Source organism: Pleurodeles waltl, chromosome 7 (genome assembly GCF_031143425.1).
Source record: "Pleurodeles waltl isolate 20211129_DDA chromosome 7, aPleWal1.hap1.20221129, whole genome shotgun sequence".
Taxonomy (NCBI): Eukaryota; Metazoa; Chordata; class Amphibia; order Caudata; family Salamandridae; genus Pleurodeles; species Pleurodeles waltl.
In genome coordinates, this window is record NC_090446.1 from 602,060,994 (window position 1) to 602,349,351 (window position 288,358).

A 288,358-nucleotide genomic window follows, 5' to 3' on the forward strand; every position below is an offset into this window, starting at 1 on the left:
TAAGTTCTCAACATCTACTATAGGGAACTTGGCTGCATCTGCAATTGATTTGATACAATGTTCAAGAACATCATCCACCAATGCTCTAAGAATGTGGGTGTGTTTTACCAAAGCACTAGGGGCCACTTTTTCAACCTCAGTTAAATTAAGGCCCGCCTAAGAACATACAGGACAATTTTGTCCTAAATCTAAGACGTAATTAGCAAAAGTCAAGCCACTTAAAAGGGTGGTGAACGAAAGTTTAAGAATTTTGCGCAACAGACCAGGTGATGCCAATGTACACGCAACTTTGAGACACAGAGAACTGCTTAAGAAACAGAAGTGGGGCATCAAAAGGATCCAGGAAGACAATATCTGGGTCAAGGTGTTCTCCGCCACAAAACACAACAGTGCCAGGTTCTGGGCTACAGTCAGTAAACTACTACACCCTGACCACGGAGGAATTACCTCCCATATTTTGGAGGCAACTTGGGCCCATTTTTTAGCAGACCATTTTAATCAGCATCCAACTCAAAGCACCTCGCAAGATCTCCTCAAAGCCAATAAGCCCATACCCGAAAGCCTTACATCAGCCTTGTCTCAGCCCTTCATAGGACAACACCCCGATCACACAGACATTATAAGGCGGCAGATAGCAAAAGGTGAAGGGAAGGCCCCCCCGGGCCCTATAGGCATTCACCCGGCCATGTTCAAGTAGGACACCACTGTTTGGGCAGAGACACTGAATCTGTCTTTTCACAAATTAGGTGTCTGGGTGGACTGCGAGCTTCATCGAGGGGCAAGAGTTGGCATAAATCTGGCAAAAAACAAAAAAATACAGTTTAGTAGCACTTATTGATAACAAGGCAAAATATTTTGCCAGGACTTTGATTGAAGAATTGACAACCTGGGCCTCCAACAATTAAGTCATTCTTCTCAATTAGACATTTTTCAAAAACGTCAGGCACAACAACCAATATCCTGGTATTATCCCTTCCAAAAGACGAGGCAAAGGCTTCCAAGATGCCACTTCATCTCTGCTTTATTGCTTGTAAGGCAGCTTTTGATCACGTGGATCAGGGTAAGTTCTGGAGCAAGCTGGTAAACTGGAATATACCTCAAGCCCTATTGGACATACTTATCGTGCTCCACACAAATACATTTGTGCAGGTCGGGCTGGGCGCGGGAATTAACCTCTCCAGGAAAATACCAACAACTCATGGGCTGAAGAAGGGGTGTGTTCTTGCCATCCACTCTTTTGATCTTTTTCGGGTCGACCTGATGGAACAGCTTAACATATGCAATGCACACATTCCAAAATTAGGGGGCATGTCAATTTCCAGGTTTTTATATGCTGACAATGCGGTCATTGTGAGCCACAGCCAGGTGGGATTGCAGTGGCTGCTCAACACCACACAAGAATATTCTACCGAAAATGCCCTAACCATCAACCTAGGGAAAACTAAGACAATGGTGATTAACAATAAAAAGAGGGCTCTGACATGGTATTGGGGAGGTTTAAAGATTGAAACAGCAGATGAATACAAATATCTAGGGACTATTATCGATAAAAACAGCTCATTTGCTGCCCAGGAAGAAGCCATTAAGAGGAAGGGCTAAACATTAGCCATAACCATCAAATGGCTGGTCCATAATTGGTGCCTCTTCAGGAATACAAGCTAAGCAGCCACCAACCCTATTGTACTGAGCGAATTATTGAGAGGATGGGATGCCAACCTTCTGGACAGCACAATGATGCGGATTTTCAGAGCAATTTTTTATATTCCATGAGTTACCTCCCAGGCACAGATGCAGCTGGAGTTCGGTCTGCTAAAGCAGACCTCGGCCAGATGGGATACCTATATAAACTGCTGGAATAAAATCAGGAAGACATAGCCTAACACACTGAACCACCTTCTATGGCAGAATCTGCAGAACAGAGACTCATCGCCGACGAGGGCCTACCTCCAGGAATCGTTGACCACCACTGGGCTCACCCAGATCTGTGACACTCCAATCAGCCACCTGGCCTTCAAGAAAATAGTCTGGAAAACAATACAAAATTATCTCACTTCTTGAAGGTAAGGCCGCCCTGGCACAGAGCCCACGCCTGGTGACAATAATCGGTTAAGGGTCCTCTTTAAACAAAGCGGTGAACGCACACAGAGGTAGGCCAGGTTTGCCAGCTTTGAGACACAGAGCTGGACTGCAGACTGGTAACATTTCTGTCAAAAGTGGAAAAAGAGGGCCCCTTTAGCAAGGCTTCTCAACAGCCGTCAGTAATGGCTTCAGCAGGAATAGAAATCAACTGCTCCCAGGCTGCTCGTTTCTAACAAGATTAACTGTCAATCAGCTACTTGTGATGCCTCTTTATTGGGAAGGTGGTGGAGGCGATCGGCCCCCTTGAACTGGTTGAGCTTCATCCTGCGAACTACACTTTTTAGGTACTTTCATGCACTGCTCTTTTACTTAGATAATATGGGCTCATGGTGATAGGCTAAAACCATTTCTTGTCAATTTGCATTTGATGACATGCTTGAATCTTGTTTGCACTCTTTCTGGCAGCTTCGAACGAACCTGCCTTGCCCTTTATTGCACGTACATATTCTGGCCAGTTGTTCTGTCTCTTGATCTTCCACTTTGGAACAGGTCTGCTCTGCAAATTGGTTGCAATACTTTTTAGCATCTCTATATCAATCTATCCAGCACTTTAAGAGGGGATGCACCTGGCTTAGTTGTCTCACTTTTTCAACTCTCACTTCTTGAAAACGTAGAGCAGGTCCAGCCTGCTTTTATGATCAATCTGTACCAAAGCTGGCGGAGTTCTTGCCATAGTCCTATTCAACCTGCATTTTACTTGTTATTTACCGTGGTGAGTACTCTCATTTCATTGTGCAGCGGTTTTACTGAAAACAAATCAAATTTTGGTATAACTACCGGCAGCTGCCAATATTATTTTTATATCATGTTCTAGTTTTTCATGATTGATTTTATAAAGCATTTTAGTGCAATGGTTTTAAGTAACTATGCAATTAACTTGAAACTGGTTTACTTTCCTTTCTCTGACTTCAAAGTGAGAGGATTTAGGTGACAATCTAGCTGGATACTGGGGGATTGAACATTTTTTTTCTGCACACGACAACATTTAAATGAACTGTGTAAGTATTTCATAATATAACAGAATTATGAACACACAAATGAAGCACATTTTTGTTATTTCTGGAGTGTGTTGGAAACATACTTTAACATGATCAAAACGAATCATTAAACTGGGTGGTGCAATTTCCACACATTTTCGTTTGTGCACTGTATAGTTTTATTGGCAAAACTGTAATGGTAATTTCAATTGGAAATGTGTTGTCTGTAGGGCAGTGGGCTACCGCACCATGTCTCAGCACCACTCCAGTCCAGTCCACTCTACACCGCTTATGCTGTTCTACTCTACCCTGTACCACTCTACTCTATGCACTCTTCATCATGTTACACCACTGCACTCATTGCCCCTACCTACACTCTAGGTTGATCCACTGTACAACACTAACCTACTCTGCATTCAACACCATTTTACTCTATGGCATTACACTCTATTCCAATCTACCCAACTGAACCCTACACTACTCCCACTCCACGCCACTCTTCTGTGCACCACTTCACTCTTCCATTGAACTCTACTCCCACTGCATTTTACTCTGCATCATTGTATTCTCTGCCCCCTATGCTGCAACACTGCACTCTCCTTTGCACTACGCCACTTCACTCTATGGCACAATACTCTACACCACACTATGGCACTCAACTCTATGTCACTGCCGTCTGCATCACGCAACTCTACGCCACACCACTCTACTCTGTGCCTCTGCATTCTATGATGCTGCATAGTAGGCCACTGAATTCAATGCCACTGTACTTTATGCCACTGTACTCTACAACACTATGCCAATGCACTCTCCTCTATTCCACTCCAATACACGCCACTCTCTGTCACTTCAATACACAACACTGTACTCCACGCGACTAACTTTTAACCATGCTGAACAGCAGCCACGCTGGTAAACATGGCCAGTACACATTGGCAAAGCCAATAGCTCTTGGATAAGCGAGACCTATTGGTTTGCCAGTGCTTGTTCTTTGTATGCACACCCGGGATATATCCTATTTTCAGAGTTCAAGTACAAAGTTATGGAGAGAAAGTAGATCAATAAACCGCAAGTCAGTCGGACACTTTATCGTCATTAAAATAACCTTTTTTCAGAGGAATAGACTGAAGGATTAACAAAAGAGCAATTCCTGGGAGTAATTCCTGGACATTGCTGAGCTATTATGGTGTATCAGAGTTGAAAAAAATATGTAATCAACCAGATGTTATAATAGATTGGAAATATACATTCAAGTTGAGAGAGGCTGTTCCTCAGATAAGAAGTTATTGCTATACAATTAGAGAGGACAGAATCCTTATTGTTATACACGATATAAATTTGACACAGTAAAGCACAGTATTAACAATAGAGTTTAGATTTAGAAATGTATTGTAGGATAAGTGTTTTGTATTTAATTATAGATTGCAAAAATCACACTAGCAAATTCATTCAGACTCTAATACAAGACTACAGAATCAAAACAACTTGGGAATGAGGTTTGACATCTCTGAGGCAGCTTCTCCTTTTCCACTCACCCTCCTGCTGTTGTGCGGTCTTACTTTTGGCGTGTGCAGTGGTGAGGGGCATTGGCAGTTATCTTCCCCTCCTGTGGAACTCACCGGCACAAGGACGGTTTCTCAGTAGGAGTGTGAACTAAATGTAATAACTAGATTCTGAATTTGGGGGTGGTGTACTGAGGCCCTGCGCTGTGTCTCCCCCTTTCAATATTAGACATAGTGGATATTAGTTTATACATATCCAGATTGTTGGACTAGAGCATCTCACATCCCAGTTTACATCTATGCCTTAGGCAGAATGCCAGGCAGGAAGAAGGAATTGGAATACAGACTCTTGATTCTTTGGATAACACTATTAATGAGGTAGGGGAATGTGAGATCCGGCCTTACAGCAATTTGCTCTACTATCTCTATCCTTGCAACAAACATATCTGCTTAACAATTTAATTGTTAAGCATTCTCCACGCAGTTATCTAAGGGGTTTTTTCATCACACAATCCTCCTGTCCATTTATTTTCCGGCATGGGAAGAAGAGAGCAGAAAAAAATGTTTACTTTTCAAAGTAAGTAGGTCCGTATTTCCTGTAATTTTGTTATCAGTGACGCTCCCTATCCATGTAAAAAACAATAATAGCTACATTTCACCTTTCCCAGATCCGGGATTATTTCCCAATACCCTTTCAAACTACCTTGAAACATCACTTTCCCTGTATGCAGTGGGGTAGCGTGGAGGGTGCCAACATCTGGGGGGGGCGCTCGCAAGTGCTAAAATCCACTGGTTAGGGGGCGCAAATTACTTGCCTTGCCCCGGGTGCTGTCAGCCCACGCTACGCCACTGCCTGTATGCGATTCTTCTACAGTATTAACACTGGTATTATTTTGGCTGAAGAAGGCCATCCTCCCTAAATGTTAAGAGCCTAGAGGAAATTACAGGGATTGGGAAGAATAATTTAAACTATACTGTTTTCTTGCATGGCATAACCCTTTGCTCAAACTGTGCAGTTAAACCACAAAAGAATTAGGTTCTCCTGAGCAGAGCCGTGTATCTTACACTGAACATGTCCTTTGGCCTGCAGGGACTGAAGGCAGGACTACATCCAATCTTAGCTCCTGGCAATGAAGACAATATATAACCGGATATCCCCGGCACTATACAACCGGTGGGACTAGACTTTGGAACCACCACTGCAGTCATGTCACAGTTTGTTAAAGGGAAGTGTCCCTCCCGTTCTTAAAAAGTGATCATACTTTACCTAAAAAAAAATAAAGCACAGCAAACTGACAACCATTTTATAGCAAGGAGATCTTTAATCAAATTAAAAAGTAAAAATTATCCGTTCTTGAGGTTGATTCTCTTAGAATTTCTGTCTTTGATTTTAAACTTTCATTAAACTGTAAGAAATATTCAGTAGTTAAAAGCTCTGATTGAAGTTGTCACACGCTGAGAGCTTTATATCAATCCCTGCTACCAGGCCTTCTGCACTTGTCCATCCCATGGGGGGAGAGAGATGACAGCTCTGAGAATTCATATTACCAGCACAGCTATGGTCCAAAACCCTTCCTCACACAAACTGCTGCTTCTTTTTGGAGGCTGCCTTGCTAGCCAGGTCCTTGGCTTTCTCTTTCGCTGCTAGTGCTGTCTCTCTGGCTTTCCCAGTTGCTTCTTTTGCTGTTTCCACCAGGGTTTTTGATGGAGATTCCCCTGCAATGCACAAGGCAATAAACTGACTTCAGTAACAACCATCACATTTCCTAACAACAGTGTAACAATACCACGTAAACGTAATCCCTTCTTCTAATGCATCATACTAAATTCAATCCTGGTTACAAATTAAATCACCCTTGTGTGCTTTATTACCCAGAGATGATTCTGCCGGACAAGATGCTGGAGGAAAAAACACCTAGAAGTAAACGCACAATCCAGGACGCAAGTGCAAACCAAACTATTGGGAATATAAAGGCTTTCAATCCAAATAAAGATGATTTGAATTATAAGCTATGTTATGAGAGCGTCTAAAGGCCTGATAGAAATATCAAATGAAAATTACAGTATGGTACCTTACATTGTGAAACTTGTCATTGGGATTAAAATCTACTTTTCCAACTGGAATCCATGAATCACCATAATCTACACTGAGGTAAAGCGGGCAACATTCCATCTCGATTCTTGCAAGTGGCCAGAGTGGATACGTCTTAGTTTGCTTTTACCTTGGCAGTCGGAGCGTTAAAAATGAGTCTAGCATCATATTGATCACACACTTCCACAGCATGAGCTCAAACTACCAATCTGCAGAGACTGGAAAATGTAGCCACATGAAGGTGATTTATCTCTTCCTATAAGCTAGCAATGACTTTTAATGATTTAGAAACCGATACTTAAGATTGATGACTGAAAACAAGAGTTGCTAGAATCTACAACTGGCCCCTGGCTGGGCCAATCAGGTAGTTTGAGGTATGGTGAAAATATTCCCTAAAAAAAAAAAAAAAAAAAAAAAAAAAAAAACTACTATTGAATTAAACATAAGCACATACATGACAGCAAGATACTCTTTGCAGTTCAAGTACGTATAACCTCGTTTTCACCTTGATTGGGGGTTCTTCAGTCAGGTATAGCTTGGTTCAAGTGGCAGAGCGAGCACGGGACCCACATCTGGGCATACTTTTGCCACTTACGGAACTACATCAAACACACAAAAGGAGATGGGAGGGATGCTTTCAATTTGTCAAACTACTGGCAATCGGGGCAAAACTGGTTTTAAGTAGCTTGCTTTTCGGGTTCTGCAAGGTACTGGAACTTCGGGATGGAGTGTTCCTTTCAGAGCAGGGTCAAGACTGATTTGCATATGTCTGGGTCCAAACCGAGGTGGTTTAGTGGGCAAAAGAACGATAGGTTGGAATGCTATTCCGAGCAATTGCCAGCAGTTAAAATATGGCCAGGCAGTTTGGCCTGGACTATCCCAATTAAAGCAGGGTCGAGACTGATCTGCTTTTGGCTGGGCTCAAACTGAGGTGCAGGGCTGGACTGGGAACCCAAAGCAGACCTGGCAAATTTTGTGGGACCAACCCTCGTAGGGTACATAGCGAGCGAGCCTTACAACTAGAATGGGGTTTGCGGCGGTGCCCCCCAATAAAATGAGGGGGAAAAAAAAGGGCAAAAACTGTGGATTGTACTACACATTTTCCAATATCTCTTTAATCGTATACGTTTTTAAATGATGAACGCACAGAGCAGCAAGATATGGTAATCTTTACTGGGTTCTTCGGCGATTCACACACCATCACCCTCTAACAGTGCCTCTCATCTCTCCATAGCCCTTCTCTCACATGGATTTCATTTGTTTTATTGTATTTCCCTTGCCAGTGTAGGGTATTGGAGTAATTTACATCACACATGCATATAGAGGTGATGAATCATACATGTGTAAATCAGTGTATAGAGAATGTTATACAAAACAATGGGTACTACATGGTATAGCATTCACGTCACCCATACCTATATGCATTTGTTAAGAGGGCTTGGTCTGGGAGCATAAATTCAGGATTCTGATGTAACATAGTGGTAAGGTTTGACTTTACTACTAACAATTTATTTCTACCGAAACAAACCATTTTTTAGCAAAATTAGGATAATCAAAGACTGCATAAAACATAACTTTCTAAGCTGTACCATGCAGTTTGTGTGCAGCTCTTTGATGGCAGTTCCTAGCTAACTGTGCTAGATTATGATAGTAACTTATGAACTGCACAGTAACAAAATGATCTATATGACAAAAGCAGTATCCCACTGAGCTATGCACAAAAAAACACTGTTTTGCAATCCACATAGTACACGTTCTTTGCTGAAGGCATATCAAGCCTCTGTGCTACCTTAGATGAGTCAAAACGGACACTATGATCTCTCTCCGACAGGTACTTTAATCACCAGAGTTATCTTGGTACTTTTATTACTGCCTGAAAACTGTTGGATATTCAAGGAACTCTGCAGTGTTTTTAAAACTGCTGCACTGCTACAAAAACACACCCATCGCAGTAAAAAAAAAAAAAAAAAAAAAAAAGCAGCCCCAACATTTCCAGCCTCCCGGGGAAACACTGGATGCCCGGTAAGGGCAGTCCGGCCTTGCAGAAGTGGCATGATACAGTATGCAAAGTAATGATGTGCTGGAATACTACCCGAGCTACTGCCAGTGGTTAAACTATTGCAAACATCAACGTTTGTGTGTTTGGTTAACTGAAAAGCCAGGTGTTTAGCTTCTTGCAGAATTCAAGAAAAGAGAAGAATGCTCCAATATGAAGTGGGAGGTTGTTTAAGACTTTAGGAGGAATTTAAGAAAACACCCGCCCACCTCATCTAGTTCTGTGTGGGATGCGTGAGAGTAGGAGTCCTGCAGAGCAGAGATGTCTCAGTGGTCGGTGGAAGGAGAGACATGATTGTTCACGTCGGAAGGGCCTAAGTTCTGTAGTGCCTTGAATGTGTGTGAACAGTCTAAAATTTGCATGTTTGTGTACTGGGAGCCAGTTAAGCTCCCTGAGGTGTTGTGTGAATTCTGTGTGGGAGGTTGAGAAGTTTAGCAGCAGAGTTCTGTTTTGAAAAGAGATGAGCAAGTTTTCAGCATTGTTGTAGTTAGTTTCTTGTAAGGAGACACACATGTTCACTGTCTCATCCAACCATGAGAGACGGATAATAGCACTGTAGCTGGACAACACCTCGTTACTGAGATTTTTTTTCTGGGTATCTGGGAAGATACCCTTTTCAAGTGATATATCTATACTTTTGCAACAAGTGTGAGCAAATATGGGAAAGTTAGCTTTGATAACATTTTATGGTAATACGCATGGACATGAACATTTCCCTAGTATTCAGCATCATTTATTTGGTGCTGTAGGTCGTGGATTGTGGTCTATTTCTGATCGTAAGACCTTGTTGCTTCAGTATTCTAGGAACTCCCTTCTTTTGTTTGTAGAGCTATTGGGAATAGATTTGCTAGTGGGAAGGATGCTAGAATAGATCAACTGAGAAAGTACTCTAGGTGGGTTTATCAACCAAGCGATTTGTGTTTGAAAAAGCTGGCTTTAGCTGCAGTGTAGTGGTTATTGCCTGTATTTTCTCCTAAAATATTCAATTTCTGTGAGCACTAATGTGGATTTGGAGAGTCCCAAGGTATTCAGAAGCTTGCAGATTTCTCTTCTCCTGGAGTTTAGTTCACTGGACACCTAAAGTTGTGAAGGTTTCGGGCGATATGGTTTCAATTTCAGAGGAGTCACATGCCATATAACTCCTTGACATGTGGGTAAAGGGGAGGCAGCAGGAGGTGTCTCTTCCAAGATAAATAAACTTTATAGTGGTTTAAAACACGATTGTGGCTTCACTCACTCCTGTTCAACCTAAAAGGATTTAGATTTCAAAGCTAGATAGAGGTCATGACAGGTCATTCCACAACAATTAGTGCACAAGCGAATGTGCTAATGGCAGAGTATATTCGATTGTACTAAAGTACAGTTACAGCAACTGTTGGATATTTTGGAAGACTATAATGAACACAACTATTTGACTGTCAATATTCCAAATTTAAAGATAATGGGTTTGCATAATAGTTCAAATATAGTAGGGTTATAACAGGATAACAAATTAAGGGAGTAAATATTAATTGTAAATTGGAAGTCACTATTTCATTTTGAATTATTTGGAAGAACCCCAGTTGAATGCTAGCCAAGTATTACCACGACCATTTAGAGTTTGAATAAATGTAAAAATCAGTTATGGTGGGTTAAGGTTAGAAGACTCATTTTATGGTAGGTAAGACCCAATGTGATAAATTTCGAGGTAAACGTATCTGGGAATGTTAAGGCATTCTATTTTGTAAAGGATTGTGATGCTCTTCGAAAGGTTTCTTGCTGTGCATCATCACAAAAGGGTATGCGCCTAATATTGAATACCTTATTGATACAAGAAATTTGAGAAAATTGAAGTCTATGTGAACATGATATAGAAACATTATGTATGCATTATATTGCCATTAGTCCTGTAAGAGTTACGTAACATTTGCCTGAAGCATGTGGAATCAGAACAATGAAGGAAGGCTATTTTAATTCCACGAAATTTGTTTTGAAATTCAAAAAGGTTTAAATTTTCCACTAAATAACCATTAGTGAGTGGTTTTCCTTAAAAGAAAAAAAAAAAGAAAGAAAGAAAAAGTGCATGTTAATTTACATGTGTTTGTAATACATGTTATGTTTAACAGTGGATTCTCTTCAAATCAAACTGCCAGGTACTTAAAGCTATATTTAACCTACAACTTTCTGTGATGTAGATTCAGTTGGTACCAACCAAACTGCCTGCTGAGGTCACTAAAGAAAAATCTGTTAGTCATCCCTAAACTGAAGGATACGTCGCTGGAGGTAGGACTTTCTCTGGTGCAGCGACTTCCCACTGGAATGTTCTACCCACTAACTCCATGCAGAATAGAACTTATTAGGTTTATGGAAATTGCTGAAAACCTGGTGGCTTCCTTGCAATACATCAATGTTTTCTTTTCGGTCTCTGCTCTTTTTCAGTGTCTTTTTGAGGATTTATCATTAGCTTCAAGATAGCAAGTATGGGTGGATAGTGGGTTTAAAAAACCCAAAACTACACTTTGGGCCACATGTACGTAGCCTTTTTCCTGTTGCAAACAGCCTGATTCGTAGAAGCAGGCAGTTTGTGACAAGAAAAAAGCATCTTGGCATGTACAGCCCCTATTTTGCGATTCGGTAACCTATTTACTGAATCGTAAAATAGGTCTGCGAGTCGCAATTAGACAGCGGCGCTCTCTTCCTAACTGCGAGTCACAGTGGTATGATTGTTTTGTAACCCGTGAATGCAATCGCGGTTAGTACCAATTTCAAAGGGACCCCCTCCCCTTGTGAATGGTAGCAAAAATATTTTTTCTGAGAAGGCAGTGGTCCGTGGGACCGCTCTGAAATTTTTTGTTTGTTTTTGAAATGCATCCTGTTTTCCTTTAAGGAAAACAGGATACATTCACAAAAAAAAAAAAAAAACAGATTACTTTAAAAGCAGTCACAGACACGGTGGTCTGCTGTTCCCAGCAGGCCACCATCCCTGTGAGTGCAGCCATTTTCAATGGGGTCGCAAGTTGCGGCGTACCTCTTGAATATTAATGAGGTAGGTCATTTGCGACCCCACTGAGAATCGCAAACAGTGTGAAGTACACTGTTGTACATATGGTTCTGTGACTCCCAAATGAGTCGCAAATTGCAAGTTGCAAAACTCTGGGTCGCACAGCTGGCCCTAAATAACTTAATATGCAAATAAAGAATTTAATTCATTTTTGCACTACATGTACACCAATAAAGTAACCACAGAAAAGGTGAACAGCAATCCAAGAATAATGAGATGCCATGTAATAAGCTGCTATTTTAACCACCGTCGTGCTTAAAGAAACAGTTTACTACATTATTAAAAGATACATTTAACAACCCCTATCAGTGGTAAGAATTGACCCTCTGTCCGACTCCAATAAGCTATAAATAGGAGCGAACTTTTAACATACCTTGCATTTTTGCCAAAATGTATTCATATCCTTTCATAGCCTTGTGAACGTTGCTCTTGAATCTTGCAAGACCAAATTCCTGCAAACAGTGAAACAAAAGAATTCAGCATAGATTACCTATTCAGCATTTAGAGCAGTGAATTACATGCTACTGTTAACTGTTTCCCTCCTCGTTTTCTTAACGCTCAGTCTGGCAGCTGATCTATTCAGGCACTCATTGCAAGTATTACAACCTTCCTACATTAACTATTAAGTAATATTTTCATCTTCTGGCAGGTAGGTTTAAGCAGTCCCAAATAGATTCTCAGCTCACTAGGCATTCCATCTGGTTTCTGAATAAAGGTAAGAATGTTTGACAAATGTTTTGAGTGCTGAGTAGTATTTCTGCTTATCTCCTACAAGGTGCTTTTGCATCTAAGGTACGGAGTGTCCTTCTTATCAGCGTTAGCGGGGAAAAGGTTTCCACCCAAGTCAAAAGTCTAGGCTGGTGGTGTAACATTTTCTTTATGTGGCTGCGCTAAAGGAAATCTGTTTTAATGGAATGCTAGTGTGTGCGTTTGAGGAAGTATGCAGGCGATTGATTACTAGGGCCAAGCAGTCATGGCCCACTCCATTAAGTGGAAATACAACATAATAAGAAAAATTCATTAAAATGGAGTGTCGACCTGTGATATATCTTGCGACAAGAGAATAGGAGTTTTATTTGAGAAGTTTTTAAACAGATAGGTAAAACCAACATATAGACAAGGTCCTATAACTTTGGAGGACAAAGATACAATGCCAAATACTTTTGTATTAGGTGAAGGTCTTAAAGAGCTTTTTTTTATTTTTTAGATACAGGTAGTGATCCAAAAGCAGTGGCCCTGGAAATGCAATGCAAAGGAGAACAACCACACAATCACTTTGTGGTAGTTCCACCTGTGAGGTAATGTGCATCATGAGAACCCTTTATTTTTGTTACAGTTTTCTGGTTATTTCCTAATTCACTCCCATCTGCCGACCCAACTGGAGACAGGGGTTGTCCTGACTGCCTTGAAGGGCCATGTGACAAGGCTCCGCTGGTCTCCTCACCTCTCACCTAGGGTGCATGCTCTTCCCTGCGCTACCACTTTTTAAATCTTTATTTGGATGGTTTCAGGTTAACAACCACAATCAACAGAGCAAGTCTTATAACTTCAGTTACAGTACACAGTGAGCAGTTGGGGCGTATCTCCATAGAGGAACAATAAATGCACAGGAGTCAGATGACCAGCGACACAACAGTGGAACATCCAAGGCATTTTGACTTTCTCCGTCAATCACACCAGGTGCATAGGATCTCAATCATTCAAGTCTGTACTCTCCTCACTTAATGACGTGTCCACAGTGGCCACAAATCTATCTCCTAGGGGCCACCAGGTCATCCCCCAAATTTGTCATTTATCTTGTTGTGTTTCATATGAAGTTCTTCAGCTAAAGACCACCATCCCATCACATACCTCATTCAGTACTCTTCGGAAGGAGTGAGTCTCCCCATCCATGAGTTTGTCACTCTTCTCCGGGCCAACACCAGTGCCAGTTGCAAATATTTATACACCATCCTACTGCTAACATCCCCCAGCAAACAGTACTCTGGGAGGGGAGGGAGGGCGAAGAGCACCCTGCAGCAGTCCGTGTTATGTGTAAGCTATCAACCACCCAAACCCATAAGTCCTGCACTTGGAGGCAACCTCAGGCCAAATGCAGGAAATCGGACCCCAGAAACCCACATCGTGGCGATGCAGCTGATCGGGTCAGTAACACCCAGTGTAAAGCTGTAAAGCTAGGGTTGGCACGTCGGCACAATGAAGGAAGTTAAAGTGGATCAATTTGAAGCAGACAAAGCTAGATAAAGTCGTCGTAAGGGCACATACTTGAGCCCAATCAGCATCCATCAGGGGGGCGTCCAAGCCTTTCTCCCAATGCAGCAGGGTGCGTAAATGACACCGGCAACATCCCTCACCATAGCTCTGCACAGCTCGGATACCAAATGGCACCCGGACCCACAAGTCAACAATGTTCCCAATGTGTCTGACAGCATGGGCACTGCAGAGAACATCACCCAAGTCTGCCTGGCAAAGTCAGCCAGCCCAGCGTAGTGTAGAAAGTGACCGGGCCCCATCTCAAATTCTGCCTGTGCATCATCAAAGGAGCTAAAATATATGTTGGGGTATAGCCCCCCCCACCCCAGCAATCTACAGCCTCCATCCTGCCAGGCCTGCAAGGACTTGCTGGCCTCCATGCGCTGGGCCTGGGTGAGAACGCAACACCTGATGGAAGGACACCTTCCAGAGTACCACCTTTGCCAGCTGCGACCACACACAAGCAGTCTATCTGATCACATACGGTAAAGTGATTGCTATGTTTGCCCCCTTCATCAACAACGCCGGCAGTTCGGCACCATCTACCAAACCCGCCAGCAGTCATTTCTCCCAGTTGTTCCCCTCCACCATCCACTGGGCCGCATGCTGCATCATATCTGGGAAATCTTAAGTGTGACACCTTCAAGCCACCATCCTCCTACCTACCCATGAAGGGGGCCCAGGTCACCGTAGGGTGCCCGCCAGCCCAGACAAGCGATGCGAGTATGGTGTCTAGTTGTCTGAAAACTCTTGAGGGCAAAGGGCACAATGAGTTCTGAAGGGGGTACAGATATCACAGCAGGAGGACCATCCTAGAAATAGCTATTCTAACATAATTGACAATGGTAACGCATTCCAAAAGGACACCAACAAGCACTGCGAACCGATCACCCCAGACTTTAAGCCATTACTGTTTCTCCCTTGTGTGCACGACCATCACTCCCAGATATCGGAAGTGGTCCAACTCCCACCTCAGCCCCAGTGCAGGCAGGTGCTCTACCGGATTCCTGACCAGCGCTGCCAGGTGGGAAAAGTAGAGATTTCTTATGATTAACCCACAGACCAGACATGGCTCTGAAGTAGTCTAGCAGACACAGCAGAATCCGGAGGGATTCTCTGGGCACTGCAAGAGAAAATCTCCTCGTATAGCAATAGAATGTGCTGTGTCGATCGCAACTCTATGCCCCATCCATACAATTCATGACAATCCCAAACTGCAAAAGACAATTGCCAGGGCAAAGGACAGCTCAGCCGGGTCTCTCTGCCTAACTGCCAGATTGAGACACTCCCACCAGAACCCTGGCACTAGGGCCAGTGTAAAACAGCCAGATCCAAACCCTAAACTTTGGCCCTAACCCCATGACCTGCAGGACTTCACGTAGGTACCCCCACACTACCACCATCTTCACACGAATACTGTGGAGGACACTATGTGCCCCTTATGCCACTGGGATCACTGGTGTGTGAAGCACTTTGTCTGTTAGGAACTCGCTCCATTAGATATTTAGCAGCATCATATTGTACTAAATAAAAGTAATGTAGTAAATAAAAATTTGAGTGTGCATATAATGCGATGGACCCTGCTTTTGCTCCCACAAACCTAGTATTAAGCTCATTGGTACATACAATTACAATTGGTGCTCCACTGCACCGCAATGGCCTTTGTTTATTTGCTGTTTTGCTACTGTTGCCTAATCTTCTCCTGCCTCCAGCTGCTTAGGGATAGTCCTGAGTAGCCCAAGGACCATGCAATAGTCTTTGATCATTACTAAACCCTCCCTCCCCTGTAGGCATCTAGGAAAAGGGTGGAAATGTGAAGGACATCTTTGCACAACACCTTCCTTGTTGGGGAAAGTTAGGACAATAATGCACCTTGTGAAAGAGCCCCTGGCATTTTTCCCTAATCCTACCATACTTCACCTTAGATTCACAACTGCAGTGGCTTTAGATTCTCCAGTGGCTGTGGCATTCCACTTCTCACTGTGGCACCTTAAACAAATCTTGGATGGGCCATCTTCACATCTATGTGGTGGCAATAAACCACTGGGTAGAGTCATTAATAGGACAACTTCTGTGGTGCATCTAAGCTTGCATTTGGTTGCACCACCAAGTGTTCAAGGTGGATCCCACAGGTCCACTACGGTGGCATGTGTGACTCATTTTGGGTTACCCCAACCTCACATTTCTGTAGACTGATTACAATCTATAGTGTGGTGTCTTATTTCACCTTGGGCTACATCATCTCTGGTGTGCCATTTCCACCTAAAGTTGGAGAGCTTTTATCTGCCATAGTTTCAAGTCATCACCTCTCTTGGCTGGCTGCACAGTATGAGGTTTGTAGATTCTCCAAGGGTTGCGATATGCCACTGCGGGGTGGATCTCACTCACCTCCTTGGAGACTACCTCAGGGACTTGCCAAGTTAAAACAATGGAATGGACTACAAACAACTAATTATTCATACACCTATTAACAGGGGTACTGGTGCTCCAGACCCATCACCACAGGTTTCTTATCAAAAGCGCTAAACATGACCACAAACTACCATGTAAAGAACAACTTTGAAAACTGAGCATCTGCTTCTCCACAGACCTAAAGATTATACCCTAACTCAATATGAACAGACCTATAATTAAGAGATTAAGTGCTTTAAAGACTGATAGCTAAGCGTTCAATTATTCACATTAAAGCTATTAAGCACCCATGCAACCAGGATAAATGCGATTTTGCCACTAAAACACCCCTGAACTACAGACCTAGACACCACTCTGAAAAAGGGATAAACGATACAGAACCATAACAAAGAATTAAAGAGTTCCAATGTCTAGCAGCTGAGCTTTCAACATTTAGATCGAATAACCACGTTCAAAGTGAATAATCAAATAACTGCATAGCAAATGGGCTACAGACGTTTACATGCCCATGGTACTCAGACACCTGCTCTTCCTCTCCTACTTAAATAAAAACACTACATTTCAACTGGAATAAATGAAACAGCCCAAGAACAATTAACTAAAGTGCTCCAGAGAACGGGGAAGCAAAGTTTCTGTAACTACTCTGCTATGCACAACACTCCCAAGAGGAATAAATAGAACAAACCCATAATTAAAACATATGAGGGAACCAAAGTCAAGTTAGACTCCAAAATCAACTAAAGCCAATGTAGAAAATAATTGAAAAGGGAGCTAGACAGATATGCTTGGTGTTGAGGAAAGAAGCACGAGTCAGAAGGGCATATGGAAAAAAATTGTGCGTGGGAGACACTAGGGTAATACCAGAACACTTACCTTCATTTAGACACGCCAAAGGTACTTTGTCGGCTGATGGAGAACATCAGCCAGCATACTCCTCAGACTGAATACATAGACACTATATATACAAATCACCACAGTCAAAGGTCACCTAATTCTACGTACGAGGATAGAGGAGGCCTATAGAAATATAGGGCCAGATGTACAAAGGGTTTTTTCCCATTCTGTGTCAATGGGAAAATGTGTTCGTACATATGGCCCATAGTGTTTTACGGCTTAGCAGATATGCGACATAATTTAAGGAAGACATTCTGCAATTAGAAACAATCCCAACTTCACGAAACACCATAGTAAGTGAAATACTTATTAGTTCAGCATTGTACAGTTATATTTGTAAAGCAATGTACAGGACATCAAATGTCTCAAGGCAGAAACTGCTAGTTTGCATTCTACAGGGGCAAGACAGAATGAAAAGTGGGCACCAGTGAGGAGGTCATAGAACACAAGTTTAGATCTGTGCACACGCACATTTTTTTCATGGGCATGGTTATGTTTTTCATTTATCTTTCAGAATTCCCTTAATGTTTCCTCAAGCACAACGGAAAGCATTGTTGATGGCAGTTGGATCTCTAGTTCTTTTTTATACAACTTTTTTGACCTTCCACTACAACACCTGGAGTGCAGGTCGCTCTTACTGCATGTCTTGTTAAGCAAAGATAAGATAAACCTTTAACAGATTGCTAAAATTTCCCTCCTTCTGCCATTCCACAGTCCCAGGAGTAATTTCCAGAGACACTGTACAGCACTGCAACAAGCACCCATTCGATCTTTTGGGCAATGATATATGGATGAAACATGTAGGATTACAGATGGTGGAACCCATAAAAACTCTGCAAACATAAAACCCTTTGCTTTTAATTCTGCCATGGGATCTGGGAATAAATATAATAGTATATGGGATATCTGCAGGATATTTTACTTTTGAGATCCCACCCACTGAATAACCAAGTGCTCAGCTGATAATCATCGCAGAGCCTGCCCAGGTACACCAGGTATCCTTGGCGAGGACCAAAGTATGAAGCATGCCCTTAGCGACTCAAGTGAGGGTCCTCTGAAACAAAAAGGGATGACCCATCTTCTCCATATAGAGACTTCACCATGAAATTAGTGAGTTATTTCTCTGTTTATAACTATCTACGAAGAACCATTACACATGTCAACCAGAAGGTTCCCACTTGTTCCAAAAGACAGCCCTACTTGTGTTACATTCTCAAACTACAACTCTTGCTTTCACAAACCCTCCTCTTTAAATATCATCCTCCTCTATACAATACTTCCCCTTAACCTCACCATCAAGTTACTCTGCTTGCCTCAGTAGAGACGCTTTTAACAGTTAACCTCTTCCTACACTCCAACAGTAAAATAAAATATAAAACAAAAAACCTAAACTAGACTCAACAACATAACATGTTTCACCCCCAACCTGATTTCTGTCTGCTGCTTATCCCATCTGACAGTCACTCCTTTGCCGGACCTCTGTCACACCTTTTAAATAATCATCAACTGTAACTCAGTCACCCTCTTGCCTATCACTCTAGAAGTACCCATGTATCCCAGCCTTACACTGCCCAGTTTAACCCAAAGAAAAAAAACGACACTGCATGCAGCTAGTATAACTTACTGGCCAAGTAGGCTAATTCAACATCTGCTTCTTCATCTACTTGCTCGCCAGTCAGACCAGTCACCTGACAAACAGACCAGGAGGATGTCAATTTTAGCTCCACAACTACACTGATACTGATGCCTTTCATGTATCAAATGAACAGTCAGATAACCCATCAACTGGGAAATAGCCAAGATTCTGAAACAACAGCCCAATAGTCTTTAGAAATGAACAATCTACAATCCCAGCCCTGCTACCATACCTGCGGGGGAAGCAAAAGCATGATCATCAGATTTTGAGTGGATCATCCAATTAGCAGGTATAGTGAAGTAAAAGCAGACACCATTACATAATCAACCAGAGGACACAACCTCTACGGAAAAATCGAATGCCTACTGAAACTTCCAATCCAATTAATGCAAAGCAAAAACAGTCAGCAGACCTCACAGCAGACCCTATCTTCACTACCAAAACCTGCCTGAAATATACTGCTGCACCTATACTACGCAAGGCATCATCTGATGGGCACCAAATCCTGTTTAGAAAGTGGCCAAATAAGAAAAGAAGCAGAGGGCTAGCAGTGGCATACAATTAAATACTCCAAACCCAAAGAACTATCCAAAGCTATATAGGCTGTAGGCTCACAAGTAGAACCTTGTAATCCAAACTTGTTCAGAACATTTTTCTAGAACCCTCTCACGCTAAATAAGTGAAAGCAATCACTAGTTGTTCTCTATTAACTGTAAAGTTCCAAAGACACCTATAAAAACTCTTACTGGTATCAAGGAAGAAAAGAACTGATCCAGCAAACTACAGGCTACCAATGGACTGCTTCTAGGTAGACTCACCAAGACAGGTTTCCCTGAACTCTATTGTCAAACAAACCAAACTCCTCCCAGAGAGACAGGTTTCAGACCTGGAAGAAGCACTGAATCAGCATTAATCTCAGTTTAGGATGCACTCAAGCACTCACGTGGATTTCAAGGGAGGCACTACACTACTCCTGCTCAACCAACCGTTTGCATTAGTCTTAGTAGACAACCAACTTCAGCCTGTAAGACTAAATGACAAGAATTATGGGCACATTCTTCTAATGGACAAACACTCTACCACAAAGACCGAGCCCTAACTGTTCTATTTCCTCATTTCTGGTCTTTGTCATTGACCTACCTGGTTTGTGTCTCCTGGGGCTCAACAATCGCCGCCACCTCAATTCCTTAAAGCTTACCTTCAGCACCTATTGTGATGATACCCAGATAATCTTAAAACTGGGGGGAAAAACATTGTACCTCAAATTCTCTTGATTGGGCGATTGTCTCTTGGGCGGTGAACAATGGATGCTAAAAAAAAATATAGTAATACTTACAGTATTGTGATAAAATAACGACCCTTCTCCGAATGGCCACCCAGAGATCGGTCAACCACCAGAAATATTCAGAAAGGTGAAAAAACATTTTTCTAAAAGTAACATTGACACAATTTTCAAATGCAAGATTGTTGGCAGACAGCAGGACTCTCCATTAAAATTATAACAAAAGAATCCTTGAACACAAACTGCACCATAGCAAAGTACATCCCTGGTTTATTCTCAATGTAATATTTATCAATAGTGTTATTTTCAAGAAACAACTTTCATCTTCTACCCAGTACATCTCTCATCCCATGTTTATGGGATTTGTCACACAGCATTTAGTTTTTACTGTCCTAGGTGTCCCTCATGAAGTTTTTTTTTCCTCTCCCCTATTTTACTCATAAAAGACATCTCCTTCGGAGGGTGGTCTTATATCTGGCAGATGGGTCAGCCTGTGAATCACTGCTGTCAATCTATTGGCTTTTTGCGAGTTTCTCAAATGTTTGCTTTATCTGTCACTCTTCAGCAACTGCCCCACTGTCACATCTTTCACCCTTGCCTGTAATCGTCGTCCTGGGGGCCTTAACAAAAAGTATGGTTCATAAAGCTGGAAATATATACACCATTTCGTACCCTCTATGCAGAGACCACTTACAACAAACAATGATTGCGCATGTCGCTTCTGTTAGAGGAGGCAATTTGCCTTTACCTCCGTCCAGAATCTACAATGAACAAGACCAAGTCACATGCAGAAAGTGTGCTCTTGCCACTCACATCTTGGGCATACCATGTAGGAGATGGGGAACCTTGGCAAGATCACAAATTCCAAGGTTTCATCCGAATCCCAAGGCCACAAAGTGACCAGAGAAGTTTACTACAGGAAGAGAACACTGACTTTTCATCCATTTGATTAGCCTTTCTCATAGAATCCAGAATGACTCCACTTATTTTAAAAAACTTGCGATGGTAGAAGTTTTTTTTCTTCTGTAGAGATAAGTAAACACTGGCACACACTCAAGCAGAATAAGGGCCAGCATGTTATAATGAATTCACAATAAAGCAGTAAAGTCCAGAATCTTCCGAAAATCAACTATCAAAATGCAAGGACAAAATGTTTTGTATAGGTAACCGTACAATATATCCCTCACTCTTCACTGTACACCCCCCTTCATGTGCGCAACAATGCTATACGCATCTGTGACAAGTCTGGAGTACATTCTCCAGACCACAGACATGACACCACAACAACGGAAAAAGCAATCGGAAGATGGAGCCAAATAAAAGTGAAATGACCTGTTCCAGTCAATGTAACAGATGAGTTAAATGTACAGAAATGCCACAATGTCTATGCCCACTAAACTTACCTACACCAATCTATATCACAGTCATGCCTAATACAACGGACATAGTGCCCTCCACACCAGTTTTAGCCCTTTATACTGCATCTGTACATTGATGGACGGGAGACCCAACACATTATGTACCTGAATGGCCCTGCTGAAGCCAATCATCCGGGATGACACCCAGGCTTCCCGTCGAATTTCAGTCCAGCCACTGTTCCCTGGATTTACATGATAAACACAGCGTTCCTCTACCACCTGTGATAGAAATAAAAGCGATCAGTTTTAAGATAGCAGAGCAAGACACAAGAAGAACCCTCACTGGAAATATAGTCTACGGGGAAAGAGATCCTCGAAGGGTGGGATAGAGGAATCACTGATCTGAACGGAAGAGAGACTGCTTCCCCAGTGTTCTATCAAAGACACTCGATGATGCAAGAGCATCAATCTCCTTGCCACTCACCATAAAGCGTGCATGGTTGATATTCCATGTATAAGTGGTCAGTGTTTGGTTATGAGGATCCACAATTGAATCTTCCAGGATATAAACAGAGCCGGCAACATTGGCAGGGACAAATTTTTCAGCCCAGCGTGGTAGTCGATTGGTCTTGGTGAGCAACCGACGGGAGAGCAGCTTGTGGTCTGGAGTGACTTCCCGATGTATAATGTCTTCTGTTAGGACATGCTTGCTTGATTTAAAAAAAAAAAAAAATTATAAATGAAGAGATTGTTTTTCATACCATCACTGTGCAAAGTAGCAATAACTGAAGCAGAAAAATACTTAGACCCCAAAACATAGATGCTCCTGTTTCATGCATTCAAATGAGGATCTGCCCAATGGTTGTATCTGTTGTGGGGGCGGGGAACTTGATTATTGTAGTGGTTCATGCTACTAAAGTATTTACTGTTGGTGCTTAGAAAACAGGTAACCACTTGGCCTATACATAACTATTGTAGAGGATATGTAATACACCAAAAGGAACCATTTGGTATGGCCAGTTGAAGTAATCAGATATTCTTGGTGTATCACAAATCACGAGCCTGAATTCAGAGTAGTTTATATAGTCTATCATGGCCTTAGAGGTACAGACACATATAGGTCCTGATTTCAACCTTTCCGGATGGGTTACTCTGTCACAAAAGTGATGGATATCCCATCTGCCGTATTACAAGTTCTATTATATCCAATGGAACTTGTAAAACGGCAGACGGAATATCTGTCGCTTTTGTGGCAGAGTAGCCCACCTGCCAAGGCAATAATCAGGCCCATAGTCTGTCATGGCATTAGGGGTATAGAAACAGTCACAGTCTTATCCATTGTTTGTTTTTAATTGCACATTTTTCACTACGTTGCCGTAGTATATTGAATGCGCTGCCACAGGACAGTCATGAACTTGTGCTACCCTGGCGGCAGCGCATTTAAGAGAAATACGGAGCAGCTGTTTAAAGGCTGCTCCATGTTTCTCTGATGCAGGGGACACCCGGTCTACACATTTAAGGGGGATTAGAGATTCCCTTGCAGAAGGGTGCATTGAGTGATTGTACCCACCTACAAGGGGATAACTGAGGGGGTCCATAAGACTCCCCTCCCGGGGGCTGTCTTAAGATGGCGCACTGCCATGTTTGCCTCTGCACCCACCTTGGTAATACGGCGTGAGTGCAGAGGCAAAGTGATTCCCTCATCAGCATGGGGCCAAACTGGGGCTATATGTGCGCCAGCGCTATCTCTATTACAGAATGGGCTGCACAAGCGTCTGAGGCCCCTTCTGTAATGCCAGTGCCCCGGGTGCATGCGAACACCTGTTGCACCCTTGGGACACTTCTATAATATGACAGATGCAGTCTAAAAGGGAGCGTAAACCTGCAGGAGAACGCCTACAAAAATAAAGGTACAAAAGGCAGAGGGGAAAATAGTGTAAATACTTGCCTGAAGTTGGGCGACGAAGCAGCGTTCAAGTGATAATCTCGGGGGAGGAACAAAAGTACACCGTATGAGCTATCCAGTGGCTGCTATGTGTTTGTAGCACACTCTATTCTCATGGACATCAAAGTTTGTTCCTTCCAACTTCCTACAGATACGGGGTGCCCAAGTTTGATGCATTTCTACAGAATTAAACACTTGTCTACAGCAGACTGGGGCATAGAATTCCTATCATCCGACACCCAAGACATATTGTTTCATTGTTTGGAGTCACCAACAAGTTTTCAAACCATTGGGCTTCATATTTGCAGTACCACTACTGTGTCTGTGAAAGAAGACCGTCTGTTCCCAAAGCAATATTTTCCTCTTTAAGTTTAAGTTGTTCAGACCGGTCTATGTGATTTATTAATGCAATCCATTACCATTACGGGAATCACTCTATGGAAATGCAGGGAGCTCAACTTGCATCACTGACAGTGGTTTCAGTATAAACAGGTTTACATATTTGCAATAGGAAACCTATTGAGGCTATTTATTTGGCTCTTATAATGCTGCCTGGTTATATGCAAGTACAGCCATAAGCATTAAAATAAGATTAGTGACTACTGGCTTAAAAAAATATATATATACACATTTACAAAAAAAAAGCTGCTGAATTATTTGGAACTATAAATACCTTTACTCTTGGGCTTTATGTAGTAAAACAAGTTTGTAGTGCATTACTTTACAACATTTTCCTGTGTGAGAAGACAGTTGTTGAATACCATTAAACAAATTTGTTTACAGAGCAGAAGAGAATCACAAGGTATTCCACACCAGTACCTATTGTGTCCTCTTTTTTAAATATCAGAGCCTTGCTAAAATCCAAAACCTGATATGATGTGAATCCCGACTTCATCAAGGAGGCTATCATCAGAGTTCTGGAGTAATTGGAAAGTTGCCATAATGTGACACCTCAATGCATGGCACCAAAATGGACAAGTGTTTTTTTTTTGTTTAAGGACCAGTGGAATTCTGAAGCATTCTGTCCCTTGGACAAGTAGATATTTAAAAAAAATGCCATACCTTTAGGAGGCCACCACTAATACAGGGAGTGCAGAATTATTAGGCAAATGAGTATTTTGACCACATCATCCTCTTTATGCATGTTGTCTTACTCCAAGCTGTATAGGCTCGAAAGCCTACTACCAATTAAGCATATTAGGTGATGTGCATCTCTGTAATGAGAAGGGGTGTGGTCTAATGACATCAACACCCTATATCAGGTGTGCATAATTATTAGGCAACTTCCTTTCCTTTGGCAAAATGGGTCAAAAGGACTTGACAGGCTCCGAAAAGTCAAAAATAGTGAGATATCTTGCAGAGGGATGCAGCACTCTTAAAATTGCAAAGCTTCTGAAGCGTGATCATCGAACAATCAAGCGTTTCATTCAAAATAGTCAACAGGGTCGCAAGAAGCGTGTGGAAAAACCAAGGCGCAAAATAACTGCCCATGAACTGAGAAAAGTCAAGCGTGTAGCTGCCACGATGTCACTTGCCACCAGTTTGGCCATATTTCAGAGCTGCAACATCACTGGAGTGCCCAAAAGCACAAGGTGTGCAATACTCAGAGACATGGCCAAGGTAAGAAAGGCTGAAAGACGACCACCACTGAACAAGACACACAAGCTGAAACGTCAAGACTGGGCCAATAAATATCTCAAGACTGATTTTTCTAAGGTTTTATGGACTGATGAAATGAGAGTGAGTCTTGATGGGCCAGATGGATGGGCCCGTGGCTGGATTGGTAAAGGGCAGAGAGCTCCAGTCCGACTCAGACGCCAGCAAGGTGGAGGTGGAGTACTGGTTTGGGCTGGTATCATCAAAGATGAGCTTGTGGGGCCTTTTCGGGTTGAGGATGGAGTCAAGCTCAACTCCCAGTCCTACTGCCAGTTCCTGGAAGACACCTTCTTCAAGCAGTGGTACAGGAAGAAGTCTGCATCCTTCAAGAAAAACATGATTTTCATGCAGGACAATGCTCCATCACACGCGTCCAAGTACTCCACAGCGTGGCTGGCAAGAAAGGGTATAAAAGAAGGAAATCTAATGACATGGCCTCCTTGTTCACCTGATCTGAACCCCATTGAGAACCTGTGGTCCATCATCAAATGTGAGATTTACAAGGAGGGAAAACAGTACACCTCTCTGAACAGTGTCTGGGAGGCTGTGGTTGCTGCTGCACGCAATGTTGATGGTGAACAGATCAAAACACTGACAGAATCCATGGATGGCAGGCTTTTGAGTGTCCTTGCAAAGAAAGGTGGCTATATTGGTCACTGATTTGTTTTTGTTTTGTTTTTGAATGTCAGAAATGTATATTGGTTCACAAATCACTTGTGCAAGTCTGTCATGTGCTTGATACGATACAGCAGCATCTCCTTGGTTCAGTAATACTACTTTAACATCTCCTCTAAAATCTGGGTCTATGACTCCCCCTAGCACCGACACTCCCTTGATAGCTAGGTTGGATCGAGGGGCAATTCTACCATATGTTCCAGGTGGTACTCTACTCTTATTCCTAAGGGAACCGTTTTCACCTGTCCTATGGGTATTTCTCCATCCTCTGGAGCAAACCGGTCCAGTCCTATACTGCCAGAAGTATCCTGTAAAGGTAATCAAGCTCGAGGGTCTGTTTTCCAGACAATCATTGTGTGGGTGATTTCTTTATCATGCCCTGTCATCCAAATGAAAGGAGTCTGCTGCTCAACTGGTCTATCATTCAATTCGAACAAGGCTTTGTCTAAATTACTACTCCATCCTTTTAGAGTCTGATGTGTTGATAACTTTTTTAGCTGTTCATTCAGCAATCCGTTATATCGCTCAATCATGCTTGTGGATTATAACTAGGGTGTAAAATCCACCGAGTTCCCTGTTCCTGTGCCCAGCCCGGCACTGTTTTCCCTGAAGAGTGTGTGCCCCTATCTGTTTGCATCTCAACAGGTGCCCCATAATGTTTTATCAGGTAGTTTAGCCCTGGCAAATTGGACTTTTGGTCTGCAGACTTGGGGCATACCCAACATAAGGCCAGAGTAGGTGTCCACCATGGTCAATACGTAGCTTTTTCCCCCTTCCTTTGGTAGCGGCCCGATATAGTCCAATTGCCACACTGTAGCAGCTGCAGTTCCTCTTCTGATATGGCCGCCAGGCTTCTTTTGCAGGGTCATTTGTCTTATCTGGTTGCATGTGGGGTACTTTTTACTGCTTGTTGCACCTGTTCTTTAGTAACTGGAATCTGTCGTTGCTGTGCCCATGCATAAGTGCCATTCTCTCCCAGATGTCCAGGTGTTCAGATGTTGCATGGGCCCAGTTTGCTAGAGCAGCTCCATCCTCCTCATTGATGACCACTGTTCGTGTTTTGGCCATCTGATCTGCGGTGTTGTCGAATAGAGATGCAAGTGAGGTGTCCGATGGGCAATGGGCATCCACATATCCCACATAGATTTGACATTTTTGCCCTTTCTCCCACATCTCTTCCCATAGCTGCTCGCCTCCCCAAATGGGGGTGCCTTAGATTTTCCATCCATCCATCCTTGCGCCAAGTCGGGGCCCAGCTTGTTAGTCCTTGGTAAGTGGCCCGACTTTCAGTGTACACAAATGTTTTCTCTCTGATGGGGGCTTGTTCGATCACTGCTGCTACCCCCTGCAGTTCTCTACAACGTCGTCTTCCACACTCCATAATGAGACAGACCTTGGAGATGATGATGTGTTTACAGTAAGTTAGATGGTGCTACTGTTACTTAAACTGCATTTGTGTATTTATTTTGAAAGAAAGAACTGATGAAGCACTCAGCGGGTTACCATTATGGGCTCTTTTTGACCCTTGCATGTATTTGAATTCTTTTTACTTGGGTAAGGTAGGAGGCCTGCACAGTCGCTGGTCAAACTTCTTATCCTTGGCAAACAAAGTTGGAAGTATAAGGTGTTGTTAGTGAGACAGGAAAGTAGGTTATATGGTATGGGCAGTTAGTCCACCCAAGATACAAGATTGATCCCCATGGATTCAAAGTGACACAAATCATTTGCCAAATGCTTGATTGTTCAAAAAGGGTTTGAGTTGTTTTTACTGCACACTGATAGTCTAGGCTGTGTCAAATTGGGCTCTTGTTGCAGAAGATCGGTTGCATGGTACCGATACCTTGAACATTGGTGCTGGTATGCATTGGTAGCTAAAGTAATACTTTTTAAGGCTGGTCATCTGTGTGTTTTTGCAAAATATATCCATATCTGGCAAAGCCGCAAGGATTATGGAGCTCCAACTGTCATTATTACAATAATTGGCCTTGGAAAACATTGGAAGGAGTGGTTCTTTTATCACATCATAAAAGGAGAGGTCTGTGAATGTGGCCTTGGGCAAAGGGGAAATAATTATCATTGTGTCTTAATTGGAATTGAGTTGTCCTTTCCCTATTGTAACATAGTTTTGTGACGTTAAATAATTCATAGGAACAAGTAGGTATTTCAGGATCTTCTGTTTATTCGATATACACCTCAGCCAGTCTGCCATGCTTTACCTGCTCTGCTTTCCTCAACAGTCTCTCACGGTTTCCCCACATTCCAGAATCCACAGCTCAAATCCCCAGCTCAGTCTATCTTGTGACATGCCGCACACATGTACACGAGAACACCACACTTTTCCCTTCTCTACAAATTATTCAAACTTATATTTGTATAAGCATGAATGATATTTAAAATTTTCTTTTGAGAGATTGAATTGAGCTCATAGGTAAACAAACCTGTTTTTAAATCAACCGACATTACATAAATTAAACTTCAAAAAGAAGCCTGAAAAAAACTGACACTTCACTTCCCTGCTACACAGTCTTGAGGATATGGAGTCGTGTTCTCTCACTCATCCTCCTACTGTTCTCTTTCATGAACTTAGGATGAGAATTATCCTTTGCTTTTTCATCATCCACATTCGGCATCTCCTTCACCATCTCAATCTTTACCACAAGATCCCTTGCTTTGTTGTGACCCTCTCACCTTTACAACTCTGTTCAAGTTTCCATATCATCCCATCACTAGTTTTGATTGCATTCTTAAGATGTCACTAGTCTCTTTTCATATGTAAACTTTGACCAGGGTGTTCATTCGACTGGTGATCTTATTTTTACCATATCACCAATCTGAATCACATTTTCCTTACCCCTTTTCTCTCAAAATATAAATAACAATTTCCATGTGTCCTTCATGTGCTAGAAAAGCTAGTCTGTTCTTTAAACTTTCAGGTGGCACTAATCATCTTCCTCTCAGTAGCACCCCTTTGTCCACTAACAGCTCATTTTTTAACAAAGACCAGTGCTTACCAATAGGTCCCTGTTTATGAACTTTGATAGCATCAATAACCTCCATTAAAGTGCTCTTCTTTCTACTTCACTCAGCCATTCAATCTCTGAAATGGTTCCTGCATTGATTTCACAAACAGTGATTTACTCTTCCCGTACATTATCATCACCCTATTCATCATAAACACGTGTTTTGATTAAGCGAGAAAGATAGTCTGCTGAGCAATTCTTTGACCCCGGTATATATTCTACTGTAAAGTTAAAATCTTGTAAAGAAATAATTCACCTCCTTATCCCTGCAGAAACTGCATCCGAGCCCTTTAAGACAACGTCTTCTAGTGTTTTGTGGCCTGATCTTACTTTATAGTTTGTGCCCCTTACAAAATTATTTGTTCAATGCCCAATAAATACATAGAGCCTCACGCTCAATGTCTGAAAAGATTTTCTCAGCCTCTTTCAAGCCTCTCGAAGCACAAGCAATTAATTCTTCCACCGCATTTCTTTTCTGCATCAAGACTGCCCTAAACCTTTTTGACTCACATCAGTACTTATTATGGTGTCATTTCCTGGGATAAATGCTTTCAAACAAGGTGCCTTCATTAAATCATTCTTTACCAATTCAAATTATTTTTTGCATCTCATTCCAGATAAAATCTCCCTTCTTTCCCAACAGAGCTCTTAATTGGACTGTCTTTCTTGCGTAATTTGGGAGACATTTGTTATAAAACTCTGTCATGCTTAAAAAAGACACCAACTCATCTCTATTTCTTGGCTTTTCTAATTTCGTAATCGTCTGCACTCAATCTTTTTTTCGGTAAGATTCCTGACCCTGTGATCAGATGTCCCAGATACTTCACTTCATGCAATCAAAATGTACATTTTCCATCCCTCAGGGTTAATCGAGCTCTCATTAATCTTTCCAAAACCATCCTTACTCTTAAGTTATGCTCTTGCTCATCACTTATGTTCTCACTCACCACTTTCATATATAAGTAGATCATCCTGATAATATCTGTCTCCTTGCTGGTCTTTAGAAATTTCTGACCTTACTCTCTGAAACACTGATAATCTAGACACAAGTCTAAAAGGTGATCTCTTGAACCTGTAACCCTCCATCAGTGTTATAAAGGTAATAAGAGTAAGATCTTGTGAGACTAAGTCTAACTTGATCTGGTGATATGCTGATGTCATATCTACTGTAGTAAAAATACTTGCTCCTGCAAGTGTGGACATTAGCTCTTCAATGTTTGGAAGTGGGAATTTATCGACCACAACCTCCCAATTCAGTGCTCTTAAAGCTACACAAAGTTGATCGTCCCCATTCTACTTTTTGTCCACAACCACAGACGCTAACCATTCTGTGGCCTCTATTGACTTTATCACATCCAGATCGACTACTTTCTGCAACTCACAGCTCACTTTTTCTTGTATGCTCAAAGGAATTCCTCTCAACTTGGCCACCACAGGTACAGCATCTCTCTTCAATCGAATATGATGCTCTCATAACCTTTTAAGCAGCTAAGTTTTTCTTGAAATAATTGAAGAAATTCCTCAACAAACTTTGCCAGTTGACTCTGAATCACTTGAGGTACTGCATTTGAATCCAACTTGACCCCTACCTGTTTCTGATGAAACCAACCAATAAAAGTATCCCCCTTGTTTGCAACATAAATCTTTTCTTCTCACTTATGTCTTTTGAATATCAGCCTTGAATCACCCTACGATTTCAGTCTGTGTGCCTCCATAACCACTTGGTCGGACATCTAACTCTGCAAGTAGTTCTTGTTTTATGAAACACTCATCAAATACCCTTTTTCAGATTATAGTAGGATGAGAGCACAAGTCAAATTTCATTATAAGCGGAACATTATTCTTAACCAACGCAGAGGGGTGTCCCTGATCTGTATTTTCACAGTTCTGGTTCAGATCTATGGTATTGTTTATTTGAAGCATGTTTTGTACTTGTACTGCTTTCTCTTTGTCATTATTTTTCACCTTGCTCGTACAACATTCCAAAATGTCCTTTCTTCCCACATATGTGACAGGTTACCTTTATTGTTTGACACTCCAGATCATTAACTCTACAATCCTTGTCTACCACACCTGAAACACTCACCCTTGAAATTACTCTTCTCACTTTTTTTCTGTTTCACCCCTTTTTATCACACATACAGATTCTTCTTTTGTTTTTACAGCACTCATCTTTTATATTGTCTAATTCTTTTACACAATTCAACATGTGTTCAACATGTTTCGCTATAAGTATAACTTCTTCTAATGGAGCTTCATCTTTGATCCATAGTTCTTCTCTAATTTTGTTACCGCTACACCCCTGGACCAACTGGCCCCTAATCCTCTCATCTGTTGCATCACTAAACGTAAACTGCTTGCATACTCCCCAATGGTCTCTGTGTCACCTTGCACTCTCATACCGAAATAATAATGCTCCATTACTGTACTGATGCGAGGAAGATAGTGTCTAACCTTTCTATACATATTTCATATTCATTCATGTTCCCTTCTTCTTCCACACTCCACATTTATTTTGAGCTGCTAAATAATGTCTTTTCATCACGAGAGCTGCATAAATTCTCTTGACTACTTTGCGAGTATTTGTAATAGCCATGTTCGATGGCATCTGTCGCTGTGGATGCGCATGTTTTGCGGTGGCTCGCCGTCTGGTGTTGGGCCGGAGTGTTGCAGGTTGTTTTTCTTCGGGGAGGTCTTTCGGGTCGCGGGACCGGGTGGCTCCTCCTTTTGTCTCCATTGCGCATGGGCGTCGACTCCATCTTCGATTGTTTTTTTTCCGCCATCGGGTTCGGACGTGTTCCTGTCGCTCCGAGTTTCGGAACGGAAAATTAGCTAATTTCGGAAGATTTTCGTCGGTATTGTTGCGTTCGGGATCGGCGTACTTAGATTCCACACCGCATCGAAGAGCTCCGGTGCCCTTCGGGGTAGTTTTTCGATCCCCCGTCGGGGCCTGGTCGGCCCGACCGCGTGCTGAAGAACGCCGATGGAACGGACCCCGTTCCGTTTCTGCCCCAAATGCCACAATAAATACCCCTATACAGACCAACACTTGGTCTGTAACCTGTGCCTGTCACCTGAGCACAGTGAAGACACCTGCGAGGCCTGTCGTGCGTTCCGGTCCCGAAAAACACTCCGAGACCGTCGAGCCAGAAGACTTCAGATGGCGTCCGCGCCGACAGCCCACCGAGAGTTCGAGGAGCAGGAAGAGGAAGGTACCTTCTCGATCCAAGAATCGGACTCCGAAGGATTCGACGATACACAAACCGTGAGTAAGACGTCGAAAACCACACAGAGAAAGATTTACAAGGCCCAGGGGACGCCACTGCCATCCGGCCATGGCTCCACCCATAAATTCGGTGACCGACCGTCGGCACCGAAAAAGGCCCAAACAGTGCCGAGGTCGTCCGACTCCGGTCGAGACACCGGCACGCAGCCTTCTCGGGACCGAGAAAGTGCTGGAGACAAGCCTCGACACCGAGATGCCGGTGTGGACACGGCTCGACGCCGAGACAGCGGCACCGAAGAAGATCGACACCGAGAGGTTTCGGCCCCGAAAAAGAAAAAAGTCACCTCGGAGCCAAAAAAACACGCAGACAGGGTTTCGGTGCCGAAACAAACTGCAAGCGACCCAGCTTCAGGCTCTTATACAGAAGAGCACTCGCTAACCTCCCAAATGCAAAAGCATAGGTTTGAGGAAGAGCTACAAGCAACTGATGTGGACCATACGCAAAAGCGTATCTTCATACAGCAGGGGACAGGAAAAATAAGCACCCTTCCCCCCATTAGGAGAAAGAGAAGGTTGGAGTTCCAGACTGAACAGACACCACAACCAAAAGTGGTGAAAAGAGTTACCCCACCACCCTCTCCTCCGCCCGTGATTAACGTCTCACCAGCACGAACTCCATCACACTCCCCAGCTCACACCACCATAAGCCAGGGTGACCAAGATCAAGACGCATGGGACCTATACGACGCCCCAGTGTCAGATAACAGTCCAGAGGCATACCCTACGAAGCCATCTCCACCAGAAGACTGCACCGCGTATTCTCAAGTGGTGGCTAGAGCAGCACAATTTCACAACGTAAGCCTCCACTCAGAACAGGTCTAGGATGATTTTTTATTCAACACACTCTCCTCCACCCACAGCTCATACCAAAGCCTGCCTATGCTCCCTGGTATGCTTCGGCACGCGAAAGAAATCTTTAAGGAGCCGGTCAAAAGTAGGCCAATCACACCAAGGGAGGAAAAAAAGTATAAGGCGCCTCCTACAGACCCGGTTTTCATCACTACACAGCTGCCACCAGACTCTGTCGTTGTAGGAGCAGCTAGGAAAAGGGCCAACTCTCACACATCTGGAGATGCACCACCCCCAGATAAAGAAAGCCGCAAGTTCGATGCAGCTGGTAAGAGTCGCAGCACAAGCTGCAAACCAGTGGCGCATCGCGAACTCCCAGGCACTACTTGCGCGCTATGACAGAGCCCACTGGGACGAGATGCAACATCTCATTGAACATCTGCCCAAGGACTTACAAAATAGGGCAAAACAAGTGGTTGAGGAGGGACAGACCATTTCCAACAACCAGACCCGCTCCTCCATGGACGCTGCAGATACAGCTGCACGGACAATTAATACATCTGTAACTATCAGAAGGCATGCATGGCTCCGAACATCTGGATTTAAACCAGAGATTCAACAAGCAGTTCTCAATATGCCTTTTAATGAAAAAGAACTGTTCGGTCCAGAAGTGGACACAGCGATTGAGAAACTCAAAAAAGATACGGACACTGCCAAAGCCATGGGCGCACTCTACTCCCCGCAGAGCAGAGGGAATTACAGCACATTCCGTAAAACGCCCTTTCGAGGGGGGTTTCGGGGTCAGAGCACACAAGCCAGCACCTCACAAGCAACACCGTCCAGTTACCAGGGACAGTATAGAGGAGGTTTTCGGGGACAATATAGAGGAGGGCAATTCCCTAGAAATAGAGGAAGATTTCAGAGCCCCAAAACCCCTACTACTAAACAGTGACTCACATGTCACTCACCCCCTCCACACAACACCAGTGGGGGGAAGAATAAGTCATTATTACAGAGCATGGGAGGAAATCACTACAGACACTTGGGTCCTAGCAATTATCCAACATGGTTATTTCATAGAATTTCTACAATTCCCTCCAAACATACCACCAAAAGCACAAAATTTGACAACACACCATTCCAATCTCCTGGAGATAGAAGTGCAGGCACTATTGCAAAAGAATGCAATCGAATTAGTGCCAAACACACAAATAAACACAGGAGTTTACTCACTGTACTTTCTGATACCAAAGAAGGACAAAACGCTGAGACCAATCCTAGACCTCAGAGTAGTGAACACTTTCATCAAATCAGACCACTTTCACATGGTCACACTACAAGAAGTATTGCCATTGCTAAAACTACACGACTACATGGCAACTTTAGACCTCAAGGATGCTTATTTCCATATACCAATACACCCATCGCACAGGAAATACCTAAGGTTTGTATTCAAAGGAATACATTACCAATTCAAGGTACTGCCTTTCGGATTAACAACCGCACCAAGAGTCTTTACCAAATGCCTAGCGGTAGTCGCTGCACACATAAGAAGGCAGCAAATACATGTGTTCCCATATCTAGACGACTGGCTAATCAAGGCCCATTCGTTAATACAGTGCTCAGATCACACAAATCATATCATACAAACCCTCTTCAAACTAGGGTTCACCGTCAATTTCACAAAATCCAAAATTCTGCCGCGCAAGGTACAACAATACCTGGGAGCCATAATAGACACATCAAAAGGAGTAGCCACTCCAAGTCCACAAAGAATTCGAAATTTCAACACCATCATACAACGCATGTATCCAACACAAAGGATACACGCAAAGATGGTACTACAACTCCTAGGCATGATGTCTTCATGCATAGCCATTGTCCCAAACGCAAGACTGCACATGAGGCCCTTACAACAGTGCCTAGCATCACAATGGTCACAAGCACAGGGTCACCTTCTAGATCTGGTGTTAATAGACCGCCAAACTTACCTCTCGCTTCTATGGTGGAACAACATAAATTTAAACAAAGGGCGGCCTTTCCAAGACCCAGTGCCACAATACGTAATAACGACAGACGCTTCCATGACAGGGTGGGGAGCACACCTCGATCAACACAGCATACAAGGACAATGGAACGTACATCAAACAAAACTGCATATAAATCACCTAGAACTTCTAGCAGTTTTTCAAGCACTAAAAGCTTTCCAACCAATAATAGATCACAAATACATTCTCGTCAAAACAGACAACATGACAACTATGTATTATCTAAACAAGCAGGGGGGGACGCACTCCACGCAGTTAAGCCTGCTAGCACAAAAGATTTGGCGTTGGGCAATTCACAACCAAATTCGCCTAATAGCACAATTTATACCAGGGATCCAAAATCAACTCGCAGACAATCTCTCTCGAGATCACCAACAGGTCCACGAATGGGAAATTCACCCCCAAATTCTGAACACAGCACAACCAAAAGATCAGACACCCAGATCCAGCATCGCTGAATCTAGCAATCTGGCTCCTGAAATCCTAGAATTCGGGCACTTACAACTTACCCAAGAATGTATGGAAGTCATAAAACAAGCCAGAAGGCCATCCACCAGGCACTGCTATGCAAGTAAATGGAAGAGGTTTGTTTGCTACTGCCATGTTAATCAAATACAACCATTACACACAACTCCAGAACATGTAGTGGGTTACTTGCTTCACTTACAAAAATCTAACCTGGCTTTCTCTTCCATTTAAAATACACCTTGCAGCAATATCTGCATACCTGCAGACTACCTATTCAACTTCCCTATATAAGATACCAGTCATTAAAGCATTCATGGAGGGCCTTAGGAGAATTATACCACCAAGAACACCACCTGTTCCTTCATGGAACCTAAATGTTGTCCTAACTAGACTTATGGGTCCACCTTTTGAACCCATGCACTCCTGCGACATACAGTTCCTAACCTGGAAGGTGGCATTTCTCATCGCCATTACTTCCCTAAGAAGAGTAAGCGAGATTCAGGCGTTTACAATACAGGCACCTTTTATACAACTACACAAGAATAAGGTCGTCCTAAGGACCAATCCTAAATTTTTGCCAAAGGTTATTTCACCGTTCCATCTAAATCAAACAGTGGAACTTCCAGTGTTCTTTCCACAGCCAGATACTGTAGCTGAAAGGGCACTACATACATTAGATGTCAAAAGAGCATTGATGTATTACATTGACAGAACAAAAAACATCAGAAAGACTAAACAACTATTTATTGCATTTCAAAAACCTCATGCAGGAAACCCAATATCAAAACAAGGTATAGCCAGATGGATAGTTAAATGCATCCAAATCTGCTACCTTAAAGCTAAACGACAGCTGCCCATTACACCAAGGGCACACTCAACCAGAAAGAAAGGTGCTACCATGGCCTTTCTAGGAAACATCCCAATGCAAGAAATATGTAAGGCAGCCACATGGTCTACGCCTCACACATTCACCAAGCACTACTGTGTAGACGTGTTATCCGCACAACAAGCCACAGTAGGTCAAGCCGTATTAAGAACATTATTTCAGTCTACTTCCACTCCTACAGGCTGATCCACCGCTTTTGGGGAGATAACTGCTTACTAGTCTATGCAAAACATGCGTATCTACAGCGACAGATGCCATCGAACTGAAAATGTCACTTACCCAGTGTACATCTGTTCGTGGCATCAGTCGCAGTAGATTCGCATGTGCCCACCCGCCTCCCCGGGAGCCTGTAGCAGTTTGGAAGTTACCTTCAATTATTTATATATGTTTCATCTCAACCTTAAATAGGTGCATACTTAGTCACTCCATTGCATGGGCACTATTACTACAATTCAACTCCTACCTCACCCTCTGCGAGGAAGAACAATCGAGGATGGAGTCGACGCCCATGCGCAATGGAGACGAGGGGAGGAGTCACTCGGTCCCGTGGCTCGGGGGACTTCTTCGAGGAGGGGCGGCTTGTGGCACTCCGGCCCAGCGCCAGGTGGCGGGCTGTTGCGGGACATGCGAATCTACTGCGACTGATGCCACGAACAGATGTACACTGGGTAAGTGACATTTTCATTTTCAATTGAATTTGGAATGGTTTAGTCCTGATGTACACAATATTTAAATTTTGGATAGAATTTACTTGTATGTTTGCCATAGATATATCTTTTTTTTATATATCTTTTTGTTTTAATTCAGCAATGATATTAATTGTAGAGAAAATCAGTTAATTATTTAAGTGATTATATTGTTAGAATTATAGTTATTATAGTGAGGTTGGGAATGGTATATGAAGTGAATCCGATATAGGTCTGTTTTCCCACAAAGTATTTGAATTTTGATTATTTCGATATTTTTGATATTGTTTTGTTTAACCTCATGAGAATCTCTCTATAAATTAATTACATTGATTAGTATTGTTTCAACATTTCATATTTATATTTGAACCACAACTCCCAGCATGCATTGATATGGCAATAAATTTTCACTATAAATAAGATTCGAAGTGTTAACAGGATGTATGAACTCGAAAAAGACCTTGACGGTTCTGCAACGTTGGATCATATGACTTTGAGGTGCAGTCTTCCTCACTTGGGGCTAGTGTGCTTATCACTGTATAGTAGATCCAGAATAAGCCCCAGTATTACCACAGTCATCAAACCCTGTTGTATAAATATGCGTGCACCGTTAGGTACTGTATTTTTTTTCCTTGTATGGTATCAGGTCTCAATGTTTATCATTTTAAGTAAAAAACTAAAAATCAGTGAAGGCAAATATGCTGTGTTTCAATTTTTTTCCCTCATTGTTCTAAAGTTGTTGACTAAATATGTGAACTATTATAATGTAAACTGACAGTTCACTTGCTCTTCACCTGAAATGGCCGTCTCCGCCTTTGGCTTGTACCTGTTAGCATTCCAACCCCTCTGTGCTTTTCCTCAGTACTCCTAAAATGGCCGCCGCTTCATAAATGAAACACACCAGACTCCTGCACTTATCTTACTTATTCAGTGTTTCACTTCCTAGTTAAATACTATGCAGCCATCATTTCACTTACTTCTCCTCGTGACCAGATGAAGCTGCTACTGCACCGCCACAAAGTAAGTTTCTTCCTTGTTAAACAGTAGCAGATGTTGAGGTGAGTGGGTTATAGATTTGCTCTTCCCCAAATGTGACGTTGGATAACTCACAGGAGCAAGTAGGTATTTCGGGATGTCCTGTTTATTTGATATACACCCCCACCATGACCGCCTTGCTTCACTCGTTCCGCCTTTCTCAACTGTCTCTCACGGTTTCCCACATTCCAGAATACCCCAGCTCCATCTATCTTGTGACATACGAGACGCATGTACACGAGAACACCACAGATTTCGTTGTAGGAAACAAGGATGTTTGCTCAACTCTACTGAGGCACAGTTACCTCCTTTTCTTGTCTGAGGTACTACTACCTTTGAGGTGAACATTAAGATGCTAATCTCGAATAGAAGTGAGATCTGCAGTAGTGCATTAGGTGTACTTCATACAGTCTCCTTCTAACAATGGTGTGATATTCAAAACAGCCTTGCTTCAGAAGTCTGTCAGTCCTTGACACTAAATATTATAAACATGTGACCTAGATCTGTGCTGGGGGGTTAAGGTTTTTCCTAAAACCTATACTGCATTTACAGTGCTGTGCGAAACCTGTTTGCCTCTGTACCAGAAAAGATTGAGATTTCTTTTCACCAGTTTAGGATTTTGGCCTAAGCAGTGATCGCAGGGGACAGAAATGACCAACTTTCCCAGTTGTCAGTAGCATTCAGCTGCACTTCTATCATACATTATCCAAGGTTGATATGGAGTATAGAAGAACTAATGAGCTGCATGTATATTGTGCTGGCAGTTTGTGTATCTTATTGTACACAGTTTTGGTGTGTAGAGTAGTAGTGTTTTTATATTTAGCCTGTGATAGTATTGGACTGGTTTCTCTCTTTGATAAAATATGTTGCTGTTGGAAGGGATATTCAGCTGCTATGTATAGCACTTGCCAACACAGAGCCTTGGAGAAGTTCTTCTCTCTGCTTGTTCCAGCTGCTTCCAAATAATTGTTGAGATGCCCATCCATTACGGCGCAGACTGCTACTGCTGAACTAAAGCCAGTGTGCATGGAGGTGCAGAGATGTAAGGACAGGAAATTATGCCTGAGCACTTAAGTCTCCTGTAGGTTGCATTATACTGATATCTAAACACAGTAGTTACTCTCTTTGTAATTTAAAGGGCATGATTTTGTAGTTCTTTTCATGAAATGTCAACTGACATCATTCCTTTAGCCTCTAGTCTTGCCATTCTGTAGTCGTAAAACCTGGAACCAAGGCGTAACCGATTCATCAGTATTGCCTAGTAAGCCCATGCATTAGTGTTTCCTTGGGGAATTTATATGAATATCTTGTAACGTTCAGTTTTTGTGTTCTTGGTGTAGAATCTTTCTTACTCAAGGGTTGACAGTGCGGCATTAACTTGACGCCTATTGTGTTCTCTGATAAACCGCAAAAAAGATGCTTCAGAAATGAGACCGCAAGCACTGTGTACCTACAGTGGTCAGAAATTATTTTGATGCAATTTGTACAACACCCCTGTACTGACTGATGCAAGTCATCCATTTGACCCCCAGATATTGCATGGTAGCACTCTGCAGTTTGGGGACTCCAGCTTACCCCGCCAACATCACTTTGCAGTGCCAACAGCTTCTGGAAAGGACAAGCCACCCTAACTCTTGGGCTTGGCAAAGATAAAGCAAGGCTGTGCGCTCAGAGATCCCATAGCAGAAAAGATCTAGAATCCATCCTGGAGGTGAACTGATGATGTACTGGAGTGTAATCTGTATCTGACTGTGACGCGCGGGTTCTATCTTCCTCTGTTGGAGACACAGAGTAGAAGGTTCTCCCTTTATAAAGCACCTGTAAGCTCTGCCCGCTGAGCCACGCCCCGTCCACCCTCGAAGTAGGTAAAGGAATTCCCGCCTTTTACCAGGATGATGGACAGCTTTCCAAAACGACCCCAATGCGTTTACCGCCGATTCCGGTGGTGCGTTGTTGATGCTCAGAAGCACGAGGACATCTCCACAAAGACGCACTAGTAACAATAACATTGCCAAAGGCACACAAGGTTGCTGGAGACGTTTACCCCGTGGCCCATCACGTACCCCTAGTGTACAATATAAACAGGGCGTATAAAACATGATAGGTAACGATTACTGACATACTCGTAGAAAATACTCCGGTTGGGTAGACCACGATGCTCATTTTACAGAAACTAAACCGCAACAGGAAGCACTTAGAAATATAAACGTAGCAGGTGCCGCAGTTGAAGATCAGCCTCTGGAAAGGACAAGTCACACTAACTCTTGGGCTTGGCAAAGATAAAGCAAGGCTGTACGCTCAGAGATCCCATAGCAGAAAAGATCTAGAATCCTTCCTGGAGGTGAACTGATGATGTACTGGAGCGTAATCTGTATCTGACTGTGACGCTCGGGTTCTATCTTCCTCTGCTGGAGACACAGAGTAGAAGGTTCTCCCTTTATAAAGCACCTGTAAGCTCCGCCCGCTGAGCCACGCCCCGTCCACCCTCGAAGTAGGTAAAGGAATTCCCGCCTTTTACCAGGATGATGGACAGCTTTCCAAAACGACCCCAATGCGTTTACCGCCGATTCCGGTGGTGCGTTGTTGATGCTCAGAAGCACAAGGACATCTCCACAAAGACGCACTAGTAACAATCACATTGCCAAAGGCACACAAGGTTGCTGGAGACGCTTACCCCGTGGCCCATCACGTACCCTTAGTGTACAATATAAACGGGGCATATAAAACATGATAGGTAACGCTTACTGACATACTCGTAGAAAATACTCCGGTTGGGTAGGCCACGATGCTCATTTTACAGAAACTAAACCAATAACAATAAAATACACACACACTCTTTTAAACCTGTCTGACTAAGTATTTTTTACCCATGATTCTAATTATGTATTGTATGTGCATGTGTGTGTGTGTATAAATATATATATATATATATGTGTATGTATGTGTATATGTTGTTTCTGTGTCTGGCATGTTTGTGGATCATTGCATGGGTTGTTATACTAGATATCTATGAATTTCTGCTCTCTTTTTATCACACTTATCTACTCATCACTCTTATGTCATGTCTCTATCAAACTATCCTCCATTCTCACTCGGACTCATCCCAAATCCCTTCGACCACTTTCATCTCCTAAATATCTCTGCCTAAGCTCTTCCCTCCACCTCCACATCTAACTCACCAAACGTCACTCTACCTCTGTGACCTCCCACACAACCCTACTAAATTCTCCTGCATTCATCTCACCCTGCTACTATGCTCTCCCTAACCCTTCCACATCCTCTTTCTCCTCCGCTCCCCTTTTATTCATCTCAAGCCTTTGGATTGAGTAAATGAAGGATAAACTCCCAACTAACACTTCTGGATTTCTTTCCTCCTCCACCCCTCCATTACTCCAGTCAATCTAACTAACAAACTCTCATATCCGCAACTCAAATTAACTCATAATAATACTAAAACTGTACTCCTTATTTAAATTATACTAATCCATCACTAATTCTTGTTGGGTACCGGAGTAGCGTGCTACTCATCGAAAAGCGCTTCGACGCCTCGTCAGGGGTAGTAAGCGCTATATAATGAAAATGTCACTTACCCAGTGTACATCTGTTCGTGGCATCAGTCGCAGTAGATTCGCATGTTCTGCAATAGCTCGCCATCTGGTGTTGGGCCGGAGTGTTACAAGTTGTTTTTCTTCGAAGAAGTCTTTCGAGTCACGGGACCGAGTGACTCCTCCTTTTGTCTCCATTGCGCATGGGCGTCGACTCCATCTTCGATTGTTTTTCCCCGCAGAGGGTGAGGTAGGAGTTGAATTGTAGTAATAGTGCCCATGCAATGGAGTGACTAAGTATGCACCTATTTAAGGTTGAGATGATACATATATAAATAATTGAAGGTAACTTCCAAACTGCTACAGGCTCCCGGGGAGGCGGGTGGGCACATGCGAATCTACTGCGACTGATGCCACGAACAGATGTACACTGGGTAAGTGACATTTTCAGTTCGATGGCATCTGTCGCTGTAGATACGCATGTTCTGCATAGACTAGTAAGCAGTTATTTCCCCAAAAGCGGTGGATCAGCCTGTAGGAGTGGAAGTAGTCTGAAATAATGTTCTTAATACGGCTTGACCTACTGTGGCTTGTTGTGCGGATAACACGTCTACACAGTAGTGCTTGGTGAATGTGTGAGGCGTAGACCATGTGGCTGCCTTACATATTTCTTGCATTGGGATGTTTCCTAGAAAGGCCATGGTAGCACCTTTCTTTCTGGTTGAGTGTGCCCTTGGTGTAATGGGCAGCTGTCGTTTAGCTTTAAGGTAGCAGATTTGGATGCATTTAACTATCCATCTGGCTATACCTTGTTTTGAAATTGGGTTTCCTGCATGAGGTTTTTGAAATGCAATAAAGAGTTGTTTAGTCTTTCTGATGTTCTTTGTTCTGTCAATGTAATACATCAATGCTCTTTTGACATCTAATGTATGTAGTGCCCTTTCAGCTACGGTATCTGGCTGTGGAAAGAACACTGGAAGTTCCACTGTTTGATTTAGATGGAACGGTGAAATAACCTTTGGCAAAAATTTAGGATTGGTCCTTAGGACGACTTTATTTTTGTGTAGTTGTATAAAAGGTTCCTGTATAGTAAACGCCTGAATCTCGCTTACTCTTCTCAGGGAAGTAATGGCGATGAGAAATGCCACCTTCCAGGTTAGGAACTGTATGTCGCAGGAGTGCATGGGTTCAAAAGGTGGACCCATAAGTCTAGTTAGGACAACATTTAGGTTCCATGAAGGAACAGGTGGTGTTCTTGGTGGTATAATTCTCCTAAGGCCCTCCATGAATGCTTTAATGACTGGTATTTTATATAGGGAAGTTGAATAGGTAGTCTGCAGGTATGCAGATATTGCTGCAAGGTGAATCTTAATGGAAGAGAAAGCTAGGTTAGATTTTTGTAAGTGAAGCAAGTAACCCACTACATGTTCTGGAGTTGTGTGTAATGGTTGTATTTGATTAATATGGCAGTAGCAAACAAACCTCTTCCATTTACTTGCATAGCAGTGCCTGGTGGATGGCCTTCTTGCTTGTTTTATGACTTCCATACATTCTTGGGTAAGTTGTAAGTGCCCGAATTCTAGGATTTCAGGAGCCAGATTGCTAGATTGAGCGATGCTGGATCTGGGTGTCTGATCTTTTGGTTGTGCTGTGTCAACAGATCTGGCCTGTTGGGCAATTTGATGCAGGGTACCACTGATAGGTCTAGCAGCGTTGTGTACCAGGGTTGCCTTGCCCAAGTTGGTGCTATCAATATGAGTTTGAGTTTGCTTTGACTGAGTTTGTTTACCAGGTAAGGAAGGAGAGGGAGAGGAGGAAAAGCGTAAGCAAATATCCCTGACCAGTTCATCCATAGGGCATTGCCTTGGGATTGTTTGTGTGGGTACCTGGATGCGAAGTTTTGGCATTTTGCGTTCTCCCTTGTCGCAAACAAGTCTATCTGAGGTGTTCCCCAGAGTTGGAAATAAGTGTTCAGAATTTGGGGGTGAATTTCCCATTCGTGGACCTGTTGGTGATCTCGAGAGAGATTGTTTGCGAGTTGATTTTGTATCCCTGGTATAAACTGTGCAATTAGGCGAATTTGGTTGTGAATTGCCCAATGCCAAATTTTTTGTGCTAGCAGGCTTAACTGCGTGGAGTGCGTCCCTCCCTGCTTGTTTAGATAATACATTGTTGTCATGTTGTCTGTTTTGACGAGAATGTATTTGTGAGCTATTATTGGTTGGAAAGCTTTTAGTGCTTGAAAAACTGCTAGAAGTTCTAGGTGATTGATATGCAGTTTTGTTTGATGTACGTTCCATTGTCCTTGTATGCTGTGTTGACCGAGGTGTGCTCCCCACCCTGTCATGGAAGCATCTGTTGTTATTACGTATTGTGGCACTGGGTCTTGGAAAGGCCGCCCTTTGTTTAAATTTATGTTGTTCCACCACAGAAGCGAGAGGTAAGTTTGGCGGTCTATTAACACCAGATCTAGAAGGTGACCCTGTGCTTGAGACCACTGTGATGCTAGGCATTGTTGTAAGGGCCTCATGTGCAGTTTTGCGTTTGGGACAATGGCTATGCATGATGACATCATGCCTAGGAGTTGTAATACCATCTTTGCCTGTATCTTTTGTGTTGGATACATGCGTTGTATGATGGTGTTGAAATTTTGAATTCTTTGTGGACTTGGAGTGGCTACTCCCTTTGATGTGTCTATTATGGCTCCCAGGTATTGTTGTACCTTGCGTGGCAGAATTTTGGATTTTGTGAAATTGACGGTGAACCCGAGTTTGAAGAGGGTTTGTATGATCTGATTTGTGTGATTTGAGCACTGTATGAACGAATGGGCCTTGATTAGCCAGTCGTCCAAATATGGGAACACATGTATTTGCTGCCTTCTTATGTGTGCAGCGACTACCGCTAGACATTTGGTAAAGACTCTTGGTGCGGTTGTTAATCCGAAAGGCAGTACCTTGAATTGGTAATGTATTCCTTTGAATACAAACCTTAGGTATTTCCTGTGCGATGGGTGTATTGGTATATGGAAATAAGCATCCTTGAGGTCTAAAGTTGCCATGTAGTCGTGTAGTTTTAGCAATGGCAATACTTCTTGTAGTGTGACCATGTGGAAGTGGTCTGATTTGATGAAAGTGTTCACTACTCTGAGGTCTAGGATTGGTCTGAGCGTTTCGTCCTTCTTTGGTATCAGAAAGTACAGTGAGTAAACTCCTGTGTTTATTTGTGTGTTTGGCACTAATTCGATTGCATTCTTTTGCAATAGTGCCTGCACTTCTATCTCCAGGAGATTGGAATGGTGTGTTGTTAAATTTTGTGCTTTTGGTGGTATGTTTGGAGGGAATTGTAGAAATTCTATGCAATAACCATGTTGGATAATTGCTAGAACCCAAGTGTCTGTAGTGATTTCCTCCCATGCTTTGTAATAATGACATATTCTTCCCCCCACTGGTGTTGTGTGGAGGGGGTGAGTGACATGTGAGTCATTGTTTAGTAGTAGGGGTTTTGGGGCTTTGAAATCTTCCTCTATTTCTAGGGAATTGCCCTCCTCTATATTGGCCCCGAAAACCTCCTCTATACTGTCCCTGGTAAGTGGACGGTGTTGCTTGTGAGGTGCTGGCTTGTGTGCTTTGACCCCGAAACCCCCCTCGAAAGGGCGTTTTACGGAATGTGCTGTAATTCCCTCTGCTGTGCGGGGAGTAGAGTGCGCCCATGGCTTTGGCAGTGTCCGTATCTTTTTTGAGTTTCTCAATCGCTGTGTCCACTTCTGGACCGAACAGTTCTTTTTCATTAAAAGGCATATTGAGAACTGCTTGTTGAATCTCTGGTTTAAATCCAGACGTTCGGAGCCATGCATGCCGTCTGATAGTTACAGATGTATTAATTGTCCGTGCAGCTGTATCTGCAGCGTCCATGGAGGAACGTATCTGGTTGTTGGAGATGGTCTGTCCCTCCTCAACCACTTGTTTCGCCCTATTTTGGAAGTCCTTGGGCAGATGTTGAATGAGATGTTGCATCTCGTCCCAGTGGGCTCTGTCATAGCGCGCAAGTAGTGCCTGGGAGTTCGCGATGCGCCACTGGTTTGCAGCTTGTGCTGCGACTCTTTTACCAGCTGCATCAAACTTGCGGCTTTCTTTATCTGGGGGTGGTGCATCTCCAGATGTGTGAGAGTTGGCCCTTTTCCTAGCTGCTCCTACAACAACAGAGTCTGGTGGCAGCTGTGTAGTGATGAAAACCGGGTCCTTAGGAGGCGGCTTATACTTCTTTTCCACCCTTGGTGTGATTGCCCTACTTTTGACCGGCTCCTTAAATATGTCTTTTGCGTGCCGGAGCATACCAGGGAGCATAGGCAGGCTTTGGTAGGAGCTGTGGGTGGAGGAGAGTGTGTTGAACAAGAAATCATCCTCGACCTGTTCTGAGTGGAGGCTTACGTTATGAAATTGTGCTGCTCTAGCCACCACCTGAGAGTACGCGGTGCTGTCTTCTGGTGGAGATGGCTTTGTAGGGTAGGCCTCCGGGCTGTTATCTGACACTGGGGCGTCGTATAGGTCCCATGCGTCCTGATCTTGGTCACCCTGGCTCATGGTGGTGTGAGCTGGGGAGTGAGATGGAGTTTGTGCTGGTGAAACGTTAATCACGGGCGGAGGAGAGGGTGGTGGTGTAATTCTTTTAACCACTTTTGGTTGTGGTGCTTGTTCCGTCTGGAACTCCAACCTTCTCTTTCTCCTAATGGGGGGAAGGGTGCTTATTTTTCCTGTCCCCTGCTGAATGAAGATACGCTTTTGCGTATGGTCCACATCAGTTGCTTGTAGCTCTTCCTCAAACCTATGCTTTTGCATTTGAGAGGTTAGCGAGTGCTCTTCTGTATAAGAGCCTGAAGCTGGGTCGCTTGCAGTTTGTTTCGGCGTCGAAACTTTGTCTGCGTGTTTTTTCGGCTCCGAGGTGACTTTTTTCCTTTTCGGGGCCGAAACCTCTCGGCGTCGATCTGTTTCGGTGCCGCTGTCTCGGCGTCGAGCCGTGTCCACACCGGCATCTCGGTGTCGAGGCTTGTCTCCAGCACTTTCTCGGTCCCGAGAAGGCTGCGTGCCGGTGTCTCGACCGGAGTCGGACGATCTCGGCACTGTTTTGGCCTTTTTCGGTGCCGACGGTCGGTCACCGAATTTATGGGTGGAGCCATGGCCTGGTGGCAGTGGCGTCCCCTGGGCCTTGTAAATGTTTCTTTGTGTGGTTTTCGACGTCTTACTCACGGTTTGTGTGTCGTCGAATCCTTCGGAGTCTGAGTCTTGGATCGAGAAGGTACCTTCTTCTTCCTGTTCCTCGAACTCCCGTTGGGCTGTCGGTGCGGACGCCATTTGAAGTCTTCTGGCTCGACGGTCTCGGAGTGTTTTTCGGGACCGGAACGCACGACAGGCCTCGCAGGTGTCTTCGCTGTGCTCAGGTGACAGGCACAGGTTGCAGACCAAGTGTTGGTCTGTGTAGGGGTATTTATTGTGGCATTTGGGGCAGAAACGAAACGGGGTCCGTTCCATCGGCGTTCTTCAGCACGCGGTCGGGCCGACCAGGCCCCGACGGAGGATCGAAAAACTACCCCGAAGGGCACCGGAGCTCTTCGATCTTCGATGCGGTGTGGAATCTAAGTACGCCGATCCCGAACGCAACAATACCGACGAAAATCTTCCGAAATTAGCTAATTTTCCGTTCCGAAACTCGGAGCGACAGGAACACGTCCGAACCCGATGGCGGAAAAAAAACAATCGAAGATGGAGTCGACGCCCATGCGCAATGGAGACAAAAGGAGGAGTCACTCGGTCCCGTGACTCGAAAGACTTCTTCGAAGAAAAACAACTTGTAACACTCCGGCCCAACACCAGATGGCGAGCTATTGCAGAACATGCGTATCTACAGCGACAGATGCCATCGAACATACGAGTACAATTACAATTACAATATTTGTGAATGTTGAGATGTTATATTGGTTTCACTGGTAATAATAAATAATTGAAATGGGTATATATTTTTTTTTTGTTAAGTTGCCTAATAATTATGCACAGTAATAGTCACCTGCACACACAGATATCCCCCTAACATAGCTAAAACTAAAAACAAACTAAAAACTACTTCCAAAAATATCCAGCTTTGATATTAATGAGTTTTTTGGGTTCATTGAGAACATGGTTGTTGTTCAATAATAAAATTAATCCTCAAAAATACAACTTGCCTAATAATTCTGCACTCCCTGTAAGAATTGGCCAGCTCGTAGTAGAAGAAAATCTGCTAAGACCAGCAACTACAAAACGAGCCAGAACATCACAACATTAAAATAAAAAACCTTTTTGGAGTATCTTTGCAGGAACGCACATAGCCTTTGAAAATCTGGTGGCAATATTGACAAGGAAGGCACATCAACTTCAATTCTGACAAAAAAAAAGAAACAGATCAGTCCTACTATCATGCTACAATTTAAAGTGTTTTGAGTTTTAAAAAAAAGTGAATTAGATGGATAACATAGTGATCAGGAAGGAGCTAGTTAATGTGTTGATGAAATGTATGTAGAAAAACTGCATTCCCCCTCGTACACCAGCTGCTTTAATGTCAAGAAGCGCTTTAAAAGACTGAATAATTATTTTCAAAATCACATAATCGAGAGAAAATAACAGTTTCAGATTATCATCACCTTATACTTGCAATAAGAGCACACCAATGGTTCCATCAGAAGTATCAGTCCCAAATTCTAAGCATAACGGAGTGGACAAAGAACCAAAGCCATCAAAAAGGCTTTTTACAACTCCTTGTGCAAACAGTGATGTGCTCATGTCTCCAGGCTAGGTATGCATGTATGTAGTATTTGTAAAGTTAAGTACTATTTGTCAAGCATAAAACTAGCTGATACTGCAGAGTATAGATAAGCATTAAAAACAATGATGCAGTCAAAAGGTTCTGGGAGAGTTAGCTTACTTCTGACTGCAGAAGTAGACTACATCACAATATAGTGTGCTTCAAAGAGGTGTCTCTTCAGCTCTTTCCTAAACTGCAGAGTGTCGGGCAGTCTTGACAGATGCATGGATTTTGTTCCATATGCTAGATGCATGGATGCAGAAGGCATGTTACCTTGTTTTTTTAAACCATAAATTTTCACTTCTCAGTCTCCAGACTGTACAGAGCGCCATAGAGATGGTGCACATATCAGGCCTATGCGAAGGTGCTGACTGAGATGACTTTGTAAATGATGCAGTTGGTTTTGAAGACAGCATAAATGGGCAGGAGGAGCTTTTGAACATAAACAGGTGTGATGTGCTCACATGTCTCCAGACTCTGAATGAGATGTGCTGTGGCATGTAGAGTGTATTTATGGCAGTCCAGTGAGAATTGTGGGAGGGAATGGACCAGGATGTCACACCACCCAAATGCAAGAGTACAAGAGCTTGAACAGTCGGCTGAAGTAGCTTTGTGTGAGAAAGTATTTCACTTTCTTTGGAAGAAAGAGCTGGTGCAAGGCAGTCTTTGTTTTGTTAGCAATGATTTCCTTGAGGGGGAGGTTGATTTCCAGAGTGCATCCTAGTCATCTGGTTTTGAGCGGAAGTGTACGTTTGAATCAGACCATGTCACTGAGCCACGTTTGGACTACTTGTTGCTTGGCAAATAACAGAAATTCTGTCTTGATGGTATGGAGCTTCAGGAAGATACTAGACATCAGCTGCTACCATATTGCAGTCCAATGCCAGTGTTCATGGAAATCTACTTAGGGGATTTAAGGATCTGTCTGTGAATAGAGGCCACCATTTCCCAAGGCAGAAAACCACACACAAAAAAACAGTTCTGGAATAGGATACATCTCCCTTCCAAAACAGCAATAGGCTCTGATCCATATCTTCGAATTGTCCCTTGCCTTATCTTTATTTCCTGGTCTACACAAAAAGGATTAAGTGGCCACTTTCAATGCCTTTATACATAAAACAAGAGGCCTGATAGTCAATGGTTTTGTGCAAAACCACAATTTAGATGCAGCAGACTGCTGGAATGGGTATATTGTTGATAACATTTAGGGGGAGGGAGGGCCAAAGAACTCTTCGTTTTCTGAGTCTAGGAAACTGAACGAGGGGCACTGAATGTTACTACTGCCTGCATATCACTCAAGCTGATGCATTCCATTTTCCGCACCTACTTTTTTGTCTCTTCCCCAATTAGCTGGTGTTATAAATATATTGGCTGTGTGACTGTCCACCTTCTGCTCCTTCTCAATGGCAGACAGACCACTACAACCAGGCTAGTTGTGTCATGGCAACAAGGGCACCTGGCTGTCATTGCACGACAGTTCGGAGAGGAGTATAAGCTGCATTGTTTAAACCAGTTCCATATACTGCATCTGAAACACCGACTTTTACCTAACCCTCAACCATGAATCGTGCTTAGTGCTCGAGTTAAGCGGTCTCTTCTGAGCCTCGAGACCAGTGTTCTGCTTTTCTTAAATCTCTCTTCAGTACTTCAATGTGACTGTCTTCCAAAGTTCCAGTGCCCTTGCTCATCGTGCAGTCTCCATCTCGGTCTTCCCAGTGTACTTTTTTCGATTTACAGCTTTTAGTTATTGGATGGCTGGGGGGCGCCTTTGTCTTGTGGGAATATATAAATGTTGGTCATCATGTAGCGAGACATCCAGGGACACCTCACAAAGCTACCTTTGTGAGAACGCTATGTGAACACAACGTATTAAATCAACTCAGAAACGCTACGAGAGTCTTTGAGTAGGATTCGTCGTGGGTGCCAGAACGACAGTAACTTGTTTATTTTCCATTCTGTCTCTCAAACAAGGGCTTCAGTTTTATACTCACCTGTAGGGGTTAGGGTACCGCTGCCAAAAAGCAACAAATACTTGGTCCCAGGAACTCTTCAGCTCGCTCAGGCCTAGGAAGTACTTCATGGCTCCCACTTAGTTGTCTGGCGTAGCATGAGATGGACAGATACTGGATGGTTCCCTTGGAGATCTTATGATTACAGTACCTAATGAGAAAGACAAAATATTATGCGAGACCAACTCTGTCGAGCCCTGGAGTTCTGCTTGCTCCTTGCTATACAAACACAAAAGTCTGGATTGGTCTCCCTTGCTGACCTTCATTACTCATGATTACTGTTTCCCTGTGTGTGGCTTGATCTCTTTGAATTTGTTTAGTCTTTTTCGCTTGCCCCGCTTGTCCTAGGTCTACATCGCTCCTTTTAGGGATACAATATTTTTCTCTTCTACCCTAAAGTCTGCAATAAAACGTATCAATTTCATACTGCACTCTCCCCCGCTGATTTAAAAAGTTATTGGTTTATGTTGCTGAAACTCTCCTAGGAGGAGCTACAGAGGATGCAAATGACAAGAGTTAATCTTGAAGAGACATGCACTGTACTGTAGTCAGGAGCACTGGCAAGTGATTAACTAGTTCAACTGATCCCTAAGAACGAGGCAAGACAAAATGCCAAGCTTAAGGTAATAGTCTATTTACCCCAAGAGTGGTAAAGTGACTGAAGTGCCGCAGCAAAGTGGCGTAGAACTGGCTTGCTTGCATTGCATACAGATCAGCACGTCTAGGTAAATTAATCCTATTTTCTATATGTAAATTCCAAGTTCTTATCCTTCCCTTGTGGGGCACTGACAGCTACAACATGACAGGAGGTGCACTGTGGGACAGAGCTGCAATAAATGAACCTGAAGGTTACCTAGAATGTCTCTCGTGTAGTAAATAGACATTACAATTTGGTGACCAGCTGGGCCAGCCCGTACGTAGCCTTGGATGATACCCAAGTGAGACTGACAATCACTTCAATTAAAGTTTCGCTAGAATACAATCTTTACTATTGGCACAGGAAAATTCACTCTGTAAAAAGATGATTTTTTTTCTTTTTTTTTCACATTGTGAACTGCACGAGGAGTGTAAGCGTTTGGAGCTCAGCTAAGACTGTTTAACTGGAAAGTAGTGTAAATCACCACTTTAAAATCTGATGCATCTGAAGGGCAGCATTGAACGATAAGACTTTAGATTTGTCACAAAAAGCATATGGTATCAGTAAGACCAAAAGATATATTAAAAACATGTACTGGAGGCTTAGGTGAATAAGGACGTGGAGAAGTTAAGAGAGTGAAACATCAGATAATACACAGGAAACGTGAAGACAATTACTATGTGCCATGAATTAGTCTAGTATGCTATGGAAGAGTGATAATTGATGCCATGGGTTCCACACAAGAGGAAGATGTTGAAGTGAAATACATAATAGATTATTTCTCGAAATAGCTCAAGCTACAGGTGGGGGGGAAGAGAGAATGGCGAGTAAGTTACAAAGACAAATCCTTAATAAAAGTCTTGGGTAAAGGTTTACCCATCTATATTGTACAATACAATGGTCCGCAGTTCATGTCAGAGTGTGTGAGAAGTTTTTTTTGCTTGTTTTTGTTTTAAGAGATGGTTTGGTCCATAACACTATCTCGGTTTACTACGTTGAGTATAACGAAGGATTGGAAATGTATAATTAATGGGAGTCAAACAGTTGGAAGGAGCAGCAAACTGAATTGGAAAACTGATGCGCAAACAAAAACGGCGTGGGCATAGAGAATTACTCCTATTTGAGGTTACATGATTTAGTATGCTTGTAATCATTAAACGAAGCATACTGTTTGCCAATTATAATATACAGCGGATGCCCAGTTCTAGGCAAGTGAAATGGCCATGAAAAGGAGGTCAGAAGGAAAACTGCAAAGGCGAAGTTAATGTATATGTAAGGAAATGCCTCCTTGGCATGGTTACCCCCTGACTTTTTGCCTTTGCTGATGCTATGTTTTGAATTGAAAGTGTGCTGGGGCCTGCTAACCAGGCCCCAGCACCAGTGTTCTTTCCCTAACCTGTACTTTTGATTCCACAATTGGCACACCCTGGCATCCAGGTAAGTCCCTTGTAACTGGTACCCCTGGTACCAAGGGCCCTGATGCCAGGGAAGGTCTCTAAGGGCTGCAGCATATCTTATGCCACCCTGGGGACCCCTCACTCAGCACAGACACACTGCTTGCCAGCTTGGGTGTGCTGGTGAGAACAAAACGAGTAAGTCGACATGGCACTCCCCTCAGGGTGCCATGCCAACCTCACACTGCCTATGCAGTATAGATAAGTCACCTCTCTAGTAGGCCTTACAGCCCTAAGGCAGGGTGCACTATACCATAGGTGAGGGCACCAGTGCATGAGTACTGTGCCCCTACAGTGTCTAAGCCAAACCTTAGACATTGTAAGTGCAGGGTAGCCATAAGAGTATATGGTCTGGGAGTCTGTCAAACACGGACTCCACAGCACCATAATGGCTACACTGAAAACTGGGAAGTTTGGTATCAAACTTCTCAGCACAAAAAATGCACACTGATGCCAGTGTACATTTTATTGTGAAATACACCCCAGAGGGCACCTTAGAGGTGCCCCCTGAAACCTTAACCGACTATCTGTGTAGGCTGACTGGTTCCAGCAGCCACCACAACCGAGACATGTTGCTGGCCCCATGGGGAGAGTGCCTTTGTCATTCTGAGGCCAGTAACAAAGCCTGCACTGGGTGGAGATGCTAACACCTCCCCCAGGCAGGAGCTGTAACACCTGGCGGTGAGCCTCAAAGGCTCACCCCTTTGTTCCAGCACCGCAGGACACTCCAGCTAGTGGAGTTGCCCGCCCCCTCCGGCCACGGCCCCCACTTTTGGCGGCAAGGTCGGAGGAAATAATGAGAATAACAAGGAGGAGTCACTGGCCAGTCAGGACAGCCCCTAAGGTGTCCTGAGCTGAAGTGACTAACTTTTAGAAATCCTCCATCTTGCAGATGGAGGATTCCCCAATAGGATTAGGGATGTGACCCCCTCCCCTTGGGAGGAGGCACAAAGAGGGTGTACCCACCCTCAGGGCTAGTAGCCATTGGCTACTAACCCCCCAGACCTAAACACGCCCTTAAATTTAGTATTTAAGGGCTTCCCTGAACCTAAAGATTTAGATTCCTGCAACTTACAAGAAGAGGACTGCTGAGCTGAAAGACCCCTGCAGAGGAAGAAAAGAAGACACCAACTGCTTTGGCCCCAGACCTACCGGCCTGTCTCCTGCCTTCCAAAGAAACCTGCTCCAGCGACGCTTTCCCAAGAAACCAGCGACCTCTGAATCCTCAGAGGACTGCCCTGCTTCAAGAAAGACAAGAAACTCCAGAGGACAGCGGCACTGCTCCAAAAGAACTGCAACTTTGTTACAGAGGAGCAGATTTAAAGACCCCTGCAAATCCCCGCAAGAAGCGTGAGACTTGCAACACTGCACCCGGCGACCCCGACTCGACTGGTGGAGAACCAACACCTCAGGGAGGACCCTCCGGCGACTCCGAGACCGTGAGTAACCTAAGTTGTCCCCCCTGAGCCCCCACAGCGACGCCTGCAGAGGGAATCCCGAGGCTCCCCCTGACTTCGACTGCCTGAACCTAAAGTCCCGACGGCTGGAAAATACCCTGCATCCGCAGCCCCCAGCACCTGAAGGAACGGAACTTCTGTGCAGGAGTGACCCCCAGGAGGCCCTCTCCCTTGCCCAGGTGGTGGCTACCCCGATGAGCCCCCCCCTTGCCTGCCTGCACTGCTGAAGAGACCCCTTGGTCTCCCATTGAAACCTACAGAGAACCCGACGCTTGTTTACACACTGCACCCGACCGCCCCCGCGCTGCTGAGGGTGTACTTTTTGTGCTGACTTGTGTGTCCCCCGGTGCCCTACAAAACCCCCCTGGTCTGCCCTCCGAAGACGCGGGTACTTACCTGCTGGCAGACCGGAACCGGGGCACCCCCTTCTCTCCATTGAAGCCTATGTGTTTTGGGCACCTCTTTGACCTCTGCACCTGACCGGCCCTGAGCTGCTGGTGTGGTAACTTTGGGGTTGCTCTGAACCACCAACGGTGGGCTACCTTGGACCCAAACCTGAGACTTGTAAGTGATTTACTTACCTGCTAAAACTAACAATAACTTACCTCCCCCAGGAACTGTGAAAATTGCACTGTGTCCACTTTTAAAACAGCTATTTGTGTTTTATGTGAAAAGTAGATATGCTACTGTAATTATTCAAAGTTCCAAAAGTACTTACCTGCAATACCTTTCAAATGAGATATTACATGTAGAAATTGAACCTGTGGTTCTTAAAATAAACTAAGAAAATATATTTTTCTATAACAAAACCTATTGGCTGGATTTGTCTCTGAGTGTGTGTTCCTCATTTATTGCCTGTGTGTATGTACAACAAATGCTTAACACTACTCCTTTGATAAGCCTACTGCTCGACCACACTACCACAAAATAGAGCATTAGTATTATCTCTTTTTGCCACTATCTTACCTCTATGGGGAACCCTTGGACTCTGTGCATACTATTCCTTACTTTGAAATAGTGCATATAGAGCCAACTTCCTACAGTATATAAGACAATATGATTGTAAACATGATGTTGAGTAAGTTGATTTAGAAGTTGAGCAATGTGTTAGATTAATGACGAATTGAATAGTGAAGAGTAAGGCTTTTTGTTTCTGAACATGTAGGGTGGAGAATGGCATAAGAAGGAATAGCAACTGGTATTTTCTGCACTAATAATGCTGAGAAAGTTAGACGTGGACCGGTGCCCCTTTTGCGAGCGACCTGAAAAACTTCCGCCCCATCTCGCTCCTCCCCTTCCCCGCCAAGGTAATAGAGAAGGCCGTCAACAAATAGCTGACCACCTTCCTGGAAGACAACAACCTGCTCGACCCTTCACAAACCGGATTCCGAACCAACCACAGCACTGAAACCGCCCTCATCTCAGTCACAGACGACATCAGAACCCTGATGGACAACGGTGAAACAGTCGCCCTCATCCTCCTCGACCTCTCGGCTGCCTTCGACACCGTCTGTCACCGCACCCTAATCACCCGCCTCCGCTCCACTGGGATCCAAGGCCAGGCCCTGGACTGGATCGCCTCCTTCCTCTCAAACCGATCCCAAAGAGTCTACCTCCCTCCGTTTCGCTCAGACCCCACCGAGATCATCTGCGGCGTACCTCAAGGCTCATCACTCAGCCCGACACTCTTCAATGTCTACATGAGCCCCCTCGCCGACATCGTACGCAAGCACGACATCATCATCACCTCCTACGCCGACGACACCCAACTTATACTCTCCCTCACCAAGGACCCCGCCAGCGCCTAGACCAACCTACAAGAGGGCATGAAGGACGTCGCAGATTGGATGAGGCTCAGCCGCCTAAAGCTGAACTCTGACAAAATGGAAGTCCTCATCCTCGGCAACACCCCGTCCGCTTGGGACGACTCCTGGTGGCCCACGGCCCTCGGCACCGCACCGACCCCCGAAACCACGCCCGCAACCTCGGCTTCATCTTGGACCCTCTTCTCACCATGACCAAGCAAGTCAACGCTGTGTCCTCTGCCTGCTTCCTCACCCTCCGCATGCTCCGCAAGATCTTCCGCTGGATCCCCGCCGACACTAGAAAAACTGTGATCCACGCCCTCGTCACGAGCCGCCTGGACTACGGCAACACCCTCTATGCTGGGACCACCGCCAAGCTCCAAAAACGCCTGCAACGTATTCAAAACGCCTCGGCCCGCCTCATCCTCGACGTACCCCGCAACAGCCACATCTCCGCACACCTGAGACACCTGCATTGGCTCCCAGTCAGCAAAAGGATCACCTTCCGACTTCTCACCCATGCACACAAAGCCCTCCACAACAAGGGACCGGATTACCTCAACTGTCGCCTCAGCTTCTACGCCCCCACCTGTCTCCTCTGTTCCTCGGGCCTCGCGCTCGCTGCCGTCCCTCGCATCTGCCGCTCCACGGCGGGTGGGAGGTCCTTCTCCTTCCTGACAGCCAAGACTTGGAACTCCCTCCCCACCAGCCTCAGGACCACTCCGCATTCCGGAGACTCCTAAAAACCTGGCTCTTCGAGCAGCAGTAACCCCCCCCCCTTTTTCCCCCCCCCCCTAGCGCCTTGAGACCCGCACAGGTGAGTAGCGCGCTTTATAAATATTAATGCTTTGATTTGACTATTAAATCCAAGATACTGGATGGTTACGTCAGCAAATCTTTACACCACTTTGGGCAAGGACAACTTTTTAATAGTGCTGTGCATACAATAATATTCGATTCACGAATCGATCTGCAAAATGAGCTCTAGATATTGTATTATTCTAGCATCGTTGTTAAACCGTCTAGTTGTAATCTCCTTTAGATTTATTCGGTGTTAAGGCGAAGGAGTGCGCAGCATTGGCTTACACAAGCCGAACAGGTGGAATTAAGTGAATGTCTATGTTCCAAGTTTTATGCACTGTATCAAAGTTCCAAGTAGTTCTTAGCCTTCCTTGTCAGTGACAGCTGGGGCAAGAGGTGCGATGCAGTCCAGGCCTGCAAGAAAGGGAACTTCAAGGCAACGATGAACGTGTCTTGTGTAGTAAATAGATTCTGGATACTATTCCGAAACGGTTAATAACATTGCGCCCATGTACGATTATTTTTTAGCTCTATGCTGCCACCGTCGCTCCAGTAATGTCACTGTTCAGCTCATGTCCCATTTCACCATTCTGAGCAGATGCAACTCTCTAGCAGGGATCAGCTATCAATAGTGCAGATAGCCCAGTGGCTGAAGTGCCATATGGTTCCCTCTGCCCATAGTTTTTATACCAAACCAGAAAATAAGAGTCCAATCATTCTTGCATTAGGCCCCATTGTGCCCACGCTATAACATTATTTCATATACTTTAAATTGCAAATATGTGCAAAGTAAAAGTGTGCCATATATGGAATGCGGAATCCATGTAATTTCCCATTCATCTCCAACCAATTTCACCTTACAACTATTCTGCCAATCGACATAATGTACTATTTTGATACAAAATAACACTTTTTCTAGAACAAGCGCTTAATTCATATATAATATAGTTTTAGAATCGCCTCTAGTTCTACACTTAGCGTGCTCTCATACCGCTCCCCCAGACATTCTTTCATACTCATCACCTTGAGCCCACTTCCTCTCCCCGAACCCTCTCGCATGAACCCCACGTCCTGCCCCCGTCTTAGCTCTCCGCTGTACTTCGGCCCCTTCTCACCTCTCATGCTCCCTTACGTTCCCTCCTTCTTCATCCTCTGGAGCGCATCTCGCCTCAGCCACTTCAGTGGGAAAGGCCGTGGTCTCCCTCCTGTTCCGGAATAACCTCGCGCACACTTCCGGGGCATGCACCGTACTTCCGGGAGATCGACCGGAAACGTTTCTCGTCCTCAGTGAAGTATACTAAGTGCGAGCATGCGCAGAGAGCTGATTTAGTGGCAGCAGGGCCAGCTTCCGTGTTGTTTCTGGGGAGAAAAAGCTTCGTTAAGAGGAGGTGAGGCTAAGGAACAGAGAGACGGAAGTAGAAGAGGGAAAGCAGCGTTGTGTGGGAGACTTAATGATGTGGAATGGAATGTGTAGGCAGAAGGAGTGTGAGGTGTGGAAAAAATGGTGTGAACGAAAGAGTTAGGGGGAGGCGTTTGAAGAAGGTGACAGTTAAGCAAAGTGACGGAACAGGCAGAAAGCATGAGGAGATTGGAGGATAGATTAGGGGATAAGCTTTCTGCTGGAGGAGCCGTCGCTGGAGTGGAGTACCGCCTGGTGTTGGTGGGGCGGCTTGCAGTTTACATAATGGAGAAGGGTGGGGACAGAATGGATTTAGAGGGAAGTGAAGCACTGTATGTCCAGGGTAGACAAGTCTAATCTGGTTGCAGTTGTCGAAGGCCGTGTTTTGGAGGTGGGAATCTTCTTATGCTGCATAAGTGGTGGCTCCTAATCAGGCTGCGTTTTCTAGATATTAGGGGTCACCTGGCCTGAAGGTAAATTCTAGACAGTAACAGTACAAATTCAGGACAAATTATAAATTTTTCTGACACATCCAAGAAGGTCAAGCAGTAAGTAGGTTGATTGAAGGCCCATACAGATACAAGTCGACACAGGTTTGTGTAATTCATAACAGTACTGAGCATTCAGATGAACCAGTACAGTGCTGAGCTGTCTCTTTATAACGTACATTGAGCAGAGTTTGATATAAAACATAATTGGTAGTTGTCACACAATTCTGGCCTCTTACAATGAGTGATACTAACAGAAACAGTGCTCTGTTGATGAACACTGGCTTCCAGTACATAAGCTGTAGTGCTACCACTAGAAACAAGACCTTCATAACAGGGCAGCAACAGGGGCCATTTGACCCAGGCCTTGCCTTTTCAGGGTCCTACGCTGGCAAAGCTAAATCTCTTCTATAGATAACAAAATCAGGCTTTGCCTGCATTTATGATACATTTTCGATAAGGCAAGTATTTTTGACTACTATAAGATGTCACTATAAAACTAAAGAAGGGCCTGCATCTTATTGGTGACCTGAGCTTCACAGAAGTTTCTCACAGTTGTGACTAGGTAGGGAGAGAAATTTAGAGCAAGTGATTGCAGCACATTTTTTTAAGGTAGTGCATTTGTATATGTGCAGGCCTCAAAAAATCATTAAAATGTTACTAGACCTGCAGGTTGAGTAACTTGAATAATGTACTCGACCTAACTGTAATGTATTTGACCCGTTAACGGGTCTCTAATTGTGTGATCCCTGGCAAATAATTTACAGAGTTGACTTTTTTTTATTTTCACCTATGATTGTACCTTCAAATATGTGAACTCAGCATTTCTGCAGTAAAACACACTTTTGTTTGATTAAGTAGACTTAACTTTGCTGCATGTATTACAAGAATCTAGCCCACATATAAGGGACACATGACCCATGACTTTCTTTTAGTTTACTTACAGGATTGCCATCAGGGCAGGAGTGTTTCTCAGTTTGTTTAAACACTCACTTTTAATAAAAAATATTACTAAACCATGATGTGGTAGCATATTGGCATCTACACAGTGAATTTCCAAGGAATGTCCAAAAACCTTCACTAACTTGCAGCTTTACTGATAAAAATGTATAGTGTATTAACAATCTGTGAAATGTGGGTTTCAGAAAAGTATCCTTTTCACACCAACATGTAAAGTATTCTGATTAGTTTTCATCCTATTAAAATATTTTTTCATTACACACAGAACAAAAAATTGGCTTTCACAACTACTGAAATATATTTTGAAATGTTTGTATAGTTGACTTACTCATTTAAATGTTGCATGTTAGGAAAAACCTGACACACTATATCCTTTTATTTTACACTCTAAACAGCAAGTCACACAGTTCAGATTATAAAGTCCTGGAACTCTGCAGTTAAAAGGAAAATTAATTGTAAAATAAACTGACTTTTGACCTCTGTCTTTGAACATAGAGCAAATGTGGCATACAAGAACAAGGTTTTAAGGAGACTTTCACTGCTCCTCCACTTTCTGACTGAACAGAACACCTGTTCTTTGTCAACTTGCCAGAATGGGAAAGTAAGTCATAAAAGTAGCTTAACCTGATCGAATATGACTCGCCATAGCAAGTGGTTGAGTAGATTTTTCGAGCCATGACATGTATGCAGATTTTGCTTTGATTCTTTCTGACAAATATGGTGAATTTTTCAGTCAGCTCCTTCTTAGTGATATTTACTGTACTTATGCGTCCACCAACCTAGAGGAAACTCAGTACAAGCCTTGTCTTTCACTGACCGGTAGCTGAAGGTAAAAATTGTGGCTGCAGAAAGATGCACAGTGTGTGTACTTCACATAATCCGACTGTCTCTTTTCTCTTGGTCCCTGGTCACACACATGGCATGATAGTCTGTATCGCCAGCTTACTTGGCATTGCCCCGACATTGCAGTGTGACAGTATCACAGACACACAAGTCTGGCCAGACTAGACTGCTGCACACACCTGCTGTTTATCATCGCATTACTCACAATAGAAAATGGTGTAGTGCTGAAATTACAGACAAATACTGCATGTCGTCAAGTAAGTAGCGAAAATTAGAGACAATTTAGGGTCAGTCTCTTTAATTAATGGACATGCAGTCGCCCTATAAGTTATAAATACAAATATATGTAGTATCTCACTTTACTGCTCACACTTTTGATAATGATGTGACTGACAACTACACTATAAGATGTTCATTTTAAATTTCACAGTTCCCATTTGTTAGTGCTAAATCCTCCTCTAGCTATGAGTATACAAGACTATTGCTGTTTTTTGAGGTAAGAATTAGTAGACACTTCCCAGGGTCAAGAAGGACTGTAGCTAGTCTCAAGAAAGACATTAAGCCACAGGATTTGAATGAAGATCTCAAGGTTCATATCTTATGGGACAAAGTCTACATTCCAGTCTTTGCTGTAGCACAAGATCATGACTCATTGTACAGGGACGGACACACTTACAAACAACATACCTTATGGTGCATAGAAGATACCACCATGAGGTATGTCTTCTAACGTGGGGTTGAATTACATTAATATGTGCTGTGTGCTGTCATCAGAATTATTCTGGGTCATTTAATTCTGTTCCTCTTTTATTTCTACAGGTGAAATTGGCTAGGTTGGTCCATCCACACCCTTATCAGGAACAAATCTTTGAACCGTGTTTTCTAAAGTACCACTCTCTGACTGTGCAACACTCTCCATTGCTGCTGTGGAGGAGCAGGGGAGTGTGAAGCACTAGCCCCACCAGGCAGTGCTGCAGAAATGAGTGGACAGCGTGTGGATGCTAAGGTGGTGATGCTGGGGAAGGAATGTGTGGGCAAAACCAGCCTTGTTGAGCGATACGTCCATCACCGTTTTCTCATGGGGCCTTATCAGAATGTAAGTGTTTCTATCATTTCCTATTTCTGGGTTGAGTGCCACTTTCTGAATATGACCTCTATTACTACTTTGTCTCTTCTCACTTAGTTGTAGATGCAAGAGATCTCACTAATTTGTGCTACCAGTGCTTTAAGTCATCAGTGCTTTCACCATGACTGAAAAAAAACAGTTGACTCACTGATATTATCTTGTCTCAGTTTGCTTTATTCTCTGAATCTTGGATATATTGTGTGAAGACATATTATAATCCCTTTCTAGCGAGGCTTAACTCTGTCATCGCCTAACCCTCTCCAGGTGGGGTCCCCCTATGATTTCATTGCTAACACAGCTACATTATCAGGTATCCGATTAAAATTTCACGATTCCCATTTTGTTTAGTGTTAAGTCTTCCTCTAGTTATGTGCAAACTAGACTATTGTAACAGCCTGCTAGAAGAACTTTCAACTTACGCTTTCTTGTCCATAGACCAGGTTACCTCATTAGCTACATGGGTACTTTTCTTCCTGTCTGCCTGCAGTACCCACCCCTTTACCGTAGAGGGTCCAGCTAGCTATCTTATGGCAGTAGTGCTAAGCTGAAACTCTACTATTTACCCACCTACCCTAGATGATTGAGATTGTGTCCAGACGCACACACCTACACAAGTCACAAGTACTGCTCACCATCACCTTTTCACAATCAGTAAAACCACCCTATGCATAATTTTACTCCTGCTTCATTTGGTTACTTGGTTCTCATTACATCAGTGTCTTTAGACTGGATTTCGCAATGTGCTCTCTGTAACGGAATTCAAAGCTGCCTTGAAGACCCACCTACATCAGCTTGCTGAGATCACATGAATTCGACTTAGACAGTTAATATAACTATCAACTAGAATGTAAACCAGTTACTCCTGTACCAAAAAGTATGGAATAAAATCTGTTCGCCAAATCTAAACTTCTCTTAACCATATTGTTTGGCTACAATTGTCCACACCAAAACAAAAGTCTTTTTTCACTTTGTGTGAAGTTCCATAACAAAGTGGTTGACTGACCTTCTTTGCCCTTTATGGGTGAAATTTCTGCCTCCATCATGTTGGCTGCTGCATGTCTGAGTCATCCATCTATGACAGCTTGTATCAGAAGTACCATTACCAACTCAGCCTGTGTAACTGCTCAGGACGCAATGCAAGTCCCCGTACTGCGATGATAAGAAAATTAGGTCATGTTACTGCACTTTCTGTATTTGTATAGCAGCGATATAAAGAGATCTGAGTTCTTTTGGTGTGCCCATTACAATCAGCGCCATAGTTCTAGGCACTGAATAGTCTGGAAAAATCCACCCATTTGCATGTATGTGATGTTTTTATGGCCATGTAGTTGGAGGCTTTGATCCTGTGTTTTTGTGCATGTCCCTTTCTAATTGTGTGTGATCTGAGTTAAGTGTTTCTGTTGAATTTTTTTCAGGGTGGGTTGGTTTGTTCTTTTGGGTTTGAGTGCTGAAGTTTACAGACTGTAACCCTTTCTTTTTGCTGATGTTTCGTTTTAGACTATCGGTGCTGCTTTTGTTGCCAAAACGGTTTCAGTTAATGGAAAAATGATAACGCTGGGAATCTGGGTACGTACTTGCTTCTTGCCACGGCTGTGGTAGCTGGAATGGTGTCACATGCTTGTATTTGCTCATTGCTGTGATGGAGAATAACTCACGTTCTCTGTCAATAGGAAAAATAATTGACACAATTATAACTTTCTCCAAATCATGTTTCTTTGTCCATGCCAGTTTCTCTGTATCTCAAGATTTTATGCTGGGTAGGGTATTGCAACGCATACATCCTAGAAGGCAGCCTTGGTCCAGAGGTTTTAGGCGTTAGTGTAATGTCTCCAAGATGTAACCACTTGTCCATTCCTTTCTGTGTGATTGACTGACCTTGCATGTTTAAGGAAAATGTTTCCTCAATTTTCTGATTTTTATACATTTCCTGAATCTGGGTCAAATTGGTTCCATTGTTAGCACATTTTGGAGGACTTGGATCTGTTGTGACTTTCCTGTGCGTGCTTTCTGGGTTCCTGAAATTATGAGGAGTGACATTCTAATAAGTCTGGCAAAATGGTGCTTTTTGTGGAAAGTTGGGCAACAATAGTACTGTTTACAGGCATATATATAGCAATGTCTTTCCTCAGTTTGATTTCTGACGGGAAATGACATTCTGGAGAAGCAAATAAACTATTAAGCAGCTGTTACTGTATGCAAATTAATTTCCTGTCTTCCCTCATGTGACTTTGACTTTTGCCCGAACAAAAGTGAAGAGTGATCAGAGTTTGTCACCTTTTTCGTTAGAAGTTTTGCTATTCAAATAAGTAATTGTTCATGCTAGAATGACTAGATTATTTTTTTCTCCCTCCGCATCACTGCCAATGATCATTACCTCTGCTTACGAGAGCAAGCGTTAAATGTTCCAAGAGGCATATCACTTGGAGTGCATGGGGGATTATTGAAGTTCTGTTACGTTTTGTACAACCATGGCTATTGTAGGACAATGCTAGTGAAATATGGTTCGACTCAGCCAGCCAGCAGAAAACTTGTTCAACAGCATGCAGCACAACCAATTAGATGACATCTTTCGATAGTGATACCCACCGAAAGGGCAGGATCAAAATATTATCCTGGAGTGTGCAAGTGATAGGTAGCAATATTAAAAGGGGTATAGTAAACCACTTCCTCAAAAATAAATAGTCTCGATCTGGCACTCCTTCAGGACACCCTCCTAAAGATACAAACTGCCAAGTGACAAGTGGGAGCTACAGAATTTGGCTCATGCAGTCTATGCTCTAGAATCAAGGAGTGGGAGTAGTCTTCTTAATGAAGAAATCTACTAATAATAGGATCAGTCTATCTGGGAGCACTTTTACCACAGCTGCAGGATGAGCTGTTACCGATAGGCTGAGACTTTAACCAAGCAGTGATAGAAGGCATGATGGAAAGCATCACAGTGGTATTGGAGGGGGTAACACAGGTTTCGGGCAGTTTATTAAAGCACTTGGGTTAGGGATATTTGGAGACGCTAAGGATCTCACGTAAGGAGGATATACATATAAGAAAATACTCTTTAGCGCACATGACATCCTTGGTGAACTAAGGTTTAAGTGGACGAGCGGTCTAGTTGAGCTGACGGATGAGGACTGGGACAAGATTCTGCAGGAGCCCAGAGAGGTTGCAATCCAGAAAGAATTCCAGCTAGTTTATTTGAATAAATCCCATAAAACCTACCTTTACTAGGTCATTGCTACCCAGGGTAGGTCGAGCTGACACTAGGAATGGTCTCTGCAGATGGACTGTAAAATTTCTGCACCCCATCTGAGAATGCCCAGAAAAGACTACATTCTGGGGGAAAATAATGAATTCTCACTGGGACCCAACTAAACTCAAACAAAACTCTGCTTTATCTGGGGGTGAGGGTAATGTACCTGGGGACCAAAAGTTATTCTGTCATTTAGGAATGATAGTTGTCCAATGCAATGGCCAGTTACAGGTGGCCTCTGCAACCCAGAGTTCAAACAATGGGACTTAGACATCGATTGATGTATTTGGGTGGGAAAGTTTGTCTACAAAGGTCAAGGATGTCCTCATAAATTTAAAACAGCCGGGGAACCCTGTATAAAATACAGAGACCATCTCTAAACCACATGGGAAGTGATGCTAAGGGGTCCAAAATGGATACAGGTCAATCTAGGCACTTCTGTAAGTAGAAGCAAAGGCCCTCGCACATCCAAATAGGTGTCCTGCTTCATCCTTGGTGTTACATCCAAAGAGAAAGGAGGGTCCAAACGGGTTAACTTCCTGTGTGGAATGCCTATTTACCTGAGCTCTGGGAGCTTAGACCGGAGGACATGGGCCCTAGTCCGCCCATGACAAGGAACACTACTAACTAATTGGTAAGATCCCACAATTAAGATATCATTTTGTTGGTTGTAATATTTCAAAGGAAGGAAATATACAAGCTACGTGTCTCTTAGGTCCAATTCAGTGCGCTTTTATTTAAGGAGAAGTGGTATATTCCAGTATTTAGGTTTCAAAGTTCAACGGAGTTTCAGCCTCCAATTTGACACGCTTTGATTTGAGGAAGAGTGGTATATTCCAGAATTGAATTTCAAAGTTCAACGGAATTTCAGCCAACACGTGTTTCGCCCCACACTGCGAATGCGCCATGGCTTTCTCAAGGCTGTAAAACAAAATTCTATAGTACAAGGCTCAAGATAAGTCTCAGACTGGATAGAGGTGACACCGAGTGGGTGAATACCCTGGGTGCATGAGAAAAGAGCATGCAACATTTTTGCTGTGCTCTCTTAAAAAAGGGTTGAAGGACTGTGGTGAGTGTCCCCTCCATAGGGGTCACTAGAAGAAAATATTAACACCCTCAATACGTGAAATATAGATCCGTGCATTATAATGTGAAGAGCATGCATCATTTTTGCTGAGCTCTCTTAAAAAAGGAAAAAAGGTTAAAGGACAGTGGTGAGTATCCCCTCCATTGGGGTCACTGGAAGGAGATGTTAACACCCTCAGTACGTGAGATATAGATCCATGCGTGATAGTATGAGGAGATGCAATACAAATCCCAAAATAGTGAAAAGAAGTATAAATAAAGGAAAAATTATATCAATATTCAATAAATTACTAGGGAATTATCATTCATATGATCTCATGCTGGCACTAGACTACGTAGTATTAGTAATTGGTTATTATGCCAAAAAGAAAATAAGTTAGAAGAGGAAAATAACAAGATGTGATTTATAGAGTTTGAAGCTCAACCAATATCAGTTACATACCATATCGAATTAGAGAGCAAAATACTTCAGGCATAAATGCCACAGTAAATATAAAAGATCTGTACATGAGAGATACATGACATTTACTATGTAAGCGATCCAAGAAATGTAATGTTATCCAAATAGTAGCTAATGTATGCTCAATATATCACATCAAAATCCAGAATGGTCAGTATATTCCAAACTAATTTGTGTGAAATTTAATTCATATTCAAAAAACAATATTCAAAAATCAATAATAAGAGTCAGTATCTCAGTAAATGAGACAAGTAGCCCCTAACTTTAAGGAGGACTATGAATTAGATATGCCAGGTGAAGAACAGCATTGTCGAGCGGTAACTGGTGAAAATTATGAGCAATGTGAGGTCTTGAAATGTATAAGAAACTGATCAGTGCATAGCTGGGTCCTTACCTAATTCTGGATTCTGTGTTTTTTTGTTTTTTTATAAAGATTTTTTTTTTTATTATTTTGAAGAAAAACCAAAGGAAAAAAACACAACAATGATATATTGTAACAATAATAATTGAAATATACAGATATCAATACCATAACACCCTCTTCACGATGTAGCCTCTGCCACTTCCGTCTTACTCGTCCTGTGGGTCGAGGGGTCCTGATAGGCCCCGTAGCCTCATTATAGGCTGGAGTAAAATTTGGTTTTTTTGAGTATTTTAGTTTTGGCCTCGCCATTGTAGAACTAGAGTAAAGTGGTGACCCTTGTTGATGCCACTTCTGAGGGAGATCGGCCTGCTCTTCACCTCGTGTGGCCTTGGTTCGGCCCCTGTAAGGAAATGCCTCCTTGGCATGGTTACCCCCTGACTTTTTGCCTTTGCTGATGCTATGTTTTGAATTGAAAGTGTGCTGAGGCCTGCTAACCAGGCCCCAGCACCAGTGTTCTTTCCCTAACCTGTACTTTTGATTCCACAATTGGCACACCCTGGCATCCAGATAAGTCCCTTGTAAATGGTACCCCTGGTACCAAGGGCCCTGATGCCAAGGAAGGTCTCTAAGGGCTGCAGCATGTCTTATGCCACCCTGGGGACCCCTCACTCAGCACAGACACACTGCTTGCCAGCTTGTGTGTGCTGGTGGGAACAAAACGAGTAAGTCGACATGGCACTCCCCTCAGGGTGCCATGCCAGCCTCTCACTGCCTATGCAGGTGTAGATAAGTCACCCCTCTAGTAGGCCTTACAGCCCTAAGACAGGGTGCACTATACCATAGGTGAGGGCACCAGTGCATGAGCACTGTGCCCCTACAGTGTCTAAGCAATACCTTAGACATTGTAAGTGCAGGGTAGCCATAAGAGTATATGGTCTGGGAGTCTGTTACACACAAACTCCACAGCACCATAATGGCTACACTGAAAACTGGGAAGTTCAAACTTCTCAGCACAATAAATGCACACTGATGCCAGTGTACATTTTATTGTAAAATACACCCCAGAGGGCACCTTAAAGGTGCCCCCTGAAACCTTAACCGACTATCTGTGTAGGTTGACTGGTTCCAGCAGCCTGCCACAACCGAGACATGTTGCTGGCCCCATGGGGAGAGTGCCTTTGTCACTCTGAGGCCAGTAACAAAGCCTGCACTGGGTGGGGATGCTAACACCTCCCCCAGACAGGAGCTGTCACACCTGGCGGTGAGCCTCAAAGGCTCACCCCTTTGTGCCAGCACCGCAGGACACTCCAGCTAGTGGAGTTGCCCGCCCCCTCCGGCCACGGCCCCCACTTTTGGCGGCAAGGCCGGAGAAAATAATGAGAATAACAAGGAGGAGTCACTGGCCAGTCAGGACAGCCCCTAAGGTGTCCTGAGCTGAAGTGACTTTAACTTTTAGAAATCCTCCATCTTGCAGATGGAGGATTCCCCAATAGGATTAGGGATGTGACCCCCTCCCCTTGGGAGGAGGCACAAAGAGGGTGTACCCACCCTCAGGGCTAGTAGCCATTGGCTACTAACCCCCCAGACCTAAACACGCCCTTAAATTTAGTATTTAAGGGCTCCCCTGAACCTAAGAATTTAGATTCCTGCAACTTACAGAAGAAGAAGACTGCTGAGCTGAAAACCCCTGCAGAAGAAGAAAGAAGACACCAACTGCATTGGCCCCAGTCCTACCGGCCTGTCTCCTGCCTTCTAAAGAACCCTGCTCCAGCGACGCTTTCTCCAGGACCAGCGACCTCGGAATCCTCAGAGGACTGCCCTGCTTCCAAGAGACCAAGAAACTCCCGAGGACAGCGGCACTGCTCCAAAAGAACTGCAACTTTGTTTCAAGGAGCAGATTTAAAGACCCCTGCAACTCCCCGCAAGAAGCGTGAGACTTGCAACACTGCACCCGGCGACCCCGACTCGACTGGTGGAGAACCAACACCCCAGGGAGGACCCTCCGGCGACTCCGAGACCGTGAGTAACCAAAGTTGTCCCCCCTGAGCCCCCACAGCGACGCCTGCAGAGGGAATCCTGAGGCTCCCCCTGACCGCGACTGCCTGAACCTAAAGTCCCGACGGCTGGAAAAGACCCTGCACCCGCAGCCCCCAGCACCTGAAGGAACGGAACTTCTGTGCAGGAGTGACCCCCAGGAGGCCCTCTCCCTTGTCCAGGTGGTGGCTACCCCGAGGAGCCCCCCCCCCCCTTTGCCTGCCTGCTACGCTGAAGAGATCCCTTGATCTCTCATTGAAAACCATTGTAAACCCGACGCGTGTTTGCACACTGCACCCGGCCGCCCCCGCGCTGCTGAGGGTGTACTTTTTGTGCTGACTTGTGTCCCCCCCCCCCCGGTGCCCTACAAAACCCTCCTGGTCTGCCCTCCGAAGACGGGGGAACTTACCTGCTGGCAGACCGGAACCAGGGCACCCCCTTCTCTCCATTGAAGCCTATGTGTTTTGGGCACCTCTTTGACCTCTGCACCTGACCGGCCCTGAGCTGCTGTTGTGGTAACTTTGGGGTCGCTCTGAACCCCCAACGGTGGGCTACCTTGGACCCAAACCTGAGACTTGTAAGTGATTTACTTACCTGACAAAACTAACAAAAACTTACCTCCCCCAGGAACTGTGAAAATTGCACTGTGTCCACTTTTAAAACCGCTTATTGTGTTTTATGTAAAAAGTATACATGCTAATGTAATGATTCAAAGTTCCTAAAGTACTTACCTGCAATACCTTTCAAATGAGATATTACATGTAGAATTTGAACCTGTGGTTCTTAAAATAAACTAAGAAAAGATATTTTTCTATAACAAAACCTATTGACTGGATTTGTCTCTGAGTGTGTGTTCCTCATTTATTGCCTGTGTGTATGTACAACAAATGCTTAACACTACTCCTTTGATAAGCCTACTGCTCGACCACACTACCACAAAATAGAGCATTAGTATTATCTCTTTTTGCCACTATCTTACCTTTAAGGGGAACCCTTGGACTCTGTGCATGCTATTCCTTACTTTGAAATAGCACATACAGAGCCAACTTCCTACAGCCCCTCTCACACACAGAGCGGGGGTTACCGTTGTTGTTGCCCCATATTCCCTGGGTGACTTTTGTTTTGGGGGGACCGCATGAAAATTTCTATTATCCTAGGTAGATCAATCGGCCAGCAGACCCACCCAACTCCCCCATATTCTATTATATTTCTCAGGGCAACCTCTCGCCTCGTATACCATTTTTTCACATCCTGCACACCATTCCTCTCCCCGTCTCCATTTGTTAAGGGACGGCGCTTTTACGGCCTTCCATTCCGACATAATGTCTCTTTTTGCCACTAGGCAGGCCACTCCCAGGAATGTACGACTCGATCTATTTAGCCCTGTCTCGCCCATTGCCCCCAGTAAAAGTGATGTCGGGGATATCTCCACTGTTGACTGCAATACTTCGGAGACCTCCCCCATGACTGACCTCCAATATGACTCTATAACCGGACAGGCCCAGACCATGTGGAAGAAGTCTGCCCTCGTTTGAGAGCACCGGGGGCAATCGTCTGTGGGCCGAAGACCCGCTCGGTGGAGTCTCTTAGGGGTAAGGTAGGCTGCATGTAGGTAGAGGGTCTGTAGCAACTGAAACCGTGTGGATATGGCCAATGTTCGGGGAGCCATTAGAGCCTCTCTCCAGTCTAAGTCCTCCATGGGGCCCACCCAGCCCTCCCATTTCTGGCGAAGTTCCTCGAGGGGAGGGGATGTGTTGGTAAGGATGGAGCGGTATATTCGGGAAACTCCCCCTTTGTTTAGGTGCCCCATCATAATTTTCGCTTCTAGCGGACTATATTCTGGGATGTTGTCCCCAGGCCGTACGTGTACCAGTAGAGCATGCCTAAGCTGTAGATATTTGTGAAACTGGGTGTTGTTTAGAGAGTATGTTTTCTGAAGCTCCTCAAAGGGCCGAATGTGTGTGTCGTCCCAGATGTCACCAAGCGTAGTTATCCCGATAATGTCCCATTTCCGAAAGCCCTTTAGCGTGGAGACTTCCTTTAGCCATTTCCCCTGCCAGAGAGGTGTCTGATGAGTTAGACAAGACCACCACCCCGTGGCGCTCTGCGCTGCTCTCCATCCCGTAAAAACCAGTCTGGTCACCTCCGGGATGGACTGCGGGATCACGCCTCCATACAGGGCATTGAAAACCCCGTTGTAGCCCATCTCCTGAAGTTCCAGTCTGTACGCGGGGTCGGTCCATGCTCCCGATAGCCAGTCGTTGATCACCAGTTGGCGCATGGCTAGGTAGTAAAAATAAATGTTGGACATTCCCAGACCCCCTTCGTAAATGTCTCTTTGACATGTGACAAGGGCTAGCTTGGGGCGGGAACCGTGCCACATAAATTGGCGTGCCATAGTCTCTACCTCGTTAAACCATTTCCGGGGGATGAGGTGAGGAAAGTTTTGTAGTTGGTATAGAAATCCGGGGAGCACCATCATTTTGTATAGGGCTATTCTCCCCGGTGTGTTGAGTGGCAGATTCCTCCAGCGTTGAAGGTCTTTTCTGTAGTTTTTAAGGAGCGGTGTAATATTTAGTTCCCACGCAAGCTCGGGGAGTAGAGTTATGTGAACCCCCAGATATTCAAAACTATTGCGGCGGATTGGGATGTTTTTCTGCCAGCTTACACAGTCTCTCGAGGGATGTGGTGGGATCAGTAGGGATTTGCTAGAGTTCAGGGTAAGCCCTGAGGCTTGTGAGAAGAGCTCCAGGAGTTCTAGGACTCGCGGGCCACTCATTGCCGGGTTAGAGAGGTAAAGGAGGAGGTCGTCAGCATACAGTGCTACCCGATCCTCCGGTCCCACGGGCCATGCCCAGCCTGTTATTAGTGGGTCTTCTCTCAGCAGCTTTGCCAGTGGCTCAATTGCCAAGGCAAAGAGTAACGTCGAAATTGGGCATCCCTGTCGGGTCACGCGACGGATGGGAAATGGATCGGATGTCACCCCGTTTACCTGAATACGAGCTGTCGGATTGGAGTAGAGCAGTTTTATTAGGCTTCTGAATTTGGGTCCGAATCCGCTCTTCCTTAGAACTTGCTCTAGGTATGACCAATCCACAGTATCAAAGGCTTTTTCAAAGTCTATTAGAAGGAGGGCAAGAGGGGACCCGGTCAAGGTGCTGCGGCGAGCCAGAGCATTATGCAGTCTCCTAATGCAGTGTCTGGTGCTACGTGAGGGCATGAAGCCGCATTGATCTGGGTCCCCCAAGCGAGGGAAGCACTGCCTGCAGCCTGGCAGCAAGTAGTGTTGAGAGCACTTTAATCTCAGCGTTCAACAGGGAGATGGGTCTGTAGGCCGAGCGGTCACGCGATGGCGGACTGGTCTTCGGAATCACCACTATTGTGGCTTGATCTATTCCGGTGGGTAAGCGGCCTATCTTCATTGCTTCGTTAAACATATTGAGCAGGTGGGGGCTTAGAATGTCCCCACATCTGCCGTAGAGCTCAGATGGGAAGCTGTCCGGTCCAGGTGTTTTGCCTGATGCTAGCCCGGATATGGCCGTTGTTATTTCGGCCAGGGTTATGGTTTCCTCCAGGGTCTCTCTGGTCGCCTGAGGGATTTTAGGAAGGATTATGTCGCCTAGAAGGGGGGATTCCCTTTCAATTCGTGGGTGGGGGCGCATAGCATATAGCTGGGCGTAGTATGATGCAAAACTCGCAGCAATTTCACTTGGGGTTTGTGCGACTGAGCCCGCTTCGTCCGCGACCTCTGGGATAACTCTGTCGGCTAGGGGGCGCGAGGCCAACCAATGCAGGAGTTTGCCATTTTTAGCACCCCATCCATACACACGGGCCGCCGACGCTCTCCATGTGTGCTTTGCAGCCTCAAACACCAACTGTCTTATTTCCTCTCTAATCACTGTTAGGCGCCTCAAAGCAGATGCTGATGCCGCAGGAGTCTCAGACTGCTCCAGGACCAGAGCTTTGGCTTCAAGGGTTGTCACCTGTAAGTCTCGTGCCCGTTCACGGGTGCGCACACGGTACCTGGCATAGCCTCTGAGTGTGGCTTTACATGCCGCCCAGAGTATGCCCGGGGACTGTACGGATCCCAGATTTTGATCAAAGTACTGGGTAAGGTGGTCCCTTATATCAAGAGTGAAATCGTTATTTTGTAGGTACCATGCGTTCATGCGCCACACGGGACGTTGATTTGGGGCTATGTCTCCTACCCGGATACGCACCGGGGAATGGTCCGAGACTCCTCTAGGTAGTATCTCCGCACCAGTGACTCTAGGGATGTCTAAGGCGGGCATGAGCACAAGGCCAATTCTTGCTTGGGAGTTATGGGCCGCTGAGGTGTGTGGGTATTTCTGCGTTCTGGGGTGCCATGTCCTCCATACCTCGCACAGGCCTAGGCTTGCTGTCCAATCGTTTAATTTGGTTGCTCTCCCAACTCGGGTGGATGAAATAGGTCCAGATACATCTATTTTAGGGTCTAGGACCGAGTTAAAGTCACCTCCAATAATTGTGAGTCCCTGCGGGAGGCCTATAATCATCCGGCGGAGAGTTAGTAAGAAGGTATCAAAGCCAGCTGGGGGAGCGTACGCACATACAAAATTAATCGGCGACCCGTGCAGTATGCCGGTCACCATAACAAATCTACCTTGTGGGTCTGACTGTGTGGCTGTAACCACTATGGGCAGTGAGCGATGAAACAAGATGGCCACCCCCCTGGAGCCCCTCGAGAAGCCCGCATGGAAAGCTTTGTCAAAGCCTCCCCGTGCTAGGATAGGGCAATTGGTTCCAAGTAGGTAGGTATCCTGCAGGAGGACCACCGAGGGGGCGTACCTACGCAGGGTGTTAAACACTGCGGTTCTTTTAATTTTATCTAGGAGGCCGTTGACATTCCATGAGAGAATCTGTGTCAGTGCGGGGGCTGTATGTGCCATGATTGTGTTACGGGAACTCGGGGACCTGACCAGGGGCTCAAAGACAGGCCTATTGATTAGAAGGGATCTGTACGGCGGGTGTAGGTATTGTTATGATAACTCTTCACAAACACTTCACTAAGCCCTAACGTGAGCTTTGAACTCCCCAACTTCCCCCCACCCCATACTTCTACCTCTGAAGCATCTGTCGCCCTAATGCCCAACGGGGGCAGTACAGCCGTGTAGACTGCCATTGAGTGGAGTGGTTGACCCCTCCTGTGTGTCGGATCAGTTGCAGTTAATTAACGAAAAACCCACTGCCCATAATAAGGTCTTTGGGTTGCTCGGCGTGGTGCCGTCGTGGGTGCGCCTTTCCACCAGTCACTTGAAATGCCATTTGGTTCCGCCGGTGCGGCCCAGTATACAGGAGCTCAGTACATGTAGGACCAGTGTCAACTAAGTTCGGGGGATTGGCTGAAACGGTCCATTCCTCGCTCTTCTTTCGAGGTCCGGTCTCTGGAGTGAGTCACTGGCACCTCCCCCGACGGGGAGACCAGGATCGAATGGGCGTCCTCGTCTGCTTGGGCATTGGAGTTCCTCGGCCTTCCCCTTCTGGATCTGGTGCGTTTTCGACCTCTCCTCATGGTTGCATCTCTGCCTGGGCGTGATTCCCGGGGTCCCCCAGACGGATCGGCTGGTCCCTTACGGTTTCCGATACCTTCCTCCGTCAGCCAATCCCACGCCTCCTCGGGTGATTCAAAGAAGTGCGCCTTGCCAGCAAGGATTACCTTCAGGCGCGCTGGGAAGAGGAGCATGTATGAAAGTTGCATCACTCTGAGCTTCTGTTTCACCTGTTCGTACGATCGGCGCTTGGTTTGGACTTCTCGAGTGTAGTCTGGGAAAACCAAAATCTTCTGATTGTCCCAAAGGAGGTCAGGGGAGCGCCTGGCTTCTCTGAGGATCGCGTCACGGTCTTTGAAATTGAAGAAGCACGCTATCGTGGGTCTTCGGGGGCCGCCCGGGGGGGGGGGCGCGGGGCTAGGGCTCTATGCGCTCGTTCAATCGCGAACCATGGCGAAAGAGAGTTCTCCGGCATCCAGGATTTAATCCAGTTTTCTAGGAATTCGGTAGCTTTGCCATCTTCCGCTCCCTCCGGGACGCTAACGAATCGTAGGTTGTTGCATCTGGAGCGGTTCTCCGCGTCTTCCACTCTGCGGTGGAGTTCGCCGGTCCGAGTTTGTAGCTGAGCCACCTTGGCTCTGAGGTCGGTCAAGTCGTCCTTTGTCTGTGAGACACGGTTCTCCACCTCCGTAATGCGGCCCACTGCATTTCTGAGATCCTGTCTTACGAGGCCCATCTCTTCTCTCACCTCTCCAATCTTTGTTTCCACTGCCCGTTGCGAGGTTTGGATTGCCAGAAGGATAGTATTGACCCCGTCTGCAGCCTGTTCATTAGGCGGAGCGTCTCCTCTGGTTCGGGGGGCCGTTGGCGTGGTAAATTGGTCAATCTTCTGCTGGGATGGCTGCGCCTGTCTGGAGGCTCTGTCTTTACCCATGTTGTCCGATGGGTCAAGTAATTGCAGGGTTGGTCTATTGGGAACAGTGCATATCCATGACGGGGGGTCCTGTGTCTCTTGCCCAGGTGGGCCTGATTCAGGGTATTCACCCCGGGTGGGGAGCTCCAGTCAAGGGATGATCGGAGGTTGTGCAACGCCCGGAGGCGAGGGCACCAGGTCTGTCACCAGATCCGTAGGGGGGGGGGGGGGGGGCACCCCTCCTCTTCACGATATGCCCCAGGATTAGGTCAGCCGAGAAAGGGACTCACTCCTCGACGGGTCCGGGGCATTTGAAGTGTTTGGCTGTCGGGTTCCTCCGGGGCGGTGGTCTTCCATCGGGCAAACCGACTGTTGCCCTGACGTCCCCCCGGCGTGCCCGTTAGGCAGAGCTGCTGTGCCAGTTAGGTGCCACCCCTCAGTGGGCCGATTTCCCCCTCCGGGCACCGATTTTGGGATTTCAGTACGGGGGTCCACCTGGGCCAGGGCCCTCGTCGCTCCTCCTCGTCACCCCTGCCTCGCTCTTCTGTTCTCGCTCCCCGCGCCAGAGCCGGTGTGATTTCGGCGCTTCCCAGCCTGGGGGCGCAGTCGCCAGACGGTCTTCCGAGGGGGCGGGTGGGGGGAGGGGGATCCGCCCCTGGTCCGCGGTCAAGGCTCAACAGGGCACCGGGGCCCGGATCTCAGGCCCAATAGCCCGCTACGTGGCGGCGCATAGTGCTGTCTCCTGGGGCTTCAGAGGGTGCAGATTTCCAGCGCGCGACCCTCTGTACCTCCTACCTTCTGAGGTCGCGCTGCCTCTTGCCGGCGAACCGATAGTCGGGCTCCCGGTGTCCAGTCCGGCGGGACAAGGGGCCTCAATCAGTTTTGGAGCTCGTCGGCTCTGGAGCTGCGCACTCTCGGCCCCGCCGTCCTCTCATGCGGCCATCCGCCAGGCCTCCTCCCGGGCGCAGCAGAAGGCGCAACACCCCCGGGTGCGGTCCCGGGGGATTGGTTCGCTGTGTGCTTGCTCGACGGCCCCGGCTGCAGGGCGGTCCCCGCCTCGGGTGCGGCCTGGTCTTCGGGTCGGCACCGCCCCTAGACGGTCACAGGCACCCCGAGCTCCAGATTTCGAGCTCCCGGCGTCAGAGGGCACCAAGGCACCCCTCAAGTCCCGGTTGGGACAGAAGCAGGATCATATGCGGTAGTGGATTTGGGCGGATGACGGAGGGGTCCGGAGCACTCTTAGAGTGCGACCGCCATCTTGACGCCCGTGGCCACGCCCTCCCTAACCCCGTATTTATTAGCGGTAGTCCTTCCTCTGATCTGATGGCACCGACACAGAGGAAGGACTAGAGGAAACTAAAGTAAATTTAAGTAGTGGCGTCGCCGTTGGATGACGGCGCCATTTTTGGAAAGGGGAAACTAATTGAATACTAAACGACGAACAAATAATTAGGTACAAGAAATAATATGCAGAAACGAAAAAACGGAGAAAAGAAACTGAGAAAGGAGTATAATAATGAGTAGCTGGGCTATACATTGGAAAAGATAATGCTAACTCCTATGTGTAATAAAAAAGAAAAGGGAGAAAGAAAATAAAAAATTGAAAGTCGAGCAGCAAATGATAAAGAGCATTATAGTCTGGGTGACATGACAACTGAGAGGCAGATGTTACTATGTCATGATGTTACTATATCATATGGAGGAGGTAGCTATACTGGTACCTCATATGTTATTCCATATGCTGGTAACATGAGTGGCATGAAAAATAAGAGACCGGTATCACTATATCTCATATTTCGGGGTAACTAAATTGGTGCCACTGAGCTAATCCCAAGGGGTAATTCCTCCCTATATAAAAGCAAGTTAAAGGAAAAGAAAAAACAAGTGGAATATAAGCCAAGACTAAAAAGGAACAAAAGTAAGGAGCTCATCGGGCTCGTTACATCAACCAATAATGCCACTCATGGTCCTTATTTAGGCCATTATTAACAGTATCATAGTGAATAATCATCTGGATTTCCTCTTGACATAGACGCAAGGGTAGATTGCCCCCCCTTGGGGACAATGTGATGCGTCGAAGACCACAGAAGGTGAAGTTACGCTCATAGGGATGACCTTCATTATAGTGTTCCACAAGGGGTGCCTTGACTTCCAATTTTTGAAAGTGTTCTTGAATTCGAATTTTAAGAGGGCGAATGGTACTTCCAATGTAGGCTTGTTGACAGGGACACCATATTATGTAATCAATGTTGGTACTTTCACAGTTGATAAAGTCTTTGATCACAAAGTCCTCGCCTTTAATGGTTATTGTAGTGGATTTGGTAAGACCTAGTTTGCAAATGGAGCATTTAGTGCAGGTATAAAAACCCTTTGGTTTTGGAAAGAAGGGTCCAGATGGTTTTGTTTTGAAGAAAGAAGGGCAAAGTTTGTCCCTAATATTGGGGGCTCGACGGAAGCCTATTTGTGGGTGATTGGTGATATATTTATTAATGGAGGGATTGTTTTGTAATAGATACCAGTGTCATGCTTCATCCTTGGGCCTGCTCCTCGTTCAACCCTCCTCTTTGGACCGGCGCTGCAATGTCCAATGGGCCTCGCAAGGGGGCTCTTTGCCAGAGATCTTTAGAATTATGCTGTTTGATTGAGTACAGGGATGTACTGGCCCTGTGGATAAGGGAAGTGAGGGACTGGAAAAAGAATGTTAAAATTGACTATAGAACCCCTAACCCTATATATTTATTTTAAAAATATGCATCACCATGAGGCAAGGGCACATCTGCTTCATCTCCCTCCTATCAGCATCAGATCGCCAGAACACAGAATCAATCATGGACAGAGATCAGTTATCCTCACGGGAAGGATGGCACACCTCCGCGTCCTGAGCATGTCTGAGATCTGAATCACTCACCCCTTTCCATCTGGTATCGGCCCTTTATACTTTGAGCAAACAAGAGAGGACAATTCTAGAAACTCCCTCTCACAGCAGAAGTTTTTTATTAAAGAAATGCTGATTACTTTAGGCCAGCTCTGAAAAGAACACGTCAGGACTTGGCCAAAATCCCAAAGTAAATGTAGTACTGGTGCAAATGTAAAAAATGAGCTTGTCCTCCAAACGCTGGTTACAGAAGATGAGGTTTATAATTTTCTTTAAGTATAGCAAAATAACAAGAGCCACAGCTACAGTAGTCACCTGATGAGAGGTTCAGGCTAACTGCCCCTCACCAGGAAAACAAAAGCAAACATTCCAACAGAATTGGAACAGGACTGCATCAGGAAGAAAGAACACCCACATTCCATACTACAAAAAAGACATACACTACATAATCTCCCTTTCTTTAACAAAACTAACTAAGGTCATAGTCTAACAATTTTACAGGCAGTTTGGAGACCCTTTTCGTAGCAACAGAATCCTGTGAAAGAGGAAAAGAAGAGTTGTCAACATTTACATCTTTGATATTAGAAATGTTCTCCGGTACTACAGATGATCCAGAACCCGGTACATCAGGAAACTTATTTGACATGGGAACTGTACACTGTTCAGTACTCCCTTGCTTTTCTGTTTAGAAAATTATAGAATCATCCTTAGATATAACACATGTTTTATTGTAAATCTCCTTCTGTGCATCGGAAATGTGTACCAACCTACTCTTATTCCACCAACCCTTACCTGTCAACAGAACTGCACTATTGGAGACCGCTCAATCCTAAAAGGAGAGGAGAACTGAGACATCCCTTTGCTAACCTTGTAAGGTTTTTTGATGAGTACCTATTGCCCTACATCGTTTCTCATGTACATGTTTATGGAAATCAAAATATTGTTTATGTTGAGCCTGTTTTATCTGCACCCTTTCCTAAACAGACGGCTGAAAATGTTCAGGACATTTATGTGCACATTCTAGCCAATTGGGAAAAACCCTTGACACACATTTCCTTCCCCTCAATAACTCAAAAGGAGACACACCCATAGTAGAATGAGGAGTAGAGCGATAGGCATTAACCTTTTCTCAAAAAAACTCAACACATCTGTGCCAGAAGAAAGAGCAGATTGACTGCCTTCTTTGAGAAAGCGGTTTACTCTTTCAACTAAACCATTTGCTGAAGGACTGTACAAGGCTACTTGCAGATGTCTAATATCATATTTAGGGAGAAAAGATCTAATTTCACCGGAAACAAAGTGAGTACCATTATCCGTAACTATTTCTTTAGGGACCCCTTCAATAGAAAAAACATTTTCAAGAAATTGAATAACAGATTAAGTATTTGGTGACTCTACAAAAGAATAGTACATTCATTTTGAAAAGTAATCAACAAGAACAATTAAGAACTTATTATTAGAAGTGAGTAGGCTGAATGGACCCATGAAGTCCAAAGTCACTTTCTTCCACGGTTGATCGGGAATGGTACAGGAAAAAGGGGTTTCTCAGCTGTTTTCCAGTGTTTTATCAGAAACAATGCACTGTGGGCACAAATTAATGAAAGAGGAAACTTGGCTGTTAAAGCCAGGCCACCAATAGTGTTCTCTGATTTTCCTGCATGTAGCAGTAATCCTTAAGTGACCCTCGTGCGCCAAAGAAATCAGTGTTTTTCTAAACCAGTAGGTGGAATAAAACATCCCCCCTCTAATGCAGATGCCATTTTCACACAATAGCTCTGCTGAAATCTGAGCAAAAGGTTTCAATACTACGAATAGGTGGCCAACCTTTTTGCATGACCGCCATAACTTTCAATAACACGTCATCATGAGATGTGGCTTCTAGCCATTCTTTTTCAGAAATAGCACCATGGAGCTCTGACACTGGTAGCAACAACATATTTATTATCTTCATCAATATCAGTAACATCTGGTAGTGGTAACCGCGAAAGGCAATCTGCGCTGAAGTTCCTCGCACCTTGTATGTAATGGATGGAAAAATGATACTCCTGTAGCTTAGAAAGTAAACGTACAAGTCGAGCAGACGCTTTGCCTAAACCATCCCCCTGAAGTAAATAGACTATGGGTTTATGATCTGTACATAGTTCAAACGAATTACCCCATAAATAGGTCTTGAATTTCTGAACTGCCCAGACACAGGCTAGCGCCTCCCTTTCTATTGTGCTGTAATTCCTGTCAGAATCAGTAAGACTCCTGAATGGAAAAGCAGTAGTGGTTTGCCTGCTATTAACAAACTGACCAAAAACAGCTCCCAGACCTTTCAAGCTGGCATCCACATTGATGAAACACTTCTGGCCCTGAACAAAGGGGCTTAAGGCAAGAGCCTTGAGCACTAAATTCTTGGTGGTAATTAAAGCCTCATCAACATCCGTGGACCATGTAAATTTTGCACCCTTTTTGAGTACATTTCTCATGGGTTGAACAATGGAAGCATAGTTGGGAACAAACCGAGCATTGTATACACACAAACCCAAAAATGACTTTAGGGAATCTTTGTCGGTGGGTGCTGGAGCTTTGAATATGGCTTCTACATTGCAAAATTTTGGTTTGATACCTTCAGGGGACATGGAATGGTCAAGATAATCAAGTTGTTGCACAAAAATTTTGCATTTCTCTGGCCTGATGGTGACTCCCCTATCATTGAGGATACTGAGCACTCTCTCCAAAACAACGAGATGTTCATTCCTATTTTTTGTGAAAACAAGATTGTCATCCTAGAACGCTTGTACATTTTGTAAATCTCTAAACAGGTAATCCATAAGTCTCTGAAAAACACTAGCTTCTGAGGCAAGACCAAAAGGCAACCTCAGATACTTGTATGCTCCAAAAGGTGTGATAAAGGTAGTAAGATCTTGCGACTCAGCATTCAAATTGATCTGATGGTAAGCAGCATGTAGATCAATAACAGAAAAATATTTTGATTCTCCTATATTGGCTAACATTTCATGTATCCGGGGCAGAGGATGACAATCAACAAGAATGTTATTGTTAAGAGACCTGAGGTCTACACTCAAACGAAGCTCTCCTGTTTTTTTTTTTTTTCCTAGCTAGAACAATGGGAGAGACCCATTCTGATGACTCATTGGGAGTTATAATACCTTCTCGCTCCAAATTTCCAAGCAGTGTCTTCAAATCTTCCCTAACCCTGATGGGTTCTGGCCTGACTTTGTGTGAAATTTGTTTGGCATTGGGTTTCAACTTGATTTTGTGCTGGAAACCCAAAACAGATCTCAGACCTGAAAACATTTGGAAATCATAGCAAACAAAACATCAGAATGTGTTTCCACAGATAGCACCGGTAGTTCACCCAACACAATCGGATCAACTTGTCCAGGTCTGAGATGAATACCTAACCTGGCCAAGTCCATCCAACCGACTATGTTTCTCCCATTAACACCTATGTAGATTTTGGTCCAAGTGCTCCTGCCAAGAATTTGTTAACATGCAAAAAAATATCCAAGCAATTCAATCTTTTAGTCGCCAAATTCCTTGGGATTGATATCAGGATTTTCCAATTTAAAAGTAGTCGCACAAAGAGAGTGAAAGTACTGTCAGCTAAAATTGTGATGGGTACACCTGAGTCAGCCATGATTGAAAGTGATCTACCATCAATCAGAGCTAGACACATAGGTCCCTTAATGTTAACATGAGACTGATCACTATCAGTAGTAAGAATTACATTAGCAAATCTGTCCGAACAATTTTGAACTTGTGAATTGTAGCCATCTATAGAGTCTTGAGACGAGCCAACTTCAATATTGTGTATCCTAACACTTGCGTTTGAATGTAGAGAGTTACAAACTGCTTAAAAATATCCCACTTTTTTGCACCTCATACATTTCTTGCCTATCGCTGGACATGAAGAATGGTTACCGAGGTGGTTGCGTGAGCCACACCCGTAACAATTTTATTTATTTTTTTCCCTTCACATTTCTTACATTTGCAATAGTATAGTCGCCATCTATAATACAAGAAACAGGTGAGAGACCATCTTGGTTATTAAAAGCTTGTGTGGAAACAATGGATCACTCATTGCTCTTGGCAATGTCCATGACTTCAGAAAGGGAAGGATTCCTGCAGGTAAGTAACTTTTCTTGATTTTTTTTTTTTTTTTTTTTTTTTTTTAGAAAAGCAGTTGAAGACAAACTGATCTCTGATATATGTGTCAAAGGAATTCTCAAATTCTCATGGTGCTGCTAAAATGTGCAAAGCTGCAATATATTCCCCCAACAACTCATCACTAGATTGTTTGTGTTTGAAGAAACTGTGTCTCTCCAAAAACAAATTAGACTCTTCAGCAAATTGTTTCTTTAACCCTCTCAATCGCCTCAGTATAGACATTCCAGACACTGTCCCAGCTGGGAGCAGGTACTTGGGGAAGATTGTCAAAAACATTTTGTCCCACTACTCCTAGGAGGTTAAATAGTAATGTAAACTTCCTGGGTGGTTCATACGAAAGCTCATCTATGACTGCCAAATAGTTTTCGGTTACACTCCTCCAACGTTTCACATTTTAACTCAGGTTTGCCAGGTCTTGACAGAAAAGGAGGAGGATTAATAACACTTTGCGGTGTTGCAATGAAATTGACCACAATAGTAGAAAGTAGTGGCTAATAGTAACTAAAATAATAAAATTAATGAAAATAAATAGAAAATGCAGGCTTCAAAAGTATCCTTTTTTTCTTTTAAATGAACGATGTAAAATTAATATGTAGGCTTAGAAGTAACTCCTTAAAATAAAGCGAACAATGGCAGTATGGGACAACATTAATTACTATAAGCTATGAAGAAGTCGTCCATCAAAGTCTATTGGAATACGTGGAAGTGTCCCAATCTTCCAAGATGGCGGCTAGACGTCAAACGACGTGAGGACGCCTTTTTCTGGAGCAGATAGGGCTTGTAAAGACGAGCATCAGGAGAAACGTGCTGCACGTGTGAAGCCAAGTGCTTAACAGAATGTCAGCACGAGCTGGAAGACGCACGCGGAAAATCCAACGGTAAGAGGCAACAGCCGCATAGGCACTCACGAAAAGAACGTGGTATAACAACAAATAATGTCTTGAGAAACAAGCCTGCACCACGCACCTGAGGTAATCGGCTGAAAATGGAAAGATCCGATGCAGCAGCCAAACGTCTGTGGCTCTTGAAAGTGTGACTCTATAATCCAAGCAATCACCGTAGTACCCCACTCCTGGTACCAAAATGTAGCACCGGCGCAATTGTAAAAAATTAGCTTGTCCTCCAAGCGCCGGTCACAGAATTGGAACAGGACTCCATCAGGAAGAAAGAACTCCCTGATGCAATCACATTCCATACTACAATAAAGACATACACTACATCGCCCCTTCAAAACAAAACCGTTCCCTGCCATCCTAGAACATTATCAGCCTGAGCCCTCGGTGGGAAAGAACACGAAAACAAGCAGAATAAAAACATGACAACGTGGAAAACTACTTGCAGCTTTTAACGTGGCGGTGGCTAATGCTAAAATAAAGTCTGTAGGCAAAATGAAGCTGGTGGTCAGTAATGTAACAGTGTGCTGCTAGGCTAAGTGCAACGTGGAGTCAGTGGTCAAAACACAAATATCATTACAGTGAGGGTTGCAAGCACATTATGGCTGTGCTCAGGATGGGCTTTCGGGCAATTGACTCCCGAATGTGATACTACTGTGCGCCGGCTGGACCAAATGGGAGAGCGCCAAGATAGGCAGGACGTGCACATAGCGGGAGCTGAAGAGCCTATATCTGGCCTAGAAGATGCCATGGTGGTTAAGAGACTGGAGAGATTTGAGGCCCTGCTTAAGGCAGTGGCAATTAGGAATGAAGACTTAGCGTGTGTGGCCAGAGGGCAATAACGTCTGCTTCCTAGGAACCACAGAGTCCTTGAATACAGGCCGTCTTGAGGTGTTCGTTGAACAACTACTCTCCAACCTATTGGGACGCCAGAACTTTACTCCTGCAGTTGTCGTGGAACGTGTATACAAGTCCCTTGTCCTTTGCCTGAGGCTCTGCCACAACCAATAATTGCCAGGCTCCCCAACTTCAGAGGTCTTGCTTCGGCACTTTGACGGGCACGGAACTCCGCCAGGCTAAACCATGTCATCGCTGAGCATACATATTGCAGGGTCGATCAGACTCTTGGTTCTTCTGTACCCACTCGCCGTACACTTCTGTAGTAGTTCAATTGACAATGCTCTTATTTTGATGACCGCATTAACCCATCTATGACCTAGAAGACACATTGACTTAGTCCGAAAGCAGGACCACCCGACGTGGTGTTGATACTTCCTTAAGGTTTATACCACAGCTGAGGTGGGGAATTGTTTTGTTGATTTTTGTTCATATTCGGATTCACTTGGCATGTTTTTGTCAGGTGGTGGGAGCTACATTTCATTGGGCTGTTTGTTAGCTTGTTCCCATTTATTTACATTAGTATATTACAGTGCTCCTGTACCATACCAGATGCACCTTAGTTCATTCATGTTCTTTGCTGATGACCACACGTAATGGCATGAACCCATTCGCAGACACCACGTTCATGTCCTGGAATATCTGAGGACTCAACAATCCTCGCAAAGGAAAATAATTCAGACAGTATTTGCATCGTCATGGCCTTGAAGTCGCCTTCTTACAGGAGACTCATATTTCACCCAGGCCCTCACACACATTTACAAACTCTTGGGGCACATACCGATTATTTTCCAGCAGATTGATTCATAAAAATATACCTTTCAAGCCCTTTAGCACATTTCACTCAGCGCCCCAAAACACTTGGACACAAATAGACTTTTAGCTAATATTAGTCACGCTCCCTCTATGGCTTCGTTCTATCACACAACTCCCACGGACACTCTCTGACCACTCCACTGTGGTATTGACCCTAGCATTCCTGTTGGGGGGGGGGGGGCCTTGAATTCCAATGATGTCCCAGTGTGGGGCTCCACGACAAACTTTTCCGCTCCTAACCGCCATCATTTATTACTTTGAATTAAAAAAAGACTCTGTATAATCTCAGGCTACTCTGTGGGAAGCATATGTCTAGCTATGCACTCTGGGATATTGTGTGACATACGCAGGAGCCTGTCTCCCATAGATACAGCCCTGGCAGAATTGGAACATGCAAATGCCCATCACACCACTGAGGCTAACCAGCATGCTACATTCCTAGCTCAGATCCCAAGACCTAGAGGAGCAGGAGAACCACTACTTGGGGACATATGCGAGCGCTCGCTGATATGGCGATAGGAGTGGCTGGAACGGACACTGGCAAGGCTCTTACGACCTCCCAGAGGTACATCATATATACCAGAGTTGCAATGCTCAGATGGCACTTGAGTCACGGATACTGTAGGCATACGGAACAAGTTACTTAATTATTACACCCACTTATATTCTACACGTCTAAGTGATGACCCTACTGAGGGGGCAAACTACTTAAACGAAATAGCTAGGGTCTGGCTTCCAACTGCACACCAACAGCTTCTTACTGAACCTTTTTCCACTGAAGAGGTTAGTATGACTATTGACTCCATGGACAGCACCAAGGAACTTGGCCTTGGTGGTTATACGGGCGCTTCATTAGAAGGCTTATAAGCATATACTATTGCTGCTCCTCCTTGCTATGTATTCGAAAGCCTTGGAGATATGTGTGCTTCCTCCCACACTTCAGGAAGCTGCAATAATTCTCCTTCTGAAACTGGGTAAATGCCCTCAGTGATGTGGATCCTACTGGCCGCTATCACTCCTAAATTTTGACAATAACATTTTGGCCAAACTCCTGGCAACCAGACTTACACTTCTGATGGAACAGATTATTTTCCCGGCCCAATCATGCTTCATCCCACACCGCTCAGCATCCCTTAAACTATGAGCGGTCTTCACAATATGTAATAGAATTTTCCACACAGTCCATGTGGCAGTCGCCCTACTAGATGTTGAGAAAGCTTTTGATTCATTGGAATGGCCATTCTTACATGTCACACTCCATAAAATGGGCTTCCCGCACATTTTCTCCTCCCTCATCATTCTCCTCTACACATTCCCTACAGCCCAGATTAGGGTAAATGTTACCCTGTCAAACCCATTGACAGCCAGGAGGGGGATACGGCAGGGTTGTCCCCTTTGCCGTTGCTGTTTATTAGAGCCATGGATCCACTTGTACACAATTTATAGGCGAAACATGTACACCGGGGCTTGCAATTCAAACCAGGCCCGCTCTTAATTTAGTTTTAGGCTGATGACCTCCTGTTGTTCGTGCAGATCCCTGTGGATAACCTGGACCCAATACTTCATGAAATATTTAGATACAGGATGTTGTTGCCCTCCACATCAACTGGACTAAATCAGAGCTAATTTCACTAACAGATGTCACCACCCAGGTGCATTGTGACTTTCCCCTCACTTGGTGTGATGGTCCACTTCGATATCTAGACATTAATATTAATTATGAAAAGAAACAAATCATATTTTTGAACTATGGCCCAGCAATAGATAGACTGAATACAGGTAGAACACTGGATCTGCCTCCCATTTCCCATGGTGGGACGTATTGCTATTATAAAAATTATAGTGCTCCTCGCTTTCTGTATTTTGTTTTCAAAACATCACCATTCCGCTCACCAATGTGTTTTTATTTTGTATTTTTGCGACCTTGTGGAGTGTGCTGTTGCGACTTATGTGGGCAGGCAGCCTTGCATTGGGTGGGACACCCCTGTACTTCATATGAATGTGTGGGGGGGAGGGGGTCACGGAGTTCCTCACTTGCATCTATACTACCTAGTTGCACAGTGCCACTATGCTTGGCATTGGTATCATGCTGATGCTCGCATACCCTTTTCCAAACCAGAGCAAGATTTTGCAGCTCTGACACCACTGAGAGTGCTATTACTGGCAGGTCTCACCATAGACCTGCAGGATATACAACCCCTGGCCTGCTGGGCCTGGAAAAACCTGGCTCAGATGATGGGTGGACAGGCATACTGCCCAGCGATTCCATTGTAACGGGAACAGCTGCTCCAGTGCACACTTACCAAACTAGATTTACACACCCCTCTGAGACCGCTTCCCTGATGGGCATGTTTTTCCCCGTAGGGAAGATGACCGATGCCTCACATATGGACCATTTTATGCTCTGATGCCTTCAGAGTCCAATTATGGCTCTTGTCCAATCTCATCCTTTGGCCCCTGACGAGTTCACCCCCCTGATGTTGGTAATCACAGACAGCAACGGTGATAGGCTAATCCCCACCAAACTGTATCACACTTGCTTGGACCTATTTCTGACTCAAGATTCCAGTCTCCGAGCTACATGGGAGTCTGACTTGGGATATCCCTTTGTTGACCAGATCTGGGCTGCCTGCTGTCCAAAGACATAACTCGTTTCTATTAATCATTGCCATAGGCTTATACATTATAAATTCTTGCAAAGAGCATATGTCACCCCCACAATGCTTAGACCCTACCTAGCGACAGCAGACGTTACCCATATGACATGGAAGTGCAAAATTAGTTCCTCATGCTGGAAAGCAGTGTTTGATGGACGAAACATGATGACACACACTGCACTTGCACCCAACCCCATTGACAGCCCAGCTAGGTTATGTACAGGACATACCCAAATCACTCCGTAGACATGTCGCAATCGCCCTGCTACTAGCCAAGCGAGAAATAGCAATACACTGGGGTAGAATCGTGGATTAAGAGTCTAATGAACTGTATGCAGCTCTGCAACTGCCTACCTTCAGACCAAAAGACATCTGGCAGCCACTGAAGGACTACCTTTTGACATTGGCCTCCAAAGATTCGGGTCAATCCTTGTGAACACATTGTTGCACCCCGCTGTGGGCACTGCCTGCCTTGTTTTACATAGGTGGATACTGTGTGAACCTTGGACTTCCATATTGTATCATTACATGGTGACGTTTGGTGCTATAAGGAGTGTTCATTATTATGTTTTGCCTCCTGTTATTTGTATTATGAACCAGCAAATTATCCTACTCCCATTCTAGGGAAGCGTGTCAATATTTGTATAGTATAATAAAAAAAATATTGATAAATAAAGTTAAAAAAAAAAAGTCACAAGGAAACTACTGACAGGATGACAAAAAATGTGTAGTGTCAAGTGCAAGACCTCAGTCGTATTCTGGAATGTACGAACTATGTATGACACAGGAAAGCTGGCTTTAGTAACATCTGTATGAAAAAAGGTCTTGTTTTGGAGCATAGGTCCGCTCAGATTTGCAAGTGACTCAAACTTGAGAAATTTAACAATTCCCTCCATTGTGGTGATTGTAGTGTGAACACAATGATTCCCTAAACTGTAGTTAGAGTGCATAAGGATTAAGGAAGTTTTATGTGGGCCTTGATTTTCATGATATTTTGATTAGGGTCTACGATTGTTTGCTTGAGGTGAAAGGTAATGGCATGGTGGTCACTCTTGGTAAGAAAATGCAACAATATTGAATCTATAAGCAAATATTGTGTCCACTGAGTATCTATTAGATTCGATGGGGTCAATTATCAACAAGTGTAGATTTATCGCTTTTAAGTTCAATAAGAGACTCCTACATAAGGTAGATTATCAAAGCAAATGTTGTAGTCTAAGGCAGTAGAGTCAAGAAAGGCTTCAGCAGAGGCTGAGTTGGGTGGGTCGGTAGATCAGCATAAACAAGTGTGCAGCTGTATAAGAATGTAAGGACCAGGCTAGTATAGATTCACACTGTGCGCATAACTTTTGGACACTGATGGTGGCTACTGTGCTATTAAAGACATCTGCTACTTCTCTGCTACTTTTATGGTTTGAGGTGAGGATTTGATAACATGGAGGGGTGCCCTCTTGGAGTGCTGGTGCAACATCTTCCTTAAGCCATATGTCATTTTGAGAGAGGGGCCATTGGGACATTTATGATTAGTCTAGGAGTTTCAATCTGTTCATGCTCCTCATTCATTAATGAGGATGGTGGAGTGCGAGCACTTTGGAAAAAGGAAAGAGGATGTTTGGGTGAGGTGGAACAAGATTGTGATCTGTACTCCTGCTGCACAGCATAAAGTAATATGGAAGAATTTTTTCCTACATTCAAAGTTTCATATAATGTGCAATATTTATTCTTTTGAATTGCTAAGTAATTGTAGTGCATCCAATCTAATGATGGTTCATTGGAGCCTGTAAACAATAGTGTTGAGTTGATAACCCTTTAACTTGATTATTATAGTCTACAATTCATTTCCGGCATACTTTCCCTTACAGAGGCAGAATCAGGTAATTATAATGTAAACAACAAAACCCCCATTTGGAAAGAAATACTTGTAACAGGGTAAAATTGTTTAGATCAGTGATACCGCATGCAGCCCTCCTGATCTTTACCTGCGGCCCCCTGCTCAACAGCAGGACTGGACTGCTGCCTACTTAAAAAGATGTTAAATAAAGGCAACTCTTTATTTAAACATTAATTGGAGGTAAAGAAAGGAAGTAACTAGGCTGTCCTGCACTTTTAGGACCACCTTCATTTTTAAAGACTTAAACTGCAGCAAAAAGTGTTTAAAATATAATAAGGTCTCTTAAAAAATCAAACACTGTATTTCATTAATATGAGTCGTTTCAACATCAGATTATTTCAGTGCATTAAGAAGTATTTTCTTTTTAAATGATAGTTTTCAAACATATATTCAGAAACATTAATTCCCTCCCCCAAAAAACAATGCCAATAGTGAACTAACAGGCAAGTCAGTTTTTATATGCACTCTTTGGGTGGCCTGGCATCCATTCGGGGCTCGGAAAATCTACTCGATCACTCGCAATGATCAGGCTGAGCTATTTTTAGGACTTACTCGCCCATTCTGGCTGGTTGATAAAGAACAGATATTCTCTTCAGTCAGAAAGTAGAGGGGCAATTAAAAATGCCTTTAAATCTTGTTCTTATGTCACGCTTGCTCTGTGTTCACAGACAGAGGTCAAAAGTCAGTTTGTTTTACAATGAATTTTCCTTCAGACTGCAGAGTTCCAGCACTTCATAAGGTGAACTGTGTGACCTGCTGTTTAGAGTATAAAATAAAAGGATAAGGGGTGTCAGGTTTTTCCTAACACCATAACAATTAAATGGCTAAGTCAACTATACAAACATTTCAAAATATATTTCAGTAGATGTGAAAGCCCATTTTTTTTGTATTTCTTTGTGATGAAGAAATATTCAACCCCTCGGGTGCCCAGGACATAACTGTTACATCTTGGGCAGCGCCGCGTGGGTTCCCAGGATGTAACCGTTATGTCCAGCTAGGGGCCCAAGGGGGAAGCGCTAGCGCTTCCCCCCAAGTGCCTGGCACCCCCCTCCCCTGGGCAGGGATGAAAAGGGAATCGCTTCACCTTCTACAGTGGCGTTTGATGAAGTTGCTGTCCTCCCCCACCGTGCTCAGCTTCCAGCGCGGATCGGAGGAGAAATGCTTTTGCATCGATCAGATCGGCCTATTTTGGAAGGCCCATCTTCCCCCAAGGGGGGCAGAAAGCCCACCAGCAACTGAGGAAGATTTTTTTCTCCAAAATAAGATGGTAGTGGTATGGCCATACCCCCCCCCCCCCAACAAATAAATGAGGCCAAAGTTGTTCTGCCTACCAGAGGGAGACAATTACCCCTCATCCATCCCTAGGGGGAGGGTGTGGGGGGGGGGGGCAGAAAGCATACTAGATGCCAGGGATTTTTAAAAGTATATAAAATAGTGGGGTGGTGGCTACCAACCAGTATGGGCCTGGTTACACCCCCACTCCAACTTTCAGCTCTCCCCTGCACACTAAAACATCTTATCCCATGGCAAGCAAGAGGACATTTGATTATTTTGGGTTTTGGTTTTACATTTGTGCCATGAGAGCTTGGCTAACTCTAAAAATTGTCCCACTTTTTGGACTTTTGGACGCTGCCATGTAGAATATTACACAAGACCTAGACACATCTGAAAACTAAACATCTGGGTGATTCCAGGGTAGTGTGCTTCACATGCACCCGCACCATTTTTTTACCCACAGTGCCCAGCAAATTTCCAACTTTGCTGGAAATCACAAATTTTCCCCCACATTTTTGTGATGGAACCTTACGGAATCTGCAGGAATCCCCAAAATTCCTACCACCCAGCATTGTCTCGTCTATACCGATAAAAATTCTGCTGCACTTGTCAGCCTAAAACTTTTTTTTTTTCTTCAAACTGCCCTTTTGGACCCGATTTGGTTCCCCCTCAATTTCGACATGTTTTTGGCTCTTCCCTGTCACAGGTACTTGGCCCACCTACACAAGTGAGGTATAATTTTTACAGGGAGACTGAGGGGAACGTTGGGTGGTAGGCAATGTGTCCCAGTGCAGTGATCCCACACAGAAATGGGGAAAAAATGTGAATTATTATTATTTTTTAAATTAGAGGTTTCCTGAGGATTCTGGGTGGGTAAGAAAACATTGGGGGATCCACGTAAGTCGCACCTTCCTAGACTCCCTTGGGTGTCTAGTTTTCAGAAATGTCTGGGTTTGGTAGGTTTCCCTAGATGGCTGCTGAGCCCAGGACCAAAAATGTAAGCGTGCCCCCCCCCTCCCCACCCCCCTCCTAACCACCATCACGACAACACATAGTTTTGTATTTGATCATTTTGATGTGTCCAGATAGTGTTTTGGGGGCATTTCAATTCGCAGGCGCTAGGCCTACCCCCACAAGTGATGTACCATTTTTATCGGGAGACTTGGGGGAATGCTGGGTGGAAGGAAATTTGTGGCTCCTCTCAGATTCCAGATCTTTCTGTAGCTGAAATGTGAGGAAAAAGTGTATTTAGCCAAATGTTGAGGTTTGCAAAGGATTCTGGGTAACAGAACCTTGTGAGAGCCCCACAAGTCACCCCATCTTGGATTCCCCTAGGTGTGTAGTTTTCAAATATGCGCAGGTTTGATAGGTTTCCTTAGGTGGCAGCTGAGCTAGGGGCCAAAATCTACAGCTAGGCACTTTGCAAAAAACACATCAGATTTCAATGTAAAATTATGATGCGTCCATGCTGTGTTTCCTGTCGCGAGCATTAGGCCTACCTATGCAAGTGAGGTACCATTTTTATCGGGAGAATTGGGTGAACACAGAATAGCAAAACAAGTGTTATTGCCCCTTGCCTTTCTCTACATCTTTTCCTTCCAAATGTAAGACATTTTGTGAAAAATACATCTATTTGAGAAATGCCCTGTAATTCACATGCTAGTATGGGCACCCCGGAATTCAGAGATGTGCAAATAACCACTGCTTCTCAACACCTTATCGTCAGCCCATTTTGGAAATTCAAAGATTTTCTTGATACCTATTTTTCATTCTTTATATTTCAGCAAATGAATTGCTGGATACCCGGTATAGAATGAAAACCCATTGCAAGGTGCAGCTCATTTATTGGCTCTGGGTACCTAGGGTTCTATCCCTGCAAACCAGAAGAGTCCAGTAGACGTAACAGTATATTGCTTTAAAAAATCTGACATTGCAGGAAAATTTTACAGAGTAAAACGTTGAGAAAAATTGCTGTTTTTCTTCACCTCCATTTCAATATGTTTTTATTTCAGCTGTAATTTTCTGGAGGAAAACCTTGTAGGATCTACACAAATCACACCTTGCTGAATTCAGAATTTTGTCAACTTTTCAGAAATGTTTAGCTTTCTGGGATCCAGCATTGGTTTCACACCCATTTCTGTCACTAACTGGAAGGAGGCTGAACGCACAAAAATAGTAAAAATGGGGTATGTCCCAGTAAAATGCCAAAATGGTGTTGAAAATTGGGGTCTGCCTATTCGTGGAAGCTGGTTATTTTAGTACCGCAAACCCTTTGTCAAAATGCAATTTTTCAGGGAAATAACCAGACGCCTTCTTCTGCAGCCCTTTTTTTTAATTTTGGTGAAAAAAAAATGAAATTTTCACTGTAATTCGGCTAATTTATTGGCCTCCTTCAGGGAAACCCACAAAGTCTGGCTACCTCTAGAATCCTTAGTATGTTTGAAAAAAAAGAGGCACATTTGGCGTGGGTAGCTTATGTGGACAAAAAGTTATGAGGGCCTAAGCGCGAACTGCCCCAAATAGCCAAAAAAAGGCCTGGCACCTGAGGGGAAAAGGCCTGGCAGCGAAGGGGTTAAATAGGATGAAAACAAATCGGAATACTTTGTGTTGATGTCTGTAGCCCAGTTTTCACAGCACAGATTAATACACTATATAGTTTTATCAGTAAAGCTGCAAGTTAGTGGAAACGTTTTCGTACTTTTCCTGGAAACGCTGTGTGTAGATGACAATATGCTGCCACATCATGGTTTAGTAATATATTAAAAGTGAAACTTAGAAACACTTCTGTCCTGAGGCAATGCTGTTAGTAAACTAAAAGCAAGTCATGGGTCCCGTATATGTGGGCTAGATTCTTGTGATACATGCAGCAAACCTTAGGCTACTTAATCAAAAGAGGTTTTTTGTACATCAGAAATGCTGAGCTCACATATTTGAAGGTGCAATCATGTGAGAATGAAGAAAAAGGTGACTCTGTGAACTATTTGCCCAGGATCACCCAATTTGAGGATCAAGTACATTACAGTTAGGTTGAGTAGATTATTTAAGTTACTCGACCTGCAGGTCTAGTAACATTTCAATGATTTTTCAAGGCCTGCCCATTATGCATGAACAACTTTATCATTTATTAAATCAAACACAGGAGAAGGTTTTGTACAGCCCACATCCTGTAGTCATGTATTTTGAAGTTATCTTGCATGCAACAATGATGAAAAAGGAGGGAAAGTGAAATAAAAGAATTGCATAGGATCACACATGTTGGTAAAGTGGGGAAGCCAGGATTCATCAAAGGTTTTCTGGTTTCAGTTATGCAGTTCAGCCACTAAATGTATATGCTTTTCTTCTCTTACACCTACCGTGCTGCATCCCAGCCCTCCCTTCCCCCCCCTACTGCCGGCGACTGGTAGCATCAATTCGGCCCTCACCCGAGCCTGCTGGTGCAGAGTCGTACGTGGCACAGGAACTGACATTCCGTATTTCCCATCCATAGATTTATGGGCTCTGCCGCGTCTCACTAGCACAACACACCGACAGGGCACGGGTCCGTGGAGAGAGGCAGGGGTTTGACCTCTTGGGGTATCTTTATCACAAGGACATCCTAATGAGTTTTTTAGATGTCATGGATACTTAGGGTATAGGACCTAGGCTCTTCCTGGCGTACCACACCATACAACATGCATTGCACGACACATTTAACACAGGGGAGGCAGAACCTCCCATATCTCGCCCACTGCATACTCTTTCAATTCACTGTAGCACATGCCATCACCACCCTATACAAAGCCCTCTATACCGCACCACTGGAGTACACTGCAGAGGTGCGCGCTAGATGGGACGCTGTCTTACCTCAACCATTGTTAGCTTGGAAATGGTCATGGGCACAGCTACAGTTGAAGGAAGTATCCCGCAACCCAAGATTTAGACTCATGCAGTTCAATTATGTACATCATGCTTACCTCTTCCACCAATGCGTCACACGTATGTTTCCTACCCAGATCCCAAAGTGCTGCCAGAACGAACTGATATCTGCTGGTTTCTACACATGGTATGAGATTGCCCGACGCTGCAACCAGTCTGGCAAGTGGTTATCACCACAGTTCCAAACTTGCGTAGCGCACTATTATGCCCACGCCCAAATCCTGTCTCCTGGAACTACACCCTCTGGCAAAAGGCCATAAGCACCTCCACAGGTTCAGTGACCTTGTTTTCGTCCTCTTTAACAGGCAGATAGCGATAGTTTGGAAGATGCCTGCTCCCCCAGATCCCCAACACTGGCTATCCACACTGCTGACATGGACATGCATGGAAGCAAACACCCTTAGGTCTCTTCGGGGGTGAGCGGAGTTGGGGGGGAGCTGACAGAATGGTGGCGGATGATGGGACACCTTCCTGTCCAGAGTCTAAATGAAAAATGGCACACGCCCTCCTTGAAATTCACTGTGGCACCGTGGATGTAGGCTCACAGCTGTACCCCTGCTAGCATTAAGGAGCCTGGGGGCAGTGCACCAGTGACTCAGACCCTCACACGATCACTGACGAGTCCTGGGCCTGCCACTTAACTAACTGACACCAATTTCATCGTCTTAGTGCTCCCCCTTCCCGCATCACTTCTTACCATGCTTGCGTGCTGTCCTAGCCACATAATCCAAACATGAAATTGGCCACACTTTATTGGCCCAATCTCACTCCGTAACTCAGTCATGCCATGGGATGACTCCACAGTTATAGCTGTTGCTTTTAAATTCACATGTGGTTGCATTATTGTTCTCTACCGCCAAAGATTGCAAGCTGTTGTATTGTGGAGCTATGCTGGCTCCCTGCTCAAGACATGTTTATTCATAATGTAAAGCCTGGATCTGCAAAAAGCCTTGTGGTCCTTCAGGCATAGAAAATTAATAAAACACATTTTAAAACAAGCATTTGCAATGCAGTGGGTCTCACGTTTGCTCAAGTTAGAGCTGTTAGCGTTGTAAATTCCTAACTGGACTTTTCTTGCCACATAAATTGAAAATGAAAAGTAAATCAGTTGACATAAGCAAGCCGATTTAAAGCACCATGGCTGCCATGAGCATGAGCGCTAAGAAGAGACACAAAAAGAAGTTTGCTCGCAGTCAAACGTATCGGCAACCATGCAATTATTCATTTAAGACGGTTGATGGCCAAGGGGGTACCAAAGCTGCCCCAAGAAGGATAAAAACAAAGTATTTACCAATGATAACAAAGGATTTTTGAAAGGCAAGCCCATGAACAAGTGATGGTGATCGGTCTGTGGTGGGCGTGGTTTAAAGCCCACAAATAGATTAAAACACGCTAGAGCGCATGCGTTCAACCTAAAATGGAGTATTATTGATGCTTGTGAAGCACACATGCACTTTTTCACAAGCAGCCTGATACTTCACATCACTGGAATGAAGAGGGGGGGGGATAGCTGCATTCATCTCCAGCAAACTCTCTTCATTTCGCTACCTCGCTTTCTGAGGACTAGACATGCATAATGTCAACTTTGTTCCCAGCAAAACTGAGTCAACTGGTACAAATCTAATGAATTTTATCTGAAAATGTGGAACTGAAATATTGATGAATGTGGACACAGCAGAACATCCATGTAATTCACATTATAGGATACATATATTTACCCACAGAATTACCCAGTTGGAATGGGTATAGATGCTCCATAGTGGTTGACTACCACACTGTGTGAGAAGGTGATTATGGCACTCAGTTAAGATCTACTGTAGCAGAGAGGATGGTCAGGGGTCACGGACAATGTGACTTTCAGCAGTACAATTTGTAGAGCTGGCATATTCTTAATATGGCAGTGCCAATGCAAATTTCAGATGTGGCTATTCAGTCATGTTTGCCTGGATCTAGGACAACAAGGATATCTCGTGTGCAGAATTTGTTTTCTGGGATGTCGCGCCAAGAGAACCGCACCATAAGCATTCATAATAGCTCATGTAAATGAGTCACAGGGACGTACTGAGATTAGGTGTGGATAACACAATTATGATATTTTTGTCGACGTCTGAAGGGTAAAGGACAGTGGCAGCACAGCCGAGCCTCAAACGTGTATGTTGCAGATTATACAATGTCCTGAGCCTATGCACTAGACTGCTGACATTTTACTGGTTACCAAAGGCCAATGCATTATAGCACCCAGCACCTCCCCTCCCCCAGCCACTAAAAAAGACAGAGCAGTTGAGTTACAGAAATATACATGCAAAAAAAAGTGTTCGCTTGTGAATGAATTGTGACAGAAGTTCTTCATTACACAACCGATTCCTCCAAACACCATAAGTGGGACTAGCCAAAAATGAAAATACTGGCACTTATTTCCAGAAATTGTGAATTTTTAAGATATTTTGTGCCAAGGTGTTTTTTCTCACTCAGTTAATAATTTGGCCGTTGACTATAGCCTTTTATATAAAAAGGTGTTTTCTTACGCAGCATGCAGTTTCCTTTGTTTTAAGGCACTTTCGATTACAATTAAATGTACTCATTTTTCATATCACGGACTGTGAGAGAGAGGTGGTTAAGTGGAGTTCGGCAAAGAAGGTGACACATTTTACACTTTTTTTCTGAAAATAATGCCTAAATAAGGAGAAGTGTGTGTTTGCACACTGCAGGAAAAGTGAAATATGGTGATGGGCTACAATATGACTTGGGCCACTGAGATGTGCTTTATTCAGCCTGAAGCATTCCTATACCAGGTTGCTGGGTTCTGCAGCTTGTAATCGTGGTTGAGCACAACCCCTTAAGCTACCAGATATAAAAGAATGGGCTGTAAAAGGAACGTCCTGGGATGAAACATGGTCCTTGTGAGATGGGGTTGTATAGTAGCCATAGTGGGGGTGCTTATTTCAGAGCGACTGAGCAGCATGAGGAGCCAGTCAATAAATGCAGACTGCCCTGAAAGCCTTGTGGGCTCGCTGACTCCTACGGTGATACTGAGACGGAAACCCATTGGCGGTTGCAAGTGAGCCTTGGGGGCTCTCTGGCGCCTGTGGTGGGAAAGCACTGAACACATGTAGCTCATTCAATACACAGTACACTAACAGCTCTGCCGGAGGGCTTGGGGTGGCTTGGAGCACCCCTGGTGAGAGAGCAGTACAGCTCTCTGCTTATTAGAGGTTATTCAGCATTAAACCCGAGCACAGGGGAGGGGTTGATAATGCATAGTTTGTTAAATTAAAGGTTACAGTCACTCGAAATCACACCTATTTTTAAAGTGCTCAAGATCAATTCTGGTTGCAGTGTATTTCCACTAGAACTATTATTAAAGAAGCAGAGCACTGCCTCCGAAAGTTGTGGTAAAGCAGAGCATAGCTGTGATTAGTGTTAAACAGGAGTCAGTTAGCCAATAAAATTTAAAATAATGGCGTGTGGATATGCCAGTGGGCGTACAGCTGCTATAAGTCAAGCAAACCTCTGCTTATTTAGCCGGAAAAGCAACACTATAATAGCTGTGAAAGACTGTTTAGAGGCCCTTCCGATTTTGGCCTCTCTGCTGAGAAGGTGAAACTGAGTGGACCACAGAACTGAAAGGATAGTACTGTCACTGCATACACAAAGGCTGACAGAGGTTCTATAGATTCCTCTAAACTAGAGGCTATACGTGCACTTTTATCATATCACAGTTTCAGTTTCCAAGCTTCGATTGTTTACATCTGTTTTGGCTTTTGCTCCATTTATACTTTCTTTTACACATTAACTGCATCTTTTCAGATAGAATGTACTTTGATTTCATGTGATGTCTAATCACTCCCCACTGCAGCCCCCACCAACGTTAGAGGTTTGTCTTCTTCAACTCTGTATAGCGCTCTAACAAGTTAAGTGTCATCTTTTGGACATAGCGCCCACGAGCAAAAACAAAAAAAACCTCAAATGAAGTTAGCAGAGCAGAATGAAGAAGATTATTCTCCCCCAACAATGATAAGTAATGCCCTGTGTGCAATGTCATGAGTGCTGGCAGGGAGGGGCCCTGTAGAGATAGAGAGAGACTCTCTGCAAAGCTAGGGCATATGGTGTTTTTATTTAGTAAAGTAAACTTATTTTAGGAACTGTTTATTTAGTAAAATAAGATTATTAGTAAAATAAGCTTATTTTAGGAGCAGGGTAGAGGACAGCACCGGAATAAACCAAAACAAATGTCAGCAACATGGCAGGAGGTGGGAGGAACGGAATGCTGCAATAAAACGCAGGCAGCTACCAGTCGAAGCAATGTCCAATATAGTCCGTCACAGCAATAGATAAAAAAACCAAAGTGGAACAGAAAAAAGAGGGGAAAAAAAGGCAGAACTGACCACTAGCGGGCAAGAATTTTTAAAGGACAGGGCTACCGACAAATGAAATTGTTTTAGCCCACAGTATAAGTATACTTAAGTGTACACCAGGTCGAACGCTAACGCTCGACTTAAAAAGAGAAAAAACGTGTAGCGATGGGTTCATTGTGCAACTGATTGAACTCCTTTTCGGGAGAGGAAGGCCCTGCGCTGTCCAGAAGCAAGATGAAAAATCCCTAGAAAATGTGAATCTTCAGCCCACTCTTAAATGCAGGCAGGCAGGCACGGCTCCTCAGCGATGTGCTCAAGGCTTTGCAGGATTCTGACACCATTGTTTTGACTTCTGTTGCTCTTACCTCATCGGTGTCATTAAAGTTGTGTTTTTTTAACCATACTCTACAGAAAGTGGTGTGGAAAACTTCTAGCTTTAAAATGTCCAGAAGCTTTGAAAGTATGTCTGTGTGTTTATGATTGTACCTTTTGGACTGTTTTCGGCCTCATGAGACATAGGATTTTTTTCTTCTACTGTGGTAATCTGATTCACTAAGGAAAAAGCAAACTCAAAGCATACTTTAGGATTTAAGACTGTGTGGGAAAGAGGATCATTAACTGTACTTAGGCAAAGGAAACGCTGGCCATGTCAATTTGGCACCAATACTCAGTGTCTCGCTGTTTGAGCTATTCGAGCATCTCGCCTTCATCCAGTTTCTATGTGTATAGGATTACTTTTGATTTTAAGCTATTAGTCATTTTTATCCAGCCAGAGAGTTGATTGTATGCATACAGTAGGGTAAGGTTCTGTGGTCATTTAAGGTTCTTGACGTGTTAAGAAGGGCCAGCTTGCTTGCAGCCATCGTTTGAAGTTGCTGTAAGGGTGTGGGTGCGCAAAGCCTCACGTGCGATTCCCTACTAGGACTACAGCTTCTTGTCTATATTGAGTCCCTGAATGTAGATTTGTGGAAGGGTGGAAAAATTGAAGCTTTGATTAAATCCAAATCTGGTATAATATGGGCCCTCTCATACTTGAAGTGACTGTTATAAGAGCTCTTTTCTACCAAGACACTGCCTTAATGAAACATCTCACAGTACGGACCCAAAATGGATAAGCAGATTTCTTAAGTATACATTGTAAATTTCCACAACCTTGCCAGTGCCAGAGTACATGCAGAATATAAATTTTTGCCTTGAAGCATCTCTAATATACAATATCCACTGATCACCCTGATCTCAAAAGCCATACCAGTAGTTCCTTACTTACTCTGTATCATCTTAAGTTGCATGCAGGCCATTTCACTTAATAAGGTTGGGAGGTTTGAGATTTGCTTCTCTTTGAATATATAGAGTTGCCAAGCTAACTTAGAAGTGATCCCTTGCTTCTGTTTCACTGCTTCTTATGTAGTCTCCTTTACTGCTGTACATTCCTATAACTTAATTTGATCTCTGCTTTATAGTCCCTCTACACAATTTTTCTGTTCTTGGGTTTATCTTGTGTTATGTCTAAGCATTTTAAATGTGGTTCTAGACATATTAATAAGTGCATTGCTGTGTAGAGGCTGTCAAATCCTGTACCTTGAAATATCGAATTATGCTTATTAAAGATGTTGTTATCCACTCTAGCTCTTGATTGTTTTTTTTAAAATGATTCTTTTTATTGATTTAAAGCACGTAAAACCAAAACAATACAGTGCAAAGCTTGTGAGATTCCCTCTACAGTGCCCTCCTTGGAGAGAGACTTACACAGTCATAAGTGCATGTCAAAATTCACTTGTCATGAGGAGTCTCCTAGTATTCCCCAGCATGTAATAATTCAATAATGTAACCAAATCGTGAACATTCGGGACATACTAATATTTTGAGATAAGCACAGCTGGTCGTCACAATAATTCAACTCTTAAGTTAAATCCATTTATCAGTCTTCAGTGTTTGTACTGGTCTCAGAACTCTAGTTCCAGGCATCAATAAAGCGCTCCAACAATTGTCCCCACGCCATCAGATCGGCAGGTGCACCCTCATCGGTGCGCGCCAACCTCATATGTTGTTCTTCCGCCACTCCCCACTTCCAGGGATCCCACAACCAGCAATCAACCAAAGGAGCTCATCCATCCTATGGCCATCGTGCATTTAGCCAATACAAGGGCCATCTGTGTTAATTTGCATGGGATCTTCCACCCCCCTTGGTCGCACCTCAACCCCAAGTATATATGTCCATGGTGTCAGTGCAATACCCAGGCCCATAGCCTCTACAATCTTAGGGACCACCCCCCTCCAGAACAGCTGCACCCCCACACAGGACCATGCCGGTGTAGAAAGGATGCATGTCTTTCACTGCAGCGAGTCCACCCGGCCCCCTAGCTATTTCAGTCTTGTTAAAATAAGGTGTGACATTAGTGTGGTGTACAAAATGAAAGTGTAGGAGTTTTAATTTATTTTTGCATGAGACGGTGTGCACCAACGACAACGTCTTAGCCCACCGGTTCCCTCAGCTCCCGCTCCCACGCCTGCTATGCCGCTTAGGGTGGACTAGGCATATCCTCCCGAAGTGCCCTATAAAATAAGGTATTTAAAGGTCTCCATTCCCCCAGTTTATCAACCCACCCAACACCTTAGAGGTGGAAAATCTCGCCAAACCTGCCTTACAGCACTTTGAAGTTTTGCATAGTACAGGAATTGGACCAGGCCCAATCCAAATGTGTCCTGCACCTCCGGAAAGGGAAGGAAAGGAACGTCTCATTAAGAAATAAATTCCCAACAACTAGACATCAACCTGCTCTCCATTGTTCTATAGATATGTGGTCTTCAGTGTCACGGAACGGAGCTAAGTCTCACACCTACAGCTCCCTGTCAAATGTAGCACGACAAAGTAACTTCTTGACTGCCTGTTCCCAGATCATTGCGGTATTATAAACAGGTAAAGGGATTGCTCCCTCCGAACGACCACCTCTTATTCGAATCCTCGCTAGTGTATCTGTGCACATTATGCCCTCAAAAAGTCGCTTTTCCCAAATATCTGACTCTACCAGTCACTTCGCAGCATGCTGCAAGTGTGCAGCATAATTAAATAGCCGGGCATCTGGGATAGCCAACCTACCTTCCTCCAGATCTTTCTGCAGCGTGGACAAGGCCACCCTGCTGCTGCGTCCAGCCCAAACTAATGAAATCAGCAGACTATCCAGTTGAGCAAATAACCGAGGGGCCAGTGGAAACGACAAGTTCTGCACCAAGTAAAGACAACGCAGCAGGAACACCATCTTAGCGACCGCTGCCCTACCCATTACAGACAAGGGCGATCTGTTCCAGGACATAACCGAGCGTTCCAGACCCACACACCTCTCCCCACAGTGAGTGTCTCATGGGCAGTCACAATGTGAGGAACCCAAATGCCTAAATACCAAAAGCTCTCTAATTCCTAACAAAGTCCCACCACAGGCAAGACATCCTGGGGTATATCACAGAGTGCACCCAGAGGGAACAGAAGTGGCTTATGTGCATTCATTTGCAAACCCGAGGCGACCCCGAACTCCAACAGCAGCCGCAGTATCAGGGGAACCAACTCACCTGGCGACCTAAGGTACACCAGTGCGTCATCTGCATAGAGCAAAATAATGTGGTTAGAAAGACCCGCCCGAATCCCCCAGGTAGTTAGCTTCCTACGCAACAGCAAGGCCAACAGCTCTACTGCTAAATTAAAAACGAGTGGCGAAAGAGGACATCCTTGTCTACTTTCCCTGCCAACCACCCAGGAATCTGAGAGCTCACCACCCACCTGAACTCATGCTATGGGCTCAGTATAAACTAAGCAGACCCAGGCACATAATTTGGAGAGACACCCCATTCCCTGCAGCACAGCCATTAGGTATCTCCATTCAACTGTATTAAAAGCCTTTTCAAGGTCCAGTGATCCTAATGCCAATTCCTGTGCCACATCTATGGTTTTGTGTAGAACATGGGTCAATCAAAGCACTTGATTATGTTACAAAATGTTTTCCTGAAAGAAGCAAGCATGATGTTTACTGATGCGGTAACCAGTCCATAGTTTCTGAAAGAGAGGTTCAGTGGAAGGGTTATTAAGCGCAAAAGCAGCAATGGTGCAGGTGTGCAGTTTATCACTAGCAATTGGGAATAGATACTGGTTTAAGATGAGATGACCAGCTAAGGTGTACCTCCTGGGTGAATGGACATCACATGGTACCTCCAGTATCTAGAGGGAGACAAAGAAATGGGACTACATTAAATCTCAGATTTATAGCTTTTAGAGGGCTGTGTGTGTGTGTGTGTGTGTGTTTTTGTGTGAACTGCACGTAATAGTGTACATGATGCGCAGTAGAAGTATATATACTCTGTTAAACTGATCCTTATTTGCATCCTCCAGAGTGACACAGGGCTCACACTACGGAATGTGTGTTCCTCACATGTGCGTAATTCCCATTCTCTTCCACTCGTATATAACCTAGCAGCGGACATACATTGTGGCCCAGGTTCCTACATCACCACAATCTTGGCATCCTCAACCATATATTGTGCTAGAGGAGTAAAGGCCAGACAAAGAAAATAAGAGACAGGGACCTGCAACCACTGAAGCAGCTCTATGGCTTTGTCTCCTGTCTTTATGCTGATTGGGATCCCAGCTCAGTTACTGCTCTTATCCAAGTTGTCCTGCTCTGCATCAACATCCAGTACACTATACACCCCTGAGGTCAGTGAAAGAAGCTTCACGGTTATCATTCTGAAGGACCTTGAAATCCCACAGGTCTTGGAGGAAATGGGAGTGGGGGAGAGATGGGGGGGTACCACAGGAGAACAAAAGAGTCATACCTTGAGATTTGAAGTGGGCTCTTCAGCTTTCTGTTCATAACAGCTTGCTTTCATTTGTGCATGCAGCCATTCAACTAATCAGACTAACCAATTTCAATCACCAGTTGCCCTCTATCTAAGGAAGACTTCTACTTCTTCCTCACCCCCAGGATGGGCTCTTAAACACTGCTACCTTAAAGAGCCGGTTTCTGCTCCTACACTCATCACACACCCTGTAAAGAGCCCTGCCTAGTAAATGTTTTGGTAAAAGTAAACTGGTAGAAGGGAAATCATAGCTGACATAATTTTGTGCAGTTTTTCTGTCAAAGTATTTTTTGCTTTCTGCCAAAGTATTTCTTTGTGTGAACTGGTGAATATCTTTGTGATAAGTGTAAACAAACTAATCTCATTTCAAAATGTGCAAGCAGTTGAATGTAGACGTTTTGCATCTAAATCACAAGCCATATTGTTACAAAAATAAATGAGGGTAAAATGTGAAAAAACTGTTTCTGTAGGCCATAGGTCTCCAACAAGTAGCTCGAGAGCTACCGGTAACTCACCAGCACTCTTGAAGTAGCTCTTCAAAGTGCAGCTTAGCTCATTACATAGTTTAGAGGATTTATGCACATTAAAGAAGACAGAGCTACTTTTCAAGACCCCTGGGGTTTCTGCCAGCCAAAACAATCAAGGGGCCTCATGCTAAGACCACAACATACACTGAGTTGGCTTAAGGGGCCTGCAACATGATCATACATATCCACTCTCAACCTATCAGCCACATAACAAATATGGAGAAATAATTTTGTTTACCTAAATTAGAAGTATTTGATTCAAAACATGTTAATCTTCAGAAACTGATACATTGTTGAAGAGAGATAATGGTTGCATCTTTAAAGGTCACAGTTGATTAATTCACGGTGAGGTGTGAAGAGGTATTGCTGTGGGTATGTCCTTTGTTGCAGAGGGTGTGTGCTGCTTTGGCTGGTCACACATTAGTCATGTGAAGGCTTTTTCAATTAATAATACTTTTTCTGAAATTTCTGCTGGCAACCCACCTGATAGTTTTGGATAGTCCCTTGTGTATTGTTAATACATGTGGATATATTATACAGGAATAAAATGTGTTAGTAGCTCAAAATGATTTTCCTTGAGATGAAGTATCTTCTAGAAGAAGTATGAGACCTGTGTTCTAAACAATATAAAGGGGTAGGAATCTGTTGCGAACGTCCGGTGCATTTAATGAACTATGCAAACCTCACTCAAAGCAAGCAGGAGTCCGAAATCAATGCATGTGTGAATTCATTTGTTCATAAGGGATTTGTTTCCAACACTATTGTGTACAAGGGCATGACTTAACATCGTAGCACTCATGTGCCTTGTTCATGGTATGCGCCTATGCTTGGTGTATCTTTGGTGCGGGTTCTTATGCGCCACTGTTACGTTTTTAACATGCTTCAGTAGGACATACTCATTTTTCCACTGTATAACTCAGTTTATTGAGACTAAGTAAGAATTGCATAATATATTATGAAAATCATTCTTTACCATGCTTGCCTTTACCACGTAGTACGCATGTAATACATCATATTGACATATACAACACATTATATTACATTGTTGTACTTAACCAAACAAAATCTGTGGTATTCCTTTATTTTATAGTTTAACCCCTTCCCCCATTTTAAAAAGAAAATAATAATGAAAATTCCTCTTCCCATCCCTTAAAAAAAATCCCTACCCATCCAATGAACCCTAAAAACCCTTATTACCTTTAACCCTTACCCCCTGAACTCTAGAAACCACTTGCTACGCTTTACCCATCCCTAAACCCTAAGACTTCCTTCCTACCACTTAACCCACCCATCACTAAACTCTTAAAAACTCCACAATTTTTGTGAGAAGAAGTAATTTATATATAAAAATGTATAACTATTATATGAACTCATAAGAAAAGTGCATACCTTTTACAAACATTGGTAAACAGTTCTGTTACAAGAAGAACCAAAGGCATAAGACCGCTTCTTACATGTCAATACACATTTATTATTTAAGTGAGTCAGTGCCACAGCTCTAAAAAAAAAAAAACAACAACATAAAATACAAATAAGCCAAACAGGAACTGACCTCTGTACACGATTGAGTAACCTCAAATAAGCAGTGATTAATAAGAAACATGACTAGCTTATAGCCAATTATTTTTTAATAACCCCATTTTTATTAGGTTTAACAGTTGTGGCAGCTTCCACCGACATTCAAGAAACATCGTTTTCACATCAGACCATAGTACATAATATTCACTTTAATAAATAGCAACATCATCACATTGGTATGCCTACCACCTACCCCACACATTTTCATGCTTTTGGGGGCATCACCACACTTCATAAAAGGGTTTCTCCTGTTTGCACACCAGTCCACCCCCTTCTTCCACAATACCAGAGAAGGGGGTTCCATGTGCGGGCAATTCCATGCTTGGCTACCGGGGAGGCCAGTCCTATGAAAGCTCTTTCAGATCTCTGTCCTCCGGCCGCTTCTAGAAGACCAAATAGGGCCTCACAAGGACCCAAGTCAACATGGTGGGCCAGCACCTCGGAAATCTCCCGCTCCATCTCGTTCCTAAAGGATGCTAGAGCAGGGCAAGACCAGACTATATTGAAAAGTCAGACGCAGAGAGGGAACATCTTGCATGTGTAGCCTGCGCCACATGCTCACCTGCTGCAGTTGCTGGGAAGTCACATCTATTGCATACAGGTAGTTGATTTGCACCATCCAAAGCCATGATTAAATCACCAGTTTTCTCAGGGCCAAGCATGCTTCTCTCCAATTGTCGTCATCCAATTCGCTCACCAAGCCCTCCCACCTGTTCCTGAGATGGAGGCAGTAATTGTGGGAAGCTGGTTCTGTAAGGAATAATGTGCACAGAGTCCAGTGGCTCCCCAGAGGCTTTACAGAGGCCAAAGTACTGCACTGCTCTTTATGCAGATGATGTTGTGCTTGTTCTTGGTGACCCCCAGTGTTCGGGCCCCAGATGCCTTGAGATCCTCCGCCTACAGGAGGAAGCCTCCAGTTTGCGGGTAATATAGGTAAATCACTCCTAGTGCCTGTTGCGGAAGATGCTGCCGAACAGCTCTGGTGCCCTGGGGTCTCTGTGCAGTGAAACTCCTTCAAGTACCTTGGGATACACATCACCTGCATCACAGACCTGGCCTGGTCCCTCAGTCTTCAATCCCTTGTGTCAACATTAGATAGAGACTGCACAAGTGGAGGTGCCTGCTGCTGAATCCGATGGGACGCACTGCAGTTTTCAAAATGATTTATCTTCATTGTTATCTGTATGTTCTAGAAAACTTCCCTCAACTGATTCCCTAGACATGGCTGTGGTCATTGACCTCAAAGATGACGGCCGTCTTTTGGGTGGGGGTATGGGGTGGGTGTTTGGAGGGCTTGGAGCTCATTGAGTGGCCTTTGCGAGAAAGTATCCATTTGACGGAGGCTTTGGGGTGACTGACATGTACAGGTATTATCTTGCTGCACACCTGGCCCCGATAAATGAGTAGTTTACAGGGGCAGGGATGATCCTGCTGTAGGAAGCTGGCTCTGTATATACTATATCAAAATGAATTATAGTGTGTACAGAGTCGAGGGGTTCTCCAGAGGATTAACAGAGGCTAAAGTAGATAATACTAATGTTCTCTTTTGTGGTAGTGTAGTCGAGCAGTTAGGCTTATTTGAGCATAGTGCTAAGCATTTGTTGTACATACAGAGTCAAGAAATTAGGCACACTCTATGACTAACTCCAGGCCATTGTTTATGGATCAAAAATATAATTTGTTACTTTATTTCTAGAACCAAAAGGACCTTTGTTGTAGGTAAGTAGAGTTTCAAGAATGCATCACTTTCGAGTATCAAATGCACTTTGTTTGGAATTTACAGATAAAACAGTTCAGGTAAGTAATACGTTTCAATTTCAAAAGTAGACACAGTGCAATTTCTTATAGAAAGCAATGCAGTCCTAGTGGAGAAAAAGTAACAACACAGTTTTCAGGTAAGTACTCGATTTACAATCCTAGTCTTTGGGGGTTAAGGTATCCACGGGGCAAAGTTTAGGACAACACCAAGGGTGCAACACCAGCAATACAGGGCCGGCTGGGTACAGAGGTCAAAGTTGGTGTTGGGCTCCCAATGGAATCCTATGGAGACTGGGGAGCACTTAGAAAGAAACAGCCTGCAGGTAAGGGCCATGACTTCAGGGCACAGACCTGAGGGCTTTAGTTCAGCACCAGGTGGGCCACATCAGTACCAAACACACACACCCTCAGTGGTACAGGGGCAGCCGGGTGCATGGTGCAAACCCCGCTTCGGGAGCCCAATGCTTTTCAAAGGAGGAACCCAAGGGTCACAAAGATGGTACAGGCTTGGTCCAGGGGGTCGGCTGAAAAAGACTAACGGCTGGACAGGTAAGAAGAGAGTCCACTGGACGTTGCTGGACCATCGGTTGGGTTCCCCAAGGCCAGGCGAGTGCGGGTGTAGGTGTACTTTTAGGCATCTGGAAATCTTCACCGGAGCCGGTCACAGTCAGGAGAGGTCCTCTGGATTTAGGCTGCAGGCGTCGTCATGCTGGTCAGGAGGGGTCAACCCAGGGTGGACTCAAGGTTGGAATCGCCTGGGGACCTTCTCTGGACCGATGAGCCACCTGGACTTGCGCTGTGGGCTCCCGGATCCGGGAGGGTCTGGAGTCCTTTTTGGAGGATTCTTTGTAGACTGGGCCGCTGTCTCTGGGAGATTTTGGCCCTTGGGTAGGCAGGCAATCCTCTGGGGGTGTGTAAAGGTTTCTGGTTCTGCAGGAAATGTCACTTTTTTGTTGTAGGGGTCTTGAAGCTGCAGACAGGCCGGTAGGGCTGGGGAAAAGTCAGTTGTCATTTGGAGTCTTATCTGCTGTTGCGGCTCTTCAGTCCTTCTTCTTATTTAAGGTCGCCAGGAATCTGAAGAGCAAGGTTCAGGGGTGCCCCTAAATACTAGATTTAGGGGTGTTACAGAGGGCAGTAGCCAATGGCTACTGACCCTGAGGGTGGCTACACAATTTCCATGCCCACTCCCTTTGGGAGGGGGGCACATTCCTAGCCCTATTGGCTAACAGCCTCCAAAACAAGAGGTAGGATTCTGCCAGGAGGGGTTCACCCTAGGGGACATGCCTCCTGGTGCTTACTAATTTTCCCACTGGACCTGCAGCCAAAAGTGGGGCCTGATCCAGGGGGCGGGCATCTCCACTAACTGGAGTGCCCTCAGGCAGCAAAATAAAACGCAGGAGCCTTTGAGGGCCACCGCCAAGTGTTGCTGTTCTTGCAGGGGAAAGGTGTGAAGCACCTCCACCCAGAGCAAGCTTTGTCCCTGACCCGAGAGCACAAAGTCTCTAACCCCATGGCATCAGAAGCTTGTCTGTTAGTGGCAGGCTGGCACAGACCGGTCAGCCTCACACTAGAGAGTTAGGTGAAATACAGGGGGCATCTCTAAGATGCCTTTTGTGTGCATTTTCCAATAAATCCAACACTGGCATCAGTGTGGGTTTATTGAGCTGAGAAGTTTGATACCAAACGTCCCAGTCTTCAGTGAAGCCATCATGGAGCTGTAGAGTTTGTAATGACAACTCCCAGCCCAGGTACTCACTCTGGCCACACTGCACTTACAATGTCTGAGAATGGACTTGGACACTGTAGGAGCATATTGCTCATGCAGCTATGCCCTCATCTGTGGTATGGTGCACTCTGCCTTAGAGCTGTAAGGCTGCTAGAGGGGTGACTCACCCATGCCATAGGCAGTGTTTTGTAGGCGTGACTACCAGGGATGTGTATCATGTCAACTTTCCTTTTTCTCCCCACCAGTTCACACAAGCTGCAATGGCCGTGTGCATGGGTTTGGTGAGGGATCCTTTAGGGTGGCATAATACATGCTGCAGCCCTTGTGGACCCTCATTTGGCCACAGAGCCCTTGGTACCTCTGGTATCTTTTACAAGGTACTTAGCTGTGTGCCAGTTGTGGAAGCAATGGTACAGTTTGGGTAAGGAACAGAGATGCTGGGGCCTGGTTAGTAGGATCCCAACACACACTCAGTCAAGTTAGCATCAGATAGGCTGAAAGTTGGTGGGTGACCGTACCAAAGGGGCACTTTTAACAGTGATGAGTTACACCAATCATCAAGGAGCAGTATATCATGGCAATGGCTCCCTTGCCCAATCGCCCCATCAACAACTTTGCTTCAAGATGACTAAATTTGGGGACCTGGTTATCCACCGAGAGGTAGACATGCAAAGCATGACGTAATTGAAGATATTGGAAGAATTGTGTGTAGTCGAGGCAGTTTTGGTCCTGCAACTCTTGAAAGGACATCAAAACTCCTCTGTGGACATCCCCTGTAGGAAGCTGGCCTGGTGTGTAGAAGTCAGGAATTAGCATAAAAGGCTATAAAAACCCGTAAAAGCAATCGTAAGTACTGAAGGCCCTAGGGTGGACCAAACCATGAAAGCTGGGCCCCCACTCAATGAAGTGGAATCGGTAGAGGGGAGCTGGAGGAACTAGGAACCCCAAAAGGTAAGTACCAGAGTGCTCCCCAGCGACCAGAATAGAGGTAAGTACCTGGTTTTCCACAAACCCACCAAAAGGAATTCAGAAAAAGATAATGCAAGAGCCAGACAAGACTGGAAGAAACCAAAGGTGGATCCTGGTAGAGGAAGACCTGGAAAAGAAGGGGACCAAGTCCAGTTCACATTGGAGTGTCAGGTGGTAGCAGGAGCCACTACCTACCAGTCTGTGGATGGAGCACCAGGTCGACGGGGGATGAAGACAGTCAGCAGTGCAGCACTGGAGCAGCTGAAGAGTTCCTGAAGTGATGCAGTCGACGTCCCATGTCAGAAGAAGGTTTGCAGTCAGTCAGTGGTGTGTAAAAACCATCAACAAGCCTTGGCAAAGGCAAATGTGGATAACAAAGGCAGATGTCGGGGGAAGAAGAAATGTGGGGCTGCCGGGGACCTGCAAGATCCAGGAGGACTCAACCCATGGAGGGGAGTCCCAGGTGACCATCAGCAGTGAGTAGAGTCACAGGAAGAGGAGGCAGCCCCCGCAGGCGACCCACAGACAGCAAGCACAGGAGTCGAGGTGAGGCCCACACAGCACACCTAGGAAGGAGTCCTACGTCGCAGGAGAAGTACACAGAGGACTGTGCATTGTAGAGCAGAGTGCTGGGGTCTAGGGCTACATGAAGCCTGAAGATACCTTGAGGAGATGCCAACAAACCTTGGTAGCTGCAAGAGACACGGTGCACAGGGGTACTGTCCTGTGTGGAGAGGCAAGGGCCTACCATCTCCAAAGTTGGACAGCTGGTAGAGAGGACCAAGGGGACTACTCCAGACCACCACCCGTGAAGCAGGATCCACGCAGCTCTGGAGGAGAGGAGATCCACGCAGCTGGTCGTCGTTGCAGTTTGTGCCTGCGCATGGAGAGGAGTGACTCCTTCCCTCGAAGGGAAATTCCTTCTTGCTTCTTGTTGCAGATTACCGCCCTCAGAGGATCCACAGCTAGGGAAATGCTGCAGTTGCTGGAAGGAGCCGGAGAAACTATGTTGCTGTGCGTAGTCGTTGCTGGAGCTGCAGATTGTAGGTTCCTGTGAAGTCCAGTTGCAGTTCCAGTAGCCAGAAGTCGATGTAAACATTGCAGAGGAGTCCTGCTGGAATCTTACAAGTCGAATCTGAGGACCCACTCAAGAGGGCGACCCTAAATAGCCCAGAAAGGGGGATTGGTCTCCTAGCCGGGTGACCACCTATCAGGAGGGGCTGTGATGCCACCTGCCTGCCCTGGACACTCCGATGCTCCCAGAGGCCTCTGCCCATCTTGGATTCAAGATGGCAAAATCAAGTGGCCACCTGCAGGAGGTCTGGGCACAACACCTGGGGTGCTGATGGAGAGGGGAGTAGGTACCCCCTTTCCATTGTCCAGTTTCGAGCCAGAACAGAGACCCATGGTCCCTGGACTGATGTAAACTGGTTTAAGCAAGGAAGGCACCAAATGTGCCCCTAAAAACATACCAGTGGCTTGGGGAGGCTACCCCTCCCAAGCCATGTAACACCTATTTCCAAAGGGAAAGGGTGTTGCCTCCCTCTCCCAGAGGAAACCCTTTGTTCTGCCTTCTTGGGCTTGAGCTGGTCAAGCAGCAGGAGGGCAGAAACCTGTCTGTAGGATGGCAGCAGCGCGGACTGCCCAGGAAATCCCTGCAAACTAGTAGAAGCAACAGCAGCGCGGACTGCCCGGGAAATCCCTGCAAACTAGTAGAAGCAAAGCTGGGGGTCCTCTAAGGAGCCCCCAGAGTGCATGGAATCATACAACCAATAGTGGCAACAGCATTGGGGTATGATTCTGACATGTTTGATACCACACATGTCCAGGTTCAGAGTTAACATGTGTAGCTGGACAGAGGTAGTGACCTATGTCCAGTACACGGGTAAAATAGCTTCCCCGCACTCACAAACTCCAGGAAAATGGAGCTGGAGTTTATGGGGGCACTTCTGTTCATGCAGGGGTGCCCTCACACACAGGTACCTGACCCTGCCCTGTGGGCTTGGGGGGCCTGCCATATGGGTAACTTACAGCGACCTGGTACAGTGACCTGTAGTGAAAGGGTGCATGTACCTATTCACGCAGGCTGCAATGGCAGGCCTGCAGGCACATTTTGTATGGGCTCCCAAGGGTGACATATTATATGCTGCAGCCCATGGGGAACCCCTGGTGCCCCAGTGCTGTGGGTACCTAGGTAGCATATACTAGGGACTTACATGGGGGCACCAGTGTGCCAATTGTGGGGTGTACAAAGTCAGGAATAACCAAATTGAGAGGGAGAGAGCAGGGTCACTGGGGTCCTGGTTAGCAGGATCCCAGTGAACACAGTCACAAACACACTGACAGCAGGCAACAAATGGGGGTAACCATGCCAAAAAGAGGGTACTTTCCTACATCCCCAACATAAGTAATTGTTATTTTGTCCCATTGGGGAAACCCCTGGAGATTAGACACCTGCTGGAGCCAGGTGCCCCTCCATTGCGGCATCCTGCCTGTAATACTTCGGTTTCAGTGAATATAGCTTAGGGCCGCTTTCCAACTAAGTAGTGTCACCTGGGTACAGGAGGGCATATCGGGGGGGTAGCGGATTGTCATAGAACAGGCTAAGAAGACCATCAAGGCCCATAATGTGCAGTTCAAGACTGTATACAGGTTTAGGAAAGTGCCCTTATTGGCATGGTTACCCCCCACCTTTTGCCTGATATTGATGCCAACTTACTGAGTGTGTGCTGGGATCCTGCTAACCTGGCCCCAGCACCCCTGTTCTTTCTCAAACACTGTACTATTGTTCCCACAATATGCACACCTCTGGCACATAGTTGAGTCCCTTGTAAAAGGTACCCATGGTACCAAGGGCCCTTTGGCCAGGCAAGGTCCTCAAGGGCTGCAGCTTGTATTATGCCACCCTGGAGGACCCCTCTCCAAGCACATGCATACTTCCATTGCAGCTTGTGTGTGCTGGTGGGCTACTTTTTAAAAGGTTTGGAGACCACTGCCCTACAGTGACAATGTCCATTCTTAGACATTGTAAGTGCAGTGTGCCCATATTGTTTATATGAACTGGGAGTTTGTCATTATGAACTTAACAGCTTTATAAAGGCTTCACTGAATACTGGGAAGTTTGGTATCAAACTTCTCAGCACAGTAAACCCACACTGATGCCAGTGTTGGATTTATTGGAAAATGCACCCAGAGGGCATCTTAGAGATGCCCCCAGTATGTTAGCCAAACTGCTAGTACTAGAATGGCCAGTCTGTGCCAGCCTGCCACTCCCAGATGAGTTTCTGACCACATGGGGTGAGAGCCTTTGTGCTCTCTGTGGCCAGAAACAAAGACTACACTGGTTGGTGGTGCTTCACACCTCCCCCTGCAAGAACTGCAACACCTGGTGGTGAGCCTCAACAGTCCTCTTGTTACAGTGCCCCAGGGCACTCCAGCTAGTGGAGTTGGCCACCCCTGCACAAACCCCCACTTTTGGCAGCAAGTCCGGCAGGAAAACTAGGGAAAACAAGGAGGAATGACCACCTCAGCTAGGACCACTCCTAAGGTGTTCAGAACTGAGCCCCGCCTCCCCCCCTCCTTGCAAAATCCTACATCTTAGTTTGGAGGACAGGGACCAATAGGGTTAGGTCTGTGTCCCCTTCTCCCCCCCACCCCCCCGCCCCCTCCCAAAAGGGAGTGGGCACCCTCTGGGACAGTAGCCATTGGCTTCCTCCCTCTGTCCCCTGTAATGCCCCTAAATCCAGGATTTAACTGCTCCCCTGAACCTAACTCGTCAGATTCCTGGCAACCTCGCAAGATGAAAGACCAATGAAAAAGGACTGCCGAGCTGACCCCCAGCAGAGAAGACTGAAGACACAAACTGACTTGGCCGCAGCCCTACCGACCTCTCTCCAGCTTTCGAAGCCTTGCAAAAAGAAGGCGACGCATCCTGCAGGGCTAGTGGCCTCTGAAAAACCTCCAGGGGACTGCCTCCATCACAGAGGACCAAGAACTCCCGTGGACAGCTACCCTGTGGGTGAAAGTCCACCCAAGGACTCCAGCACCACCCCGGATCTGCGAGTCCTGCCCACTCTGCACCCAACGCCCAAGGCTCATATCCAGGTGGCCTAACCGACAAGAGCTGCTCCCCAGGCGATTCTGAGCAAGTGCCTACCCTGGGTTGACCCCTCCTTTACAACACAACAAGTCCTGAATACGGAGGACCCCCCTGACCGCGACTGAACCAGACGAAGATTCCTGATGCCAAAAGGTAACCCAGTACCTGCTGACCCCTGGCCTTGGGTAATTCGACCTTCGGTGCCACAACCTCCAGCAGGCGACCCTCATCCTTGTCTAGCCTTTGGTTTCCTGGTGCCGACCCCCTGGACTTCAACCGCAATATCTTTGTGACCCCCGGGATCCCTTATAGGAAAGCATTGGGAGCCTGATGCTATGCTTGCACCCTGCAGCCGGCCACCCATCGCCACTGAGGGTGTATGTTTGGTGCTGACCTGTGGCCCCGTACTTCTCTAATCCCCCCCCAGGTCTGCCTTTCGAAGACACAGGTACTTACCTGCAAACAGTCCTGATTCAGAGTGCCCCCATTCTCCAGAGGAGCCCATGTTAAATCGAAGTGAACTCTGACCTCTGCACCCAGCCAGCCCTGCGTTGCTGGTGGTGGGTATTTGGAGAAAACTTGAACCCCAACCTGTGGACATCCTAACCCCTGGAGACTGGAGCTGTAAATCTTGTACTTAACTCAAAACCATACTAACATTTTTCTTCCCCCCTAGAACTGTTTCTGAAAATTGCACTGCCAACTTTTAAAACAGGTCATTGCTATTCATTTGAAAACTGTATAACTTTACAAATCTATACAAAGTGGAATGGATTCATATGTTGGATACTTACTTGCAAAGGTACTTACCTGCAACTTGAATCTTGTGGTTCTAGAAATAAAGTAACAAAATATATTTTTGATATATAAAAACCATTGGCCTGGAGTTAGTCATTGAGTGTGTACAACAAAAGCTTTGCACTTCCCTCTGATAAGCCTAACTCCTCGACCACACTAACACAAAAGAGAGCATTATTATTATCTACTTTAGCCTCTGGGGAGCCCCTGGACTCTGTGCACACTATATCTCATTTTCATATAACATATATAGAACCAGCTTCCTACTGCAGGATCATCCCTGCCCCTGTAAACTACTTATTTATCGGGACCAGGTGCACAGCAAGAAAATACCCGTACATGTCAGTCATCCCAAAGCCTCCGTCAAATGGATACTTTCTTGCAAAGGCCTCTCCGTGAGCCCCAAACCCCCCCCCCCCCCACTCAAAATATGGCCGTCATCTTCGAGGTCAATGACCAACACCATGTCTAGGGAATCGGTTGAGGGAAGTTTGCTAGAACATATAGATATCAAGGAAGACAGATCATTTTGAAAACTGCAGTGCGTCCCATCAGATTTAGTGCCAGGCACCTCCACTTGTGCAGTCTCTATCTAACATTAATGCAATGGGTTGAAGATTGAGGGACCAGGCGAGGTCTGTGATGTAGGTGATTTGTATCCCAAGATACTTGAAGGAGTTTCACTGCACAGACACCCCAAGGCACAAGAGCTGTTCGGCAGCGTCTTCCGCTACACACACTATGAACAATTTGCCTATATTAACCCGCAGGAGGATCTCAAGGCATCTGGGACCCAAACACCGGGGGTCACAGAGAACAAGCAGAACATAATCTGCATAAAGAGCAATGCAGTCCTCAACGCTGCTCTCCCACCGCCACCCCTGAATCAGAGTATCACACCCAATCAGGCACACCAGAGGCTCCATGGCAAGGGCAAACAGGAAAGGGGATAGAGGGCCACCCAGACGAGTGCCCCTGAGGATTGGAAATGGCCAGGAAAGGACCCCGTTAACACAGACTTAGGCGGCAGGTGCATTGCACAGGAGTTCCACTAGACTACGAAAGTAGGAACGAAAACCAGCTCCTTGGAGTACAGTCCCCAAAAATGACCATGAAACCTTGTTGAACGCCTTTTGAAAATCAATAAGGAGAGCCAAGGGTTTGTTCAAGTGATTCGGCTGGGAGAGGGCCAGCTGTACCCTCCGAATGCAAAATCAGGTGCTCCTGCCTAGCCTAAACCCACACTGGTCTGAATGTAGTAAGTAGTACAGTGTCAGACTCAGCCTATTTGTTAAGGCTTTTACAAAGAGCTTGATGTCTACATTAATAAGTGAGATGAGCCGGTAGGAAGAGTAGTGGTCCACGGACTAGTCTGCCTTTGTTATAACCACAATCGTGGCATTGTCTAAATCCAGGGGAAAAGAGCCTCTGTTCGATGCCTTTGTGCAGAGGGCCAGAAGATGGGGTATCAGATGGGTATGAAATCCCTTAAAGATTTCAATGGGGAACCTGTCAGGATTGGGTGTCTTGCCCGATTTGAGGACAGCTAGGGCCAAGCCTACCCCCTCCGCTGTGATATGTTGATTGAGTTCCCGGGCCAGTGAGTCAGGAATAGAGGGCATTGTGAGATCCTGGATTAGTTGGTATTCAACCTCAGGCGGGGGCCAGTAGCGCTGCTTATAGGCTTTGATAGTAGGCCACAATAACCTGTGCAATCGCATGTAATTCCTTACAGAGGGTCCTGGCTGAGTCCTGAATTGGAGATACTATTAGTCGCCAGCCACAGAGTAGTTTGCTGGATCTATCCTTGTACTCCTACACCTGCTGTGTCTACGCTCTCCAGCACTGCTTGGCCTCTTCCAGAGAGACTTGTTACAGTCATCGCTCTGCCTTTCACGAGTCCCAACTATAGGCCAGTTGCTCCAAATTAAGTATCTGGTTCTCTATAACTGCCACTTGCGCCGTCTGCTGTTGCTCCTTCCTCAACACATATCCTTTAAGCAGACCTATCAGGGTTGGTTTGCTCACAAGCACCTAGCAGAGGACACTGATCCATGTTTGATCTTAAAGAAAGCCCGAGGTTCCTTTTCCACAAAGTCAGTACATTCTTGGTCCATCAGGTGCCACGCATTAAAGCGCTAGAGCGGATCTAGGGAACTCAGCTGAGTCCTCCATTCTAGGTGGAGGCGTCATAGTCCAAAATGACTTGCGGCAAAATTCGGACAGGTTGCAGTGGCAGTAGGTCACATCTGGAGCCAGAGCAGGTCAATATTGAATTCAGTTTTGCGCACCACAGATGTGTGTGTTTATAGAATCGCTGTGAGGGATTCCACGCATCTACGTGCCACGGAATCCACCCAGGACTTCAAGTGAGTGGAGCACACCACCCGGCCCAGGTGTGTGTCATCGGATGTCTCCTGTGCGGGGGTCATGGACCACATTAAGGTCCGTGCCTATCAAGCTTGTCTCTAAGGGGAGGGCCACCACCAGAGACTAGATTGTCTGTGGGGGCGATTGTAAGAGCTGCTGGGGACGTAGAGTGAAACAAAAGTATATTGCCTGGCTTCCAGATGAGCCTAAGCCCCAATATATCTCCCGTAGGGGTCTACATGGGACGTGGAGACTGCCCGGGGGAATAATCTATGTAAGGGAATATCCACCCCTCCTGAACCCCTAAAGAAGCCAGCATGAAAGATGCAGTCATATCCAAACCGGCAGAGGAAAGGACAGGTCAATCTGAGTGTCTCCTTGAGAAGGACCACATCCAGTCTATATCGCTTGATCTGTTGCGATACCGCTGACCTCTTGATACGGTCTAGACGACTGTTCACATTCCAGAAGACAACTCTAACCATCTGTGGAGAGGTCTGAGAAAGGGTGGGGGCTGTGGAAGGTCCCAAGGAAGCGGGGCAGGCCGGGGAGCATCGTCACATAGTGTAACACGTGATTAGGGACACTTGTGCTCATGATGTGTGCCTGGAAGAAATACAACCTAATGAAACCCACTACAGCATTCCCCCACCACCCAAATCCCTCCCTACCCCATACTTCCAACCACAAAACATCTGTTCTCCAAGAAGTAAACCTAAAACACTACAACTAGTTCAGGGGAAACACCTGATTGCGGTTTCCAGTCGCCCATAAAGAGGATATTGGTGCCTGACAGCAAAATCAAAGGCGTGGAACATGAGACATCATAATAGTTTAAACAGTAATGAGACAACCCCTCCCCCCCACCCAACCACACAAGAAGCAGCACCTCCCCGAGGAGAGGGCATGCTTGTCAGAGAGTACGACATAGCATTAAGAAGTATAGTTCAATGTGTGGTTTCCAAGAAGTCTCAGGTCAGTGAGTCAGGCATGCTTTCTAGTGTCTGAAAAAGAGCCGGGTCTGCCTCTTGATCTACAGCTCCTGGGATGCCTCAACAGATGGGGTGCCCGGGGACTCCTGTCGTTTGACTCTTCTGGGAATGGGTATGTCGTTTTCGGGGGCATTCGGGTTGGGGGGTTGATGATGCAGGGGATGCACCCCGATTCTGCCAGGCTTCCAGCTTTTGCAACAGTTGCTGTTCTGTCGCAAATTCGCAAGCCTGTTCTGGGGTATCAAAAAAGTAAGTCAACTAATTAAAGATTACTTTAAAGTGCACCAGAAAGAGAAGCATATATTGGACCTTCAGGGCACAAAGTTTCTGCTTTACCACAAATGAGCGGCAACGCTCCAGAAGATGCTGCAACGCATCTAGAACGCCTCCGCACACCTCATCCTGGACATCCACCGCCACATCACAGGCCATATGAGAGGCATGCACTGGTTCCCAGTCAACAAGAGAATCACCTTCAAACTCCTCACCCACACTCAAAAAGCACTGCACAACACCGGACCAGAATACCTCAACAGACAGCTCTCCTTGCCCTCGCAACCGTCCCACACATCCGCAGAACTACAACTGGCATTAGATAATTCTCACACCTCACCGCCAAGACGTGGAACACTCTTCTCACCCACCTGTGACTTCTCAAGACCTGGCTGTTCGAGCAGTAGCAGCACATTACCCCCCCCCCCCCAAAACCACCTCAGTGCCTTGAGACCCTCACCGGTGAGTAGTGCGCTTTACAAATTCCTGATTGATTGATTGATTGATTGATTGATTGAACGCCTCAGGACTACGTAGGTGTGGTTCGGAAAGATCAGGGTTTTGGTGTTGAGGTATTTCAAGTCTTGGTGATTTCAGACCTCTCAGAGGATAGCACCACAATCCCGATGGTTGATGATTAAGCTATTACAGGGCAGGGGGACAGCAAATGGTGGTTTCTTTGTGAGGGCACAGCATGCCTGCTCCACCACAAAACAACTGGAGAGTTTGTCTATCGGGACTCAAGTTTGGAACCAGTCCCCAAGAAGCCATCCACCTCAGAGGTCTCCACCTCTTCTGGAAACCAAATAAGGCTCAGGTTGTTACTTCTGGATCAAATTTCACCCTCTTCCACCCTTTCCTCCAGGGCAGTTGTGCATATCAGTTTGGAGACCTGGTGTTTGAGGGTCACCACCTCTTTGTCTGCTGTCGAAATCCAGGTTTCATTTCCGTCACGCTTTCTGCAACTTTGCATAGATCCTGCTGCAGGATGGAGAGATCACTGCGGATGCTGTCGCCTTTAGAATCCACTGCCACTCTAGGTTCCTAAATGGTCTTAAGGACGGTTGCTAGGTCTGTGGGGGACTGATGAGCGTATTCAGAGGGAGAAGTCCGGCAGCCCATTTAGTATCCGGCATTCGGGTGGTGTATGGGTTTATCTTGGTTGGCGCTCTCTTCAGAGCTGGGGGTTTATCATGTCCCAACAGAGTTGAAGCCTGCATCAGGAAAGGCAGGCAACGCAGGACTGGGCAAGGCCACGGCCAGGGATTGCCAGATGAACCACACAGGCACTGACCCACTTGCCCCTGGGAGGCACTAGCAGCCAGTGTCGATAGGCCAGAGGCACCCCCTGAAAAAGTGGGGGGGGGGAGGGGTGGCGCTCCCCAGCGTAGGAGCACAAAGCCGGGCAAGTAAGCAACCAGACGCAGGGCTCGATCCTCCCAACCAATTCTCCAGTGCCTCCAGTTCTGTCACGGATGTAAGAGTCATTCAGTACCAGATGCCGATAGGATCACAATATCTTAGTAGAGTAGTCCTCCTTTCAGTCAGTCCGGGTGTAGTCCCCCCCTTCCAGTGTATTGAGATTTTCCCAGTGGGCCAGGACAGCATGGCAGAATGGGACTGGTAGCACACAGGCACATCTCCTTTCGCTGTGTTGCGTCTGCCAGGATGAGACCTCTCCCTTCATCATATGCACCCGCCCGTGCGCAGCTGTATTATTGCACCTCCCTTAAATTACCCAGGGGCCTTCTTCACTGCTGCCAGAAGGGCCCCTGGGTTCCCCCTTCAATACACAGTGCCGCCACACGTGCCTCCCATCAGACCAAGGCCAACCACAGGCAAGGGCCGACCCAGGAGCCCGTGCGGGTGTAAGGCGGCGTGATCCCAGAACAGCGATGCGTCTCCCGAAGGCCTGCCACGCATGGTCTAGTTCCCAGGAAGTGAAGGACTGCCACCACAAACACGGTTCCCCTGAGCGCCAATGGCAGAGGTGCAGAATCTCACAAATAAGTCCTGGAGGACCAATGACAGCCTTACCCGGGATCCGGTATGGCCACAACACTGCCTTGGTTGTGGAAAATTCCCCAGTGCCAATATCGCAGTTAGCGCTCTGTCAGGCAAGATGAGGAGGGATGAGAGTCAGTCGGCGAAAGTATATTTAGAGCAAGACCGCAATCTTAGCCGTTTTGGCTACTTCCCTGTAGTCAGTCATTTTCACCTTGTAGACCATTTGCTAGCTGAAATTATTCCTGTGGAACATGTCTCAAAGGAAGAACTATTGGACTCCAGAGAAAACCTCTGGATGTACCTACCATTTAAAACCAACGCACCCAGATGGACTAAAATTCACTGACAATTCCACCTGATTACTACATATCTCAGGACCGCACATACTATACATTTAAAATGGAATCTTCACTCATGATGAAAATCCAGTATTGTCAGCTGTGCACTGAGCAAACTATCTTGTACTACCTGAGGAAGGCGGGTGCCGGAGCATTGTAGTGGAAACATATTTATATTCTTTGGTGAGTCCATCTAGTAGAGTCAGTTCTTTATATAGTCCTCTTACCTCCACCCCTGAACCCTTGCCCATCCCCAAACTCTAAAAACTATATTTTTTGTGAAAGAAATATAATATATATATGTGTGTATTTTTATATATATATATATATATATATATATATATATATATATATTCATAAACAAATGTTTGACATTACGAAAAAAAAGACAACTTACTGGTGCGGTAAAGTCCTGCATTGTAAAGTACCTAAAAATTTCCTGCATATAATTTATTCTTTTAATCTATTCAGGACACAGCCGGCTCTGAGCGATATGAGGCCATGAGTCGCATTTACTACCGTGGAGCAAGAGCTGCTGTTGTGTGCTTTGGTAAGTTATGTAGAGCTAGGCTCCTAAATATGTATAGCAGGTGGTTTATTTCGCTGCTTAGTGATAAGTCTGTAATAAAAGTTGTCAGACATGATATTATAGGAAAGAGGTGATGTTTCACACTACTGAGCCTAGCTACATACTAACGATTTTTGTTATTTGGGTTAAGTGATATACTTATTTGACATTGCTCTTCCTGTAGTATTTGTGTGCCACCAGTTTGTATGGCCTCCGACAGCCCATGGGACCCAGTTGTTTCTTCTGTTTATGGGATGTCCCTTTGTCTCCATGGCAGGCACCTGTTGCAAGTGCAAACGTTTCTGATCTTGTTTGTGGATGGAGTACCCTGTTTGTGTGTCCACACACTTCTCATCACATCTATGTGTACGGCAGCTCTGTGGTGTTGACCAAGCTTTTTTCTCATTACCAACTAAATATTATTGATAACTGTAGCTCATTAACTAGTGTGGTTCCTAATGATCTTCATCTGGCATCAAACATGCTGACCAGGAGTGTGATACTGTAAGACTTTTGAACTATCTGTCTTCACTGTATACAGGGCTGCAGTTTTATTCAGTAGTAATGAAGCCCCTGTTAAATAAGAGTAGCTCCATCTCTAGCTCTTATATGGCTTCCTTTATCTATTTTCCAAGTTAAACAATTAGAAAAAGGCGAATTAGCTACAGAAGTTAAATATCTTGCCGGTTCTTTACTGAGGAATGAAACGGCCAGAGACAATTAAGGTTCTGTATTTAATATAACATATCACTTGTCTGGAACTGAAATACAGGTGAGTCTACTTAGAGAGGTATCCAGGACTGTTTGCCACAAAATGTAATAACATCACTTTGTGGATGAGTTAATATCACACCTGGCAGGCTGCACTGGCTTCCTTTATAAGCACAAGTGTACTTCAAAGTTCTTCCAACTGTGCATGAAGCCGCCTTTTGCGCGGCACCATGTTACCTTAAAAAAAATAGACAATCCCCTTACGTCCGCAAATAAAGTTTGGTCTAAAGATAATTTGCTTCTGGAAGTTTCTAACCTACACATAACTAGATCAGGAAGGGAAGGATTTCCCCTGTTTGGGCTAGAATTATCTGTAATGGCTGCGTGTGTTTGTTTGAGAGAACAACTCTGTATGGTTCCAGAAACCAGCTAAAATCTTACGTTTTTTGGTCAGGTCATCATTTTGGCTATTGTAAAATGTTTGGATACCTTTTTGTTGGGTATGTTGGTAGTATGTATGAAATATGCAGATGAATCTCCCTTGTATCTTTTAGAAAGTGTCAGAATACGTGTTGAGGGTCTTAATTATGAAGCAGTATTGCACAGCTAGGATTGGAACACAAAGATTTAGTTAGATGACAGATTCATGTTCAACAAGATGCAGGCTAGTTTGCTATGGAAAAGTGAATATTTTATGGAAATAGAAATCCACATCCAAAGTTTTACCTTTAAGTATGCTTAATGGTTGTAGTACAAACAACTTTAACTTAATTTTCAAGAATTCTGAACTTCTGTTTAGGATAAATATGTTTGTTGTTAAAATGTAAAGTATTTATAACTGTTATTGCCTGAGTCTCAAGCTGGAAAAAGTAACTAATCTTACAGCTGTAGCTATGTTGTCCGTTCTTACTAATTTCCCAGCCCAGATAAAACTCTGCTTGTTGCACATTATTGCTGATGCTGTGATGTCTGCTATGAATGCTCCGTTCTAGAAAACAAGATTGTGTTGGAAGGAATGCCTGAACTGATCGTAGCCACTAGCAATAACTTGAACCCGTATTCCAGTACATTTTCACTCATTGTGCCATTCTAGACAGGGACCATGTCTTGGCATATTTGTCAGTTTGGGCATCAATTGGAATGGATCCTGGCTTGACCAGTCACCAGTGGATGAGACTGATTCAAACACCCCTGTCATATTATTGTTAGTAGACACCTTAAGAATGATGGGTATGTCCAGACATGCATTCCGTGCTCATTTTGCCACAGGACACAAGCTGTACTTTACTGATGAGGTTTATGTAGGTAATCTCCTGCCCGGTGTTCTTTGTTTGAGTGGACCTGACCTGGCAGTTCAGAGTGAACTGTTTCTTTTGGAACAGCACCAAGACTAATTTGCATGTGGTTTGTCTCTTTCTAGAGTGGCCTAGTGGGAGAATAACAGTGGGCTAGAATGCAGGAACAAGCAATCACAAGTGGTTGCGATTCATTCAAACGTTCTTCCATGAACACGCTCCTACTTCTAATTATTGTTTTGTTTCATTATGGTAGCACTGCTGGTACTGTGTTACTAGCTGTAATGCCACTACATATTACTATGGTTGTTCTACAGTTACTGTTTAAACAGAGGGAGCAGAATTTGTGGTGGTTGTGTACTATAAAATACCTTTACGTTTTTATTTTACTCCTTCCCCGTTATTCCCTGTATCGTTGCTGATACTGTGCTTTGACTGGTTGTAGTTCTGCTGCTGCCCAGTAACTGCATATCTGCTTACAGTATGCTACCTGTTACAGATCTCACAGACAGCAGCAGTTTCCAGCGTGTCAAATTTTGGGTGAATGAACTGAAGAGCTGTGAGGAGGTAAGTTGGGACATAGGGTCAGACTTAGATGTATGGTTTGATCTGTTTCTCTCTGTGCAGGTGCTTACCCTGAGCACTTGGAGAGAGAGCAGCAGAGGGGGAGAGTATCCTAGGCTCAGCTTGTTCTTCTCTCTTCGTAGCATTGCCGTATTTATTTATGTGGGACAAAGAGTGACCTGGTTGAGAGTGACAAAAGCCGACGGCAGGTAGACTTTCATGATGTTCAAGATTTTGCTGAAGGTATGTTCTATGTCTATAACTTCCTGCTCAGTTAGTGCTGAGGTTGCAGTGACATGACAGTACTATGTTACTGCCGCCTCCCCTCCATGTCTGTAAGTATTTGTGAGCCTAACTTTGCTGCCAGTCTTTCCCAAGCAGCTCCTCTGCACTGCACACATGAGGTTAGAATGTTTTTGTGCATTGTTTCACACATATCACCCACCTATACAGTCCAGCTGCAGCCAGGTTCTGATCACTGTCCACAGTCTGACTTTATTAAACACAACTACCCAACTCTAGTCGCAGAGAATAGGCATGGTCTTAAGTCATGAGCTTTGTCTGTCACACAGTGATACCAACTTCTGCACATCTGCAGTCTCAAATTGTAGATCTGTACCCAAACAGAGCTCATACTTGATCTTTATATCTGGTAATTAGTTCAGCAGCTGCTTTCTAGATACTCTGTCCCATAAGCATGATGTACCTTTTAATAGTGGATAGTGTTACCTTGACCTAGAGGGGGCTAACCCTATTTTTTCACTTCCCTCTAGCTGTTTGTAAAACATTTCCACATCTATTTGTAAGATAAAGAGGGAATTTGGTTAATTTGGGAGCAAGTATTTAAAGAACAATTTGAGGTTGATCTGAAAAGAAAGTGTCTGTTTTCCTGTTTGACTAATCCTTATGGCAATACACCTAAGTTATACAGCCCATTTGTCCCATTATTCCTAGCCAGTTTTAAAATATAACTTTGCATGTGTTGTGTAAAGTTGTTTTGAACTTTTGATTGCTGCTAACAAATTGTTCTCTGTAGAGATCAAAGCTGAACTCTTTGAAACCTCCAGCAAAACTGGACAGAGTGTTGGTAAGTATTTGTTCCAAAGGATTATATAGGTTCAAACATGCCTATATGTATTAGGTATGTTGCAAGAGAACATTGTGTGGATTATCTTAAATTATGCTTCTGTGTAGACCAGACGTTACCAGCCTTTTCTGTAGTAACAACTATTTATATTGAATGAAAATGGTCCTGAGCTGCAAACATTATTAATGTTTTAATAGTGACCACATAAGGCAAGATTACATTACTGGCCATTATATGCACGATCACCAGCAGTGATTGCCTAAGTGCGTCTGGCACAGTTGCCAGCAGTAATGTAAAAAAAATCTTTGCCAATGTGAAATGCCTCTACATAGGTACTACTTAACAGTCATAGCTGCAATTCCTCTGGCACCTAGATTATGATATAAGTAGTAACCCTCCCCAAAGCCACATGATTTATTACTCCGATATCAGCTTTAAATATCTATTGCAAATTCAAACGTTTTTCTCTGAACATTAGCTTATGAGTTGTGAAATACACAAAATTTCGTTTCAAATACAAGATTTGCAATTTTGATGTACAGTCAAACAAGCAAAAGCTTCTAATTTAGTAGGCTGGCCTACACACAGAAGAGCTGCTTACATGTATCTGAAAACCTACAAGTAGCTCACAAGCTACTCATTGTAGAATCTTGGTGTAGACATTAATTGTGCTTGGCAGTGCTCCACTAGCAATAAACTTGCACCCAAGAACAACTATATCTGGGTTTCTCTACATTTAAATATTGAGGCTGAGAAGTATCACATAAAATAGTGTTCTGTGAAAAAGTATGTCAGACAGGACACAGAACTTAGAGATAAATGATTAAAAGCCACAATTAAGTGAAAAGTGGAGAAAATAAATGCAATGACTAGGAAGGATAATTTTGACCGAATGAGGGAAACAGCACACAGGGTCAAATGAAATTTAGAATCCTTTAAGGCAAACAATCAAATAGGATAGTAAGAATGAAAGCTAAAACAGTCCCTCTACAGAGGACACATATGACACCCAAGACAGGAACAAATACATGTTTTGGCTGTAGTAACGAACAGTTGAACGGAAAGAAATTTCAGCTGCCACATTTTGTGACATGCAGGTCACAATATCCTATATGTGTAATAAAACGCCTATGTGAATGAGGTTACATAAGCCAAATTTAAACCAAATATAACTGAGCATGAATCAACAATTCAGACATCCAATTTGGCTAAGCATTTTTTGGCATTGTATCATCAAATATCCTAACCTCGATTTGAAATCTGTAAAATATTAATGAAACCACCTAGAGGATGATCTATGGTAAACCTGTATTAACAGAAACCAATGTTCCTGGATCCAACATTTCAGGTTAGGTGATTGACATAAATGACTGTAGTGTTTTCTTTGAAGACCGTAAGAATGTAGAAGAATGAGCCACTGTAATTAGATGGAAATCAAGCAATATTTATTGTGAGAGATTTCTTTCACAAGTAAGATGAATCTTGTGAATAATCACAGATGTATATTTTTCATAAAGATGGTTAAAGAAAAGGAAATGTGTTTTAATGGTTTATTTGGCATTTGCGTAAAAAATGATAAAAAAGTATCTTCCTAATAAAGGAAACACATTGAGTGATCATGAACCCTGGAATAGTAAAAGCACTTGATAATACAACAATTAAAATTGATTTTTAATACAAAAATGTGTTGGGAGCATATTCTGAGTGACTGGCCCTATTGGAGGCCTTTAACAGCTCTGCATACAGTACTCCATATTCCTACTCCTTTCGACTCTCAAGTCTTGAGAGGCACGAACCAGGCCTCATGAGTTCTGTATGATATTGTAACTCATGACACATGGTCATAGATTGCTATATATTTATGTTATTTATTGTGTTTGTATGGTGGTCCACTTGCCAGAAGGATGTTTTCAGAGCATTCTACAAGATAGAGACTGGCAACATACAGAAGAGCAGATTGTCCACTGGTCAGGACCTTTGAATAAAACTATTAGTCACAGATCCAAGTTGCATTTAGCTGGGATACAAGGAAAACACCTGATGGAAGAATTTAGTTGCACTGGAGTCGCCTCAATAATTCTAGAGCTCTAAGCATATAACATTTTTTGTAGTCTTGTAACTTTTGGGAACAAAAAGGTATGACCTTAATACCCCTGGCAACCTGCCTATTGTTAACCTTTGCACAGACTTGTGCTTTTTTTAAATGTTAACTAGTCACCTTTCAATTGCTTATTGTCTTTCAGTGTTAACCTCATGCTAATGAGATTAAATCTTTGCCCAGGTCTGTTAAATTATAAAATGATAAAACAATGAAGTCAAACTGCAACACAATGTGCTTAAGTACTACAGAATTCCAAAGGCACCAGCCTTGAGATATTTTATCCACAACCACTAGATTAGAGAGAGCATTCCATCTAACAACAGAAGTTATGATCTTGCTCTTATTGAGGTACTAGTAAAGGGCCTTCTTGGAATTACATGAAGAGCCTGCTGTACCAGACCTATAGGGTTGGGAGTTGGGATAGGGTGTGTATAGGAAGAGGAATTATAAGATCTACTTAAAAAATACATAAGATGGCTGTCGTATTGTAATCAAGCTCCCAGCCAGTATAGATTGTCCTACAGAATCCTGGCCGTGTCCCATGCCTGGCTCCCATCGCCTGCACCCTGAGTCTGCTCATCACCTGCCCACTACAGTATCGGGATCGGCGCTGAAGTGAGCGCTGTCGTTGGAGACATAGGGTGGCCTGTGAAGCTGGGATAAGAGGTCCGGGCCGTGAAGCACCTTCTGCAGGGCTGGTGCCGCTGCTCAGAAGAAAATGCGCAGCCCCAAGGATGATGGGTGCAGTCAGACGTCCTGAAGGGGATGCAGAGTGTGGTCCAATCTGCACAGCGGCCTCTACTGTGACGGTGCTGTGCTGCTCCTGCTGTGCGGCAGAAGACATGGGACACAGGAGCAAGTGACACTCTTTCCAGGTGTGAGGGAGGTCAGGACAATACCAGATAGTCGGCCCACTGTAACCAGGGCTGGAGGAGCAGCGGGAGGTCGGACAGGGGGCAAGGTATGCGTTGTGGCATTAGAGCCAAAGGCTCTTAGGAGCCGAAGGGCCTTGCTTTCTGCTCGGCCTCCTTCCCGCCTCCCGCCTCTGATTTGCATTCCACCATGCCTTTCCTGCCCCCCGATTGTCCAGCGTTCTGGTCCCACCTCAGAGTTGCATTTTGGGACCCTGCCGGTTGCCAACCACTAGTGAGATGCAACAAACTAAGTAGAAGAAGCACGAACTGCATGTTGGCCCAGGGGACCTCTCTCTTGATTGTGAACACCGCTAGAGAGCAACAGAGCCACTTTGCGATATTGGTCCCCTGTTGGTGATATACTGGAGTCTATAGCGCCGCGTTCTCAAGAGAGTCTGGTGGGAGCAGAGTCACCCTACAAGAGTTGCAACTCTGTGGCGACAGTGAAGGCCCTGCTGGGGAAGGCTTGGTGCTGCTTGTTCTGCTTCTGGGTGAGCGTCTGGTGGACCTGAGCTGAACAAAGATTGCAAAAGGTCAACCTGCACCTCAGCAAGTTAAACTTGACAAATACGCCAGACTGCTACTACATAACAAGGAATCCATAGACCCCCTTCCTGTACAAGTTGCTGAACCAGTGGAATCCTGCAGCACCAGGATCAGCAGTCAATAATGAAGCCCTCCTAATTGCCATCCAAGAATGGAGACTTGCCTTGGAAGCCAGAATTGCTGATGTCGGGTTGCTTTTCCTGTGGGGACCTATGAAATACAACGGGCCAGTGATTGAGGTGGAGGGGTGCATCTCGATCCCCGAATATATGGTAACAACACTGCAGGAGATGTTTTGCGAACTACAACCGACAGGCTTCGAAATGGCAGGGAGGTTAGAAAATGCAGACGGTCACTCCCACTGAAACAACTTGAGGTTTGTAGACTTCCTGGAGGGTACAGAGGGTGCCAACCCGAAGACATTGCTCAAGACATGGCTCCGCTGATGGATCAGATTTCCAACTGTTTTGTCATTGAGCATGCCCATCGGGCACTTACCTGACAGCCGCCTGCTTTTGGCTCTGCCATGAGCCGCCATTGCCCAGTTCCTTAATTATCAGGACAGGGACGTCATTCTACTATGGCCAGAACCAAAGGCCTTATGAGTCCTCAAAAATCTCCATCTTTACAGTTGCTCATAAAAAATCCTTTAACCAGATTAAGCAGAAACTACGAGCGATGAGCCTGAAATACAGTCTCTTTTTCCCACCCAAATTAGAGGTGCTCTTTCAGGGAAAAGCACTGTGTTTTTTTTATCACCCGGATAGAGCATGGGAATGGGTCTGGTGGCCAATGTTCAAGTGAAGACGGGCCCCTGGAGAGAAACCTGGAGTCGCAAAATGCAAGTGTGGACCCACACAGACATCAGAGGGCCAGAGACAGGGCCCAGAGATGGAGGTCCAGAGCAGGATCGGGAGCCTGCGGTGTTCAGAGGACACAGCACTCAATGGATTCTGATGAGAGCAAAGATTTTTTTCAGGCACAACTGAGCCAAGCTAGAGTTAATGCATCCCACCGAGCCTCGGATCAGGACAACAATGGTTGATTAACTAGGCGCCAATCTGTGTTTACCTGTTTGAAATGTGAAATGGGCAACACATACTTCTGGGTAGGAAATGTAGAATGAATGTTGTTTGGTGGCAGCAGGGGTGTTTCTACTTGTTTTTGGGTTCTTTCTTTCACATTTGTTTGTTATGTATATGCAAGACATACACCATTAACTTATTTAAGGCACCAATGACCCACCTCTCACACTCACAGGACTTTTCTGATGGGGTCACAGCTTAAGTGCTCACCTAGTATGTCTGTAGTTTACTGGACAAAATCAAAAGAGAGGTAGTTCTGAGGTACGTGAAAACATTGGCCCCTGCCGTTGTGCTTATAGAGGAGACTCTCCTATTGGGAACTGACTGCCACCTTCTTACTCGATATGTCTACACTGGAGTGTTCCATGCTGGATTTACACTGAGAGTGAGAGGAGTAGCAGTTCTCTTCCACCACTTATGTCTGATAATTGTTACCAGGTCCTACCTGGGTGCACAGGCTAAAATATATTCCTGCAGGGTGCCCTGGAGAAACACAGTGGACACTTGGCAGTGTCTAGGTGCCTCCAACACTTATTACTGGCACACATATACTTATTAACTATACTACTGCAGACCCAACCAGGCACACTCGTTGGGTGGAGACGTCAATGCTGTCATGGACCAATCTAAGGACTCTACCTCCATGGCTCCCTTTGCTAGAACCCTGGCCCTTTGTAGATGGGTGCACTCCTTGGGCTTAGTAGACATGTGGCGTGGGTGGCACCACTATGACACTACATCTACACACTGCCTGGCATTGCACAAGACTTGTTCTAGACTCAACTACTTTTTTTATGCTGACAGAGTCCTTAACATTAGTCCAGGGCACTTGTGTCTTCCCCCGGGTCCCTTCAGATCGTTCCCCAGTAGAGGTCCAATTAGGGACTATGACCTCCAAACTGGGAGATGTTTGATCTCAACACATAGTGGCTCTGCAAAGACACGTTGGTTGACCGCCTCAGGGTTGTCATTGTGATTTTTCCCAACTGTGTCATTGTGAACTACTTTGACCTATACCGACACCCAAGTCCCCGACTCCCCGACGTTCTTGTGGAAAGCGTTTAAGAGAGTGGTCTAAGGAGGGGGAACTTGGGGATGTTCGCGGGCGTGAATGTGAAAAAGACTGAGAGATTTTACTCCTAGAGACCCAAATACTTGCACTGGAAAAATCCATTGAGAAGACGACACTATCCAGTCACACACAATGACTGGAAGACCTCTGTAAGAAACTGACTGAAAGACCTCGGTAAGAAACTAAAATGTCAACTGCTCGACTCTTCCTGTACTGCTGCATCACTGGCGCATTACTGACTTTACGAGCTTGGTAGTAAAGCAGGTAAATTGATATACTGGCTGTCTCAGAAACACGAGGGGTCCCATGTTGTCCTGGCGATACTAACCCCGAGTGTAAACTTCCGTACAACGCAGGGGAGATTGCATAGACCTTTGCAGCGTACTATTGTACTTTATAGGTCTTAACAGTCTGCGACCCTGGGAAACCAACCACCCAATAGCTGCATACCTCCCTGTTTGCTCCAATCAGCGCGGCAAACAGGAGGAACCCAGCACACTAGAAGAGCTGCAGGAGGCCATTACGGCTGCCCCCTATTGGTACACCCCAGTCCGCAATGGTTTTCCAGACAAATGCTATAAAACGTTTTCATCCCTCTTGGCAACCCACTTATTGCTCCTTATCCGTGAGGTGTACAAAGTCTATGCCACCTGAACTCAGAAACGCCACCATTACCACGATTCTCAAACCTGGCAAACCGACAACACTATTTTTTTTTCTTACAAACCCATCTCCCACCTAACATACAGATTTTAAACTACTGGCCAAAAGATGGTGACAAGCCTCAATGCGATTGTTAAAATAATAGTACACACAAGAGTCTGTGTTAATGAGACATTCTCTACACCCTTCCCCATTCAGAGGGGCACAAGGCAAGGGTGCCCTTTGTCACCCCTTTGCATTTGCCATGTTGATTGAACCACTTGCAAATTGGATTAGAGTGAACGCCCATGTCAGGGGCTTCTTTTGTTCCCCACACCACAAAGACAGTCACCCTTTACACTGACAACTTGTTATTATATATGCAGCCTTCACATACAACTCTATCCTGCCTCATCCGAATGTTAGACATCTATAAAGATGCAGCCTGGTTGCAGGTCATTTGGGAAAAATCACAATATATTTACACTTGATGTGCGAGCCCCTTCCATTGCTGCCTGATGCCAGGGTATAGATCATTACCGGACCCTTCAAATATCCTTGGCATTAACATCACCCACAAACCAAAAACTGAATGAGAACTAAACATCACTCTTGCTTTGACACAAATCCAGGTGGACCTGGTCTCCTGGGCCATCCTACCTTTGAACCTCTCAGAACGGATAGCTTCATACAAGATGCTAATTCTCCCCAGGTTCTTGAAATTACAGCAGAATTATTAATTTGCACTCACATCCTCCTCCTTCCCGGACTTACAGTCCTGTCGACAAGGTTTTGCTGGATAGATAAGGCACACAGAGGCTCCTATGTTAAAGTACAGTGCCCCAGTAAGAAAAAGGCCTTGGGGCCCCAGATATCTGCCTCTACTATTGGGCAGCGCTCATTGTACCCCTAGTCTAGAGCAATGGGGTATCCATAATTTCCACTACGGGGATCACACTCCCACTGCACTACCCCAGATATCCAGTATCCCCTTTATATGCTGGCGGGCTGCACTAGCACACATTAAATATCGGGGGAAGCTGCCATAGCAAACCTCCCTATGGGAAAGGACATGGCTGAGACAAGTGACCCGGTTGGAGGGCTTTAAAAGTTGGGACAGAGTAGGGATCTCGACATTGGGCGACTTATGTGACACAGATCACGTAGTCTCCTTTGATATCCTTAAAACCAAATATAGCCTTCACAATTCCTTAAATAGCTGCATGTTCGACATTTCCTTGAGTCCCATAAATAGCTGCTTACAGAGGTCCCGGAATGTAGTGCATTAGAGATTAAACTAACAATGGGCCCATTATGCCGTTGTGGGATCTCCTGACTATACAAGTGCTTCCTACTCGATGCCCCAGACCCTCTCCCACATCTTAAAGTAAGCTGGATATCAGACTTTGGGGAACTGGATGAAGATGATGACATTAAATCAAAAATGTATCTTTATGAAAATCGGTTAACTATCTGCTGACTAAGCATTTATTAGCAAACCCTTCCATTAGACGTTATTACACTAATAACTGTAACTCTAGATGACCAATATCTACAATTATAACCATACATAATCCTGTTACCAGTGCCTTTTTTCATAATAGAAATGCATGCTTCTCCTGATTCTTGCTTATCTAGCCCTTCAATCTCAGCTAAAATTATTTTCACATTTTATGCATCCTGCACGGTGGCAAGAATTGACCCCCTTGTCATGTGCTTGCCACCCTTTAGCAGCATAAATATGGATACATTCTTTGAGTGTCTGTGCAGCTTATAGAGGCGACAGCCGTCTCCTTTTTAGTACTGCGCAAAATCTCATCCCAGTCATGTATTACAAAGCTGTAAGGCAATCTCGATCTGTCATCTGGGCCAGTTATTGTTAGTTGGTCTGACTTCTCATGCAAGGTACTCCGATAATGTTACTCTGTTGGATTTTCTTAGTTGGTATTTTGTCTGGAATTTCCTACGAAGATTCCCTCAGGGATGTTTCTTTTATTGATAACATTTACCCTTGAAACTATGGTTACAGGCCATACCTTGAGTCCTCCACCAAAGCATCTGCACAGCTAGCTCCGTGGTAGGCAGCTCAGTCTCTGTACCAACAACACAGCTAGACGTATCTACAGTTGACCTTCTTGAGACAAAATGTTGTTAGCCAAAAACTAAACTTGCTCAGAAGCATACTGTTTACATTAATGAACACAATTCTCTGGATTTACAATTGAAGAGGGACCAGTCTGCAGTTATTTTTAGAAGCCATCAGTCCCTGGTTATGACTGTTTAGATTTGCATTGGAGGTACCGCTTTCAGTAAACTAGCAGGCCTCGATAAATATCAGTCTGGAATATTCTATCAAAATGTCTTTGGTATAGTCTTTGGTGCCAACATGATACTGTGGGCAGGGGAGAAGCATCTGTTGGACAAACTGAATGAATGGTTGCTGAGATTGCAATGTAGTTGATAACTGTATTTAGTGCTGTACCTCTGTCTATAATAACGTACATGTCGCCAGTGCAAATATTGCTGATAGATTGGGGGGCAGAGTATGCGCTGCCTCACTGACTCCTGCGTTTTGTTGTTTCAGATGAACTCTTTCAGAAGATAGCTGAAGATTATGTGAATTTTACTTCTTTCCAAGTGATACCAGGTGAGAATCAAATAGTTCCTGTCAACTATTGCGTGTGAACTGCATGTGTGTTTCTAACCAGGCAGCATTCCACTAACTGTGTCACTACGATAGACGTTTCTTCTGTTAAAGCATCCGTCTCTCAACTACTTAGTGCTGAGCTCTAGACTCAAAGAACACAGCCTGTGAGGTCACGCTAAGTCACTGAACATATAAAAAAAAAAAAAACATTTAGCTTTCCATCTTTCCCTGCCGGACCCTGCATTGGCAACATTATAGAACTACCGTCCTGCAGGGTTCTTTCACTCCACTTTCAAACACTGCTTTTATTGGGTCGTCAAACCCTTCAACCAGAAAAGACCCAGAGACTGAATGGGAAATTGTTCACCCCTATGACCAAGATACCTATTCTACTGATGATGAGTGAATGGGCTTCTTAACATACAGTGAGACTTAAAGCCATTTCAGGGCACCCTAGTTTCAGATTCGGGAAAAGATTTTTTGCGAAATCGCAATGGTTGTTTATTTTTCTCCAGAGTGATACTGAATTGAAGAAGACATTGCACTAAATCTTGTTCTGATTTGATACCTAACTGCTGAACACTCTTTCAACAGGAGCTGTATCAGCAGATTATAAAAGATGAAGGGGTATGCCTTTTATGGAAAGAATGTACAAAGATATTGAAATATCTTTTTGAAAACCAGTGAGAGTGGTTTCTAGGACATTTAGATGGAGTTGAGAGTTTAAACACTCAGCTTTTTTTGTATATCTTATCACAAGATTGAAATTTATTAGTAGGCGACCTCTACAAGGAGGGAGAATTATTAACATATGGAGACCTGATGACCCAATATGGAGTCCCAGCAGGGATGTTCCTCACACATAGAGCAATCATAACACTAATACAAAAACATTGGAGGCAGGGTGCCAGGGAGCCCTCCCACCCCCCCCACCCCCCCCAACATGCCGGATGCCACAGCATATGCACAATCGGTGGAGATAAGAAAGTGATATCAACACTCTATAAATCACTACAAAAAGACACACTACATCCCCTAGTTAGACTAAAGACCCAATGGCAAGAGGACATCCAGGAAAACATAGACGACTCACAATGTGAGAAAATCATAGCACATATCTACAAAGTCTCCCGAAACGCCCGACTCAAACTGATCAATCTGTACATATTCCACAGAGCATATGTAAGCCCCGCAAAGGTAGCCTCTATCTATCTAAATGCAAGCAGTAACTGTCCCCGCTGCGCGACACCAGAAGCTGACCTAATCCACATGGTATGGACGTGCAGCACAGTGATATTGGGAGGAGATATTAAATACCATCACAGCAACATCAAATAGGAGACTCCCGCCCACCCCAACAGCGATAATACTAGGGTGTTTCCCCAGACCACATCAGAAAAAAATTACGAATAAATTCATAGACTTAGCGCTGATACTAGCCAAACGAGAGATCACAATGCACTGGAAAGACCCTAGAGGCCCACAGATACTAAGATGGAAAGAGGCCCTAGTTAAATGGGCTGAAGCAGAAGGAGAGACACTGCACTAAGAGGTGGCGAGGGGGGTGGGGAGTGTGGAGGGAGCCCAGGGATGGAATGACCTGCTCGATCGCTTAAAAAATCCACAAGAAGATCTTGAGGATCGAAGTTTATCATCGGGATCAGATACCACAGAGGATTAATCATAAAAACACAAGCATATACCATTTATGTCAAAATAGCCTTGATGAGACTATGGGGGGCAGCGGCCAAAGGAGAAGCAGTACAAAGAAAAGACATTGCAGGCGGGAACACAGCTTAACAAAAGACCGGAGCAGGCACGAAGGGGGGGGGTTGGGCGAGGGGAAAATTGGGGCAAGTTATGTACTTTTCTTTTGTTAGTAAGAAAATCAATAAACATATTTAAAAAAAAAAAATAATGAAATTTAGTATGTATTCAGAAATTCCCAGCAAACGTGTTTGTTTCTAGTGCACTTACTGATTCCTGATGCTAGACATGCATGATACATCATCAACCAAAAATAAAAGATTGTATGGCCTGTTAATAACTCTACAAACTCTAGGTCAAAATGTAACCTTTCCTGACCAACAGCTCTGTCCATTGTTTTCAGGGACCGGCAATGTGAACCTGAGGGAGACGAAGGATTCCTATGTTAATTCCTGCTGCCACCACTAAGGAAATGTGAGCATACTGTGCTTTCACGAGGGCTGGAAGGAAAAGCTGTGGCACAACCAGCATGCCTGCCTCACAAGAGACCGCTTCCATTTCCTTTGTTGTATTTCAGGTGGAGAACACATCCTGTAGACTTTGCCTGCCAAGCACTGATTTTATTTGCAGTGCCTTGAACTAGCAGACAAGGAACTTGGCTGGAGACTTGTACTGTACTGTACTGCACACTGCACTTCCCAGCCGCTTGGCTTCTTGAGGTATTGGCCTTGCTTGGTGTTCAGCAGGGAAGACTGAAGCTTCCTGGTGTAGTGCCCTGCAATGTTGTGCTGAGAAAGAACACTTTTTTTGGAAGATGCCTGTGGCACTTTCGCAATGTGGATTTTTATTGTGCTCCAGGACATAGTCCATCACAATTTCTCCACTCCAAGAAAACTTTTTGTGACTGTGAAACAATGAAGTGCACGTTATTTCAAATGGAAGGAAATAATCAGATGAAAGTATTAAAGGAAAAGATCTAAAGAGGTTTTAACCTATCATTATTTGAATTATGATGTGCTTCTTTCTTTACAGGGGGAAGTTTGTGGCCTTGTTTTTAACACTGTTATTGTTGCCTGCTCTGTGCCTCGCTTCCTCTCTGTATTTATTGCTCAGCTACCCGAGCAGTTGCCAGTGTTTTAAGCTTTTGTTCTTGTATAGCAAACAAGTTATGTTACCCAATTCATTGAGCAGAGGCAAAGGTGGATGTACATGATCATCACATTATATGAGGGTGGATAAAAACCTTGCTGTTGTGGACAGTGTGCTCTAAGTCCACCAGCATATACAGCATCTCTGCCTCTGAGCACAGCATGCAGCTGGTGTGGGCCGGCTTGGATGACATACACAATAGCTCTCTATGAGCAATCAGTTTTCATTCATGATTTCTCAAAATGGACTACCTTCAGGAATTAAATAAAACAAGAAAAGGTGTATTATGGTTTGTGGTGTGCTGCTAATACATTTGTGTTTCAAGTATAGCAACTCACATCCTTGCATTTTATTTTGCAAGTCATGAGCCAGAACATTTAATTAGAATAAATCTGTTAAACCCATATACAAATGTGTAAAATATATCGTTGATCCATCAGGTGGTATATTGCATTATGTTTTTTGCAACAAAGGTGGCAATATTAAATAATATGGCTTAATGTTTTAGAACTTTATGAATCTTAACAGCTAGCCCGACGTTCCTGCATAGGAACATAATATGTGGGGTGCCATTTTGTTGTTTAATTATAACATGGCTGAATAATGTTTCTGTCTACCTTCCACACTTTTCAGCGGTCACAGATCTGCCGCTCTCAAGGATAACTAACTGTTCTTGATTTTTAATCTTGGAAAAGCGGGCAATAAAAAACCCTAATCCTTATCTGTATTATATGGCCGGTAGATGTTTTGCTTCACAATGGTTGCAGTAAATACAATTAATTTGTGTGCAATAGAGTAATTCAAGTTAGAGAAGCAAGAAGCATTTCATGCCTTAATTTGTGTGTGGCAGTGTACACATAAAGATGGATACAGTGTAATATGCTATTTATTACAATTGGATTCTGTAGCCGTCTGTAGGGGCTTTTTCCAAAGGCCATGCACAGCATGATGGGGTTAGACACAGGTTGCCCAAGGGAGTTGGGCATAAGCACAACTTAAAAAAAAAAAATACCAAAAGACCACAGAAGTTCACTGAAGAAAACAAAGGTTAAAGTAACATTATAGTTAGGTGTGAAATGAGATGAGCTAAGGTTTATAAAAAAACAAAAAAAACTCTGAAGTTCAACAGTATAGTTTAGAGATCTAACTATAACTCTCACCTCTATCATGCACTGCTTGTGGCCTCACATATATCAATGATTACATTAATTGACATCACTGATTAAATCTCAACGTACATACTTGAGGACATCGCTGATTGAATCACTGACATCAGATCCATAAACCCTTACAGCATTACAAAAAAGTTGTTAGTAAACAGCCTATAGATATATATAGCATAGAATAGGTGTGTATATACATGTTGGTGCATAGAATTGAAATAGCATAATCCCTGGAGGCAGGTGGGGCTTTGCATGGTGAAAGTTATATGGTGCACTGCTTAACGACCTGTAAAGTTTTGGATGCAAATAGTACTACATTAAACAAAGTCAAAGGTGTGTACACCTGATGAGGATTGCAGGGATATGTTTCAAAGCAGGTTGTGGGTTAAAACCAAAGTGTGTTGCAAACATCTGTGAGAAAAGCCAAAGCTTCACAATAGATAATCCAACAGTGAATGCCTGAATATGTGACCTTGTTAAATAATGGGTATACTGTTCTATAGGTAGATTCTATGTAAAGTGGACGTTAATAAGTTATGGATGTTTTTTTTCCCTAATCTTCATGGAAGATTTTGAGGTATTGTACATTGTTGAATAGTGTAGGGGAGAGCCATGTGCACACGGTTTAGACTCACCCTGTGGCTGTAAGAATGTCTGTTTGTATGTCATTGTGCTCTCCTCAGGAATGTGTGTGGTGTATTTCACCAAACTGCAGAGTATTGTTCATAGGGCCTGGCTGAAGGTGTCTTACCGGGAAAAGTGCATACATGCTAGCCTTTTGAGTTAAAATTAGTGACCATGTGACGTCTTTCAAAGTGGGTGATCCAGTTATGGGGGACAAAAAGCTTTTTATTTTTTTTTATTTTATTTTTTTGGAGCGTGTTCAAGGTTTAAAAAATGGATGATTTCGTTAAAATCTGTAGAAGCATTTTGTTTGATTGATGGATTATGTGGTGAGACCTCACCATGTAGTAATGTTATAATCTTTATCCGGTGCAGTTAGGTTTCTTTAATAAAGCCCCTACCTCAGTCCTTCTGGGTAGCTGTGGCACATAGCAGTCCGTCTCTATCAAAGGAATGATTGTAAAGCATTTAGAATTGCCAAAACAGTTAATAAGTAAGAAACACAACCCAATAAAAGTCTGACACCAATTTAGAAATATGGACTGCATTTTTATCTTCAAAATAGACACCAAAATGACATTAAATGTATAGAGGGAGAAACAGAGAATGATTTTTCAAAGTTAAATAATTATTTTCGTAAAGATGCAAGAAATAATTGTAATCGGTTCAGCTGGGCTTGGCCAACTAGCTAGTGGACTACTTCTCTTAATTTAAATGGGCCTCAAAGGATTGGAAGCCAGTCACATGGATTACTATGTGCCAGGGGGACAGTTATCTGTCACTTCCAGTCATCTTAGGGTCGTCAGTGTCTTTTTCTCTTTTAATGTGGTCCAGCCAAAAAGTGGTCCTTATGCTTAGGATGCAGAAAGCTGAGGATGTTGAGATGCAGAAGATGGTGAAGCTATAGAAGAGATGCAGTGAGTTTTCCGGGGGACACTCTGGCATGCATGAACTTTAGGGGTCCTCTCCAGCCTCAGGGCTCTATCCCCCACGATGCATTCAGGGAGTCCAGTCGCCACTGGTCAACTGGTCTACCGGTTACAGCCAGTCCAGCAGTTGCTTACAGGTAAGCAATTCTTTTGTTACTGTGCACCAGGGTCCACTTTGGCTATGGGTCCCAGAGGATTGGGGACACCTCTGGATGCTCAGAGCTTGGTTATCCAGCAGGCTCTTCTACATCCAGTAGCACACAGGTGTTCCCATGCAGCTGGACTCTCGTGCAAGGTTCCTTAGCTTTTGAGGGTTCCTGAAGCTTAACAAGAGGCTATCCAACTATCCCTTGCAGCCACTTCTTCCTTCCTGGCACAAGTGGAACTATTTTCCACAAGTGGGCACAGCATGCACAATCCTTTTTCCGGGTGGGTCCCTCTGGTGCAGCATCTGTTTACTGGCTCCATGGAGCATCAGGGGAGCCCTCCTTCTGTCTTTTTTTCCCCATCCATTAATGATGTTAGGACTGTGGGTCTGGGTGGCACTTTTATGCCATCTTCTAGTTTGTGGTGGGGAGGAGTCAGTAGCCAATGGGGCAAGTGAGGGCAATAGTCACAAGGCAATCCTTCCCACTTTACATCACTTCCTGAGGATTTGACCACCAAACAATCCCAGTGTATCCCCCTCTACCTGAATCCCAGATGGCACCAGCCTTCTTCCACTTTGAGGTGACTTGGGCATACCCCTAGGGTGTACCCAGCATAATGAGCCACTTGAAAACCAATTCTGCAACAAGTTTTTCCCTCTGGAGGCGATGCCAGCCTGTCCGCCTGCACATGGAAGAGGGTGTGATCAAAATTTACTTAATTGAGGTCGTAGCCTCTTTAAGCAGGGCCATCTGTGGTCACTCCTGTTAGCCATCCTGTTGAAGAACATCACACCTGGGAGTGCTTCACACTTCCCAGAAGGGAGCAGCATGTTGTGTCAGGTGACAACTGTTGCACATAGACAGGGAAGGCTATTGGAGGTTTGGCGATCAAAGTGGTCACATTCTAAAGTCCTCTTTCTATTAAAAGTTACCCTAAATCCGATCTCCGCAATAAGTTGGGTTTAATGTAATGATAGTTTGATACCTTGGATTAATTTATTTCGTGGTCCAAAACTGAAGTTAGCATTTAGCACAGTGGCTAGTGAAGCGTTCTACTAGCCAATGGGACCTCTGGCCTTCCTACAGCAAAAATAGCATTTTTGTGTTTTCACTCTCAGGGCATGTTGAACAAAAAAAAAACATGCTCTTCTTATTAATTTTAAGCACGTTGCCAGGTGGGATACCAAGGCACTGCACAGAGGTAGCTCATTGATATTAAAAAGGATTGGCATGGCATTTTTTTTTCAACCATGTCAAGTTGGTAGCTTTAAAGCTGCCTCACTAGGCTGCAGTGGCAAGCCTAGTCACCCTTTCACCTTATCTCTGCAGTGGTGGCACAATTAAGTGCTGTAGTCCACAAGTGATATTTCATTTAATAACGCTGGGTACATCCTATACCATATACTAGGACTTGTAGGTGAGTTAAATAAGCCAATCAGGTATTAGCCAACGGTACACATACTTTGGGAGTCAAAGCACTTGCACTGGGGCATGGATAGCAGTGCCCAGCGCATTACAGTTGAAAAAACAACAGCATCAGTCCAAAATGTTGGAGTAGGGGTATAATACAAAAGGAGGTCCTATCCTACAGATGAATACTAGTAAAAAGAGGGTAACAGCTATCAAATGATGATGAGTTGACAGATATGCTATATGTCCGGCATGTGGACAAAGGTAATGTCTGTTATTCTTTGATTGGTGCTACAAAATTGGGAATAGGTGTAACTTGTTGAATTTCTTCAAGTTCACAAAGCCTACAGGACACGTCACAATGATGGCATGATGTCATCAGTGATGTCATTTGAGATATAATCAGTCATGTCATTCAAAATGGCATGAGTGATGAAAGATGTGAGGAACTAAGCAAAGTACTGCATGAGGGGGTGAAGTTATATTTCATTTAGTAAACTATGTCTGACGATTTTTAATGGTGTTTTTAAACATTTGTTCCTGTCGCATTTCAACACCTAACTATTATGTCATTTTAATCTATTTTTTCAGTGTGTATGTATGTGTGTGTGTGTATATATATATATATATATATATATATATATATATATATATATATATATATGTTCGATGGCATGTGTAGCTGCAGATACACACGCTGTGCATATCCCGCCATCTAGTGTTGGGCTCGGAGTGTTACAAGTTGTTTTTCTTCTAAGAAGTCTTTTTGAGTCACGAGATCGAGGGACTCCTCCCCTTTCGGCTCCATTGCGCATGGGCGTCGACTCCATCTTAGATTGTTTTCTTTCCGCCATCGGGTTCGGGCGTGTTCCTCTTCGCTCCGTGTTTCGGTTCGGAAAGTTAGTTAAATCGCGGAAAATTAGACGGTATTGTTTGCGTTCGGTATCGGGTTAGTTATAGCAAATCGACACCGAATAAAAGAAGAGCTCCGGTAGCCCTTCGGGGCTTCTATCCCCCGGCGGGGCCTGGTCGGCCCGACCGCGTGCGTCTTCAAGGCTCATGGAACGGACCCCATTCCGCTTCTGCCCCAAATGCCACAATAAGTATCCTTACACAGATCAGCATTTGGCCTGTAATTTGTGTTTGTCCCCCGAACACAAAGAGGATACTTGCGAGGCCTGTCTGGCATTTCGGTCGAAGAAGACGCTTCGGGACCCAAGAGCTCGAAGGCTTCAAATGGCATCGACGCCGTCAGGACACAACGACGTCGAAGAAGAGGAGACTTTCTCCATTGCCGACAGCAGCCGGCGAAAACCGTGAGTAAACCTGCCCCGGCCAAAACTCACGCCAAAATCATGAAGGCCCAGGGGACGCCACCGCCGGCAGGCCATGGCTTAACCCGTAAACTCGGTGACCAACCATAGGCACCGAAAAAGGGCACACACGTGTCGAAGACATCCGACTCCGGTCGAAATACCGGCACAGAGTATACTCGCCACCGAGATACTGCCTCCAACCAAACTCGACACTGAGATACCGGCTCCGAGCAAAGTCGGCACCGAGAGATCGGCACCCCGAAACCAAAAAAGGTGGCTTCGGAGCCAAAAAAGACTGTGGAAAAAGTTTTGGTGCCGAAACACCCTGCATCGGAGCCGAAACAAAGTTCTTATTCCGAAGAACAAGGCCTTTCAGCACAACTACAAGGCCATAAATTTGGACAAGAATTAGAGATGGGGGAGCCAGACTATACACAAAGAAGGCTCCATATTCAAAAAGAAACAGGGAAAATAAGAACTCTTCCGCCTATTAAAATGAAAAGGAAACTTGCTTTCCAAGACACAGAGAAACCGCCAAAAGCAAAGGTGGCGAAAGAAAAAACTCCACCACGTTTTTCGCCACAACCATCGCCACAGCACTCACCGCAATTATCACCAATTGCAAAACCCCCTATGATGCAATCTCCAACGCACACAGGGATGACCCAGGATGTCCCAGATGCATGGGATCTATATGATGCACCAGTATCTGACAATAGCCCAGACTGCTACCCGGTAAGACCGTCACCACCTGAAGACAGTACTGCTTACATGCAGGTGGTGTCCAGAGCAGCTCCTTTTCACAATGTAGCACTGCACGCTGAACCTATTGAGGATTACTTTTTATTTAATACTTTGTCGTCAACACACAGCCAGCACCAGAGTCTGCCGATGTTACCAGGGATGTTAAAACACACCAAACAAGTGTTTCAAGACCCCGTCAAATGCAGAGCCATTACACCTAGGGTGGAAAAAAAGTACAAGCCTCCGCCTACGGACCCTGTGTACAGCACGCAACAACTAACACCTGACTCAGTGGTAGTAGGCGCAGCACGCAAAAGGGCAAACTCACAGACTTCTGGGGATGCACCACCACCCGACAAAGAAAGTCGAAAGTTTGATGCAGCGGGGAAAAGAGTTGCAGCACAGGCAGCCAATCAATGGCGCATTGCCAATTCACAGGCTTTATTGGCAAGATATGACAGGGCTCACTGGGATGAAATGCAGCATTTTATTGAACATCTTCCCAAGGAGTTTCAAAAGCGTGCACAGCAAGTGGTGGAAGAGGGCCAAAGTATCTCCAACAACCAGATACGATCGGCAATGGACGCAGCAGACACAGCCGCCAGGACTGTGAATACAGCGGTCACAATTCGGAGACACGCATGGCTCCGCACCTCTGGATTTAAGCCAGAGATCCAACAGGCTGTGCTTAATATGCCTTTTAATGGACAACAGTTGTTTGGGCCGGAGGTGGATACAGCTATAGAGAAGCTAAAGAAGGACACTGACACGGCCAAAGCCATGGGCGCGCTCTACTCTCCACAAAGCAGGGGCACCTTTAGAAAGCCACACTTTAGAGCGGGGTTTCGAGCCCAAAGCACAGAACCCTCAACCTCACAAGCCAGACCCACATACCAGGGCAAGTATCAAAGAGGAGGCTTTCGGGGACAATATAGAGGTGGACAATTCCCTAAAACCAGAGGGAAATTCCAAAGCCCAAAGGCCCCACAAACTAAACAGTGACTTCAATGTCACAAATCCCCAACATATAACACCAGTGGGGGGGGGGGAAGACTCACAGATTATTACAAAAATTGGGAAGAAATAACTACAGACTTGTGGGTCCTAGCCATTATTCAACATGGTAATTGCATAGAATTCCTACAATTACCACCAAATGTCCCTCCAAGAACACACAACATGTCAAAACAGCACTTAGATCTATTACAAATAGAAGTCCAAGCGTTGTTACAAAAAGAGGCAATAGAACTCGTACCCAATCATCAGAAAGGAACATGTGTTTATTCCCTGTATTTTCTAATACCCAAAAAGGACAAAATTCTGAGACCCATCTTAGATCTCAGAACACTAAATCTTTACATCAAATCAGATCACTTTCACATGGTAACACTTCAAGACGTGATCCCCTTGCTCAAACAACAAAACTACATGTCAACATTAGATCTAAAGGATGCGTACTTCCATATACCCATACATCCTTCACACAGGAAATACTTGAGGTTTGTAATCCAAGGAGTACATTACCAATTCAAAGTGTTACCATTCGGGATAACAACAGCACCAAGGGTATTTACAAAATGCCTTGCAGTAGTAGCGGCACATATCAGAAGACAGCACATACACGTATTCCTGTTTCTAGACGATTGGTTAATAAAAACCAACACTCAGAAACAGTGTCTTCAACACACAAAATACGTCATAGAAACCCTTCACAAATTAGGGTTCTCAATAAACTACCTAAAATCACACTTACAACCGTGTCAAATACAACAATACTTAGGAGCAACAATCAACACCAAAAAAGGGATTGCCACTCCAAGTCCACAAAGGGTACAATCATTCCAAAATGTAATACAAAGCATGCACCCAAACCAACAATATCAAGTTAAATTAGTGATGAAACTTCTAGGCATGATGTCTTCATGCATAGCCATTGTCCCAAACGCAAGATTACACATGCAGCCCTTACAACAGTGCTTAGCAACACAATGGACACAAGCACAGGGTCAACTTCAGTATCTAGTGTTGATAGCCCGCCAAACACACACCTCGCTTCAATGGTGGAATCCTATCAATTTAAACCAAGGGCGGCCCTTTCAAGACCCAATGCCTCAATACGTGATCACAACAGATGTTTCCATGGTAGGGTGGGAAGCACACCTCAACCAACACAGCATCCAGGAACAATGGGACACTCAGCAAAAACAACTTCATATAAATCAACTAGAACTACTAGCAGTGTTTCTAGCATTAAAAGCATTTCAACCACTAATAGCCCACAAACACATTCTTGTCAAAACAGACAACATGACAACAATGTATTTATTACCTGAACAAACAGGGAGGCACACACTCAACACAGTTGTGTCTCTTAGCACAGAAGATTTGGCATTGGGCGATTCACAATCACATTCGCCTAATAGCGCAATACATACCAGGTATTCAAAACCAGTTAGCCGACAATCTCAGTCGAGATCACCAACCGATCCACGAATGGGAAATTCATCCCCAGATACTACAACCTACTTCCAAAACTGGGGAACACCGCAAATAGACCTATTCGCAACAAAAGAAAACGCAAAATGCCAAAACTTCGCATCCAGGTACCCACAGCATCACTCCAAGGGCAATGCGTTATGGATGAGTTGGCCAGGGATATTTGCTTACGCTTTTCCCCCTCTCCCACTCCTTCCGTATCTAGTAAACAAATTGAGTCAAAACAAACTCAAACTAATATTAATAGCACCAACTTGGGCACGACAACCTTGGTACACAACACTACTAGACCTGTCAGTAGTGCCTCATATCAAACTACCAAACAGACCAGATCTGTTAACTCAACACAAACAACAGATCAGACATCCGAATCCAGCATCGCTCAATCTAGCAATCTGGCTCCTGAAGTCTTAGAATTTAGACTTCTGATGGATACAACTACCTGTGGATTCCTCACCTCATGAATACTCCCATGGCGCCAGCATTCTACGGAAATCTTCTTACTAGTCTCTGCACGTCGACGAGGACGTCACTGTCTCGCACGCGACGCCGTCTGACGTCATACAGGCAATAAGAGGTCCTCGACGACGTGCGGACGTCAGTTCCCTTTTTTCCGTGCATTCGAAACGGTTATCTTCGAGGGAGCAACTGTTACTCTTGCGGTTACAGTGTATATCTTGCTGCGTACTCTTTCTCTGTGGAAATAATGTCGCAGAGAAAGTCTGGATTTAAGCCTTGTCGTGAGTGTGGAGGCAAGATGTCGGTGACGGATCCTCATTCCGATTGCCTTTGGTGTTTGAGCTCCGACCACGACGTCTCGACTTGTGATTCGTGTCAGCACATGAATCCGAAGGCCATTAAAGAACGCGAGGCGAAGCTGTTTATGGCCAAGGCAAAGGAGAAGCATCACAAGAAAAAGTCTTCTCCAAGACATCGGCGTCATCGAGACTCCCGGCGCCGTAGAGAATCTCGGCGTCATTCAAGGGAGGCTCGTTCCAGGTCTCCGGATCGGCGCCGGAGGACATGGGAGGTCAGCCCCACGGTGACGCCGCATCCTTCGACGCCGTTGCTCTCTCCGACGTCTCCAACTTCGCCTGGACAGGCGTCGGTGATTGAGGTATTGGAGCCTCAGGTGTTTTCTCCGGCGCAGACGCCGAGGCCGGCGTCGGGGTCGCCTCCGAGTCAGGCACCCCAGTATCCGGCTTTTCCCACCCCTGGAGCCGATAGTTCCGCATTCTTGAATGCGATGTATGCCATCTTCCAACAGATGGCTCCAGGGGGTGCTCCGGCTGGGCCTTTGGCCTTTTCTTTGGGTGATCCTGCGCCTCTTCGGCCGGCACCCTTTATGCCCTTTCTCCCGTTTGGGAACGTGGGCTCGGCGCCAGTGTCGGCGCCGGTGGCCGCTCCGATGGCTTCGGAGGGATTGGCCCCAGGGATTTCCATCCCGTCGACGTCGAGATTTCGGCCTGTGACTCCGGTGGGTCCATCCGTTTCATCTGCTCTTCAGTCGGCGCCGAAGTTACCTGTGGCGCCGGATGCGGCGTCGGTGGCTTCGGAAGATCGGCGCCGATCTCCGACTTCGGCGGAGGTGTTGTCGACTCCGCGGATTGAGCAACGACTGCATTCAAGGAGGCGTGCTCTCCGGGTACTAGAGGAGCAGGAGTACCAACGAGCCCTAGAGGAAGGAGAGCTAGAGGACTCGGGTGATGGGCTGCGTGGACTGGAGTCGGCCAGTGGGCTGGACACTTCCCCTGAGTGGGACCTTTCGTCCCCGGGGGAATATACCGAGGAAGCTGCTTCCTTTCATACAGTGGTACGGAAGGCAGCTAGTTTTTTGGACCTGCCTTTGCCGGTGGTGGAGGCGAAACAAAACCTTTTGACAGAGGTGTTGCATCCGGCCTCAGCCGCGGCGGAGCCTCTATTACCTTTTAATGACGCTCTGCTGGATCCGGTTTTAGAGGTGTGGAAGAAGCCAGCATCTTCCCCAGCAGTTCACAGAGCCGTGGCCAGGAGGTATCGGACGGCTCCAACTGATCCTGGTTTCCTATCTAGGCACCCTACGCCGGAGAGCTTGGTTGTGCAGGCCTCCTGTTCGTCCAAATCAGCGCCTGGTTCTTTCCCGACGGTGCCTGGGGACAGAGACTCAAAAAAGCTAGAGGCGCAGTCGAAGAAGATTTTTTCGTCCTGCAGTCTGGCGTTAAAAGCCACTAATGCGACCTGTATTCTGGGGAGGTATATTCATGCTCTGATGGATGACATCTCCTCTTCGTTTACAGAGCTTCCCCAGGGTCTTTTGGATCTTGTCTCTGATGCCCAGGCTGCTGCGACCCAAATTATCCAGACGGGACTGGATACCACCGACTCGGTAGCCAGAGTAATGGGCACAACTGTGGTGGAAAGGAGACAGGCCTGGCTACGTAACTCGGGCTTTTCGGCAGATGTACAGTCCACATTGTTGGATCTCCCGTTTGATGGGGACAAACTGTTTGGGGCTAAGGCTGATTCGGCCTTGGAACGTTTTAAGGAGAGCAGGGCCACGGCTAAGTCGTTGGGACTCCAAGCTCCTTCTTCCACGGCCTCTTCCAGATTCTTCAGGAGGTTTCGTGGATTTGGGCGTGGCTCTTCCTCCTCTTCCTTTCGGGGAAGATATCAGCAACCTGCCTCTTCCCACCCCTATAGATCTTTTAGGGGGAGGGGTAGGGTCCGCACCAGGGGAGCCTCTCAGCAGCACTCTGCCTCTTCCTCATCCTCTGGCGGGGTGCAGCAGGGGAAGCAGCCTTAGGCTTCCACCATTTCCCACTCACTCCTCTCCTGTAGGGGGAAGATTACAGCATTTTCTCACCAAATGGGAGACTGTTACGTCGGACACTTGGGTTCTCAGTGTTGTGGGAAAAGGCTACACCCTTCCCTTTCGGGAGTTTCCGCCCCTCATCCCGCCCCGCCCTTCGTATTGTTCACAAGAACACCTCCTGTTGCTAGAACAGGAGGTGGAAGTCCTCCTTTTAAAGGGCGCGGTGGAGTTGGTCCCGGAGCAGGAAAGGGGTCAAGGAGTTTACTCAAGGTATTTCCTGATTCCCAAGAAGGATGGTCGTTTGAGACCAATTCTGGACCTGAGGATCTTGAATTGGTTCCTCAAGCAGGAAAAGTTCAAGATGCTGACCCTAGCACAGGTGCTTTTGGCGTTGAACATGGAAGACTGGATGGTGTCTGTCGACTTGCAGGATGCTTACTTTCATATCCCGATACTCAAGTCACACAGGAAGTATCTCCGGTTTGTGGTGGGATCGCAACACTACCAGTTTGCGGTCCTTCCGTTTGGTCTTACTTCAGCACCTCGAGTCTTCACGAAGGTGATGTCGGTGGTTGCGGCAGAGCTCAGAAGGAAGGGGATAGCAGTATTCCCTTACTTGGACGATTGGTTGATCAAAGCCAAGTCCCCGGAGCTTGTGTTGCGTCATCTGCAGTCAACAACCCAGTTGTTGTTCGACCTGGGCTTTTCGGTGAACGAGCCCAAATCTCACCTGGAGCCCTCTCAGCGCCTCCTGTTCATAGGGGCAGTACTGGATACGACATTGGGTCGGGCCTTTCCTCCGCCTCAGCGGATTCAAGATATTCAGGATTTGGTTCCAATGTTTCGAAACGGAGCGGTAGTTCCAGTCCTCAAGGTCCTTCGTCTGCTCGGTCTTTTTGCCTCCTGCATTCTGTTGGTCACGCATGCTCGCTGGCACATGAGGGCTCTTCAGTGGTGCCTCCGAAGGCAGTGGTCTCAACACAGAGGGGATCTAGAGGGTACTGTCAAGATCTCCAGAGATGCTGCTGTGGATTTGAAGTGGTGGATTGCAAGCAACAATCTTTCACAAGGAAAACCGTTCCAGCAGTCGCCACCAGTGGCCACAGTCATAACGGATGCTTCCACTCTAGGGTGGGGAGCTCATCTGGGGGATCTGGAGATCAAAGGTCTTTGGTCTCCAGAGGAACAGATTTTTCACATCAATCTGTTAGAGTTACGGGCTGTATGTCTGGCTCTCAAGGCCTTCCTCCCTTCCCTTCGTGGTCAGTCGGTACAGGTCCTAACGGACAATACTACCACGATGTGGTACATAAACAAGCAGGGAGGAGTGGGGTCGTACCTTCTCTGCAGAGAAGCTCTTCGACTATGGTCCTGGGCAAAGGACCATCGGATTTGCTTGATAGCAAACCATCTGGCCGGAGTCTTGAACGTGCGTGCGGACAGTCTCAGTCGCCACTTCTCGGCAGACCACGAGTGGCGTCTCCATCCAGATCAAGTCCGTTTAATCTTCCAGAAGTGGGGGTTTCCTCGGGTAGATCTGTTCGCCACTCGAGAGAACGCGCATTGTCCGTTGTTCTGCAGCCTTCAGTATCCGATGCAGGAAGCATTGGGGGACGCGTTTCAAATGACCTGGTGCGGCCAGTTGCTTTACGCGTTTCCTCCCATACCCTTGATTCCTCGAGTATTGAGGAAGATTCGCCAAGACCGGGCTCTAGTAATCGTAATAGCTCCGGATTGGCCAAGGAGGGTGTGGTACTCCGACCTTCTCCAACTCTCAACGTGCCCGCCGCTCCGTCTCCCTTTCAGGGCAGACCTCCTCTCGCAGTCGCAGGGGCAGGTTCTACACCCCAACCTCCAGAGTCTGCACCTACATGCCTGGAGATTGAACGGGGCAACCTGAGTTCCTTCTCTCTCCCGCCTGAGGTAGTGGATGTTATATTAGCGGCCAGGCGACACTCCACTAAATCTATCTACGCTAATAGGTGGTCTAAATTTGTTGCGTGGTGTGGAGAGAGGCAGATTGATCCTTTACAAGCTCATCTATCGGACGTTTTGTCTTTTGCTCTATCTCTGGCGCAGAAAGGTTGTGCAGTGGCTACCATTAAAGGTTATTTATCGGCCTTGTCAGCCTTCATATGTCTTCCAGACCAACCATCTTTATTTAAATCCCCTATTGTTATCAGATTCTTGAAAGGTCTTCTAAATCAATATCCTCCAAAGCCATTCGTTATGCCGCAATGGGATTTGTCCTTAGTCCTGACTTTCCTTATGGGGTCCCCTTTTGAACCTATGCATTCTTGCCCCTTAAGGTATTTGTTTTTAAAAACAGTCTTCCTGATAGCTATAACATCAGCAAGGAGAGTGAGTGAGTTGCAGGCCTTATCAGTAAAACCCCCTTATACAACTTTTTATGGGGATAAGGTGGTGTTGAGGACCAAGGCTGCTTTCCTCCCGAAGGTTGTTTCACCCTTCCATTTGGCTCAGGCAATTACTTTGTCCACGTTCTATCCTCCGCCTCATCCTTCCAAAGAGGAAGAAAGACTGCACCGTCTGGATCCAAAGAGAGCGTTGAGCTTCTTTATCAATAGAACAAAGGATTTCAGGCTGGAGGATCAGCTGTTTATTGGATACGTGGGCAAGAGGAGAGGAAAGGCAGTCCACAAGAGAACACTATCCAGGTGGGTTGTTCTTTGCATTAAAATATGTTACTCTTTGGCAAAGAAGGATCCTCCTGAGGGCATTAGAGCTCATTCCACCAGAGCTAAGTCGGCCACTTCGGCCTTAGCCAGAGGTGTTCCTGTGGTCGACATCTGCAAGGCCGCAACTTGGTCGTCCCTTCACACTTTTGCAAAACATTACTGTTTAGATTCTGAGGTTAGAAGGGACGGCCATTTTGCACGGTCAGTGCTGCAGGATTTCTTGGTTTGACCATTTAGGCACCCACCGCCGGGCGTGGTACTGCTTTGGGACTCTATTCATGAGGTGAGGAATCCACAGGTAGTTGTATCCATCAGAAGAACGAGTTACTTACCTTCGGTAATGACTTTTCTGGTGGATACATTAGCTACCTGTGGATTCCTCACGGTCCCACCCGCCTCCCCGTTGCCTTTATGGTCTTGCCAAGTAATCCTTGAGTGCGCTCCTCTTGATCTTTGAGGGTGCAATAGATGTATATATATATAATATATTTATATATATATATGGGTATATGTGTATATATCTTTATGTATATACTTGGTGTGTGTATATATTTTTAAAAGAAAGTTTTATATATATATATATATATATATATATATATATGTACATAAAAAAGATTTACAGTTATTCATACAATGTGGTGTATTTTTACAATATAATGGATGTTGCTTTGTTCTTTCATTGCATTGCCTGGTTGTTCTCATGCACGTAAAAAATGATTGGTACTGACGTCCGCACGTCGTCGAGGACCTCTTATTGCCTGTATGACGTCAGACGGCGTCGCGTGCGAGACAGTGACGTCCTCGTCGACGTGCAGAGACTAGTAAGAAGATTTCCATAGAATGCTGGCGCCATGGGAGTATTCATGAGGTGAGGAATCCACAGGTAGCTAATGTATCCACCAGAAAAGTCGTTACCGAAGGTAAGTAACTCGTTCATCTAGACCTCACACAAGAATGTATGGAGGTCATCAAACAGGCTAGAAAACCTACTACAAGACATTGCTACGCAAATAAATGGAAACGATTTGTTTATTACTGTCATAATAATCAAATTCAACCATTACACGCGTCCGCGAAAAACATTGTAAGCTACTTACTACACTTACAAAAGTCTAAGTTAGCTTTTTCATCCATTAAAATACATCTCACAGCAATTTCTGCCTATCTGCAAATTACACATTCAACTTCACTATTTAGAATCCCAGTCATAAAAGCATTTATGGAGGGTCTAAAAAGGATCATTCCACCAAGAACACCACCAGTTCCTTCGTGGAACCTCAATATTGTATTAACACGACTCATGGGTCCACCATTTGAACCCATGCACTCTTGTGAGATTCAATACTTAACCTGGAAAGTAGCCTTCCTAATAGCTATCACATCTCTCAGAAGAGTAAGTGAAATACAAGCCTTTACCATACAGGAACCCTTTATACAAATACACAAACATAAAGTGGTTCTACGCACAAATCCCAAATTTTTGCCAAAAGTTATATCACCGTTCCACTTAAATCAAACAGTGGAACTCCCAGTGTTCTTTCCAGAACCAGACTCTGTAGCTGCAAGAGCATTACATACATTAGACATAAAAAGAGCACTAATGTATTACATTGATAGAACCAAACAAATTCGCAAAACAAAACAATTGTAGCTTTCCAAAAACCTCATGCAGGAAATCCAATATCCAAACAAGGCATTACCAGATGGATAGTTAAATGTATTCAAACCTGTTATGTTAAAGCAAAGAGACAACTGCCTATTACACCAAAGGCACACTCCATTAGGAAGAAAGGTGCCACCATGGCCTTTCTAGGAAATATATCAATGACAGAAATCTGTAAGGCAGCCACATGGTCTACGCATCATACATTCACTAAACATTACTGTGTGGATGTGTTAACAACACAACAAGCCACAGTAGGACAGGCAGTATTACGAACATTATTTCAAACAACTTCAACTCCTACAGGCTAAACCACCGCTTTTGGGGAGATAACTGCTTACTAGTCTATGCACAGCATGTGTATCTGCAGATACACATGCCATTGAACGGAAAATGTCACTTACCCAGTGTACATCTGTTCGTGGCATGAGACGCTGCAGATTCACATGCGCCCTCCCACCTCCCCGGGAGCCTGTAGCCGTTATAAGTTGATAAAAATAAACTTGGACATTTGTAAACTTGTAAATATAACACTTTTAATCACATTATGTACATACATACTTACTCCATTGCATGGGCACTATTACTATATACACAACTCCTACCTCACCCTCTGCGGGGAAAACAATCTAAGATGGAGTCGACGTCCATGCGCAATGGAGCCGAAAGGGGAGGAGTCCCTCGATCTCGTGACTCAAAAAGACTTCTTCGAAGAAAAACAACTTGCAACACTCCGAGCCGTCTCATGCCACGAACAGATGTACACTGGGTAAGTGACATTTTCCATATATATATATATTTATTTTACCTACTGGTGAATGCCCCTTAGGTTGTTACAGTTAGGACCTAGTTCCCATAGGAAATGTTTTTTTGTTTTGCTAATAACGTTAGCACCATTTCACGAATCTTCACAAAATTTCCAAAATTAGTTTGCCACTCATTTCAGCTGCTGTCTGGAAACTTTCGGTGTGATTCGTCAAGCGGGACAGAAAATAAGGGGGATCCCAAAACACATTTTCCCCATGAAATTTCCCTAAGGGATTTCAGACACGACTACAGCCCGATCCACTAAACATAATTACACGAAATATTGCAGAAAGCTAGATCATGGTCCATAAAGATCTTTTTGTAATTTGTAACAGTAGTTTTGGAGTTATTAAAGAAAAAATATTTATGCGTGTCTAGAGATGCAAAATAAAGATTAAATAGAATGTAAGGTTTAGGATAGAGTTATCCTGACCCTATTGGACTTATGGAGAGGTTTCTGAGGGACCCCTCATGGCCAAGAAATTACCCCAAAAACGGCGGATCCTCCGTGGCAGTAAAGTGCCCCAACACCAACACCCACCCCCCCCCATTTAAATCTACGACCAATCCATGGTTCCAGAGCCCAATTAAAAAAAAAAAATACACCTACTCAGAGATCCACTGACATACACCTCCATTTACACACATTCCCACTCACGGAACCAGTCACAAATCCATATGGCAACACACACGCACTCACTCACACACACACACACACACACACACACACACACTCACAAAACCAGTCGCACACCCACTTACGGACCCGCACAGCCACTCATTCACCCACACACTCATACGATCCCGCACCCACTCGTAGACCCACAAAATAACTACCACACCCAGTCACAGACCAACAAAACCACTCACACACCCATACAGCCACACACACACCCTCACAAAACCACTCTCGCAGCCATTCATGCACACCGACATAACCACTTACACACCAATACAGCCACTCACAGACCCACAAATCTATTTGCACACCCACTTACAAACCCAGAAACCTGCCCACACCCACTCATACAATCACAAAACCAAACACACCCAGTCACTCACCCATACAGACACACCCACTCACAGACACACAGGCCCATATTTATACTTTTTTAGCGCCTCATTTGCGTCATTTGTTGACGCAAAAACAGCGCAAACTTGCAAAATACAATTGTATTTTGTAAGTTTACGCTGTTTTTGCGTCAAAAAGCGGCGCAAATGCAGCGCTAAAAAAGTATAAATATGGGCCACAGTGTGGTGTTCAGTACATGTGGGGGGTTTGCAGCGGCCAGGCCCTGCAGCCAGTACCCCCTGTCACGCACGGTGGTTGATTTAAATATGGTAATTGAATATTACTCTGTTTTTAAAAAAAACCTTAGAAGTTCACTGAAAAATCCAAAGGTTACAGGGACATTATGGTAGGTGCAGATTTTGCACGCACAAAACCATAGAAATTCCGCAGTTATAGCTATAGTATACTTCTCTCAAGAAACTATAACTTGTGCCCTTCGGCAACCATAACTCGAGCCCTTGCCATGCACTGCTAATTACACCACATATTACATCAGTCATGACATCTTCAATGACATCATTGGTAATGACACTGCAACATTTGCAAAAAGGTTTTGATGAGAAAATTGTGCATGGTAGGGACGCGAGTTATAGTTACCTTAGGGCACAAGTTATAGATTCTTGAGATAAGTATAACTATGAAAGCTGAACTTCGATGGTTTTGTGTGTGTAAAATCTAAACCTAACTATAACTTCCCTGTAACCTTTGTTTTTTGTGAATAGATTTATTATTTGATTGAGACAATGTATATTTGTATATTTATTCCATAGTAGTGAAAATAAACGTGGTCCAAAAATATGCTGTTTACTTTATACTGGGGAAACAGCTCTCCTAATAGTGAAAAGTTGCTCTGGTGGAAAGGGTGTCAAGGAGTTTCGTACTAGCGAAAGCCAGGAGGGAAGAACTGTTTCCTATATGACTTCCGACAACCAGCTATACAATCGGTTTGCAATTTTAAAAATAAAACCTGCGGCAAAAAGGCATACCAAAAGTTTTTAAACTAAAAAAAAAAGATTTACAGAAATCATTGCCATCTAAAAATGTAAAAAAAGAACAGCCAATCGTCATCTATCTCAAACAATCCCCAGACTGTTATTAAAAAATAAATAAATAGACACCAACGGACAGCTCAGAAATCATGACATTTCTTTTGCTAGAAGCCTGGGGATATGACTTTATTTACCCTTACAGATACATGCACTCAGTGGATAATGTTCACACAGTACTAATAAAAAACTTCACAAAACAAATACCTTCAAAGAAAGTTGCTCGGATTTATAGACCCGAAACATTTGGAAATGCGGCAAGGAAACCAAAGATAATTTTTCAATGTGTAACGTGTAATGGTAGCTCACATCCATGAGGTGTTAGAAAATACAAGGCTGTTCAGATGTCTCTTATGTGTTCGGGAGATGTCTTCTCTATATTCCGTTATGCGTCTCTTTTTTTTTTTTTTTTTTTTTTGCCATTTCCCTTGAAGAATCATCTACAGATCTTGCTAAATGTAAGTCAAGTTCCCCCACTCGACCCTTGTCCTCTGACCATTCTCAAATTGGGGGCTGCAGTGGTAAGTCCTACTGTGAATGCCCTTCTGAATGCTTCTCTAGTTCAGACGATCGTACCTTCGGTTTTGGAAGCAGACCCTCTTATTCGCTTTATTAAAGAAGCCTGCAGCCTATGCTAATATTTTGAGCTGTTGGAAGAGTTTTTTCATCCAGGCGGGTGCCTAGGGAGAGTCACATTGTGAGGAATAGGCAATTAGAAGAACCAATCAAAAGAAGCATTTTGCTCAGAAATTAGGTGCAAAAAAGTAAAGGAGTTATCTGAACATTGCCAATAAGACCCTCATTAAGACTATTTATTTCCTAATCATGAGGTCCCTGCCTGCGAGCGCCTCCAGTGGGACCATGCTTTCAATTAGCACACGAACATTCTCATTCTGATGGGCCAGAGAAAAATCCAGAACCTCAGAAGGTAAGGCTTGAAAAGGTATTACTTCTTCAGCAACTACCTCTACATTTCCTTTTTTCAGGCATACCCTGAAAAAGCTTAGGGGCATATTCATACTCCGTTTGCGCCGGAATTGCGTCGTTTTTTTTGACGTAATTTCGACGCAAAACTAACTCCATATTTATACTTTGGCGTTAGACGCGTCTAGCGCCAAAGTCCATGGAGTTTGCGTCATTTTTTAGCGTGGACACCTACTTTGCGTTAATGAGATGCAAGGTAGGCGTTCACGTATAAAAAATCGACTCCGAGACATGTGCGTCGGATTTATACTCCCGGGCAAAATTCACGCCCGGGAGTGGGCGGGTCAAAAAAAATGACGTACGCCCGCTTTTGTGCAGTTTTTTAGTGCCTGCAAAAGGCAGGCGTTAAGGGACCTGTGGGCTCTGAAGGAGCCCAGAGGTGCCCTCCCATGCCCCCAGGGACACCCCCTGTCACCCTTGCCCACCCCAGGAGGACACCCAAGGCTGGAGGGACCCATCCCAGGGACATTAAGGTAAGTTCAGGTAAGTGTTTTTTTTCATTTTTTTTTGTGGCATAGGGAGGCCTGATTTGTGCCCCCCTACATGCCACTATGCCCAATGACCATGCCCAGGGGACATAGGTCCCCTGGTCATGGCCATTGGGCAAGGGGGCATGACTCCTGTCTTTGCTAAGACAGGAGTCATTTCTATTGGGGTTGGGAGTCGAAAAAAATGGCACAAATCGGGTTGAGGCGAAAAAATTGCCTCAACCTGACTTGCCCCATTTCTTGACGCCCAAGCCCCATATCCCCCTACGCCGGCGCTGCCTGGTGTATGTCGTTTTTTTACACGCACACCAGGCAGCGCCGGCGGCTAACGCCGGCTAACGTCATTGATTAAATACGGCGCCCGCTTGGTGCTTCAGAATGGCGTTAGCCGGCGCTAATTTTTTTGACGCAAAACTGCGTTAGCGCAGTTTTGCGTCAAAAAGTATAAATATGGCCCTTAGTTGGAAGGCCTGGCTCAAATCCATGACGATTGCTCATTTCTCCAACCCCCATTTGAATACCCTGTTTTCCTAATCCCCTGAGATGTCGACAATGGGGTGGCTCAGTGATCGTGGGTTGTTGTACTGCTTCTTGCTCCAGCACCCAATGCCATTCCCAGCATCTCTCTCATTCAGCGCCCCTTCTGATGACTATGGTTGCAACTCCACCAGTACCTAAGGCTCTAGTTCATTTTTTTTTTTAACACCATTGCCTACTTACCCGATAATTCCTGCATCACAAACGATGTTGCATCAATGGCGACGGATCACCCATCACAAGCTTCACTTGTGGTGCTGGAAAGCAGTCGTGGCTCGTGTGTGTTAAAGGTGGTGGGGTGGCACGCAGGAGGGAGCAGGGTGGGTGGTGGGGGCGGAAATATTAATAACATTAAAAAAAAAATTTAAAAAAATTACCTGAACGCCGTCCTCTGCTGCCACTCCTCTGTCTCCTCAGCATGCTGCAGGCACAGGCTCCCAGCCTGCCCTGCGGCCAATCCTGATGCTGCTCAGAGCTAGGCAGACTGGGAGCCTGTGCAGGCTTTCTCCAGCCCTGTAACTGTGTTGCTTGGCTGGAGGGATCCTACTGCACATGTGTGTTTGGCCAGACTGAGACGGCCAGCCAAACACAGGTGTGCTCTGAGGGGGAGTGCTGTGCACTCCCCTCATGCTCGTCACCCCCATGGACCCGCCCTTTACAAGGAAACAATAATAAACACTTTATTATCGTTTCCTTGTAAAGGTTGTGCAGCTGCCGCTGCTGGCGGGGGGGCAACGCTCCTTCGCCCTATTAGAGGTGCCGCCCCTGGTGTCATTCCACTACAGTGAGAGGCCTCCCCTCCCAGCCTAAGAAGACTTTTCTGGACTGGTCTTGCTGTCCACTTCTACAGTTTTGATGCAGTACTCTGAATAGCTCTAAAAGGCATGATGGTGCGGAGCGAAGGGTGAGCTTGTGAGATGGAAAAGCTTCAGAGAGTCCTTTCAGCTGCTGTTTGAAGTCTAGCACTGCGAGAACATGGCCCATGAATAGGCGCCTGCCAAAGAATTTGCGGTTTGTCACACAACCAGCAGATTTCGGCACAGAAACGGGCCCCGTTCTGGTGTAAGGAGAAAGGACAATCGCCTCGCGGAATGTTTATAACCACACACTTAAGTGTCCACACTCCTCTGGAATCACTCAATTATGGGTCACATGTCTGGTGGGAAGAAGGGTTCAAGGAGTTCCATTCCGAAATGATGCAGGGAGCCACAAGAGTCTCCCCATAAACACCGGAGCTAACACCTGATCAACTGGTACAGCACGGAGGCTGGGACTGAACAGAGACTGATGCGCACACATTCAAAACCTTCTCAAAGGGGTTGTCCCCAGTGTGCCTGTTTAGAGCATAATTACATAGGCTGTGGTAAGGCTGCTGCAAATAGCAATGACCTACTAGTTTACTGCAGTATCTCAATACATGGAAAACCAAGGAATCGCCATAAACAGCAGGACTCTGAGTGACAGCAACACGAGTTTGAGGGTGCTGACTTTGTAGGAGGCTGGCTCTCTATGTATGTACAAAACCAGACACACTGTGCAGAGAGTCGGGGCAACCACACATTTGTTTACAGAGGTAAACACTAGACCACCTAATGCTCTAATTTTTAGGATAGCTTGGTCGAGCAGTTAGGCCAATCTTGGAGAAGTACAAAGCATTTGTTGTACTCACAGTATCAATAACGCAAGACACAAAATCAAAGGAATAACTCAAGACCAATTTACAAAAATACTTCAGAATTTGTATAGGTTGAGGTCATCAAGAAGTCTTGTAAGCCAGTCACAGGAGTTCAGGCTGTTCCCAGTTTTGGCAGGAAGAGCTGGGGAAAAGTGTTTGGAACTGGCCACTCTGGGGGACTAATTGGGAAAGCAATGTACAGGTGGACTTCAAGGTGAGTCTGGTGGGTCCCCTTTGAGTGTAAAAGTCACAAGGGGGGGGGGGGGGGACCCTTGGACCATAGCTGGTTCTCTGGTGCAGGACCCAGGGAGCCCAGAGCAGATCGATGAGCCAAGAGCTGTGAGCAAAGGTGCCCTTGGAAGCAGGAGGTAGGTCACTTTAAGGGTCACTTGCAGGTCAGCCGGGCCACTATGGTAGGTGGTTCTGGTGGTTTCTGAAGTCCCTTGACTGGGGCTTCCTCCTGGTCCTTTTGGAGTCCGATGTGGACTTTTCTTCTTGGTGTCCGATGTTGAGTGGCCAATACCCCAGGAAATTGCACGGTTCAGCCACTGGAGGGCACAGTGTCACCAAACTTGGCACACTTGCAGGGTTTGTACTCCGGGGTAAAATCTGGTCCGGCTGCGGCGTCCAGTTCCTTGGTCAGCAGCCATTCAGTCACCTGGACTTCACTGGTCTTTGGATCTTTGTTTCAAAAGTGTGATGCCTTCACTCTGGAGGGAGATCTTTGTGATTTTAAGAAGAGCAGAGGTCCTCTGGGGATTTTTAGAGTACATCCGATGTCCGAGCAAAACGCCTCAGCAGTGATTGTTGAGTCCTGGGTGCAGCAGGCAGAGTTTGGCACCTTTTTCTTTGTACAGCAGGAATGCAGTTCTTGAGACTTGGGTCTTTGTTGCTGGTCTCCTTGTGTCCTTGTAATTTGATCTACTGGTCTAGGGGTGCCCACCAAAAACTGAATTTAGTGGGTGTTTAGCTGAGTACCTAGGTGTAACCAATGGGTCATCTACCTTAGGGTGGCCACACCCACTATGTGACCACTTCCTATGGGCACAGGTCACTTCCCTCTCCCTGTTAGACTATTTGCCTACCATGCAAAATGGAGGAAAATTAAATGGAAGGGTCACCTCACATGCAATACCTTAGTGGCGGTGCAAGCTGGGGGTAGCCACTCCTTCTGTCCTTTGTGCATTTTCCTGCTGTTGCTCCTGCCAAACGTGGGGGTTTGCAACGGGGGCAACCATCTGCTGCTAGCAGCGGGGCTAGGGGTCTAGTTTCAAGGGTGGTAAGCCCTTTGAAGCGCATAGGCAGGGCTATGCACATTCCTGGGGGAGGAGGTGCATCACCTCTGCCCGGGAAGGGCTTTGTGCTCTGGACCTGAGAGCACAGGATCTCACCCCAGGGTTCTGGAATCCTGTCTGTTAGTGGCAGGCTGGTTGTGACCAGCCAGCAACCATGCCAGGGTAGTTAGCTTTTGCAGGGGGCACCTCTAAGGGGGCCCTGGGGACCTTTTGCAATAAACCCAATAATAGTGCCAGTTTGGATTTATCATTCTGAGTTGTATGATACCAAACAACCCAGGGTGCAGAGTGGGCATCATGTAGCTGTGAAACTCATACTGACTAGTCTCTAGCACATGCATGTAAAATGGCTGCTCTGTGCACCTACTATGTCCCAGGTTTGGCAAGGACATAATAGGGGCATATTGCCCATGCATCTATTCCCACACATACAGTATAGTGCACCCTGCCTTAGGGCTGAAAGGCCTGCCCGAGGGGTGACTTACCTATACTGCATGCAGTGGACAGGTCACACAGGTTGTGTGTGATGCCAGTTTTGCATTTTAGGATTGCACCAAGACACTCAGTCTGCAATGGCAGTGCTGGGTGCACTTGGATGCATGGTCCCTGTGGGTGGCACGATCTGTGCTGCTGCTCTCAGGGGCCTACCCTTAGTATCCCCTGCCCTGGGTACCAAAGTACCACTGACTAGGGACTTATAGGGGCACATAAGGGTGTTGCCAATTGTGACAACATTCTTTCCATTTTAGAGGAAGAACACTTGCACTAGGGACCTGGTTAAACAGTACCTAGTGCACTCCAGTCCAAGTTGCCTTGAGCCAGGCAACAAATGTGTGTGGGGGCGGTGAGGGGGGGCTGCAACAAGGAGTCAGTTTCCCACGGATGTGGAATATCACCTAAGTGAGAATGATGTCAGAAGTTGAATATTCACTCACTCATCCGCCCATACATGTCACTCACGCCTTAAGTGTACATGTTCTCTGACCAGTAAAAGCTTGTACTAGTCTGCCCTGCTTGATCTGTTCTGCAGGGAATGGAAGACTGCACTGTGAAAGTGAGAAACTTGCTTGGCTACTGCCATCCTTTACCAGTTCTGTGAGGCACTGAAGAGTGCACTGCTGCTGCCAGATTTGCACCTGTTCTGTTATGGAAAAAGCTTGTGCGGATGTTGCCCTAGCAGTCCCAGTCTCCTTAAGGAGGGAAACAGTTTTTGCAAAAGGCATAGCTGTTCTAAGAAGAGTGGTGTTTCAGCTGCTATTGCCCAATCTCATAAAAAACAAAAGGTATTTTGGATGCACTTACATTACCTGCCCAAGCCAGCCAGAAGCTTTTATTGGGCCCAGGGCAAAACTAGGAGAGGGGCCCTAACAAAGAGACCCTGGTTTCAATCACAGCTTTCCAGGTTGATCAGACTGTATGATCCTGGGTAATTACTTTTCTTCCCTCTGCTTCCTTTTCTGGGATCATCACATTTGAGAGCACCTTGAAATAATTCAGTTCAAGATATGCACTGTACCAAAATTTCTCATGTATATAGTTTAATATACCATAATGTTGCTCAATCTAGAATTACAATAAAGGCCTTGTATAGGGAGCAATAGACAACCAACTTCCCTCGGGGTCACTAATAAAATTGCCATCAGGACTGAATGAGGAAAAATGTGATAACCACCCAGAATTTGTATTGCACAGTATTTATTCAGGAAACCTGGTTGCACTCCCAGCTTTCAAGTGCAAGCAAACAGTGTGGCCCTGTGTACTTACTTTTAATCATTAATCCTCCTTTTCAATTATCTTTACATTTGAGAGCACTTTGAAATAGTTCAGGGTGTACTCTGTACATCAGCCTTTTGTGTATGGTATAATAGACCATAATATTGCTCCATTGTTAAAAAACTAAAGGCTTATTCAAAAGAAATAAGACAACTTGAGTCATTGATAAAATTATGACAGCAGAATGGGTGTGGTTCAATATTTTTTTATAAAGGCCGTTCAGCACACTGGTATAATCTAAGTTGCTAAATTCAAACAATTAAAAAAACACTTTTTATGTAAAAGTTATAAATAAAGTGGAAGTCATTGATACTTGAAGCAGGACAGTAGGTCCAGGCTGAGTTAAGAGCTGTTCCGCTCAGCCTTCATGGAGATGCTTTTCCAGACAGGCGTAACACAGATAGGGCTGTGGAGAATTATGGGACCTGCTGTCAACGCCTCACTCCCACTGCCCTACTGGCACTAGAGCGAGGTAGGAGATGCCTTCATGTTTGGTGCATAGTTTGTAGTCTCAAGGCCTATACATTCCAATCTGCCCACAAACAGTAAAGTAGAAGTGTGACTTGGTGACATGGCAATGCCCGGTTTCATAGCGCAGGTTACAATTACAGTGAAGAGCCATGTAAAACATGCTGCATGTGCTAATTGCCTCACGAATAGTTGTGAGACTTCTTCAAGGAGTGGGACCTCAGGAAATTTGCCCCATCACCCTTCTGAGACTGCTTTGAAGCAGGGATTATGTCACAATATTTGATGCCGGATTCCTATATTCCTGGGGAAGATGCCTGAACCCATAGAGGCATATTCAAGCACAGAAACATGTAAATGGAAAAAGAGAAGTAGGTTCTGTTGCTCGCCCCTCTTGTTTATAATCTTGTGGTAGGTAGACACCAGTAAAACAAATGTTTACCTCAGCAAAGGGAGGACATAAATGTTGACATAAGTGACATAACCTCACCCAAACTAGAGAACCCTTAACTACGGGATTGTACAACCAGTGGACAGTAGTACTCTTAAATGCTTCTCAGTGCTAGACATTGAACCCACTGATGAAGCAGACAGTGAGTGTTCATCATCCTGTGTGAGTATAAACATGGTATCTCCATAAGAGATTTGGCTATGTCTTTGAGGAGTTTTGTACTTCTTGTATATTTGTCTGTTTACTAAAATCATACAGTGGTCCTTTAACACATCCCATTCCTCTTAAGTGTGTTAGCTACCTGTGTGAGACTTGTCCTGTATATGTGAGAGAATGGTGTGATGTTTCTTCTGCTACTGCCACCCATCCTTAACTTATACTCTGTGTTGGGGGAAGGTTGAGCTACAGCTGTCCATGTTATATAATTATTGTGTTGTGAAGCTCAGTGTAAAACTTTCCACTATGCATAAGAAAAATCAATCCATATTGCCAATGCTTGTTTTCAAGCATGATGTGAGTGAACAAGTGAACCCTCACAAAATAAGTGAGCAGGATTGTCTTTTGGTTTTACACATCAAACAAGCAGTTTTTTAAATGGAGTAGGCAACTTTTGCAAAAATGTTAAAGCCTACCCTGACAAATGGCTCCATGTCATGTACACATTCAACCAATTGTGGCAAGTTAGCCACCAGCACTTTGCATGCTTAGGTTTTGAACCTCTAATGAAACAGATAAAAGCAAAACCACAAGCCTCGCAATGCAACATAGTGTTGGCTGAAAAAACATATGTGTTGGTATTCTAGGCCATTGTGCCAAAGCACGGAATTGTGAAATGTAAAATAAAATTTTAAGGCATATTTAATAAAGACTTGCATCACCTTTGTGCCACACAACGGGGCACAAGAGCGACAAAACTCTTAGGTTAGAATTAACAAACCAGGCAAGGCCACTTTGGTCATAAAAGTGCATGACTAATATTAATTTGGAAGGTCATAATTTGCAACCTCCTGTGAATGGCTGCAAATAAAGGTATGGTGATCTGTAAAGCACAGCAGACCACCATCCTTGCGTTTGCTTTACCAAAATGTATTTTGTAAAGCAGCATATATCCATAAAAGTGACAGGTGCTGTTTTTTGTATTTTCAAATCAGTTTTATTAAGATTTTATAGAGATATACAGTCATATTAAATGTATGACATCACAAGTTAATCCAGAGGGGAAGTACACCTCTGATGAAAACTCCAATGTAGCTTTATGATAAGGGTGAGGGTCAGAGGTATGTATGAGTTGGTTACATGGGTGTGAGTTATAGCATAGGGGAATTGGTGTTGTTTGTATTGATAAGTTGACATCTAATAGCAAGGGGTATCTTAGTAAACTGAGGTTTCCCCACCTTTAAGCTGTGGAAGCAGAGTGGATAGAGAGCAGAAAATATGGGAGAGAGAGAACAATAAAAATAGATAAGGGGAGAATAGCTGGGGTAGGGTAAATGGAAGGGAGGGCCGGAGGAGTGGGCAGGGAATTGAGGTGGGGAAGGGGTGTGGATATGGAGGGAATTTAATTACAACATTTGTCAAGCTTTGACCATATTCTTCCCTTTCTTCCTTCCTTCCCTAGTTTGTTTTGAAGTATGAATTCAAGGAGTTGTCTGTACCTCTAATAAATAGCATCCATTCCCACCAGGTGTAGGGGGGAAATTTGGATAAGTCTTTCCATTCAGAAAGTATGGTTTTCAGACCTGTTGAGACCAGTATATCCCATAGTATGTAGTATTCCCTCTGTAGTGTGAGGTCAGAGGGAAGTATACCTAGTGTAATAGAGGCTAAGTTTGGAATCCAGATACATTTTAGGATTTTTGAAATAGTTTTTCTAATTTCATCCCAAAACTCTTTCGAGAAGGTGCAGTGTAGCAGCATGTGATTTAAGTCTCTAGGTGCTTTTTTGCAGCTCCGGCAGATGTCAGAGTTGTGGAGTCCAAGTTTGCACAATTTAGTTGGGGTCCAGTGAGCCATATGGGCCATCCAGTACCTAGTTTGAGAAAGTGAAGGAATGGTTTTGTTTGCAGTTACGGGCAAACTCTCACCTCTACACACCCCAGGAGGAACCAGGACACCATGGAGCCCGAACTCCAAATCCTCCCTGCGATTGTCTTCCTGCTCCTCTACCAGGAGCACGACCGATGGCGGCGCCAACCACGGTGGGTACTGCACCTACGACACGGGAGGGGGGAGGGAAAAGAGAGTGGCACACACATGCAACACCCCCACCCCCACCCTCACTCACAACACACACACAAATACATGCTGAAATGTTACATTTCCCCCCCACCACCCCTGGAAGTACGCAAGGACAAAAGGAAATGATTTGAACGAATGTAATCAAGAAAAATCCATTACTCAAAAATGTATATGCACTATAAACAAATATGTACACCAAGAATTCAAGTCTAGGTACTGCACCTATATAGTCCGTGGACCACTGGGCCCAAAATGCATGGGCAAGGCCCACACAAGATATCCGATCCAAATGGAGAGAACACTGCAGGGGCATCAGATCAAAATAAAACAGGCACCTCAGGGGGAAGGGAAGGGGGGCACCTCAGCCGCATGAGTGCATGACGCCAACTCCACGAGGATTGATGTATCCTGGGGAGTGCAAAGCCATAGTCTCTCAAGTCTCTCCAGTGGGTGGGTTGCCCACTGCTGCATCCTGGGGAGTGCAAAGCCACAGTCTCTCAAGTCTCTCCAGTGGGTGATTTGCCCACTGCTTTATCCTGGGGAGTGCAAAGCCACAGTCTCTCAAATAGATAACAGTCTCCACTGGTTCTGGAGGGGGCTTTGTGCCCAGAGTGCTTCATCCTGCCAATGACTGAGGTAGTGGATGTGATACTCCACTGGTTCTGGAGGGGGCTTTGTGCCCAGAGTGCTTCATCCTGCCAAGGACTGAGGTAGTGGATGCCTTTCTCCACTGGTTCTGGAGGGGGCTTTGTGCCCAGAGTGCTTCATCCTGCCAAGGACTGAGGTAGTGGATGCCTTTCTCCACGGGTTCTGTAGGGGGCTTGGGCAGCAGTGCTGGTGGCGGGCTCACTGACCTCGGTGCTGGTGGCGGTGTCATGAGCGGCGGTGCTGGGGGCGGGCTCACTGACCTCGGTGCTGGGGGCGGTGTCATGAGCGGCGGTGCTGGTGGTGGGCTCACTGACCTCGGTGCTGGCGGCGGTGTCATGAGCGGCGGTGCTGGTGGTGGGCTCACTGACCTCGGTGCTGGCGGCGGTGTCATGAGTGGCGGTGCTGGTGGCGGGCTCACTGACCTCAGTGCTGCTGAAGGGCACACTGTCTGCGGTGCTGGTGAAGGGCTCAGTATCTTCGGTGCTGCCGGAGGTGCATGTGGCAGTGCCTGTGGCGGTCTTGTCCGCCGTGCAGGTTGGCGGCGACCTGCCTTTCTTTTTCAGGCCCTTCCCCACCTTGGATGGTGGCGCAACTGTCTTGCCAGTCCCAACTGTTGTCTTGGCCGAGCCCTTGGTGGCAGGTGTGTTGGCCTTCTCCCTCCAGGATGTGGGCAACTTCTGTTTTGGAGGTGGGGGAATGTCCTTGGCCTCGCTTCTTGGGACACTGGCAGCCATGCTGCTTGGCTCACTCCAGAAGCCGGTTACTGCTGGCACCACTGTGCCCGGTGATGTGGTGGCTGAGGTGCTGGGTTGGGACCTGGAAAGGCGGGCCCTAGGGGACAGAAGGGGTGGGGGAGGTGAAGGGAAGAGGTCAAGATTTCACAGGAAAAGCTTTTTAGACACACTGGGACGGGTAGATGGAGGGGGTTTGGGAGTGGAGGAAGAGGTAGTAGTTGTAGGAGGTGTCCGTTTGCTGACTCTGGGTGAAGGTGCATGGGCTGGAGGCTGTCGTGAGGTGGATGGCTGTTGGGTGGGTGTGTGACTGCGTTTGTGTACTTTAGGAGGAGGGCTCACAGTCACACTGGGAGAGGACACGGGATGTGTGAATGGTACTGGGGGTGGTGACTGCATGTGAGCGGTGTGTGGTGATGGGTGTGCTGGTGATGGAGGTAGTGGCTGAAGATGTAGTGCATGCAGGTGTGAGTGGAGATGTGACATGGAGGGAGGAGGGAGACGTGGAGGAGGGGACACAGTGGAGGCAGTGGATGTTGGTATGTGTGCATGGGTATGATGCTTGTGTGAGTGCCTGTGAGATGTGTGGTGCTTATGTTTGCCAGAGGTACCCTTGTGTGTTGTGTGTGCATGCTGGTCTGATGGTGTGCTTGGGATAGGCTGAGGTACTGGGGATTGGGTCTGGATGGTGGAAGTAGGAGGGGGGAGGCTGGACACAGGGACAATGGCTGCCATCAGTGCTGAGGCCAGAGTCTGAAATGCTCGCTGTTGGGCTGCCTGGCCAGAATGAATGCCCTCCAGGTATGCATTGGCAGGGCCTGAGGTGCCTGGGGCGAAGGAGATGCCCACCCTCCTGGGTGAGCGGCCACGGGCACACGCTGAGGGGCTGCTGGGAGGGCGGGGCTGGTGGGGGAGTGGCAGCTGTACCTGTAGATGCAGGGGGCACAGAGGGGCCCGCCACCACAAAGGAGCTCCCATCAGAGGAGGAGTCAGTGTCGCTGGTCTCTGCTCCAGTCCCCGCCATGGAGCTCCCCTCGACCTCCGTCCCACTGGTGAATTCTGACTCCGTAGTCTCGGACTCCAGGGCCATGTGGGATGCAGCTCCCTCCTGCTCCGGTGGCACAGCTCCTCCACCTGATGATGCTAATGCACACAAGAACAGGGAGAGCACAAAAAGGGTGGGGTAAAGAAAGTAGAAAGACATGTTCAGTGCATGCAACACCGCTACCGTTGGCGGACACTACAGACGCAGCAGCCCTCTGCACTACGCCATGCACTTAGAGTTCCCTAATTTATCACAGGGACATGGGGTACATGGCCTATGCCCGATTGCTGCATACCTGGAAGTCACAGGAGCCTGACTAGGTGTAGATGGCTCTTACTACTGGTGGGGTTGGGGTGCCACTTAGCCTGCCTCACAAAGGGTCCTTGCCTACAAGGCTTGCCCTAGCCTAGGGGAACCCACAGCCCACCTCCCCCACCGAGACACCTCCTAAAGCGCGCAGAGTCAGATGGATGTGACTGTACTCACCCCCTTGTGGCTGCTGTGACGCCTCAAGCACCCATCCAACTCCGGATACGCCACCGCCAGGATCAGGAACATCAGGGGGTCATGGTGCAATGGGCACCCCTCCCACGTTGGGAGGCTATCCCCAGCTGGGCCTCCGCCATCTTCTTGCTTCAGTGGCGAATGTCCTTCCATCTTTTACGGCAGTGGGTGCTCCGTCTGTGGTGGACCCCCAGGGCCCAGACGTCCTTGGCGATGGCACGCTAAATATCCTTCTTCTGGTGGGTGCTGACCTACAGGAATAGTACAGGGGAAAAGGTAAAACATTAACCGTCCGGACCGTCACAGTCATTGGCCCACGTTCCCACCCTTGCCCTGACGCACATACACTCACTGTCGTATCATGAACGCCTCATCCCCCCCCCCATCTCTCATCCACACCACTCCAAACAGGCATTGCCCATACAGCATGCTCACAGTGTACTCACCTGTTTGTCTGGAGGAGAGAGTCGCGTGTACTGGGGGAGGACCCCATCCACTAGTTTCTCCAACTCCTCCGATATGAAGGCAGGGGCCCTTTCCCCAGGCACTTGAGCCATTGTCGCTTCCAGACTGAGGTCACAGCAGCACTTGCAGTGTAGGTCCTCTCCTGTCGAAGATCAGGTATCAAGTGAGTGAACAGAGAGAAAATGGCGGTCACGTCCGCGGCGGTGCATACCGTCACCACCGGCGTACATTGTCATTGGCTCCTGGGACCCCTAGTGTCCAATGTTAACCAATGCAGGATTGCGCTGTGGTCTTCGACCGCCTACCGCGACAGTGTACAACGCCAGCGCAGTTACCTCATATCCCCTGGTCCCACCTTACAGGTCAGGCAGCCGCCATTTCCGGGGCCACATGGCATTAAATTTAAATGCGTCACACATATCTAGGCCTTGCATACACACTAAGACAGGCACATAGCGGATTGACAATTGAGTGCAATAAAGTTGTTTTTTTTGTACCTCAGTGTTGGCTAACCCTCTGATCGCTGTTCTCATCCATAGAGCACGTCCCCTGGGGCAGGTGAGGAGATGGCGGCATCCTCCGGTGTACAGACCGCTGGTGGACCTGTCGACAATGGAAGAGAGACATGTAATAGTCACCTGCAGACTTGATCGTGCCACAAGCCAGGAACTGTGTGCCCAGTTGGAGCCAGACCTGATGTCAGCTATCCGCCATCCCACAGGAATCCCCCCTCTAGTGCATGTCCTGTCAGTACTCCATTTCCTGGCAAGTGGGTCTTTTCAAACTACAGTGGCCATAGCATCAGGGATGTCCCAGTCTATGTTCTCAAACGTGTTGTCCAGAGTGTTGTCTGCCCTCCTGAAACACATGGCAGCTACATCGTTTTCCCTCAGGTGGAGGGTTTGCCTACTGTGAAAGATGACTTCTATGCCCTGGGACATATCCCCAACATCATAGGTGCCATTGATGGGACACATGTGGCCTTGGTACACCCCGCAGGAGTGAACAGGTGTACAGAAACCGGAAGAGCTACCATTCTATGAATGTGCAGATGGTTTGTTTGGCTGACCAGTACATCTCCCATGTGAAAGCCAAGTTTCCTGGCTCAGTGCATGACGCTTACATTCTGAGGAATAGCAGCATCCCTTATGTGGTGGGGCAACTCCAGAGGCACCGTGAGTGGCTATTAGGTGAGGACAAGGACTCTATATAGTGTGAATAGTTGTCCGGGTCTGGGGTTGTCCCTAAGGGTTAGTGTGTGTCTAACAGTTGTCCCTCGACATTTGCAGGTGACTCTGGCTACCCCAACCTGTCAAGGCTACTGACACCAGTGAGGAATCCCAGGCAAGGGCAGAGGAACGCTACAATGAGGCACACGGGTGAAATAGGAGGGTTATAAAGAGGACCTTCGGCCTCCTGAAGGCCAGGTTCCGGTGCCTCCATATGACAGGTGGTTCCCTTTACCTGCGGGACTCCATTTCCCATGGGTCCTGCGGCTGGTCGCGCCCCACCGGGCCCAATACATCCTCTTTACGCACCCGGCCCGGCGCCCCACAGTGGGTGCGGCCGGAGCGCAGGTGCTCCAGAACCATCCCAACCATTCGGTACGCACGCCACCCAATGACGCCAGGCACACCTTTTTGACATTTATTACGTTGATTGCCTGCCGCCCCCAGCCTCGCACCGATTGGCTTTGTCCATCATAAATACCAGGCCAGCCCTCCATTCAGTACCAGAGCGGCCTGGCACCGGCATGTAGGTACCCCCCTCTGTATTCCCTTTGGAGTGGTAAGTCTGGGCCTCCTTGGCCTTTTGGATTTTTCTCTTTCTTATACCAGAGACAACCTCTCTGGCCAACAGCCCCTTTGGCCTGCTGCCACCCTTTCCTCTCTCCAGTGGCCCTCATTTCCCTCTCTCCTTTGTTCTCCTTCTGTTCTCCTCTTTTTCTTCTCCCTTCACTTCTATTTTCTTCTCTTTCTCCCCTTCCCCTGTTTTGCCTCCTTTTTCTTTCTTCCCCCTCTTTTTCTTTCCCTTTCTTCTTTTCTCTTTTTCCTCCCCATGTCTCTCTTTTCTTTTTTTCTTCTCTTTTTTTCCCTCCCTTTGCTCCCTTCTCTCTTGTTGTTCTGTTTTTCCTTCTTTTCATTCCCTTTCTTCCCCTCGTTAAACCCTCAATCTCCTCAGAGTGTGACTACAAGGGAAACCACCACCCCCGGCACTAGCCAGACCAGAGGCAAACCGCCCCAACTCCGGGGTAAGTCACCAATGCATGTGTGTGTGAGTGAATTTTTTCCATACACTGTCACTTTTTTCTGTGTTGTGTGCAGTGGTGTGCCACTTTGTCACCATTATTAACTTGTGGTTTATCTATTAGCTATTATAGACCTACCACACCATGAACTACTTGTTCAGGTAGGCCATTCATTATTCACTTTGAGCACTTCACCTACTGCTTGTGCTCCGACCCTGACGAATGCCCCTGACCTACCAGCACTTTGTGAGGGCAGAAACATGTTGGTCATACGTATTTCTTTTTAGACTCTAAGAGACATTATCCTCGAATGTGCCTCCCCCCTGTTCTTAACCTTACCAACATGCACCCCCATTAAAACTAAGTAGTAGCAACTGGTGACATGTTTGGTAATTTTATTTTCACCTCTTCTGGATCTCTGTAAATTATCCAGTCAGTCTAATTTCAGCACTCCCTCTGGTTCCTTTAACCAAGAGGTTGAGTCCGCCCAAGTAGTATCATCTTACTTGGGTGGGGCTAGGTGGTCAAAGGATGAAGCAAGACACTATTATGTGTGTGAGACCACCTAGTCCGTAAGGGAACTCCCCCCTCCCCCTGTAGGACAACATAGCACCACTTTGCTGGGACACTTTTCACCCATGCCATCCTCGTTTTATAGCTTAAGGCGACCTAACTGACACCGCCTACTGAGGGAACACTAACCCAATATTATCCTCAGTCTCTACTACCCCACACCTTTAGTGATTATATAGGTTCCTTTTACTACTCACAAGGGTGTTTATTTAAGTGCTAAATAGTGGAGGGGGTTGTAAAACGGTCAGGGGTGATGGTGGAGGAATGTCCATGGCAGAGCCCAGTCTATTGGTCTCACAGGTGCATTGTCCAAAGGAGCATAGGAAATGGAGCTAGGGCAGTTTAAGGATGGACAGGGTGACAAAGTGGGACAGAAGGATGACATTCAAGATGGTCTCATTTCTTGGCGGGGGTCTTGGCATTGTTCTCTGTCTTTGTCCTGGATCTCAGGGACCGCTTGCGGGGTGGTTCTCCATCTGCAGTGGGGCGGGGGGGGGGGGGTGTTGGGGTCCTGTGGCGGTGCCTCCTGTCCACTAACGCCGGCGGAGGTAGTGGTCAGTTCATCGTCCAGGCTAGTGTCAGGGGCCCCTTGTTGTGCCACAGTGTCCCTCCTGGTGTTCACGAGGTCCTTCAGCACCCCTACAATGGTGCCCAGGGTGGTATTGATGGATTTGAGTTCCTCCCTGAACCCCAAATACTGTTCCTTCTGCAGCCGCTGGGTCTCCTGAAACTTGGCCAGTACCGTTGCCATAGTCTCCTGGGAATGATGGTACACTCCCATGATGTTGGAGAGGGCCTCGTGGAGAGTGGGTTCCCTGGGCCTGTCCTCCCCCTGTCACACAGCAGACCTCCCAGTTCCCCAGTTTTCCTGGGCCTCTGTCCCCTGCACTGTGTGCCCACTGCCACTGCCCCCAGGTCCCTGATGTTCTTGGGGTGGTGGGTTAGCCTGGGTTCCCTGTAGTGGTGGACACACTATTGCTAGACGTGTCCTGGGGACAGAGGTATGGGCCCGCTGGGTGGGTTCTGTGCTGGTGTATCCTGAGGGGGGAGGCTCTGTGGTGGCCTGTGACTGTGTCAGGGGAAACGACTATCCCGAGGTCCCAGATGGGCTGTCATCACTGTGGGCCTCTTCTGTGGGTGGAGTGGACATGTCTGGAACCTCCTGTCCTGTGATGTTGGGTAGGGGTCCTGCAGGGGTGTAAAGGCATGATTATTGCATCTGTGTGTGCCGTGGTGTGCAATGGGTGGGTGACCCTGTACCCCAGTGCTTACATTCTTGTGTAGGACCTTGTGTGTTAATTGTTTAGGGGTCTGTGTGGGTATGTGTAGTGGACATGCATTGGTGATGGGTGTCCATGCTTTGTTGTTGCATGCAGGGCTTGGTGTTGGGATGGGTGGTTTGTGATAGTGGGACATATGTGAGGAGTTTGAGTGATGGGGGTGCGGCGAGGGTGGGGGTATGTGATAGCATGCTGGTAGGGTGGGTGATGAAGTACTTAAGATTTGACTTACCAGAGTCCATTCCTCCAGCTACTCCTGCGAGGCCCTCAGGATGCAGTATAGCCAAGACCTGCTCCTCCCATGTTGTTAGTTGTGGGGGAGGAGGTGGGGGTCCGCCGCCAGTCCTCTGAACCGCAATGTGGTGTCTTGAGACCACGGAACGCACCTTCCCCCATAGGCCGTTCCACCTCTTCCTGATGTCATCCTGTGTTCTTGAGTGCTGTCCCACTCCGTTGACCCTGTCCACGATTCTGCGCCATAGCTCCATCTTCCTAGCTATGGTGGTGTGCTGCACCTGTGATCCGAATAGATGTGGCTCTACCCGGATGATTTCCTCCACCATGACCCTGAGCTCCTCCTCAGAAAACCTGGGGTGTCTTTGCGGTGCCATGGGGTGGTATGGGTGATGTGTGAGGTAGTGCGTGTTGTGATGTGTGGGGTGATGTTTAGGGGTGTGTAGTGTTTTGTGCGTGGATGTGGATGTGTGATGGTGTTGTGTGCCTCTGTCTGCTGGTGTGGTCTTTGCTTTGCTGTCTGTCTGCTTCTGCCAAATGTTTGGTTGTAAGGGTTTGTGGGTAATGTGTGTGTGTGTTTTATATTGTATTGGGTGTGAGGGAGCGGTGTGTGTATGTTTATCAGGTGTGTGTATTTGGAATTGTCCAATGTAGTAGTGTTTTGTAAATGTGTGTGTATTTTGAGCGCGGCGGTGTGTACCGCCAATGGAATACCGCGGATGAAAAACCGATGCGTGGATTCATAGGTCGTGATAGTGTGGGCGTACTCCTGTTGGCGTGACTGTGGAGGTTTTGTTATCCCCAGTTTATCACTGACCTTTGGTGTGGCGGACTTGTGTGGGTGTCTAGATTTTGGCGGATTCTGAGCTGTGGGCCGTAATAGCTGTCGCGGAGTTCCGCGGCCGCAGCGGTGTGTTGGCGGTCGTCTGCATGGCGGTAAGTGGGATTTACCGCCAATGTTGTAATGAGGGCCCATGTCTTTTAGTCCAAAATTGGCTTTCAGAAAGGTAAAGGGTAATGGGTTGTGTATGGTGCCTAGGCCTTTTGTTAGTAGTATACCTTTATTGCCCAATCATCTAAAAAGAGGGTTTTTAGCAACTTGTTGTGCCATAAAGAGGCAAATTGTAAGTACTGCATTTTATTGTACAGTTTGTTGTCCATCTTCCAGAGGGCTTGCATCATGCAACTAAGTATACTTACGGAGTGGTCTGTTGTTATTTTCTTTGTTGGAAACAGGGAGGGAAGTGAGAGTAGTTTGACCACAGCTTTTTCGATTGTGAGCCAAGAAGGCGAGGTAGAGAGAGAGGGTGCAAGCCAAAAGGTTCCCTGTTTAGCTAGGAAGGCATGCTGGTATCTCCTAAAATCTGGCACATTTAATCTACCCAGTGATTTTGATCATCCCAGCTTTTTTAGGGCAATTCTGCCTTTTTTAGATTGACATAGAAATTTCATAAGGATACCATCTATCCTTGTGAAGAAGATGTCCGAAAGCTATAAGGGGGACATACTAATGAGAAACATGATAAGAGGTATAATCATCTGTATGATGGATTCTACTCTCCCCCACCATGTGATAAAGTTTAAGGACCAGTTGCCTATGGAGTCTTCAATTTTGTTTAAGATCGCATTCTCATTATAACTAATGGATTTTTTAAGGTTTGGGTGGAACCATAATCCTAGTTTTTTTATTTTGTCGGGATTCCATTTAAGACCGTGGTTATCTATAATGGATTTATTGCAGTATATATTAAAGGGGAGGACTTCGGTTTTATATCTCTTAAGGCAGTATTCTGAGTCCTGGGCATAGTTGTTTATGGTTGACATGATATTGGGTAAGGCTAGGTCTTCCTGAGAAGTGAATAGGAGGATGTCATCTGCATAAACAGCTGCTTTCCTAGGACCTGCCTTGAAGGGAATGCCTGGGATCTTCAAGTTTTCTCTCATTTTTATCAGGAGCGGTTCTAGTGTGAGTAAAAATAGCAAGGGAGATAGGAGGCAACCCTGTCTGGTTCCTTGTTGGAGTGTGAATGTGTTAGAGAGGCAGCCATTGATATTAATTCTCATTCAACGTTCTTGGTATAGGGCAAGAATCATCCTGATGAAATCAGGGTCTAAGTTAAAGCTATTAAGGATTGCATATAAAAAGGGCCAGGAGACCTTATTGACGGCCTTTTCTGTATCAAGTGCTATCGCACATGTAAGATGTTTCAGTTGGGGAGCTATTTCTAAGACGTGACTGAATAGTCTAATGTTGTCTGAGCTAAGTCTACCTTTTATGAAGCCCGTTTGGGAAGGGTGAATGATTTGGCCTAAGATGGGTTCCAATCGAGAGCACCAGAATTTTTGCATACATTTTGCAGTCCATGTTTATTAAGGATACGGGGGAGTAGTTTTTGGGGTTGGTTGGATCTTTCCCTTCCTTAAGAATGACGATTATTGTGGCCTCTGCAGCTGTGCTTGAGCAGCACCAGTATTGGTGAAGTGTGTATAAAGTTCTTCTAATGGTGAGATTATGGATGCGGACCGTGTTTGATAAAAGAAGACCGAGAAAGTGGTCTGGGCATGGGGCTTTAGTTTATTCATAGCAAGAAAGATTTCTTGCCCGGAGATAGGTTTTTCTAATAGTTCTTTAGAGGCCTGATCGATTTTGTTTGTTCATCTTTTTAAGATAGTTTAGGCAGGCCTCCCAAGTGGGGTCTGTCCTTTTGGTATACAGGTTACAAAATAATTTTTCAAAAACGGCAAGAATGTCTTTCTCTCTATTTGAGGTAATGCCTTGTTCATTCATTATGAAGGTTATTCTCTTTTTACGACCAGTATGATTTAAGTCGGTGGGGTGTTCTGTCAGCCCTGTTACGGCCACCCAATTTAATGCCTTTGAGTCTTTGGACTATTAGATATGCTTTGTTACCTAGAATTTTGCTATACTCATATTTAAGTTTGGTTAAAGTGACTAGTTGGGACTTATCTCTAGATTGTTTAAGAGTATTATCTAGTTTTTTTAATTTGTTTTTGTATTTGGTCTAAAGTTGTGTTATCTTGTTTATTTTTCCTTGCCGTGAGACTGATCATGTGTCCTCTCTAGTGTTTTATTAGGTCGTCCCATATTATCTGGGGACTTGGGACTGAATTTCTATTTGTTTGAATGAAGTGGTAATTGTTTTTCTTTATGGACTGTCTGAGGGATAGGTCTTCAGTAACAAGGTCATTCATCCTCCTAGAGACGTCATAAAGCATGGTGATAAATGCAGGCGGCGTCAAATGGAAACCCGCCATATAATGATAGAAAAACCCAACCCTGTCAAATATTCCCACACCACCACTTCCCGCCAGGACCCTGTCGGCGGGAATCCCGGCCCACCCCACCCCGCCACCACCAAGCACACCCACATCCCGCTCTCCAAATAATGATGCACAAATCACCTCGGCGGACAGTGGAGACCGGACGACTATTGTCGGCTGCGACCGCCACAGGAGGCAAGTGGGCCCAACAGCAACCAGTGCACACATTGGCTAGGCCTAGCACCCACACACCTGACACACATCCACAACACCATAAAACACCCTCAGACACACCCCACAATCCCTTGCAATGAAACCAGGACCAGAAGACGGAGAGCACCAGAGCCAGAGAGAGAGAACGCCAGCAGACAGGACACGCATAGCGACCCACACAGGAGCACCCAAACCCTGTCCCCAGTCGCGATGCCATCCACCACCCTCACCATGGCACGTTCCCCCAAAAATCCACGCTTCACCGAAAGGGAGCTAAGTACCATGGTGGATGAGATCCTAGGGTGGAGCCACAAATTTTCAAGTCCGAGGAGCAGCACACACCCATTGCGCGGAAAATGGAGCCGTGGCAGACCATTGTTAACAGGGTGAATGCAGTGGGACACCATCCACGCACAAGGGACGACATCCGCAAGAGATAGAACGACCTGCGGGGGAAGGTCAGGGCCATGGCATCCACGCACCACATCGCAGTGCAGAAGACAGGGGGAGGACCGCCACCAACACCACCCGACTACACCGACTGGGAGGAGAAGGTACTCGCCATCCTGCACCCAGAGGGACTCACTGGAGGAATGGACTCGGGTAAGTCATCTACAATGACCCCCTATACACCATACCTGTAACGCATGTACCACCCCACCCCACCCACACCCACCTAGACCCACACCCCACCCAGCCATTACCCACCACATCCACCACCCTGCATCACCCACAACTCACTACCAGGCCCACATCACTCCTGCTGTGTACAGCCACCCACCCCTGCACGTACCCACAATGGAATAAAAAAAAACACCAAAATGTAACCCCACAACTGACACTAAATGCAATGACCACATCACAAAGGCACCCTGGAAGACCACTGAAAGGCACACCAGTACTAAATTGCACAGTTCTGTATACCTCAAACCCTCATGCATATGTAACAGACATGTCTATGTCCCCCCAACAGGCACCACCACCCATGCAACCCTAATGGAGGGGACAAGGAGTGCCACAGTACTCCAGGGAGACAGAGGCACATCACAAGACCTTGACGAAGGATCCCTGGACACTGATGAGGCAGGCCCCTCACACAGCCCTGGATGCTCACCATGCAGCAGCCCCACCCAGGAAAACACTGTCACCCCTAACACCCAATCAAGACCAGCAGGCCAGGGGAGGCGTACCCACACCACTGGACCCAGGGCACAGACAGGTGGAACACAGCTACAGAGGCCACAGTCTCCCACTCCCAACATGCAGGAGCGTGAGGGCCCCAGTACAAGTGTCACATGAAGACCTGCGCAGGGGACACAGGCACAGGGGGCCAGGGCAAGGTCAAGTGCCCCAGTGGGTCAGGGGGTAGGGCACCGGATGGATGTAGCAGCCAGGACGTCATTGCAGAGGTTTTAGGGGCCTACCAACATACCCAAGACAGTTTGGCACAGATTGTATCCACCTTGGAGCAAAGTCAGAGGATACAGCTGGAACAACACCAACGGGCCATGGAGCAGTGGAAAGAACACAATGCCACAATGGCCACCATTGCTGGAGCACTTCTGCAGTTGGTCAACAAACAGTCAGACACCCACACCAGACAAGAGGCACCCACAGCAGCCCAGAACAACCAGCAACAGATGACCCAAGCAGCCGAAACAGCACAGGAAATACCCTCCCAGGAATCACAATGGCCAACCATGCCATCTCAAGACGCTCCACATCAGGTGCCCAAACGTAGTCTTAGGCCACGATATGGCACTGGAAATCCAGCTAAGAACAAGCCCCACTCCAACAATCGACACTGCTACTACTGCAAAGCAACCATCCCACCCATTCACCAACTACACTTAGCTGAGGGCTAAATAAAGTACTATACTACAAATAGGACCCACCTATGGCATCCAACAGGGCTGCCACCAAGTCTGTTTTGAGGACACCCAACCCTTACGACTTCAATCACTGTACATAGCACATTTCACTCTATTCGACCAAGAAACAACATTTCTCACCTGTAACACTGTCCCCTGTCTTCAAATGTTGAACAAAGTGGAGTATGGATGCAACTGGCAGGGACCTATTTTATTGTCAATTTGTGCTTGGTGGTGGTAATGTGTGTTTCAAATTATGCAAGGAGGTAATGCATATATTGTCTGTCAGTACTATGCTCAAGAGGTCCATGTCTCACCTATCATGACCAATTCCCCCTATATGACATGGCACACTTACAGTATCAGTCATTAACCCCAATGACAGGCTTAAGTCCCACACAGTTATTGGAAGTAGAGTTCTATCAGTTGGTTCCTGGAATTGACATCTTCCCCTTCCTCATCCTCACCATCACTCTCCTCACCTCTCTGAGGTAACTAATCAGGACCTATAGCACCCTCCACCTCCAAAAGGGGGATTGAATGTCTCACAGCCACGTTGTGCAGCATGCAGCAGGTCACCACAATTCGACACACCTTATTAGGGCCATAGGCCAGGGAACCCCCAGAGATATGTAGGCACCGGAATCTAGCCTTCAGGAGACCTATAGTACGCTCCATCACCCTCTTAGTTCGTCCCTGGGCCTCATTGTATTTCCTCTCTGCATCCGTCCTGGGATTCCTCACTGGTGTCAGGAGCCAACGCAAGTTTGGATAGCCAGAATCACCTAGGGAAATGGTCAATACAGAACCGTCATTGTAATGTCCTTAGTCAGACAGGCTGGTGTTCTGCAATGCGTCAGTTAGTGACATGCAAACTTACCTATGATCCACCCTCTGTCCTCTTGTAGTTGTTCCATCTTCTGTGGCACACTACTGTTCCTCAAAACAAATGAATCATGGACAGAACCCGGAAACATGGCATTCATATGGGAAATGTACTGATCTGCAGTACAGACCAATTGGATGTTCATGGAGGGAAAGTTCTTCCTGTTTCTGTACAGGTGTTCATTCACTCTTGGGGGGATGATGGGTATGTGGGTGCCATCGATGGCACCTATCACATGGGGAATGTTTACAAAGGCATAGAAGTCAGACTTGATGGCAGGGAAGTCAGCACTTCGGGAGAATCGCACATAGAATTGCAGATGTTGCACAAATGCATTCAGAAATCTTGTCAGTACCTGGCTGAACATTGGCTATGAGAAACCAGCACCCATGCTTACTGTCACTTGAAATGAGCCTGTGGCCAAGAAATGGAGTGCAGAGAGCACCTGCACCTCAGGTGGAATGGCATGCTGATTACGGTTTCCGGGAGTCAGTGCAGGATCCAGAAATGCACATAGGTCCTGAATAGTTGCATGTGTGAGTCTGTAGGTGATTATGATCCGACGCTCCACCATGGTCCCCATATCCACAAGTGGTTTGTACACAGAGGGTGCCCTTCCTCGTCACAAGGGTCAGTACCTATGAGGGGTAAGAAAAAGGAGTGATGGGCACACATACATTGGCAGATATGCTAAATACATGCAGTGCATTGTTCATAGTAGTGACTGTACAATAACTGTAACCTGACAGATGTACATATACATCACTAGGAGGGAACGGAGTAAATCATGTGTGATTATATACTCAATGGATAGAGGCCTAGGTGCTTCATATGGCTAGTAGGCCCAGCATTGAGTATCATGAAATTCTAGATGCATAGGTGATGGCAAAATGTCTGCCCACTGTAGTTCTGCCCCTTCGTTGTGGAAGTGACTTAATACCGCTAGTCACAGCGTACGGTGGTGTTGACCGCTGTTCGCACCCTCATTGGCTAACATGGATGCCAATGGGGAATCCTGGCGTATCATGATCGCCGCCGGCAGTGACGGTGCATACCGCCACGGAATTTACGCGCGTTCGTCATCGTTTGATCACTTGACTCCCTGATCTTGTGCGAACAGGTACTCCACTCAGTGTACTACTGTGGCCTGCCTCTGGCTATGGATTTGCCACGTGATGCAGGGGAAAGGGCCCTGGCCTTCACCCAGGAAGAACTGGAGAAACTAGTGGAAGGGGTCCTGCCCTTGTACAGCAGACTCTACGGCCAGCCAGAGGTAAAGGTGAGTCCGGGTTTGGGGGGCACTGCGTGAGTAATGGACGGAGTGGATTGCACAGATGTGTGCTCCTGTGAGCCAGGATGGGCCTTGGTGCATGGAATGCTGCGTGCCACTGTCCTGCATGTCTGGGAGTACTGTGTGTCCTATGTCTGACATTCTGCCAGCTGTTGCCATCGTGCAGGTGCCTGACCTCTGTGTTCCATTTCTGTGTCACCCTACTAGGTCAGCGCCCACCAGAAGAGGGCACATTGGCATGCCATTGCTAAGGAGATACGGACCCTGGGGGTCTACAAGCGGCGGAGCACCCACTTTTGAAAGAGGTGGGAGGACCTGTGGCGCTGGGCGCAGAAGATCACTGAAGCCCAGCTGGGGAAGTCCTCCCAACGTGGAAGGGGTGCCCATCGGGCACTGACCCCCCTCATGCGAAGGATCCTGGCGGTGGCGTACCCAGACCTGGATGGGCGCTTGAAGGCTGCACACCAATCACAAGGGGGTGAGTACTCACAGCCCATACTTCAGCCTGGAAGGATGAGAGTGTGTGCGATAGGGCTATTGGTGCTTAGAGCAGGGAATTTGACTGGTGTCCAGCTACTGTCTGCTCCACAAAGGGTGTAGGGGTGTCCCTGTCAGGTTTCATCTACCTCAACTCAAATACAATTTCAGGGGATGGGTGGAGGTCAGTATTCTGCTCAGTAGTCAGGGCCATGGCCATGGGCATGGTGCACGGTGCTGCCTGTTGGGTGTGTCTGCTGGGTAGGTGTATGTCTGGCCATTGTGTATCAGCATTCAGCTACTTACAAGTGTCTCTCCTATTTTGTCTCCCCATCCCCGTTCTCTCGTGTTTGTCTGGCACAGCATCTACATCAGGCGAGGGAGCTGAGGCAGCGGCCCACGGATCCTCCGAGGCAGAGACAACGGATGCCCAGGAGACCAGTGGGTGGGAGGGCGAGGGGACTTCCACAGCGGAAGCTACTACCACAGAAGGTTGTGACTCAGAGACCTCCTTCAATGGGGGTCCTCCGGCGGTGGCAGACCCTAGTGCACACACCACTACCGTAACATCTTCCGCCACCCCCATACCATCAGCACTCTCCCTTCTGCTCCGCACCGAGTTGCCGGTGCCCGCCCACCCAGAAAGGTGGGTGTCTCCTTCGCCCCAGGCACCTCCTCCCCTGCCCCAGTCAGCCCTGCTGCCCTCACAGGGGAGGCTGTTGACCTCCTGAGAACCATCTCTGTAGAGCAGACCACCATCGTCAATGCCACCCAGGGTCTGGATTCTGAGATACAGCAGACCAATGCCTATCTGGATGGCATTCATGGTGCCGTGTCTGCCCTACAGAGATCTTTTCAGGCTCTGGCCTCCTCTTGGACGGCAGCCAGTTTCCCTGGCCATTCCGTCCCCCCTCCAACCTCCTCTACACCTTCCAGCACCCCACTCCCTTCACCCGTCCAAAGCACACAATCAGACCCACTTACAGGCACTTTATCACACAAGAAGCACACTTCCAAACACAAGCACCACACCTCCCACCACAAGCATTCACACAGCCAACAGACACCTGCACACACAACAACGTCCACTTCCCCCAGTGTGCCCACCTCTTCCGCCTCCCTGTCTGTCCCCTCTACATCCACACCCTCATGCACTGCACCTTCACTCACTGTTACTGTTCCTCTTCCTGCACTCACCATGATAGCAGACAGCCATACATGCACCCCATACACCACACCTGCCCTCACCACCTCCACTGTAGTTGACACATGCAGCACACTCAACAGACTTGCAGACACCCACCCAACATACATCCACACTAGCTGTCTGTCTTTTCCCACTGTGTCCACCCCCCACCTCCCAAAACACTTAAACGCAGCAAGATACCCACCCATCCGACATCCACCACACCACAGCATATTGAGCAGTCACATGCACCCACTACACGCACACCTACACCCCATACATCCACTCCCTCTGCCTCCACTCCCACGCCCTCATCCACGCCCACCCTAATTGCTCCCATGAAAATGTTTCTCTCCCGTGCAGACCTGTTCGAACCCAGTGGCCCATCCCGTCTTGTCCCAAAACGTGCCCACCTCGTTGCCCTTTCTGCTCCTTCCACATCACAGCCCAACCCAGTCCAGCCTTCCCATTCCTGTGCCCCTTCTCCGGTGAAGAAGAAGGCCTGCTCGGAGCCTAAACCATCCAGCTCCACCCAAGCCAAACAGCCCCCACCCCCTTCAAAGGAGAAGCCCACCCCCCTCCAACCTCCTCACACAAGTCCAAGTCCCACCCCCGTCGTAAATAACCCCCCTTCCTTGAGGTTCCTGGGTCCCCATATGGTGCCCCGTTCAGTGGAGTACCCAGCACTTGTGGGAGTCAGGTGTGGCCAGTTATGGCCAAGGACTAAGGACTTTTTATGGACTGGCCATTGGCCCTGTTGACACTGTTTTGCTCAGTGAGCTACATATTAAAGGTTCTGTGTGGCCCGTGTTTGGGCTGCACGCAGTTCCACCCTGGTGTTTGTTTTAATTATTCATGGGTTTGGGGCTATTGTATGTACTATAGCCAAGTTGCAGTGGCCTTCAGTCGGGTACGTCCCTCTTGGTGTGGGGTATCTGACTTGTGCTGCTGGGAAGGGTTGGGGGGGTTGCAGAGTGGGTGGAGTGGGTGGGTATGTAACTTTGCCCCTTCCTCCCTTGTGTCGTAGGTTGCGGTACTTACCGTTGTCGTCTTCGTCAGCGGTCTCGGTCATCCAGAAATATGGCAAGGAGCAATGCTGGCATGATCTGCAGCTCTCTGTCCATGGCTGCTGCTGCACTTTTGTGGAACTCCGGTGAGTGTTTCCTTCAATGTGTTTCTTTTCCACCTGGCTTTGTGTGGTGGTGGTTCCCGCCCCGGAACTGGCGGTTCATAATTTGATGGGTGGGTTGGGGCTTTCAGACGGCCTGTGGGCGGACTCTGCCGTCGTCAGCAGGACTCCTTTCCTGGTGGTGGGTGGTGCGCGGGATGCGTGTGTCTCATTTGCTTCATTATTTGGCAGTCTGAACCACTCCTCTGTTGGCGGTTTCTACCGCTGACGGAGCGGTACGGACCACCATGTTCATAATGAGGGCCAATGATTGGTTCAGTGGTGGGATTCGATGTGGCAGGGATGTGCACTTTGTCAACAAGTAAATAATCAAAAAGGGAAAATATGTTGTGGGGGTGAGATAAGAATGAATAGTCTTTACCTGTGGGGTTAAATAGTCTCCATATATCTTTTTTTTATGGGCTTTACAAAGGTTCAACATTTGTTTATGTGTTTTATTAAGTTTGAAAAGGCACGCTGAGTTTCTGACTAGGATTCTTTCCCATGGGAGGTTAAAAACCCCACCCACTATGAGTCTGCAGTGCGTGGGTAGGTCGAAGAGTTTTTTGATAAGATTAAGCCAGTAGGTTGGATAATTTCAGTTAGGGGCATATATGTTCACAGATATGAGGATGGTGTTGTCTTTCTGGAGTTTGGTAATTACCCATTTCCCTTCAGGATCTTCCTCTGTTTCGGTAATTGTCAGCCAAGATGAAGAGGAAACAAGGGTGATTAGGCCATTTATTTTGGTGAGGGCTAGGGAGCAATATATATAACCACCCTGATTTTCTTAGTAAAAGTGCCTCTTTTAAAGCAACTTTGGTTTCCTGTAGGAATATTACGTATCCCTTAAGTTTGTGAGTGTAGTCTAGGATTTTTTGTCATTTGGTTGGATGGTTTAGTCTCTTGACAATAAGGGATAGCATTTTTAGGTTATGCATAGTTAATAGGGTTGGTCCAAGACAGCTGAGGTCCATGCATTTTCCTTTTTGGGTGGGTTGGAGTTAAGGGGGTGGGGGAAGTAGAGAACGCTGCAACCTCAGAAGTGAAAACAGAACATCTGAAAATCTTGACATATAACTTATACAAACATTTGAGTAACGTCTGAGTAAGCCCGTACCTGTAGTGCATTGTTCCAATTTGCATTTTGTTGGTGAATTCTAGAGGGTCTGGGGAAGAGTGGAGTTTTACCCCTTAGAAAATCCGATATGTTAATCTAATTATTAGTGGTAGCTCTGCTGTCTATGTAGATATGGTTATGTTTCTTGTTAGGAATGCCATATATTCGTGGGGTATAAAACTACATGGGCATGTTAGTGGGGTGACTATGTGCTATATACCTGCCATTGGTTGCATGTACGTTTATTTTTCGATTAATTGGTTAGGCAGTTAGATTCTACGTAATAGTATGTTTGATGAAGTAAAATTATTGGTCAATTAAATATGTTGGGTATGGGGTGTAAGCATGTGTTGTATATTCTTAAGAGAATTTCTTTGTGTGATTAGTGGTAGGGGACATAATGAAGAATTGGGATGGGATGGGAAATGTGGGCACAGTCGTAGCACTAAATAGTGCTGAGCAATATTAAATAACATTGAGTAGAAAACCTTTGCTTTAAGAAATTACATATAATTTGAGAGTAAGACATCTTAACAGCCATTGTCCACTGTATCAGCTCGGAGGGTCGTGGAAGCAGATTTGAAGGCAATAGTCATGTCGACCTATCATATCATATCACCTGAATACAAACTGAGTGAGCTCTACCTCTGGGTTAATGACACAATAGGCATTGTGTTAGTAAGTTTAAGGTACTCCAGAGAAGCAAGATGCAATTTATCAGATGAGTCAATCTGATATTTAAGAATAGATCTAAGATTATCTCTAGATAGGGTTAGTATTACGTTAGAATTAGAGTATAGAGGTGGATGATAAGTGCTAATATGCATGCTTCCTTTATAGGTTTGTTTATCTATAGGTAGGTTAGAGGGATGCAATACGACTTAGGGGTTAATAGTCAATCAATAATCGCAGCACACTAGTGATAAGAGCGTTAAGGTTTAATGAATCACTGTGTGTCATTTGAGTAAGTGAAGTGTAGAGTTTGTAGTGAATAAAGGGCAACATTAGAGTTACTGTATTCTCTATATTATTGACCTTGGTAGGTTGATGAGGTGATATATGATCAGCTAGTTAGACGTTAGGTTGTGGCATGTCGTTGGGGTGAGTTTGTTAGTAAGTTACAAAATGTTAGGAGAGGAGTGTTAGCGTCTTCTACATATGATTACGAGCATATCTTCAAGTTTTCGATCTCCGCGATTAAGGATGCTAGGGGCCATATTTATACTTTTTGACACAAAACTGCGCTAACGCAGTTTTGCGTCAAAAAAATTAGAGCCGGCTAACGCCGTTCTGAAGCGCCATGCGGGCGCCGTATTTATTTAATGACGTTAGCCGGCGTTAGCCGCCGGCGCTGCCTGATGTGCGTGAAAAAAAATGACGTACACCAGGCAGCGCCGGCGTAGGGGAATATTATCGCCTCAACCCGATTTGCGCCATTTATTTCGACTCCCAACCTCCATTGAAATGACTCCTGTCTTAGCAAAGACAGGAGTCATGCCCCCTTGCCCAATGGCCATGCCCAGGGGACTTCTGTCCCCTGGGCATGGTCATTGGGCATAGTGGCATGTAGGGGGGCACAAATCAGGCCCCCCTATGCCACAATTTTTTTTTTTTTAAATACTTACCTGAACTTACCTTAATGTCCCTGGGACGGGTCCCTCCATCCTTGGGTGTCCTCCTGGGGTGGGCAAGGGTGACAGGGGGGGTCCCTGGGGGCATGGGAGGGCACCTCTGGGCTCCTTCTGAGCCCACAGGTCCCTTAACGCCTGCCTTGTCCAGGCGCTAAAAAACGGCACAAAAGCGGCTGGACGTCATTTTTTTTGACCCGCCCACTCCCGGGCGTGAATTTTGCCCGGGAGTATAAATACGGCGCACATGCCTCGGAGTCACTTTTTTAGACGGGAACGCCTACCTTGCATATCATTAACGCAAAGTAGGTGTCCACGCTAAAAAATTACGCAAACTCCATGGACTTTGGCGCTAGACGCGTCTAATGCCAAAGTATAAATATGGAGTTAGTTTTGCGTTGGAATTGCGTAAAAAAAAACAACGCAATTCCGGCGCAAACAGAGTATAAATATGCCCCTAGGTCTTTAGTATCCGCGAATATTGAGGTTTTTCCATTGTGACTTGTCTTTAGACGTGCCGGTCTGATGAATGAGAACTGGATTGATGAGGTTTTTGGGGGTTGGCATAGGCAAGGAATGCTTTCCTTTTTTTAACAATGTCTTTAGAGTAGTCTTGTGATATCCCAATAGATGTCCCTTGCCATTTGATCCTTTGTATTTTCTTTTCTGGGTAATGATGGACTTTGTATGTGAGTATCGGAGGGGTCTGAAGATGAGGGCCCATGGGGTGCCAGAGTTTTTAGTAAAGTGAGTTGGAATTCTGTGGGCCCGCGTTATTTTAAAGTCATTTTCTAAGTTTATTCCTAGGACTTGGGGGATCCATTTCTCAAATATCAAGCCAAATATCTGAAGATTACCTCTCCTATTTCTGTCCTCTAACTCTGTGATGTGTTTCTCCAACCTTGTCAGTCTTATTGAGGACGTTGTCATTGCTTTAGCTGCAGTGCGATCATGGTCCTCTAAATTGCTTACGCGCGATTCCACTTCGGAGATTCTGCTGGTCATTAGGCGCATGTCCTGTTTCAGGGTATGAGAGGTCATTTTACATGTACTCCATAGTAGCTTTTGAGGACTGTACAAGGTTGTGAAGTGCGTCCAGCTTTTGCATAATTAGTTCTAGTGTTACACAGTTATCTGTTTTGGGTTTAATAGGGGAGTCTGGTGTGGAGACTTCCTATTTTGATCTTTAAAACGCTGGTTTAGAGTCTTTAGAACCTCTTCTGTCCTGTTCTGCCATGGTGTCGTAGACTCCTCCTTGGATCGATGACTGCAGTTTGAATGGTGTTCCGAAGTACACTTATTGAAGGGTCGTCTGACATGACGAGCGACGGGTGGTGAGTTGGGGGCAGTGAGATGGATAGTTTTGATGAGTGGTAATGATTCTCAATTCCCAGTTCTCAGTTATGAGAGGTGTTCTGCAAGGAGTTATCTATTCACAGATCTCAGAGAAATCTCAGATTTCAGCTCTCGGTTCACAGATCACAGTGCTCAGTTTGCTGTTTGTAGTTCTCTCAGTACTCAGTTCATTCATTTCTCACTTTTTGGACTCATTTCACAGTTCTCTCGGTCCTCGATTTTCAATTGTCAGTTCAGATATCAGTTATGAGAGGTCTATATGTACATTAAAGAGTACTTGGTTACAATTACTTCGTTCTTTACTTTCTAAGACCTTATAAGTCACAAAAACGTCTTTATGTGTATTCGTGTGTTTCTTGGGAGTCGGGGGGAGTACAGTGATCTTTAGTTGGAAGACAACGGCGTAAAAATACTGGGAAGTTTCTGGAACCTGTATATCAAAGTGCAGTGGCCAATTTAAGGGCAGGCACTGTAAAGGCTGCTTCCAGGCATTTCTGTGTGGGAAGTGTACTAAGATGGAAAAATGCACCTAAATGAGGTTCGGGTGTCATTCCTATGTTTCTCACAGATCTCGATCAGATTGATACAATTTCAGGGGAGAGGTTAGCGGTGAGATTTCTGTGACCTGGCCAGTGTCAGCCATCTTAGGGACAGGTGTGACGCTGGTTCTGGGCAATGTTGCCAGATTGGGCTATTTCCCGCTCAAATGGGTGAAATTTTTACCATTTGTGCGAAAATGGGACCTCGGGGGGGGGGAAGAGGAGGAACGAGGAGTTCCCCCCCCGGGGTTTTTGGGACGGGTGGCACGACCCGGGACGCGTTTGGACGTCCGGGGTGCCAATTACAAGGGGGTGGGTTGGGTATTTATGTGGCCATTTTGTGGTTACAGGCACCATTTTGGAAGGTGACCTGGTGGCCAGGGTGTAGGCAGGGGGGCTCTGTGTTTTCTTTCCTCGTGGTTGGTGCAGGCGTTTAAAAAAAAAAAAAAAAAAAAGAAGTAGAAACATTTTTTCATAATACTTTTATCGTTCTTTAAAAGAACCATCGCGGCACAGTTAGGGGTAGATTGTTAGTCGTTTTACCTTATCTCGGCGTGTGTCGTCGTTAGGATTGCGGTGATTGCAGGCAGGATGGAATCCGAGGCGAAGGTTATGGAGGCTGTCGCTCTGCTGCGCCAGGCGGGCCGACTTGATTTGCTGAGAGAGGGAGCTCTGGCTCCGACCCGCCCGGCGCGCAGGGCCTCCGCGGGGGTGGCGGCGGCAGTGGCCGCGTGCTCCCCGTCGCGTGTCGCAGCGGTCGGTAAGGTAAGGGGCCCTTCCCGGGGGGCGGGAGCGAGGGGCGGCCCTGGGGCGGGCTTAGGAAGGGTCTATGGGCGGGAGCGGGTTGGGGAAACCCCGAGGGTTTCCCGAGAGCCGGGTCGCGCTGGGAGGCGTTCGAGCGGCTTCCCAGCGCGAAAATGGAGGGCGGGGCCGCGCGTGGCGGCAGGTCAGCTGGCCTTGGGGGAAAGCCAAGTTGGGGCACTCGTGTCGAGCGCACCAAAAAGAAAAAAAGGAAAGGCAGCGGGTGCGCGCCAGGAGCGCCTGAGCAGCGCCAGGCAAACTAATTTGAAACTTAACGCCGCGGGTGCAAAGGCACCCGCCGGGGCATTGCCTGTTTCTGTGGCTGCACCTCCGGGCGGGAGGGAAAAAAGGGGGCGCAGTGTTGGGTCAGATATCGGGTCGTGGGAGGTGGGCTCTTCCCCCGTGGGGGGGGCAACCTCGGACCCCTATAGAGCAGGAAGCAGAAGGGGACCCTGAGATACCCCTTTCTAGTAAATGGCCTACTATGCTCCAGTGGAGCAGCGATGAGGAGGGAGGGGATTTAGGGGGCGACGTGGGTAGGGTAGGTAGAGGTGCCCCTTCCGCAAGCGTTGGGGGTGCCCCTGTCAGGTCCTCTGGGGAGGGTGCCACGGAGGGGGAGGTTGGGGGATTTGATGTGGGGCTGCTCGAGGAGGGGTTAGAAGGGGAGGAGGTATTTGGGGTAGGTGGGCAATGGGATATGAGTTCTTCACCTGGCACATCAGACCTTTCTTGGCAGGGGCAGTTGGACTACAGTGATGAGGACCCAGGCGAGCAGGACGCGGCTCGTGTGCACTGGGGAGAAGGGAAGGCGGGCCCTGGGGCGGCCAGCCGGATATCATCATCAGGTTGGAGCAGGCGACGCAGCGGGGCTGCGGATGCTTCTATTGGGCGGTGTGGTGGAGAGGGCATTGCGCCCCCCGTCGCCGCGGCCCAGAAGGAGCAACGTCCGGGCCCGTCCAGACGGCGGTCAAAACAGAGAGGGGAGTATTCCAGCTGCGTGAGATGCGGTGGCTCGGGTGCGAGTGCGGTCGAGTGTGAAGAAAGGTCAGAGGAGAGTTTGGAAGAGGGCAAGTTGAGGAACAGTGAGAGTGAGTATGAGTGGTGGGAGAGAGGAGGGCGGGGTACGTCTAACCCTGTCCGTAAGTCATTGCAGGTACAGCGGTCAGGTACACGGCGTGGGGAACGTCGGGGAGAACGGAAGGGAGGAGAGGCGCGGACGGTTCAGGAGCGGCCCCCGTTGCTATCTCCAGGTAAGATTTCGTCATGCTCAATGATATCGGTGGCCTCAGAAGCGAGGGAAGAGTCGGTGCGTTTAGTGAAGGGAGTATATATGCAAGACACGGGGTATCAACAGAGGGCGACAGGAAGGCAGGGAAGGAGGCGAAGGGCGTTGGTTCGGGAGAAGGGGGCAGTGTAGCGGCGGCCAGGGTGGAAAAGGGAGCGAAGGATGAAAAGGAGGGGGAGCCGGCGTCGAAAAAGGTGAAGCTGCCATATATGGGCACAGGTAAGCCGCTGGGGGCTCATTTAATGCCAGTGACGAAAGAAAAAATTTGGAAAGGAGAATATGTGGACATATTAAAATTGCTACATCGGGAGATCAGGGCCAAGGAGGGCTCCAAGGAGGAGGAGTGGGAGCTTTCTAAACGGCCAAAAGTGCCAGTTACGATAGAGAATTGGACGGCGGCTTTTTTGATCTTCGCTAGCGTTTATTGCGAGCGATTCCCGGAGAGGTCGGTATCCTTATTTAAATATATGGATATCATAAGAAAAGCGCAGCTTAACTATGGGGGATACGCGTGGCGCCAGTACGACGAAGAATTTCGAGCGCGCATGGCGGCAGATCTCGAAGTGCAATGGGGAGAAATTGATACAGACTTGTGGCAGCACACCATGGGGCCGGCAAAATTCGGGAAAACTGTTTACGGCTAGTGGGTTGCCCATAATATATCGGCCCTTTCGGGAGCCCCCCACCCAAGGGGTGGGGTCTCGGGGCTCCAGCCCTAATAGAGCCATTGGTGCAGGGACAGGTAGGTCTGGGGCATGCTGGGACTTCAATAAAGGTATATGTACCAGGGAGTACTGTAAGTTTCGGCACGAGTGTACAAAATGCGCAGGGCGTCATCCGGTCACAGCGTGTAATGGACAGCAGGTGGGGGTCAGTGCAGGGGGATCGGCAAGTGGGGGTCAAGGAGCCAGTATGGGAGGAAAGGAAGGACAGCGCCAGAGGCCAGGCATGGCGGGAAAAGGCTATTACGCCGGTTAAGGTGGATAGATTGCAGTTAGGGTTGCAGGGGTATGACAGGCAGGAGGACGCTGAGTTATTGATTCGCGGTTTTCGGGATGGGTTCAGGTTGGGATATCAAGGTCCGCGGGAGCGTCGGTGGGCGGAGAATTTGCGATCCGTGCGGGGAAAAGAGGAACTGGTCCAAGGGAAGTTGATGAAGGAGGTAGAGGAGGGGCGCATGGCGGGCCCGTTCCAGTATTGGCCCTTGGAAAATCTCAAAGTGTCTCCAATTGGCATAGTGCCCAAAAAAGAGGAAGGCCAATTTCGGTTGATTCATCATTTGTCCTGGCCAGAGGGGGCATCGGTGAATGAATTCATCCCGGAGGAATTCACAAAGGTGTCGTATGCGTCGGTGGATGTTGCGGTCAAATGGTGGATCAGTTGGGGCCGGGGGCTTTGATGGCAAAGACGGACATCAAGTCAGCTTTTCGGCTGCTGCCAGTGCACCCGGATGATTTTGAATTGTTGGGCATCCAGTTCCTGGGGAGCTGGTACGTGGACAAGGCATTGCCCATGGGTTGCTCCAGCTCGTGTGCGCTGTTTGAGCGTTTTAGCACGGCGCTTCAATGGATTTTTGTGCAAAGTACGGGTCACCAAGAGGTAACGCACTACTTGGATGACTTCTTTTTTGCGGCGCCAGCAGACAGCCCGCGTTGTGCGGCGGTGCTGAGCTGGTTTATGGACATTATGGGAGATCTGGGTGTGCCCCTGGCTCCTGAAAAGACAGTGGGGCCAGCTACGGCGCTGTCGTTTTTGGGGATTGAACTGGACACGGTGGCAGGCATAGCGTGGTTGCCTGTAGGAAAACAGACTGATATGATCAAGCGAATTGAAGAAATGCTGCGGAGGCGCAAGGTTACGGTGAAGGAGGTGCAGGTGTTACTAGGACATTTGAATTTTGCGTGCAGGGTTGTGCGTGCGGGCAGGACGTTTTGCAAGCGACTTTCGCTAGCGCTGGCGGGGCAAGCGCTACCCCACCATCACGTGCGCTTGAAGGTGGGAGTTCGAGAGGACTTGCGCATGTGGTCAAGGTTCCTAGAGTCATTTAATGGTATTCCTCTGAAGGTCTGGAGAGAGTGGGAGTGGGACGCTCAGATGTTTTCGGATGCGGCGGGTTCGGCGGGTTTTGGGTTGTATTGGGACGGGCGTTGGTGCGCAGAGGAATGGCCAGTGGAGTGGAAGCACGGCGGTCGTAGCATCGCGTTTTTGGAATTTTTTCCGCTGATCGTAGCGGTGTGCTTATGGGGCACGGAGCTGAGGCATTCGCGGGTGCTGTTTCGGGTCGATAACTTGGCAGTGGTTCAGATGGTTAACCGGCAGTCGGCGCGGGAGGCAGGGTTGTTGCAGCTGCTTCGCGTTTTTGTCCTGCAATGTTTGCGTAATGACATTCACTTCAGTGCGAGACACGTTCCGGGGGTGAATAATGACATAGCGGATGCCTTGTCTCATTCGCAGTGGCAGCGCTTCCATGGATTGACCACGGGCGTGGCGTTGAGAAGAATCTGCATGCCGGAGGTTTTATGGAGAGTAGGCGATCACGGATGCTTAGACTGGTTATGAACTCCTTGGCACCGTCCACGAGGCGGGCCTATGCGAAAGCATGGGAGGAGTTCCTGGGATCTGGGGCGCGACGGCGGGCGCGGCAGGAAGAAGTGGTGGAAGATGTGATTCAGTTCATTATGGATTTGATTGGTAAGGGTCAGTCGAGAGTCACGATATCGGGTAAGTTGTCGGCCATCGGTTTTGTGGGTAAGCTTTTATGGGGTTACCCGCCGTCGGCTGGGGAATTAGGAACAAGAGTATTGAAAGGTTGGGACAAATCATTTGGGAAACGGGGCCTGGAGCGTCAACCGATATCTCTGACTATGCTCAAAGGCTTGATAGCGATGATGGGCAGTCTGTGCTATGACGAGCGCGCGGCTATTCTTTTCGGGACCCTCATGTCTTGGATGTTCTTTGGAGCGTTTCGGGTATCGCAGTTACTGGGCCGGTCAGGAGCTACGGGTATTTTGTGGAGGGAGGTTCGGGTGGTGAGGAAAGGGTTGGCTTTCTGGGTTCGACAATCGAAAACTGATCAGAAAGGCGCCGGGGCTACTTTAGTTCTTCGTCGTTACCCTTGCAAGGACATTTGCCCGGTGAGGTTGGGTGTCATACTGCGATCGGGGTCTGAGTTTTCGGCGGGTCCGGTTTTTTGTCACGCGGGTGGTCGCAAGGTGACGGCGGCGCAGCTCCTGGCAGTATTGAGAAAAGGAATAGCGGGTATGGGTTTGGAGGCGGAGAGATTTGGGACACATTCCTTTCGCATTGGAATGGCTACTGAGGCAGGGGAGAAAGGTTGGGATAGAGAAGAAATGATGGCGTTGGGTAGATGGAGGTCGGATTGCTTTCGGAGATATGTGCGGGAAAGTGACTGTTAGAAGGTTGGTAGGGAAGAGGGAATGATTACTTTCATCTCTTTTTTCTTTTTCAGGTGTGGTCCTGGGGCCAGAAGCGGCCTATTTGGAGATATGGGTGATTGGGCATTCTTTTGTAAAGTGGGCACAACGACAGGCTCGAAGGACTGCGTCAGGGTCGAATCTAGGATTTGATATCGATCGTTATCGGGTGACGTGGATTGGGAAAGGGGGTATGCTATGGGGCGAGTTAGTTCCTCGGCTTCAGGTAACGCGAGGGAGGGGACATTGTCCTGATTTGCTTTGTGTTCATCTTGGGGAAAACGATTTAGTCAGATCTACGGGTTTGAATTTGCTCAAGGTAATGAAAAGAGATCTACAGTTAGTGAGCGAGCAGTGGAAAGGATGTCATATCGTTTTTACGGCGTTTATGCCACGTCGGGTGTGGAGAGGGGCCAGGAAACCAGGGGCCATAGAGAGGGCCAGGCGTAAGATTAATAAGGAAATGAGGGGTTTTTGTGTGGGGGCGAGGTATATCATTTTTGGAGCATGCAGACATACGGTTTGAGGACGTGGAATTTTTTAGGGATGATGGGGTACACCTATTGTTCATGGGGATGGAGTTATATCTCTTACAGTTGAGAGAGCAGCTCAAGGCTTTACTACGCGAGACCTAGTGTGGGGGGGCAGAAAAAGTCAGGGCCTTTTTCTGGTGGCGGGGACAGCTGCAGGGCAGCTATTAAAAGCTTGGGGGTAGGACGGAGATGGCAGGGAAAGACAGGTATTAGGACGGGGGGAACATTAATTAGACAAGGACAGGCAGGAGACTGCTCAGGAGCGGACAGGTTCAGAGAAGTAGGTAGGGCGGGAGAAAGTAAAGGAGATGAGAGGAAGGAAAAGACAGGTCCAGAAGAAGGGGGGGAGGGATCGGGGCAGGGGAGGGGGGGGGGGGCGGGGTCAGGTGACTCGATGTCTAGTGAGGTTTTAGTTTTGTAAGGCAAAGGCCAAGGGGGTAGGCCTAGGGGCACCTGTTCCAATAAAGCGGCCTTTTACACACACAAACGAGTCTCTGTGGTCACTCTGTCCCAATGGGGCCTCGGGGGGGGAAGAGGAGGAACGAGGAGTTCCCCCCCCCCGGGGTTTTTGGGACGGGTGGCACGACCCGGGACGCGTTTGGACGTCCGGGGTGCCAATTACAAGGGGGTGGGTTGGGTATTTATGCGGCCATTTTGTGGTTACAGGCACCATTTTGGAAGGTGACCTGGTGGCCAGGGTGTAGGCAGGCGGGCTCTGTGTTTTCTTTCCCCACCCTCCCTCCCTCATGTTATGGATGATTTAGGGGTCTTTCTTGGAGCAGGTGTCCTGGGGGGAGGGGGGGTTTAAGTAGGCGTCGCTTGGACAGGTGCTTGCCAAGGCGGGGACAGCTGCAGGGCAGCTATTAAAAGCTCGGGGATAGGACGGAGATGGCAGGGAAAGACAGGTATTAGGACGGGGGGGAACATTAATTAGACAAGGACAGGCAGGAGACTGCTCAGGAGCGGACAGGTTCAGAGAAGTAGGTAGGGCGGGAGCAAGTAAAGGAGACGAGAGGAAGGAAAAGACAGGTCCAGAAGAAGGGGGGGAGGGATCGGGGTAGGGGAGGGGGAGGGGCGGGGTCAGGTGACTCGATGTCTAGTGAGGTTTTAGTTTTGTAAGGCAAAGGCCAAGGGGGTAGGCCTAGGGGCACCTGTTCCAATAAAGCAGCCTTTTAGACACACAAACGAGTCTTGGGGGTCACTCTGTCCCAAAAACCTCAACTGGAGGAGCCTATTTTTTGGGCTCTTAAACGCATGTGGTGCACATTTTTTTTACTTGGGGCGGCGCCTCACCACTGCCGACTGGTCACTCACAGTCAGTGCAAGTTCATGAATCATCATGGTCCATGATTCATGAACTTGCACTGACTGAGTGAAGAGTCTGACTCTGACGGCAGACTAGTCTCCGACTCAGGGTCGACTCAGTGCGCCTGCGCAGCGCGCTGAGCCTGCCTGCTGAGTGAGTCAGCAGTGAAGTTGGGGTTACGTCACTCGACGAGTGATTCGTGTCACTGTGAACACACTCACATCATTGTGTGTGAGTGAGTGGTGGAAATTGTTTGTTTTTGGGGCAGAGGGCCGTCAATCTAGTAGCGCGTGAAAGCGCTACCAATTGACGTCCCTGCCAAAAATGATTTCCAGTCTAATCCCTCAATTGCAATTTAATACAATTATTTTGCCTGCCCCCGCAGCGCTATTTAAAATGCTGCATGGGCGCGGGTGCGCACTGACTGAGTACGTGGTGGTGTCTGGTGTGTGTGGGTGGGCCCGCCTCCTCACTCACTCTTCTCTTGGAATGTCATGTGGAATGTCATGTCTTTTATTGGAATGTCATGTCTTTTTTTGGAATGTCGTATGGAATGTCGTGTCTTTTCTTGGAATGTCATGTTTTGTGTTGGAATGTCATGTCTTTTCTTGGAATGTCGTGTGTAATGTCATGTCTTTTATTGGAATTTCATGACTTTTTTGGAATGTCATGTCTTTTCTTGGAATGTGTGGAATGTCGTTTCTTTTCTTGGAATGTCGTGTGGAATGTCATTTATTTTCTTGGAATGTCATGTCTTTTTTTGGAATGTCGTGTGGAATGTCATGTCTTTTCTTGAAATGTCATGTATTTTTTTGGAATGTCGTGTGGAATGCCGTGGCTTTTCTTGTAATGTGTGGAATGTTGTGTCTTTCTTGGAATGTCGTGTGGAATGTCATGTCTTTACTTGGAATGTCATGTCTTTTTTTGGAATGTCATGTGGAATGTCATGTCTTTTCTTGGAATGTCATGTCTTTTCCTGGAATGTCATGCCTTTTTTTGGAATGTCATGTCTTTTTTTTGAATGTCGTGTGGAATGTCGTGTCTTTTCTTGGAATGTCATGTGTTTTCCTGGAATGTCATGACTTTTTTTGGAATGTCATGTCTTTTCTTGGAATGTCATGTGGAATGTCATGTTTTTTCCTGGAATGTCATCTCTTTTTTTGGAATGACATTTGGGAATGTCATGCTTTTTCTTGGAGTGTCATGTCTTTTTTTGGAATGTCATGTCTTTTCTTGGAATGTCATGTCTTTTTTTGGAATGTCGTGTGGAATGTCATGTCTTTTATTGGAATTTCCTGTCTTTTCCTGGAATGTCATGACTTTTTTTTAATGTCATGTCTTTTCTTGGAATGTCATGTCTTTTCCTGGAATGTCATCTCTTTTTTTGGAATGTCATGTCTTTTCTTGGAATGTCATGTCTTTTTTTGGAATGATGCGTGGAATGTCGTGTCTTTTCTTGGAATGTCATGCCTGTTCTTGGAATGTCATGACTTTTCTTGGAATGTCATGTTTTGTGTTGGAATGTCATGTCTTTTCTTGGAATGTCATGTGGAATGTCATGTCTTTTCTTGGAATGTCATGTGTTTTCCTGGAATGTCATGACTTTTTTTGGAATGTCATGTCTTTTCTTGGAATGTCATGTGGAATGTCATGTTTTTTCCTGGAATGTCATCTCTTTTTTTGGAATGACATTTGGGAATGTCATGCTTTTTCTTGGAGTGTCATGTCTTTTTTTGGAATGTCATGTCTTTTCTTGGAATGTCATGTCTTTTTTTGGAATGTCGTGTGGAATGTCATGTCTTTTATTGGAATTTCCTGTCTTTTCCTGGAATGTCATGACTTTTTTTTTAATGTCATGTCTTTTCTTGGAATGTCATGTCTTTTCCTGGAATGTCATCTCTTTTTTTGGAATGTCATGTCTTTTCTTGGAATGTCATGTCTTTTTTTGGAATGATGCGTGGAATGTCGTGTCTTTTCTTGGAATGTCATGCCTGTTCTTGGAATGTCATGACTTTTCTTGGAATGTCATGTTTTGTGTTGGAATGTCATGTCTTTTCTTGGAATGTCATGTGGAATGTCATGTATTTTTTGGAATGTCATGTCTTTTCTTGGAATGTCATGACTTTTTTTGAAATGTCATATCTTTTCTTGGAATGTGTGGAATGTTGTGTCTTTTCTTGGAATGTCATGTGGAATGTCATGTCTTTTCTTGGAATGTCATGTCTTTTTTGGAATGTCATGTCTTTTCTTGGAATGTGTGGAATGTTGTGTCTTTTCTTGGAATGTCATGTGGAACGTCATGTGTTTTCTTGGAATGTCATGTGTTTTCTTGGAATGTCATTTTTTTTTTCCGAATGTCATGTCTTTTCTTGGAATGTCGTGTCTTTTCTTGGAATGTCATGTCTTTTTGGGAATGTCATGACTTTTCTTGGAATTTGTGGAATGTCATGTCTTTTCTTAGAATGTCATATGGAATGTCATGTCTTTTATTGGAATGTCATGACTTTTTTTGGAATGTCATGTCTTTTCTTGGAATGTGTGGAGTGTTGTTTCTTTTCTTGGAATGTCGTGTGGAATGTCATGTCTTTTCTTGGAATGTCATGTCTTTTTTTGGAATGTCGTGTGGAATGTCATGTCTTTTCTTGGAATGTCATGTCTTTTTTTGGAATGTTATGTCATTTCGTGGAATGTCACGTCTTTTTTTTGGAATGTTGTGTTTTTTCTTGGAATGTCGTGTCTTTTCTTGGAATGTCATGTTTTGTGTTGGAATGTCATGTCTTTTCTTGGAATGTAGTGTGGAATGTCATATCTTTTCTTGGGATGTCATGACTTTTTTTGGAATGTCATGTCTTTTTTTGGAATGTCGTGTGGAATGTCATGTCTTTTCTTGGAATGTCATGTCTTTTCTTGGAATGTCATGTCTTTTTTTAGAATGTCGTGTGGAATGTCGTGTCTTTTCTTGGAATGTGTGGAATGTCGTGTCTTTTCTTGGAATGTTGTGTGGAATGTCATGTCTTTTCTTGGAATTTGATGTCTTTTCCTGTAATGTCATGACTTTTTTCGGAATATCATGTCTTTTCTTGGAATGCCATGTCTTTTCCTGGAATGTCATGTCTTTCTTTGGAATGTCATGTCTTTTCTTCAAATGTCATGTCTTTTTTTGGAATGTCGTGTCTTTTCTTGGAATGTCATGTCTTTTCCTGGAATGTCATGTGGAATGTAATGTCTTTACTTGGAATGTCATGTCTTTTTTTGGAATGTCGTGTGGAATGTCATGTCTTTTCTTGGAATGTCATGTGGAATGTCATGTCTTTTCTCGGAATATCATGTCTTTTCCTGGAATGTCATGCTTTTTCTTGGAATGTCATGTCTTTTCCTGGAATGTCATGTCTTTTTTTGGAATGTCATGTCTTTTCTTGGAATGTCATGTCTTTGTTTGGAATGTTGTGTGGAATGTCATGTCTTTTCTTGGAATGTCATGTCTTTTCCTGGAATGTCATGACTTTTTTTGAATGCCACGTCTTTTCTTGGAATGTCATGTCTTTTTTTGGAATGTCGTGTGGAATGTCAGGTCTTTTCTTGGAATGTCATGTCTTTTCTTGGAATGTCATGTCTTTTTTGGAATGTCGTGTGGAATGTCGTGGCTTTTCTTGTAATGTGTGGAATGTTGTGTCTTTTCTTGGAATGTCGTGTGGAATGTCATGTCTTTTCCTGGAATGCCATGTCTTTTCCTGGAATGTCATGAGTTTTTTGGGAATGTCATGCCTTTTCTTGGAATGTCATGTCTTTTCCTGGAATGTCATGTCTTTTTTTGGAATGTCATGTCTTTTCTTTGAATGTCATGTCTTTTTTTGGAATGTTGTGTGGAATGTTATGTCTTTTCTTTGAATGTCATGTCTTTTCCTGGAATGTCATGACTTTTTTTCGAATGTCATGTCTTTACTTGGAATGTCATGTCTTTTCGTGTAATGTCATGTCTTTTTTTGGAATGTCATGTCTTTTCTTGGAATGTCATGTCTTTTTTTGGAGTCGCTTGGAATGTCGTGTCTTTTCTTGGAATGTCATGACTTTTCTTCGAATGTCATGCTTTGTTTTGGAATGTCATGTCTTTTCTTGGAATGTCATGTGGAATGTCATGTCTTTTCTTGGAATGTCATGTCTTTTCCTGGAATGTCATGACTTTTTTGGGAATGTCATGCCTTTTTTTTTAATGTCATGTCTTTTCCGGGAATGTCATGTCTTTTTTTGGAATGTCATGTCTTCCCTTGGAATGTCATGTCTTTTTCTGGAATGTCGTGTGGAATGTTGTGTCTTTTCTTGGAATGTCATGTCTTTTCTTGCAATGTCATGTCTTTTTTGGACGGTCATGTCTTTTCTTGGAATGTGTGGAATGTCATGTCTTTTCTTGGAATGTCATGTCTTTTTTTGGAGTGTCGCATGGAATGTCGTGTCTTTTCTTGGAATGTCATGTCTTTTCTTGGAATGTCATGTTTTGTGTTGGAATGTCGTGTCTTTTTTTGGAATGTCATGTGGAATGTCATATCTTTTCCTGGAATGTCATGTCTTTTTTTGGAATGTCATGTCTTTTCTTGGAATGTCATGTATTTTCCTGGAATGTCATGTCTTTTTTTGGAATGTTATGTCTTTTCTTGGAATGTCATATTTTTTGGGAATGTCGTGTGGAATGTCATGTCTTTTCTTGGAATGTCATGACTTTTTTTGGAATGTCCTGTCTTTTCTTGGAATTTGTGGAATGTCGTGTCTTTTCTTGGAATGTTGTGTTTTGTGTTGGAATGTTGTGTCTTTTCTGGGAATATCATGTGGAATGTCATGTCTTTTTTTGGAATGTCATGTCTTTTCTTGGAATGTCATGTCTTTTCCTGGAATGTCATGTCTTTTTTTGGAATATTATGTCTTTTCTTGGAATGACATATCTTTTTTTGGAATGTCGTGTGGAATGTCATGTCTTTTCTTGGAATGTTATGACTTTTTTTGGAATGTTATGTCTTTTCTTGGAATGTGTGGACTGTCGTGTCTTTTCTTGGAATGGCGTGTGGAATGTCATGTCTTTTCTTTAAATGTCATGTCTTTTTTTGGAATGTTGTGTGGAATGTCATGTCTTTTCTTGGAATGTCATGTCTTTTTTTGGAATGTCGTGTGGAATGTCATGCCTTTTCTTGGAATGTCATGTCTTTTCCTGGAATGTCATGACTTTTTTTGGAATGTCATGTCTTTTCTTGGAATGTCATGTATTTTTTTGGAATGTCGCGTGGAATGTCGTGTCTTTTCTTGGAATGTCATGACTTTTCTTGGAATGTTATGTCTTTTCTTGGAATGTCATGTGGAATGTCATGTCTTTTCCTTAAATGTCATGTCTTTTTTTTTAATGTCGTGTGGAATGTCATGTCTTTTCTTGGAATATCATGTCTTTTTTTGGAATGTCGTGTGGAATGTCATGTCTTTTCTTGGAATTTCATGACTTTTCCCTGGAATGTCATGACTTTTTTTCAAATGTCATGTCTTTTCTTGGAATGTCATGCCTTTTCCTGGAATGTCACGTCTTTTTTGGGAATGTCATGTCTTTTCTTGGAATGTCATGTCTTTTTTTGGAATGTCGCGTGGAATGTCGTGTCTTTTCTTGGAATGTCATGACTTTTCTTGGAATGTCATGTTTTGTATTGGAATGTCATGTCTTTTCTTGGAATGTCATGTGGAATGTCATGTCTTTTCTTGGAATGTCATGTCTTTTCCTGGAATGTCATGTCTTTTTTTGGAATGTGATGTCTTTTCCTGGAATGTGTGGAATGTCGTGTCTTTTCTTGGAATGTCGTGTGGAATGTCATGTCTTTTCTTCGAATGTCATGTTTTTTCTTGGAATGTCATGTATTTTTTTGGAATGTCATGTCTTTTCTTGGAATGTCATGTCTTTTTTGGAATGTCATGTCTTTTCTTGGAATGTGTGGAATGTCTTGTCTTTTCTTGGAATGTCGTGTGGAATGTCATGTCTTTTCTTGGAATGTCAGGTGTTTTCCTGGAATGTCATGACTTTTTTTGGAATGTCATGTCTTTTCTTGGAATGTCATATCTTTTTTTGGAATGTCATGTCTTTTTTTGGAATGTCACGTGGAATGTCGTGTCTTTTCTTGGAATGTCATGTATTTTCTTGGAATGTCATGTTTTGTGTTGGAATGTCATGTCTTTTCTTGGAATGTCAGGTGGAATGTCATGCCTTTTCTTTGAATGTCATGTCTTTTCCTGGTATGTCATGTCTTTTTTTGGAATGTCATGTCTTTTCCTAGAATGTCATGTCTTTTTTTTGGAATGTCATGTCTTTTCTTGGAATGTCATGTTTTGTGTTGGAATGTCATGTCTTTTCTTGGAATGTCATGTGGAATGTCATGTCTTTTATTGGAATGTCATGTTTTGTGTTGGAATGTCATGTCTTTTCTTGGAATGTCGTGTGGAATGTCATGTCTTTTCTTGGAATGTCATGTTTTTTTTGGAATGTCGTTTGGAATGTCATATCTTTTCTTGGAATGTCATGTCTTTTCTTGGAATGTCGTGCATTTTTTGGAATGTCGTGTGGAATGTCATGGCTTTTCTTGTAATGGAACCTGGAAAATAGCCCAGAAAAGGAGGAAATTAATGGTTTCTGGAAAGAAATGGAAGTAAGACTGATTAAATATGAAGATGAAATCAAATTAAGGAAATAGTGGAAATTTTTGAGGGATAAGATGGATTATGCTATGGGAAGGGTTCTTACTTTCGGAAGAAGGTTTGATTTGGCAAGACTGGAATTTTGACGCAATGAGTCGTTGCAACAACAGGAGTTAATCTCGGGGGGGGATCGAGCTCAGATAACATATCAGATGTTGATGACCAATCAGGCCCAGGTGGAAGTTTAGGTGTACCATTAACAGCTGAGGAATATCGTTTTTTACAATTAAACCAATGACCCCGGAGAAAATCTCCAGGAGGAAGCAACAATGGAAAAGAAGGAGAGGGAGGTGGTTTGGGAGGAGGTTTTGGACAACAGGGGAGGGTTCTGCGACAGACTCGAAAGAAGAAGTAGTAAGTGTGGATAAGTTAACAGTGGTGAACATTTCCTCCCATGTTTTCACTGAGGATGAGCTTTCTGTATTGGAACTGGGTCTTTCATTTTGTCCCATGGGGGAATTTGATTATGTTCAAGCACGAATAGATATCTTTCAATTTGTAAGGAAGTTAAAACTGTTAAAAATATTCACTCAACAAAGAGAGAAGGTAAAAGGGCAGGTGTCGCAGAAAGAGGATGGGGGAGATTTCGGTATCAGAGGAATTGTGTATAGGAGATCTTGAGGGCTTAGCTGCCTTAAGGGAATTGGAAGTAGAAGAAAGAATGTGGGAGACTGAAAAAGATTTGTTAAATGAATTAGGATTGGACTGTGATAGCTCAAGTGGTAGTGGTTTTAAACCTAAGTCAAGATGTAATCCGATTACTCCGCATGATAAAATTGATGCCTTTCATGAGGCAGTAGAATTTGATCTATTACAATTATGGAAGAATAGTGTGAAGTGTTGGGCAAATAACTTGTCAATGGGGCAAAAACGAGCGCTTGAAACTTTGAGAAATGCGACATCTTTTGTTATAAAGCCTGCTGACAAAGGAGGTAATGTGGTATTGTGGGATGTGAACAAGTATAAGCAGGAAGCAAGGAAACAGTTGGAGTTTTCTAGTTGTTATGAGATATCAACGGTAATGGCGTATAAGGCCTCTATTAAGACCTATCATTCTATGCTTTTGGATTGGTATGATCGAGGCTTAGTGAGTAAAGATGAATTTGAATTTTTGATGGTGAAAAAACCAATAGCTCAGTGTTTTTATATGCTGCCTAAAATTCATAAAGATAAAGATAATCCGCCAGGAAGACCGATAGTGTCAGCAAAAGGCAGTCTCTTAGAAAATACATCTATTTACCTGGATCATTTCTTATGTCCGTATGTTATGAACTTGACTTCGTATTGTAGGGATAGTATGGATTTTATCACTAAAATTAAAGATATCCCGTGGAAGCAGAGTTACATTATGGTAACTATAGATGTGGTATCCCTTTATACTAGTATCAATCATGATTTGGGGATTAAGGCTTGCGAATACTTTTTCAGGGACAAACCCTTGAAGATGTATGCTCATACAAAGATTTTATCAGAAATGTTGAAATTCTGTTTGGGAAAAAATTTCTTTTCATATGATGACAAGTGGTTCAGGCAGACTACAGGGACTGCGATGGGGAGCTGGTTTGCTCCAAGTTTTGCATGTCTTTTTATGGGCTGGTGGGAAACCCAACATGTGATGACAGAAGATAATGATAGGTGGATGCAATATTTGATTTTTTGGACAAGATTTATAGATGACATCTTCATAATATGGGATGGCCCGGAGGATGTCTTATTGGAATTTGTGGAGGGCTTACAAAGGAATGAGTTTAACCTGGAACTCACATATAAAATGGACAGACGGGTGATGGAGTTTTTGGATATTTTAGTGACAGTAGAGGGTGACAAGGTACAGACAGGTTTATATAGGAAGAGCACAGCAGGTAATAGCATTTTGCATGCTAGGAGTGCCCATCCCACCAAACTTAAATGGAGTATACCCTATGGGGAACTGCTAAGGGCAAGAAGAAATTGTAGTACGAATTTTGGATTTGAGAAAGAACAAAGGAACATGATTGCCAGGTTCAGAGGCAGAGATTATCCTGGCAGTGTTGTGAGGGATGCTTGTACGAAGGTAGCAAAGATTAACTGAGAGAGCATCCTGTTTCCGAGAAAATGAGAAAGTGATGAGAGGGTGATAAGATGTATTACTACCTATAATGCCGACTCCAAAGCAATGGTGAATATTTTAAAGCAATATTGGCATTTAATTAAAATGGATAAAGTTATAGGCTCATTAGTTGACCCTTAACATATAGGAAGAGCAGATCTCTGCGGGATATTTTAGTGCATAGCTATGCGAATAGAAGTAAGAATGAACAATGTGGGATTTATGAAGCAGACAGGCTTCTATAAATGTATGAGATGTAAGGCATGTAAGTATAGTAAGAATTGTAAAACATACACGCTGCCCACGGGGGAGGAGAAAAAGATTAACAAGTTTATAAATTGCAACTCGGATTATACTGTATATGTTATTTCGTGTCCGTGTAAACTCCGGTATGTGAGCAGCACAATTTTCCCTGTCAAGAAACGGATATTGGAACATTGGAGGGCAATTAAGAATAATGATGTCAATTATCCCATAGCTCGACACTGCAGACAAACCCATGAGGGGAGAGTTGATGATATGATATTTTTTGGAATTGACAGGGCCATGCTATCCCCATGAGGAGGAGACAGTGAACGGATTTTGAGAAAAATGGTGTCGGAGTATATTATCAGACTCAATAGCAGAATGCCGTGGGGGTTGAACCAGGATGAAGAACTGTATGTACATATGGGTTAATGATAATAACTAGGCACTGTTTGGAGTAATGAGCTGACACCATCACCTCGAATAGTGAAATTAATTGGATTAATTGTATATTATAAAAGTATTTTTAGTGTTACTAGTATTAATCTTCTGAGTATCAATCAATTTAGTTTTAGTTGTGAGTAAGAAGGGTTGTAAGTGTTATGAGCAGGGATAAAATTATATAATGAACTCCCTGTCAGAGATGTTAACACAATATGACAATGAGTGACATTTGTTTTTTTTTATTTTTATTTTGCAAAAATGATAAATGATGAAAAGTCTTTATTGGGAAATTCATTTTGGGTTAAGCAATGAAACAATGTATTAACAGTGAAGAAAATACTTTGAGTAATATAGCTGATGTATTGATGTATTATTCTTGATATTTAGGTCTGTTAAATGGTAGGATTTTTTCTATGTCTATTGTGAAACAGGATATAAAGTAAGGAGGGGGAGGGGGTGCAGCTTGTATATGTATCTATTTGAAATAAGGTGGGCTATGAAGAAGACCATTTACGTTGAAACGCGTTGCCCGAGCCTCAGGATGGATTTCAGTTTCGTGTTATCGGTTTGAAATAAATTAATCATTGTGCAGCAGTACAGAGTGCCGGCGTTCTCCTTTAGGATTGTGGATTGGGAGGAAATCCTTGATTAATTACGGAGCCTGCATCCGGAGGCGTTCACCGGCCCCGTTGGTGGTCGTAGTCAGCTGCTGCAGGACTTTGTTTCATATGTGTATATATATATATATATATATATATATATATATATATATATATATATATATATATAGTATATCATATATATTTATATTTATATATGTTGGGCAGGTGGGTAGGCAAGGAACCCCATCAGCTTCTATCCAAACAAATTCATATTATGCAGGCCAAACTGTCATTTCGACCCGTTAAAAGTATATATAGTTGCTCAGGGCCCCGTGAAGGAGACAACCTGCATGATAAATTAAAAGGCTGGCAACCCTTGTGTATTCAATTTGTGATTATTTATACTAACTCATAGACATAAGATGCAAATCATCTACATTTTGTGAGCAAAAGCCCCCCACACACATACGCACTTATGCTGCGGCACCTATATGCATGTGCTAAGGTGGGAGGGAGTCCGATGGCTCCATCTGCCAGCATGCAGGAACTGTTGGAAGAGTTTTTTCATCCAGGCGGGTGCCTAGGGAGAGTCACATTGTGAGGAATCAGCAATTAGAAGAACCAATCAAAAGAAGCATTTTGCTCAGGAAGTAGGTGCAAAAAAGTAAAGGAGTTATCTGAACATTGCCAATAAGACCCTCATTAAGACTATTTATTTCCTAATCATGAGGTCCCTGCCTGCGAGCGCCTCCAGTGGGACCATGCTTTCAATTAGCACACGAACATTCTCATTCTGATGGGCCAGAGAAAAATCCATGACCTAAGAAGGTAAGGCTTGAAAAGGTATTACTTCTTCAGCATCTACCTCTACATTTCCTTTTTTCAGGCATACCCTGAAAAAGCTTAGTTGGAAGGCCTGGCTCAAATCCATGACGATTGCTCATTTCTCCAACCCCCATCTGAATACCCTGTTTTCCTAATCCCCTGAGATGTCGACAATGGGGTGGCTCAGTGATCGTGGGTTGTTGTACTGCTTCTTGCTCCAGCACCCAATGCCATTCCCAGCATCTCTCACATTCAGCGCCCCTTCCGATGACTATGGTTGCAACTCCACCAGTACCTAAGGCTCTAGTTCTCTTTTTTTTTAACACCATTGCCTACTTACCTGATAATTCCTGCATCACAAACTCTGTTGCATCAATGGCGACGGATCACCCATCATAAGCTTCACTTGTGGTGCTGGAAAGCAGTCGTGGCTCGTGTGTGTTAAAGGGGGTGGGGTGGCACGCAGGAGGGAGCAGGGTGGGTGGTGGGAGCGGAAATATTAATAACATAAAAAATAAAATAAAAAAACTTACCTGAACGCCGTCCTCTGCTGCCACTCCTCTGTCTCCTCAGAATGCTGCAGGCACAGGCTCCCAGCCTGCCCTGCGGCCAATCCTGATGCTGCTCAGAGCTAGGCAGACTGGGAGCCTGTGCAGGCTTTCTCCAGCCCTGTAACTGTGTTGCTGGGCTGGAAAGATCCTACTGCACATGTTTGTTTGGCCAGCCCGAGACGGCCAGCCAAACACAGGTGTGCTCTGAGGGGGAGTGCTGTGCACTCCCCTCATGCCGGTCACCCCCATGGACCCACCCTTTACAAGGAAACAATAATAAACACTTTATTATCGTTTCCTTGTAAAGGTTGTGCAGCTGCCGCTGCTGGCCGGGGGCAACGCTCCTTCGCCCTAATGGAGGTGCCACCCCTGGTATCATTCCACTACAGTGAGAGGCCTCCCCTCCCGGCCTAAGAAGACTTTTCTGGACTGGTCTTGCTGTCCACTTCTACAGTTTTGATGCAGTACTCTGAATACCAATTGGGAAAGCAATGTACAGGTGGACTTCAAGGTGAGTCCGGTGGGTCCCCTTGGAGTGTAAAAGTCACAAAAGGGGGGGGGGGACCATAGCTGGTTCTCTGGTGCAGGACCCAGGGAGCCCAGAGCAGATCGATGAGCCAAGAGCTGTGAGCAAAGGTGCCCTTGGAAGCAGGAGGTAGGTCACTTTAAGGGTCACTTGCAGGTCAGCCGGGCCACTATGGTAGGTGGTTCTGGTGGTTTCTGAAGCCCCTTGACTGGGGCTTCCTCCTGGTCCTTTTGGAGTCCGATGTGGATTTTTCTTCTTGGTGTCCGATGTTGAGTGACCAATACCCCAGGAAAGGGCACAGTGCCACCAAACTTGGCACACTTGCAGGGTTTGTACTCCGGGTCCGGGGTAAAATCTGGTCTGGCTGCGGCGTCCAGTTCCTTGGTCAGCAGCCATTCAGTCACCTGGACTTCACTGGTCTTTGGACCTTTGTTTCAAAAGTGTGATGCCTTCACTCTGGAGGGAGATCTTTGTGATTTTAAGAAGAGCAGAGGTCCTCTGGGGATTTTCAGAGTACATCCGATGTCCGAGCAAAACACCTCAGCAGTGATTGTTGAGTCCTGGGTGCAGCAGGCAGAGTTTGGCACCTTTTTCTTTGTACAGCAGGAATGCAGTTCTCGAGACTTGGGCTTCTTTGTTGCTGGTTGCTTGTGCCCTTGTAATTTGATCTACTGGTCTAGGGGTGCAAACTAAAAACTGAATTTAGTGGGTGTTTAGCTGAGTACCTAGGTGTAACCAATGGGTCATCTACCTAAGGGTGGCCACACCCACTATGTGAAAACTTCCTATGGGCACAGGTCACTTCCCTCTCCCTGTAAGACTATTTGCCTACCATGCAAAATGGAGGAAAATGAAATGGAAGGGTCACCTCACATGCAATACCTTAGGGGCGGTGCAAGCTGGGGGTAGCCACTCCTTCTGTCCTTTGTGCATTTTCCTGCTGTTGCTCCTGCCAAACGTGGGGGTTTGCAACAGGGGCAACCATCTGCTGCTAGCAGCGGGGCTAGGGGTCTAGTTTCAAGGGTGGTAATCCCTTTGAAGCGCATAGGCAGGGCTATTGCACATTCCTGGGGGAGGAGCTGCAACACCTCTGCCCTGGAAGGGCTTTGTGCTCTGGACCTGAGAGCACAGGATCTCACCCCAGGGTTCTGGAATCCTGTCTGGTAGTGGCAGGCTGGTTGTGACCAGCCAGCAACCATGCCAGGGTAGTTAGCTTTTGCAGGGGGCACCTCTAAGGGGGCCCTGGGGAGCTTTTGCAATAAACCCAATAATAGTGCCAGTTTGGATTTAACATTCTGAGTTGTATGATACCAAACAACCCAGGGTGATGAGTGGGCATCATGTAGCTGTGAAACTCATACTGACTAGTCTCTAGCACATGCATGTAAAATGGCTGCTCTGTTCACTTACTATGTCCCAGGTTTGGCAAGGACATAATAGGGGCATATTGCCCATGCATCTATTCCCACACATACAGTATAGTGCACCCTGCCTTAGGGCTGAAAGGCCTGCCCGAGGGGTGACTTACCTATACTGCATGCAGTGGACAGGTCACACAGGTTGTGATGCCAGTTTTGCATTTTAGGATTGTACCAAGACACTCAGTCTGCAATGGCAGTGCTGGGTGCACTTGGATGCATGGTCCCTGTGGGTGGCACGATCTGTGCTGCTGCTCTCAGGGGCCTACCCTTAGTATCCCCTGCCCTGGGTACCAAAGTACCACTGACTAGGGACTTATAGGGGCACATAAGGGTGTTGCCAATTGTGACAACATTCTTTCAATTTTAGAGGAAGAACACTTGCACTAGGGACCTGGTTAAACAGTACCTAGTGCACTCCAGTCCAAGTTGCCTTGAGCCAGGCAACAAATGTGTGTGGGGGGGCGTGGGGGGGGGGGCTGCAACAAGGAGTCAGTTTCCCACGGATGTGGAATATCACCTAAGTGAGAATGATGTCAGAAGTTGAATATTCACTCACTCATCCGCCCATACATGTCACTCACGCCTTAAGTGTACATGTTCTCTGACCAGTAAAAGCTTGTACTAGTCTGCCCTGCTTGATCTGTTCTGCAGGGAATGGAAGACTGCACTGTGAAAGTGAGAAACTTGCTTGGCTACTGCCATCCTTTACCAGTTCTGTGAGGCACTGAAGAGTGCACTGCTGCTGCCAGATTTGCACCTGTTCTGTTATGGAAAAAGCTTGTGCGGATGTTGCCCTAGCAGTCCCAGTCTCCTTAAGGAGGGAAACAGTTTTTGCAAAAGGCATAGCTGTTCTAAGAAGAGTGGTGTTTCAGCTGCTATTGCCCAATCTCATAAAAAACAAAAGGTATTTTGGATGCACTTACATTACCTGCCCAAGCCAGCCAGAAGCTTTTATTGGGCCCAGGGCAAAACTAGGAGAGGGGCCCTAACAAAGAGACCCTGGTTTCAATCACAGCTTTCCAGGTTGATCAGACTGTATGACCCTGGGTAATTACTTTTCTTCCCTCTGCTTCCTTTTCTGGGATCATCACATTTGAGAGCACCTTGAAATAATTCAGTTCAAGAAGTGCACTGTACCAACATTTCTCATGTATATAGTTTAATATACCATAATGTTGCTCAATCTAGAATTACAATAAAGGCCTTGTAAAGGGAGCAATAGACAACCAACTTCCCTCGGAGTCACTAATAAAATTGCCATCAGGACTGAATGAGGAAAAATGTGATAACCACCCAGAATTTGTATTGCACAGTATTTATTCAGGAAACCTGGTTGCACTCCCAGCTTTCAAGTGCAAGCAAACAGTGTGGCCCTGTGTACTTACTTTTAATCATTAATCCTCCTTTTCAATGATCTTTACATTTGAGAGCACTTTGAAATAGTTCAGGGTGTACTCTGTACATCAGCCTTTTGTGTATGGTATAATAGACCATAATATTGCTCCATTGTTAAAAAACTAAAGGCTTATTCAAAAGAAATAAGACAACTTGAGTCATTGATAAAATTATGACAGCAGAATGGGTGTGGTTCAATATTTTTTTATAAAGGCCGTTCAGCACACTGGTATAATCTAAGTTGCTAAATTCAAACAATTAAAAAAACACTTTTTATGTAAAAGTTATAAATAAAGTGGAAGTCATTGATACTTGAAGCAGGACAGTAGGTCCAGGCGGAGTTAAGAGCTGTTCCCCTCAGCCTTCATGGAGATGCTTTTCCAGACAGGCGTAACACAGATAGGGCTGTGGAGAATTATGGGACCTGCTGTCAACGCCTCACTCCCACTGCCCTATTGGCACTAGAGCGAGGTAGGAGAGGCCTTCATGTTTGGTGCATAGTTTGTAGTCTCAAGGCCTATACATTCCAATCTGCCCACAAACAGTAAAGTAGAAGTGTGACTTGGTGACATGGCAATGCCCGGTTTCATAGCGCAGGTTACAATTACAGTGAAGAGCCATGTAAAACATGCTGCATGTGCTAATTGCCTCACGAATAGTTGTGAGACTTCTTCAAGGAGTGGGACCTCAGGAAATTTGCCCCATCACCCTTCTGAGACTGCTTTTAAGCAGGGATTATGTCACAATATTTGATGCCGGATTCCTATATTCCTGGGGAAGATGCCTGAACCCATAGAGGCATATTCAAGCACAGAAACATGTAAATGGAAAAAGAGAAGTAGGTTCTGTTGCTCGCCCCTCTTGTTTATAATCTTGTGGTAGGGAGACACCAGTAAAACAAATGTTTACCTCAGCAAAGGGAGGACATAAATGTTGACATAAGTGACATAACCTCACCCAAACTAGAGAACCCTTAACTAGGGGATTGTACAACCAGTGGACAGTAGTACTCTTAAATGCTTCTCAGTGCTAGACATTGAACCCACTGATGAAGCAGACAGTGAGTGTTCATCATCCTGTGTGAGTATAAACATGGTATCTCCATAAGAGATTTGGCTATGTCTTTGAGGAGTTTTGTACTTCTTGTATATTTGTCTGTTTACTAAAATCATACAGTGGTCCTTTAACACATCCCATTCCTCTTAAGTGTGTTAGCTACCTGTGTGAGACTTGTCCTGTATATGTGAGAGAATGGTGTGATGTTTCTTCTGCTACTGCCACCCATCCTTAACTTATACTCTGTGTTGGGGGAAGGTTGAGCTACAGCTGTCCATGTTATATCATTATTGTGTTGTGAAGCTCAGTGTAAAACTTTCCACTATGCATAAGAAAAATCAATCCATATTGCCAATGCTTGTTTTCAAGCATGATGTGAGTGAACAAGTGAACCCTCACAAAATAAGTGAGCAGGATTGTCTTTTGGTTTTACACATCAAACAAGCAGTTTTTTTAATGGAGTACGCAACTTTTGCAAAAATGTTAAAGCCTACCCTGACAAATGGCTCCATGTCATGTACACATTCAACCAATTGTGGCAAGTTAGCCACCAGCACTTTGCATGCTTAGGTTTTGAACCTCTAATGAAACAGATAAAAGCAAAACCACAAGCCTGGCAATGCAACGTAGTGTTGGCTGAAAAAACATATGTGTTGGTATTCTAGGCCATTGTGCCAAAGCACGGAATTGTGAAATGTAAAATAAAATTTTAAGGCATATTTAATAAAGACTTGCATCACCTTTGTGCCACACAACGGGGCACAAGAGCGACAAAACTCTTAGGTTAGAATTAACAAACCAGGCAAGGCCACTTTGGTCATAAAAGTGCATGACTAATATTAATTTGGAAGGTCATAATTTGCAACCTCCTGTGAATGGCTGCAAATAAAGGTATGGTGATCTGCAAAGCACAGCAGACCACCATCCTTGTGTTTGCTTTACCAAAATGTATTTTGTAAAGCAGCATATATCCATGAAAGTGACAGGTGCTGTTTTTTGTATTTTCAAATCAGTTTTATTAAGATTTTATAGAGATATACAGTCATATTAAATGTATGACATCACAAGTTAATCCAGAAGGGAAGTACACCTCTGATGAAAACTCCAATGTAGCTTTATGATAAGGGTGAGGGTCAGAGGTATGTATGAGTTGGTTACATGGGTGTGAGTTATAGCATAGGGGAATTGGTGTTGTTTGTATTGATAAGTTGACATCTAATAGCAAGGGGTATCTTAGTAAACTGAGGTTTCCCCACCTTTAAGCTGTGGAAGCAGAGTGGATAGAGAGCAGAAAATATGGGAGAGAGAGAACAATAAAAATAGATAAGGGGAGAATAGCTGGGGTAGGGTAAATGGAAGGGGGGCCGAAGGAGTGGGCAGGGAATTGAGGTGGGGAAGGGGTGTGGATATGGAGGGAATTTAATTACAACATTTGTCAAGCTTTGACCATATTCTTCCCTTTCTTCCTTCCTTCCCTAGTTTGTTTTGAAGTATGAATTCAAGGAGTTGTCTGTACCTCTAATAAATAGCATCCATTCCCACCAGGTGTAGGGGGGAAATTTGGATAAGTCTTTCCATTCAGAAAGTATGGTTTTCAGACCTGTTGAGACCAGTATATCCCATAGTATGTAGTATTCCCTCTGTAGTGTGAGGTCAGAGGGAAGTATACCTAGTGTAATAGAGGCTAAGTTTGGAATCCAGATACATTTTAGGATTTTTGAAATAGTTTTTCTAATTTCATCCCAAAACTCTTTCGAGAAGGTGCAGTGTAGCAGCATGTGATTTAAGTCTCTAGGTGCTTTTTTGCAGCTCCGGCAGATGTCAGAGTTGTGGAGTCCAAGTTTGCACAATTTAGTTGGGGTCCAGTGAGCCATATGGGCCATCCAGTACCTAGTTTGAGAAAGTGAAGGAATGGTTTTGTTTGCAGTTACGGGCAAACTCTCACCTCTACACACCCCAGGAGGAACCAGGACACCATGGAGCCCGAACTCCAAATCCTCCCTGCGATTGTCTTCCTGCTCCTCTACCAGGAGCACGACCGATGGCGGCGCCGACCACGGTGGGTACTGCACCTACGACACGGGAGGGGGGAGGGAAAAGAGAGTGGCACACACATGCAACACCCCCACCCTCACTCACAACACACACACAAATACATGCTGAAATGTTACATTTCCCCCCCACCACCCCTGGAAGTACGCAAGGACAAAAGGAAATGATTTGAACGAATGTAATCAAGAAAAATCCATTACTCAAAAATGTATATGCACTATAAACAAATATGTACACCAAGAATTCAAGTCTAGGTACTGCACCTATATAGTCCGTGGACCACTGGGCCCAAAATGCATGGGCAAGGCCCACACAAGATATCCGATCCAAATGGAGAGAACACTGCAGGGGCATCAGATCAAAATACAACAGGCACCTCAGGGGGAAGGGAAGGGGGGCACCTCAGCCGCATGAGTGCATGACGCCAACTCCACGAGGATTGATGTATCCTGGGGAGTGCAAAGCCATAGTCTCTCAAGTCTCTCCAGTGGGTGGGTTGCCCACTGCTGCATCCTGGGGAGTGCAAAGCCACAGTCTCTCAAGTCTCTCCAGTGGGTGATTTGCCCACTGCTTTATCCTGGGGAGTGCAAAGCCACAGTCTCTCAAATAGATAACAGTCTCCACTGGTTCTGGAGGGGGCTTTGTGCCCAGAGTGCTTCATCCTGCCAATGACTGAGGTAGTGGATGTGATACTCCACTGGTTCTGGAGGGGGCTTTGTGCCCAGAGTGCTTCATCCTGCCAAGGACTGAGGTAGTGGATGCCTTTCTCCACTGGTTCTGGAGGGGGCTTTGTGCCCAGAGTGCTTCATCCTGCCAAGGACTGAGGTAGTGGATGCCTTTCTCCACGGGTTCTGTAGGGGGCTTGGGCAGCAGTGCTGGTGGCGGGCTCACTGACCTCGGTGCTGGTGGCGGTGTCATGAGCGGCGGTGCTGGGGGCGGGCTCACTGACCTCGGTGCTGGCGGCGGTGTCATGAGCGGCGGTGCTGGTGGTGGACTTACTGACCTCGGTGCTGGCGGCGGTGTCATGAGCGGCGGTGCTGGTGGTGGGCTCACTGACCTCAGTGCTGGCAGCGGTGTCATGAGTGGCGGTGCTGGTGGCGGGCTCACTGACCTCAGTGCTGCTGAAGGGCACAGTGTCTGCGGTGCTGGTGAAGGGCTCAGTATCTTGGGTGCTGCCGGCGGTGCATGTGGCAGTGCCTGTGGCGGTCTTGTCCGCCGTGCAGGTTGGCGGCGACCTGCCTTTCTTTTTCAGGCCCTTCCCCACCTTGGATGGTGGCGCAACTGTCTTGCCAGTCCCAACTGTTGTCTTGGCCGAGCCCTTGGTGGCAGGTGTTTTGGCCTTCTCCCTCCAGGATGTGGGCAACTTCTTCTGTTTTGGAGGTGGGAGAATGTCCTTGGCCTCGCTTCTTGGGACACTGGCAGCCATGCTGCTTGGCTCACTCCAGAAGCCGGTTACTGCTGGCACCACTGTGCCCGGTGATGTGGTGGCTGAGGTGCTGGGTTGGGACCTGGAAAGGCGGGCCCTAGGGGACAGAAGGGGTGGGGGAGGTGAAGGGAAGATGTCAAGATTTGACAGGAAAAGCTTTTTAGACACACTGGGACGGGTAGATGGAGGGGGTTTGGGAGTGGAGGAAGAGGTAGTAGTTGTAGGAGGTGTCCGTTTGCTGACTTTGGGTGAAGGTGCATGGGCTGGAGGCTGTCGTGAGGTGGATGGCTGTTGGGTGGGTGTGTGACTGCGTTTGTGTACTTTAGGAGGAGGGCTCACAGTCACACTGGGAGAGGACACGGGATGTGTGAATGGTACTGGGGGTGGTGACTGCATGTGAGCGGTGTGTGGTGATGGGTGTGCTGGTGATGGAGGTAGTGGCTGAAGATGTAGTGCATGCAGGTGTGAGTGGAGATGTGACATGGAGGGAGGAGGGAGACGTGGAGGAGGGGACACAGTGGAGGCAGTGGATGTTGGTATGTGTGCATGGGTATGATGCTTGTGTGAGTGCCTGTGAGATGTGTGGTGCTTATGTTTGCCAGAGGTACCCTTGTGTGTTGTGTGTGCATGCTGGTCTGATGGTGTGCTTGCGATAGGCTGAGGTACTGGGGATTGGGTCTGGATGGTGGAAGTTGGAGGGGGGATGCTGGACACAGGGACAATGGCTGCCATCAGTGCTGAGGCCAGAGTCTGAAATGCTCGCTGTTGGGCTGCCTGGCCAGAATGAATGCCCTCCAGGTATGCATTGGTCTGTTGCAACTGCCTCTCTACACCCTGGGTGGCATTCAGAATGGTAGACTGCCTAACAGTGAGGGATCTGAGGAGGTCAATGGCCTCCTCACTGAGGGCAGCAGGGCTGACTGGGGCAGGGCCTGAGGTGCCTGGGGCGAAAGAGATGCCCACCCTCCTGGGTGAGCGGCCACGGGCACACGCTGAGGGGCTGCTGGGAGGGCGGGGCTGGTGGGGGGGTGCAGCTGTACCTGTAGATGCAGGGGGCACAGAGGGGCCCGCCACCGCAAAGGAGCTCCCATCAGAGGAGGAGTCAGTGTCGCTGGTCTCTGCTCCAGTCCCCGCCATGGAGCTCCCCTCGACCTCCGTCCCATTGGTGAATTCTGACTCCGTAGTCTCGCCCTCCAGGGCCATGTCGGATGCAGCTCCCTCCTGCTCCGGTGGCACAGCTCCTCCACCTGATGATGCTAATGCACACAAGAACAGGGAGAGCACAAAAAGGGTGGGGTAAAGAAAGTAGAAAGACATGTTCAGTGCATGCAACACCGCTACCGTTGGCGGACACTACAGACACAGCAGCCCTCTGCACTACGCCATGCACTTAGAGTTCCCTAATTTATCACAGGGACATGGGGTACATGGCCTATGCCCGATTGCTGCATACCTGGAAGTCACAGGAGCCTGACTAGGTGTAGATGGCTCTTACTACTGGTGGGGTTGGGGTGCCACTTAGCCTGCCTCACAAAGGGTCCTTGCTTACAAGGCTTGCCCTAGCCTAGGGGAACCCACAGCCCACCTCCCCCACCGAAACACCTCCTAAAGCGCGCAGAGTCAGATGGATGTGACTGTACTCACCCCCTTGTGGCTGCTGTGACGCCTCAAGCACCCATCCAACTCCGGATACGCCACCGCCAGGATCAGGAACATCAGGGGGTCATGGTGCGATGGGCACCCCTCCCACGTTGGGAGGCTATCCCCAGCTGGGCCTCCGCCATCTTCTTGCTTCAGTGGCGAATGTCCTTCCATCTTTTACGGCAGTGGGTACTCCGTCTGTGGTGGACCCCCAGGGCCCAGACGTCCTTGGCGATGGCACGCTAAATATCCTTCTTCTGGTGGGTGCTGACCTACAGGAATAGTACAGGGGAAAAGGTAAAACATTAACCGTCCAGACCGTCACAGTCATTGGCCCACGTTCCCACCCTTGCCCTGACGCACATACACTCACTGTCGTATCATGAACGCCTCATCCCCCCCATCTCTCATCCACACCACTCCAAACAGGCATTGCCCATACAGCATGCTCACAGTGTACTCACCTGTTTGTCTGGAGGAGAGAGTCGCGTGTACTGGGGGAGGACCCCATCCACTAGTTTCTCCAACTCCTCCGATATGAAGGCAGGGGCCCTTTCCCCAGACACTTGAGCCATTGTCGCTTCCAGACTGAGGTCACAGCAGCACTTGCAGTGTAGGTCCTCTCCTGTCGAAGATCAGGTATCAAGTGAGTGAACAGAGAGAAAATGGCGGTCACGTCCGCGGCGGTGCATACCGTCACCACCGGCGTACATTGTCATTGGCTCCTGGGACCCCTAGTGTCCAATGTTAACCAATGCAGGATTGCGCTGTGGTCTTCGACCGCCTACCGCGACAGTGTACAACGCCAGCGCAGTTACCTCATATCCCTTGGTCCCACCTTACAGGTCAGGCAGCCGCCATTTCCGGGGCCACATGGCATTAAATTTAAATGCGTCACACATATCTAGGCCTTGCATACACACTAAGACAGGCACATAGCGGATTGACAATTGAGTGCAATAAAGTTGTTTTTTTTGTACCTCAGTGTTGGCTAACCCTCTGATCGCTGTTCTCATCCATAGAGCACGTCCCCTGGGGCAGGTGAGGAGATGGCGGCATCCTCCGGTGTACAGACCGCTGGTGGACCTGTCGACAATGGAAGAGAGACATGTAATAGTCACCTGCAGACTTGATCGTGCCACAATCCAGGAACTGTGTGCCCAGTTGGAGCCAGACCTGATGTCAGCTATCCGCCATCCCACAGGAATCCCCCCTCTAGTGCATGTCCTGTCAGTACTCCATTTCCTGGCAAGTGGGTCTTTTCAAACTACAGTGGCCATAGCATCAGGGATGTCCCAGCCTATGTTCTCAAACGTGTTGTCCAGAGTGTTGTCTGCCCTCCTGAAACACATGACAGCTACATCGTTTTCCCTCAGGTGGAGGATTTGCCTACTGTGAAAGATGACTTCTATGCCCTGGGACATATCCCCAACATCATAGGTGCCATTGATGGGACACATGTGGCCTTGGTACACCCCGCAGGAGTGAACAGGTGTACAGAAACCGGAAGAGCTACCATTCTATGAATGTGCAGATGGTGTGTTTGGCTGACCAGTACATCTCCCATGTGAAAGCCAAGTTTCCTGGCTCAGTGCATGACGCTTACATTCTGAGGAATAGCAGCATCCCTTATGTGGTGGGGCAACTCCAGAGGCACCGTGAGTGGCTATTAGGTGAGGACAAGGACTCTATATAGTGTGAATAGTTGTCCGGGTCTGGGGTTGTCCCTAAGGGTTAGTGTGTGTCTAACAGTTGTCCCTCGACATTTGCAGGTGACTCTGGCTACCCCAACCTGTCAAGGCTACTGACACCAGTGAGGAATCCCAGGACAAGGGCAGAGGAACGCTACAATGAGGCACACGGGTGAAATAGGAGGGTTATAAAGAGGACCTTCGGCCTCCTGAAGGCCAGGTTCCGGTGCCTCCATATGACAGGTGGTTCCCTTTACCCGCGGGACTCCATTTCCCATGGGTCCCGCGCCTGGTCGCGCCCCACCGGGCCCAATACGTCCTCTTTACGCACCCGGCCCGGCGCCCCACAGTGGATGCGGCCGGAGCGCAGGTGCTCCAGAACCATCCCAACCATTCGGGACGCACGCCACCCAATGACGCCAGGCACACCTTTTTGACATTTATTACGTTGATTGCCTGCCACCTCCAGCCTCGCACCGATTGGCTTTGTCCATCATAAATACCAGGCCGGCCCTCCATTCAGTACCAGAGCGGCCTGGCACCGGCATGTAGGTACCCCCCTCGGTATTCCCTTTGGAGTGGTAAGTCTGGGCCTCCTTGGCCTTTTGGATTTTTCTCTTTCTTATACCAGAGACAACCTCTCTGGCCAACAGCCCCTTTGGCCTGCTGCCACCCTTTCCTCTCTCCAGTGCCCCTCATTTCCCTCTCTCCTTTGTTCTCCTTCTGTTCTCCTCTTTTTCTTCTCCCTTCACTTCTATTTTCTTCTCTTTCTCCCCTTCCCCTTTTCACCTTGTTTCTTTCTCTTTTTCACTTTTCCCCTGTTTTGCCTCCTTTTTCTTTCTTCCCCCTCTTTTTCTTTCCCTTTCTTCTTTTCTCTTTTTCCTCCCATGTCTCTCTTTTCTTTTTTTCTTCTCTTTTTTTCGCTCCCTTTGCTCCCTTCTCTCTTGTTGTTCTGTTTTTCCTTCTTTTCATTCCCTTTCTTCCCCTCGTTAAACCCTCAATCTCCTCAGAGTGTGACTACAAGGGAAACCACCACCCCCGGCACTAGCCAGACCAGAGGCAAACCGCCCCGACTCCGGGGTAAGTCACCAATGCATGTGTGTGAGTGAATTTTTTCCATACACTGTCACTTTTTTCTGTGTTGTGTGCAGTGGTGTGCCACTTTGTCACCATTATTAACTTGCGGTTTATCTATTAGCTATTATAGACCTACCACACCATGAACTACTTGTTCAGGTAGGCCATTCATTATTCACTTTGAGCACTTCACCTACTGCTTGTGCTCCGACCCTGACGAATGCCCCTGACCTACCAGCACTTTGTGAGGGCAGAAACATGTTGGTCATACGTATTTCTTTTTAGACTCTAAGAGACATTATCCTCGAATGTGCCTCCCCCCCTGTTCTTAACCTTACCAACATGCACCCCCATTAAAACTAAGTAGTAGCAACTGGTGACATGTTTGGTAATTTTATTTTCACCTCTTCTGGATCTCTGTAAATTATCCAGTCAGTCTAATTTCAGCACTCCCTCTGGTTCCTTTAACCAAGAGGTTGAGTCCGCCCAAGTAGTATCATCTTACTTGGGTGGGGCTAGGTGGTCAAATGATGAAGCAAGACACTATTATGTGTGTGAGACCACCTAGTCCGTAAGGGAACTCCCCCCTCCCCCTGTAGGACAACATAGCACCACTTTGCTGGGACACTTTTCACCCATGCCATCCTCGTTTTATAGCTTAAGGCGACCTAACTGACACCGCCTACTGAGGGAACACTAACCCAATATTACCCTCAGTCTCTACTACCCCACACCTTTAGTGATTATATAGGTTCCTTTTACTACTCACAAGGGTGTTTATTTAAGTGCTAAATAGTGGAGGGGGTTGTAAAACGGTCAGGGGTGATGGTGGAGGAACGTCCATGGCAGAGCCCAGTCTATTGGTCTCACAGGTGCATTGTCCAAAGGAGCATAGGAAATGGAGCTAGGGCAGTTTAAGGATGGACAGGGTGACAAAGTGGGACAGAAGGATGACATTCAAGGTGGTCTCATTTCTTGGCGGGGGTCTTGGCATTGTTCTCTGTCTTTGTCCTGGATCTCAGGGACCGCTTGCGGGGTGGTTCTCCATCTGCAGTGGGGGGGGGGGGGGGGGGGGGTGTTGGGGTCCTGTGGCGGTGCCTCCTGTCCACTAGCGCCGGCGGAGGTAGTGGTCAGTTAATCGTCCAGGCTAGTGTCAGGGGCCCCTTGTTGTGCCACAGTGTCCCTCCTGGTGTTCACGAGGTCCTTCAGCACCCCTACAATGGTGCCCAGGGTGGTATTGATGGATTTGAGTTCCTCCCTGAACCCCAAATACTGTTCCTTCTGCAGCCGCTGGGTCTCCTGAAACTTGGCCAGTACCGTTGCCATAGTCTCCTGGGAATGATGGTACACTCCCATGATGTTGGAGAGGGCCTCGTGGAGAGTGGGTTCCCTGGGCCTGTCCTCCCCCTGTCACACAGCAGACCTCCCAGTTCCCCAGTTTTCCTGGGCCTCTGTCCCCTGCACTGTGTGCCCACTGCCACTGCCCCCAGGTCCCTGATGTTCTTGGGGTGGTGGGTTAGCCTGGGTTCCCTGTAGTGGTGGACACACTATTGCTAGACGTGTCCTGGGGACAGAGGTATGGGCCCGCTGGGTGGGTTCTGTGCTGGTGTATCCTGAGGGGGGAGGCTCTGTGGTGGCCTGTGACTGTGTCAGGGGAAACGACTATCCCGAGGTCCCAGATGGGCTGTCATCACTGTGGGCCTCTTCTGTGGGTGGAGTGGACATGTATGGAACCTCCTGTCCTGTGATGTTGGGTAGGGGTCCTGCAGGGGTGTAAAGGCATGATTATTGCATCTGTGTGTGCCGTGGTGTGCAATGGGTGGGTGACCCTGTACCCCAGTGCTTACATTCTTGTGTAGGACCTTGTGTGTTAATTGTTTAGGGATCTGTGTGGGTATGTGTAGTGGACATGCATTGGTGATGGGTGTCCATGCTTTGTTGTTGCATGCAGGGCTTGGTGTTGGGATGGGTGGTTTGTGATAGTGGGACATATGTGAGGAGTTTGAGTGATGGGGGTGAGGGTGGGGGTATGTGATAGCATGCTGGTAGGGTGGGTGATGAAGTACTTAAGATTTGACTTACCAGAGTCCATTCCTCCAGCTACTCCTGCGAGGCCCTCAGGATGCAGTATAGCCAAGACCTGCTCCTCCCATGTTGTTAGTTGTGGGGGAGGAGGTGGGGGTCCGCCGCCAGTCCTCTGAACCGCAATGTGGTGTCTTGAGACCACGGAACGCACCTTCCCCCATAGGCCGTTCCACCTCTTCCTGATGTCATCCCGTGTTCTTGGGTGCTGTCCCACTCCGTTGACCCTGTCCACGATTCTGCGCCATAGCTCCATCTTCCTAGCTATGGTGGTGTGCTGCACCTGTGATCCGAATAGATGTGGCTCTACCCGGATGATTTCCTCCACCATGACCCTGAGCTCCTCCTCAGAAAACCTGGGGTGTCTTTGCGGTGCCATGGGGTGGTATGGGTGATGTGTGAGGTAGTGCGTGTTGTGATGTGTGGGGTGATGTTTAGGGGTGTGTAGTGTTTTGTGAGTGGATGTGGATGTGTGATGGTGTTGTGTGCCTCTGTCTGCTGGTGTTGTCTTTGCTTTGCTGTCTGTCTGCTTCTGCCAAATGTTTGGTTGTAAGGGTTTGTGGGTAATGTGTGTGTGTGTTTTATATTGTATTGGGTGTGAGGGAGCGGTGTGTGTATGTTTATCAGGTGTGTGTATTTGGAATTGTCCAATGTAGTAGTGTTTTGTAAATGTGTGTGTATTTTGAGCGCGGCGGTGTGTACCGCCAATGGAATACAGCGGATGAAAAACCGCTGCGTGGATTCATAGGTCGTGATAGTGTGGGCGTACTCCTGTTGGCGTGACTGTGGAGGTTTTGTTATCCCCAGTTTATCACTGACCTTTGGTGTGGCGGACTTGTGTGGGTGTCTAGATTTTGGCGGATTCTGAGCTGTGGGCCGTAATAGCTGTCGCGGAGTTCCGCGGCCGCAGCGGTGTGTTGGCGGTCGTCTGCATGGCGGTAAGTGGGATTTACCGCCAATGTTGTAATGAGGGCCCATGTCTTTTAGTCCAAAATTGGCTTTCAGAAAGGTAAAGGGTAATGGGTTGTGTATGGTGCCTAGGCCTTTTGTTAGTAGTATACCTTTATTGCCCAATCCTCTAAAAAGAGGGTTTTTAGCAACTTGTTGTGCCATAAAGAGGCAAATTGTAAGTACTGCATTTTATTGTACAGTTTGTTGTCCATCTTCCAGAGGGCTTGCATCATGCAACTAAGTATACTTACGGAGTGGTCTGTTGTTATTTTCTTTGTTGGAAACAGGGAGGGAAGTGAGAGTAGTTTGACCACAGCTTTTTCGATTGTGAGCCAAGAAGGCGAGGTAGAGAGAGAGGGTGCAAGCCAAAAGGTTCCCTGTTTAGCTAGGAAGGCATGCTGGTATCTCCTAAAATCTGGCACATTTAATCTACCCAGTGATTTTGATCATCCCAGCTTTTTTAGGGCAATTCTGCCTTTTTTAGATTGACATAGAAATTTCATAAGGATACCATCTATCCTTGTGAAGAAGATGTCCGAAAGCTATAAGGGGGACATACTAATGAGAAACATGATAAGAGGTATAATCATCTGTATGATGGATTCTACTCTCCCCCACCATGTGATAAAGTTTAAGGACCAGTTGCCTATGGAGTCTTCAATTTTGTTTAAGATCACATTCTCATTATAACTAATGGATTTTTTAAGGTTTGGGTGGAACCATAATCCTAGTTTTTTTATTTTGTCGGGATTCCATTTAAGACCGTGGTTATCTATAATGGATTTATTGCAGTATATATTAAAGGGGAGGACTTCGGTTTTATATCTCTTAAGGCAGTATTCTGAGTCCTGGGCATAGTTGTTTATGGTTGACATGATATTGGGTAAGGCTAGGTCTTCCTGAGAAGTGAATAGGAGGATCTCATCTGCATAAACAGCTGCTTTCCTAGGACCTGCCTTGAAGGGAATGCCTGGGATCTTCGAGTTTTCTCTCATTTTTATCAGGAGCGGTTCTAGTGTGAGTAAAAATAGCAAGGGAGATAGGAGGCAACCCTGTCTGGTTCCTTGTTGGAGTGCGAATGTGTTAGAGAGGCAGCCATAGATATTAATTCTCATTCAACGTTCTTGGTATAGGGCAAGAATCATCCTGATGAAATCAGGGTCTAAGTTAAAGCTATTAAGGATTGCATATAAAAAGGGCCAGGAGACCTTATTGACGGCCTTTTCTGTATCAAGTGCTATCGCACATGTAAGATGTTTCAGTTGGGGAGCTATTTCTAAGACGTGACTGAATAGTCTAATGTTGTCTGAGCTAAGTCTACCTTTTATGAAGCCCGTTTGGGAAGGGTGAATGATTTGGCCTAAGATGGGTTCCAATCTGAGCACCAGAATTTTTGCATACATTTTGCAGTCCATGTTTATTAAGGATACGGGGGAGTAGTTTTTGGGGTTGGTTGGATCTTTCCCTTCCTTAAGAATGACGATTATTGTGGCCTCTGCAGCTGTGCTTGAGCAGCACCAGTATTGGTGAAGTGTGTATAAAGTTCTTCTAATGGTGAGATTATGGATGCGGACCGTGTTTGATAAAAGAAGACCGGAAAGTGGTCTGGGCATGGGGCTTTAGTTTATTCATAGCAAGAAAGATTTCTTGCCCGGAGATAGGTTTTTCTAATTGTTCTTTAGAGGCCTGATCGATTTGGTTTGTTCATCTTTTTAAGATAGTTTAGGCAGGCCTCCTGTCCTCTTGGTATACAGGTTACAAAATAATTTTTCAAAAACGGCAAGAATGTCTTTCTCTCTATTTGAGGTAATGCCTTGTTCATTCATTATGAAGGTTATTCTCTTTTTACGACCAGTATGATTTAAGTCGGTGGGGTGTTCTGTCAGCCCTGTTACGGCCACCCAATTTAATGCCTTTGAGTCTTTGGACTATTAGATATGCTTTGTTACCTAGAATTTTGCTATACTCATATTTAAGTTTGGTTAAAGTGACTAGTTGGGACTTATCTCTAGATTGTTTAAGAGTATTATCTAGTTTTTTTAATTTGTTTTTGTATTTGGTCTAAAGTTGTGTTATCTTGTTTATTTTTCCTTGCCGTGAGACTGATCATGTGTCCTCTCTAGTGTTTTATTAGGTCGTCCCATATTATCTGGGGACTTGGGACTGAATTTCTATTTGTTTGAATGAAGTGGTAATTGTTTTTCTTTATGGACTGTCTGAGGGATAGGTCTTCAGTAACAAGGTCATTCATCCTCCTAGAGACGTCATAAAGCATGGTGATAAATGCAGGCGGCGTCAAATGGAAACCCGCCATATAATGATAGAAAAACCCAACCCTGTCAAATATTCCCACACCACCACTTCCCGCCAGGACCCTGTCGGCGGGAATCCCGGCCCACCCCACCCCGCCACCACCAAGCACACCCACATCCTGCTCTCCAAATAATGATGCACAAATCACCTCGGCGGACAGTGGAGACCGGACGACTATTGTCGGCTGCGACCGCCACAGGAGGCAAGTGGGCCCAACAGCAACCAGTGCACACATTGGCTAGGCCTAGCACCCACACACCTGACACACATCCACAACACCATAAAACACCCTCAGACACACCCCACAATCCCTTGCAATGAAACCAGGACCAGAAAACGGAGAGCACCAGAGCCAGAGAGAGAGAACGCCAGCAGACAGGACACGCATAGCGACCCACACAGGAGCACCCAAACCCTGTCCCCAGTCCTGATGCCATCCACCACCCTCACCATGGCACCCCCCCCCCCAAAAATCCACGCTTCACCGAAAGGGAGCTAAGTACCATGGTGGATGAGATCCTAGGGTGGAGCCACAAATTTTCAAGTCTGAGGTGCAGCACACACCCATTGCGCGGAAAATGGAGCCGTGGCAGAACATTGTTAACAGGGTGAATGCAGTGGGACACCATCCACGCACAAAGGACGACATCCGCAAGAGATAGAACGACCTGTGGGGGAAGGTCAGGGCCATGGCATCCAGGCACCACATCGCAGTGCAGAAGACTGGGGGAGGACCGCCACCAACACCACCCGACTACACCGACTGGGAGGAGAAAGTACTCGCCATCCTGCACCCAGAGGGACTCACTGGAGGAATGGACTCGGGTAAGTCATCTACAATGACCCCCTATACACCATACCTGTAACGCATGTACCACCCCACCCCACCCCACCCACACCCACCTAGACCCACACCCCACCCAGCCATTACCCACCACATCCACCACCCTGCATCACCCACAACTCACTACCAGGCCCACATCACTCCTGCTGTGTACAGCCACCCACCCCTGCACGTACCCACAATGGAATAAAAAAAACCACCAAAATGTAACCCCACAACTGACACTAAATGCAATGACCACATCACAAAGGCACCCTGGAAGACCACTGAAAGGCACACTAGTACTAAATTGCACAGTTCTGTATACCTCAAACCCTCATGCATATGTAACAGACATGTCTATGTCCCCCCAACAGGCACCACCACCCATGCAACCCTAATGGAGGGGACAAGGAGTGCCACAGTACTCCAGGGAGACAGAGGCACATCACAAGACCTTGACGAAGGATCCCTGGACACGGATGAGGCAGGCCCCTCACACAGCCCTGGATGCTCACCATGCAGCAGCCCCACCCAGGAAAACACTGTCACCCCTAACACCCAATCAAGACCAGCAGGCCAGGGGAGGCGTACCCACACCACTGGACCCAGGGCACAGACAGGTGGAACACAGCAACAGAGGCCACAGTCTCCCACTCCCAACATGCAGGAGCGTGAGGGCCCCAGTACAAGTGTCACGTCAAGACCTGCGCAGGGGACACAGGCACAGGGGGCCAGGGCAAGGTCAAGTTCCCCAGTGGGTCAGGGGGTAGGGCACCGGATGGATGTAGCAGCCAGGACGTCATTGCAGAGGTTTTAGGGGCCTACCAACATACCCAAGACAGTTTGGCACAGATTGTATCCACCTTGGAGCAAAGTCAGAGGATGCAGCTGGAACAACACCAACGGGCCATGGAGCAGTGGAAAGAACACAATGCCACAATGGCCACCATTGCTGGAGCACTTCTGCAGTTGGTCAACAAACAGTCAGACACCCACACCGGACAAGAGGCACCCACAGCAGCCCAGAACAACCAGCAACAGATGACCCAAGCAGCCGAAACAGCACAGGAAATACCCTCCCAGGAATCACAAGGGCCAACCATGCCACCTCAAGACGCTCCACATCAGGTGCCCAAACGTAGTCTTAGGCCACGATATGGCACTGGAAATCCAGCTAAGAACAAGCCCCACTCCAACAATCGACACTGCTACTACTGCAAAGCAACCATCCCACCCATTCACCAACTACACTTAGCTGAGGGCTAAATAAAGTACTATACTACAAATAGGACCCACCTATGGCATCCAACAGGGCTGCCACCAAGTCTGTTTTGAGGACACCCAACCCTTACGACTTCAATCACTGTACATAGCACATTTCACTCTATTCGACCAAGAAACAACATTTCTCACCTGTAACACTGTCCCCTGTCTTCAAATGTTGAACAAAGTGGAGTATGGATGCAACTGGCAGGGACCTATTTTATTGTCAATTTGTGCTTGGTGGTGGTAATGTGTGTTTCAAATTATGCAAGGAGGTAATGCATATATTGTCTGTCAGTACCATGCTCAAGAGGTCCATGTCTCACCTATCATGACCAATTCCCCCTATATGACATGGCACACTTACAGTATCGGTCACTAACCCCAATGACAGGCTTAAGTCCCACACAGTTATTGGAAGTAGAGTTGTATCAGTTGGTTCCTGGAATTGACATCTTCCCCTTCCTCATCCTCATCCTCACCATCACTCTCCTCACCTCTCTGAGGTAACTAATCAGGACCTATAGCACCCTCCACCTCCAAAAGGGGTATTGAGGGCCGTATTTATACTCCGTTTGCGCCGAATTTGCGTCGTTTTTTTCGACGCAAATTCGACGCTAAACTAACGCCAACTAACGCCGTATTTATACTATGGCGTTAGAGGCGTCTAGCGCCAAAGTTCCCGGAATGTGCGTCATTTTTTAGCGTGAACCCCTTCCTTGCGTTAATGATATGCAAGGGAGGCGTTCCCGTCTAAAAAATGACTCCCAGGCCTTTACGTGGTATTTATACTCCCGGGCAAAAGAGACGCCCGGGAGTGGGCGTGGCTAAAAACGGCGCATTTGCGCCGCTTTTTAACGCCTGGGTCAGGCATGGCGTTAAGGGACAAGTGGGCTCAAAATGAGCCCAGAGTGCCCTCCCCTGCCCCCAGGGACCCCCCCTGCCACCCTTGGCCACCCCAGGAGGACACCCAAGGACGGAGGGACCCATCCCATGGACATTAAGGTAAGTTCAGGTAAGTATTTTATTTTTTATTTTTTGTGGCATAGGGGGGCCTGATTTGTGCCCCCCTACATGCCACTATGCCCAATGACCATGCCCAGGGGACAGAAGTCCCCTGGGCATGGCCATTGGGCAAGGGGGCATGACTCCTATCTTTACAATGATAGGAGTCATGTTGATGGGGGATGGGCGTCGAAAAAAAATGGCGCAAGTCGGGTTACGACGATTTTTTCGACGTAACCTGACTTGCCCCATTTTAAGACGCCCATACGCCATTTTCCCCCTACGCCGGAGCTGTCTGGTCTACGTGGTTTTTTCCCACGCAAACCAGGCAGCGCCGGTCTGATTGCGCCGTCTAACGCCATTCCATAAATACGGCGCCCGCATGGCGCTTCAGAATGGCGTTAGACGGCGCAAAAGTTTTTGACGCTAAACTGCGTTAGCGCAGTTTAGCGTCAAAAAGTATAAATATGGGCCTGAATGTCTCACAGCCACGTTGTGCAGCATGCAGCAGGCCACCACAATTCTACACACCTTATTAGGGCCATAGGCCAGGGAACCCCCAGAGATATGTAGGCACCGGAATCTAGCCTTCAGGAGACCTATAGTACGCTCCATCACCCTCTTAGTACGTCCCTGGGCCTCATTGTATTTCCTCTCTGCATCCGTCCTGGGATTCCTCACTGGTGTCAGGAGCCAACGCAAGTTTGGATAGCCAGAATCACCTAGGGAAATGGTCAATACAGAACCGTCATTGTAATGTCCTTAGTCAGACAGGCTGGTGTTCTGCAATGCGACAGTTAGTGACATGCAAACTTACCTATGATCCACCCTCTGTCCTCTTGTAGTTGTTCCATCTTCTGTGGCACACTACTGTTCCTCAAAACAAATGAATCATGGACAGAACCCGGAAACATGGCATTCATATGGGAAATGTACTGATCTGCAGTACAGACCAATTGGATGTTCATGGAGGGAAAGTTCTTCCTGTTTCTGTACAGGTGTTCATTCACTCTTGGGGGGATGATGGGTATGTGGGTGCCATCGATGGCACCTATCACATGGGGAATGTTTACAAAGGCATAGAAGTCAGACTTGATGGCAGGGAAGTCAGCACTTCGGGAGAATCGCACATAGAATTGCAGATGTTGCACAAATGCATTCAGAAATCTTGTCAGTACCTGGCTGAACATTGGCTATGAGAAACCAGCACCCATGCTTACTGTCACTTGAAATGAGCCTGTGGCCAAGAAATGGAGTGCAGAGAGCACCTGCACCTCAGGTGGAATGGCATGCTGATTACGGTTTCCGGGAGTCAGTGCAGGATCCAGTAATGCACATAGGTCCTGAATAGTTGCATGTGTGAGTCTGTAGGTGATTATGATCTGACGCTCCACCATGGTCCCCATATCCACAAGTGGTTTGTACACAGAGGGTGCCCTTCCTCGTCACAAGGGTCAGTACCTATGAGGGGTAAGAAAAAGGAGTGATGGGCACACATACATTGGCAGATATGCTAAATACATGCAGTGCATTGTTCATAGTAGTGACTGTACAATAACTGTAACCTGACAGATGTACATATACATCACTAGGAGGGAACGGAGTAAATCATGTGTGATTATATACTCAATGGATAGAGGCCTAGGTGCTTCATATGGCTAGTAGGCCCAGCATTGAGTATCATGAAATTCTAGATGCATAGGTGATGGCAAAATGTCTGCCCACTGTAGTTCTGCCCCTTCGTTGTGGAAGTGACTTAATACCGCTAGTCACAGCGTACGGTGGTGTTGACCGCTGTTCGCACCCTCATTGGCTAACATGGATGCCAATGGGGAATCCTGGCGTATCATGATCGCCGCCGGCAGTGACGGTGCATACCGCCACAGAACGTACGCGCGTTCGTCATCGTTTGATCACTTGACTCCCTGATCTTGTGCGGACAGGTACTCCACTCAGTGTACTACTGTGGCCTGCCTCTGGCTATGGATTTGCCACGTGATGCAGGGGAAAGGGCCCTGGCCTTCACCCAGGAAGAACTGGAGAAACTAGTGGAAGGGGTCCTGCCCCTGTACAGCAGACTCTACGGCCAGCCAGAGGTAAAGGTGAGTCCGGGTTTGGGGGGCACTGCGTGAGTAATGGACGGAGTGGATTGCACAGATGTGTGCTCCTGTGAGCCAGGATGGGCCTTGGTGCATGGAATGCTGCGTGCCACTGTCCTGCATGTCCGGGAGTACTGTGTGTCCTATGTCTGACATTCTGCCAGCTGTTGCCATCGTGCAGGTGCCTGACCTCTGTGTTCCATTTCTGTGTCACCCTACTAGGTCAGCGCCCACCAGAAGAGGGCACATTGGCATGCCATTGCTAAGGAGGTATGGACCCTGGGGGTCTACAAGCGGCGGAGCACCCACTTTTGAAAGAGGTGGGAGGGCCTGTGGCGCTGGGCGCAGAAGATCACTGAAGCCCAGCTGGGGAAGTCCTCCCAACGTGGAAGGGGTGCCCATCGGGCACTGACCCCCCTCATGCGAAGGATCCTGGCGGTGGCGTAACCAGACCTGGATGGGCGCTTGAAGGCTGCACACCAATCACAAGGGGGTGAGTACTCACAGCCCATACTTCAGCCTGGAAGGATGAGTGTGTGTGCGATAGGGCTATTGGTGCTTAGAGCAGGGAATTTGACTGGTGTCCAGCTACTGTCTGCTCCACAAAGGGTGTAGGGGTGTCCCTGTCAGGTTTCATCTACCTCAACTCAAATACAATTTCAGGGGATGGGTGGAGGTCAGTATTCTGCTCAGTAGTCAGGGCCATGGCCATGGGCATGGTGCACGGTGCTGCCTGTTGGGTGTGTCTGCTGGGTAGGTGTATGTCTGGCCATTGTGTATCAGCATTCAGCTACTTACAAGTGTCTCTCCTATTTTGTCTCCCCATCCCTGTTCTCTCGTGTTTGTCTGGCACAGCATCTACATCAGGCGAGGGAGCTGAGGCAGCGGCCCACGGATCCTCCGAGGCAGAGACAACGGATGCCCAGGGGACTAGTGGGTGGGAGGGCGAGGGGACTTCCACAGCGGAAGCTACTACCACAGAAGGTTGTGACTCAGAGACCTCCTTCAATGGGGGTCCTCCGGCGGTGGCAGACCCTAGTGCACACACCACTACCGTAACATCTTCCGCCACCCCCATACCATCAGCACTCTCCCTTCTGCTACGCACCGAGTTGCCGGTGCCCGCCCACCCAGAAAGGTGGGTGTCTCCTTCGCCCCAGGCACCTCCTCCCCTGCCCCAGCCAGCCCTGCTGCCCTCACAGAGGAGGCTGTTGACCTCCTGAGAACCATCTCTGTAGAGCAGACCACCATCGTCAATGCCACCCAGGGTCTGGATTCTGAGATACAGCAGACCAATGCCTATCTGGATGGCATTCATGGTGCCGTGTCTGCCCTACAGAGATCTTTTCAGGCTCTGGCCTCCTCTTGGACGGCAGCCAGTTTCCCTGGCCATTCCGTCCCCCCTCCAACCTCCTCTACACCTTCCAGCACCCCACTCCCTTCACCCATCCAAAGCACACAATCAGACCCACTTACAGGCACTTCATCACACAAGAAGCACACTTCCAAACACAAGCACCACACCTCCCACCACAAGCATTCACACAGCCAACAGACACCTGCACACACAACAACGTCCACTTCCCCCAGTGTGCCCACCTCTTCCGCCTCCCTGTCTGTCCCCTCTACATCCACACCCTCATGCACTGCACCTTCACTCACTGTTGCTGTTCCTCTTCCTGCACTCACCATGATAGCAGACAGCCATACATGCACCCCATACACCACACCTGCCCTCACCACCTCCACTGTAGTTGACACATGCAGCACACTCAACAGACTTGCAGACACCCACCCAACATACATCCACACTAGCTGTCTGTCTTTTCCCACTGTGTCCACCCCCCACCTCCCAAAACACTTAAACGCAGCAAGATACCCACCCATCCGACATCCACCACACCACAGCATATTGAGCAGTCACATGCACCCACTACACGCACACCTACACCCCATACATCCACTCCCTCTGCCTCCACTCCCACGCCCTCATCCACGCCCACCCTAATTGCTCCCATGAAAATGTTTCTCTCCCGTGCAGACCTGTTCGAACCCAGTGGCCCACCCCGTCTTGTCCCAAAATGTGCCCACCTCGTTGCCCTTTCTGCTCCTTCCGCATCACAGCCCAACCCAGTCCAGCCTTCCCATTCCTGTGCCCCTTCTCCGGTGAAGAAGAAGGCCTGCTCGGAGCCTAAACCATCCAGCTCCACCCAAGCCAAACAGCCCCCACCCCCTTCAAAGGAGAAGCCCACCCCCCTCCAACCTCCTCACACAATTCCAAGTCCCACCCCCGTCGTAAATAACCCCCCTTCCTTGAGGTTCCTGGGTCCCCATATGGTGCCCCGTTCAGTGGAGTACCCAGCACTTGTGGGAGTCAGGTGTGGCCAGTTATGGCCAAGGACTAAGGACTTTTTATGGACTGGCCATTGGCCCTGTTGACACTGTTTTGCTCAGTGAGCTACATATTAAAGGTTCTGTGTGGCCCGTGTTTGGGCTGCATGCAGTTCCACCCTGGTGTTTGTTTTAATTATTCATGGGTTTGGGGCTATTGTATGTACTATAGCCAAGTTGCAGTGGCCTTCAGTCGGGTATGTCCCTCTTGGTGTGGGGTATCTGACTTGTGCTGCTGGGAAGGGTTGGGGGGGTTGCAGAGTGGGTGGAGTGGGTGGGTATGTAACTTTGCCCCTTCCTCCCTTGTGTCGTAGGTTGCGGTACTTACCGTTGTCGTCTTCGTCAGCGGTCTCGGTCATCCAGAAATATGGCAAGGAGCAATGCTGGCATGATCTGCAGCTCTCTGTCCATGGCTGCTGCTGCACTTTTGTGGAACTCCGGTGAGTGTTTCCTTCAATGTGTTTCTTTTCCACCTGGCTTTGTGTGGCGGTGGTTCCCGCCCCGGAACTGGCGGCGGAATGGTGGTTCATAATTTGATGGGTGGGTTGGGGCTTTCAGACGGCCTGTGGGCGGACTCTGCCGTCGTCAGCAGGACTCCTTTCCTGGTGGTGGGTGGTGCGCGGGATGCGTGTGTCTCATTTGCTTCATTATTTGGCAGTCTGAACCACTCCTCTGTTGGCGGTTTCTACCGCTGACGGAGCGGTACGGACCACCATGTTCATAATGAGGGCCAATGATTGGTTCAGTGGTGGGATTCGATGTGGCAGGGATGTGCACTTTGTCAACAAGTAAATAATCAAAAAGGGAAAATATGTTGTGGGGGTGAGATAAGAATGAATAGTCTTTACCTGTGGGGTTAAATAGTCTCCATATATCTTTTTGTTTATGGGCTTTACAAAGGTTCAACATTTGTTTATGTGTTTTATTAAGTTTGAAAAGGCACGCTGAGTTTCTGACTAAGATTCTTTCCCATGGGAGGTTAAAAACCCCACCCACTATGAGTCTGCAGTGCGTGGGTAGGTCGAAGAGTTTTTTGATAAGATTAAGCCAGTAGGTTGGATAATTGCAGTTAGGGGCATATATGTTCACAGATATGAGGATGGTGTTGTCTTTCTGGAGTTTGGTAATTACCCATTTCCCTTCAGGATCTTCCTCTGTTTCGGTAATTGTCAGCCAAGATGAAGAGGAAACAAGGGTGATTAGGCCATTTATTTTGGTGAGGGCTAGGGTGCAATATATATAACCACCCTGATTTTCTTAGTAAAAGTGCCTCTTTTAAAGCAACTTTGGTTTCCTGTAGGAATATTATGTATCCCTTAACTTTGTGAGTGTAGTCTAGGATTTTTTGTCATTTGGTTGGATGGTTTAGTCTCTTGACAATAAGGGATAGCATTTTTAGGTTATGCATAGTTAATAGGGTTGGTCCAAGACAGCTGAGGTCCATGCATTTTCCTTTTTGGGTGGGTTGGAGTTAAGGGGGTGGGGGGAAGTAGAGAACGCTGCAACCTCAGAAGTGAAAACAAAACATCTGAAAATCTTGACATATAACTTATACAAACATTTGAGTAACGTCTGAGTAAGCCCGTACCTGTAGTGCATTGTTCCAATTTGCATTTTGTTGATGAATTCTAGAGGGTCTGGGGAAGAGTGGAGTTTTACCCCTTAGAAAATCCGATATGTTAATCTAATTATTAGTGGTAGCTCTGCTGTCTATGTAGATATGGTTATGTTTCTTGTTAGGAATGCCATATATTCGTGGGGTATAAAACTACATGGGCATGTTAGTGGGGTGACTATGTGCTATATACCTGCCATTGGTTGCATGTACGTTTATTTTTCGATTAATTGGTTAGGCAGTTAGATTCTTCGTAATAGAATGTTTGATGAAGTAAAATTATTGGTCAATTAAATATGTTGGGTATGGGGTGTAAGCATGTGTTGTATATTCTTAAGAGAATTTCTTTGTGTGATTAGTGGTAGGGGACATAATGAAGAATTAGGATGGGATGGGAAATGTGGGCACAGTCGTAGCACTAAATAGTGCTGAGCAATATTAAATAACATTGAGTAGAAAACCTTTGCTTTAAGAAATTACATATAATTTGAGAGTAAAACATCTTAACAGCCATTGTCCAATGTATCAGCTCGGAGGGTCGTGGAAGCAGATTTGAAGGCAATAGTCATGTCGACCTATCATATCATATCACCTGAATACAAACTGAGTGAGCTCTACCTCTGGGTTAATGACACAATAGGCATTGTGTTAGTAAGTTTAAGGTACTCCAGAGAAGCAAGATGCAATTTATCAGATGAGCCAATCTGATATTTAAGAATAGATCTAAGATTATCTCTAGATAGGGTTAGTATTACGTTAGAATTAGAGTATAGAGGTGGATGATAAGTGCTAATATGCGTGCTTCCTTTATAGGTTTGTTTATCTATAGGTAGGTTAGAGGGATGCAATACGACTTAGGGGTTAATAGTCAATCAATAATCGCAGCACACTAGTGATAAGAGCGTTAAGGTTTAATGAATCACTGTGTGTCATTTGAGTAAGTGAAGTGTAGAGTTTGTAGTGAATAAAGGGCAACATTAGAGTTACTGTATTCTCTATATTATTGACCTTGGTAGGTTGATGAGGTGATATATGATCAGCTAGTTAGACGTTAGGTTGTGGCATGTTGTTGGGGTGAGTTTGTTAGTAAGTTACAAAATGTTAGGAGAGGAGTGTTAGCGTCCTCTACATATGATTACGAGCATATCTTCAAGTTTTCGATCCCCGCGATTAAGATTCTAGGGGCCATATTTATACTTTTTGACACAAAACTGCGCTAACGCAGTTTTGCGTCAAAAAAATTAGCGCCGGCTAACGCCATTCTGAAGCGCCATGCGGGCGCCGTATTTATTCAATGACGTTAGCCGGCGTTAGCCGCCGGCGCTGCCTGATGTGCGTGAAAAAAAATGACGTACACCAGGCAGCGCCGGCGTAGGGGAATATGGAGCTTGGGCGCCAAAAAATGGGGCAAGTCAGGCTGAGGCAAAATTATCGCCTCAACCCGATTTGCGCCATTTATTTCGACTCCCAACCCCCATTGAAATGACTCCTGTCTTAGCAAAGACAGGAGTCATGCCCCCTTGCCCAATGGCCATGCCCAGGGGACTTCTGTCCCCTGGGCATGGTCATTGGGCATAGTGGCATGTAGGGGGGCACAAATCAGGCCCCCCTATGCCACAATTTTTTTTTTTTTAAATACTTACCTGAACTTACCTTAATGTCCCTGGGACGGGTCCCTCCATCCTTGGGTGTCCTCCTGGGGTGGGCAAGGGTGACAGGGGGGGTCCCTGGGGGCATGGGAGGGCACCTCTGGGCTCCTTCCGAGCCCACAGGTCCCTTAACGCCTGCCTTGTCCAGGTGCTAAAAAACGCTGCAAAAGCGGCTGGACGTCATTTTTTTTGACCCGCCCACTCCCGGGCGTGAATTTTGCCCGGGAGTATAAAAATGGCGCACATGCCTCGGAGTCACTTTTTTAGACGGGAACGCCTACCTTGCATATCATTAACGCAAAGTAGGTGTCCACGCTAAAAAATGACGCAAACTCCATGGACTTTGGCGCTAGACGCGTCTAACGCCAAAGTATAAATATGGAGTTAGTTTTGCGTTGGAATTGCGTAAAAAAAAACGACGCAATTCCGGCGCAAACAGAGTATAAATATGCCCCTAGGTCTTTAGTATCCGCGAATATTGAGGTTTTTCCATTGTGACTTGTCTTTAGACGTGCCGGTCTGATGAATGAGAACTGGATTGATGAGGTTTTTGGGGGTTGGCATAGGCAAGGAATGCTTTCCTTTTTTTAACAATGTCTTTAGAGTAGTCTTGTGATATCCCAATAGATGTCCCTTGCCATTTGATCCTTTGTATTTTCTTTTCTGGGTAATGATGGACTTTGTATGTGAGTATCGGAGGGGTCTGAAGATGAGGGCCCATGGGGTGCCAGAGTTTTTAGTAAAGTGAGTTGGAATTCTGTGGGCCCGCGTTATTTTAAAGTCATTTTCTAAGTTTATTCCTAGGACTTGGGGGATCCATTTCTCAAATATCAAGCCAAATATCTGAAGATTACCTCTCCTATTTCTGTCCTCTAACTCTGTGATGTGTTTCTCCAACCTTGTCAGTCTTATTGAGGACGTTGTCATTGCTTTAGCTGCAGTGCGATCATGGTCCTCTAAATTGCTTATGCGCGATTCCACTTCGGAGATTCTGCTGGTCATTAGGCGCATGTCCTGTTTCAGGGTATGAGAGGTCATTTTACATGTACTCCATAGTAGCTTTTGAGGACTGTGCAAGGTTGTGAAGTGCGTCCAGCTTTTGCATAATTAGTTCTAGTGTTACACAGTTATCTGTTTTGGGTTTAATAGGGGAGTCTGGTGTGGAGACTTCCTATTTTGATCTTTAAAACGCTGGTTTAGAGTCTTTAGAACCTCTTCTGTCCTGTGTCCTGTGTTCTGCCATGGTGTCGTAGAAAAATGCACCTAAATGAGGTTCGGGTGTCATTCCTATGTTTCTCACAGATCTCGATCAGATTGATACAAATTCAGGGGAGAGGTTAGCGGTGAGATTTCTGTGACCTGGCCAGTGTCAGCCATCTTAGGGACAGGTGTGACGCTGGTTCTGGGCAATGTTGCCAGATTGGGCTATTTCCCGCTCAAATGGGTGACATTTTTACCATTTGTGCGAAAATGGGGCCTCGGGGGGGGGGGAGAGGAGGAACGAGGAGTTCCCCCCCCGGGGTTTTTGGGACGGGTGGCACGACCCGGGACGCGTTTGGACATTCGGGGTGCCAATTACAAGGGGGTGGGTTGGGTGTTTATGCGGCCATTTTGTGGTTACAGGCACCATTTTGGAAGGTGACCTGGTGGCCAGGGTGTAGGCAGGCGGGCTCTGTGTTTTCTTTCCTCGTGGTTGGTGCAGGCGTTTAAAAAAAAGAAGTAGAAACATTTTTTCATAATACTTTTATCGTTCTTTAAAAGAACCATCGCGGCACAGTTAGGGGTAGATTGTTAGTCGTTTTACCTTATCTCGGCGTGTGTCGTCGTTAGGATTGCGGTGATTGCAGGCAGGATGGAATCTGAGGCAAAGGTTATGGAGGCTGTCGCTCTGCTGCGCCAGGCGGGCCGACTTGATTTGTTGAGAGAGGGAGCTCTGGCTCCGACCCGCCCGGCGCGCAGGGCCTCCGCGGGGGTGGCGGCGGCGGTGGCCGCGTGCTCCCCGCCGCGTGTTGCAGCGGTCGGTAAGGTAAGGGGCCCTTCCCGGGGAGCGGGGGCGAGGGGCGGGCATGGGGCGGGCTTAGGGAGGGTCTATGGGCGGGAGCGGGTTGGGGAAACCCCGAGGGTTTCCCGAGAGCCGGGTCGCGCTGGGAGGCGTTCGAGCGGCTTCCCAGCGCGAAAATGGAGGGCGGGCCGCGCGTGGCGGCAGGTCAACTGGCCTTGGGGGAAAGCCAAGTTGGGGCGCTCGTGTCGAGCGCACCAAAAAGAAAAAAAGGAAAGGCAGCGGGTGCGCGCCAGGAGCGCCTGAGCAGCGCCAGGCAAACTAATTTGAAACTTAACGCCGCGGGTGCAAAGGCACCCGCCGGGGCATTGCCTGTTTCGGTGGCTGCACCTCCGGGCGAGAGGGAAAAAAGGGGGCGCAGTGTTGGGTCAGATATCGGGTCGTGGGAGGTGGGCTCTTCCCCTGTGGGGGGGGGCAACCTCGGACCCCTATAGAGCAGGAAGCAGAAGGGGACCCTAAGATACCCCTTTCTAGTAAATGGCCTACTATCCTCCAGTGGAGCAGCGATGAGGAGGGAGGGGATTTAGGGGGCGACGTGGGTAGGGTAGGTGGAGGTGCCCCTTCCGCAAGCATTGGGGGTGCCCCTGTCAGGTCCGCTGGGGAGGGTGCCACGGAGGGGGAGGTTGGGGGATTTGATGTGGGGCTGCTCGAGGAGGGGTTAGAAGGGGAGGAGGTATTTGGGGTAGGTGGGCAATGGGATATGAGTTCTTCACCTGGCACACCAGACCTTTCTTGGCAGGGGCAGTTGGACTACAGTGATGAGGACCCAGGCGAGCAGGACGCGGCTCGTGTGCACTGGGGAGAAGGGAAAGCGGGCCCTGGGGCGGCCAGCCGGATATCATCATCAGGTTGGAGCAGGCGACGCAGCGGGGCTGCGGATGCTTCTATTGGGCGGTGTGGTGGAGAGGGCATTGCGCCCCCCCCGTCGCCACGGCCCAGAAGGAGCAACGTCCGGGCCCGTCCAGACGGCGGTCAAAACAGAGAGGGGAGTATTCCAGCTGCGTGAGATGCGGTGGCTCGGGTGCGAGTGCGGTCGAGTGTGAAGAAAGGTCAGAGGAGAGTTTGGAAGAGGGCGAGTTGAGGAACAGTGAGAGTGAGTATGAGTGGTGGGAGAGAGGAGGGCGGGGTACGTCTAACCCTGTCCGTAAGTCATTGCAGGTACAGCGGTCAGGTACACGGCGTGGGGAACGTCGGGGAGAACGGAAGGGAGGAGAGGCGCGGACGGTTCAGGAGCGGCCACCGTTGCTATCTCCAGGTAAGATTTCGTCATGCTCAATGATATCGGTGGCCTCAGAAGCGAGGGAAGAGTTGGTGCGTTTAGTGAAGGGAGTATATATGCAAGACACGGGGTATCAACAGTGGGCGACGGGAAGGCAGGGAAGGAGGCGAAGGGCGTTGGTTCGGGAGAAGGGGGCAGTGTAGCGGCGGCCGGGGTGGAAAAGGGAGCGAAGGATGAAAAGGAGGGGGAGCCGGCGTCGAAAAAGGTGAAGCTGCCATATATGGGCACAGCTAAGCCGCTGGGGGCTCATTTAATGCCAGTGACGAAAGAAAAAATTTGGAAAGGAGAATATGTGGACATATTAAAATTGCTACATCGGGAGATCAGGGCCAAGGAGGGCTCCAAGGAGGAGGAGTGGGAGCTTTCTAAACGGCCAAAAGTGCCAGTTACGATAGAGAATTGGACGGCGGCTTTTTTGATCTTCGCTAGCGTTTATTGCGAGTGATTCCCGGAGAGGTCGGTATCCTTATTTAAATATATGGATATCATAAGAAAAGCGCAGCTTAACTATGGGGGATACGCGTGGCGCCAGTACGACGAAGAATTTCGAGCGCGCATGGCGGCAGATCTCAAAGTGCAATGGGGAGAAATTGATACAGACTTGTGGCAGCACACCATGGGGCCGGCAAAATTCGGGAAAACCGTGTTTACGGCTAGTGGGTTGCCCATAATATATCGGCCCTTTCGGGAGCCCCCCACCCAAGGGGTGGGGTCCCGGGGCTCCAGCCCTAATAGAGCCATTGGTGCAGGGACAGGTAGGTCTGGGGCATGCTGGGACTTCAATAAAGGTATATGTACCAGGGAGTACTGTAAGTTTCGGCACGAGTGTACAAAATGCGCAGGGCGTCATCCGGTCACAGCGTGTAATGGACAGCAGGTGGGGGTCAGTGCAGGGGGATCGGCAAGTGGGGGTCAAGGAGCCAGTATGGGAGGAAAGGAAGGACAGCGCCAGAGGCCAGGCATGGCGGGAAAAGGCTATTACGCCGGTTAAGGTGGATAGATTGCAGTTAGGGTTGCAGGGGTATGACAGGCAGGAGGACGCTGAGTTATTGATTCGCGGTTTTCGGGATGGGTTCAGGTTGGGATATCAAGGTCCGCGGGAGCGTCGGTGGGCGGAGAATTTGCGATCCGTGCGGGGAAAAGAGGAACTGGTCCAAGGGAAGTTGATGAAGGAGGTAAAGGAGGGGCGCATGGCGGGCCCGTTCCAGTATTGGCCCTTGGAAAATCTCAAAGTGTCTCCAATTGGCATAGTGCCCAAAAAAGAGGAATGCCAATTTCGGTTGATTCATCACTTGTCCTGGCCAGAGGGGGCATCGGTGAATGAATTCATCCCGGAGGAATTCACAAAGGTGTCGTATGCGTCGGTGGATGTTGCGGTTCAAATGGTGGATCAGTTGGGGCCGGGGGCTTTGATGGCAAAGACGGACATCAAGTCAGCTTTTCGGCTGCTGCCAGTGCACCCGGATGATTTTGAATTGTTGGGCATCCAGTTCCTGGTGAGCTGGTACGTGGACAAGGCATTGCCCATGGGTTGCTCCAGCTCGTGTGCGCTGTTTGAGCGTTTTAGCACGGCGCTTCAATGGATTTTTGTGCAAAGTACGGGTCACCAAGAGGTAACGCACTACTTGGATGACTTCTTTTTTGCGGCGCCAGCAGACAGCCCGCGTTGTGCGGCGGTGCTGAGCTGGTTTATGGACATTATGGGAGATCTGGGTGTGCCCCTGGCTCCCGAAAAGACAGTGGGGCCAGCTACGGCGCTGTCGTTTTTGGGGATTGAACTGGACACAGTGGCAGGCATAGCGCGGTTGCCTGTAGGAAAACAGACTGATATGATCAAGCGAATTGAAGAAATGCTGCGGAGGCACAAGGTTACGGTGAAGGAGGTGCAGGTGTTACTAGGACATTTGAATTTTGCGTGCAGGGTTGTGCGTGCGGGCAGGACGTTTTGCAGGCGACTTTCGCTAGCGCTGGCGGGGCAAGCGCTACCCCACCATCATGTGCGCTTGAAGGTGGGAGTTCGAGAGGACTTGCGCATGTGGTCAAGGTTCCTAGAGTCATTTAATGGTATTCCTCTGAAGGTCTGGAGAGAGTGGGAGTGGGACGCTCAGATGTTTTCGGATGCGGCGGGTTTTGGGTTGTATTGGGACGAGCGTTGGTGCGCAGAGGAATGGCCAGTGGAGTGGAAGCACGGCGGTCGTAGCATCGCGTTTTTGGAATTTTTTCCGCTGATCGTAGCGGTGTGCTTATGGGGCACGGAGCTGAGGCATTCGCGGGTGCTGTTTCGGGTCGATAACTTGGCAGTGGTTCAGATGGTTAACCGGCAGTCGGCGCGGGAGGCAGGGTTGTTGCAGCTGCTTCGCGTTTTTGTCCTGCAATGTTTGCGTAATGACATTCACTTCAGTGCGAGACACGTTCCGGGGGTGAATAATGACATAGCGGATGCCTTGTCTCATTCGCAGTGGCAGCGCTTCCATGCATTGACCACGGGCGTGGCGTTGAGAAGAATCCGCATGCCGGAGGTTTTATGGAGAGTAGGCGATCACGGATGCTTAGACTGGTTATGAACTCCTTGGCACCGTCCACGAGGCGGGCCTATGCGAAAGCATGGGAGGAGTTCCTGGGATCTGGGGCGCGACGGCGGGCGCGGCAGGAAGAAGTGGTGGAAGATGTGATTCAGTTCATTATGGATTTGATTGGTAAGGGTCAGTCGAGAGTCACGATATCGGGTAAGTTGTCGGCCATCGGTTTTGTGGGTAAGCTTTTATGGGGTTACCCGCCGTCGGCTGGGGAATTAGGAACAAGAGTATTGAAAGGTTGGGACAAATCATTTGGGAAACGGGGCCTGGAGCGTCAACCAATATCTCTGACTATGCTCAAAGGCTTGATAGCGATGATGGGCAGTCTGTGCTATGACGAGCGCGCGGCTATTCTTTTCGGGACCCTCATGTCTTGGATGTTCTTTGGAGCGTTTCAGGTATCGGAGTTACTGGGCCGGTCGGGAGCTACGGGTATTTTGTGGAGGGAGGTTCGGGTGGTGAGGAAAGGGTTGGCTCTCTGGGTTCGACAATCGAAAACTGATCAGAAAGGCGCCGGGGCTACGGTAGTTCTTCGTCGTTACCCTTGCAAGGACATTTGCCCGGTGAGGTTGGGTGTCATACTGCGATCGGGGTCTGAGTTTTCGGCGGGTCCGGTTTTTTGTCACGCGGGTGGTCGCAAGGTGACGGCGGCGCAGCTCCTGGCAGTATTGAGAAAAGGAATAGCGGGTATGGGTTTGGAGGCGGAGAGATTTGGGACACATTCCTTTCGCATTGGAATGGCTACTGAGGCAGGGGAGAAAGGTTGGGATAGAGAAGAAATGATGGCGTTGGGTAGATGGAGGTCGGATTGCTTTCGGAGATATGTGCGGGAAAGTGACTGTTAGAAGGTTGGTAGGGAAGAGGGAATGATTACTTTCATCTCTTTTTTCTTTTTCAGGTGTGGTCCTGGGGCCAGAAGCGGCCTATTTGGAGATATGGGTGATTGGGCATTCTTTTGTAAAGTGGGCACAACGACAGGCTCAATGGACTGCGTCAGGGTCGAATCTGGGATTTGATATTGATCGTTATCGGGTGACGTGGATTGGGAAAGGGGGTATGCTATGGGGCGAGTTAGTTCCTCGGCTTCAGGTAACGCGAGGGAGGGGACATTGTCCTTATTTGCTTTGTGTTCATCTTGGGGAAAACGATTTAGTCAGATCCACGGGTTTGAATTTGCTCAAGGTAATGAAAAGAGTTCTACAGTTAGTGAGCGAGCAGTGGAAAGGATGTCATATCGTTTTTACGGCATTTATGCCACGTCGGGTGTGGAGAGGGGCCAGGAAACCAGGGGCCATAGAGAGGGCCAGACGTAAGATTAATAAGGAAATGAGGGGTTTTTGTGTGGGGCGAGGTATATCATTTTTGGAGCATGCAGACATACGGTTTGAGGACGTGGAATTTTTTAGGGATGATGGGGTACACCTATCGTTCATGGGGATGGAGTTATATCTCTTACAGTTGAGAGAGCAGCTCAAGGCTTTACTACGCGAGACCTAGTGTGGGGGGGCAGAAAAAGTCAGGGCCTTTTTCTGGTGGCGGGGACAGCTGCAGGGCAGCTATTAAAAGCTCGGGGGTAGGACGGAGATGGCAGGGAAAGACTGGTATTAGGACGGGGGAACATTAATTAGACAAGGACAGGCAGGAGACTGCTCAGGAGCGGACAGGTTCAGAGAAGTAGGTAGGGCGGGAGAAAGTAAAGGAGACGAGAGGAAGGAAAAGACAGGTCCAGAAGAAGGGGGGAGGGATCGGGGTAGGGGAGGGGGAGGGGCGGGGTCAGGTGACTCGATGTCTAGTGAGGTTTTAGTTTTGTAAGGCAAAGGCCAAGGGGGTAGGCCTAGGGGCACCTGTTCCAATAAAGCGGCCTTTTACACACACAAACGAGTCTCGGTGGTCACTCTGTCCCAATGGGGCCTCGGGGGGAAGAGGAGGAACGAGGAGTTCCCCCCCCGGGGTTTTTGGGACGGGTGGCACGACCCAGGACGCGTTTGGACGTCCGGGGTGCCAATTACAAGGGGGTGGGTTGGGTATTTATGCGGCCATTTTGTGGTTACAGGCACCATTTTGGAAGGTGACCTGGTGGCCAGGGTGTAGGCAGGCGGGCTCTGTGTTTTCTTTCCCCACCCTCCCTCCCTCATGTTATGGATGATTTAGGGGTCTTTCTTGGAGCAGGTGTCCTGGGGGGAGGGGTGGTTTAAGTATGCGTCGCTTGGACAGGTGCTTGCCAAGGCGGGGACAGCTGCAGGGCAGCTATTAAAAGCTCGGGGTAGGACGGAGATGGCAGGGAAAGACAGGTATTAGTACGGGGGGGAACATTAATTAGACAAGGACAGGCAGGAGACTGCTCAGGAGCGGACAGGTTCAGAGAAGTAGGTAGGGCGGGAGCAAGTAAAGGAGACGAGAGGAAGGAAAAGACAGGTCCAGAAGAAGGGGGGAAGGGAAAAGGGTAGGGGAGGGGGAGGGGCGGGGTCAGTTGACTCGATGTCTAGTGAGGTTTTAGTTTTGTAAGGCAAAGGCCAAGGGGGTAGGCCTAGGGGCACCTGTTCCAATAAAGCAGCCTTTTAGACACACAAACGAGTCTCGGTGGTCACTCTGTCCCAAAAACCTCAACTGGAGGAGCCTATTTTTGGGCTCCTAAACGCATGTGGTGCACATTTTTTTTACTTGGGGCGGCGCCTCACCACTGCCGACTGGTCACTCACAGTCAGTGCAAGTTCATGAATCATCATGGTCCATGATTCATGAACTTGCACTGACTGAGTGAAGAGTCTGACTCTGACGGCAGACTAGTCTCCGACTCAGGGTCGACTTAGTGCGCCTGCGCAGCGCGCTGAGCCTGCCTGCTGAGTGAGTCAGCAGTGAAGTTGGGGTTACGTCACTCGACGAGTGATTCGTGTCACTGTGAACACACTCACATCATTGTGTGTGAGTGAGTGGTGGAAATTGTTTGTTTTTGGGGCAGAGGGACGTCAATCTAGTAGCGCGTGAAAGCGCTACCAATTGACGTCCCTGCCAAAAATTATTTCCAGTCTAATCCCTCAATTGCAATTTAATACAATTATTTTGCCTGCCCCCGCAGCGCTATTTAAAATGCTGCATGGGCGCGGGTGCGCACTGACTGAGTATGTGGCGGTGTCTGGTGTGTGTGGGTGGGCCCGCCTCCTCACTCACTCTTCTCTTGGAATGTCATGTGGAATGTCATGTCTTTTATTGGAATGTCATGTCTTTTTTTGGAATGTCGTATGGAATGTCGTGTCTTTTCTTGGAATGTCATGTTTTGTGTTGAAATGTCATGTCTTTTCTTGGAATGTCGTGTGGAATGTCATGTCTTTTATTGGAATTTCATGACTTTTTTGGAATGTCATGTCTTTTCTTGGAATGTGTGGAATGTCGTTTCTTTTCTTGGAATGTTGTGTGGAATGTCATTTATTTTCTTGGAATGTCATGTCTTTTTTTGGAATGTCGTGTGGAATGTCATGTCTTTTCTTGAAATGTCATGTATTTTTTTGGAATGTCGTGTGGAATGCCGTGGCTTTTCTTGTAATGTGTGGAATGTTGTGTCTTTCTTGGAATGTCGTGTGGAATGTCATGTCTTTACTTGGAATGTCATGTCTTTTTTTGGAATGTCGTGTGGAATGTCATGTCTTTTCTTGGAATGTCATGTCTTTTCCTGGAATGTCATGCCTTTTTTTGGAATGTCATGTCTTTTTTTTTAATGTCGTGTGGAATGTCGTGTCTTTTCTTGGAATGTCGTGTTTTCCTGGAATGTCATGACTTTTTTTGGAATGTCATGTCTTTTCTTGGAATGTCATGTTTTTTCCTGGAATGTCATCTCTTTTTTTGGAATGACATTTGGGAATGTCATGCTTTTTCTTGGAGTGTCATGTCTTTTTTTGGAATGTCATGTCTTTTCTTGGAATGTCATGTCTTTTCCTGGAATGTCATGACTTTTTTTTTAATGTCATTTCTTTTCTTGGAATGTCATGTCTTTTCCTGGAATGTCATCTCTTTTTTTGGAATGTCATGTCTTTTCTTGGAATGTCATGTCTTTTTTTGGAATGTTGCGTGGAATGTCGTGTCTTTTCTTGGAATGTCATGCCTTTTCTTGGAATGTCATGACTTTTCTTGGAATGTCATGTTTTGTGTTGGAATGTCATGTCTTTTCTTGGAATGTCATGTGGAATGTCATGTCTTTTCTTGGAATGTCATGTCTTTTTTTGGAATGTCGTGTGGAATGTCGTGGCTTTTCTTGTAATGTGTGGAATGTTGTGTCTTTTCTTGGAATGTCATGTGGAATGTCATGTCTTTTCCTGGAATGCCATGTCTTTTCCTGGAATGTCATGAGTTTTTTGGGAATGTCATGCCTTTTCTTGGAATGTGATGTCTTTTCCTGGAATGTCATGTCTTTTTTTGGAATGCCATGTCTTTTCCTGGAATGTCATGTCTTTTTTTGGAATGTCATGTCTTTTCTTGGAATGTCATGACTTTTTTTGAAATGTCATATCTTTTCTTGGAATGTGTGGAATGTTGTGTCTTTTCTTGGAATGTCATGTGGAATGTCATGTCTTTTCTTGGAATGTCATGTCTTTTTTGGAATGTCATGTCTTTTCTTGGAATGTGTGGAATGTTGTGTCTTTTCTTGGAATGTCATGTGGAACGTCATGTGTTTTCTTGGAATGTCATGTGTTTTCTTGGAATGTCATGTTTTTTTTTCGAATGTCATGTCTTTTCGTGGAATGTCGTGTCTTTTCTTGGAATGTCATGTCTTTTTGGGAATGTCATGACTTTTCTTGGAATTTGTGGAATGTCATGTCTTTTCTTGGAATGTCGTGTGGAATGTCATGTCTTTTATTGGAATGTCATGACTTTTTTTGGAATGTCATGTCTTTTCTTGGAATGTGTGGAGTGTCGTTTCTTTTCTTGGAATGTCGTCTTTTCTTGGAATGTCATGTCTTTTTTTGGAATGTCGTGTGGAATGTCATGTCTTTTTTTGGAATGTTATGTCTTTTCGTGGAATGTCACGTCTTTTTTTTGGAATGTTGTGTCTTTTCTTGGAATGTCGTGTCTTTTCTTGGAATGTCATGTTTTGTGTTGGAATGTCATGTCTTTTCTTGGAATGTTGTGTGGAATGTCATATCTTTTCTTGGAATGTCATGACATTTTTTGGAATGTCATGTCTTTTTTTGGAATGTCGTGTGGAATGTCATGTCTTTTCTTGGAATGTCGTCTTTTCTTGGAATGTCATGTCTTTTTTTGGAATGTCGTGTGGAATGTCGTGTCTTTTCTTGGAATGTGTGGAATGTCGTGTCCTTTCTTGGAATGTTGTGTGGAATGTCATGTCTTTTCTTGGAATTTCATGTCTTTTCCTGTAATGTCATGACTTTTTTCGGAATATCATGTCTTTTCTTGGAATGCCATGTCTTTTCCTGGAATGTCATGTCTTTCTTTGGAATGTCATGTCTTTTTTTGGAATGTCGTGTGGAATGTCATGTCTTTTCTTGGAATGTCATGTCTTTTCTTGGAATGTCATGTCTTTTTTTGGAATGTCGTGTGGAATGTCGTGTTTTTTCTTGGAATGTGTGGAATGTCGTGTCTTTTCTTGGAATGTTGTGTGGAATGTCATGTCTTTTCTTGGAATTTCATGTCTTTTCCTGTAATGTCATGACTTTTTTCGGAATATCATGTCTTTTCTTGGAATGCCATGTCTTTTCCTGGAATGTCATGTCTTTCTTTGGAATGTCATGTCTTTTCTTCCAATGTCATGTCTTTTTTTGGAATATCTTGTGGAATGTCGTGTCTTTTCTTGGAATGTTATGTCTGTTCCTGGAATGTCATGTGGAATGTAATGTCTTTACTTGGAATGTCATGTCTTTTTTTTTAATGTCGTGTGGAATGTCATGTCTTTTCTTGGAATGTCATGTGGAATGTCATGTCTTTTCTCGGAATATCATGTCTTTTCCTGGAATGTCATGCTTTTTCTTGGAATGTCGTGTCTTTTCCTGGAATGTCATGTCTTTTTTTGGAATGTCATGTCTTTTCTTGGAATGTCATGTCTTTCTTTGGAATGTCGTGTGGAATGTCATGTCTTTTCTTGGAATGTCATGTCTTTTCCTGGAATGTCATGACTTTTTTTGAATGTCACGTCTTTTCTTGGAATGTCATGTCTTTTTTTGGAATGTCATGTGGAATGTCAGGTCTTTTCTTGGAATGTCATGTCTTTTCTTGGAATGTCATGTCTTTTTTTGGAATGTCGTGTGGAATGTCGTGGCTTTTCTTGTAATGTGTGGAATGTTGTGTCTTTTCTTGGAATGTCATGTGGAATGTCATGTCTTTTCCTGGAATGCCATGTCTTTTCCTGGAATGTCATGAGTTTTTTGGGAATGTCATGCCTTTTCTTGGAATGTCATGTCTTTTCCTGGAATGTCATGTCTTTTTTTGGAATGTCATGTCTTTTCTTGGAATGTCATGTTTTTTTTTGGAATGTTGTGTGGAATGTTATGTCTTTTCGTGGAATGTCATGTCTTTTCCTGGAATGTCATGACTTTTTTTCGAATGTCATGTCTTTTCTTGGAATGTCATGTCTTTTCGTGTAATGTCATGTCTTTTTTTGGAATGTCATTTCTTTTTTTGGAGTCGCGTGGAATGTCGTGTCTTTTCTTGGAATGTCATGACTTTTCTTGGAATGTCATGTTTTGTTTTGGAATGTCATGTCTTTTCTTGGAATGTCATGTGGAATGTCATGTCTTTTCTTGGAATGTCATGTCTTTTCCTGGAATGTCATGACTTTTTTGGGAATGTCATGCCTTTTTTTGGAATGTCATGTCTTTTCCGGGAATGTCATGTCTTTTTTTGGAATGTCATGTCTTCCCTTGGAATGTCATGTCTTTTTCTGGAATGTCGTGTGGAATGTTGTGTCTTTTCTTGCAATGTCATGTCTTTTCTTGCAATGTCATGTGTTTTCTTGGAATGTCATGTCTTTTTTGGACGGTCATGTCTTTTCTTGGAATGTCATGTCTTTTCTTGGAATGTCATGTCTTTTTTTGGAGTGTCGCATGGAATGTCGTGTCTTTTCTTGGAATGTCATGTCTTTTCTTGGAATGTCATGTTTTGTGTTGGAATGTCGTGTCTTTTTTTGGAATGTCATGTGGAATGTCATATCTTTTCCTGGAATGTCATGTCTTTTTTTGGAATGTCATGTCTTTTCTTGGAATGTCATGTATTTTCCTGGAATGTCATGTATTTTCCTGGAATGTCATGTCTTTTTTTGGAATGTTATGTCTTTTCTTGGAATGTCATATTTTTTGGGGAATGTCGTGTGGAATGTCATGTCATTTCTTGGAATGTCATGACTTTTTTTGGAATGTCATGTCTTTTCTTGGAATTTGTGGAATGTCGTGTCTTTTCTTGGAATGTTGTGTTTTGTGTTGGAATGTTGTGTCTTTTCTGGGAATATCATGTGGAATATCATGTCTTTTTTTGGAATGTCATGTCTTTTCTTGGAATGTCATGTCTTTTCCTGGAATGTCATGTCTTTTTTTGGAATGTTATGTCTTTTCTTGGAATCACATATCTTTTTTTGGAATGTCGTGTGGAATGTCATGTCTTTTCTTGGAATGTTATGACTTTTTTTGGAATGTTATGTCTTTTCTTGGAATGTGTGGACTGTCGTGTCTTTTCTTGGAATGGCGTGTGGAATGTCATGTCTTTTCTTTAAATGTCATGTCTTTTTTTGGAATGTTGTGTGGAATGTCATGTCTTTTCTTGGAATGTCATGTCTTTTTTTGGAATGTCGTGTGGAATGTCAGGTCTTTTCTTGGAATGTCATGTCTTTTCTTGGAATGTCATGTATTTTTTTGGAATGTTGTGGCTTTTCTTGTAATGTGTGGAATGTTGTGTCTTTTCTTGGAATGTCGTGTGGAATGTCATGTCTTTTCCTGGAATGCCATGTCTTTTCCTGGAATGTCATGACTTTTTTTCGAATGTCATGTCTTTTCTTGGAATGTCATGTCTTTTCGTGTAATGTCATGTCTTTTTTTGGAATGTCATGTCTTTTCTTGGAATGTCATGTCTTTTTTTGGAGTCGCGTGGAATGTCGTGTCTTTTCTTGGAATGTCATGACTTTTCTTGGAATGTCATGTTTTGTTTTGGAATGTCATGTCTTTTCTTGGAATGTCATGTGGAATGTCATGTCTTTTCTTGGAATGTCATGTCTTTTCCTGGAATGTCATGACTTTTTTGTGAATGTCATGCCTTTTTTTGGAATGTCATGTCTTTTCCGGGAATGTCATGTCTTTTTTTGGAATGTCATGTCTTCCCTTGGAATGTCATGTCTTTTTCTGGAATGTCGTGTGGAATGTTGTGTCTTTTCTTGCAATGTCATGTCTTTTCTTGCAATGTCATGTGTTTTCTTGGAATGTCATGTCTTTTTTGGACGGTCATGTCTTTTCTTGGAATGTGTGGAATGTCATGTCTTTTCTTGGAATGTCATGTCTTTTTTTGGAGTGTCGCATGGAATGTCATGTCTTTTCTTGGAATGTCATGTCTTTTCTTGGAATGTCATGTTTTGTGTTGGAATGTCATGTCTTTTCTTGGAATGTTGTGTGGAATGTCATATCTTTTCTTGGAATGTCATTACTTTTTTGGGAATGTCATGTCTTTTTTTGGAATGTCGTGTGGAATGTCATGTCTTTTCTTGGAATGTCATGTCTTTTCTTGGAATGTCATGTCTTTTCCTGGAATGTCATGACTTTTTTTGAATGTCACGTCTTTTCTTGGAATGTCATGTCTTTTTTTGGAATGTCATGTGGAATGTCAGGTCTTTTCTTGGAATGTCATGTCTTTTCTTGGAATGTCATGTCTTTTTTTGGAATGTCGTGTGGAATGTCGTGGCTTTTCTTGTAATGTGTGGAATGTTGTGTCTTTTCTTGGAATGTCATGTGGAATGTCATGTCTTTTCCTGGAATGCCATGTCTTTTCCTGGAATGTCATGAGTTTTTCGGAAATGTCATGCCTTTTCTTGGAATGTCATGTCTTTTCCTGGAATGTCATGTCTTTTTTTGGAATGTCATGTCTTTTCTTGGAATGTCATGTTTTTTTTTGGAATGTTGTGTGGAATGTTATGTCTTTTCGTGGAATGTCATGTCTTTTCCTGGAATGTCATGACTTTTTTTCGAATGTCATGTCTTTTCTTGGAATGTCATGTCTTTTCGTGTAATGTCATGTCTTTTTTTGGAATGTCATGTCTTTTCTTGGAATGTCATGTCTTTTTTTGGAGTCGCGTGGAATGTCGTGTCTTTTCTTGGAATGTCATGACTTTTCTTGGAATGTCATGTTTTGTTTTGGAATGTCATGTCTTTTCTTGGAATGTCATGTGGAATGTCATGTCTTTTCTTGGAATGTCATGTCTTTTCCTGGAATGTCATGACTTTTTTGGGAATGTCATGCCTTTTTTTGGAATGTCATGTCTTTTCCGGGAATGTCATGTCTTTTTTTGGAATGTCATGTCTTCCCTTGGAATGTCATGTCTTTTTCTGGAATGTCGTGTGGAATGTTGTGTCTTTTCTTGCAATGTCATGTCTTTTCTTGCAATGTCATGTGTTTTCTTGGAATGTCATGTCTTTTTTGGACGGTCATGTCTTTTCTTGGAATGTGTGGAATGTCATGTCTTTTCTTGGAATGTCATGTCTTTTTTTGGAGTGTCGCATGGAATGTCGTGTCTTTTTTTGGAATGTCATGTCTTTTCTTGGAATGTCATGTTTTGTGTTGGAATGTCGTGTCTTTTTTTGGAATGTCATGTGGAATGTCATATCTTTTCCTGGAATGTCATGTCTTTTTTTGGAATGTCATGTCTTTTCTTCGAATGTCATGTTTTTTTTTGGAATGTTGTGTGGAATGTTATGTCTTTTCGTGGAATGTCATGTCTTTTCCTGGAATGTCATGACTTTTTTTCGAATGTCATGTCTTTTCTTGGAATGTCATGTCTTTTCGTGTAATGTCATGTCTTTTTTTGGAATGTCATGTCTTTTCTTGGAATGTCATGTCTTTTTTTGGAGTCGCGTGGAATGTCGTGTCTTTTCTTGGAATGTCATGACTTTTCTTGGAATGTCATGTTTTGTTTTGGAATGTCATGTCTTTTCTTGGAATGTCATGTGGAATGTCATGTCTTTTCTTGGAATGTCATGTCTTTTCCTGGAATGTCATGACTTTTTTGGGAATGTCATGCCTTTTTTTGGAATGTCATGTCTTTTCCGGGAATGTCATGTCTTTTTTTGGAATGTCATGTCTTCCCTTGGAATGTCATGTCTTTTTCTGGAATGTCGTGTGGAATGTTGTGTCTTTTCTTGCAATGTCATGTCTTTTCTTGCAATGTCATGTGTTTTCTTGGAATGTCATGTCTTTTTTGGACGGTCATGTCTTTTCTTGGAATGTGTGGAATGTCATGTCTTTTCTTGGAATGTCATGTCTTTTTTTGGAGTGTCGCATGGAATGTCGTGTCTTTTCTTGGAATGTCATGTCTTTTCTTGGAATGTCATGTTTTGTGTTGGAATGTCGTGTCTTTTTTTGGAATGTCATGTGGAATGTCATATCTTTTCCTGGAATGTCATGTCTTTTTTTGGAATGTCATGTCTTTTCTTGGAATGTCATGTATTTTCCTGGAATGTCATGTCTTTTTTTGGAATGTTATGTCTTTTCTTGGAATGTCATATTTTGTGTGGAATGTCATGTCATTTCTTGGAATGTCATGACTTTTTTTGGAATGTCATGTCTTTTCTTGGAATTTGTGGAATGTCGTGTCTTTTCTTGGAATGTTGTGTTTTGTGTTGGAATGTTGTGTCTTTTCTGGGAATATCATGTGGAATATCATGTCTTTTTTTGGAATGTCATGTCTTTTCTTGGAATGTCATGTCTTTTCCTGGAATGTCATGTCTTTTTTTGGAATGTTATGTCTTTTCTTGGAATCACATATCTTTTTTTGGAATGTCGTGTGGAATGTCATGTCTTTTCTTGGAATGTTATGACTTTTTTTGGAATGTTATGTCTTTTCTTGGAATGTGTGGACTGTCGTGTCTTTTCTTGGAATGGCGTGTGGAATGTCATGTCTTTTCTTTAAATGTCATGTCTTTTTTTGGAATGTTGTGTGGAATGTCATGTCTTTTCTTGGAATGTCATGTCTTTTTTTGGAATGTCGTGTGGAATGTCAGGTCTTTTCTTGGAATGTCATGTCTTTTCTTGGAATGTCATGTATTTTTTTGGAATGTTGTGGCTTTTCTTGTAATGTGTGGAATGTTGTGTCTTTTCTTGGAATGTCGTGTGGAATGTCATGTCTTTTCCTGGAATGCCATGTCTTTTCCTGGAATGTCATGACTTTTTTTCGAATGTCATGTCTTTTCTTGGAATGTCATGTCTTTTCGTGTAATGTCATGTCTTTTTTTGGAATGTCATGTCTTTTCTTGGAATGTCATGTCTTTTTTTGGAGTCGCGTGGAATGTCGTGTCTTTTCTTGGAATGTCATGACTTTTCTTGGAATGTCATGTTTTGTTTTGGAATGTCATGTCTTTTCTTGGAATGTCATGTGGAATGTCATGTCTTTTCTTGGAATGTCATGTCTTTTCCTGGAATGTCATGACTTTTTTGTGAATGTCATGCCTTTTTTTGGAATGTCATGTCTTTTCCGGGAATGTCATGTCTTTTTTTGGAATGTCATGTCTTCCCTTGGAATGTCATGTCTTTTTCTGGAATGTCGTGTGGAATGTTGTGTCTTTTCTTGCAATGTCATGTCTTTTCTTGCAATGTCATGTGTTTTCTTGGAATGTCATGTCTTTTTTGGACGGTCATGTCTTTTCTTGGAATGTGTGGAATGTCATGTCTTTTCTTGGAATGTCATGTCTTTTTTTGGAGTGTCGCATGGAATGTCATGTCTTTTCTTGGAATGTCATGTCTTTTCTTGGAATGTCATGTTTTGTGTTGGAATGTCATGTCTTTTCTTGGAATGTTGTGTGGAATGTCATATCTTTTCTTGGAATGTCATTACTTTTTTGGGAATGTCATGTCTTTTTTTGGAATGTCATGTGGAATGTCATGTCTTTTCTTGGAATGTCATGTCTTTTCTTGGAATGTCATGTCTTTTTTTGGAATGTCGTGTGGAATGTCGTGTTTTTTCTTGGAATGTGTGGAATGTCGTGTCCTTTCTTGGAATGTTGTGTGGAATGTCATGTCTTTTCTTGGAATTTCATGTCTTTTCCTGTAATGTCATGACTTTTTTCGGAATATCATGTCTTTTCTTGGAATGCCATGTCTTTTCCTGGAATGTCATGTCTTTCTTTGGAATGTCATGTCTTTTCTTCCAATGTCATGTCTTTTTTTGGAATGTCGTGTGGAATGTCGTGTCTTTTCTTGGAATGTCATGTCTTTTCTTGGAATGTCATGTCTTTTTTTGGAATGTCGTGTGGAATGTCGTGTCTTTTCTTGGAATGTGTGGAATGTCGTGTCTTTTATTGGAATGTTGTGTGGAATGTCATATCTTTTCTTGGAATGTCATGACTTTTTTGGGAATGTCATGTCTTTTTTTGGAATGTCGTGTGGAATGTCATGTCTTTTCTTGGAATGTCATGTCTTTTCTTGGAATGTCATGTCTTTTCTTGGAATGTCGTGTGGAATGTTGTGTTTTTTCTTGGAATGTGTGGAATGTCGTGTCTTTTCTTGGAATGTTGTGTGGAATGTCATGTCTTTTCTTGGAATTTCATGTCTTTTCCTGTAATGTCATGACTTTTTTCGGAATATCATGTCTTTTCTTGGAATGCCATGTCTTTTCCTGGAATGTCATGTCTTTCTTTGGAATGTCATGTCTTTTCTTCCAATGTCATGTCTTTTTTTGGAATGTCGTGTGGAATGTCGTGTCTTTTCTTGGAATGTTATGTCTGTTCCTGGAATGTCATGTGGAATGTAATGTCTTTACTTGGAATGTCATGTCTTTTTTTTTAATGTCGTGTGGAATGTCATGTCTTTTCTTGGAATGTCATGTGGAATGTCATGTCTTTTCTCGGAATATCATGTCTTTTCCTGGAATGTCATGCTTTTTCTTGGAATGTCATGTCTTTTCCTGGAATGTCATGTCTTTTTTTGGAATGTCCTGTCTTTTCTTGGAATGTCATGTCTTTGTTTGGAATGTCGTGTGGAATGTCATGTCTTTTCTTGGAATGTCATGTCTTTTCCTGGAATGTCATGACTTTTTTTGAATGTCACGTCTTTTCTTGGAATGTCATGTCTTTTTTTGGAATGTCGTGTGGAATGTCATGTCTTTTCTTGGAATGTCATGTCTTTTCTTGGAATGTCATGTCTTTTCTTGGAATGTCGTGTGGAATGTCGTGGCTTTTCTTGTAATGTGTGGAATGTTGTGTCTTTTCTTGGAATGTCATGTGGAATGTCATGTCTTTTCCTGGAATGCCATGTCTTTTCCTGGAATGTCATGAGTTTTTTGGGAATGTCATGCCTTTTCTTGGAATGTCATGTCTTTTCCTGGAATGTCATGTCTTTTTTTGGAATGTCATGTCTTTTCTTGGAATGTCATGTCTTTTTTGGAATGTCATGTCTTTTCTTGGAATGTGTGGAATGTTGTGTCTTTTCTTGGAATGTCATGTGGAACGTCATGTGTTTTCTTGGAATGTCATGTGTTTTCTTGGAATGTCATGTTTTTTTTTCGAATGTCATGTCTTTTCGTGGAATGTCGTGTCTTTTCTTGGAATGTCATGTCTTTTTGGGAATGTCATGACTTTTCTTGGAATTTGTGGAATGTCATGTCTTTTCTTGGAATGTCGTGTGGAATGTCATGTCTTTTATTGGAATGTCATGACTTTTTTTGGAATGTCATGTCTTTTCTTGGAATGTGTGGAGTGTCGTTTCTTTTCTTGGAATGTCGTGTGGAATGTCATGTCTTTTCTTGGAATGTCGTCTTTTTTTGGAATGTCGTGTGGAATGTCATGTCTTTTTTTGGAATGTTATGTCTTTTCGTGGAATGTCACGTCTTTTTTTTGGAATGTCATGTCTTTTTTTGGAATGTCGTGTGGAATGTCGTGGCTTTTCTTGTAATGTGTGGAATGTTGTGTCTTTTCTTGGAATGTCATGTGGAATGTCATGTCTTTTCCTGGAATGCCATGTCTTTTCCTGGAATGTCATGAGTTTTTTGGGAATGTCATGCCTTTTCTTGGAATGTGATGTCTTTTCCTGGAATGTCATGTCTTTTTTTGGAATGTCATGTCTTTTCTTGGAATGTCATGTCTTTTTTTGGAATGTTGTGTGGAATGTTATGTCTTTTCTTGGAATGTCATGTCTTTTCCTGGAATGTCATGACTTTTTTTCGAATGTCATGTCTTTTCTTGGAATGTCATGTCTTTTCGTGTAATGTCATGTCTTTTTTTGGAATGTCATGTCTTTTCTTGGAATGTCATGTCTTTTTTTGGAGTCGCGTGGAATGTCGTGTCTTTTCTTGGAATGTCATGACTTTTCTTGGAATGTCATGTTTTGTTTTGGAATGTCGTGTCTTTTCTTGGAATGTCATGTGGAATGTCATGTCTTTTCTTGGAATGTCGTCTTTTCCAGGAATGTCATGACTTCTTTGGGAATGTCATGCCTTTTTTTGGAATGTCATGTCTTTTCCGGGAATGTCATGTCTTTTTTTGGAATGTCATGTCTTCCCTTGGAATGTCATGTCTTTTTCTGGAATGTCGTGTGGAATGTTGTGTCTTTTCTTGCAATGTCATGTCTTTTCTTGCAATGTCATGTGTTTTCTTGGAATGTCATGTCTTTTTTGGACGGTCATGTCTTTTCTTGGAATGTGTGGAATGTCATGTCTTTTCTTGGAATGTCATGTCTTTTTTTGGAGTGTCGCATGGAATGTCGTGTCTTTTCTTGGAATGTCATGTCTTTTCTTGGAATGTCATGTTTTGTGTTGGAATGTCGTGTCTTTTTTTGGAATGTCATGTGGAATGTCATATCTTTTCCTGGAATGTCATGTCTTTTTTTGGAATGTCATGTCTTTTCTTGGAATGTCATGTATTTTCCTGGAATGTCATGTCTTTTTTTGGAATGTTATGTCTTTTCTTGGAATGTCATATTTTTTGGGGAATGTCGTGTGGAATGTCATGTCATTTCTTGGAATGTCATGACTTTTTTTGGAATGTCATGTCTTTTCTTGGAATTTGTGGAATGTCGTGTCTTTTCTTGGAATGTTGTGTTTTGTGTTGGAATGTTGTGTCTTTTCTGGGAATATCATGTGGAATGGCATGTCTTTTTTTGGAATGTCATGTCTTTTCTTGGAATGTCATGTCTTTTCCTGGAATGTCATGTCTTTTTTTGGAATGTTATGTCTTTTCTTGGAATGACATATCTTTTTTTGGAATGTCGTGTGGAATGTCATGTCTTTTCTTGGAATGTTATGACTTTTTTTGGAATGTTATGTCTTTTCTTGGAATGTGTGGACTGTCGTGTCTTTTCTTGGAATGGCGTGTGGAATGTCATGTCTTTTCTTTAAATGTCATGTCTTTTTTTGGAATGTTGTGTGGAATGTCATGTCTTTTCTTGGAATGTCATGTCTTTTTTTGGAATGTCGTGTGGAATGTCAGGTCTTTTCTTGGAATGTCATGTCTTTTCTTGGAATGTCATGTATTTTTTTGGAATGTTGTGGCTTTTCTTGTAATGTGTGGAATGTTGTGTCTTTTCTTGGAATGTCGTGTGGAATGTCATGTCTTTTCCTGGAATGCCATGTCTTTTCCTGGAATGTCATGACTTTTTTTCGAATGTCATGTCTTTTCTTGGAATGTCATGTCTTTTCGTGTAATGTCATGTCTTTTTTTGGAATGTCATGTCTTTTCTTGGAATGTCATGTCTTTTTTTGGAGTCGCGTGGAATGTCGTGTCTTTTCTTGGAATGTTATGACTTTTCTTGGAATGTCATGTTTTGTTTTGGAATGTCATGTCTTTTCTTGGAATGTCATGTGGAATGTCATGTCTTTTCTTGGAATGTCATGTCTTTTCCTGGAATGTCATGACTTTTTTGGGAATGTCATGCCTTTTTTTGGAATGTCATGTCTTTTCCGGGAATGTCATGTCTTTTTTTGGAATGTCATGTCTTCCCTTGGAATGTCATGTCTTTTTCTGGAATGTCGTGTGGAATGTTGTGTCTTTTCTTGCAATGTCATGTCTTTTCTTGCAATGTCATGTGTTTTCTTGGAATGTCATGTCTTTTTTGGACGGTCATGTCTTTTCTTGGAATGTGTGGAATGTCATGTGTTTTCTTGGAATGTCATGTCTTTTTTTGGAGTGTCGCATGGAATGTCGTGTCTTTTCTTGGAATGTCATGTCTTTTCTTGGAATGTCATGTTTTGTGTTGGAATGTCGTGTCTTTTTTTGGAATGTCATGTGGAATGTCATATCTTTTCCTGGAATGTCATGCCTTTTTTTGGAATGTCATGTCTTTTCTTGGAATGTCATGTATTTTCCTGGAATGTCATGTCTTATTTTGGAATGTCGTGTCTTTTCTTGGAATGTCATTTTTTGGGGAATGTCGTGTGGAATGTCATGTCATTTCTTGGAATGTCATGACTTTTTTTGGAATGTCATGTCTTTTCTTGGAATGTCATGTATTTTTTTTGGAATGTTGTGGCTTTTCTTGTAATGTGTGGAATGTTGTGTCTTTTCTTGGAATGTCGTGTGGAATGTCATGTCTTTTCCTGGAATGCCATGTCTTTTCCTGAAATGTCATGAGTTTTTTGGGAATGTCATGCCTTTTCTTGGAATGTCATGTCTTTTCCTGGAATGTCATGTCTTTTTTTGGAATGTCATGTCTTTTCTTGGAATGTCATGTCTTTTTTTGGAATGTCGTGTGGAATGGTATGTCTTTTCTTGGAATGTCATGTCTTTTCCTGGAATGTCATGACTTTTTTTGGAATGTCATGTCTTTTCGTGTAATGTCATGTCTTTTCGTGTAATGTCATGTCTTTTTTTGGAATGTCATGTCTTTTCTTGGAATGTCATGTCTTTTTTTGGAGTCGCGTGGAATGTCGTGTCTTTTCTTGGAATGTCATGACTTTTCTTGGAATGTCATGTTTTGTTTTGGAATGTCATGTCTTTTCTTGGAATGTCATGTGGAATGTCATGTCTTTTCTTGGAATGTCATGTCTTTTCCTGGAATGTCATGACTTTTTTGGGAATGTCATGCCTTTTTTTTTAATGTCATGTCTTTTCCGGGAATGTCATGTCTTTTTTTGGAATGTCATGTCTTCCCTTGGAATGTCATGTCTTTTTCTGGAATGTTGTGTGGAATGTTGTGTCTTTTCTTGCAATGTCATGTCTTTTCTTGCAATGTCATGTGTTTTCTTGGAATGTCATGTCTTTTTTGGACGGTCATGTCTTTTCTTGGAATGAGTGGAATGTCATGTCTTTTCTTGGAATGTCATGTCTTTTTTTGGAGTGTCGCATGGAATGTCGTGTCTTTTCTTGGAATGTCATGTCTTTTCTTGGAATGTCATGTTTTGTGTTGGAATGTCGTGTCTTTTTTTGGAATGTCATGTGGAATGTGATATCTTTTCCCGGAATGTCATGTCTTTTTTTGGAATATCATGTCTTTTCTTGGAATGTCATGTAGTTTCCTGGAACGTCATGTCTTTTTTTGGAATGTTATGTCTTTTCTTGGAATGTCATATTTTTTTGGGAATGTCGTGTGGAATGTCATGTCTTTTCTTGGAATGTCATGACATTTTTTGGAATGTCATGTCTTTTCTTGGAATTTGTGGAATGTCGTGTCTTTTCTTGGAATGTTGTGTTTTGTGTTGGAATGTTGTGTCTTTTCTGGGAATATCATGTGGAATGTCATGTCTTTTTTTGGAATGTCATGTCTTTTCTTGGAATGTCATGTCTTTTCCTGGAATGTCATGTCTTTTTTTGGAATGTTATGTCTTTTCTTGGAATGACATATCTTTTTTTGGAATGTCGTGTGGAATGTCATGTCTTTTCTTGGAATGTTATGACTTTTTTGGAATGTTATGTCTTTTCTTGGAATGTGTGGACTGTCGTGTCTTTTCTTGGAATGGCGTGTGGAATGTCATGTCTTTTCTTTAAATGTCATGTCTTTTTTTGGAATGTTGTGTGGAATGTCATGTCTTTTCTTGGAATGTCATGTCTTTTTTTGGAATGTCGTGTGGAATGTCAGGTCTTTTCTTGGAATGTCATGTCTTTTCTTGGAATGTCATGATTTTTTTGGAATGTTGTGGCTTTTCTTGTAATGTGTGGAATGTTGTGTCTTTTCTTGGAATGTGTGGAATGTCATGTCTTTTCCTGGAATGCCATGTCTTTTCCTGAAATGTCATGAGTTTTTTGGGAATGTCATGCCTTTTCTTGGAATGTCATGTCTTTTCCTGGAATGTCATGTCTTTTTTTGGAATGTCATGTCTTTTCTTGGAATGTCATGTCTTTTTTTGGAATGTCGTGTGGAATGTTATGTCTTTTCTTGGAATGTCATGTCTTTTCCTGGAATGTCATGACTTTTTTTGGAATGTCATGTCTTTTCGTGTAATGTCATGTCTTTTCGTGTAATGTCATGTCTTTTCTTGGAATGTCATGTCTTTTTTTGGAGTCGCGTGGAATGTCGTGTCTTTTCTTGGAATGTCATGACTTTTCTTGGAATGTCATGTTTTGTTTTGGAATGTCATGTCTTTTCTTGGAATGTCATGTGGAATGTCATGTCTTTTCTTGGAATGTCATGTCTTTTCCTGGAATGTCATGACTTTTTTGGGAATGTCATGCCTTTTTTTTTAATGTCATGTCTTTTCCGGGAATGTCATGTCTTTTTTTGGAATGTCATGTCTTCCCTTGGAATGTCATGTCTTTTTCTGGAATGTCGTGTGGAATGTTGTGTCTTTTCTTGCAATGTCATGTCTTTTCTTGCAATGTCATGTGTTTTCTTGGAATGTCATGTCTTTTTTGGACGGTCATGTCTTTTCTTGGAATGTGTGGAATGTCATGTCTTTTCTTGGAATGTCATGTCTTTTTTTGGAGTGTCGCATGGAATGTCGTGTCTTTTCTTGGAATGTCATGTCTTTTCTTGGAATGTCATGTTTTGTGTTGGAATGTCGTGTCTTTTTTTGGAATGTCATGTGGAATGTGATATCTTTTCCCGGAATGTCATGTCTTTTTTTGGAATATCATGTCTTTTCTTGGAATGTCATGTAGTTTCCTGGAACGTCATGTCTTTTTTTGGAATGTTATGTCTTTTCTTGGAATGTTATATTTTTTTGGGAATGTCGTGTGGAATGTCATGTCTTTTCTTGGAATGTCATGACATTTTTTGGAATGCCATGTCTTTTCTTGGAATTTGTGGAATGTCGTGTCTTTTCTTGGAATGTTGTGTTTTGTGTTGGAATGTTGTGTCTTTTCTGGGAATATCATGTGGAATGTCATGTCTTTTTTTGGAATGTCATGTCTTTTCTTGGAATGTCATGTCTTTTCCTGGAATGTCATGTCTTTTTTTGGAATGTTATGTCTTTTCTTGGAATGACATATCTTTTTTTGGAATGTCGTGTGGAATGTCATGTCTTTTCTTGGAATGTTATGACTTTTTTTGGAATGTTATGTCTTTTCTTGGAATGTGTGGACTGTCGTGTCTTTTCTTGGAATGGCGTGTGGAATGTCATGTCTTTTCTTTAAATGTCATGTCTTTTTTTGGAATGTTGTGTGGAATGTCATGTCTTTTCTTGGAATGTCATGTCTTTTTTTGGAATGTCGTGTGGAATGTCAGGTCTTTTCTTGGAATGTCATGTCTTTTCTTGGAATGTCATGTATTTTTTTGGAATGTTGTGGCTTTTCTTGTAATGTGTGGAATGTTGTGTCTTTTCTTGGAATGTCGTGTGGAATGTCATGTCTTTTCCTGGAATGCCATGTCTTTTCCTGGAATGTCATGTGTTTTTTGGGAATGTCATGCCTTTTCTTGGAATGTCATGTCTTTTCCTGGAATGTCATGTCTTTTTTTGGAATGTCATGTCTTTTCTTGGAATGTCATGTCTTTTTTTGGAATGTCGTGTGGAATGTTATGTCTTTTCTTGGAATGTCATGTCTTTTCCTTGAATGTCATGACTTTTTTTGGAATGTCATGTCTTTTCTTGGAATGTCATGTCTTTTCGTGTAATGTCATGTCTTTTTTTGGAATGTCATGTCTTTTCTTGGAATGTCATGTCTTTTTTTGGAGTTGCGTGGAATGTCGTGTCTTTTCTTGGAATGTCGTGACTTTTCTTGGAATGTCATGTTTTGTTTTGGAATGTCATGTCTTTTCTTGGAATGTCATGTGGAATGTCATGTCTTTTCTTGGAATGTCATGTCTTTTCCTGGAATGTCATGACTTTTTTGGGAATGTCATGCCTTTTTTTGGAATGTCATGTCTTTTCCGGGAATGTCATGTCTTTTTTTGGAATGTCATGTCTTCCCTTGGAATGTCATGTCTTTTTCTGGAATGTCGTGTGGAATGTTGTGTCTTTTCTTGGAATGTCATGTCTTTTCTTGCAATGTCATGTGTTTTCTTGGAATGTCATGTCTTTTTTGGACGGTCATGTCTTTTCTTGGAATGTGTGGAATGTCATGTCTTTTCTTGGAATGTCATGTCTTTTTTTGGAGTGTCGCATGGAATGTCGTGTCTTTTCTTGGAATGTCATGTCTTTTCTTGGAATGTCATGTTTTGTGTTGGAATGTCGTGTCTTTTTTTGGAATGTCATGTGGAATGTCATATCTTTTCCTGGAATGTCATGTCTTTTTTTGGAATGTCATGTCTTTTCTTGGAATATCATGTCTTTTTTTGGAATGTCGTGTGGAATGTCATGTCTTTTCTTGGAATTTCATGACTTTTCTCTGGAATGTCATGACTTTTTTTCGAATGTCATGTCTTTTCTTGGAATGTCATGCCTTTTCCTGGAATGTCATGTCTTTTTTGGGAATGTCATGTCTTTTCTTGGAATGTCATGTCTTTTTTTGGAATGTCGCGTGGAATGTCGTGTCTTTTCTTGGAATGTCATGACTTTTCTTGGAATGTCATGTTTTGTATTGGAATGTCATGTCTTTTCTTGGAATGTCATGTGGAATGTCATGTCTTTTCTTGGAATGTCATGTCTTTTCCTGGAATGTCATGTCTTTTTTTGGAATGTGATGTCTTTTCCTGGAATGTGTGGAATGTCGTGTCTTTTCTTGGAATGTCGTGTGGAATGTCATGTCTTTTCTTCGAATGTCATGTTTTTTCTTGGAATGTCATGTATTTTTTTGGAATGTCATGTCTTTTCTTGGAATGTCATGTCTTTTTTGGAATGTCATGTCTTTTCTTGGAATGTGTGGAATGTCTTGTCTTTTCTTGGAATGTCGTGTGGAATGTCATGTCTTTTCTTGGAATGTCAGGTGTTTTCCTCGAATGTCATGACTTTTTTTGGAATGTCATGTCTTTTCTTGGAATGTCATATCTTTTTTTGGAATGTCATGTCTTTTTTTGGAATGTTATGTGGAATGTCGTGTCTTTTCTTGGAATGTCATGTATTTTCTTGGAATGTCATGTTTTGTGTTGGAATGTCATGTCTTTTCTTGGAATGTCAGGTGGAATGTCATGCCTTTTCTTTGAATGTCATGTCTTTTCCTGGTATGTCATGTCTTTTTTTGGAATGTCATGTCTTTTCCTAGAATGTCATGTCTTTTTTTTGGAATGTCATGTCTTTTCTTGGAATGTCATGTTTTGTGTTGGAATGTCATGTCTTTTCTTGGAATGTTATGTGGAATGTCATGTCTTTTATTGGAATGTCATGTTTTGTGTTGGAATGTCATGTCTTTTATTGGAATGTCGTGTGGAATGTCATGTCTTTTCTTGGAATGTCATGTTTTTTTTGGAATGTCGTTTGGAATGTCATATCTTTTCTTGGAATGTCATGTCTTTTCTTGGAATGTCGTGCATTTTTTGGAATGTCGTGTGGAATGTCGTGGCTTTTCTTGTAATGGAACCTGGAAAATAGCCCGGAAAAGGAGGAAATTAATGGTTTCAGGAAAGAAATGGAAGTAAGACTGATTAAATATGAAGATGAAATCAAATTAAGGAAAAAGTGGAAATTTTTGAGGGATAAGATGGATTATGCTATGGGAAGGGTTCTTACTTTCGGAAGAAGGTTTGATTTGGCAAGACTGGAATTTTGACGCAATGAGTCGTTGCAACAACAGGAGTTAATCTGGGGGGGGGATCGAGCTCAGATAACATATCAGATGTTGATGACCAATCAGGCCCAGGTGGAAGTTTAGGTGTACCATTAACAGCTGAGGAATATCGTTTTTTACAATTAAACCAATGACCCCGGAGAAAATCTCCAGGAGGAAGCAACAATGGAAAAGAAGGAGAGGGAGGTGGTTTGGGAGGAGGTTTTGGACAACAGGGGAGGGTTCTGCGACAGACTCGAAAGAAGAAGTAGTAAGTGTGGATAAGTTAACAGTGGTGAACATTTCCTCCCATGTTTTCACTGAGGATGAGCTTTCTGTATTGGAACTGGGTCTTTCATTTTGTCCCATGGGGGAATTTGATTATGTTCAAGCACGAATAGATATCTTTCAATTTGTAAGGAAGTTAAAACTGTTAAAAATATTCACGCAACAAAGAGAGAAGGTAAAAGGGCAGGTGTCGCAGAAAGAGGATGGGGGAGATTTCGGTATCAGAGGAATTGTGTATAGGAGATCTTGAGGGCTTAGCTGCCTTAAGGGAATTGGAAGTAGAAGAAAGAATGTGGGAGACTGAAAAAGATTTGTTAAATGAATTAGGATTGGTCTGTGATAGCTCAAGTGGTAGTGGTTTTAAACCTAAGTCAAGATGTAATCCGATTACTCCGCATGATAAAATTGATGCCTTTCATGAGGCAGTAGAATTTGATCTATTACAATTATGGAAGAATAGTGTGAAGTGTTGGGCAAATAACTTGTCAATGGGGCAAAAACGAGCGCTTGAAACTTTGAGAAATGCGACATCTTTTGTTATAAAGCCTGCTGACAAAGGAGGTAATGTGGTATTGTGGGATGTGAACAAGTATAAGCAGGAAGCAAGGAAACAGTTGGAGTTTTCTAGTTGTTATGAGATATCAACGGTAATGGCGTATAAGGCCTCTATTAAGACCTATCATTCTATGCTTTTGGATTGGTATGATCGAGGCTTAGTGAGTAAAGATGAATTTGAATTTTTGATGGTGAAAAAACCAATAGCTCTGTGTTTTTATATGCTGCCTAAAATTCATAAAGATAAAGATAATCCGCCAGGAAGACCGATAGTGTCAGCAAAAGGCAGTCTCTTAGAAAATACATCTATTTACCTGGATCATTTCTTATGTCCGTATGTTATGAACTTGACTTCGTATTGTAGGGATAGTATGGATTTTATCACTAAAATTAAAGATATCCCGTGGAAGCAGAGTTACATTATGGTAACTATAGATGTGGTATCCCTTTATACTAGTATCAATCATGATTTGGGGATTAAGGCTTGCGAATACTTTTTCAGGGACAAACCCTTGAAGATGTATACTCATACAAAGATTTTATCAGAAATGTTGAAATTCTGTTTGGGAAATAATTTCTTTTCATATGATGACAAGTGGTTCAGGCAGACTACAGGGACTGCGATGGGGAGCTGGTTTGCTCCAAGTTTTGCATGTCTTTTTATGGGCTGGTGGGAAACCCAACATGTGATGACAGAAGATAATGATAGGTGGATGCAATATTTGATTTTTTGGACAAGATTTATAGATGACATCTTCATAATATGGGATGGCCCGGAGGAAGTCTTATTGGAATTTGTGGAGGGCTTACAAAGGAATGAGTTTAACCTGGAACTCACATATAAAATGGACAGACGGGTGATGGAGTTTTTGGATGTTTTAGTGACAGTAGAGGGTGACAAGGTACAGACAGGTTTATATAGGAAGAGCACAGCAGGTAATAGCATTTTGCATGCTAGGAGTGCCCATCCCACCAAACTTAAATGGAGTATACCCTATGGGGAACTGCTAAGGGCAAGAAGAAATTGTAGTACGAATTTTGGATTTGAGAAAGAACAAAGGAACATGATTGCCAGGTTCAGAGGCAGAGATTATCCTGGCAGTGTTGTGAGGGATGCTTGTAGGAAGGTAGCAAAGATTAACTGAGAGAGCATCCTGTTTCCGAGAAAATGAGAAAGTGATGAGAGGGTGATAAGATGTATTACTACCTATAATGCCGACTCCAAAGCAATGGTGAATATTTTAAAGCAATATTGGCATTTAATTAAAATGGATAAAGTTATAGGCTCATTAGATGACCCTTAACATATAGGAAGAGCAGATCTCTGCGGGATATTTTAGTGCATAGCTATGCGAATAGAAGTAAGAATGACAATGTGGGATTTATGAAGCAGACAGGCTTCTATAAATGTATGAGATGTAAGGCATGTAAGTATAGTAAGAATTGTAAAACATACACGCTGCCCACGGGGGAGGAGAAAAAGATTAACAAGTTTATAAATTGCAACTCGGATTATACTGTATATGTTATTACGTGTCCGTGTAAACTCTGGTATGTGGGCAGCACAATTTTCCCTGTCAAGAAACGGATATTGGAACATTGGAGGGCAATTAAGAATAATGATGTCAATTATCCCATAGCTCGACACTGCAGACAAACCCATGAGGGGAGAGTTGATAATATGATATTTTTTGGAATTGACAGGGCCATGCTATCCCCATGAGGAGGAGACAGGGAACGGATTTTGAGAAAAATGGTGTCGGAGTATATTATCAGACTCAATAGCAGAATGCCGTGGGGGTTGAACCAGGATGAAGAACTGTATGTACATATGGGTTAATGATAATAACTAGGCGCTGTTTGGAGTAATGAGCTGACACCATCACCTCCAATAGTGAAATTAATTGGATTAATTGTATATTATAAAAGTATTTTTAGTGTTACTAGTATTAATCTTCTGAGTATCAATCAATTTAGTTTTAGTTGTGAGTAAGAAGGGTTGTAAGTGTTATGAGCAGGGATAAAATTATATAATGAACTCCCTGTCAGAGATGTTAACACGATATGACAATGAGTGACATTTGGTTTTTTTTATTTTTATTTTGCAAAAATGATAAATGATGAAAAGTCTTTATTGGGAAATTCATTTTGGGTTAAGCAATGAAACAATGTATTAACAGTGAAGAAAATACTTTGAGTAATATAGCTGATGTATTGATGTATTATTCTTGATATTTAGGTCTGTTAAATGGTAGGATTTTTTCTATGTCTATTGTGAAACAGGATATAAAGTAAGGAGGGGGAGGGGGTGCAGCTTGTATATGTATCTATTTGAAATAAGGTGGGCTATGAAGAAGACCATTTACGTTGAAACGCGTTGCCCTAGCCTCAGGATGGATTTCAGTTTCGTGTTATCGGTTTGAAATAAATTAATCATTGTGCAGCAGTACAGAGTGCCGGCGTTCTCCTTTAGGATTGTGGATTGGGAGGAAATCCTTGATTAATTACGGAGCCTGCATCCGGAGGTGTTCACCGGCCCCGTTGGTGGTCGTAGTCAGCTGCTGCAGGACTTTGTTTCATATGTATATATATATATATATATATATATATATATATATATATATATATATATATAGTATATAATATATATTTATATTTATATATGTTGGGCAGGTGGGTAGGCAAGGAACCCCATCAGCTTCTATCCAAACAAATTCATGTTATGCAGGCCAAACTGTCATTTCGACCCGTTAAAAGTATATGTAGTTGCTCAGGGCCCCGTGAAGGAGACAACCTGCATGATAAATTAAAAGCCTGGCAACCCTTGTGTATTCAATTTGTGATTATTTATACTAACTCATAGACATAAGATGCAACTCATCTATGTTTTGTGAGCAAAAGCCCCCCACACACATACGCACTTATGCTGCGGCACCTATATGCATGTGCTAAGGTGGGAGGGAGTCCGATGGCTCCATCTGCCAGCATGCAGGAACTGTTGGAAGAGTTTTTTCATCCAGGCGGGTGCCTAGGGAGAGTCACATTGTGAGGAATCAGCAATTAGAAGAACCAATCAAAAGAAGCATTTTGCTCAGAAAGTAGGTGCAAAAAAGTAAAGGAGTTATCTGAACATTGATAATATAATATAATACACTGTTCCAAAACTGGTGAACGGGAAAGGGGAGAAGTCCTGATAATCAGGAGCACAAGTCCTCACACACCACATTTGGTGTCATGCTTCATCATAGGACAGCTCCTCGTCAGGCCGGCACTGCAATGCCTGACGGGCACCCCCCCTAAGGGGGTCTCTTTGCCGGAGATCTTTTAGTTAATGATGAAGCCGCGGAACCACATGTGGGTCCGAAAAAGAGGAAAGAAAAAAGACAAGAAGAGGATAATATTGGCTCAAAACCCTCACTAAATAATTTATTGTTCGCTGTTGGGAATTGGTCAAGATTAAAAAAGTAGCAAGGGAGTGAAACAAGAGGTAATGCTCAGACACTCGTACAAAAATCAAGACAAAGGAAGACGGTAATTATCCGAAGTCCCTCAGTATAAGGTCAATATACGGTCGACATGTTTCGCGTCTCTCATGGTCCAACAGGATCCCTTGACGCTTCTTCAGGACCTATTTATTCATTGGACTTCTCCAATTGAAAACAAAGGAAAATTCATCAGCTCCTGCAACCTAACGCTCACAGTCAAGACGTCATTGGTCACTTACTAGAGGTAAACCGGACTGGCTTCCCTTTCCTATTAGTCACCCATCTCTATTTAGAGGAAGTGTTTCATGGGATCACGCAGGCCTGTTGCCCGGTTCACAATGAATTTGTGAGGTTACCGGCGTGCAATGAGACACCTACCCCCGCGGCTGCGTTCCCGAATATGAATATGCTCAGAGCTAGGCAGACTGGGAGCCTGTGCAGGCTTTCTCCAGCCCTGTAACTGTGTTGCTGGGCTGGAAAGATCCTACTGCACATGTGTGTTTGGCCAGCCCGAGACGGCCAGCCAAACACAGGTGTGCTCTGAGGGGGGAGTGCTGTGCACTCCCCTCATGCTCGTCACCCCCATGGACCCACCCTTTACAAGGAAACAATAATAAACACTTTATTATTGTTTCCTTGTAAAGGTTGTGCAGCTGCCGCTGCTGGCGGGGGGCAACGCTCCTTCGCCCTAATGGAGGTGCCACCCCTGGTATCATTCCACTACAGTGAGAGGCCTCCCCTCCCGGCCTAAGAAGACTTTTCTGGACTGGTCTTGCTGTCCACTTCTACAGTTTTGATGCAGTACTCTGAATACCAATTGGGAAAGCAATGTACAGGTGAACTTCAAGGTGAGTCCGGTGGGTCCCCTTGGAGTGTAAAAGTCACAAAAGGGGGGGGGGGGGGGACCCTTAGACCATAGCTGGTTCTCTGGTGCAGGACCCAGGGAGCCCAGAGCAGATCGATGAGCCAAGAGCTGTGAGCAAAGGTGCCCTTGGAAGCAGGAGGTAGGTCACTTTAAGGGTCACTTGCAGGTCAGCCGGGCCACTATGGTAGGTGGTTCTGGTGGTTTCTGAAGTCCCTTGACTGGGGCTTCCTCCTGGTCCTTTTGGAGTCCGATGTGGATTTTTCTTCTTGGTGTCCGATGTTGAGTGACCAATACCCCAGGAAATTGCACGGTTCAGCCACTGGAGGGCACAGTGCCACCAAACTTGGCACACTTGCAGGGTTTGTACTCCGGGTCCGGGGTAAAATCTGGTCTGGCTGCGGCGTCCAGTTCCTTGGTCAGCAGCCATTCAGTCACCTGGACTTCACTGGTCTTTGGACCTATGTTTCAAAAGTGTGATGCCTTCACTCTGGAGGGAGATCTTTGTGATTTTAAGAAGAGCAGAGGTCCTCTGGGGATTTTCAGAGTACATCCGATGTCCGAGCAAAACGCCTCAGCAGTGATTGTTGAGTCCTGGGTGCAGCAGGCAGAGTTTGGCACCTTTTTCTTTGTACAGCAGGAATGCAGTTCTCGAGACTTGGGCTTCTTTGTTGCTGGTTGCTTGTGCCCTTGTAATTTGATCTACTGGTCTAGGGGTGCAAACTAAAAACTGAATTTAGTGGGTGTTTAGCTGAGTACCTAGGTGTAACCAATGGGTCATCTACCTAAGGGTGGCCACACCCACTATGTGAAAACTTCCTATGGGCACAGGTCACTTCCCTCTCCCTGTAAGACTATTTGCCTACCATGCAAAATGGAGGAAAATGAAATGGAAGGGTCACCTCACATGCAATACCTTAGGGGCGGTGCAAGCTGGGGGTAGCCACTCCTTCTGTCCTTTGTGCATTTTCCTGCTGTTGCTCCTGCCAAACGTGGGGGTTTGCAACAGGGGCAACCATCTGCTGCTAGCAGCGGGGCGAGGGGTCTAGTTTCAAGGGTGGTAATCCCTTTGAAGCGCATAGGCAGGGCTATGCACATTCCTGGGGGAGGAGCTGCAACACCTCTGCCCTGGAAGGGCTTTGTGCTCTGGACCTGAGAGCACAGGATCTCACCCCAGGGTTCTGGAATCCTGTCTGGTAGTGGCAGGCTGGTTGTGACCAGCCAGCAACCATGCCAGGGTAGTTAGCTTTTGCAGGGGGCACCTCTAAGGGGGCCCTGGGGAGCTTTTGCAATAAACCCAATAATAGTGCCAGTTTGGATTTATCATTCTGGGTTGTATGATACCAAACAACCCAGGGTGATGAGTGGGCATCATGTAGCTGTGAAACTCATACTGACTAGTCTCTAGCACATGCATGTAAAATGGCTGCTCTGTTCACTTACTATGTCCCAGGTTTGGCAAGGACATAATAGGGGCATATTGCCCATGCATCTATTCCCACACATACAGTATAGTGCACCCTGCCTTAGGGCTGAAAGGCCTGCCCGAGGGGTGACTTACCTATACTGCATGCAGTGGACAGGTCACACAGGTTGTGTGTGATGCCAGTTTTGCATTTTAGGATTGTACCAAGACACTCAGTCTGCAATGGCAGTGCTGGGTGCACTTGGATGCATGGTCCCTGTGGGTGGCACGATCTGTGCTGCTGCTCTCAGGGGCCTACCCTTAGTATCCCCTGCCCTGGGTACCAAAGTACCACTGACTAGGGACTTATAGGGGCACATAAGGGTGTTGCCAATTGTGACAACATTTCTTTCCATTTTAGAGGAAGAACACTTGCACTAGGGACCTGGTTAAACAGTACCTAGTGCACTCCAGTCCAAGTTGCCTTGAGCCAGGCAACAAATGTGTGTGGGGGTTGGGGGGGGCTGCAACAAGGAGCCAGTTTCCCACGGATGTGGAATATCACCTAAGTGAGAATGATGTCAGAAGTTGAATATTCACTCACTCATCCTCCTGTACATGTCACTCACGCCTTAAGTGTATATGTTCTCTGACCAGTAAAAGCTTGTACTAGTCTGCCCTGCTTGATCTGTTCTGCAGGGAATGGAAGACTGCACTGTGAAAGTGAGAAACTTGCTTGGCTACTGCCATCCTTTACCAGTTCTGTGAGGCACTGAAGAGTGCACTGCTGCTGCCAGATTTGCACCTGTTCTGTTATGGAAAAAGCTTGTGCGGATGTTGCCCTAGCAGTCCCAGTCTCCTTAAGGAGGGAAACAGTTTTTGCAAAAGGCATAGCTGTTCTAAGAAGAGTGGTGTTTCAGCTGCTATTGCCCAATCTCATAAAAAACAAAAGGTATTTTGGATGCACTTACATTACCTGCCCAAGCCAGCCAGAAGCTTTTATTGGGCCCAGGGCAAAACTAGGAGAGGGGCCCTAACAAAGAGACCCTGGTTTCAATCACAGCTTTCCAGGTTGATCAGACTGTATGACCCTGGGTAATTACTTTTCTTCCCTCTGCTTCCTCTTCAGTGATCATCACATTTGAGAGTACCTTGAAATAATTCAGTTCAAGAAGTGCACTGTACCAAAATTTCTCATGTATATAGTTTAATATACCATAATGTTGCTCAATCTAGAATTACAATAAAGGCCTTGTATAGGGAGCAATAGACAACCAACTTCCCTCGGGGTCACTAATAAAATTGCCATCAGGACTGAATGAGGAAAAATGTGATAACCACCCAGAATTTGTATTGCACAGTATTTATTCAGGAAACCTGGTTGCACTCCCAGCTTTCAAGTGTAAGCAAACAGTGTGGCCCTGTGTACTTACTTTTAATCGTTAATCCTCCTTTTCAATGATCTTTACATTTGAAAGCACTTTGAAATAGTTCAGGTTGTACTCTGTACATCAGCCTTTTGTGTATGGTATAATAGACCATAATATTGCTCCATTGTTAAAAAACTAAAGGCTTATTCAAAAGAAATAAGACAACTTGAGTCATTGATAAAATTATGACAGCAGAATGGGTGTGGTTCAATAATTTTTATAAAGGCCGTTCAGCACAGTGGTATAATCTAAGTTGCTAAATTCAAACAATTAAAAAAACACTTTTTATGTAAAAGTTATAAATAAAGTGGAAGTCATTGATACTTGAAGCAGGACAGTAGGTCCAGGCTGAGTTAAGAGCTGTTCCCCTCAGCCTTCATGGAGATGCTTTTCCAGACAGGCGTAACACAGATAGGGCTGTGGAGAATTATGGGACCTGCTGTCAACGCCTCACTCCCACTGCCCTATTGGCACTAGAGCGAGGTAGGAGATGCCTTCATGTTTGGTGCATAGTTTGTAGTCTCAAGGCCTATACATTCCAATCTGCCCACAAACAGTAAAGTAGAAGTGTGACTTGGTGAGATGGCAATGCCCGGTTTCATAGCGCAGGTTACAATTACAGTGATGAGCCATGTAAAACATGCTGCATGTGCTAATTGCCTCACGAATAGTTGTGAGACTTCTTCAAGGAGTGGGACCTCAGGAAATTTGCCCCATCACCCTTCTGAGACTGCTTTGAAGCAGGGATTATGTCACAATATTTGATGCCGGATTCCTATATTCCTGGGGAAGATGCCTGAACCCATAGAGGCATATTCAAGCACAGAAACATGTTAATGGAAAAAGAGAAGTAGGTTCTGTTGCTCGCCCCTCTTGTTTATAATCTTGTGGTAGGGAGACACCAGTAAAACAAATGTTTACCTCAGCAAAGGGAGGACATAAATGTTGACATAAGTGACATAACCTCACCCAAACTAGAGAACCCTTAACTAGGGGATTGTACAACCAGTGGACAGTAGTACTCTTAAATGCTTCTCAGTGCTAGACATTGAACCCACTGATGAAGCAGACAGTGAGTGTTCATCATCCTGTGTGAGTATAAACATGGTATCTCCATAAGAGATTTGGCTATGTCTTTGAGGAGTTTTGTACTTCTTGTATATTTGTCTGTTTACTAAAATCATACAGTGGTCCTTTAACACATCCCATTCCTCTTAAGTGTGTTAGCTACCTGTGTGAGACTTGTCCTGTATATGTGAGAGAATGGTGTGATGTTTCTTCTGCTACTGCCACCCATCCTTAACTTATACTCTGTGTTGGGGGAAGGTTGAGCTACAGCTGTCCATGTTATATCATTATTGTGTTGTGAAGCTCAGTGTAAAACTTTCCACTATGCATAAGAAAAATCAATCCATATTGCCAATGCTTGTTTTCAAGCATGATGTGAGTGAACAAGTGAACCCTCACAAAATAAGTGAGCAGGATTGTCTTTTGGTTTTACACATCAAACAAGCAGTTTTTTTAATGGAGTAGGCAACTTTTGCAAAAATGTTAAAGCCTACCCTGACAAATGGCTCCATGTCATGTACACATTCAACCAATTGTGGCAAGTTAGCCACCAGCACTCTGCATGCTTAGGTTTTGAACCTCTAATGAAACAGATAAAAGCAAAACCACAATCCTCGCAATGCAACATAGTGTTGGCTGAAAAAACATATATGTTGGTATTCTAGGCCATTGTGCCAAAGCACGGAATTGTGAAATGTAAAATAACATTTTAAGGCATATTTAATAAAGACTTGCATCACCTTTGTGGCACACAACGGGGCACAAGAGCAACACAACTCTTAGGTTAGAATTAACAAACCAGGCAAGGCCACTTTGGTCATAAAAGTGCATGACTAATATTAATTTGGAAGGTCATAATTTGCAACCTCCTGTGAATGGCTGCAAATAAAGGTATGGTGATCTGCAAAGCACAGCAGACCACCATCCTTATGTTTGCTTTACCAAAATGTATTTTGTAAAGCAGCATATATCCATGAAAGTGACAGGTGCTGTTTTTTGTATTTTCAAATCAGTTTTATTAAGCTTTTATAGAGATATAAAAGTACAGTCATATTAAATGTATGACATCACAAGTTAATCCAGAGGGGAAGTACACCTCTGATGAAAACTCCAATGTAGCTTTATGATAAGGGTGAGGGTCAGAGGTATGTATGAGTTGGTTACATGGGTGTGTGTTATAGCATAGTTGGTGTTGTTTGTATTGATGAGTTGACATCTAATAGCAAGGGGTATCTTAGTAAACTGAGGTTTCCCCACATTTAAGCTGTGGAAGCAGAGTGGATAGAGAGCAGAAAATATGGGAGAGAGAGAACAATAAAAATAGATAAGGGGAGAATAGCTGGGGGTAGGGTAAATGGAAGGGGGGCCGGAGGAGTGGGCAGGGAATTGAGGTGGGGAAGGGGTGTGGATATGGAGGGAATTTAATTACAACATTTGTCAAGCTTTGACCATATTCTTCCCTTTCTTCCTTCCTTCCCTAGTTTGTTTTGAAGTATGAATTCAAGCAGTTGTCTGTACCTCTAATAAATAGTATCAATTCCCACCAGGTGTAGGGGGAAATTTGGATAAGATTTTCCATTCAGAAAGTATGGTTTTCAGACCTGTTGACACCAGTATATCCCATAGTATGTAGTATTCCCTCTGTAGTGTGAGGTCAGAGGGAAGTATACCTAGTGTAATAGAGGCTAAGTTTGGAATCCAGATACATTTTAGGATTTTTGAAATAGTTTTTCGAATTTCATCCCAAAACTCTTTCGAGAAGGTGCAGTGTAGCAGCATGTGATTTAAGTCTCTAGGTGCTTTTTTGCAGCTCCGGCAGATGTCAGAGTTTTGGAGTCCAAGTTTGCACAATTTAGTTGGGGTCCAGTGAGCCATATGGGCCATCCAGTACCTAGTTTGAGAAAGTGAAGGAATGGTTTTGTTTGCAGTTACGGGCAAACTCTCACCTCTACACACCCTACGAGGAACCAGGACGCCATGGAGCCCGAACTCCAAATCCTCCCTGCGATTGTCTTCCTGTCCTCTACCAGGAGCACGACCGATGGCGGCGCTGACCACGGTGAGTACTGCACCTACGACACAGGGGAGGGAAAAGAGAGTGACACACACATGTAACACGCAACACCCCCACCCCCACCCTCACTCACAACAACACACACACAAATACATGCTGAAACGTTACATTTACCCCCCCACCACCCCTGGAAGTTCGCAAGGACAAAAGGAAATTATTTGAGCGAACGTAATCAAGAAAAATCCATTACTCAAAAATGTATATACACTATAAACAAATATGTACACCAAGAATTCAAGTCCAGGTACTGCACCTATATAGTCCGTGGACCACTGGGCGCAAAATGCATGGGCGAGGCTCACACAAGATATCCGATCCAAACGGAGAGAACACTGCAGGGGCATCAGATCAAAATAAAACAGGCACCTCAGGGGGAAGGGAAGGGGGGGCACCTCAGCCGCATGAGTGCATGACGCCAACTCCACGAGAATTGATGTATCCTGGGGAGTGCAAAGCCATAGTCTCTCAAGTCTCTCCAGTGGGTGGGTTGCCCACTGCTGCATCCTGGGGAGTGCAAAGCCACAGTCTCTCAAGTCTCTCCAGTGGGTGGTTTGCCCACTGCTTTATCCTGGGGAGTGCAAAGCCACAGTCTCTCAAATAGATAACAGTCTCCACTGGTTCTGGAGGGGGCTTTGTGCCCAGAGTGCTTCATCCTGCCAATGACTGAGGTAGTGGATGTGATACTCCACTGGTTCTGGAGGGGGCTTTGTGCCCAGAGTGCTTCATCCTGCCAAGGACTGAGGTAGTGGATGCCTTTCTCCACTGGTTCTGGAGGGGGCTTTGTGCCCAGAGTGCTTCATCCTGCCAAGGACTGAGGTAGTGGATGCCTTTCTCCACGGGTTCTGGAGGGGGCTTGGGCAGCAGTGCTGGTGGCGGGCTCACTGACCTCGGTGCTGGCAGCGGTGTCATGAGCGGCGGTGCTGGGGGCGGGCTCACTGACCTCGGTGCTGGCGGCGGTGTCATGAGCGGCGGTGCTGGTGGTGGGCTCACTGACCTCAGTGCTGCTGAAGGGCACAGTGTCTGCGGTGCTGGTGTAGGGCTCAGTATCTTGGGTGCTGGCGGCAGTGCATGTGGCAGTGCCTGTGGCAGTCTTCTCCGCCGTGCAGGTTGGCGGCGACCTGCCTTTCTTTTTCAGGCCCTTCCCCACCTTGGATGGTGGCACAACTGTCTTGCCAGTCCCAACTGTTGTCTTGGCCGAGCCCTTGGTGGCAGGTGTTTTGGCCTTCTCCCTCCCGGATGTGGGCAACTTCTTCTGTTTTGGAGGTGGGGGAATGTCCTTGGCCTCGCTTCTTGGGACACTGGCAGCCCTGCTGCTTGGCGCACTCCAGAAGCCGGTTACTGCTGGCACCACTGTGCCCGGTGATGTGGTGGCTGAGGTGCTGGGTTGAGACCTGTAAAGGCGGGCCCTAGGGGAAGGAAGGGGTGGGGAGGTGAAGGGAAGAGGTCAAGATTTGACAGGAAAAGCCTTTTAGACACACTGGGATGGGTAGATGGAGGGGGTTTGGGAGTGGAGGAAGAGGTAGTAGTTGTAGGAGGTGTCCGTTTGCTAACTTTGGGTGAAGGTGCATGGGCTGGAGGCTGTCGTGAGGTGGATGGCTGTTGGGTGGGTGTGTGACTGCGTTTGTGTACTTTGGGAGGAGGGCTCACAGTCACATTGGGAGAGGAATGGTAGTGGGGGTGGTGACTGCACGTGAGCGGTGTGTGGTGATGGGCGTGCTGGTGATGGAGGTAGTGGCTGAAGATGTAGTGCATGCAGGTGTGAGTGGAGATGTGACATGGAGGGAGGAGGGAGACGTGGAGGAGGGGGACACAGTGGAGGCAGTGGATGTTGGTATGTGTGCATGGGTATGATGCTTGTGTGAGTGCCTGTGAGATGTGTGGTGCTTATGTTTGCCAGAGCTACCCTTGTGTGTGCATGCTGGTCTGATAGTGTGCTTGGGATAGGCTGAGGTACTGGGGATTGGGTCTGGATGGTGGAAGTTGGAGGGGGGAGGCTGGACACAGGGACAATGGCTGCCATCAGTGCTGAGGCCCGAGTCTGAAATGCTCGCTGTTGGGCTGCCTGGCCAGAATGAATGCCCTCCAGGTATGCATTGGTCTGTTGCAACTGCCTCTCTACACCCTGGGTGGCATTCAGAATGGTAGACTGCCTAACAGTGAGGGATCTGAGGAGGTCAATGGCCTCCTCACTGAGGGCAGCAGGGCTGACTTGGTTAGGGCCTGAGGTGCCTGGGGCGAAGGAGATGCCCACCCTCCTGGGTGAGCAGCCACGGGCACACGCTGAGGGGCTACTGGGAGGGCGGGGCTGGTGGGGGGGTGGCAGCTGTACCTGTAGATGCAGGGGGCACAGAGGGGCCCGCCACCGCAAAGGAGCTCCCATCAGAGGAGGAGTCAGTGTCGCTGGTCTCTGCTTCAGTCCCCACCATGGAGCTCCCCTCGACCTCCGTCCCACTGGTGAATTCTGACTCTGTAGTCTCGCACTCCAGGGCCATGTGGGATGCAGCTCCCTCCTGCTCCGGTGGCACAGCTCCTCCGCCTGATGATGCTAATGCACACAAGAACAGGGAGAGCACAAAAAGGGTGGGGTAAAGAAAGTAGAAAGACATGTTCAGTGCATGCAACACCGCTACCGTTGGCGGACACTACAGACACAGCAGCCCTCTGCACTACGCCATGCACTTAGAGTTCCCTAATTTATCACAGGGACATGGGGTACATGGCCTATGCCCGATTGCTGCACACCTGGAAGTCACAGGAGCCTGACTAGGTGTAGATGGCTCTTACTACTGGTGGGGTTGGGGTGCCACTTAGCCTGCCTCACAAAGGGTCCTTGCCTACAAGGCTTGCCCTAGCCTAGGGGAACCCACAGCCCACCTCCCCCACCGAGACACCTCCTAAAGCGCGCAGAGTCAGATGGATGTGACTGTACTCACCCCCTTGTGGCTGCTGTGATGCCTCAAGCGCCCATCCAGCTCCGGATACGCCACCGCCAGGATCCGGAACATCAGGGGTCATAGTGCGATGGGCACCCCTCCCACGTTGGGAGGCTATCCCCAGCTGGGCCTCGCCGTCTTCTTGCTTCAGTGGCGAATGTCTTTCCATCTTTTACGGCAGTGGGTGCTCCGTCTGTGGTGGACCCCCAGGGCCCAGACGTCCTTGGCGATGGCACGCTAAATATCCTTCTTCTGGTGGACGCTGACCTACAGGAATAGTACAGGGGAAAAGGTAAAACATTAACCGTCCGGACCGTCACAGTCATTGGCCCACGTTCCCACCCTTGCCCTGACGCACATACACTCACTGTCGTATCATGGACGCCTCATCCCCCCATCTCTCATCCACACCACTCCAAACAGGCATTGCCCATACAGCATGCTCACAGTGTACTCACCTGTTTGTCTGGAGGAGAGGAGAGTCGTGTGTACTGGGGGAGGTCCCCATCCACTAGTTTCTCCAACTCCTCCGATGTGAAGGCAGGGGCCCTTTCCCCAGGCACTTGAGCCTTTGTCGCTTCCAGACTGAGGTCACAGCAGCACTTGCAGTGTAGGTCCTCTCCTGTCAAAGATCAGGTATCAAATGAGTGAGTGAACAGAGAGAAAATGGCGGTCATGTCCGCGGCGGTGCATACCGTCACCGCCGGCGTACATCGTCATTGGCTCCTGGGACCCCTAGGGTCCAATGTTAACCAATGCAGGATTGCGCCGTGCTCTTCGACCGCCTACCGCGACAGTGTACAATGCCAGCGCAGTTACCTCATATCCCCTGGTCCCACCTTACAGGTCAGGCAGCCGCCATATCCGGGGCCACACGGCATTAAATTTAAATGCGTCACACATATTTAGGCCTTGCATACACACTAAGACAGGCACATAGCGGATTGACAATTGAGTGCAAGAAAGTTGTTGTTTTTTGTACCTCAGTGTTGGCTAACCCTCTGATCGCTGTTCTCATCCATAGAGCACGCCCCCTGGGGCAGTTGAGGAGATGGCAGCATCCTCCGGTGTACAGACCGCTGGTGGACCTGTCGACAATGGAAGAGCGACATGTAATAGTCACCTACAGACTTGATCGTGCCACAATCCAGGAACTGTGTGCCCAGTTGGAGCCAGACCAGATGTCAGCTATCCGCCATCCCACAGGAATCCCTCCTCTAGTGCAGGTCCTGTCAGTACTCCATTTCCTGGCAAGTGGGTCTTTTCAATCTACAGTGGCCATACATCAGGGATGTCCCAGCCTATGTTCTCAAACGTGCTGTCCAGAGTGTTGTCTGCCCTGCTGAAACACATGGCAGCTACATTGTTTTCCCTCAGGTGGAGGATTTGCCTACAGTGAAAGATGACTTCTATGCCCTGGGACATATCCCCAACATCATAGGTGCCATTGATGGGACACAAGTGGCCTTGGTACACCCCTGCAGGAGTGAACAGGTGTACAGAAACCGGAAGAGCTACCATTCTATGAATGTGCAGATGGTGTGTTTGGCTGACCAGTACATCTCCCATGTGAAAGCCAAGTTTCCTGGCTCAGTGCATGGCGCTTACATTCTGAGGAATAGCAGCATCCCTTATGTGATGGGGCAACTCCAGAGGCACCGTGAGTGGCTATTAGGTGAGGACAAGGACCCTATATAGTGTGAATAGTTGTCCGGGTCTGGGGTTGTCCCTAAGGGTTAGTGTGTGTCTAACAGTTGTCCCTCGACATTTGCAGTTGACTCTGGCTACCCCAACCTGTCAAGGCTACTGACACCAGTGAGGAATCCCATGACAAGGGCAGAGGAACGCTACAATGAGGCACATGGGTGAACTAGGAGGGTTATAAAGAGGACCTTCGACCTCCTGAAGGTCAGGTTCCGGTGCCTCCATATGACAGGTGGTTCCCTTTACTACTCACAAGGGGGTTTATTTAAGTGCTAAATAGTGGAGGGGGTTGTAAAACGGTCAGGGGTGATGATGGAGGAATGTCCATGGCAGAGTCCAGTCTATTGGTCTCACAGGTGCATTGTCCAAAGGAGCATAGGAAATGGAGCTAGGGCAGTTTAAGGATGGACAGGGTGACAAAGTGGGACAGAAGGATGACATTCAGGGCGGTCTCATTTCTTGGCGGGGGTCTTGGCATTGTTCTCTGTCTTTGTCCTGGATCTCAGGGACCGCTTGCGGGGTGGTTCTCCATCTGCAGGGGGTGGGGTGTTGGGGTCCTGTGGCGGTGCCTCCTGTCCACTAGCGCCGGCGGAGGTAGTGGTCAGTTCATCGTCCAGGCTAGTGTCAGGGGACCCTTGTTGTGCCACAGTGTCCCTCCTGGTGTTCACGAGGTCCTTCAGCACCCCTACAATGGTGCCCAGGGTGGTATTGATGGATTTGAGTTCCTCCCTGAACCCCAAATACTGTTCCTTCTGCAGCCGCTGGGTCTCCTGAAACATGGCCAGTACCGTTGCCATAGTCTCCTGGGAATGATGGTACACTCCCATGATGTTGGAGAGGGCCTCGTGGAGAGTGGATTCCCTGGGCCTGTCCTCCCCCGTCACACAGCAGACCTCCCAGTTCCCCAGTTTTCCTGGGCCTTTGTCCCATGCACTGTGTGCCCACTGCCACTGCCCCCAGGTCCCTGATGTTCTTGGGGTGGTGGGTTAGCCTGGGTTCCCTGTAGTGGTGGACACACTGTTGCTAGACGTGTCCTGGGGACAGAGGTATGGGCCCGCTGGGTGGGTTCTGTGCTGGTGTATCCTGAGGGGGGAGGCTCTGTGGTGGCCTGTGACTGTGTCAGGGGAACCGACTGTCCCGAGGTCCCAGATGGGCCGGGCTGGTCATCTAGATCCAGTTGGACAGAGCTGCTGTCATCACTGTGGGCCTCTTCTGTGGGTGGAGTGGACATGTCTGGAACCTCCTGTCCTGTGATGTTGGGTAGGGGTCCTGCAGGGGTGTAAAGGCATGATTACTGCATCTGTGTGTGCCATGGTGTGCAATGGGTGGGTGACCCTGTACCCCAGTGCTTACATTCTTGTGGAGGACCTTGTGTGTTAATTGTTTAGGGGTCTGTGTGGGTATGTGTAGTGGACATGCATTGGTGATGGGTGTCCATGCTTTGTTGTTGCATGCAGGGCTTGGTGTTGGGATGGGTGGTTTGTGATAGTGGGACATATGTGAGGAGTTTGAGTGATGGGGGTGAGGGCGAGTGTGGGGGTATGTGATAGCATGCAGGTAGGGTGGGGGATGAAGTACTTAAGATTTGACTTACCAGAGTCCATTCCTCCAGCTACTCCTGCGAGGCCCTCAGGATGCAGTATAGCCAAGACCTGCTCCTCCCATGTTGTTAGTTGTGGGGGAGGAGGTGGGGGTCCGCCGCCAGTCCTCTGAACCGCAATGTGGTGTCTTGAGACCACGGAACGCACCTTCCCCCATAGGTCGTTCCACCTCTTCTTGATGTCATCCCGTGTTCTTGGGTGCTGTCCCACTCCGTTGACCCTGTCCACGATTCTGCGCCATAGCTCCATCTTCCTAGCTCTGGCGGTGTGCTGCACCTGTGATCCGAATAGATGTGGCTCTACCCGGATGATTTCCTCCACCATGTCCCTGAGCTCCTCCTCAGAAAACCTGGGGTGTCTTTGCGGTGCCATGGGGTGGTGTGGGTGATGTGTGGGGTGGTGTGTGTTGTGATGTGTGGGGTGATGTTTAGGGGCGTGTAGTGTTTTGTGCGTGGATGTGTATGTGTGATGGTGTTGTGTGCCTCTGTCTGCTGGTGTGGTCTTTGCTTTGCTGTCTGTCTGCTTCTGCCAAATGTTTGGTTGTAAGGGTTTGTGGGTAATGTGTGTGTGTGTTTTATATTGTATTGGGTGTGAGGGAGCGGTGTGTGTATGTTTATCAGGTGTGTGTATTTGGAATTGTCCAATGTAGTAGTGTTTTGTAAATGTGTGTGTATTTTGAGCGCGGCGGTGTGTACCGCCAATGGAATACCGCGGATGAAAAACCGCCGCGTGGATTCATAGGTCGTGATAGTGTGGGCGTACTCCTGTTGGCGTGACTGTGGAGGTTTTGTTATCCCCAGTTTATCACTGACCTTTGGTGTGGCGGACTTGTGTGGGTGTCTAGATTTTGGCGGATTCTGAGCAGTGGGCCGTAATAGCTGTCGCGGAGTTCCGCGGCCGCAGCGGTGTGTTGGCAGTCGTCTACATGGCGGTAAGTGGGATTTACCGCCAATGTTGTAATGAGGGCCCATGTCTTTTAGTCCAAAATTGGCTTTCAGAAAGGTAAAGGGTAATGGGTTGTGTATGGTGCCTAGGCCTTTTGTTAGTAGTATACCTTTATTGCCCAATCCTCTAAAAAGAGGGTTTTTAGCAACTTGTTGTGCCATAAAGAGGCAAATTGTAAGTACTGCATTTTATTGTACAGTTTGTTGTCCATCTTCCAGAGGCCTTGCATCATGCAACTAAGATACTTACGGAGTGGTCTGTTGTTATTTTCTTTGTTGGAAAATAAGGAGGGAGGGAAGTGAGAATACTTTGACCACAGCTTTTTCGATTGTGAGCCAAGAAGGCGAGGTAGAGAGAGAGGATGCAAGCCAAAAGGTTCCCTGTTTAGCTAGGAAGGCATGCTGGTATCTCCTAAAATCGGGCACATTTAATCTACCCAGTGATTTTGATCATCCCAGCTTTTTTAGGGCAATTCTGCCTTTTTTAGATTGACAGAGAAATTTCGTAAGGATACCATCTATCCTTGTGAAGAAGATGTCCGAATGCTATAAGGGGGACATACTAATGAGAAACATGATAAGAGGTATAATCATCTGTTTGATGGATTCTACTCTCCCCCACCATGAGATAAATTTTAAGGACCAGTTGCCTATGGAGTCTTCAATTTTGTTTAAGATCGCATTCTCATTATAACTAATGGATTTTTTAAGGTTTGGGTGGAACCATAATCCTAGTTTTTTTATTTTGTCGGGATTCCATTTAAGACCGTGGTTATCTATAATGGATTTATTGCAGTATATATTAAAGGGGAGGACTTCGGTTTTATATCTGTTAAGGCAGTATTCTGAGTCCTGGGCATAGTTGTTTATGGTTGACATGATATTGGGTAAGGCTAGGTCTGCCTGAGAAGTGAATAGGAGGATGTCATCTGCATAAACAGCTGCTTTCCTAGGACCTGCCTTGAAGGGAATGCCTGGGATCTTCGAGTTTTCTCTCATTTTTATCAGGAGCGGTTCTAGTGTGAGTAAAAATAGCAAGGGAGATAGGAGGCAACCCTGTCTGGTTCCTTGTTGGAGTGTGAATGTGTTAGAGAGGCAGCCATTGATATTAATTCTCATTCAACGTTCTTGGTATAGGGCAAGAATCATCCTGATGAAATCAAGGTCTAAGTTAAAGCTATTAAGGATTGCATATAAAAAGGGCCAGGAGACCGTATTGACGGCCTTTTCTGTATCAAGTGCTATCGCACATGTAAGATGTTTCACTTGGGGAGCTATTTCTAAGACGTGACTAAATAGTCTAATGTTGTCTGAGCTAAGTCTACCTTTTATAAAGCCCGTTTGGGAAGGGTGAATGATTTGGCCTAAGATGGGTTCCAATCTGAGCACCAGAATTTTTTCATACATTTTGCAGTCCATGTTTATTAAGGATATGGGGCGGTAGTTTTGGGGGTTGGTTGGATCTTTCCCTTCCTTGAGAATGATGATTATTGTGGCCTCTGCGGCTGTGCTTGAGCAGCACCAGTCTTGGTGAAGTGTGTATAAAGTTCTTCTAATGCTGAGATTATGGATGCGGACCGTGTTTGATAAAAGAAGACCGGAAAGTGGTCTGGGCATGGGGCTTTAGTTTATTCATAGAAAGAAAGATTTCTTGCCCGGAGATAGGTTTTTCTAATTGTTCTTTAGAGGCCTGATAGATTTTGTTTGTTCATCTTTTTAAGATAGTTTAGGCAGGCCTCCCAAGTGGGGTCTGTCCTCTTGGTATACAGCTTACAGAATAATTTTTCAAAAAAGGCAAGAATGTCTTTCTCTCTATTTGAGGTAATGGCTTGTTCATTCATTATGAAGGTTATTCTCGTTTTACGACCAGTATGATTTAAGTCGGGGGTGTTCTGTCAGCCCTGTTACGGCCACCCAATTTAATGCCTTTGAGTCTTTGGACTATTAGATCTGCTTTGTTATCTAGAATTTTGCTATACTCATATTTAAGTTTGGTTAAAGTGACTAGTTGGGACTTATCTCTAGATTGTTTAAGAGTATTATCTAGTTTTTTTTAATTTGATTTTGTATTTGGTCTAAAGTTGTGTTATCTTGTTTATTTTTCCTTGCCGTGAGACTGATCATGTGTCCTCTGCTAGTGTTTTTTTAGGTCGTCCCATATTATCTGGGGACTTGGGACTGAATTTCTATTTCTTTGAATGAAGTGGTAATTGTTTTTCTTTATGGACTGTCTGAGGGATAGGTCTTCAGTAACAAGGTCATTCATCGTCCTAGAGACGTCATAAAGCATGGTGATAAATGCATGATCGGAGACTAAGGTGGTCATTAGGAACATGGCAGGAAAGACCGCCGACTGTCGTGGTTGCGGTGAGCAGAATCCCGGCGGCGGCAAATGGAAACCCGCCATATAATGATAGAAAAACTCAACCCTGTCAAATATTCCCACACCACCACTTCCCGCCAGGACCCTGTCAGCTGGAATCCTGGCCTACCCCACCCCCGCCACCACCAAGCACACCCACATCCCGCTCTCCAAATAATGATGCACAAATCACCTCGGTGGACAGTGGAGGCCGGACGAATATTGGCGGCTGCGACCGCCACAGGCGGCAAGTGGGCCCAACAGCAACCAGTGCACACATTGGCTAGGCCTAGCACCCACACACCAGACACACATCCACAACACCATAAAACACCCTCAGACACACCCCACAATCCCTTGCAATGAAACCAGGACCAGAAGACGGAGAGCACCAGAGCCAGAGAGAGAGAACGCCAGCAGACAGGACACGCATAGCAACCCACACAGGAGCACCCAAACCCTGTCCCCAGTCTCGCTGCCATCCATCACCCTCACCATGGCACCCCCCCCAAAAATCCACGCTTCACCGAAAGGGAGCTAAGTACCATGGTGGATGAGATCCTAGGGTGGAGCCACAAATTTTCGGGTCAGAGGTGCACCACACACCCATTGCGCGGAAAATGGAGCTGTGGCAGACCATTGTTAACAGGATGAATGCAGTGGGACGCCATCCACGCACAAGGGACGACATCCGCAAGAGATAGAACGACCTGTGGGGGAAGGTCAGGGCCATGGCATCCAGGCACCACATCGCAGTGCAGAAGACTGGGGGAGGACCGCCACCAACACCACCCGACTACACCGACTGGGAGGAGAAGGTACTCGCCATCCTGCACCCAGAGGGACTCACTGGAGGAATGGACTTGGGTAAGTCATCTACAATTACCCCCTATACACCATACCTGTAATGCATGTACCACCCCGCCCCACCCACACGCACCTAGACCCACACCCCACCACATCCACCACCCTGCATCACCCACAACTCACTACCAGGCCCACATCACTCCCGCTGTGTACAGCCACCCACCCCTGCACGTACCCACAATGGAATAATAACCCCCACCAAAATGTAACCAGACAACTGACAGTAAATGCAATGACCACATCACAAAGGCACCCTGGAAGGCCACTGAAAGGCACACCAGTACTAAATTGCACAGTTCTGTATACCTCAAACCCTCATGCATATGTAACAGACATGTCTATGTCCCCCCAACAGGCACCACCACCCATGCAACCCTAATGGAGGGGACAAGGAGTGCCACAGTACTCCAGGGAGACAGAGGCACATCACAAGACCTTGACGAAGGATCCCTGGACACTGATGAGGCAGGCCCCTCACACTGTCACCCCTAACACCCAATCAAGACCACCAGGCCAGGGGAGGTGTACCCACACCACTGGACCCAGGGCACAGACAGGTGGAACACAGCTACAGAGGCCACAGTCTCCCACTCCCAACATGCAGGAGGGTGGGGGCCCCAGTACAAGTGTCACGTCAAGACCTGCGCAGGGGACACAGGCACAGGGGGCCAGGGCAAGGTCAAGTGCCCCAGTGGGTCAGGGGGTAGGGCACCGGATGGATGTAGCAGCCCAGGACGTCATTGCACGGGTTTTGGGGGCCTACCAACATACCCAAGACAGTTTGGCACAGATTGTATCCACCTTGGAGCAAAGTCAGAGGATGCAGCTGGAACAACACCAACGGACCATGGAGCAGTGGAAAGAACACAATGCCACAATGGCCACCATTGCTGGAGCACTGCTGCAGTTGGTCAACAAACAGTCATACACCCACACCGGACAACAGACACCCACAGCAGCCCTGAACAACCAGCAACAGATGACCCAAGCAGCAGAAACAGCACAGGAAATACCCTCCTAGGAATCACAAGGGCCAACCATGCCACCTCAAGAAGCTCCACATCAGGTGCCCAAACGTAGTCTTAGGCCAAGATATGGCACTGGAAATCCAGCTAAGAACAAGCCCCACTCCAACAATCGACACTGCTACTACTGCAAAGCAACCATCCCACCCATTCACCAACTACACTTAGCTGAGGGCTAAATAAAGTAGTATACTACAAATAGGACCCACCTATGGCATCCAACAGGGCTGCCACCAAGTCTGTTTTGAGGACACCCAACCCTTACGACTTCAATCACTGTACATAGCACATTTCACTCTATTCGACCAAGAAACAACATTTCTCACCTGTAACACTGTCCCCTGTCTTCAAATGTTGAACAAAGTGGAGTATGGATGCAACTGCAGGGACCTATTTTATTGTCAATTTGTGCTTGGTGGTGGTAATGTGTGTTTCAAATTATGCAAGGAGGTAATGCATATATTGTCTGTCAGTACCATGCTCAAGAGGTCCATGTCTCACCTATCATGACCAATTCCCCCTATATGACATGGCACACTTACAGTATCAGTCACTAACCCCAAGGACAGGCTTAAGTCCCGCACAGTTATTGGAAGTAGAGTTGTATCAGTTGGTTCCTGGAATTGACATCTTCCCCTCCCTCATCCTCATCCTCACTATCACTCTCCTCACCTCTCTGAGGTAACTAATCAGGACCTTTAGCACCCTCCACCTCCAAAAGGGGGATTGAATGTCTCACAGCCACGTTGTGCAGCATGGCGCAGGCCACCACAATTCTACACACCTTATTAGGGCCATAGGCCAGGGAACCCCCAGAGATATGTAGGCACCGGAATCTGGCCTTCAGGAGACCTATAGTACGCTCTATCACCCTCCTAGTACGTCCCTGGGCCTCATTGTATTTCCTCTCTGCATCCGTCCTGGGATTCCTCACTGGTGTCAGGAGCCAACGCAAGTTTGGATAGCCAGAATCACCTAGGGAAATGGTCAATACAGAACCGTCATTGTAATGTCCTTAGTCAGACAGGCTGGTGTTCTGCAATGCGTCAGTTAGTGACATGCAAACTTACCTATGATCCACCCTCTGTCCTCTTGTAGTTGTTCCATCTTCTGTGGCACACTACTGTTCCTCAAAACAAATGAATCATGGACAGAACCCGGAAACATGGCATTCATATGGGAAATGTACTGATCTGCAGTACAGACCAATTGGATGTTCATGGAGTGAAAGTTCTTCCTCAGGCGAGGGAGCTGAGGCAGCGGCCCACGGATCATCCGAGGCAGAGACAACGGATGCCCAGGGGACCAGTGAGTGGGAGGGCGAGGGGACTTCCACAGCGGAAGCTACTACCACAGAAGGTTGTGACTCAGAGACCTCCTTCAATGGGGGTCCTCTGGCGGTGGCAGACCCTAGTGCACACACCACTACCGTAACATCTTCCGCCACCCCCATACCATCAGCACTCTCCCTTCTGCTCCGCACCGAGTTGCCGGTGCCCGCCCACCCAGAAAGGTGGGTGTCTCCTCCGC

General features: G+C 45.7%; 3 protein-coding genes across 6 annotated transcripts; 2 read left to right on the forward strand and 1 right to left on the reverse strand.

The window, feature by feature from the left end:
• Positions 1-5,920: 5,920 nt before the first annotated feature.
• PRELID1 (PRELI domain containing 1) lies at positions 5,921-238,138 on the reverse strand. Its single transcript, XM_069244511.1, has 7 exons — positions 237,920-238,138; positions 57,790-58,033; positions 50,503-50,671; positions 22,126-22,351; positions 21,807-21,920; positions 12,180-12,258; positions 5,921-6,334 (listed from the first exon to the last, which is right to left on the reverse strand). Exons 3-7 carry the CDS (start codon positions 50,589-50,591, stop codon positions 6,195-6,197), a joined length of 648 nt encoding a protein of 215 aa, XP_069100612.1. The 5' UTR covers positions 50,592-50,671; positions 57,790-58,033; positions 237,920-238,138; the 3' UTR covers positions 5,921-6,194.
• RAB24 (RAB24, member RAS oncogene family) lies at positions 57,962-137,967 on the forward strand. 4 transcript variants are annotated; one of them, XM_069244512.1, is made up of 9 exons: positions 57,962-58,062; positions 61,184-61,460; positions 62,988-63,056; positions 121,624-121,702; positions 124,226-124,293; positions 124,434-124,533; positions 125,327-125,377; positions 134,322-134,384; positions 136,495-137,967. In XM_069244512.1, exons 2-9 carry the CDS (start codon positions 61,344-61,346, stop codon positions 136,557-136,559), a joined length of 612 nt encoding a protein of 203 aa, XP_069100613.1. In that variant the 5' UTR covers positions 57,962-58,062; positions 61,184-61,343; the 3' UTR covers positions 136,560-137,967. The 4 variants fall into 4 exon arrangements, with proteins under 4 accessions (XP_069100613.1, XP_069100617.1, XP_069100616.1 ...); XM_069244516.1 differs by having other exon boundaries at positions 124,434-124,499; XM_069244515.1 differs by lacking the exon at positions 57,962-58,062 and adding an exon at positions 58,173-58,334.
• Positions 238,139-242,013: 3,875 nt separating the features above from the next.
• Positions 242,014-242,874, forward strand: LOC138246945 (integrase/recombinase xerD homolog). Its single transcript, XM_069201693.1, has one exon. It carries the CDS (start codon positions 242,014-242,016, stop codon positions 242,872-242,874), a length of 861 nt encoding a protein of 286 aa, XP_069057794.1.
• The last annotated feature ends 45,484 nt before the right edge of the window (positions 242,875-288,358 follow it).

What these genes read in the sequence shown, in the direction of transcription:
- PRELID1 (XM_069244511.1), bottom strand. Translation starts at nt 50,591, where the DNA reads ATGAAGTACTTCCTAGGCCTGAGCGAGCTGAAGAGTTCCTGGGACCAA. An exon ending in GCTTCAGCAGGGCCATTCAG is followed by an intron (nt 12,259 to 21,806) that starts GTACATAATGTG and finishes CACTGTTTGCAG; the next exon opens with GAATTTGGTCTTGCAAGATT. An exon ending in CATTTTGGCAAAAATGCAAG is followed by an intron (nt 6,335 to 12,179) that starts GTATGTTAAAAG and finishes TGTGCATTGCAG; the next exon opens with GGGAATCTCCATCAAAAACC.
- LOC138246945 (XM_069201693.1), top strand. Translation starts at nt 242,014, where the DNA reads ATGAACTCCTTGGCACCGTCCACGAGGCGGGCCTATGCGAAAGCATGG.
- RAB24 (XM_069244512.1), top strand. Translation starts at nt 61,344, where the DNA reads ATGAGTGGACAGCGTGTGGATGCTAAGGTGGTGATGCTGGGGAAGGAA. An exon ending in AGCTGCTGTTGTGTGCTTTG is followed by an intron (nt 121,703 to 124,225) that starts GTAAGTTATGTA and finishes TACCTGTTACAG; the next exon opens with ATCTCACAGACAGCAGCAGT. An exon ending in AACTGAAGAGCTGTGAGGAG is followed by an intron (nt 124,294 to 124,433) that starts GTAAGTTGGGAC and finishes CTCTCTTCGTAG; the next exon opens with CATTGCCGTATTTATTTATG.